The 288,358-nt window shown below is 44.9% G+C and overlaps 3 protein-coding genes and 2 pseudogenes across 3 annotated transcripts; 3 read left to right on the forward strand and 2 right to left on the reverse strand.

Moving 5' to 3' along the window:
- The first annotated feature begins 1,333 nt into the window (after positions 1 to 1,333).
- NSF (N-ethylmaleimide sensitive factor, vesicle fusing ATPase) lies at positions 1,334 to 157,671 on the forward strand. Its single transcript, XM_066262705.1, has 21 exons — positions 1,334 to 1,405; positions 20,580 to 20,665; positions 22,822 to 22,921; positions 25,262 to 25,301; positions 30,118 to 30,284; positions 34,859 to 34,966; positions 35,432 to 35,507; positions 39,206 to 39,361; positions 78,096 to 78,295; positions 88,366 to 88,531; positions 89,905 to 89,979; positions 90,640 to 90,827; positions 101,043 to 101,138; positions 102,930 to 103,086; positions 106,103 to 106,236; positions 119,089 to 119,155; positions 121,509 to 121,588; positions 151,149 to 151,283; positions 152,771 to 152,884; positions 156,412 to 156,467; positions 156,906 to 157,671. The coding sequence occupies exons 1-21, from the start codon at positions 1,394 to 1,396 to the stop codon at positions 156,946 to 156,948; spliced, it is 2,256 nt and encodes a 751-aa protein (XP_066118802.1). The 5' UTR covers positions 1,334 to 1,393; the 3' UTR covers positions 156,949 to 157,671.
- Positions 51,200 to 52,163, forward strand: LOC136324668 (heterogeneous nuclear ribonucleoprotein D-like pseudogene; annotated as a pseudogene).
- Positions 90,127 to 90,460, reverse strand: LOC136324681 (large ribosomal subunit protein eL33 pseudogene; annotated as a pseudogene).
- Positions 157,672 to 162,186: 4,515 nt separating the features above from the next.
- WNT3 (Wnt family member 3) lies at positions 162,187 to 213,543 on the reverse strand. Its single transcript, XM_066255324.1, has 5 exons — positions 213,358 to 213,543; positions 172,835 to 173,076; positions 168,968 to 169,233; positions 167,816 to 168,303; positions 162,187 to 164,081 (listed from the first exon to the last, which is right to left on the reverse strand). The coding sequence occupies exons 1-4, from the start codon at positions 213,435 to 213,437 to the stop codon at positions 167,824 to 167,826; spliced, it is 1,068 nt and encodes a 355-aa protein (XP_066111421.1). The 5' UTR covers positions 213,438 to 213,543; the 3' UTR covers positions 162,187 to 164,081; positions 167,816 to 167,823.
- A 24,723-nt stretch (positions 213,544 to 238,266) lies between these two features.
- Positions 238,267 to 264,380, forward strand: WNT9B (Wnt family member 9B). Its single transcript, XM_066255326.1, has 4 exons — positions 238,267 to 238,388; positions 259,564 to 259,820; positions 262,533 to 262,798; positions 263,720 to 264,380. The coding sequence occupies exons 1-4, from the start codon at positions 238,309 to 238,311 to the stop codon at positions 264,191 to 264,193; spliced, it is 1,077 nt and encodes a 358-aa protein (XP_066111423.1). The 5' UTR covers positions 238,267 to 238,308; the 3' UTR covers positions 264,194 to 264,380.
- Positions 264,381 to 288,358: the final 23,978 nt, after the last annotated feature.

The following is a 288,358-nucleotide window of genomic DNA, read 5'->3' on the forward strand; positions in this document are numbered from 1 at the left end:
GATGTGGAAGGACCCAGGTTCGAGACCCCGAGGTCGCCAGCTTGAGCACAGGCTCATCTGGCTTGAGCAAAAAGTTCACCAGCTTGGACCCAAGGTCGCTGGCTCCAGCAAGGAGTTACTCGGTCTGCTGAAGGCCCCCGGTCAAGGCACATATGAGAAAGCAATCAATGAACAACTAAGGTGTCGCAATGAAAAACTGATGATTGATGCTTCTCATCTCTCTCCATTCCTGTCTGTCTGTCCCTGTCTATCCCTCTCTCTGACTCTCTCTCTATCCCTGAAAAAAAATAAAATAAAACATCGTTCAGACTTAAATATAAATAAAATGGAAATAATGTAAGTTATTTATTCTTTCTCTGCGGACCGGTACCAAATGGCCGTGGCCTGGTACCGGTCCGTGGCCCGGGGATTGGGACCACTGAATTAGAGAACCTATTCCGCAGGATCAATCTTCTTGTAGGGTCCCCTTAACATTATCTATTCTGATGATGGTGATGACAGCGATGGTAAATTCTGAGATTCCAGCGAGAAAATGAAACTGCAGAAAGGAAACAATGAGGTTAAAAGGAAAAAAAAGGTGGAATTTGGGGTGTATTACATTCAAATTCTACCACATATATTGTCCAAAATGAAACAACACTGGGGAATGACAAAGGCTGTAAAAGACACAAATAATTTTTCTAAGTAAGAATATAAAATATTTAATAAAATAATATAAATATTGAAATAATTAATCATAATTCACTTTTAGATTAGAAGAAAATATTAACTTTAGCTTTCCAGGCTACACATTAACTAAACATAAATGCCAACTTCCAGGAGCTGAGAAAACAAGTCAGGCTAAGAAGAAACCTGAACTCAGCAGGACTTGAGTTCAAAACCAACCCTCATTACTGCTCTTTCTTGGGGGCAGGCCAGTACTCGTGCTGGGTGCTTTCCTGTACATTTTCACATTTCAGTGGGTCTGGAAGCATCAAGATACAGGCCACTAAAAGGCAAAGAGCAGCTGGCAAAGGGATAAGGAAGGGCTCGGTGACTCAAAGGCCTTGTTACCAAGTCCGGCGCAAAAGGCCAGCTGTGATGAGATTCGAAAAAGCAGCCCTGGAGAGAAGCGCTGACAGACACGAAAGCTTTAAATATACAGTCACTGCAGCGGCAGTCCCTCTCAGCGGCCTCACGTTCAAAATGGCGTCAACGCCCCACCCTCCCCTGGCGGCGGTCGAGCCCGCACGCCCTATGGGCAGGGGAGCCGGGGGGGATGCGGCCGGGCGCGTGCGCGGCCTCAAGTTGGTTGCGCGCCTGCGCGAGGGCGGGAGGCGGGAGCAGACGCGCGGCGGGGGCGGGCTGTGCTAAACGCGGAGCTGCCGCGGCGGAGCCGGACGTGTCCGCGAACATGGCGGGCCGGGTGAGTGCCGGCCCGGGAGTCGCAGCTCCGGCGGGGGCGCCGGGCTTACGGGCACTCCGCGGTTGGTCGGCCCCCATGGAGGGCGAATGGGTCTGAGCAGATGGGGCGTTAGAGGGGGCAGCAGGCCAGAGAAAGGCTTGGGGGTGAGAAGGGGGAGCGGTGCAGGGGAATAGCCCTCAGAAACTCCGAACCCTTAAGAAAGCTCGAGGGGAGATGGACCCCCTTGCTACCCGGATCTCCTGTGTCTCCCTTTATTCCCCGTTTCCATCTCTTGGGACTGTTCCCCTCGCTCCTCGAGGCAGCCGCAGGATTGTAGCCGTTCGGATTCTGGGGGTGTCTTCGCACCCTCTGCGAGGGTTTATTAGCCTCTGGAATAACTGCGGGGGAGCCGTCTGCTGCACTGGGCGAGGGCTGTGGGAAGGATCATTAGGAACCAATTTCTGGGTCTTCACAATAAAAGGTCTTGGGAAAGGGTGAGAGCGCACAAAATGACTTAGCGTTAAACCCCAGCTATCTGGGGGACCTGTCACTGTCGGATCATGCAGGAATGCCTTTTACTTGGACTGGGGATTTAGGGTGTCGCGTTTTGCTTTTATGAATGACATTCGCTTCCAATGCAGCAGGATGTGTTGTAGTTTCGGGTTTTAAATTTTACTTCCTCCTCTAGCCTGTAAGATCGCGGTGTAGTGTGGTTTGGCGAGGGGAGACAGAGCTGGTTCTCTGCTGTATTGCAGTGTGCGTTGAGCTAAAAGCTGTCAGAGGGCTGCATCCTGCCCAGAGATTACACTAGTCATAAACCTGGGGACTTGAACTGCGTCATTATGGGATAAGGATGTACTTGACTGATTAAACTAGAATATTTGAATAAGTTTGCATAGATATACGCATACATGCAAATGTCCTATCTAAAAGAAATTGTGATGGAGTTCCAGAGTGAGAGGAGACCTTAAAGGTCATTTAATTCAGTCTCATTCTCTTCCTTTTCCCCATAGCCTCTCCCTTTTATATCTGGCTACTGTGTCCACCTACGTTTCAGATTCAGTCTTTTCCCACTTTTTCAGGAACCCCACTCCTGTGTATTTGCCTGCTCCATCTTAACATTCTCAAGTGCTCCCATCTTAAAACAAACCCTCCCTCCACCTCCACAGCTGTCACCTTACAGCCAGAAATCTTGATAGAATTGCCAGCGTTTATTGTCTCCCATTTGTTTACCACGTACTCACACCTCCACCCAACTGCAGTCTGATTTCTGGCCCTGTCTTCCCACTATTGTGTCCCTAAACTTAATTGATATTTTTCATTCTTGTCTTGCTTCATGTCTCAAAAAACAGGTGGCATTGCTGATTGACCATTGCCTCCTTCGTGGAAAAAGCTCTCTTCATGGCTTCTGTGAAGCCCTGCTCCTGTTTTTGCTCATACCCCTCTTTTGCAGACTCACCCTCTGCCCTGTGTTATTCAATGCAGATAATTCCTCAAAGCTCTCTTCTCTGTTTTCTCCTCCAGCAGTTTCTTCTGAGCCCCACAGCTTCAAATACTATCTATATGTCAGTGGTTTTCAACATTTTACTCCCAGTCCAGACCTACCCTTTAAGTTTCAGATCAATATGTCAAAGGTGCCTATTCAGAACTAGACACCTCAAATTCAACTTGTTGAAATGCAAACCCATGATCTTAGTCCACCTAATTAGTACATTAACTGTGTTTCCACTTTCAGTGAATGGCACCACCAGCCATCCATTTAAATAGGCTGGAAACCTGGGGTGGAGGTGTGGATGTCATGCCTTATAGGTCTTCTCTTTTACCACAACCCCCTGAGTTCTGTCTGCCTGTCCTCACAAAGGTGTTAGGGCCAAAGAATCTGGCTTGGGGCATTGCTGCTTTAAACTAGACTCAAACTACCCACTGTACTGGTCACATGGGTTCTGTCATTTTAATATCCTAAAGATCTCTCCAATCTGTCCATCTCTCTAAATCTTCATTTTCACTTCCTTTTTCCAAACTACTATTACTTTTGGTCTGAACAGTTGCAGGAAGCTCCCAAGTGTTCTCTTAACATCATTCTCCACATTGATTGTTCCCTCCCATGCCCATTAAACTCTCGATAGCATCCCTTACTTTCCACTTCCCGGTTTATTTTCTGTGCCTTTCAGTTCCTTGAACCTACAGATTTCTCTTACTACAAGGTCTTTGCATGTGCTGTGTTCTATCTTTGTAATGTTTTGCTCCCAACCATTTTCCTCCTACTCAGATCACTCAACTACTCAAAGGATGCCAGTTCTGATCCTGCACTTCAAGTCAAGATCCTTTGTTATATGCTTTTGAAGAACTATATACCTTTGCCTAGAGATTTATCTGTTTCTTATTTTAAATTTATTATTTGTGTGATTATTTGCCTCTACCATAGAATTTACCTTCCATTAGACCATGTCAGTTTTTTACTCACTATCATCATCCGTGCTTTGCACACTGCTTGGGACCTCAGTGCTCAATACACTTTTTAAAAGTATGAATCTAGGCCCTGGCCAGTTGGTTCAGTGGTAGAGCGTCGGCCTGGTGTGCGGAAGTCCCGGGCTCGATTCCTGGCCAGGGCACACAGGAGAAGTGCCCATCTGCTTCTCCACCCCTCCCCCTCTCCTTCCTATCTGTCTCTCTCTTCCCCTCCGGCAGCCAAGGCTCCATTGGAGCAAAGTTGGCCCGGGTGCTGGGGATGGCCCCATGGCCTCTGCCCCAGGTGCTAGAGTGGCTCTGGTCGCGACAGAGCGAACCCGGATGGGCAGAGCATCGCCCCGTGGTGGGTGTGCCAGGTGGATCCCGGTCGGGCGCATGTGGGAGTCTGTCTGACTGCCTCCCCGTTTCCAGCTTCAGAAAAATACAAAAAAAAAAAAAAAGTATGAATCTAATTTCTCTTTGAATACGCTAGTGATTTAGGGTGCATTGCCATAGAATACGCTAGTGATTTAGGGTGCATTGCCATAAAGATAGTCTATTTTTACTGACATGTTAAAAAGATATTTTTTATATGGAGTTCCATGTAATTTATATACATAGATATTACTTCTGTTTAGAGTTACATAGAACTAAACAATTTCTTTTTCACATGATAGTTCCTCAGATGTTTGAAGACAGGTAACATATTTCCTCAGATATTCTCTTTTGCAAGTTAAACATTTTCAATTCCTTGAATATTCTGTATTCCAAGCCCTTCATCATTTATATTACCTTCCTTTGGAAATGCTCTGTTTTGTCAATGTTTCTTCTAAAAGTGCTGAATGGAACACAGTGATCAGTGAAGAATATACTTGGATTATTTATATATAAATATATATATATTATATATATTCTCTTTAGTGAAACACTATTCATATTAACACAGGGTAAAATTGTATTTTGATTTTTCTCCATAAATCACACTTTTGGCTCATACTGAGCTTATAGTCAATTAAAATTCTCATGTTCTTTTAAAATCAGTCCTCCAGTCTTGTTTTAGGTATTGTACAGTTGTTTTATTAAACCTAAATGTAAGACCTTACATTTATCCCCTCTACAATTCATTTTTTAGGTCAAGGCATATCTGCTATTGGTTGAAAGTCTTCTTGAGTTCTGATTCTTTCAGGCTTTGCAACATGATTTCTATGTGTACATTCAAGACATTGATAGAAGATAGAATAGGACAGGGTCAGAAATAGCCCTGCACATGCTGATAGAGACTCTCCTCTAGGCTGACACACATCAATGTACTTTTGGTAATTTACCTTACCAAGAACTTTTTGGATATTGCTATCAAAGTTTAATTTTCAAAAAACTACCTTCAACCTTTTGGAAAATCTGAATACCTTTGGTCCATCTCTGTCTTACTTCTGATGGCTATAATTTTCTAGTAACTATGTATCAATATTTAGCAGATGGAGTTAGCCTTTTTGTAATACTCTAAAAATGGGTTCTATATTTCCTTTTTGTGGGAGAAAAGCTATTTTGAATTATTGCTTTTGGTTAGTTTAGTTACTCTTGGCATTTTGATGTCATCTTATAAATGGTACTTATATTCATTGCATAATTGAAGTTGTATGTTTGTGTGAGTGTATTGTACCACTGATTTTTCCATTGATAGCATTAGTTACTTTTAGTATATCTTGTCTTTTGCTCTTTCTGGACAAACAAGAAAGCATCATATATAGTTCATTTGGAGAATTAGCTGCAGAGTAAAATGTGTGATGCTACTCAGTATATATATAGCATTAAGAGCATCAGAACTTGATTAATCACTAATCTGAAAAACAACTTAAAAGAAAATAATTGTTATTGTTTTAGTATATTTATTATATGATAAAAACTATGGAATGGCAAATTAGATACACTTTATAAGAAAATGATCAGCCCTGGCCGGTTGGCTCAGCAGTTGAACCTGGGCCTCGTGTGTGGATGTCCCTGGTTTGATTCCTGGTCAGGGCACACAGGAGAAGCTACCATCTGCTTCTCCACTTCTTCCTCTTCTCCTCTCCCTTCTCTCTCTCTCTCACTCTCACTCTCTCTCTCTTTTTCCTTCCCGCAGCCATGGCTTGGTTGGAGCAAGTCTGCCCCAGGTGCTGAAGATGGCTCCATGGCCTCGCCTCAGGCATTAAAATAAAATAGTTCAGTTGTTGAGCAATGGAGCAAGGGCCCCAGATGGGCAGAGCATCGCCCTGTAGGGGGCTTACCAGGTGGATCCCAGTGTGGGCACATGTGGGAGTCTGTCTCTGCCTCCCCGCTTCTCACTTAAGGGGAAAAAAAGAAAATGATCAATTGATTTAAACTTATCTGGTTCCCTTTGGCCTTTCAAAAATATTCAATTAGGTATAATAAGTTTTCTCAGATGTTTTAACTTTTTACTCATAATAAAGCAAATTTAAAGTTATAATTCTTACTACATATTTACATTGAATATGGACTCTTAGTTATAAAGAATTCCACATACTGATGGCTACCACTGCTCCAGGCCTCCACACCATTTTTCAGAATTCTCATGCTACAACTGCTATGGAATCATGGAATTAGAAGTAAAGAAAGAATTTGAAATGCAGCCTCAATAGCTTGGGAGAGCTGACTTTAGGTAGGGAGAGGCTCCTTAGTGAAGCTATTCTACTTGATCTTGCTTTTTAGGCCTCTTATATGACCTCTACCACCCCACTACTGAAGGGGAAAAAAGAGAAAGAGGAAAAGTAAAGAAGAAAGGCTTTCCACATTGCCTGGACATTTTTGTAATGTCTTTTAAAATTACCTGGACTCTTAACTTACTGGAGATCCAGCAGTTCCTTCCTGAAAATATACATACATTAATGCAGATAGAGTAATGGATTGTTTTCTTCCTACACCTAGTTGAGCTGGTTTGTTGTGAAGAGATAGAATAAGATGAGCCTGACCAGGTGGTGGCGCAGTGGATAGAGCATTGGACTGAGACACGGAGGACCCAGGTTCGAGACCCAGAGGTTGCCAGCTTGATCATGGGCTCATCTGGTTTGAACAAGGCTCACCAGCTTGAGCCCAAGGTCGCTGGCTCGAGCATGGGTCACTCAGTCTGCTGAGCTCCCCAGCCAAGGCACATATGAGAAAGCAATCAATGAACAACTAAGGTGTCACAATGAAGAATTGATGCTTCTCATCTCTTTCCCTTCCTGTCTGTCCCTATCTGTCCCTCTCTCTGACTCTCTGTCTCTGTCATAAAAAATAAAATAAAATAAAAAGAGAGGAGTTGAAAGGAATATAAAAAGATGCTAGAGGTAAAATTTACCTAATGCTATGTTTTGCCTAGACAGACTAGTGTATTTAGTCTCTCACTTAATACACTGAAGAAGCTTTTGTAGCCTCGTCTAGAAACCTGCCTGTTTATACTTTACTAGAAAGCCCGGCGGTCATACGAAATGACCACTGTTCTAGATATTATAAATTGTAATTAAAATGATTTGTGCAAAGGTGTCTGCTAATTCAAACTGAATTACCCAGGGCAGGTGGCGAGGACGCCCCTTTGCTTACTGCCCCATGGGGTTTCCCCCTTCTACTTGCTTAGCTTAGAGTGCAATGAAGGAAACCACGGGCGGTACATTTCTTAAGAGCCACCGCTAGCTCAATAAATAAAGGTGATTTAAATAATAAAATGCTAATTCACATGTCAAAGATCTCTTTGTACACAACATTTCTAGTGTAGATCTTTCCATCATTTTTAAGCTCGCCTTGCAGAGGACCATCAATTATTTTTAATTTTACGTTCGTTCACGAACTCTTGAACAGGCAACATAAAGTTGACCGTGTCCAAATGCAGTCTCAGGTAAAAAAATGCCAACACGCTTAAGCGTTTGGCCCTGAGACTTATTAATGGTCATAGCAAAGGCAAGTTTTACAGGAAATTGTCTACGTCTCAATTGAAACGGCAACCCTGTTTGAGATGGAGCCAAATCAATTCTTGGAATGACATGTATTTCACCTTTAGAGGAGCCAGTCAAAGACTTAGCTATTATGACATTATTTTTCAATTGGAGAACCTCTAGTCTTGTACCATTGCAAAGACCTCTTCTGGTGTTAAGATTTCTTAACAGCATAATAATTGCTCCAATCTTTAACCTCAATTTGTGAGGTGGCATGCCAGAAGGCGGGACTATTTGAATGCCATGGCAACTTCACCCCATTGGCTAGTACAGTTACGCAAGCAACCAATAAGCTATTGGCGACAAACAGACACTTAAGCCGCATATAATAAAGATGGGTGAATGATATCTTTAGCAAATAACCAGCCTTCAGATGAAGTTTTGGAGCACAAGTTATAAATTGGAGGTAGCTCAAGTGCAAGTACCACTGATCAAATAATATAAATGTTTCATAGTCCCATTTTCTAAATTAGTGTTTTGCTATCCAAAGCATGTCAACTTTCTGCATTTTATCATGTGCAGTAGTTACTGCTTTTATATATTACTTTAGTGGAGCTTTTTAGAAGCATCTTCAAATACTATACATTTTAGGGGGAAGAAAAGGAACTCTGGTAGTACTGTTCTTTCTGAACAGTAATAGCTGCTGCTTTCTGAAGTCCAGAGGAATTTATGCTTAAGATGGATATAGTCTTTTTTGTTTCAAGTATTTAAATCAAGGTGTAAGGTGTAAGTGAAACTATATTATTTCACTGTTGAAGATTCCTGAATTGGCAGAATAGTGAACCCTTGCAAACATCTGCATTGGCAATACACTAGACACTTAACAGTAATGCTGTTCTTAAGATTCTATACGGTAGGCCTGGTATTTTAGGTAATAATCTCTTAATGAGATCCTTTCTCATACTTGATTGTTAATATCCTTGAATGGGCTCTGAGGCCTAACTTACACTGCCTTCAATTTCCTAGCGATTTAATCTCTAATTTCTAACATTTTTATGATGAAAACTAAATATTCCTCATGTGACTATAACTATTTCTAGAAACTGTGCATTTTAAAGAAGTATATTTTACATACACTTTAAGAGATTTCAAGCATGCCTCAAAGTACAGCAAATGACGTATATATATCCATGTGCTCACTATCCAGATTTAAGAAGTCTTAACATATTTTGATATTTGCTTTAGATTTTGTTATTTTTAAAAATAAAACATTACTGCCTGACCAGGCGGTGGCGCAGTGGATAGAGCGTCAGACTGGGATGCGGAAGTACCCAGGTTCGAGACTCCGAGGTCGCGCGGGGGCTCATCTGGCTTGAGCAAAGAGCTCGCCAGCTTGGACCCAAGGTCCCTGGCTCCAGCAAGGGGTTACTCGGTCTGCTGAAGGCCCACGGTCAAGGCACATGTGAGAAAGCAATCAATGAACAACTAAGAAGTCGCAATGCGCAACGAGAAACTGATGATTGATGCTTCTCATCTCTCTCTGTTCCTGTCTGTCTGTCCCTGTCTATCTCTGCCTCTGTAAAAAAAAAAAAAAGAAAAAAGAAAAACATCTCTCTTACTTTAAAAAAAATAAAAAAAAAAAATAAAACAAAACATTACTGATCCAATTGAATCCCCTTTGTATCTCTTCTTGGTTCCACTAATCTTTCTCAGAAATAACCACTATCCTAAAGTTGGTATAGGACCTTTCTGTTTATATCTACATATGTTTGTGCCCATAAAAAATATATTTTGTCTGTTTTAAAAATGTATATAATGGTGTTATACTGTATATTGCCTTCTGCAATCTGCATCTTTTCATTTAAAAGAACATTTGAGATTTAGTCATGTTGATATATATAGAGGGTCAGTTAATTCTGTTTAACTACTTGTTCTCTTCTGTGAATGTACCACAATTATCTTTTTATCAGAGGACAATTTAGTAGTTTCAAATTTTATTTTCCCTGGAGTGTACATTCTTGTATATGTCTCATAAATACATGTCTAGAGACATATACATATGCACTCTTACAAGCGGTATTAGGAGTGCCTGTTACTTCTGTCCTCTCCAGCATTTAATATTATAGACATTTTCATTTTTACACTATGATAGGTGTAGAACAATCCTGTTGTTTAAATTTGTATTTTTTTTCTGGTTACTAGTGAGATTGAGCATTTTTCATATTTGTCATTGGAATTTCCTCTTCTGTGAATTACCTTTGTATATCCTTTGCCTATTTTTTTCTGTTTAGCTGTCAGCATTTAAAAAAATTGATTTGTAGAGAGTTTTCCCTTTTTGGGGGGCTTAAGGGTTGTTTAGATTCTCATCCTTTGTTAGTTGCAAATACCTTTTCTCAGGCAGTGGTGATTATTTCATGTTTATTGTTTTAGATTTAAAATTTTTTATAGTTATAATTACTTATTTTTTTTTCACCTTGAAGTTAAACTTTCTTTTAAAAGGTTAAATTTTGCTTTTCACATTTTGGTATTTAATTCATCTGGAATTTATTTTCGTGGTTAGTGTGAATTAGGAAGCTAATTTTATACTTTTCCGTATGTATACTCATTTGTCCCAATATTACTTATTGAGCTCATCCGGTTTCTCACAGATTTGTACACTATCTCTGTTTTATATCCAATCTGGACTTTATTCTGTTTTCATTATTCTGTTTGTCTATATGTATGCTAATACCACATTTTAATTACCATAGCTTTAAAAATTTTGTTTTTCAATTACAGTTTATATTTAGTGTTACTTTGTATTATTTTTAGGCTAACAGCATAGTGGTTAGACAATCAGATACTTTATAAAATGTTGCCCTTGATATTTTCAGTACCCAGTAAGCACCATGCATAGTTACTACAATGTTATTGACAATATTTCCTATGCTGTACAATTACCATAGCTTTAAAATTATTCTTGCCCATTTGGTAGGGTGAGCCCCCTCTTTATTTTTCTTCATTTGGTATTTCATGGCCATATGAATTTCAGGAGCAACTTAATCCCGTTTTTTTTGTTATTTTATTAAAAAAAATTTTTCCATTGATTTGAAAGAAAGAGAAAGGAATTAAGGGAGCGAGAGAAAGAGAAGCATCAACTTGTCATTACATTTTAATTGTTCCATTTTAGTTGTGCACTCATTGATTGCTTTTCATACATGCCCCCACGGGGACAGAACCGTGATCTCGGTGCACCAGATGACACTTTACCCACTGAGCTGCCCAGCCAAAGCAATCCTTCCTCTTTTAGAAAATATTATCTTTATCTTTAAATTTAATTAATCTTTATCGATTGCTATTGATTTTGACCTACTTTTTAAAATAAAATTCAGCTTAATTACTCAAAGCTGATTTTCTTTTATTTTTAAGCCAAAAGTGCTAATAATTTATCACAACTTGTGCTCTATAGATTTGAAAACAAATGAATTTGCATCAGCTGTTTATGAGTAATGCAGGGTATTTTGGTCCTTTGCTAAATTCAGAATGAAGGGCTAAAATTTTGCACAAACCATATACAGTAGAGATCTTTGGTAACAGATAAAATGGGAAATTTATTTATTTAAGATAAAAAATAACCTGTCATTTTTGAAATCCAACATTTGCTTAATGTTTAAAACCACTAAATAATAAAGAGTATTTAGGGTTTCACTGGTGGATTTTTTAAAATTGTAAGATGTTTTCAGTGTATGTGCATATGAACAAACATTTTTTTACTTGGTTTGACAAGCAATGAAAATAATAATTATCACTAATTCTGGGTCTTCCAAAGAGCATCTGTGTTGGGGGATTAAAACATTTTAGTTATGCTAGTTACTTTACTCCTAGAGGATAATATTAACAAAATTTTGTGATAGGATAGCAGCTTTTCCTGTTCTCACTGTTTAAAACAGAACCTGGCAGGTAAGTATTAATGATTTTTGAATTAATGAATGAACATGTATTTCTGAATATCTTAATAAGTAATCATTTTGAACAATGTCTATAGTTATAATTTTAGTGATATATTCTCTACCAAACTATTGAATATTCCAGTTGTTTGTTCTGTTATCTTTCTTTTTTTTTTTTGTATTTTTCTTAAGCTAGAAACGGGGAAGAGACAGACAGACAGACAGACTCACGCATGCGCCCAACCGGGATCCACCCGGCACGCCCACCAGGGGCGATGCTCTGCCCCTCCGGGGCGTCGCTCTGCCGCGACCAGAGCCACTCTAGCGCCTGGGGCAGAGGCCAAGGAGCCATCCCCAGCGCCCGGGCCATCTTTGCTCCAATGGAGCCTTGGCTGCGGGAGGGGAAGAGAGAGACAGAGAAGAAGGAAGGGGGGGTGAAGAAGCAGATGGGCGTCTCTCCTATGTGCCCTGGCCGGGAATCGAACCCGGGTCCCCCGCACGCCAGGCCGACGCTCTACTGCTGAGCCAACCGGCCAGGGCCTCTGTTATCTTTCTAACTAAATCATTAATCAGATAGCATAGATAGAATTTTAAACAGCTGCTGGACTCTGATAGTCTTTTCTTCACCTGCAGATATTGAGTCTGATAACTTTTTTGTGTATATAGTCCTCTAGTCTAACCAATTTACCACTTACCAAACATCAAAATAAAGTTAATTATATTTACCAAATTAAATGATGAAATGGACTGAGAGCACTTCCACATTTTTCTCTTCTATTGTAGAAGGAAATGTTTTGTTGAAGTTTATTATTAATACTTTTTACTTAGTACAATGATTCTCAAAGTGGAGACTGCAGACCAGCTAATTAGCATCACCTGAGAACTTGTTCAAAATGCAAATTCTTAGGCCTCATGCAGGCTGATTAGAAACTCCAGGTGGGACCACCCTGGTCTCCTTTAAGAGTTCTCCAGGTGCTTGATGCTGAAATTGAGAGCATTTACATAGTCTTTTGGCTCTCCTATTTTGTTCCTTGTAAATTGTTGAAGATATTTTTTTCCAGATTTCTTTCCAAATGTTTACTTAACCTTGTTATTTCTCAATTTGGTTATTGTCTTTTCCTCCCTTTAATACCTTCACCTATATCCAGTTTTAAAAAATTTAATAAAGCATAGTTATTTCTTGCAGTATGGTAGATTCGGTACCTCGACTGACTTTCCCATAGAAAATTTAAAATGCTGGAGAGCTTGGTAGCTATAGTTAATAATATATTATATACTTAAAATTTGCTAATAGTGTAGATCTTAAGTGTTCTTACCTCACACACACAATAGTAAAAATGTAACTTGATTGTGGTAATCATCACAGAAGGAATACTTACATCAAAACACCACACTGTTAGGTAAAACTCCCTAAAGCTGAACAAATGCCATGTATGTTTATGACCCACAATTCTACTGGAGTCTGGGTGAGATGAGATGGGAAGGTATTCAGTAGAAATGCATACATATGTTATTCCTAAGATGTGTACAAATATGTTAATAGCAACAGTATTCATAATTAAAAACAAGAAATAGCGCTGGCTGGTTGGCTCAGTGGTAGAGTGTCAGCCTGGTGTGTGGATGTCCCAGGTCCGATTGCCAGTCAGGGCACACAAGAGAAGTGCCCATGTGGTTCTCCACCTTTCCAACTCTCCTTTATCTCTCTCTCTCTCTTCCCCTCCTGTAGCCAAGGCTTCATTGGAGCAAAGTTGGCCTGGGAGCCGAGGATGGCTCCATGGCCTCTGCCTCAGGCACTAGAAGGCTCTGGTAGCAATGGAGCAACGCCCCAGATGGGCAGAGCATCGCCCCCTAGTGGGCATGCTGGGTGGATCCTGGTCAGGCGCATATGGGAGTCTGTCTCTGCCTCCCGCTTCTCACTTCAGAAAAATTACAAAAAATACCAAAACAAAATCAAGAAATAACTTAATTGGATAAATAATGGTGGTGTAGTTATATAATGATATTGATATAATATAGGAAGCAGTGAAAATGAATGAACTATTGCTCCATGCAACACCATGGATGAATCTCACAATCACAATATTGAGGGGTAGAAGTCAGACATGAAATAATATGTGATGCATGAATTCACTTATATAAAGTTTTCAAAAACAGGCAGAACCAATCTATGGTTTCTATCTGGTGATAGAAACAAGGTAGTGGTTATCTGTGGTTGGGGTGAAGGGCTAGTGCCTGGGGCTAGTATAGAATGCTGATAATGTTGTCTTTCTTAAAGTGGTGGTGGTTACCTTGGGTGTGTCACTTTGTAGGAATTCATTGAGCCAAACACAAAGTATGTACTTTTTCTGTATGTATGTTTTCTTCAATAAAAAGTTGATTTAAAGAAATGGTGATGTTCTTTTTCTTAAACTGGGTGGTAGATACTTGGTATTTGTTTAATTAGTGTTTAATATCTTAACAGATATTTTATAAATATTCTTATTTAGTATTCAAGAAATATAAAAAGGTAGTCACTGTTTCATTGTTAATATATCAATATATCTATAATGTCCCAGGCACTGTGCTTTGAGCATATGCACAAAGCACAGTGCTGGGACGTTATAGATGTATATTAAATATTCCACTAAATAGAAGTAGGCTAGTAATTCCTTTTTGCCTTTCTACAGCCAATATTTAACTATTATTGGTAAATAATTATTAATTATAAAAATTATAAATGTCATATTGTGCTCTCAATATTATAAGCTCTAACATGAATTATTAGCATATTGTTTTTAATTATGAACATCAGCAATATAGATAAGTCTAGTTCATACTAACAGATGTAAGTCAATAGATTTTGTAGCTTTGAAGATATGAAGTTTATTAGACCTCATTTTCAGATGTCTTACTTAGTTTAAACCTGCTTCTGAACAACTGGAATCACAACTAACTTTTCCATTAAATCTTGGATTCTTTACTCTCCATGCTGCCTCTTCTTGCCTGTCCTGTATCTTCACTTTCTGTTTTCCTGAATGCGCCACATCTTGCTAAGGGAAGAGCTCATATGCGAAAGACTGAGGGGTTAGGACTGGGGAGAAGCTTTAGACCTTTAGTTCTGATTCCTTCTCCAAAGATTCTTCTCTTCCTCTTCATCCTTCAAAAGAACATAGGTGCCAAACTTTCATCAGGATGTTGGGAATTAAAAAACACACACACACACACACACAACTTCACAAACATTGTTTTAATTTCTTTAACAATGTTTGGAGTAAACCTTTCTGAGTTAAGAGCACTGAGTTACTAAATTAAGAATATCTTAAATTGAGTGGTATCTTACAGGTTTGAAAACAACTTCACAGATCGTTTCTTGTTAGATTCTCAGAGCAACCTTATGAATTGGTACTCAGAAAATTTAACTAACAGAAAAACCCTCATTACTCTGGGGAACACTGCCACTGAAAGCTTTCCTCTTTAAGGTCAAGGACAAGGTGAGGATGTCTGCTTTTACCTCTTCAGTTCAACACTTGGAGAGTCTAGGTATGGTAGTTGAGCAAGGAAAAAAAAAAGAAAAGAAAAAAAGGCATTCAGATTAGAAAGGAAGAAATAAAGTTATTTCTATTTGTGGATGAGATGATCTTATATAAAGAAAATTATATGCCAGTTCGAAACCCTGGGCTTGCCTGGTAAAAGCACATATGGGAGTTGATGCTTCCTGCTCCTCCCTCCCCTTTTCTCTTTTTCTCTCTCTCCCTCTCTCCTCTCTAAAATGAAGAAATAAAATCTTTTTTTAAAAAAGAAAATTCTAAAGAATTTACCCCCCAAAATTTATTAGAGCTAATAAATGAATCCAACAAAACTATAGGGTACAAACCTATTATACAAAAATCAATCGCATTTCTATACACTAGCAACAAACATCTGAAAATGAAATTAAGAAAACAGTTTCATTTACAATGGCATTGAAACAAAATACAAATAAATTTAACCAAAGTGTAAGACTTATACACTAACACTATGCTCAAGAAATTAAGAGTTAATAGAAGCACATCTTGTGTTCATAGAAGCACATCTTGTGTTCATGAATTGTTATACATAATATTAGGTTTTGTTTTTGAGAGACAGGAAGGGAAAGAGAGAAGCATCAACTGGTTCCACTTATTTGTGCACCCATTGATGTCTTCTCATATGTGCCCGCCTGACTGGGGCTCAAGCCAGTGACCTCGGGGTTGAACTGACACGCTTGGAATTGAGCGAGTGACACCAGTGCTTCAAGACACTCTGCCCTGGCCGGTTGGCTCAGCGGTAGAGCGTCGGCCTGGTGTGCGGGGGACCCGGGTTCGATTCCCGGCCAGGGCACATAGGAGAAGCACCCATTTGCTTCTCCACCCCTACCCCCCTCCTTCCTCTCTGTCTCTCTCTTCCCCTCCCGCAGCCAAGGCTCCATTGGAGCAAAGATGGCCCGGGCGCTGGGGATGGCTCCTTGGCCTCTGCCCCAGGCGCTAGAGTGGCTCTAGTTGCGGCAGAGCGACGCCCCCTGGTGGGCAGAGCATCGCCCCTGGTGAGCGTGCCGGGCGGATCCTGGTAGGGCGCATGCGGGAGTCTGTCTGACTGTCTCTCCCCGTTTCCAGCTTCAGAAAAAATACAAAAAAAAAAAAAAAAAAAAAAAAGGACACTCTACTGTGCCACTGGCCAGGGCCCATACTATTGTTAATATAGCAATATTCCCAACTTGATCTATAAATGCAACCCCTATCAAAATACCAACTGCTTTTTTTCTGGAAATGGAAAAGCCGATCCTAGAATTTCAAAGCCATTTTAGTTACAACAGTCTTGCAAAAGAAGAACAAAGTTGAGGGACATACTTTCTGATTACAAAACTTACTACAAAGCTGGAGTAATCAAGATGATGTGGCAGTAGCATAAGGGTAATCATATACAGTGGAGTAGAATAGAAAGCTCAGAAATAAATCCATACACTTAGGATTGATTTTTAACAAGGGTTCCAAGATCATTCCATGGGGAAAGAAAAGTATTTTTAACAAATGATGCTGGGACAACTGGGTATCGATATGCAAAAGAATGAATTCAGACCCCTATCTTATACCATAAACAAAAATAAAATCAGAATGGATCAAAGATCTAAATCTAAATTTTTTTTAAGTTAGTGGAAGGGAGATAGAAACACTCTGGCATGTGCCCAATCGGGATCCACCTGGCAACTCCCATCTGGGGCCTGTGCTCAAATCAACCAAATTATCCTCAGTGTCTGAAGCTAATGCTCGGGCCAGCTATCCTCAGTAGTTGAGGCCAATGGTTGAACCAGACCAGCCACTGGCTGCTGGAGGAAAAGAGAAAGAGAAGGGGGAGAGGAAAGAGGAGAGAAGCAGATGGTCGCTTCTTGTTTGTGTACTGACTGGGGATTGAACCTGGACATCCACATGCCAGGCCAGCGCACTAATAGTGAGCCAACTGGCAAGGGCCAGACTTCAAAAATTTAACATAAATTATAGGGGTTTATAGCACAGAGTGATTCCATAGGCCTAAAGACAGGTGTTACTGATGGCCTTCCTCGCATGTTCTAGACTAGCACTATTCAATGAAACTTTCTTCAGTTATAGCTACTAGCCACATGTGATACTTGAGATGTGGCTGGTACAACTGAAGAATTTTTAAATTTAATTATCTATTGGTTACTTGATTGAACAGTGAATTTCTAAAATACTATTTTTCGAAAAGATGGTCTGACAAATAATTGAGTGGGACTTGTCAGCTGAACTGACTTGGGGGCAAGGTCATGTTTTTCATCCTACTTCCTTTTCCTGTGGGGGGTTTCTGAGTCTCTAGAGAGACCGTAACCAAGTCCTGAAGCCCCACAGAGGAAGAACCAGTGGACTCATGAGTGTTGCTGTTAGGATAGGGACAAGTTATTTGGTAATAGGCGCTTCTACTCAGGTACTACTATATATGGATTCCTATGGGCAATATTATATAGTTTTTGAATTTAAGTAACTGAATTTTGTCCAAAGGTTCCCTTTAAAAATGGGATAAAGTATATTATTGCCCAGAGGAGTCCTGGTCAAATCCCCGCACCCCATTTTTTTGGATGAAGAGAAGCAAGTTCTCTTTCCGTACTTTAAATAAGGATCTCAAATAAGAAGTGATATAATTACTTCCACTAGATTTTCCATTAAAGATTTGTTGAAATTTTCATTTTTTGAGTAACAATGCATTAATAATTTTTTACATTTCAAGTTGTTAACTAAAACATTTTACAGCCTTCAGACAGCTAAATGTTCTAGTCACTTAGATTACTAAACATAAACTTTGTATGTTCATTTTTTTTTTTTAAGCGGAAGAGGGGGGATAGGCAGGGAGAGAGATGAGAAGCATCAACTTGTGGCTCGTCAATTGTTCATTGATTGCTTTCTCATATGTGCCTTGATCGAGGGGCTCCAGCAGAGCCAGTGACTCTTTGCTCAAGGCAGCAACCTTGGGGTCATGTCTATAATCCCACGCTAACGCTGGCGACCCCACACTCACGCTGGCGAGCCTGTGCTCAAGCCATATGAGCCTGTGCTCAAGCCAATGACTTCCAGGTTTCTAACCTGGGTCCTCAACATTCCAGGTCGATGCGCTAGCTACTGCTCCACCATCTGGTCAGGCTGTATTTTTATTTCTTAACAGTGAGTGACTGGACTTTTTTTTTTTCCCCCGAAGCTGGAAACGGGGAGGCAGTCAGACAGACTCCCGCATGCGCCCGACCTGGATCCACCCGGCGTGCCCACCAAGGGGCGATGCTCGGCTGTGGGAGGGGAAGAGAGAGACAGAGAGGAAGGAGAGGGGGAGGGGTGGAGAAGCAGATGGGCGCTTCTCCTGTGTGCCCTGGCCGGGAATCGAACCCGGGACTCCTGCACGCCAGGCCGACGCTCTACCACTGAGCCAACCGGCCAGGGCTGGTGGCTGGACTTTTATTACTGTTTCCTAGAGGCAAGGTCAGTGTTAGAAAAATTGTGGAATTTTCTCTTGGCATTCCTGCAGTAAGTAAACAGCTACTATTTATAGTGACTTATATTTTGATGAGAAAATGAGATACCCTGCTTGGCGTACCATAAAAACACAGATGCTTCTAGATTCCAGTAGGGAAGCCTTTTGCTCATAGCATCTGTTATAGTTGACAAGACAAATGACTTCTAAAGATTTTTTTTCACTTTTTTTGAAGGACACCACTTCTATGACAGGTAAACAAATTTAAAGATGGAAAGGTTAACTTAGCATTTAAAAATTTTTTTTATTACTTTGGCTCTATCAGTTCTATAATTTTGGACTATTACATAGTTCAATTATGTCACTTCCTAAATAAGCTTGTAATGTTCTTTGTGTATATATACTTTTAATTGTTTTCTGCAGTTGAGATAGGTTTGTATTGATTCATAAGTTAATTTAGTCAAGAAATGTTTGATGAGTACTCACTGTGTGCCAGCCCCTGTACTGTCCCAGGAACCAAAAACTGGAACAAAATATAGTCTCAGTTCTTGAGGAGCTTCCTGTCTTTTATGCAGTGCAAATATGTAAACAGACAATAAAAGTTTAATGCAGTCAGATGCTTCCACTTGAAATTTATTTTATCAGTTTAGTGGGAAAGGTAAGATGCCTAAGAATGGCTTATAGAAGTAATGTCTGGGCTGAGAATTGTAAAAGGAGTAGGAGTTGGCAGGCAGGGGCTCAGAGTTAGGGGAGAGAGAGGAATACACAGTAGACACCCCCCTTATTTGCAGGGAATGTGTTCCAAGACCCTTAGTTGATGCTTGAACTGCAAATAGTACCAAACTAAACCCTATATATACTACATATATGGTTTTTCTTATACATACATACCTGTGATAAAGTTTAATTTATAAATTAGGCACAGAAAGAGATTAACAACAATCACTAATAATAAAATAAAACAATTATAACAACAAACTAATAAAAATTATGTAAATGTGGTAATGCTGGAAAAAAATGTTAGGTGAATTTGATCTCCCCAATAACTGAGTTGGCTACTAGAGATGTCTAATGAGCATGTGGCATATACAATGTGGATATTCTAGACAACGGGAATTATTCACATCCTGGGCAAAGACGAAGAGTGACAGCACGAGATTTCATCACGTCACTCAGAATGGCATGCAGTTTAAAACTTATGAATTAGCATGACCAGGCAGTTGCACAATGGATAGCGCGTCGGATTGGGATGCAGAAGACCCAGGTTTGAAACCCCAAGGTCATCGGCTTGAGCGCAGGCTCATCTGGTTTGAGCACAGCTCACCAGCTTGAACCCAAGGTCACTGGCTTGAGCAAGGGGTCACTCGGTCTGCTATAGCCCCCAGTCAAGACACACGAGAAAGCAATCAGTGAACAACTAAGGTGACACAACGAAGAATTGATGCTTCTCATCTCTCTCCCTTCCTGTCTGTCTGTCCCTCTTTCTGTCTGTCTGTCTCTCTTTTTCTCTCTTTCTCTCTCTCTCACACAGACACACACAAGAAAACTTATGAATTGTTTTTTTCTGGAATTTTCTTTAATATTTTTGGACAGCCATTGAGTGTGGGTAAATAAAACTTCAGAAAGCAAAACCGTGGATAACGGAGGACGACTGTGAAGGAAGGAAGCTTGTAGTTGAAAGAGACCCGATGATAGGTGCGAAAATAATAAGCTGGGTATATTTTTGTCAGATGCCTGCTCAAATTCTGACCGAGGGCAAAAATAGTGTCATTCAGAAAGCAAACTTATGACCTAGACTTTATTCATCTCTTGGTCTGAATTAGTGACTTTCAAACAGTTTATCATGAATCCCATAAATAAAAAATGTTTTGATCATGTACTCTCTCTATATATATTCATATGTATATATATTTATAACATATATGTATACATTGATTTTTTTTATAGAGTATGCAAGCTGCGAGATGTCCTACAGATGAATTATCTTTAACCAACTGTGCAGTTGTGAATGAAAAGGATTTTCAGTCTGGCCAGTGAGTAGCTTTGTTTTTCTTCTAACCTGCTGGGTGGTATTTTAGAACCCTTATTTTTTTAGGAAACTTGAGAATAATCTTTTGTTCCTATTGCTGAGTTAGAAAATGGAAGAGATAACAGTTAGGTATTTCAGTCTTTATACTGTGTTAAGCTTTGATAACTATAATGTTTTTTAAATCATTCATTGCTTTTTATGAATTGCTTTTTTTATTGATTTTTTTAGTAGGACTAAACATACTGGTTCTATGAATCATATATATAACATTGTCATTAGGGTTTTGGTTCTGGAGTCAGGTTGTCTGAATTTGGATTCTGGCTCTGCCAGTCACGGACTTGGTGGCCATGGATAAGTTACCATCTCTGTGTCTCTGTGTCCTAGTCGGTAAAATGGGGATGATGATACTGTCTTCCTCAGGGTAGCTGTGAAGATGGAGTCATACGAATAAAGCACTTAGAGCAGTGCCTAGCACATTAATAAGTCCTCATTGATTATTAGACATGTTGATCATTGCTGCTAAGATAATTGAAGAGACGTGAAAATTGGAAGATACACAACAAATGCAGAATCTTTACAAGCATTTTTCATTTATTTTAACTGATTTATATCACCTGCTGCCAGAACTTAAAAGGCCCTGCTACCAGGTTCAGTGTCATCATGTGCTTCTGAGGTTGGGAGAGGTAAGGAGATGAAGGAGCTGTACCAGCAGGCAGAGTAGGGAGATAAGAAACAATGAAGCAGGATTTTCACAGAGCCTTTCTTTGTTGTTGTTTTTTAAGCTTTCTGTGAGTAAGGGGTTGTACCACATGATTGTATTAATATTGTTTCTGTCCTAAAAATTCCGTTATGCTGTTTTGAATACAAAACTGTCCACATATAAACTGGAGTATAGATAGTCAGTTTGAGAATTTGTTTATGGAATTCTTTTACATATATCAGATGTTCACTGTGCTCATGATTTGGTTACTTAAAATATAGTAGCTATGAGGAACTTGTGTCTAGTGTCAAACTGATATGTATGGAAACATTAACTATTAATATTTTAAAAATTGTAATAGTCTATAATTTTATTTTATTTTTTTTTCTGAAGCTGGAAACGGGGAGAGACAGTCAGACAGACTCCCGCATGCGCCCGACCGGGATCCACCCGGCACGCCCACCAGGGGGCGATGCTCTGCTCCTCCGGGGCATTGCTCTGCGGTGACCAGAGCCACTCTAGTGCCTGGGGCAGAGGCCAAGGAGCCATCCCCAGAGCCCGGGCCATCTTTGCTCCAATGGAGCCTCAGCTGCGGGAGGGGAAGAGAGAGACAGAGAGGAAGGAGGGGGTGGGGGTAGAGAAGCAAATGGGCGCTTCTCCTATGTGCCCTGGCCAGGAATCGAACCCGGGTCCCCCGCACGCCAGGCCGACGCTCTACCGCTGAGCCAACCGGCCAGGGCCTTAGTCTATAATTTTTGAAAGATACTACATAATAGTTTGAAGCTTCTATCTCACATAGTTCTTGGTAGTTTCTTGGTATAAGAGATTATCATGAGATGACTATATTTTATCTGTTTATGTGTAACTTCAGAGCAGGGTAAATTACAAATGAGCACAAAATGATTTGAAATAGTAAACATTAATATCTGATATATATATTTTGTGAAATAACTTTATTTTTACCATCTCTTTAGTTTTGCAGGTTGTTACTGTTTCATCCTGTTATGAAAGTCTACAAAGAGATTTAAACATTTGTCCTCAATTTTTTTGACTGTCATATCCTGGTTCTTCTATCTTTGGTTCTCCTCCCTTTATTCTATTTAGTAGGTGAAATAATTTTCAGGAGAGAAATTCATCTAGTTTTTACTTAATTATAAGGAATCTAAATCACTGTCATCAGTTTTATGTAAACTAGAAACAATGAAGTTGATATTTTGAATTGTATGTACTCTCTTGAACTTGGTCCTCATTCTGCTTGATGTGTGTTTGGCCCAAGGTGCTTTTTATACCTGGAAAACATTTTGAATTGCTGAAAGTTTTTGGAAGTGAAATTTGTGGTCCTAGTCCTTCAGGACTCTCATGTAATGCCATGTGTCTCAGTGGTTGGGAATGAACGCATTTGGAAATGGTGTTCTTCATCTCCTTTGACATGGAGTACTGACTGCGTTTCTGCCTTTTAGGCATGTGGTTGTGAGGACCTCTGCCAACCACAGATACACATTTACACTGAGGACCCACCCCTCAGTGGTTCCAGGGAGCATCGCATTCAGCTTACCTCAGGTAACTGAGATGTTAACTTACTCTCTTCCATTCTTGAAAGTTGTAGAAGAATCAATTCATGTAAAGCAAGCATCAATCACCCTGTGTTGGTCCACATTGAAGAAACACATCTAGGTAATATACATGGAATTTAAAGATATATCCTTAATTGCCAATTTTACTGTGTCTGCCTTTTATTGTCTTGATTTTTTCTAATTTCAAAAAATTCTGCAGTAATATCAATTAGCTATCAGATAAGGTGGCAAGTTATTTTAATGTTCACTCTCAGGATAACAGAGAAGATACAAAAATAATATTTACTTATAAAATTGACATCTATTAAATAGTAATTTTTAAATGCAGTGTTGTCAGACTAAAGAATATGGTACCAGTACTTGTTATCTCAAATTAAACCTAACTTGCTGGATCCAGTAATAACTGGAAGGATGATGATCACATTGTAATTGTTGCTGGATTCTTCGGAGGGATAATTGTAGCGCTACTCCAGGCACTTAGTACATAATCTAGGAGCACCACAAATGCAAATCTGTATCCTTTTCTCCCTTATCTCGCTCCTGCTTCTGATCCCACAGTCTTAAGCACTGTAAATACTACCCCTGCCTCTTCCTAGGATGCTAAGAAACATTGATGTTCTCCCCTGGAGGTTTAGGGAAAGAGATCAAACTCTTATTTTGGGAATTATTAAATATCTCCTGATTCTCTCAGAAATTATGGGAAGTCTTTACTCACTATTCCCCTTTCCTCTGTTTGGACGCATTTCCATTATCAGAACTGCTTTTCACATTTATTTCTATAGCTCAAAGGTTGGGATATTCCAGGGTTTTGCCAACTTTTACAGAGCTCCATTTGGGATTCTGGCACTCAGAAATGGGGTTTTTGACTATTCCTCCTTGTCTCTCTGCTATTAAAAATACTTTCCCCAACATTTACTGTAGGGGAGATATGATTTTAAGTACTTTTACATGCATTCGCTTATTCTCAAAACAACCCCATACCACAGATACTATTATTATTACCCCTTGAGGCTGTTTTTGGGATTGAGGTACAGAACCTAATTGTGACTTCTCTGTGACCCCAAGTCCGGGCTTAGCCAGCCTGCAGCTAAATTTCAGGTTGTCTGTGAGTGAAAGCGGGATGTTACAGAAGAGGGTGTCAGGGGCAAGGAGGAGGGAGAAGCGGCCTACAGTGAGAAAGCTGGAAGGGAGAGCGCTGAGTGTTGCACATATTTAAAATTCAGCGTCCTCTTAACTATCTACCACAAAACCCACAATGTTCAGCTGAATAGACAAACTGTTGATTTTTAGCCAAAAATTATTTTTCTCACTGTTCTTTGGAATGTTATCAGCGATTACTAATTTTGAATCTATAGCAAGCAGTCCTGAATTCCTGCCTACCCAGACTGGCCTGCCTCTGTACATTATTGCCATTATAACTAGTCACAACCTGAGAGAAGCTGAAGTCTCAAGTCTGGCTTAAAAGTCTTGAAATCCTTTGGACAGTACACAAAGACTAGTTGTGACCATCTGATGATTTGAATCCCTGCTTGGGTTTCAGTATACATTGTCTGACCAGCTTTAATTTGTTTTTATGAACTGAATGTCTTTCTTTTTGAGATACTATAACAGTGTAAGTAACCACAATACATTTAGAATACTGAAATATTATCTGATACTACAAATACCTTCAGGAATGTTATATTGTGCAAAGGAGCTGTACCCGTGGTGCTGGCTTTACTGTAAAAAGGCAAGCTTTGTATGTTTTGGGATGGATGTTCAGATATCAACTGTAGCACATAAGTTTCCTAGACTGCTCTAACAAAGTACCACAAACTGGGTGGTTTACAACAACAAATTTATTCTCACAGTTCCAGAGATTGGAAATCTGAAATCCAGGTGCCCGCAGGACCACACTGTCTCTGAAAGCCCGAGGGAAAAATCTGTTCCATGCTTAGCTTCTGGTGTTGACAATTCTTGATGTTTTCTGACTGGTAGATGTATCACTTCAGTCTCTGCCTCCATTGTCACATGACTTTCTTCTCATGTGTCTGTATCTTCCCTTAAGGATACCAGTCATATTGACTTAGGACCCACCCTAATTTTATATGACCTCATCTTAACCTGACTCTATGTACAAACACCTATTTCCAAATACAGTCACATTCACAGGTGCCAGGGTGAAGGCTTCAGCTATCTTTTTGTGGGACACAATTCAACATGTAAGAGCATACTAAGGTTTGGTTTTTGAATATGTTCCTGAAATTCAGATAAATTCCTCTTTTCCTCATCTATCTAATTTTGCTTAATTTGGCTTTAAGAGTCTTTTTTCTGTTTTATTTTACAGCGAAAATGGGCTGGACTTTCTATTGGGCAAGAAATAGAAGGTAGGTAAATATTTTAGCTACCTAAGGGAGATTTTCTTTATGATTTTCTCATAGATATGAAATCTGTACAATTTCCTTTTACTAGTTGTTAGGTCGTTACACATTCACGATAATTATATTACTGGTAGATGTATGCGACTGGATGGTAAAGAATTTGGGTACCCTACAGCCCTATCTCTTTATCTGCTTGCTATTCTGCCTGGAAACTACAATCTAATGGGGGAAAGAATACAGTATCCACATGTTCATGCCTCACATGATATGTACAAGGTAAATATGTACACAAATACTACCTTAGGCGCTCTGTGTAAAAGTGCTAAGATAGAACAGGATTGGATGAATTAATTGGAGACTGAAAAATTAACCAGAGAACTCTTTCTAGGCACTGGTGTTTGTGCATGATTTTTTTCTTTCATGATCATGACATTTTGAGGAATACATTTATACATGTGGAGTTGTTAGTCAAAGGGTACAAAGTTTCAGTTATACAAGATGAATAAGTTCTGATGATCAAATGTACTGCTTGGTGACCACAGTTAACGGAACTAGATTGAATATGTACTTGAAATTTGCCAAGAAGGTAAATCTTATGTTTCATTTATACACACACATGAAAGAAAATGATTCAGGTACACTGAGAGGGAGGTATATTCTATGTTATCAGGATATAGTGATATATATACACAAGCTCTACTTTATTACTATGCTGTTTAGATCTTCTATATTCTTTTTTTTTACAGAGATAGAGTGAGAGTCAGAGAGAGGGACAGATAGGGACAGACAGACAGGAATGGAGAGAGATGAGAAACATTAATTCTTCACTGTGGTTCCTTAGTTATTCATTGACTGCTTTCTCATATGTGCCTTGACTGTGGGGCTTCAGCAGACTGAGTAACCCCTTGCTCAAGCCAGTGACCTTGGGCTCAAGCTGGTGAGCTTTGCTCAAACCAGATGAGCCCACGCTCAAGCTGGCGACCTCGGGGTCTCGAACCTGAGTCCTCCACATCCCAGTCCAACACTCTATCCACTGCGCCACCGCCTGGTCAGGCTCTTTGTTATTTTTAGTTACTTGACCTGTCTTGCACTTAGAGTACTGTGTTTAAATCTTTTATTAGTGTTTTTCTGTTTTTCCTTTGTATCTCCTGTACTTTCTACTTGACATAGTAGTTTCTGTGTTATTTGGTATGTAGATATTCAGAACTGTTAATTTTTTTATTGTAAATTGTGGCTTTTAGCTATATTATGTAATGTCCTTTTTCTGGTTTAATATATTTATTGTTTTCAATTTTCTCACTATATCTTTGCCCATTGTTTTACTTTTAGCTTTTTTGAATCACTGTTTTAAATGTGTCTGTTGTATATAACAGAATTGGGTTTTGTTTTAAGCTAATTTGAAAATCTTCTTCTTTTAATACGTTTTATTAAGCCCATTTACAGTTATTGATACAACTAACATGTTTGATCTTAATTCTGGCCCTTCATGTTTTAGTTGTCTCTATTTAGTATGTTGTCTTTGCTGTTTTAAAATTATTATTTTGGTATTTAGGAATAGTTATATTTTTGTTTTAGTTTATTACTTTTGCATTTATACCTCTCATAGTGCCCTTAGTACCCCAATCTTTTCTTTATTACTTATCATTTTCAAAAAAACTTGTTCTTTCACTTCTAAATGACATTCTTTGACTCTCATCTGTTACCGATACAATAGTTAACGTTCATCGTATTCTATCTTCCCCTTTCTCCTGCCATTTTGTTGGTTGTTTTCTTTCTGCTGTGTCAGAGCATAATGTTTACACGCTGTTCTTCCCACATGACCTATACTTTTTTAGTCTTAACTCTATAATTAAGTCTTAAATGATCGTGCTCAGACCTTTTGATAGTTTCTATTTGGTTGGATAAAAACCTATCCTTCAGTAGATTTCTCCAGGAAGTGTGTGTGTGTGTGTGTGTGTGTGTGTGTGTGTGTGTGTGTATATATATATATATATATGTACAGTGTTCCCTAAGTTGTTGCATATTTATTTTCTATGTCTTTGATATTCTAACTGCAGCTTGTCTGGATATAAAGTACTTGGCTTGTTATCTTTTCTTAAATTTCTTGAAAATTCTACATCACAAGTGCCCTGCTTTGTATGATGCTCTTTAGAGTTCTGATACCAGTCTAATCTTATTTATATAAGTAATTTGATTTTTCTTCCTGGACCCTGTGGATTTTTCTGTCTTTAAAAGCTAATATCCTTATTAGGATATTTTTTTGGAATTGGTCATTCTAGGTAAACAACCCAGGTATACAAGAGGTTGTTTTAAAATGTAGGTTTAAGTTTTCTTTTATTTCTAGAACATTTTCATAGATTATGGTTTAAAATATTAGTCCCAGTCCAATTGTTTTGATTTTCTTCTTAGGGGTTCCAATTATATCTATGTTGGACCTTCTCTGCCTGTCTTCCATTATAACCACTTTCTCTCTCTTCTTTGTAAATTGTTTATCTTATTTTTTTATTATATTGGTTGTTTTTCTGTTATTCTTCACTGCCTCTTATTAATATTAATGAGTATGTTCTCTCTTGGGCACTTGTACCTATTCTTCACTGTTAAAATAATTTCATCTTTCAATTTCTTTCCTGAGTTCAACAAACTCTGATTGGACTTTTTTGTATTTGTCTATTTATGTTTTTAGGTTCTAATAGTCTGATTTTAGGTCTTTTATCATATGTCTGAATATTTGTTTGAGGATACTTTTTTGCTGAGTTAGAACTTAAATATTGGGGTTATCTTTAGCTGGCTTTTTCTTTTATTGTGTGTAAGTAGTATGAGAGATAAAGCTTTTTCTTTCTTTCTTTCTTTCTTTCTTTTTTTTTTTTTCATTTTTCTGAAACTGGAAACAGGGAGGCAGTCAGACAGACTCCTGCATGCACCCGACCGGGATCCACTCGGCATGCCCACCAGGGGGCAATGTTCTGCCCCTCCGGGGCATCGCTCTGTTGCATCCAGAGCCATTCTAGCGCCTGAGGCAGAGGCCACAGAGCCATCCCCAGCGCCCAGGCCATCTTTGCTCCAATGGAGCCTCGGCTGCAGGAGGGGAAGAGAGAGACAGAGAGGAAGGAGAGGGGGAGGGGTGGAGAAGTAGATGGACGCTTCTCCTGTGTGCCCTGGCCGGGAATTGAACCCCGGACTCCTGCACACCAGGCCGACGCTCTACCACTGAGCCAACCGGCCAGGGCCGAGATAAATCTTTTTGATTGGGGGTAAAAATAAAAGGAATTACTTCAGATATAGATAGCTGGTAGAGAGGGTTGTATAATTAGTGCTTTCTAAACTTGCCTGAAAGAAACATTTGTGGAGTTCATTTTTGAAAAAGAGATTCCTGGCCTGACCTGTGGTGGTGCAGTGGATAAAGCATTGACCTGGAATGCTGAGGTCAGAGGTTGTAACAATCACCCTTAAGTAGTTCTTATCAGCCATATTTTATGAAAAACTGACATAAGTGATTCCCTTAACTCTCACCCCCTCATATAAAGCACAGTGAAAAGCTAAGGCAGTGAGGGAGTTCTGCACCAAAGTAGAGTCAGTCAGTGCGTGAAGCCGGGGTTCTCTGTTTGCAGATGTTAGCATAAATAAAAGTGAACACTTGTTAGATCTAATGAGAAAATAGGTGGGGATATAGCTTAGGTTTCTAATTTTCTTAAGCTTATTGTTTTAGTATATGTGCTGCTGAAGCGAGCATTTAAGCTTATTTTTTATAAATATAGGGTTAAGAGTGTTAAATTTAACTTTTAATGTAGATAAATTTTGTTGTGAAAGGTTTGAACATTCAAAATTATAAGTCTTGATGTGTTTTGTGGCTTAAATTATGTTTAAAGCATTCTCCTACCAGAAATGCTTATCTTGATTGTAAAGTCAGCTTTTTATTTATTTATTTATTTATTTATTTAATTTTTTTTTTTTTTTTGCATTTTTCTGAAGCTGGAAACAGGGAGAGACAGTCAGACAGACTCCCGCATGCGCCCGACCGGGATCCACCCAGCGTGCCCACCAGGGGGCGACACTCTGCCCACCAGGGGGCGATGCTCTGCCCATCCTGGACGTCGCCATGTTGCGACCAGAGCCACTCTAGCGCCTGAGGCAGAGGCCACAGAGCCATCCCCAGCGCCCGGGCCATTCTTGCTCCAATGGAGCCTTGGCTGCGGGAGGGGAAGAGAGAGACAGAGAGGAAAGCGCGGCGGAGGGGTGGAGAAGCAAATGAGCGCTTCTCCTGTGTGCCCTGGCCGGGAATCGAACCCGGGTCCTCCGCACGCTAGGCCGACGCTCTACCGCTGAGCCAACCAGCCAGGGCCTAAAGTCAGCTTTTTAAAAGGTGAATCAAACAGACTTAATGAGAAGAATGATAAAACCAAGCGATCAGGTGGTAAACTAAGACAAGAAAGGGTGTGGAGGCCATCAAAGTAGGAAGCTGGTCCTATGTAGGTAGAGATGTAGGCATAGGTAAGGTAGGAGTGTGGTATGAAGAGGGTGCTAATTCAAAAGAGGTCTCTTGGGGGCAGCAGGGGGCTGTGATTTCCCTTAAGAGTCAGGTGAGGAATAAAGTAGGAGAGTTTTTGTTCAGTATGTTCTATTTAATTCAGATGGGGAAGAAAATCACTAGTGGTTATTACTATTTTTTAAAATCTGTGCCTGTTTCCCTTCAAGGAAAGCTATGTAAAGCCCCGTTTTGCTCAAGTTTGTTATGATTCATTTAGGTGAAACTTTAATTACTTGAAACACAGCAAGTAGTTGGTGTCCCTGTCATTTTAAAAAAGTGCTTCTTCTTTTCCCTTAGTGTCCTTATATACATTTGACAAGGCCAAACAGTGTATTGGCACAATGACCATCGAGATTGATTTCCTGCAGAAAAAAAGCATCGACTCCAACCCTTATGATACTGACAAGATGGCAGCAGAATTTATTCAGCAGTTCAACAACCAGGCATTCTCAGTGGGACAACAGGTAGTTTGGAAATTTTCTGTCATTCCTTTCACTTTATAGGCATTCTAATTCCTGCAGTTGTCCAAAATTGTTCTACTTTTAAAAAACTGAGAGGAGCTTTGCATATGAAAGGTGACTATCTAAGATGAGTGATAACAAGTGAGGAAAATGTTCAGGAAAATTCTGAAGTTTGCGTTAGGTTACTATGTCATATATAGTTACAGCAGCTTTTCTATCTGTAAATTTGAGATAATTGCAAACATACATGACTCAAATTTCTTCTTTGCTCATTATGAGGCATCTGTTTAGACTTTAGGTATCTTTCTCTTTTACTGACATATTTCTGTAGGAAAGTAGCTCTTAACTTTTTTTGGTTGTGAACCTCTTTAAGAATCTTAAAGAAATTAGGTATATATATTTTCAGGTTTTTTATAGAACTGCTGGAGCCCTGATTTTCTCTCCTTTAAAATGATATTGTGGTCCTGGCCGGTTGGCTCAGTGGTAGAGCATTGGCCTGGTAGAGCATCAGCCTGGCAGAGCATTGGCCTAGTGTTTGGATGTCCCAGGTTCAATTCCTGGTCAGGGCACACAGGAGAAGCACCCATCTGTTTCTTTACCCCTCCCCCCCTCGCTTCTCTCATTCTCTCTCTTTCTCTCTCTCTGTCTCTCTGTCTTCCCCTCCCCTCCCCTCCTGCAGCCATGGCTTGATTGGAGCAAGTTGGCCCCTGGTGCTGAGGATGGCTCCATGGCCTCTGCCTTGGGTGCTAAGAAGAGCTTGGTTGCTTAGCAATGGAGCAATGCCCCAGATGGGCAGAGCATTGCCCCTTAGTGGGTTTGCCAGGTGGATTCTGATCAGGGCACATGCAGGAGTCTGTCTCTGCCTCCTTTCCTTTCACTGAATAAAAAATAAAAAATTAAAATAAAAAAAACTGACATTGCCGTCTGACTTGGTAGCTTAGTTGATTCGAGCATCATCCTGTATGCCAAGGTCCCCATTCGGTCCCTGGTCAAGGTACATACAGGAATCAACCAATGACTGCATAAATGAGTGGAATGACAAATCAGAATCTTCCCTTCCCTTCCCTTCCCTTCCCTTCCCTTCCCTTCCCTTCCCTTCCCTTCCCTTCCCTTCCCTTCCCTTCCCTTTTCCTTCCCTTCCCTTTTCCTTCCCTTCCCTTCCCTTTTCCTTCCCTTCCCTTCCCTTTTCCTTTCCTTCCCTTTTCCTCCCTCCCTCCCTCCCTCCCTCCCTCCCTCCCTCCCTCCCTCCCTCCCTCCCTCCCTCCCTTCCTTCTCCCTCCCTTCCTTCTCCCTCCCCCTTCCCTCCTTCCCTCCCTCCCTCCCTTCCTTCTCCCTCCCTTCCTTCTCCCTCCCCCTTCCCTCCTTCCCTCCCTCCCTCCATCTTCCTTTCTCTCTCTAAAATCAATAATGAAAACTTTAATTAAAGATATGCCCTGGCCAGATAGCAGAGCATAGTCCTGAAGCACAGAGATTGCTGATTTGATCCCCAGTCAGGACATATACAGGAGCAGATCAATGTTCTCTTTTTCCCTGTCTCTTTTCCTCTCTCTCTCTCTCTCAAATCAATATAATAATAATAATAAAACATATTGTTAATCTTCTAAGAAGAAATTCTGCCCTTTTAAAATTATACTCTTAAAAAATATGTGAATTCATATATTGCTGTTTGTACACATAGATACATAAATAATCACTGCTTTCTTTTGTGCTTTACATTTGTTTTCTTCTTTGTGACTTAAAAATTTTTTGTTTAAGTTTCAATTTTTTGAAATGTTCAGTTTGTTGTTGAACTTATTCATGCATTCATTGGTTGATTCCGGTATGTGCCCTGACTGGGGATCGAACCTATAACCTTGGTGTATTGGGATAATGCTCTCTCTCACCAACTCAGCTTCATGACCAGGGCATGACTCTTCTTAAGCATTCCTAATTCCTTCCTCTTACCATAGCTCCATAGCAGTTGTCTCCAAAGTGTGGTCCTAAGGCCTCTGGGGGTCTCTGAGGCTCTTTCAGGGGGGTTGCAAAGTCAAAACTATTTTCATATTAATATGAAGACACGTGTCTTTTCCCTCTTATTCTCTTATGAGCAGAGACAGTGAAGTTTGTATATAGATACGAGCTAGTGTAGCAGCACATCGACTGCTGATGTGGACATGTGGTCCAGCTGTTTTCCATTTATGAAAATGTGACGGTGCCACTCTTCCAGCTTGTGTTTTTTATTTTGGAAAATAGAAAGTATTTTATAAATTAAAAATGTTATTTTTGTTAACATATGGATTTATTTATTTTTAGATTAATAAATTTTAAGCTTTTTTGTTCTAATTTCTAATATGGTAAATATCAATAGATATAATTCATACAAAGGCTTTTGGGGGTCCTCAGACATTTTTAGGCTTATAAAGGGATCCTGAGACTACAGCATTTGATAATCTTTGCTTATAGCGTGCTGATCTCTAATGACTTACCTGGACTGCCTTGCAGTGTCTCACATGGGAGGGTATGTAAGGTGGGGAACAAGGGAATTGGTAGAAGGAAAGAGTTATTGAAGTGAAAGAGTGTTATTTATTTTCATATTCTTGTTCGGTGGCATAGATCTAGAACAAAACTCTAAGAATTCGATAATCCACACAGTGATATCAAACTTTTGTGAGTTGAAACTGAAGTACTGATCAACAGGAAAAGGACACAGTACACTTACCATTATTATTATTATTATTTTTTGTATCCCTCTGAAGCTGGAAACGGGGAGAGACAGACAGACTCCCGCATGCGCCCGACTGGGATCCACCCGGCACGCCCACCAGGGGCGATGCTCTGCCCACCAGGGGCGCCCTGCCGAGACCAGAGCCACTCTGGCGCCTGGGGCAGAGGCCAAGGGGCCATCCCCAGCGCCTGGGCCATCCCCGCTCCAATGGAGCCCCGGCTGGGCTGCGAGAGGGGAAGAGAGAGACAGAGAGGAAGGAGGGGGTGGGGGTGGGGGGTGGAGAAGCAAATGGGTGCCTCTCCTATGTGCCCTGGCTGGGAATCGAACCCGGGTCCCCCGCACGCCAGGCCGACGCTCTACCGCTGAGCCACTGGCCAGGGCCCACTTACCATTATTTTTAAGAATACTAGAATTGGAATGAACCTCAGAGTTTATCTTGCCTAACCTCCTTATTTTGCAAGTGAGGGATTTTAGGTCCATAGAAGGTAAATGGCATGCCCCTGGCTACACATCCAGGGGCCTAACTGAGACAAGAACTTACTAGTCAACTGATCAATTAATTAAACAAATATTTATTGAATATCTAGTATGTTCTAGCCACTATTTTAGGCACTACAGATTAGCAGTGAACAAAATACACATGATCCCTACTCTCATAGAGCTTACTTTCTAGTTTGGGAAGGAAGAAAATAAGAAATATTGGTCAAGTTCTGTTATGATTCATTTAGGTGAAACTTTAATTACTTGAAACACAGCAAGTAGTTGGTGTCCCTGTCATTTTAAAAAAATGCTTCTTTTTTTCCCTTAGTGTCCTTATATACATTTGACAAGGCCAAACAGTGTATTGGCACAATGACCATCGAGCATGCAACCAATGCAAGCAATGCAACTGTTAAGTACTTGGACATAAGTAGAATGGGATGAGGCACTAGGGAGCCACTGTGGTTCTGCTTTGGATTAAATGGTCCAAGAAGGCTACCCAAGAGGACCTTCAGTTGATAATTTATTGACTATGTGTTCATTGCATTTTGGGCTATCCTATATTTATTCCTCTGGATTCCTACACTTTTGGACTAGTAGGTCACCTTGCCAAAAACTTTATTGTTTTTACCTTTTCCTTTAGCTTTGTATTATAGTAGAAAATGCTTGAAAGAATGTTTAATAGAAAATGCTTTGGTATTTATAGTAATTTTATACCTAATAACATGTGGACATCTATAAAGCCATGAAAGAAAATCCTCAAAAAAAAAACAAAAACGAAAAAGAAAATTCTTCATAATACAAAAAAGAAATAAATACCTTTCCCCAAATCACTTAGTATTTATTCCTTTTTGTAGTAGGTAGTAGTGGCAGGATTTACAGTCAGCTTTGCCTGTATCCCCCAGCATTCAGAAGGGGGCCTAGCTTGTGGAAGGCATGCAGTAAATACTTGGCAAAAGAGTGCATCAGATGTTGTCTCTGCACTTGTATGGCAGGCATTTTGTATTGGTTGTAGAAAAGCATGGCTATCAGAGTCACAGACCCAGGCTGAGTCATGGCACTATCCTTTATTGTGACTCTGGGTCCCATTGCTCAGCCCCTCTCTGGATCTCAGCTCCCTCGTGAGTTAAAACTGAGGAATACTTTCTGTTTCCAAGAGAGTTTGTAAATATTAATGACGTACCCCCCCCCATGGTGATTGTTTGGTACAACTCAATAAATGTTAGTTCCCTTCTCCTCTCATTGGCTAGATGGGTGGTTTGCCCATGGAGCAGATTTAAGAGGAGCACACTGAACAAAGCTGTTTTGCATTTGGGAAACATTGGTGATGATGTGAGTGCCAAAGCCATTATATCATAAAGTGATTTTATGCTTTTACCTCTTTTCTACATAGCTTGTGTTTAGCTTCAATGAAAAGCTCTTTGGTTTACTAGTAAAAGATATTGAAGCCATGGATCCCAGCATCCTGAAGGGAGAGCCTGCGACAGGTAAAAGACAGAAGGTATGTTTTATTTCTAATAATTTTTATTAGATACACATTATGATACGAATTGTGCAGATTAATAAATTTCCTACCCATTCTGTTGCTCAGTGATTTCTTTCTTTTATGTACTTTTTTATGATAGTGAGAGGAAATTTCTTTTATAGCGAGCATTGTTATAAAGCTTAGCGTAAAATACAGTTATTTGCAGACCTAATGGTAATTTGAAATTTGTAATCCTGGTTGAATGCAGATGATATGTGTTGTAAATAAAAACAGTACGACAGGCATTATGAAAAAATATATGCATTGAAATAAAGAGAATAGCAATAATTGGAACGTAGTTATGACAAAAGTAAATGTAACTTAGATGGTAGTTTGAAAATTTGCTCTGCTCAGAGACCTTATTTTCCCTTTGTTCTTGTCTTTGCTTTGATACATTCATAAATCTGCTATTAAACTACTAATTATTGTCTTTCTGTACAGATTGAAGTAGGATTGGTTGTTGGAAACAGTCAAGTTGCATTTGAAAAAGCAGAAAATTCATCACTAAATCTTATTGGTAAGAGAGTTTTTAGAAGATTCTGAATGTAGTGGGGTCATCTCTGTTATTATATGTGACTCAATTACAGTGATTTTCAAATTGGAAGGAAGGCCCTGGTCATGTTCAGTGGGTAGAGCATTGTCCCTGCACACTGAGATCAATTGGATCCAATCCCCAATCAGGGCACACATGAGAGGCAACCAATGAGTGCACAATTAAATGGAACAATGAGTTGATGCTTCTCTCTCTCCCTTCCCCTCTCTCTTTCAAATCAATGGGAAAATAAATAAATAAATAAATAAATAAATATATATATATATATATATATATATATATATATAATAGGAAGGAGAATAAGAGACCTCCCTTGAGAAAGCTCTTCACAAAATCATAATGTGCCAATGTAGAAAAGTTTAAAACCTTCACTAGATCAGCATTGTCCAATAGAAGTATAACGTGAGCCACATATGTATTTTTTTTTTTTTTTTACAGAGACAGAGTCAGAGAGAGGGATAGACAGGGACAGACAGGAACGGAGAGATGAGAAGCATCAATCATTAGTTTTTCTTTGCGTGTTACAACACCTTAGCTGTTCATTGATTGCTTTCTCATATGTGCCTTGACCGTGGGCCTTCAGCAGACCGAGTAACCCCTTGCTCGAGCCAGCGACCTTAGGCTCAAGCCAGTGAGCTTTTGCTCCAACCAGATGAGCCTGCACTCAAGTTGGAGACCTTGGGGTCTTGAACCTGGGTCTTCCACATCCCAGTCCGACGCTCTATCCACTGCACCACTGCCTGGTCAGGCCACATATGTAATTTTTAATTTGCTAGTAACCACACTATAAATAAGAAAAAAATCAAGATAAAATTAATTTTTAAAGTTTTTATATTGAGATAAGTTTAGGCTTACAAAAGTTTACAAAAGAAATTCAGAGCATGCCTATATTTCTTTCACCAGTTTCCTCTGATGTTACATCTTAAATAACCATAGTACAGTTAACAAAACTAAGTTATGGTTACATTGCTACTAACTAAACTACAGACTTCATTCTGATATCACTAGTTTTTTCATTATGTCCTTTTTCTGTTTCAGAATCTAATTCAGGATCCCAATCTCTGACAGTTCCTCAGACTTTCAGGGTCTTTCATGACCTTGAGAACTGGTCAGTTACCTGCTCACAAAAATTAGGGGATCAGGGAACATGCAGATACTCCAGTACTTTCAGCCTTTTGTATAGTGCATTTTCACCAATGAAATCAAAGTTGGTTTTGCATCTCATTTGCATAATCAAACAACTTTCTTTGACTTGTCGTTTGCTTTTCTGATGTTCTTGTTTAATAAAAAAAAAATCAAATGCTTCTTTTTTTCTTATCACTTCATATTTTGAAATATCCTCTAATTTTTGTGAGCAGTATATTTTGTAGAATGTCCCTCACCTGGTGTGTGTTTAGTGCAATACTAGCAGCGTCATTTCTGTTAATGATTCAGTGATGAATGTGCAGTTGAAAAAAGTCTTTCCAACAGCTTCATGGTTCATTCAGCCCTATTCTTCTACATTTGTCCTACTTTTTTTTTTTTTTTTTTCTTTCCAGCGAGAGAGAAAGAGCACGACAGACAGGGACAGACATACAGTAAGGAAGAGAGATGAGAAGTATCAACTCATTGTTGCGGCACTTTATATGTTCATTGATTGCTTCTAATATGTGCCTTTTCCCAGGGGCTCCAGCTGAGCCAGTGACCTTGGGATCACGTCTGTGCCCAAGTTGGTGAACCTATGCTTGAGCCGGCAACCTTGGTATAATATTTTGAACCTGGGTCCTAAGCGTCCCAGGCCAATGCCATACACTGCACCACCACCTGGTCAGGCAGTCCTACTTTTATTATATTAAAATAATGCAGACTGGGCTTTAAGAAGAGTAACTTACCAGAATAATAATAATAATCCATTAACTGTACAGCAATTCTTATTTTTGATTGATTTAATAATTAAGTTGATGTCTACTCCAACAGAAAGAGAATCTTCATTGGTTGCATGCTATCACATCTAAGATTACTTAACTTTCTTAGAATGTGTGGCCTTTTTTTCTTGATTCACATATTATCATTCTCTCTTACTGTTTTTGTTTTATTGTAAAATAAAATATTTATTTTATAAAATATGGATAGACACCCAAAAACAACTCATACAACTCTAAAATTTTATTTTTTTATATTGTTTTGTAATTTGTTTTTTCTGCTGAACATATTTCAAGCATCTTAATAAATACTTTTTTTCAACATAGTTTTTAGTGACTATGTATGTCATTTTATGAATGTAGGATATATCAAAATCTATTATTGATCCAATGTTTCTACAGTGACATTTTTGTATTTTATGTTTTTGTGGGGTTTTTTTGTGTGTTTTTTTTTTTTTTTTTTTACAGAGGCAGAGATAGACAGGGAGAGACAGATAGGAACGGAGAGAGATGAGAAGCATCAATCATCAGTTTCTTGTTGTGCGTTGGGACTTCTTAGTTGTTCATTGATTGCTTTCTCACATGTGCCTTGACCGTGGGCCTTCAGCAGACCGAGTAACACCCTGCTGGAGCCAGCGACCTTGGGTCCAAGCTGGTGAGCTCTTTGCTCAAGCCAGATGAGCCCGCACTCAAGCTGGCGACCTCGGGGTCTTGAACCTGGGTCCTTCCGCATCCCAATCCGATGCTCTATCCACTGCGCCACCACCTGGTCAGGCGTATCTTATGTTTTATACTCCTTTTGTACCTTATTCTAAGGGAGTTGTGTGACTAATATACAATGTGGATATTTCTAAGTAATTCATGCAAAGTGTGATTGGTAGATTTTTCCCATTGGAAAATAAAATTGTGTAGTGATTTAATATGCAGTATATTTGGCCACAAGAGGGCAGTAGAGTATAAGAAAAATATATTCCACAGCTTTGTAAAGGAAATGCTAAATCCACAAAACTCTCACCATAAAACTGCCATCTAAAATAAACTTTTTCTAATGTGACCTTTTCTTCCCTAATTAAAAAACTATAATATTACTTTTTTTATTTATAGTAGAGTGTAGTAAGGCACTTTTATTATCTGTGTTTGTGATAGTTACTGTGGTTCTCTTGAGTTTCTTTAGGTGGCACTATGACATTTAAGTTAAATAATTTTTGTCTGAAAGAATTTGAAAACAATAATTTTGAAATCATTACAAACTTTAGGATTATTTTAGGATTTTAAGTACAAGTTAAGAAAAAGTAAATAAAACATTAAACTTATTCAATGTATCTTCTCAGGCTGAGAGGTTATATACTCAATTATAAATTTAATCTAGATGAATATTTGTATTTTTAAATACACTTGCTTTAGGGGCCTTGAGAGACTCCTATATTTCAGTTGTATTTCTGGCAGCTAGCGTTCTCTTCATCAGAAATGTACATGGTATTTCTTCTAATCAACCAGATTAGTTAGCTTGGTTAGGATTAAAGGTTGCTGAGACCAAGTCCCATGGGTTGATTACACGTGGACTGCAGCATGAGTTTAGCTAGTCATTTTGGAAGTTTACTAGCAAAACAAAATTGGGGCCAAAGTAGTTCACATAGCAAAACTCATCCTTATTAAAAAATCAGTTAAGAGCCTGATTTGCTCATTGAGGATGCCCAGGGAGCTGTCTTTTCACCCTCACTGATGAACTTCTTGTCATTCGGTTGTCTTCGTTTGACACAGGCAAAGCTAAAACCAAGGAAAACCGCCAGTCTATCATCAACCCTGACTGGAACTTTGAGAAAATGGGCATCGGGGGTCTAGACAAAGAGTTCTCAGATATTTTCCGACGAGCATTTGCTTCCCGAGTGTTTCCTCCAGAGATTGTGGAGCAGATGGGTGAGTTAAAAAAGGAAAACCTGATAAAAATCCTGTCTTTTTTTAAAAATGAGTGTGATGAAGTCTTTGTAGTAATGTTTTGAACTTATTCTTTAGACATGCCAAAGTAGTTTTCTCTTTTAACTTCCCTTTAAAACAGTTTCCTAAAAGTGTTTTTGAAGTGTTAGAACTTTTAAAATTACATTTTAAATTTATGGGGAAATCATAGAAATTTTTTTGGTTTTGCTTTGTTTTATTTATTTCTCAAGTATGTTTTTCTGTTGGACATATTTAGAAGTTTTATTTGGTTATTTATGAATGTTTTTACATAGGGAATATTTAGAAATTTCACCTAACTATAAAGATCCACTTTAGGTAAGATATACCCTGATTGTGGACATTGGCCAACACTACCTGCTGTTTTTTTATAATGTACTGGTTGCATTACTTAATTAGTATATCTTCATACCTCATAAATGGATACTTGGCATGTTTTTAAATTAGATAAGTTTGATCCAATAAGACGAATACAGGGTATACATAGGAGTTTCCATACTGCATACAAAGAAATGCAGTATTCATTTATCACTTTCTTCTTGAAGGTTTACTTAATTTGTCTGTGTGAAGTGGCTTTATTTGCCCTAGTAGAAATGCTGTCATGACTGTTTTCATATCCATATTATAGGTTGAATTGGAATGTGAGCCACGGAATATCTCAGAAAGGAATGTGTAACAACAGCTTCTGGCAGACTATTAGTATAAAAATGTTATCCAAAAAAACTGAAGCAATATGAATATATTACTCCTCTCACCCTCATCATTCTTTATCTTTAAATTGCTACTGGGAGATAAAAGATCATTCATAATGGTGGGGATAAGAACTGCTTTCTAGGCACTAAGTGCTTGGTCCTGTAGCCTTCTATTGTTGGTAGCTTTTCTGCCTGGTCGCTCACTCTGATAAATTACAGGCACAGCACACACCTGTTCCGTGGGTAAAGGTCGAGTTTGGAATTGAATTAAGAGAAAATGACAGAGACCCTCATCACCTGAGTTTTATACACCTTGAAATGGCAATGACATACTTTTTTATCTGAAAAATACAAAAGCCAAGTCCTAATAAAAGAATTAATTTGGAAAATAGTAAAGAAAGTGATAGTTCACTATCTTGGCAATGTATATTTTGAGGCACAATAATTCCATAAAGCTTTTTTGATCAAGATATGAAAATATTATTTAAATATATTGTAGGTATAGGTAGAAATAAAAAGATGACTCTAAATGATGTAAGTTATTCTTGTAGAATTTTTTTTTGGATTTCAAGAGCACACTCTGGTACAGAAAGAGTCTAATGACTGTGTCTTTGAACATTATACAGTCTAGCCAGCAAGTAGAATAATAACTGCTTCTGTAAAGCCACATCTTTTCATTGTATTATAAAAATTTTCTCACTGTTGGAAGCTATGGAGGAATCAGTTATGCAGATACTAGTTTTCTGCTCGTGCATTCTAAACCCTGCTCATTAGAGCCTCTGTCTGAGTTTGGGAAAATAACTCATAAAGGAATAAAACTTATTTGGTTGACTTGTGATTTTGCCAGCTATCAAAGGATTTGAAATTAAACCAAAACCAATATGGAATTTCTGAGTGAATTTAGTCTGTTTCTATAATCCATGTTGAAATCAGTTGAATTATAATAGTATGCTTTTGTTTTTATTAACGTACTTTTTGACTAAGGACTATGGATTTGAATTTTATTTGTGAATGCTATTATCTAGAACCCTTTTTATGGATTTATATTTTAATGTTTTTACACTAATTTAACAAGGCTAAAAAGAGTTCTGTTCTTTTTAAAAAGTAATATAGTTTTTCTTTTCATGGCTTTTTGCCATCAAGAAGCATGTGCTATCAATTTGATTTAAAAGAGAATAAATATAAAGCTACCTTGGCTTTTGAGCTGGGTTGAAAGGCATTTTCTTTCTTCCGAATGAAGATTCTCAATGTCCTAAAGCTACTATTTTAATGGTGAAATGGCTGTGAAATAATTCTCTTGCTATGCATGTGTCATTTCCTATTTTCCAATAGAGGCTTCTTTTTTCCTTTGAATTTTGAGGAATATCCGTAGTAGTATACTTATTGCACAAGTGCAGTGTGGTTATAAAGTCCTCTTAAGCTTTGGTAAAGGCATATCAAAATTCAAATCGCTACTTTTGGATAGAAATAAAATAATGTTACACAAGTCCTTTTCATATACCCTACCTTCTTTCACCCCTCCAGGTGGAAACAAAATTGGCTGATTATTTCCCTCACTCTGTTAACTAAATAGACAAACCTGTATGGTTGTGGCATCCAGTTGGACACTGGATAAGATTGGTTAAATCAGTTTCAAATAAAAAAAATAGTGATTAGAAAAGAATAATTATGGGGCTGTTTTGTTGTGATTTAAGCAGAGGGTTTTTTTACTTTTGTCTTGAGACCAAGTCATTGTTTACCATGAAGTCTAGTGTTATGTCTACTTTGTAAACAGGAATCTTAACTAAATGGATCTTTTTGCCTATAAATCAAAATTTAAAGTTCACAAAGTGATAAATTTAGAATTATCTTTTGTCATATTTATGAGGCTGATAATTATGCTTCTAGGTAATGTTCTTTCTTTTTGCTTGTAAAATTTCATGTTATTTTTCAAAATTGAAAATATAATTTATATACTGTGCATACAGAATGTTGATGAGATATAGGAAGACAGAAAGACTTAACCAGAGGCACACAGTTATGTAAAATTGGGGACTAGATGAGGTAATACACATGAAATAAGTCTCCTGTACTATATTAGTTTCCAATCTGTTAGTTTCTCACTCTCTCTTTTTTTTTTTAGGGGGGGGGGACAGACAGGAAGTGAAAGAGATGAGAAGCATCAACTTATAGTTGTGGTACTTCAGTTGTTCATTGATTGCTTCTCATAGGTGCCTTGATGGGGGAAGCGGGGGCTCAAGCTGAGCCATTGACCCTTTGCTCAGCCAGCAACTTTGGGCTTCAAGCCAGCGAGTCTTGGGCTCAGTCATGCCTATGATCCCATGCTCAAACTGGCGACCCCACACTCAAGCTGGTGAGCCCACGCTCAAGCCAGCAACCTCGGGGTTTCAAACCTGGGTCCTCCGTGTCTCAGGTTTACGCTCTATCCTCTGCACTACCACCTGGTCAGGCTAGGTTCTCTCTTGAAGTACTTTCAATTATGTAGTATATACCTTGCTGTTTTTTCATAATATTTTAATAGAATTCAAATCAAGGAAATCCTTAAAGGGGAAGAGAAGTCACATACAGCCCTACAGACAGAGGAAGGAAGGCCATGAATAGAAACGGGAAAAAGAATTAATTACTTAGGGAGAATATGACAAGTGATTTTCATCTACCCATCCACGTGTTGGTGTGGGTCAGCCAAAGTTAACCTCTCTGATATTGTATGAAGATATTTGTGTACCTGCAGTTGAAAACACTGTTAGACTTTTGTTTTTGTTGTTAATTGCTTTCATCAGTGTACTATTTACTATTTCCTTATCTGTAGCTGTTAGACTCACCCAAATCCTGGAGCAGGTCTTTTTGAAAGTCTATGAAAGCATTCACAAAGAAAACTAGATCTATATCTTGCACTTAGTGGATACCACATAGCTATTTAGTGAGAATGTCCTCCAACCCCTATAAGATGGATGTTTAGTTATAAATTTCCTTAAACCCTTAGTTTGTGGTATAACAGATGTACCTTTTGAATGCCAGGGTAGAAATGTGGGCATCCAGAACCAATCAATATCTGGAAGTACAAACTCAACAGCTGGTTGCTGTCCTTGAGAATACTCAGATAACTGAGTATACACTCTGTTCAGACATTTACCACACTTAGTCTTTAGTCTTTTACCTGCAGGTTTAGAGAGTGCTCAGGATAAACGATTGATTTCCTCAGTTCTCATTGTAGCTCTTTTGTTGGTAAAGATAGAGTTTCTTTCTGCAAAGAAACTTCAGTTTTCAGCACCCTTGGCAATTACCTCTAAAACTGTAAATGTCAGAGTGTGCAGGCACACACACACACACACACACAAATCCTTTTCAAAGAACAGGGGAATAATTGTTAAAGAATTAACATCCTTTAGTGTAATTTTAGGACTAGTTTCACATATATCCAAGTACAAGGGCTTTGGTGGAAGTTATCCATTTTAGAGCTAGAAGGAAAAGGGTGTATGGACTTGGGTCCTCAAGCCTCACACTGCTCTTTGGTGGATCTATACCTTGTAGGTATCCAGGCCACCTAGTGGGGAGAAAGGCCACTTGTTATATGGTCTTGTGCCTCCATTCTTTCAAACTAACAGTGTGTTCTTTTTGGCCCCCTTGCCTCTGTACCTCCCTCTTTAAGCCCATTTTCAATCTGTATTTTTAAAGGTTTCTTTTGAAATTCTAGAGGAAAGCAACTCTTTTCTGCTATAGTAAGTGAGGCTGCAGTTACTCTATGAAGTGGAGCTGCTGAGAGATAAGGAGCCTTTCAATAACGTGCAGACATCTTTCAGATGCTAAGAACAGTGCAAATAAAATAGAGTGGAAGAAAGGGCGCTAAGGTTTTGAACATGCCATATTTGGGTGAGAGGGAGTTCTTGCTAAGATTAACATAAACACTGACACTCTTAAAATGCATTTTCACACCCCCACTCATGAGCAGAGATTGCTATTTAAATGGGGGTTAAGACATCTAGCCGAACTCCAGGGCTCTGTAAAAGGAACCCTAAGGCTAAAGAGCTTATCTGAAATTTGAAAAAAAGAAGAAAAAAAATGAAGCTTTCTGACATTCATCTTTTTCCCTTGTATTAGTCATAACTTGCTTTTCAGCTATATTTTAGGTTTTGAATGCCAACCTGACATCTGTTCAAGTCTGCCTGTAATTTATTAGGAAAGGAAAAGAAAGCAATTGCTCGCTGGTTAGAGATGCAAAACTTCCCCCTTCTGGTTTTCCACAAAGTACTTATAGATGATACTTGGACATGAGGAATGTAACAGTTCAGTAATTTACAAATTCTAACTTCAAGTTGGGGAATGTATGAAGATTTTTTTTTTAATTAGAAGAAGAAGATGACTTATGACTTTGTGATTTCCAAAATCTCTAGAGCAGAATTTAGAGATCAAGCACACACCCCGAAAGAAGTACTATAGGTTCTTTTGTATAAATTGCCATTTTAACCTCAAGTTAACTTTTCCATTGGTTTTAATTTTTTAAGTTGAATTTACTTATATTTGAATAGAAATAATGTGGCTGTGCTTATATCTCAGAGTCAAATTATATGCAAATTCAGTTTGCATTTTTTATTTATAGGCAGACTTTTAGAAACAAATCTTGCCTGACCTGTGGTGGTGCAGTGGATAAAGTTTCGACCTGGAAATGCTGAGGTCGCCGGTTCGAAACCCTGGGCTTGCCTGGTCAAGGCGCAAATGGGAGTTGATGCTTCCAGCTCCTCCCCCCTTCTCTCTCTCCTCTCTCTCTCTCTCTCTGTCTCTCTCTCTCCTCTCTAAAAATGAATAAATTTAAAAAAAATTAAAAAAAAAAAGAAACAAATCTTTTGGGGATGCAGAGTTGTCTATAGAGTCAAATGGATTAGATGTGCTGGCAGCTACAGTTTAGTTATGTGTAGATCAATAATTGGGTCACTATAAAGTTGAAATCTAAGTTGGAACCTAGTAAGAAAATGATTAAATATACTGATATACTGTACTATATCTTCCCATCCTCACAGTGGAGCAAATCTTAAAGTGATATAGCTCTAAAGGAACAGATATGGGTTTTTTTTATTTGTTTTTGTTTTTAGCAAGAGAGAAAGAGATGGGGACAGACAGGAAGGAAGAGAGATGAGAAGCATCAACTCATAGTTGTGGCACCTTAGTTGTTTATTGATTGATTTCTCATATGTGCCTTGACTGGGGGGCTCCAGCAGAGCCTGTGACCCCTTGCTCAAGCCAGTGACCTTTGGCTTCAAGCCAGACCTTTGGGCTTAAGCCGGATCTTTGGGCTCAAGCCAGCAACCATCACGTCATGTCTGTGATCCCACATTCAAGCAGCAACCCCACGCTCAAGCCAGATGAGCCTGCACTCAAGCCAGCAACCTTGGGGTTTCGAACCTGAGTCCTCAGCATGCCAGGTCGACGCTGTATTCACTGAGCCACTACCTGGTCAGGCCAGATATGATTGTTTTAATGGAAGAAATCTATAAAAGTAAATGCATTACAAAAGTCTCTGCAGACACACACACAATTGAAAAACAATTAATTATTTACTCCTCTGAAAGGGAAGTTAGGATGGGAATTATAGGGAGATTTTTCTTTTTCTTTTTGTATTTTTCTGAAGCTGGAAACGGGGAGAGACAGTCAGACAGACTCCGGCATGCGCCTGACCGAGATCCACCCGGCATGCCCACCAGGGGCGACGCTCTGCCCACCAGGGGGCGATGCTCTGCCCCTCCGGGGCGTCACTCTGTTGCGACCAGAGCCACTCTAGTGCCTGGGGCAGAGGCCAAGGAGCCATCCCCAGCGCCCGGGCCATCTTTGCTCCAATGGAGCCCTGGCTGCGGGAGGGGAAGAGAGAGACAGAGAGGAAGGAGGGGGGGTGGAGAAGCAAATGGGCGCTTCTCTTATGTGCCCTGGTCGGGAATCGAACCCGGATCCCCCGCACACCAGGCTGACGCTCTACCGCTGAGCCAACCGGCCAGGGCCGGGAGATTTTTCTTCTTTTACTCTGTGTACCGCTATGTCTGAGTGTTTTGCTGTGATACTAGGTTTCTACTTGTGTTATTTAAAATAAAACACAGGCCCTGGTCGGTTGGCTCAGTGGTAGAGCGTCAGCCTGGTGTGCGGGGGACCCGGGTTCGATTCCCGGCCAGGGCACACAGGAGAAGCGCCCATCTGCTTCTCCACCCCTCCCCCTCTCCTTCCTCTCTGTCTCTCTCTTCCCCTCCCGCAGCCAAGGCTCCATTGGAGCAAAGTTGGCTGGGCACTGAGGATGGCTCTATGTGGCCTCTGCCTCAGGTGCTAGAGTGGCTCTGGTCGCAACAGAGCGATGCCCCAGATGGGTCCCCTGGTGGGCATGCCAGGTGGATCCCAGTCGGGCGCATGCGGGAGTCTGTCTGACTGCCTCTCTGTTTCCAGAAAAATACCAAAAAAAAATAATAAAAATAAAATAAAACACAAAAAAGATAATATCGCCTGACCTGTGGTGGCGCAGTGGGATAAAGCGTCGACCTGGAACACTGAGGTTGCTGGTTCAAAACCTTGGGCTTGCCTGGTCAAGGCACATATGGGAGTTGATGCTTCCTGCTCCTCCTCTCTCTCTCTCTCTCTCTCTCTCTCCCCCTCTCTAAAAATCAATAAATAAAGTAAATAAAAAATAAAAAAATAGAAAAATACACCCCCCTCCAAAAAAGAAAGATAATATCACAAGCCATTTCTCTCTCATGGCAGCTCCACTGTCAGCACAGCAAGAGAGCAGGGAAACAGGTATATCCCACTCCCTAACTGCAGTTTCTTTGGAGCAGAAAAACACAGGGGTGAAGGCCTGGATTCTCAGGGCATTGTGGGAAATTCTTTACAGAGCAAAAACTATGGCCCAAGGTCAGTAAGCAAGCCGTAGGCAGAAGTGATACTAGAATTTGATTCTCCTGGCTCAAGAACTCTGAAATATAAGAAGGAAATGGCTTAGTAAGTTTGTATGTCGTGGTCCAGCCACGACAAGTCTATTATGGGGTCTTCGAACGGGAAAAGGTATGGAATTGAAATAAATGATAGACAGGGACTTAAAGATACACACACACACACACACACACACACACACACACAGATGGGTTCAGGAGGATGCCACGGCAAACAGTCTCTACTGTTCCTTAGCCATAACGTGCCTGCTCCCAGAAACACATCCACTTTTATTCATAGAAAAAATATGGTCCATCAGCAATTCAATTAAGTTTCCAAGGCAACACAAAGATAGCCTCCACCATACCATCCAAATCTACTTTACACTAATAAGAAACTAGCTTCCAGCCTCCTCGGAGAACATGGGTAAGACAAATAAGATCAAGATGTAGCTCTTTGTTAACTAGGCAAATGAAGTGGGGTTTGGGCCCAGCACCTCAGTCCAGATTGCAAAAATACCCTGTTTTTTTTATTCAGTCCCCAACATTTGTACAAAAATCAAGTGGCAGAGCTGGAATTGGAAATCAGGATGTCTGGTTCCAGAGCCTGTATTCTGATTTTCCTCTCCAGATCTTGAGAGATGAAACCAAGAATCATGTAGTTAGGAAAGTCTTGAACTTTATGTCAAAGAATATCCTATCATGAGAAAATAAGTTCCACTTTTGCCTTTTTTCCTAACTAATTCTCAAAAAAATTCACAAAGCTTTCATATATACAAATTCTGAGAATGTAGACATAGACACAATAGGTGTGAGGTATGGAAGGAAAGAGAGGAATGATTGAAATACTGAAGGTCTGGCCTCACCCCCTACCGTTTCCTATATGTACTTATAAATGACAACTATAGCATTCAGAAAGCAACCAGTACTTTAGTAATTTTCTAGAATTCTACATAGTGAGTACATAGAGAGGTAGTTATAAACTACAGAAATCTGATCTTTGTATTTAGATATCAGACAAGACAACTATTTAAACTTTCCTCTGCTAAGTAGTTAAACCACCACCTCCTTCTTCTTCATCCTCCTCCTCTTTCTCCTCCCTTTCTTCTTTTTCCCCTTCTTTTTAAGATTAGGGACATTTCGAAAACCTCAGGCTTTTGTCAAGGCAGTGAATATATTGACTGAAAGCATAAAGACCCCTTTAATCTGTCTAGGTTTTAAAATTTGAGTAAAGAAACTGTCTTGATTGGGATTTCTCAATTTTCTTATTTTCTGGCAGATTTTCTGAAACTTGAATGTGACAAAAATCAGTATCTTGGCCTTGAGTAAGAATTATAAGTGCTCAATATATGAGAGTGAATGAACTCTCTAAGATACTAAGGTTTTATAAATAAGCTACTTTGCTTGTAACCTGATGTATTCAAATCATCATGAGTCAAGAGACGTGAAGAGTTGGTGGTAGGACTGTAATGACTAATAGCTCTAGTGTGCTTTCTTCATGTGTTTTTTGTTACCTGTTGCAGCATAATGCAGGAAGGAGGTAGTTGCCATGGGTGTGTCAGAAGCTCTGTTTTAAGTGAACTGTCAGCTTAGAGATGGAACATAAATGTTAAAAATAATCATTTAAAGTTAAACAACTAACCTAACTGGTGATAGCAAAAGCCAGTATATGATAAAATGCCAAATGAGTGGCATATATGAATGGATAAGTCCTCTAGGAATTTTAAGAGAAAATCACAGAAGACTTCATTGAGGAGGTAGAGCTCGAGTAAAGCCTTAAATTAGCTGAATGGTTTTGGGTAGGGAGAGGGGAAGGATTGGTTATCCATAACCTGATAAGAGGGACAGGCTAATAAAGAGTATAATTCACAATGTAGACCAATCTAGCAGAGCATTGTTGGAAGAAGCAGGAAATTAGATATAAAATTAGGTTGGGGTTGAGTTGTAGAAAGCTATGAATCAGAGATGAGGACTTTTTTGGGTAAGGTTTGTTTCACCTTCCAGATAGACTCAAGGGCTTCTCCTGTGCTTCCCCTATACCTTGTGTATGCTTAGAATCTAGCTATGTCTTTTTTTTTTCTTTACTTTTTTTTGAGGTGATGTTGGTCAAATAAGTTTTTAAATATGATATGTGTTTGCTTGCTTATAGTTTGCATTGGGTGTGGGGACAGGCTGTAAGCAGTCAGGGTGGTTATATCCTAAGGCTTAGTTTTAAGACTAAGCTTTTCCCCACACCCTTGACTGATTGCATGATGTGGGGTGGTGCACTCTCATGAGGAATCCCATTATGCCTCAGATAAGTGACTTTGTATCAGACTTCCTTGTTTGTATATTGGATTAAAGGTTTTGATTTTTACTCTATAAAGTGGGGCAGACCAGGAGCTTGCTCTCTCTAGGTTCCTGAGATTAGCATTAGAGAGGAGAGCAGAGAAAGACCACATGGAGGAGGCCAGGAGAAGCAGCCAAGATGGTGGAGTGCTGAGGGAGAAGCCAGTTTGTGCAGAGTTTTTGTAGAGAGAAGGAGATGGGAAATAGAGGTGAATAAGGCTGGTGATCTAGAAACCTTTGATTCTAGGAAACTCAGATAAGTCAGTGGCTTTGTGAGCCCTGAATGAAAAGGGAAGTGTCTTCCCACTGTGTGTATTGCCCGCCAGGTGCAAGGTAGGATTAAAGATGATGGCTCACCAGATCTTGGCTCCATTGTTTCATTACCATCTGTCTGAATCTAATGTGAACCTGCATGGGCCAGGCGGCTGTGATGGTGGCCGTGGCTACTGGCTTTACAGGTGACATTGGTTAATAAAATTATGTAGGTTTCAGGAGTAGAATTCTATAATATATTACCTGTGTTCTTACTGTATTATAATTATTTATTTATATTATACTTATAAGGCAGTTTCTCAACCTCAGCATTTTTTACATTTTTGGCTAGAAAATTCTTTGTTGAGGGTGGGAAAGCTGTCCTGTGCATTGTAGGATTTTTAGCACATCTGGTATCTATCCACTCCATGACAGTAGTTGTCCTCTGCCCCCTCAGTAAAAAAATAAAAAAATTTTACTCCTCTGGATGGCACAGTCACCCTGTATTGAGAACCACTGTTCTAAGGCCTTTGAAGGCACAACTGTAAGTCCTCTATCCCTGTATTATTTATTGATATCAGGGCTGTTCAGAATGTGTTTTATAGACCAGTGATTTTCAATCTTTTCCATCTCTTGGTATATACACAAACAAATAACCAAAATTCTGCAGCACACTAAAAAATATTTTTGCCGACCTGACAAAAAAATAAGTATAATTTTTTATTCATTCACACCAGACAGCTGTTGTGTTAACTGTTGTCATTTTTTTTTTTAGTTGACAATCTAAGGGAAAAGAGGTCTGTGCCCTTGACTAAACGCTCAGGTAGTGAATTTTTAAAAAATTCTTGCAGCACAAGGATGCCTGCTGCTGCACACCAGTTGAAAATCGCTGCTGTAGACCTTTGCTGGACCATGAACCATGCTTACCAGCCCATGATAAGATACAAATTTAAGTTGAGAGTAAGAATTTAGAAACTTTTAAAACAATTTAACATTACATATCATATTTCACAAGAACAGTGTTTTCCAATCGATTAAAAACTTAAAAAAAAAAAGCAGAACCTTGGCATAGTTTGAGAAGTTTACCCTACATAAATATTTGCTAAATTAAAGAAATTTTTGAATAAATGATTATAGTGGGAAATCATTTGGGAATTTTCAGCAGTAGAATAAAGAAGTAAAAGTTAATATTTTATGATAATTAATATGGTTATGCTGTGTGAAAAGGATTGCTAGTTGAGAGGTGAAAGACTGAATAGTCTGGGAGACCAGTAGACTAATTGTCCATTTGTGTGGTATAGAAACTGGTTTAGGGTGGTAGCAATGAGAAGAGGAAGGGAAGAAAAAGATGAAAAACATTAAAAAGACAAAATTAGCAGAATTTAGTGATTAGTTTTTGTGGTTGACAAAATTGGATGTAAGATTCAGGTTTCAATAAGAAAAGGTTAGAAATAAAATCTGGAGGACCTAATTTGGAGGGTGCAGAGAATATTATTGCACATATTTTCATCACCACAAAAAGCAGATGGAGCCTGAATCAAAGACAGAGAGTAAGAATTACTGATGTTTTTATTTACTGAAGGGTAGCTTCAGTCAATCCACACAAGTTTAGGAAGTATCCTGTTTCCTTCATGCCATTTGAAATCTCAGTGTACTGCCACCACTGCTGCTTGAACTGGGACTCAAGCAAAAAAGATCTGGATATTTGTCTCAATTTGGGGACGTTGTAGATTGCTCGATTAAAACAGAGCCTGTCGTTTCACCTGTTCGATACCCTGGCTTGCCGGGTCAAGGCACATATGGGAGTTGATGCTTCCTGCTCCTCCCCTTTCTCTCTTTCTCTCTCTCTCTTTCTCTCCTCTCTGAAAATTGAATAAATAAAATCTTTAAAAAAAGAAAAAAAAAAAACAGAGCCTGTCACCAGAAGATCAAGAGGACTTGGATTTGTGCTTTTTAAAGATGCCGTTAGTGTTGATAAGGTTTTGGAACTGAAGGAACACAAACTGGGTGGCAAGTTGATAGATCCAAAAAGAACCAAAGCTTTAAAGGGAAGGTACCCCTTAAAGTTTTTGTGGGTAAACTGAGCCTGGATACTTCTGAAGAACAAAATCTTTTGGAATCTTTGGAGAGATTGAAAATCTTCCCATGGATACAAAAACAATGAAAGAAGAGGTTTTTGTTTTATTACCTGTACAGTTGAGGAGCTAGAGAGGAATTGTTAGAAAGCAGATATCACATTGGTTCTGGGAAGTGTGAGATCAAAGTTGCCCTACCCAAGAGACACAGGCAGCTACAGCAACAAGAAGGGGGAAGAGGTGCTGCAGCTGGAGGTGAGGTGATACTAGGGTCATGGCTGAGGTCAGGGCCAAAATTGGAACCAAGGACTTAATAACTATTATGATCAAGGTTATGGAAATTACAGTAATGCCTATGGTGGTGATCAAAATTATAGTGGTGATGGCGGCTGTGATTATACTGGGTATAACTATGGGAACTATGGATATGGACAGTGACATGCAGATTACAGTGACCAACAGTGCTTACGGCACATCTCAAGGGGGTGGCAATCACCAAAACAATTATCAGTTATACTAAAGGAAGACATTGGAGAACATAGGAGATTGCTAAAGTAGCCTGTCTTGTGGAACAACATTGAAGATTGGTCTTCTGTCGCTCTAAGGTGATTATTTTGTAAAAGACTACCTAGTGTACAAGACAGAACTGTGTCCAGTTGTATATAGCCGCCAATTGTTTTTTTTTACTTTGTCTTTGCTATCTGCATTATGATTCAATATGGATTTGTGTTTATACAAATTTTATTTGTAGGATTTCATGTTAAACCTCAAATAAATGCTTCCCTATGTGAAAAATCTGCTGTTGAGCACACTTTCTAGAAATATCCTCTTTATTGATGTCCCTCGCTCTGAGGGTTTCAGATTTCCTTTGCCTCTCTGGCTGTCCCTTTTCAGTCTCTTTGGTGTTCTTTAACATCTTGGAGTTCCCCAGGAGTCTCTCAATAACACCTGCTATTTTCCTCACTCTGTAAGTATTTTCCCCAAAATTGATCACATCTATCTATAGCTTCAATTAGTATCTTTATACCATTCACTCTCAAATATGCATATTCTCTCTCAGGTCAGTTTAGAGCTCTGGCCTTTTATCAGCATAATCTGTCACAAAGTGAGTTCAAAATTAAACTCATTCAGCTGCCCTCTCCCTCCTCCCTAATCATGCTCCTAATTCTGTGTATCTATCTCAGGTCATTCTCTAGCTGAAAATCTGGACGTTTCTATAACTCCTCTCCCTCACCTCCCAGTTCCAGTCAGTCCCAAAGTGGACTTGCCAGTGCTGCAGTCTCCTCAGTATCTCAGATCTGTTCTCTGTCTCCTCCACCACTAGCTTCCTTCAGGACACCATTATCTCTTGCCTGAATTGCTCCCTGAGCCTTCAGCCTTGCCCTTCTCTAATCCATTCTTCACACTGTAACTGGAGCAATTTTTATAAAAAGGCAAGTCTGATCCTGTCACTCCACTGGTTAAAACCCTTTAGTAGCTCTCCTTAACTCCTTCCATGGCTTACAAGCCCTATGTGGTCTCTCCCCTGCCAAACTTTTCCGCCTGTCAGCCTCTGCCCCCTCCCTGATGCTCTGGGTTCCAGCCAGCCTGTGCTATTTTCAGGTCCTCTAACTTGCCATGCTACTGTCTCTTACCTACTTCTGTATCCGAGGTTGTTTGCTCACCAATTTTTTATCCAACTCCTCCCTTTAGCTGCAGCTTTGATCTCACTTTTCCAGAGTGTTTTTTGGCTTTAGTGTTCCTCCTAAATAATTCCATGTTCTTTTATGCATTATTAATTATAATATAATTGCTTATTATATGTCTGTGTTCCAGTCCCCTCTCCACCATATCTGTACCCCCAGATTATAATATAAATTCAGTAAGAAAAAGACCTCACTCATTTTTGTTAGTAGTATATTTTCTATTCCTGGCATGGTGCCTGGCTCATCATATGAGTTTCCAGGAAATGAGTAAATGCCAAGGACTTGATTAATCTCAGTTGTAGACAGTCCTGCCCTCAATATACTTGCAGCGTATTTGGGAACAACACTATTATTGTGCATCCCAGGGCAGCATCATATAAACATAAGGCACATTGTGAACCAAAGTAGCAAAGTGGGCCATATGGGGCAGCAGCAGATGCACTGAAGGAGTAAGGACTTGAGCCATGTCCTTTAACAGTCAGAGCATAGAGAATTGTGCACGTGAAGCCAGTATAATTTTGTTAACCAGTGCCACCCCAAATAAATTCAATAAAAGATAAAATAATTATTTTTTTAAAAGTCAGAGCAGATATAACATTTATAGTTTATTACTAAATCTACCATATTTCTCCATGTATAAGACGCACCTTAAGTTTGGGGCCTGAAATTTGAAAAAGAAAAAAGTATTACATAAAGTTATTGAACTCAAATTTTATTCATCATAAAATTCATATAACTGCTCATCACTGTCAAAACTTTCATCCATTAGCTTGTCCTCACCTGTGTCTGATGATGAATCACTGTCTTCATATATTGCCCCATCCTCAGTTCCATCTATGGCATTTGAAATGCCAAACTTCTTAAATGATTTGACAACCACTACATAAGATGCACTCAGGGCCTGACCTGTGGTGGTGCAGTGGATAAAGGATCAACCTAGAACACTGAAGTCACTGGTTCGAATCCCTGGGCTTACCTGATCAAGGCATATATGGGAATTGGTGCTTCCTGCTCTGCCCCCCCAAAATGAATAAATAAAATCTTTAAAAACAAAAAAAGATGCACTCAGTGTTTACACCCCAAATGGGGAGGTGCGTCTTATACATGGGGAAATGTCATATGTAAATCCTTTTAGATTCCTCCTTAATCTAGGAAAGACTTCCTGTATAGGTTTGAAATGGAGCTACACTCCAGAAATAAGGGAAAAGTATAACATTTTGCTTAGGTTCTTGTTACCTACTCTCTGCCTCAGTGGGCAGTGCCATTCTTCTGTGTGGGTACTGTAAAAGCAGTGTTTAAAGGCAGCAGGTTAGTATAGTATTGTGTGTACGTGTGTGTGCGCATGTTTTCTGTTTTACAAACTATCAGACAACACAGATGTGCAGAGTGAAAAGTGGTATCTCCCTTCGTTTTACCCACCCATTTTACTCCCTCTCCTAGATGCAGTCATTGGAGAAAGATTGATGTGAATCCTCCCATACCTCTTCCTGAGCATTTGTACACATACGTGTTTTTGACTGTGTGAATTCTAGAATGCATAGATTTATTTTTCTGTTTAAATAGGACTTTTATTTTTTTAATTAATTTATTTTTTTACAGAGACAGAGTCAGATAGGGCCAGACAGACAGGAACGAAGAGAGATGAGAGGGATAGATAGGGCCAGACAGACAGGAACGAAGAGAGATGAGAAGCATCAATCATTAGTTTTTCGTTGCAACACCTTAGTTGTTCATTGATTGCTTTCTCATATGTGCCTTGACCGGGGGCCTTCAGCAGAGCGAGTAACCCCTTGCTCGAGCCAGCGACCTTGGGTCCAAGCTGGTGAGCTTTGCTCAAACCAGATGAGCCCTTGCTCAAGCTGGCGACCTCGGGGTCTCGACCCTGGGTCCTCTGCATCCCAGTGCGACACTCTATCTACTGCGCCACCGCCTGGTCAGGCATAAATAGGACCTTTTTGCTTAATGTATCTTGGGTTTTTCCCATCAAAGAATATATTGATAACATTTTATTTTTCAAAAAGATAAATAGCATTAGCAAAATTCTATCTAAATAAATCTCATAATGGTAAATTAAGGTCTCTTCCTCAGCAGTAAGAAGACTCTCAGGCACATCAAACAATGCTGGCTTTTATGGCCCTGGTTTTTATTTATTTATTTATTTGGTGACAGAGAGGGACAGTTAAGGACAGACAGACAGAAAGGGAGAGAGATGAAAAGCATCAGTTCTTCATTGTGGCTCCTTAGTTGTTCATTGGTTACTTTCTCATATGTGCCTTGCCCTGGGGGGCTGCAGCAGAGTGAGTGACCCTTTGCTGAAGTCAGCGACCTTGGGCTCAAGCCAGTGACCTTGGGATTCAAGCCAGTGGTGACCTTTGGGCTCAAGCCAGCAACCATGGAGTCATGTCTATGATCTTACACTCAACCTCATGCGCAAGCTGGTTAGCCCGCACTCAAGCCTGGTGAGCCCGCACTCAAGCCAGCGACCTTGAGGTTTCAAACCTGGGTCCTCTGCGTCCCAGTCCAATGCTCTATCCATTACTCTACTGCCTGCTCAGGTGGCTCTGGTCCTCTTAATGCGTTAGGGTCTTGGACCCTAAACTCTGTGAGCCTTGATACCTTTGCAAAGTTATTTACTTTATAGGTTTATTGTCAGAGTAGCATTCATGTGTACAAATTTTCTAACACAGTTACATGGCTTATTGTAAAACACTCTAGATAGTATGCGGTGGGTATTATTATATTGCCAAAAGGCACTTTTATAGCTCTGTAGAAGGAAAAAAAATCTTTAATCCATTCCCTTTAATCAAATGTTTAGGTATATTTTCTTATCTTAAACTTTTGTTGCTGTTGAAAATAGTTAACACGCCTTAGATTATTCTGTTTTGTAATTACCCATTTTGAACAGTGTTTGTTGATAAGGTAGTCAAGGGGACACTTAGACATATTTTTTCTTTATTTGTGAACTCATACCTTGGCTGATTTATATTTACTTTTTATCACATTCCATCTGAGAGAAGCTGATAAATGCTCTAACTGCTGCTTCTATAAATCTTGTCAGCTTCTTATATGTGATATACTGACTTGGAAAAACAACAACCATTTTAATAGACACAATAGAGCACAGGATGATGGAGAAAGGGCAGTGGAAGAAAGAATGAGCAATAATGTTAGCAAAATGCTGCCCAGAACTTTGAACAGAGTATTATTTAGGAGGTTACAGCCCTGGCCGAATAGCTTGGTTGGTTGGAGCTCTGTCCCAAAGCACAGAGGTTGCCAGTTCTGTCCCCTATCAGGGCACATACAGGAACAGATTGAAGTCCTGTCTCTTTCTCTCCATTCCTCTCATGCTAAAATCAATAAATAAAATAAAAATATTTAGGAGGGTACTTATGCAATGGTTCAAACAAGACTTTTCTTGGAGTTCCATATTATTTGTTACTTGAAGCAATCAATCTCCCTGTAATAATATGTCCATAATTTTAAAAATATGTGGCAAGAACTTTGGGTTTTTTTAATAATTAGCATGGTATTTTTTCAGGTTTTTCAAAGAAGTTAGCAGTAATCCCTTTCATACCATTTTACTAATAGTGTCAAGTTTGAGATTGAAAGTTATTATAGATAATGTATCTAATGCACAAAGATTTATAGTGACTTTGAGTTCTTCACTATTAGCTCTGGCTTTAACACAGTATCTTTTCTCTAGGCAAGTAATAGTCTTGAGTCCTGTTCTTATTCTAGAGTGACTGCAACTGATATATAAAGATACACACATCTGTAGCTTGAACTTCTATACTGTTTATACATGTATTTACTCGAATTTATCCACAATGATATAATTTTTTTAGAAGTGCTTTGATTTTTAAAAATCTATGTAGAATCCTGTCATGAAGGAGAAAACTTAGCAAGACTTAAGAGCCTTTTGATAATGAATGGTTACTGTAGGATAAACCTATAATTAGTATGCTGCTAATCCACACATCAGATAGATTCAGTCAAATCTCAAATATACATAGGAGAATTATCCAAATTGCAGATTATTAGTGCATTCCAGGGACATTTCCATGGTGATCCACAATGACTTTTTTTTTTTTTTTTTGTATTTTTCTTAAGTTGGAAATGGGGAGGCAGTCAGACAGACTCCCACATGCGCCCGACCGGGATCCACCCGGCATGCCCACCAGGGGGTGATGCTCTGCCCATCTGGGGCGTTGCTCTGTTGCAACCAGAGCCATTCTAGCGCCTGAGGCAGAGGCCATGGAGCCATCAGTGCCCGGGCAAACTTCGCTCCAGTGGAGCCTCGGCTGCGGGAGGGGAAGAGAGAGACAGAGAGTAAGGAGAGGGGGAGGGGTGGAGAAGCAGATGGGCGCGTCTCCTATGTGCCATGGCCGGGAATCGAACCCGGGACTCCCGCACACCAGGCCGACGCTATACCACTGAGCCAACCGGCCAGGGCCACAATGACTTTTTTGCCTGATACTTTTTCTGTGTTACTAGATTGACTTCTCTTTCCACAGAACTTCCCTTTATTGGTTCTTGCTTTTCTGTCTGCTACCTGAGTACTTCGGTTTCCTCTGTAACTTTACATTTAGGCAACCAGTTGTGGCTGTGGTGAGCTTAGGAAAAGATAGGGAAGATTCCCTATACTGAGTTATAGATTTTCTGCCTAATTTTTCTTTATCTGGCTATTAGAAGACTGACCATATGTGGTACTAAATGACATAGAACTCCACTGTTCAAAATTCAGATTTGTTTTATATGTGGACATGGCTCAAGGTAGGATACTGTATCAACATAGGAGAGAAAGGTGACAGTTTACTGCCACAGTCCGAAGACTGAATCATTTTCTCCATAAAGGAATTTTTGAAAAATTGACTTGGTTGAATTTGTAGTTGAGCAATTCTATCTTTAGCAACTTGTAAGATTTTGAAGGGAAAGATAATTTAGAAAGATAGACAGGAACAGAATAAAAGATGTTGTTTACATATATTGCTTTAATCATCCAATCCTTTCTCAAACACTACTTTTGTTGCCTTTGCTAGTGGATCCTTTGCTTTCTGCTCTCAATTGCTGTTATCAAGGTATATCATTTTCTCAAAAGGATTGCTACCCATTTTGCATTATGTGATACTTCTCTCTATGAGAGAATCGAGAGTAGACAGTTTATATGTAGATGTAGCATACTTAAATGCATTAAGGTAGTTTCCAAATTTACTTAAACTTACTTAACAAACATGCATACAAAGAGCTATACCTGTTAGTATTACAAGGAACACAAATTTGAGAACTGTGATCTTGTCTATGTTGTTATTATTATTTTTTTTTTTTTAAGTGAGAGGAAGAGAGATAGAAAGACAGACTCCCACTCCTGACCAGGATCCATGTGGCAATCCCCATCTGCAGCCAATGCTCTGCCTATCTTGGGCCGATTCTTGAAACCAACCTACTTTTAGCATCGAGGTGGAGCCATCTTCAGTGCCTGGGGCTGATGCACTCAAACCAATCGAGCCATGGCTGCAGGAGGAGAAGAGAGGGAGAGAGAAGAAGGGGAGAGGAGAAGAAGCAGATGGTCACTTCTGTGTGCCTTGACCAGGAATCCAACCCAGGGGACATGCCTGGTCTATGCTCTACCACTGAGCCAACTAGCCAGGGTCTTCTATTTTATTTTTGGTTTTTAGATGAGGACATTGGACCCTAGAAAAGTAAACAACTTATTTAAGTCAGAGTCAGAGTAGAGATTAGAATGCAGGTTCCCTTGCTTTGGTGTGGTTTAGGATTCTTTTTTTTTTTTTTTCAGGGATAGAGAGATAGTCAGAGAGAGGGATAGATAGGGACAGACAGACAGGAACAAAGAGAGATGAGAAGCATCAATCATCAGTTTTCGTTGTGACACCTTAGTTGTTCATTGATTGCTTTCTTATTTGTGCCTTGACTGCGGGCCTTCAGCAGACTAAGTAACCCCTTGCTCAAGCCACCAACCTTGGGTCCAAGCTGATGAGCTTTTTGCTCAAGCCAGATGAGCCCACGCTCAAGCTGGCGACCTCGGGGTCTCGAACCTATGTCCTCTGCATCCCAGTCCTACGCTCTATCCACTGCACCACTGTCTGGTCAGGCTTAGGATTCTTGATTCAACCACTAAAAATAATTTGATTTATTATTATTATTATTATTATTATTATTATTTAATTCCAGATTTCACAACTTGAACATTCTCTAGAATAAGGTTCACTATTTTCTGGAGTCTGAGTCCTTTTATTCAAGCATTTAGTGGTGATTTTTAGATTTCTTTTTCTGTGTGTGATATATGGTATATCTTCAGATGCTTTCAACATTTTCATTAGAATTCTTTTTTTTTTTTTTTAGTTATTGATTTTAGAGAGAGGGGAAGAGAGAGAGACACACAGAGAAAGGAACATCAATTTGTTGTTCCACTTATTTATGCATTCATTGGTTGATTTTTATATGTGCCCTGACCAGGGATCAAACCTGCAACTTTGGCATATCAGGACGACACTCCAACCAACTGAGCTACCCATCCAGGGCCCCATTAGAATTCTTACTGAAATTAATTCTCAAAATGTTCAAAATTTTTTATACTTATTAAACTTTTTTTTTTCTCATCCCAGAAATAGTTATCTCTTACCAGTTACCTTTATTTTCTAGGTCTGTGGAGTTATGTGTTTTTCCCTTTTTCTTTTGCTTTGCATGTATTTTTAAAAATTAAGACTTTATTTTTAAGAGCAGTTTTAGACTCACAGCAAAATTTAGAGGAAGATAGAGATTTCCCATATATTCCCTGCCCCCACCATGTATAGCTTCCTGCATCATCAGTGTCCCCTACCAGGGTGATACCTTTGTTATAATTGATGAACCTCTATCAGCACGTCATACTCACCTCAGATCCATAGTTCACCATACAGTTTACTCTTAGTGGTGTACAGTCTATTTGTTTGGACAAATGTATAATGACATACAATTATCATTATGGTATCATACAGAGTGTTTTCACTGCCCTAAAAATCCTCTGTGCCTCCCCCTCGCCCCCCACTGCCCATCACTGACAACCACTGGTCTTTTTACTTTCTCAATAGTTTTGCTTTTTCCAGAATGTCATATAGTTGAAATCATGTAGTATGTAGCCTTTACAGATTGGCTTCTTTCACATAATAATATGCATTTAATCTTCCTTCATGTTTTTTCATGGCTTGATAGCTCATTTCTTTTTAGTACTGAATAACATTTCATTTTCTGGGTGTACCGGTTTATTCATTCACCTACTGAAGGACATATTGATTGCTTCTAAGTTTTGGCAAGTATGAATAGTTATGAATAAAGCTACTGTCAATATCCATGTACAGGTTTTAGTATGGATACAAGTTTTCTACTCCTTTGGGTAAATACCAAGGAGCACAATTGCAGGATCGTATGGAAAGAGTATGTTTAGTGTTTTTGTTTGTTTGTTTTTTAGAAAAGTATATGTTTAGATTTAAAAGGAGCTGCTAAGACAAGAATGTGTGTCTTTTGTAAATAAGATCTTCTTGTGATTTGTTTTCTCATCCTCTTGATATTTTCATTCTCAGAGCAGACATTTTTAATTCATAATGAAGTCTATCTTATCAAGTATTTCTCTTATAAATCATGCCTTTGGTGTTGTTATATCCAAAAATCTATCACCAAACACAAGGTCATCTAGGTTTTCTTTTAACTATGTTATCTGGTAGGAGACTTTTATAGTTTTGCATTTTGCATATAGGTCTATGATCCATTACACATTAATTTTTGTGAAAGGTTGTGATAGTGTGATTTATAAGATATGTATTTGTTCATTCAGATGACCAAAATATATTTCCCATATATATTTGGTTTTCATCCATAAATCCTAGCTTACAGCTCCCAAAACACATGGAATTTCCTTTGTGTTGAGAGTGATAATAATCTTTTGTTATGTTAATAATATGTCTATGGGAAAGCTCCTTAGGATGAGGACTGGTTGCCAGTTGAGCCAGCCCTGTGATTAGAGGGTTAGAACTTTTAGTCCCACCCCCTGACCTCTGTGGAAGGGAGAGGGGCTGGAGATCGCTTTAAACACCTGTGGTCAGTAATTTAAATTTAATTATTCATGCTTGTGTAATAAAGCCTTCATAAAAACCCGAAAGGACTGCGTTTAAAGGTCTTCTGAGTTGGTGAATTCATGAAGATACAGGCAGAGCACTGCTTGAAGGGGGTGTGGAAGCTCCACACCCATTCCCCATGCTTTTCTTTCATATGACTGTTCCTGAGTTATATCCTTTTATTAAAAAACGGTGATCTAGTAAGTAAAATGTTCCTCTGAGTTCTGTGAGCCAATTTTGCAATTAGTGGGATCCTCTGATTTATAGCAAGTTGGTCAAAAGTACAGGTAACAAGATGGACTTGACTGACATCTGATTTGAGTTGCCAAGGAGGAGAAAGGTTATTGGAACCTCCGATATATAGCCAGTCCATGGGAAGCATGGGTAATAAATAGCCTGACATCTGAAGTTGGGTGGGAGTGTGTTGTGTCTTACAGGATTGAGCCTACAACCGATGCAATCTGATGCTGTCTCCAGGTAGATATTATCAGAATTGAGTTGAATTATCAGACACCGAATTGGTGTTCCAAGAATTGCCTGTTGGAGTGATTTGGGAATTCTCAAGTCTCAACAATTGCTGTGGGAGAATTACTAATTGAAACACTAAATTAGTGGTGAAAGATCCATGTCTAGATTGATTTTGGGGGGCATGTGGATGTCCAGTTTTTCCAGTAACCATTTGTTGAAAAGACTACCTTTGCTCCATTGTATTTTGCTCCTTTGTCAAAGATCAGTTGATTATATTTATGTGTGCATGCATTTTTCAAATGCAATCTTTTTTTTTTAATTATTTGAAGCTTTTTCTTTTTTCAGAGTCAGAATAGATAGACAGGGACGGACAGACAGGAATGGAGAGATGAGAAGCATCAATCATTAGTTTTTCGTTGCGCGTTGCAACACCTTAGTTGTTCATTGATTGCTTTCTCATATGTGCCTTGACCATGGGCCTTCAGCAGACCGAGTAACCCCTTGCTCCAGCCAGCGACCTTGGGCTCAAGCTGGTGAGCTTTGCTCAAACCAAATGAGCCTGCGCTCAAGCTGGCGACCTCAGGGTCTCGAACCTGGGTCCTCCTCATCCCAGTGCGACGCTCTATTCACTGCGCCACCACTGCCTGGTCAGGCGCAGTCTTTTTTTTTTTTTAAGTGAGAGAGAGAGAGAGGGACAGACAGGGACAGAGAAGACAGGAAGGGAGAGAGATGAGAAGCATAAACTTATAGTTGCAGCACCTTAGTTCATTGATTGCTTTCTCATATGTGTGTTGATGGGGTTGGGTAGAGGTTCCAGCCAAGCCAGAGACCTTGGACTCAAGCCAGCAACCTTGAGCTGAAGCCAGTGACCTTGAGCTTCAAGTCAGTGACCTTTGGGCTCAAACCAGCGACCATAGGGTCATGTCTATGAACCCATTCTCAAGCCGGTGACCCTGCACTCAAGCCAGTGACCTCAAGGTTTCAAACCTGGGTCCTTAGCGTCTCAGGCTGAACTGTGTATCCATTGTGTCGCTGCCTGGTCAGGCTCAAATGCAGTCTTGACTATGCCATGATTTTTTTTCTGCTTTGCTTTTTGGATTATTCCTTTTTTCTTTTTCAAAGCTTTAGTAAACTATAGCAGTAGCCTCCTTATTATCTTCCTGGCCTTCAGTCTCCTTCCTTCCCATTCTGGAGTATTTGAAAGCTCACTCTGTTTGCAAAACTACCTGGTTCGATCAGAGAATATCAGAGGAATTGTAGAATCTCAGCAATGTAAAGAATCATAAAAGTAGTTTATTTCACACACTTGTTTTAATTTTCTCTCTATATCTCTGCTGAATAGCTTCTGCCAAGTTCCTTAGGCTAATCTTCAGTTCCTCCAGTGATAGGAAACTTATTCCCTCTGAATGCTGCAGCTCATTCTTTGGACAATTATAGGTTTAAGTCAAATCTTCCTGATGTTAAGGTAGGATATAGTATATATTGAATACTTATAGCTTTTTTTGTGTGTGTGAGAGGAAGGGAGGCAGAGACAGACTCCTGCATGTGCCCTTACCAGGATCCACCCAGTAAGCCCACTAGAGGGGATGCTCTGCCCATTTGGGGCCCTTGCTCCATTGCAACAGGAACTATTTTTAGCACCTGAGGCAAAGGTTATGGAGCCATCATCAGCGCTCAGGGCCAACTTGCTCTAATCAAGCCATGGCTGCAGGAGGAAAAAAGAGAGATAGGAGAGAGAAGGGGAGGGGTGGAGAAGCCGATGGGTGCTTCTCCTGTGTGCCCTGGCCAAGAATCAGATCCGGGACTTCCACACGCCAGTCCAGTGTTCTAGCACTGAGCCAACTGGCCAGGGCCTACTTGTAGTTTCTGCTACATGCTCCAGTTCTCCCCCTCAGAGCATACATCACCCTACAACTTGTCAAGGAATAAGAAGTGTATTCGTACCAGCTTATGATTTAATTGAGACTATAAAACATATACACTAAGCCTGTCCAGGTGGTGGCGCAGTGGATAGAGCATCGGACTGGGATGCGGAAGGACCCAGGTTCGAGACCCCGAGCTCACCAGCTTGAGCGCGGGCTCATCTGGCTTGAGTAAAGAGCTCACCAGCTTGGACCCAAGGTCGCTGGCTCCAGCAGGGGGTTGCTCGGTCTGCTGAAGGCCCACGGTCAAGGCACATGTGAGAGAGCAATCAATGAACAACTAAGAAGTCGCAATGCGCAACGAGAAACTGATGATTGATGCTTCTCATCTCTCTCTGTCCCTGTCTATCTCTGCCTCTGTAAAAAAAAACAAAACAAAAAAACAACAACAACAAAAAAACCATATACACTAAGTAGAATAAAAACCTAAGAACTCTGAGAAGGCAATTTAATAGTGTCAATTGTAACTATGAATGATATTTTTCCAAGTGTCGTCTGACCTGCATTAGAATCACCTGGGAAGGGGCTTGTTAAATAGCCTCGGCTTCCCTCTAGACTTAATGAATTCAAATTTCTAGTAGTGAAGCTGGAAATCTGCATTTTAACCAGCTCCATTGAATGTTGGTGCTCATTCAAGTTTGACAACTGCTAATGTAAGTATTGGAGACTAGGACCCAAAGATGTGACCATAGCTAGCTAGGTGGTATTAACAGTTAGATATGATCAGAATTAGGTGCTCTACATGCCAGGTGGATCCCGATCAGGCACATGCGGGAATCTGTCTGCTGCCCCCCACTTCTCACTTTGGAAAAATTTTTAAAAATAAGAAAAGAATTAAGTGCCCTAAATTAAAGAGGTGATTTCTTAAGGTCAGAAGAACACAAACTGATATTGTGAGGAAAAGGAAGAGTAAATTGTCGACTAGAGAAGACAAGTTGTTGGTTAGTTTGCAGCAGAGGCCTAATAGAGCAGCGAGTAAAATGAGTGTTGAGCTAAGGGACGGAGGAAAAAAAAGAAAGGAAAAGCTGTAAAATCCTGAAACCAGTGAGGATACAGGCTGCCAGGTGGCAGCAAGGCAAGACCTGCTGCAGAAGCATGATCTTTGTCATCAAGAATTCATAAAATACCAGGCCACACCCTGTGAGGGAGTGTAAAAGGGTGGGGGTGTTAGCAAAGATTAGTTTGGTGAGTTGCTACACATACCCATCTTTAGTCCTAGACTATCTAATGAGAAGATCTATATTAAGTCTCAGTTGACTAATTTGGGTATAGACCAGTCAGGTGGTAGACATCTTGCACAGCTGCTTGGAGCTCAGGGTATAGACCTTTTTTACTTTATCGTAATGGAACTCAAAGTGCTGTTGGTATTTTAAAGACAGTGGGGCAACGACAAGTCTCTACTAGACAAAATGATATCCAGAGAATTGCTTATCAAAGACCTGACTGCTAAAATGGGGTCAGAAGTGGTGTTTTTAGTCCTAAGTATTTCCTTCCTTAAAGATTTGATAAATGCAGAGCTATGCAAATGTAGATAATAACCTGTTTTAGATGATGATTGACAATCTTTGAAATAAACAAACAAAAGGCTCCCCTTTGATGAAAGTTATGCTCTAAGTCCTCATTGCTTGGCTGGAAAATTCAAACTGTTTCTTAAATAATCATATCATACTACTAAAATGACAAATTGAATAGAAAAATAATGATTCTAGGAGAAACTGGAATTAAGCAAACTTTAAAATGAAAGATCGGAATATTAATATTAATTTGTGATTGTATCTTCTACAAGTGCATGCACTACTTAAAAATAAGCATTCAAATCTGGTTTGCATAACTGCAGAGAGAAGCTTGCAAGACTTTTGAATATGTCCTGACTTGCCACTAGTCTGTTGATAGCCTTGCTTTTTGGCAAACATGGTGAATCTGTCTGCATTTGAACTGGAAGCTATTTGGGATTCCCCTTGAAACAGCAGTTATCATTCAAAACCCACTTCACACTTCTCTCTCTCTCTCTCTCTCTCTCTCTCTCTCTCTCTCTCTCTTCATTGATTATACTGTCTACAAAACACATTAAACATTCTTTCTTCTGATGCTAATTTGTGATAATTTATGATTTATTATACTGCTAACTCTTGTGTAAAATTGGTGTTTACTATCATTTTTTTCATGTTTGGATACCTAAGAATTGACTGACAGTTCTTTCTCAGTGCAGCTTGCCTCTGATAATATCTCAGGCAAACAAAGAAAATTTCACTGCTTTTTAAGATAGACCATAGCAAATACAAACTTGTCACTTTTTTTTTGGATAGTGTTTTAAAAATTTCACATAGTAAAGATCACTGTTTATTCATTTTATTACAGAAGTAAGGCTATCTATTTTTCATTGAGCTATCTTAAGAAAAGAAGGCCCTGGCCATTTAGTTCAATTGGTTAGAGCATTATCCAGAAACACCGAGGTTGTGGGTTCGATCTCTGTTCAGTACACATATGGGAAGCAGCCAGTGAACGTACAACTAAGTGGAACAACAAATGAATGCTTCTCTCTCTCTCTCTCTCTTTTTCGTCCTTCTTCCCTTTCTTCTTTTTTCTGTTGCTCAAAAATCAATAAATTTTTTAAAAATAAGATTACAGTACCATATGATTTCACTTACATGTGGAATCTAATGAACAAAATAAAATAGAAACAGACTCGTAGACACAGAGAACAGACTGACAGCTGTCAGAGGGGATGGGGGTTAGGGGACTGGGTGAAAAGGGTGAAGGAATAGCAAAGGGAAAAAAAACTCATAGACACAAACAACAGTATGGTGATTATAGAGAGAAAGGGGGTGGGGGAGGGAGAAGAAGGTAAAGGGGGGATAAATGGTGATCGAAGGAGACCTGACTTAGGGTGGTATATACATAATATAATATACAGATGATATGTTATAGAATTATACACCTGAAACATAATTTTATTAACCAATGTTACCCCAATAAATTGAAAAAAAAAATTTTTAAAAAAGAGGTTAGCAGGCCCTGGCCAGTTGGCTCAGCGGTAGAGCGTCGGCCTAGCGTGCGGAGGACCCGGGTTTGATTCCCGGCCAGGGCACACTGGAGAAGCGCCCATTTGCTTCTCCACCCCTCCGCCGCGCTTTCCTCTCTGTCTCTCTCTTCCCCTCCCGCAGCCAAGGCTCCATCGGAGCAAAGATGGCCCGGGAGCTGGGGATGGCTCTGTGGCCTCTGCCTCAGGCGCTAGAGTGACTCTGGTCGCAACATGGCGACGCCCAGGATGGGCAGAGCATCGCCCCCTGGTGGGCAGAGCATCGCCCCTGGTTGGTGTGCCGGGTGGATCCCGGTCGGGTGCATGCGGGAGTCTGTCTGACTGTCTCTCCCTGTTTCCAGCTTCTAAAAACAAATAAAGGGGAAAAAAAAATAATAAAAAAAAATAATAAAAAGAGGTTAGCTCTGATTGGTTGGCTCAGCAGTAAAGCATTGACCCAATGTGTGGATGTCCCAGGTTCAATTCCCTGTCAGGGCACACAGGAGAAGCAGTCATCTGCTTCTCCACCCTTTCTCTCTCCCTTCTCTCTCTCTATCTCTCTCCTCCCCTCCTGCAGCCTTAGTTGGAGCAAGTTGGCCCCATGTGTTGAGGATGGCTCCATGGCCTCACCTCAGGCGCTAAAATAACTTGGCTGCTGAGCGTGAAGCAACGACCCCAGATGGGCAGAGCATTGCCCCATAGGGGGCTTGCTAGATAGATCTCTGTTGGGGCACATGAGAGAGTCTGTCTTTATGCCTCCCACTTCTCACTTAAGAAAAATAAAAACATTTTTAAAAAAGCAAGGTTAAGCCCTGGCCGGTTGGCTCAGTGGTAGTGCATCAGCCCAGTGTGTGGAAGTCCTGGGTTCAATTCCCAGCTAAGGCACACAGGAGAAGTGCCCATCTGCTTCTCCACCGTTCCCCCTCTCCATTTTCTCTTATCTTTCTCTTCCCCTCTTGTAGCCAAGGCTCCATTGGAGCAAAGTTGGCCTGGGCACTAAGGATAGCTTCCTGGCCTCTGCCTCAGGCGCTAGAATGACTCCGGTTGCAATGCAGCAATGCCCCAGATGGGCAGAGCATTGCCTCCTGGTGGGCTTGCTGGGTGGATCCTGGTCGGGTGCATGCGGGAGTCTGACTGCCTCCCCGCTTCTCACTTCAGGGGGAAAAAAATAAATAAGTAAATAAATAAAAAAATATATATATATATATAGAAAGGTTACAATTAGTGTATTAGATAACTTAAAATATTTTTATTTATCCCTTTGATCAGAGGGTCTGTATAAGACTTATTATATTGGATTAGGCCTTATTTAGATTTTTAGATCACAAATCATTTCAGCACCATTTGTAGCACACACCTTAAAACCTCTTAAATTGCCTGACCTGGTGGTGGTGCAGTGGATAGAGCATCAGACTGGGATGCAGACGACCCAGGTTCAAGACCCCGAGGTCGCCAGCTTCAGTGCGGGCTCAACTGGTTTGAGCAAAGCTCACCAGCTTGGACCCAAGGTCGCTGGCTCAAGCAAGGGGTTACTCGGTCTGCTGAAGTCCCGTGGTCAAGGCACATATGAGAAAGCAGTCAATGAACAACTAAGGTGTCGCAACGCGCAACGAAAAACTAATGATTGATGCTTCTCATCTCTCCGTTCCTGTCTGTCTGTCACTGTCTATCCCTCTCTCTTAAAAAAAAAGAAAAAGAAAAAAGAAAAACCTCTTAAACTTCTCACCGCCAAAATTTGCATGATTATAATCACTGCAGATCAACACCTGAGGCTCAAAACAGTATTCCGTATTTTGTACATTGTTGGAAGAATTCTAATTCAAGTGAGAGAGTGGTAGCTAGAAATAAGGTAAAAAGGCATATTATGCTAATCTATCTCAAACTAGGAGGCAAAGGATGGGCTGTGATAGTCTAGAACCCAGTAGAATCCCAGTAGAACCAAGTCATGCATCCCAGATGAGTGCCAACAGAGCAGAGTGTGTGTTTCCTAAGAAAGGGGGGTGGAAGCTTTCTGATGTCTGCCAGGGACTCTGAGAATGGTTGCAACTGGGGTGAGAAGGAGGACTTTGGAAAAGAAACATACAATAGAACAGGCAGGGGGGAAGATGATAGAAGGATGTGTACATGTGGAACTGATAATCATGGTAGCTTGGTTGTTATGGATGAACTAGCTACATATTGACCCTAAATGAGCTTGGAAATCTTGAGAAACAGGTATAGATTGATTGCCCAAGGCATAAGAAAAACAGGCAGGAGTGAGTCTGATATTAATCCACAGGAAGGAGAGAGAGGAAAGCCATGGAGAATCCCGATTTACCAAACAGTAGTCAAATCTTTGTGCAAATGATGTGGTCCACCTCTTTTACTATTAATTTAACTAGAGGTTCGTCATTGGAATGGGTATTGTACAGTGTGTCCATAAAGTCATGGTGCACTTTTGACCTGTCACAGGAAAGCAACAAAAGGTGATAGAAATGTGAAATCTGTACCAAATAAAAAGAAAACCCTCGCAGTTTCTGTAGAATAATGTGACGGCATGTGCACATGCGCAGATGATGACTTAACACCATGTAGACAGCGGAGCAGCCCACGGCCATGCCAGTCGAGATGTGGACGGAACAGAGGAAAGTTCAGTGTGTTCTGTGGCTCGCTAAATTCGAATCCGTGACCAAAGTGCAACGTGAATATCGGCGCATTTATAACGAAGCGCCACCACATAGGAATAACATTACTTGGTGGGATAAGCAGTTGAAGGAAACCGACAGTTTGGTGGAGAAACCCCGTTCTGGTAGGCCATCAGTCAGTGACGAGTCTGTAGAGGCTATATGGGATAGCTACCTAAGGAGCCCTAAAAAATCTGTGCGTGATCCCACATCGAACTGCACTGAATAGGTATGAAACTGGGAGAGTTTTCCTTTTATTTGGTGCAGATTTCACATTTCTGTCGTCTTTTGTTGCTTTCCTGTGACCGGTCAAAAGTGCGCCATGATGACTTTACGGACACACTGTAGTTTGCAGTATTTAAGTGACAATAGAATTAGATAAAGTATTAGATGGCTATAGTAGTCACTCTCAGAAAAAAATTTGTAAGTAAAATTGTTTTTGTTTTCAAGCTTTACAGTCAGCTTATTAGTTCTAAGTCTCACATGCTAGATGGAAGTCTGTCTCCACTTCATCATTTCTCGACAGCAAGATGATAAAAAATAAGCTAATACTACTTAATAACCAATACTTATGAACTCTTAGTGAGTGCCAGTAAGAATGCTAAGTGCTTTATGTACATTATATTTAATCTTTGTAATAAACTCCTAAGGTTGTTGGCTATTGTTCCTTGATAGAAAGTAGTAGAACCAGGATCTGAATCCAGGCATGCTGACTTTTAAAAGCCCCTGCTTGTAACAGTGTACATAAAACTGAGTTTATTTAATACAGAATAATATAATATATATTATTTTGAGATTATGTCCTTCCTGCCTTTTGATATTAAAATATATTTTATATGAAATGGGTGGTGATAGATGTCAGGCTTGATTTCTTGTTTGTTTAAGAGATCTTGTGTGTGTGTGTGTATGTGTGTGTGTGTGTGTGTGAGAGAGAGAGAGAGAGAGAGAGAGAGAGAGACAGATAGGGACAGACAGGAAGGGAGAGAGATGAGAAGCATTAATTCTTCGTTGTGGTTCCTTAGTTGTTCATTGACTGCTTTCTCATATGTGCCTTGACCTGGGGGCTACAGCAGAGCAAGTGACCCCTTGTTCAAGCCAGCGACCCTGCGCTCAAGCTAGCGACCTTGGAGTTTTGTACCTGAGTCCTCTGCATCCCAGTCCGACGCTCTATCCACTGCGCCACTGCCTGGTCAGGCTGTTTATGAAATCTTTACCTTGCAAAATAAAAACTGAGCAACTCAAAGATAGCACTGCCTCCTAGGTTTTAGTTTTTTGCTAGTTTGTGATATCTAGGTCAGAAGAGTGGGGCTATTAGTAATTTTTAATGTTCTCTAGAGATTTTTTCACTTGATTTACTTCCTAATACGTTTAATCCAGTCAGTCCTCACCTATCTGGCACCTGACCACAAATCATACTTTCATCCTTTTGACAGATATCTATTGTGAAACATAGTTAAAATGTAGTTTTGTGGTTCTTATTCTAGTGAATCATCAAACATACTTTATAACAAGGAGTCTAGAATGAGATATAAGCCTTGTCAAATTCCTTACTGAGCCTGACCAGTGGTGGTGCAGTGGACAGAGCATCAGACTGGGATGCGGAGGACCCAGGTTCGAGACCCCGAGGTCGCCAGCTTGAGCACCGGCTCATCTGGTTTGAGCAAAGCTCACCAGCTTGGACCCAAGGTTACTGGCTCAGAACCAAGGGGTTACTCGGTCTGCTATAGCCCCACGGTCAAGGCACATTTGAGAAAGCAATCAATGAACAACTAAGGTGTCGCAACGAAAAACTGATGATTGATGCTTCTCATCTCTCTCTGTTCCTGTCTGTCTGTCCCTATCTATCCCTCTCTCTGCCTAAACTCTTTACTGAATGTTGTCTTATAGTAAGTTTCCAGTGTGTCATTAATAAATCCTTAGTAAACAATGGCATTACCATTTGCTATGCTTATTTCTTTGTACATTTTATGTTATTTGTACCTTCAGTAATAGCTATTACTTAATGATATATTAAACATTAACACTTTTTGTCATCAATAACATTTAGAGAACAAAATGAGAGAGAACAAGAGTGCCCTGCTGGAGAGGAATGAACAGGGGAACCAAAGAAGCTGTCTGGTTTACCTGCTTTTCCTGTCATCTTCCCTGAGTGATTTGTCTGTATGTTGTTTGTGACTTTAGTATCCTTGTTGGTATTTTTTCAACAATCTACCTTTATATTTCTTTGATTCCCTCATTTCCTTCACTCCTTATCAGCTACCCACTGTTTGGTCAGACCCAAGACTGGCTAGGCTTGAGCGGTGTCTGTCTGATCCCCAGTCAAGGCACAGGCAAGATGCGGTCAATCAATGCACAACTACAGTGAAGCAATGACAAGTTGATGCTTCCTCCCTCCCTCCCTCCCTCCCTCCCTCCCTCCCTCCCTCCCTCCCTCCCTCCCTCTCTCCCTTCTTCCCTCCCTCCTTCCCTCCCTCCCCCCTTTCTTTTCCTTTCCTTCCTTTCCTTTCCTTTCCTTTCCTTTCCTTTCCTTTCCTTTCCTTTCCTTTCCTTTCCTTTCCTTTCCTTTCCTTTCCTTTCCTTTCCTTTCCTTTCCTTTCCTTTCCTTTCCTTTTTTCTGTTTCTCCCCTCCCTTCCTCCCTCCCTTCCTTCCTTTTCCTCTTTCTCTGTCTCTCAAAAAAAAAGGTATCTTAGGTACCTTGTTCCAGGCCTTATCCTCTATCTCTGCAGTATGTGTCCCTATTTTTACATTCCTCTGCTTAAAACTTTTGTACCTTTTCATGTGCCCAGAGCAGACATTCAAAAATATTGAACCAGTGCCTGACCAGGCAGTGGCGTAGTGGATAGAGCATCGGACTGGGATGCCGAGGTTCAAGACCCTGAGGTCACCAGCTTGAGCGCGGGCTCATCTGGTTTGAGCAGAAAGCTCACCAGGTTGGACCCAAGGTCCCTGGCTTAAGCGAGGGGTTACTCGGTCTGCTGAAGTCCCATGGTCAAGGCGCATATGAGAAAGCAATCAATGAACAACTAAGGTGTCGCAATGTGCAACGAAAAACTAATGATTGACGCTTCTCATCTCTCCGTTCCTGTCTGTCTGTCCCTATCTATCCCTCTCTCTGACTCTCTCTGTCTCTGTAAAAAAATATATATATATGTTGAACCAGTAGTTCTGATATCTTTTCTGAGTTTTCAGCCTGTATTTTTAATGGACAGTACTGCCTGAATCCCAAATGCCTTATAGCCAAAAACAAAGATATGACTCTGCCCTCCTCTTGCTGCCTTCTTGGTGATCTTCTGAGGGTGTCCTCATTTTACTTCTGTACTCAGGCTGCATACTTTAAGGTCATCCTTGACTCCTCCTTCTCTTATTTTTGTTTGATCTCTAAGTTCTGATGAATATCTCCCACATCTTCCTTTCTTTTTCGACTACTGTTGCCTCATTCCATTCCCAGTCTTTGTCTGGATGATTTCAGTAGTATATTTAAGAGGTTTTTGGTTTTGTTTAAATTAATTAATTAATAATTTGTTTTGATTTGAGAGAGAGAGAAACATCGATTTGTTGTTCCACTTATTTGTGTATTCATTGGTTCATTCCTGTATGTGCCCTGACTGGGAATTGTACTGCAACCCTGGTGTCTGGACCAACTGAGCTACCCATTCGCAGGGCCATTTAGGAGTTTTTAATTTGGATTCCATGAGTAGACCTCAGGGGATGTAAGGATCCTTTCAAAATTGTATGCAAATTTTTTGTACCTGTGCATTTTTTTAGGAAGGTACATTAGACTATTCCATTGGAAAGAAATTGAAAGATAGAATGAGAGAATATGACAATTTAAAAAGTCAGTTTCACGGATCCCTCCTTTTCTTTGCCTGGCCTTTTACTTTTTAGTTCCCTAACCCAGGGTACTGATCTCTGATTATTGAGGAGGCATGTAAGACATAAAGAAATAAAAAGTAATGGCAATCAGTACAGCTCGGCAGTCAGGCAGTCTAGCGGCCAGAGATCAGAGGCTCCCCAAGATCAGAGCCATGCTTTAATGTTCTGGAGAAGCTTAGGAGAAAGCTGGGGCATCAGTAGGGAGGTATCCTCCTGAGCCCTCTGGTCCCATTTGCTCATGTACTTCCAAAGGACTTGGAGGGATATGAAAAGCTTAATTGGTGACAATCCAGAGCCAGCCAGTGCAGCAGTGTCCCCAAAAAAAGGTTAGGAACATTTCTTCAACTAGACTTCCACCCTCTACCTTTGTTTGCTAGTCCTTCCTCCACTCTACCACCTGACTTAGTTTTTAAACACATATCTTATTGTCCACCCTCCTTGGATTCATTAAAACATGTTTCATTAAAAATCTCAGAGTTTTTATGAAACGTTAAAAACTCCTGGGCGCAATGTCAGAGGCCTTCCGTGGTTGGGAACCTGTCAGAGTCATCTCCATCACTCCCTTCTCCTCACTTCCAAGGCTGAGCCATGACAGATTGCTACTGGCTGTTTTGAGAGGACAGCTTCCTATGTCCGTACCTCTGCATTCGATCATTCCAGTCTCTCTGTTAAAGGTTCCACTTCCTCTCCATTGCCCAATCATGAACCTTGTACTATCCTTCAAGGCCCAGATTGAGTGTTACCTCTTCCCCTATGTCCATCCCTAATTTTCTGCCATCACCCTAACAGAATCAAGTCTCTCTTGGCTAGGTTCCAAAAACATTTTATACATATCTCTGATAATGTCATATTATATTGTAGATATACTATACTACTAAACCAGGAATGCCCTGCAGGTAGGGATAACTGTTTTCATGTTTGTATCTCTAACACCTAGTTTCATGCATAGTCCAAACAGGAGCTTAATACACTTTTGTTGAATGGAATTACTTATGAAAAGTTTTTATGACTCATTTAAAATTAGAGACCAATGCTTATTTAATAAGTCAGAATAGGCTATAATAATAATGGTAATAACAAAGTCTCATTTCCACTGCTTGTTCAAGTAACTACTTCCTTTGTGGAAGTGGATTTTGAAAATCTTCATATGTCAGTATATATTTTTGATGTGCTTTCTTGAGACCCTCAAAGAATTATAGTGCTAATGCAGACTAGAGCTTCCGTGACATTTCTGTTGATGTTCTATTGAATAGATTCTGTCATTTCAGAGACCTGTATTATATAAAATAAGTCCCATGGAAATGTATTTTTATCTCTCTCAAGCTTCATGGTGATGTTTTGTGAATTGTTTAGTTGTTTTTTTTTTACAAGATCTGAGTCAATTTAATTCAGAACACATTAAATTGACACTTTCCATGTATAAAAAGAGTTAGAGTTAAGATTCTAGTATTTCTAACCAGGCGGTGGCGCAGTGGCTAGAGTGTCGAACTAGGATGTAGAAGACCCAGGTTTGAGACCCTGAGGTCTCCAGCTTGAGCGCGGGCTCATCTGGATTAAGCAAGGCTCACCAGCTTGAGCCCAAGGTTGCTGGCTCAAGCAAGGGGTCACTCAATCTGCTGTAGCCCCCCAGTCAAGGAACGTACTGTATGAGAAATCAATCAATGAACAACTAAGGAACTGTAATGAAGAATTGATGTTTCTCATTTCTCTCCCTTCCTGTCTGTCTGTCTCTATCTGTCCCTCTCTCTGACTCTCTCTGTCTCTGCCACACAAAAAAAAAAAAAAAAAAAAAAATTCTAGTATTTATATATTGTGTAATTTGTTTTGCTAAATTTGCAAAGTCCCAGTCATTTCAAATGTGTTCTTTTGGGCATTTAAATTTAGTTCAGCTATGAAAGTAAACACCATCCCATAAATTAAGAGCTCTAAATAAAAATTTTAAAACAGTCTTCTCTTCATTTTCTTTGAGGTTTTTAGGAAAGGAACCCACAATTTACTTATTCAGCTATTTACTGAGTACATATTATGTGCTAGGCATTATGCTACATGTTTACCTTTTAGGGGTGATGAGATAGTAGCTGCCCTTGAATATTTCACAGTCTAATGGAGAAGAAGGTATATATACAAGTGATTGCAATTTAAACCTTGAAGAAGAGGATGAAAACCTGCTTTTTGAGAACCAATGTTGACGTTGAGAATGGATGTGTCTGCAGACAAATGTGTAGACCCAGAACTCAGGGAGCTAAAGGGAGTCCATAGTCTTTTTTTTTTTTTTTTAAGTAAAATAAGAATGTAGGTCATCTTTAAGAATTAATGGCTAGGGTTAGCGCTTGAAAAGAATAGAATAGTGTACATCTGGATAGTTACTAAGAGGAATGGGAGATGATCAGCAAAAACAAGCAAAGGATGACATGCAGTATTGAGGAAGCAGTGAGATAGAATTGAAATTGGATAGCATGAAATTGTGAGAATATCAACACAGTGGTATAATATTCTCTGGCTGTGCTCTATGACTAGTGTGTAGGTGCAGTAAAGCCCTACTGTGGTCAGGGCTGTGGGGTGGGTATTCTAGGAGATAAGAAGGTCGATGAGTTGAGTCCTTGAAAGAAAGTATAGGTTAATATTGTGGGCAGTATGGTTAGGAGGAAGTTGATGAACTTGGAGAAAGGAAAGAAACTGGAGATGAGGATAAGGCCTGGTAGGTACTTTGTAGGTACTCAGCAAATCTTCATTTTCTTCTTTCTGCCTCTCCTCTCCTTGTACCTCTTTCACCATCATCATCACTAGCATCTGCAGGTGGTTTATATATAGGAATAGTTTCAAAGCATGATGGTAGCAGTTGGCTTATAGGGGAAGATTAGGAAGCAGGTTCCAGAGGCTTCAGCAGATGTGCTCCAGGGAGTTACAGTACTTGGATGCTGACAGTGCTTGGTGGTGCTGACCTCTAGGAGAAGCGTAAGGCTTTTCCTCTCACCTCCCTACCACTCATGCTTGAAGGGTGGGTCAAGGGGAAAGACATTTTATTTTATTGGGCCCTGGTTCTTGGGATAGGAATTTGCTCTGTGATGAGAAAGGTTAAGACTAAGCTTTCAAGGGTTCTCACTAAGTTCCCCTAGTTTCTGCAGGTCATACCATAAGCTTAGATCCCATTACTTTCAGGGATTTAATAGGAAATCTTTTTTGACATAATGATAGAAGTAATGACCTTACTGGCAACCCAAAGGGTCTTCCTTCTCAAAATCTAAAATTTCTAATAGAGTTGGTTGTATCTTTTGATTTCTTTTATATGAGTTATTAAATGCATTGTTACAATTTTTTCCTGAAGATATAATTTTTAAGGCTTTCTTATTTTTTATCTTTTTTGGTGACAGACAGAGAGGGGGACAGATAGGGACAGACAGACAGGAAGGGAGAGAGATGAGAAGCATCAATTCTTCGTTGTGTCACCTTAGTTGTTCATTGATTTCTTTTTCATATGTGCCTTGACCAGGGGGCTACAGCAGACCAAATGACCCCTTGCTCAAGCCAGCGATCTTGGGTTTAAGCTGGTGAGCTGTGCTCAAACCAGATGAGCCCACGCTCAAGCTGGCAACCTTGGGGTTTCGAACCTGGGTCCTCTGTGTTCTAGTCTGATGCTCTACCTACTGCGCCACCACCTGTTCAGGCTAAGACTTTATTTTCAAATAAGGATAAGCTGTTTTGGGGGGTTTGTTTGGTTTTTTAAAATGAAAACACGCTTTATATTTCATTTCTAGAAATTTTCTTTTTTGACCACAGTTTTGAGTGTAACACTGAAATCTAATAATTCATTGTATCACAGCATGCTTTTTTTGGTGTAGGAGAAATTTAAAAACTTATAAAGTCATGCATATGAACTGTGAAACTGCTAGAAAGGTGAGAATTTTTAGAATGAGTAAATAGAAACCACAAGTCATCCAATTCTTAAAAAATGGAGTAAATGCTCAGTTAGAATTGGCTAAAGAAATCCTGGGCATCTAGATCATTAGTCTTGCTATTTTGCTATTAATGAAGCCTTTAAGGCATTGAGCAGTACTTGCCTTGAAAAGAACTTTCTTCATCTGGGTGGTTCTGAGAAAGCATGTGCCTCACTTGGCATTAGCCACATGAATTAGGACATTAAACTTTACCCACAAAGTCTGTAATATCCATCTGGATCCTATGGATTGTTCCCTATATTGTCCAACTCAGACATGTTTGCCCTTTCTTCAAGTGCTTGTATTGACAAATTGACCTGTAATTTCTATGACTAAGAGAGAGTTTCCATAATCTATTATATCATAATAGATTTGTGTTAGGTTATATTTACCAAAACAAACAAATAAACAAATCAAAACACAGCTCCCCCCCCCAACTTTAAAATTAGTTCCTAATTAGGCATTTAGTTAAAAGAGACAGAGTTTAAAGTATTTGTTCTAAATGGTAGTTCCAATATACTTTCCCAAGGACCTTTAATTGGCAGCTTTCCCTCTCAAATATTGATTGGTACTAGTATAGTAATTGTTTCTGATTTTTTTTTTAAAAAAAGGAACTTCTTTTGTTTATTCTTGTTCTGTTTATGACATGAGGATATTAATGTATATTAGTGGAACTGTATTTTTCATAATGTGCATATGAAGAAGAAAGGAAACTTTCCTTTAGATATCTTATTTGGATTTTAGTTAGTTGATATGACTGTTTTCTTTTCCTTTATAGGTTGCAAACACGTTAAAGGCATCCTGTTATATGGGCCCCCAGGTTGTGGTAAGACTCTCTTGGCTCGACAAATTGGCAAGATGTTGAATGCAAGAGAGCCCAAAGTGGTCAATGGGCCAGAGATTCTTAACAAGTATGTGGGAGAATCAGAGGCTAACATTCGTAAACTTTTTGCTGATGCTGAAGAGGAGCAAAGGAGGGTAATGTTAATATAATTCAGTAAAAGTTTATTATCAGTTATATGATGAATGAAACCCAGAGTTATGGTGGAAAACTTGTTAGTACAATCTATATTTTGAAAATTTGGGGGTAAAATTTATTTAGTACCAAGTTATGTCAACCAGGATCATGGGGGATTTACATGACATGAGCAGATGTCATTACCTATATGTTCATAAGACAAAGATAGATGATTGTATAAACCAAAAATTTTTCAAAAACAGATTATAAATATATTTTCAGGTGATACTTTTATTCCACATTACATCCAGAGATTTGAACTCACCCTTTGGAGAAGGGAGAAATTAAATCCATAAAGGGACTTCTATAATTATGTTTATGTTGGGTTCATTTGCAGAAAGCTAACTCACTTACTACTGAGTCAGCTAAGTATAGAGTGACAGATAAGAGTTTTTAGGTCTCAAAGGCAAGCTTGATTTAGATCTTAGAAAAAAATAAAATTAATTAAAAGAAAACCAGGGTTTACTAATTGTGATGGTTAATTTTAGGTGTCAATTTGACTAGGCCTTAGGATGCCCAGACGTTTGGTTAAACATTATTCTGAGTGGGGAGGGGGTGTATTTCTGATGAGATTACATTTCACTCAGTAGACTGAGCAAAGCCATTGGCCTCCTTAATGTGGATGGGCTCTATCCAATTAGTTGAAGGCCTGAATAGAACAGAAAAATTTGTAGATCTTAGGACTTGTCAGCCATCATAATTCTGTTAGTCAATTATCTATATATATTTTTTCAGGGGACTAATAGGATGGATCTTGATTCTGTTACACTGGAAAACCCAAACTAATAGACTAATATTACATATTTATTTTATTGACAGTATTTAAAAATAATGTCATAGGATTTTTGTTTCTGGCAATACAATAGACTAGGCAACTTGAAAACCTTCCTTCTACAATAACTTTCATATGCTGGGTAGAATATATAATTCATTGTAAATGTATAATTGGGCTCTCAAAAAAGAAATCTCTAGAAATGAAAACTCTGAAAATAAGAATGATAAAGATATGAGCTGAAGCTTTGGTTTTGGTAATGTATGAGTTTGGGGAAAATAAGTCTTTGAACCCACTTAATGTATGGACCAGGAACTGAAACCTTCAAAGGGGTTGTATTCCCAATGAAAAGAATGGACTAGAGATTTGCCTACTAGCATAGAGAAAAAACAAAAACATTTAACTGTCTACCTGGGTTCTGAAGTGGGAGCTGAGGATTCTAAACCATGGATCCTTGACTCATGCTTAGAATTAAACACACACACACACACACACACACACACACACACACACATATCTCATCTATGATCTGGGGCCCCCAAGCTGAGAAAATAGTTTAAAAATGAATCCTGGGTTAATGATACCACAGGTTGTTAGATATATGCAAACCCAAGGAATAATCCAACAGCCAAGGCTGCAAGAGGTTCTCATAGGGGAAGCTAAAATAGCTTCAGTAAATGGAACATGTATCATTGGGCTCAGCATCCCGGTTAAACATAAGCCAGTAGTTTCAGCTGAAGAGAGAAGTGCTAAACAGAAGAATAGATCTAAAGAAATCACCCAGAATATAGCTCAGAGAGATAAAAGGATGGAAAATATGAAAGAGAAGTTGAGGTAACAGAGTTCAAGTAAGAAGCCCAAATAGAAAGAATAGTGTAGAAGCAATATTAAATGATAGAATGGTTGAGAATTTTCTGGAATTGATAACACCCATAAATGCTCAGATACATATAGCACCATGAACTCTAAATAGGATAAATAAAAATTATTTTTAGACCCATTGTAGTGAAATGGGAGATGTAAAAAAAAGTGTGTGTGTGTGTGGGGGGGACATCTTTAATATTAACAAAAAAGAAATGGTGATAACATACAGATAGAGATCCATTATGTTGACAGCAAACTTTTCAATGACAGCAAGAGAGACCAGAAAGCAGTGGAACAGTGTCTTCACAAAGCTAAGTGAAAATAACTGTCAACTTAAAATTTTATACCCAGTTTAATTCTCATTCAGGAAAAAAGGTGAAGTAAAGATGTTCTTTCAAGCAAAGACTAATAGAATTAGCTAGTCACAGAAGCTTGCTGGAAGAATATGAAGGAGAATGTACTTGAAACTGAAGGAAATTGAACCCAAAAAGAAACAGTGGGTGTAAAAAACAACGATGGACAATGAAACTAGTAAAAATGTACATAAAATCTGGAATTTCTACTTTTGGTAGAGGAAGATTCAGTAACGAATCATGCCTGTCACTGAAGACTACCAGAAAAGCTCAACAAAATATTTAATTATTTTTTCCTTGAAGATATCAAAGGACTTATAAGATCTAGGGGAAGAATAGAGGCCCAGATAAAAAAGATTCTAGTACATGGAGGCTCAGGAAAAAAAGGTTACTGTTTTTCTGGAGATATTAGCCAGTGCTGGAGTTTGTCACTAAACAGCTAGGCAGCCCTTTTGGTAGGCTAGTGGGAGTGGCAGGTACAGAGATTAGGACCTATGGTCCACAAAGAGGGAACACCTGATAAATATGCCTCATTTTGAGTTGGGACCCTGAAGGGCTACATCATAGGAGTAAGGGATAACTAGAAGTAGACATGCTCTCGAAAAGGCTACAGATCAGCTTTGAATCATGACATTTTCCAAAATTGGATTGAGAGTCCCTGAATCACTATTGCCTCAGACATCTGGCAGAATTATAGACACTTCCTAGAGTAAGGTAATATCATGCAGAGTTTTCAATTATTTCTGTAGTTTGGAAATGAAATGTCTGGTGTATGATCAAAAGCAATCAGACGCACAAACAACATGAAGAAAAAGAAACAAAAGATTATAGAAATTGGGCCTCTGGATATTGGAATTCTCAGATGCAGACTTTTAAAATAACTGTTCTTATCATATTCCAAGAGAAACAAGATTGAGAATTTTGGCAGAGCACTAGAAACTAAGAAAAAGTCAAATGGAAATTCTGGGCCTGACCAGGCAGTGGCACAGCGGATGATAAAACATTGACCTTCAATGCTGAGGACGCATGTTAAAAACTCCAAGGTCACCAGCTTGAGCTCAGGGTCACCACCTTGAGCACAGGGTCACTGGCTTGAGTGTGGGATCATAGACATGACCCCATGGTCGCTGGCTTGAAGCCCAGCATTGCTGACTTGAGCCCAAGTTCACTTGCATGAGCAAGGGATCACTGGCTCTGCTGTAGCCTCCAAGTCAAGGCACATATGAGAAAACAATCAATGAACAACAAAAATGCTGCAAGAACAAGTTGATGCTTCTCATCTCCCTCCCTGTCTGTCCCTGCCTCTCTTGCTCTAGAAGGAAGGAGGGAAGGAGGGAAGGAAGGAAGGAAGGGGAAGGGAAGGAAGAAAGAAAAGAAAGGAAAAGAAAAGAAAAAGAAAAAAGAAGGAGGGAGGGGAAGACATTCTGGGAATGAGAAAGTCATTAACTGAAATTAACTCTCAAATAGATAGCTTTAAATATATTAGACACATTTGAAGAGAGAATTAATGAACTGAAAGATTAGTTAGACAAAAATAACCAGAGACAAAGAAGGAAAGTAATGAAGAAAAAGAATGCTGTAAGAATATCTTTAAAGTTCCAGAAAGTCAGGAGAAAGATGATGGAAAAAGGAGTATCTAAAGAGAAAATGGTTTAGAACTATCCAAAACTGATGAAGAACATTAGTCTATAGATTCCAGAAGTGATATGAACCTCAAGCAAGGGAACTACCAAAGAAGTTTACACCTATAGTTAATCATTGTTAAACTTCTGTAAATAAAAACAGAGAAAAATCTTAAAAGCAGCTAGACAATAAAGAAAGATTACCTTCAAATAAACAACACTTGGCTGACAGCTATCCTCTTAACAGAATGATAGAAATCAGTTGCATGTTGTTTTTAAAGAACTGAAAGAGAATAAACTGTCAATTTAGAATTTTATATCCAGCAAACTGATAAATTGTCATGTATATGTACAATGAAGTATTAAACAGTAATAAAAATAAACAGACTGGCTACACACAATTTTGAATTTCACAAATAAATAAATATTCAAGAAAAGAAACCAGACAAGAAAGAATACTTACTGGATGATTCCATTTATATAAAATTCAAAGTGTAGTGTTTAAAGACATATGCGGCCCTGGCCGGTTGGCTCAGTGGTAGAGCGTCAGCCTGGCGTGCAGGAGTCCTGGGTTCGATTCCCGGCCAGGGCACACAGGAGAAGCGCCCATCTGCTTCTCCACCCCTCTCTCTCTCCTTCCTCTCTGTCTCTCTCTTCCCCTCCTGTAGCCAGGGCTCCATTGGAGCAAAGGTGGCCCGGGCACTAGGGGTGGCTCTATGGCCTCTGCCTCAGGCACTAGAATGGCTCTGGTTATGGCAGAGCATTGCCCCCTGGTGGGCATGCCAGGTGGATCCTGGTTGGGCACATGTGGGAGTCTGTCTGACTGCCTCCCCGTTTCCAACTTCAGAAAAATATTTAAAAAAAAAAAAAAGAAAAGAAATAAAGACATATGCTTAGGTGGTTAAAGTATAAAGGAAACTGAAAAATAATTACCATAAAATTAGATTGCGTTTGCCTATGAGAAATGGTGGTAGAAGGCTATTTCTTGTTATGGTTATTTGGACATTCATTTTTTGACAATTCATTTTTTGACATTCACATTTTGTGAACTTTGTGCTGTACTTCATATAAAAATGTTTAAAAGAGGTAAATTTAAGAAAGCATACACTATATCAAGGATATTTTGATGCACTGATGTAATAAAAGATGGAGGAATACTGTCATGTGTCCTTTTAGAAAAATGAGATGGCTTAGTTTTTTATCACAAAATACAACACATTGAGGACTTTTTGTTGAATAAGTAACAGGATGAAAATGGGATATTTTCTTTTTGTCATATTTCCTTTTAGAGATACATTCATTCATTCTTGAGTTTAAGAAAATTTATGTAGAATATCATTATTTGAAGGCACATATTCTGAGATTTTACTTATAATGACCAATTTTACCATTTTCATTAGAGTCTCAAGTGCTATCCCACTCTTTGCATTCATCTTTGGAGTCACGTAATTGTGAAATATCTTTCTCCATTGATTTTCTTTCCTCTCTTTCTCCCTCCCTTCCTCCCTCTCTTCCTCCCTCCTTTTCTCTCTCCCTTCTTCCCTCCTTTTTGCCATTATCACCAGGGCATTTTAAATATCTGAGTTCTCTGCCTGACCTGTGGTGGCACAGTGGATAAAGCATCAACTTGGAACACTGAGGTTGCTGGTTCAAGGCCCTGGGTTTGCCTGGTTAAGGCACCTATGGGAGTTGATGCTTCCTGCTCCTCCCCTCTTCTCTCTCTCTCCCCCGTGACCTGTCTCTCTTCTGTCTAAAATGAATAAATAAAGTCTTAAAAAAAATTTTTTTTTGGCCTGACCTGTGGTGGCGCAGTGGGATAAAGCGTTGACCTGGAAGTGCTGAGGTCGCCGATTCAAAACCCTGGGCTTGCCTGGTCAAGGCACATATGGGAGTTGATGCTTCCAGCTCCTCCCCCCCTTCTCTCTCTCTGTCTCTCCCTCTCCTCTCTAAAATGAATAAAATAAAAAATTAAAAAAAATTTTTTTTTAATCTTAGTTCTCAACTGTGTTCAGGTAAAACTAACACGCAACAAAGGTGGTGAATGATGTCTCCAGAATTCTTTTATACCTTCTTGAAAGATGATGCACTACTTTGAAGAACACTAAGAAAACTGAAGGATAATGTCATAGTGATATTTATTTCACTATTGCATCATTGTAAGCAGTTTTATCATTTTTTCATTTTCTTATTATTTTAATATTTTTAGCATAGTTGGGAATTGATGAATAATGATGGTATAATTTCTAGAATGTTGAAATAGCATAATATAGTTTAGATTTATAAAAAGATCCAGTGGACCCATGTGATAATTTCCAGGTAGAATGAGTGTTATTTTATTTTTTTAAATAAATTTTCCTTTTTGGTCCATGGAAGATGTCTAAGAGAAAAAAGTCATGGTCAATCTTTATAAATAAACTTGCAAACAGTTTACATATGACACTATTAATGATAAAACTGAGTAGGCAAAGAATGTCTAGGTAGATGTTTATTATAGCCAGCCTTTTCAGTTATACCTTTCTCAGTTCTTACATCCAAAAATGGCTTGGTGTACTCAGCTAATGACCCCAAGGAAGATATATGTGTGTTACGTAATAAAGAAAAGCATCACCTCTGTGAATCTGGCCAGTCCAGGCTGACGGAGATGAACACTTGCATATAGGTCAAACTAGTTAAATATAGAACGGTGGTTTTTTGTAGCCTGTTGCCAGGAGCTCAATAGCATCAGCTCTGTTTCTATGGGGGAAAACTTTGCAAATGGTAAGAACAGCGAGAGCTAGAAGCCAGCGAATTGAAGAGGATTGCACAGTGAAAATTTAAACTTTTGGTATAGGGTTTATTGCTGATTCAGTTACATTAATCTGTGAACATTAATTTTGACATCTTCCTTACCAGACTCCTAATTTATTGCAATAAGAACTTGGCTTTATTTAAGGAACACACCTGTAAAAATTGATGTTATTATGTTGACTAGATTGGGGGAAGGGACCTGATGACAGGTCACAAGATTAGTAAGGTTCTGAAAAGGTCAGAATTGTACTGAATTATGCTTAGGACAGATTGCTGCTGTGATCATTTAATCAAACACAGTGTTCTTATTGTCTCTGGCTTTCCTTCCATATAGATGATTTTTGGAGTTGGCCTGAAAAGGAAGTCATGAAACCAGTGACAACATAAGGCACATTGACAGCAAAATTCATATACATAGCAGTTTTTTGTTTCATGCTCTATTGGCAGAGAACCTTGAATAAAAATGTCTTACAAAAATAACGTAGACTCCCACAGTATTTTAGTCACAAACAGGAAAGTCCTTGTTTTGTACTGAGGATGGCAAAAATTAATACCTTACTATATGGAAGTGTTTGGTAAAACTAAGGTTGTAGTTCCAGTTCCTCATTCTCAGTCTTTTCTACAGAGGGAAAGATGGATAGTTTTGGGTGTTGAATTTTTTTTTAAACAGCAAGCCATCACCACATCTATTCAAAAATATGATGATATTGAGAAATTAATTTTTTTCAGATGTGAATTTAGTTTTTAAAACATTTGTGGAAGGAGAACAATTTGTAAGTAATGTTCAGGAAAAAAATAATAAAACCTTGTTAAGTTTTGGAAACCTTAATGAGCACATGACTTATCAATCATCTTGCATAGTGTTACATTAAAGAATAATACTCTAAATATGAATAATAGAATGTATTGTAAGATATTTTATCTGTGTGTCTATTATTATCATATGAAGTAAAATTGACTTTTTTTACTCTGGTGTACAGTTTTATGAATTTTAGTATGTGGATAGTTTTATGTATCCACCACTAAAATCTAAATACAGAACATTTACATCACCTCCAAAATTCTCTATTGCGATCCCTTTATGGTAATTCCTGCTAACTACTGATCTGTTCTTCCACCCCTATAGGTTTGTTTTTTTGAGAATGTCATATAAATGAGAACTTAGAATGTGACCTCTTGAGATTTGCGTCTTTCACTTGGCATATTTCCTTTGAGATTCAGACAAGTTTGTTGCATGTTTCAAAAATCCCTTTTTATTTTTGAGTACTATTCCATTGTATGGATGTACTACAGTTTGTTTATCCATTCACCCATTAAAGGGCATTTGGGTTGTTTCTAGTTTGGGGTAATTACAAGCAGAGCTTCTATAAACTAACGAGTAGAATTGCTGAATCAAACAGTGCTTTATCTGGTTTCAAATTTTTAAAAACTTATCTATTTAGGTTTGTTTAGACCCAGTCTAATGTCCTTCAGGTCATTTTTGGAACTGTTTTTCTTCCTACTTCTGATACGACGTTTTATCTTTCATCTTTGTCGTGTTTCCGTGGTCCCCCTTTACTTCAGGTTGCTTTTATTGTAGGCATCAATTTGTCTTCAGGAGGTTCATTGCAACAGCATACATAATACTGAAAACTTAGAAATTATTAAAGATCTGTTGTAAAGAATTAATGTGGAGTGGGGAGTTAAACTGTAAAGCCAGTCATATGTGAAATGTGGGGACATTAAAAAGTATATAGTAAAAAAATTAAAAAATAAAATAAGTCATATGTATAGTTGTATTTATAGGCATGGAAATGAGCTTAAGGTAATGTCTGGACTAGAAAAAAAGCAGGATATAAACAGATTACATAACATCAAATTCATCATGTTAGTTTTTTTCTAGCAAGTTGAATTTTGGGTGATTGATTTCTTTACATTTTTCCAGATTTTTTTTTTTTACAGAGACAGAGAGTCTATCTCAGAGAGAGGATAGATAGGGACAGACAGACAGGAACAGAGATGAGAAGCATCAATCATCAGTCCTTCGCTGTGACACCTGAGTTGTTTATTGATTGCCCTCTCATATGTGCCTTGACTGTGGGGCTACAGCAGACCGAGTAACCCCTTGCTCGAGCCAGTGACCTTGGGTCCAAGCTGGTGAGCCTTGTTCAAACCAGATGAGCCCACGCTCAAGCCGGCGACTCTCCGCATCCCAGTCTGACGCTCTATCCACTGCGCCACCGCCTGGCCAGGCTCCAGATTTTTGTATCATATATTTTGTAATAAGAAACAAAAATAACTGTTTAAATTTGTTTTCTGTTTCTGGTTGAAGATCTTGTTGAGTTTTGGGGGAGATTTATCGGTATCGCTTCCTACCCCGCCATTACTCTGACGTCATCTCCCTGTTTAAATTTGTTTTCAAAGTTAATGTTCAAGAGAATATCAGATGTGATGAGCTCCCAATTTTGTAATTAATAAATTTAAAATATAGATATAAATCTGCAGAATGTTAATGGCAGATATCTTTAGGTGATATAGTTTATTTTTAACTTATTTCTACAACTTTTGCTCAGTTAACTTCTAGTACTTTTATAGTAAGTTTTTTTTTAAATCTATTAAAAAAAGATCATATCCTTGCCAGAGGTTTAATGAATACCAGCCATATATAATCCTTAATTTCATTGTGCCCATCTTATATTATTCATATATTGGTCATATTTATGTTATGTTTATTCTCACCTGTTTTATTTTAAGAAAAAGAATATTTCTAGAGTTCACTTCTCCCTTTGATTTCTGATAAGAATTAAATTACTTAAATATAAACTGTTAAATGGTCCATTTAACTTAGCCTAATCAATTATTAGCATTTAAAAGTATTTGTATATATCAAAATTTAAAAATATATAAACAAATTTATTTTAACAGTGATTCTATATTCAGTAAACTAAAACAGAAAACATTATGCAGAAGAAACAGCACCCCCTTGACTGTGTTCTTTTTATAAACAGTGTCTGTTCTCACTTTACTGTTAAAAAAATAATATTTTCAAACAAAAAGAAAAATAAAATAAATAAAATAAATATTTTCATGTGATGTAACTGAATATGAACCATATTTAATTCTTCCCTCCCCCCCCCCATTTTCCCAATTCCCAGTGGACCTCTGGGTTACCATTTAGCTGTACAGTGTGACAGACAAATAAACATTAAACCTAATGTTCCTGGGACAGTCCACTCATCAAAAGTCAGGGAAAATGGGAGGGAGTTGCCATTCACTGACTTAAGAAATGCATCTGATAAGTTTAAGAATTCTTTCAAATAGTGAGATAAGAAATGGGTATGAATCAACTGTTACTTATATTATGGACTTTTCACTTTCATCAGTGTATAATGTGTCTGTTTGTTTTTATGGCTATTAAATAAGAGGTTCTGGATGGGTTTGCAGGTTACAGAATTGCAAGAATGCAATTCTCACACCTTTGAGAGGGCAGCAACTGTGATGAGATTTGCTATATTAGTCAACATGGAGTGAAGCCCATCTATGGAAGGCTTTGCTTTGCTTTGCTTTGCTTTGCTTTTTTGATTAGTTTGTTTAATAATATATTAGAATTATTTGAATTATATGACCTTTAATATACTTTCTTCCTTTACCAGCTTGGTGCTAACAGTGGTTTGCACATTATCATCTTTGATGAAATTGATGCCATCTGCAAGCAGAGAGGGAGCATGGCAGGTAGCACGGGAGTCCATGATACTGTTGTCAACCAGTTGCTGTCCAAAATCGATGGGGTGGAGCAGCTGAACAACATCTTAGTCATTGGTATGTTTGCTGGGGGGGAAAAAAAGTGCCTGACCGGGCGGTGGCTCAGTGGATAGGGCGTCGGATTGGGATGCAGAGGACCCAGGTTCGAGACCTCGAGGTCACCAACTTGAGCGTGGGCTCATCTGGTTTGAGCAAAAGCTCACCAGCTTGGACCCAAGGTTGCTGGCTCGAGCAAGGGGTTACTTGGTCTGCTGAAGGCCCGCGGTCAAGGCACATGTGAGAAAGCAATCAATGAACAGCTAAGGTGTCGCAATGAAAAACTGATGATTTATGCTTCTCATCTCTCTTCATTCCTGTCTGTCTGTCCCTATCTGTCCCTCTCTCTGTCTCTCTGGTCTCTGTAAAAAAAAAAAAAAGAAGAAAACTTTAAAAAAATAAAATAAAAAGTACTGTGATCTAAAAAATGTTAAGACACATAAGTTCGGAATTAAGATCTTTGTAGGTTGTAATAATACTACTTTGCCAATGTTTGCAAATTAGAAATTTGACTATTTTAATGTCTAGCCTTAACAGGAAAAATAAAGGATGGGTTTTATTGACTTATTGGTTTAAGCATGTAGCTCACCCACAGATTTAAAAGGCAGCAAACACAACATAATGCAGTTTTCAAACTGAGTCCTGTAGGCCTCCAAAGGTCCTGTCCCCAAGGGGGCTGCAGGGTTCTGTGAGGGCCATGGAGTGAGCTTTAGATCATGCATTCTTCCTATCACTTCATCTTTTAACTCTTTTATGTACTGAGGTTCATCTTCAGATGACTTTTGGAGGAAAAAGAAAAATCGGCTCTTTATAAAGGTTGGAAACCATTGGCCTACATACAATAAAGAGAAGGACTTTGGGGTCAGACAAATCAGTCACATGGCCTCTCTCTCACTTTTGATAGGTTACTTACCCTCTCTGCACCTTAATTTTTCTTTTTAAATATTTGAAATTTTCATTGTATGTATATGCCATTGGCTTGTACAGTGGCGAAATGTTAAAGCAAACTCTCCAGGTATTCTCATTAGAACCAATCAAGAACAAATTATATATATACTTTTAGAATAATTTGGTTTGTTTTTTTTTAAGATTTTATTTATTCATTTTAGAGAAGGGGAGAGAGAAAGGAGGGAGAGGAGCAGGAAACATCAACTCCCATATGTGCCTTGACTGGGCAAGCCCAGGGTTTCAAACCGGCGACCTCAGTGTTCCAGGTCGACGCTTTATCCACTGCGCCACCACAAGTCAGGCAATAATTTGGTTTTTTATTTGACTTTTAGAAAATGTCCTCTTAAATTCTAAGGGAAATTACTCTTCTTACATATACTAACGGGACATTTTATCTTATTTCTGGACTGTAACCATTTGTATGTTGTTTTAACATCTTTGTTCAGGGATGACAAACAGACCAGATCTGATAGATGAGGCTCTTCTTCGACCTGGAAGACTGGAAGTTAAAATGGAAATAGGTAAGCAGAACTGTCACTGAGGACTGGGGGTGAGGGATATATTTAGAGTCCATTCGCTGGAGCAAAGTCATGTAACTCAATGTTGGTTTTTTTGTTTTGTTTTTTGGTGTGTTTTTTTTTTACAAATCCACTTTATTTATTTACTTTTCAATAAGTTGAAATCCTTGAGGGGTACAGCATTACATGGATTCTGTGTCCAATGGCCTTAGCAGGAAGGTGCTTCGAAATTTAGCACAAACCATGCTACTGTTTCCATGAGCACGAGTTACCTTTCCCCAGATTACTCTGGTTTTATCTAATTTGCCACCAGGAGTCACCGTGTTGTTCTTTGCCTTGTACACATAAGCTCATCTCTTGCCTAGATAGAATTCAGTTTCCATCTCGAGCACTAATACCTTCAATTTTAAATATGCTTCCTCTGGTTCTGGAGACCCCGCTTATAGCCAGCAAAAATGGCCTTGGACCACAGCCTTCCAGACATATTTGTCACAGAAGTCCTGTTCCCAGCAGGCCCCCAAATTTCAGCAGCAGGTATCCCCATGTAACTCAATGATTTAATGTTAGCAAAGTTGTATGTCATGAGAAGCACATGTTTACCTGGTTGAGTACCTATAAGAAAAGCATAAGGAATAAAACCATCTGTTTTCACTGTTTTATCAGGCTTGCCAGATGAGAAAGGCCGACTACAGATTCTTCACATCCACACAGCAAGGATGAGAGGGCATCAGTTACTCTCTGCTGATGTAGATATTAAGGAACTGGCTGTGGAGACCAAGAATTTCAGCGGTGCTGAGCTGGAGGGTTTGGTGCGAGCGGCACAGTCCACTGCTATGAACAGGCACATAAAGGTCAGTGAAGTCAACTAACAGAGTAGGAGCCTGCAGCCCTGTCAGTATTATGCTGGAGTTCTTTCTCTTTCCTCTCAAGTATACCAACAGCTAAGGTGTTGCTGACTTTTGATAGAAAAGATTCATAGGAAAAGCAATAGGAATTCACTGCTAAATCTTCAGTGTAGCAGGAAAAATAATGGTAGCACCTGTCCCATGGTAACCAGTGACCCATCTACCTTAGGTTGCTACCATTTGATACAGGTGAAGATTTTGAAGAAATTTTTAAAAATCTTTGTGCTGTGTTGAGTTGTAACATGCCATAGGAAGATGGATTTTCTATATTCTAGAATTATAGAGGCAGCTTCATTCAGATGTACTACATAATTGCTTTTTTTGAGGTTGTAAACTGGAGACATGAAGATAATAAAGCATGACCTCTCCCCTCAAGGAATTCAGAGTCAGAGAAATGGACATGTTTGCAAATTACCGGTAGTACAGAAATACATATGAGGAGACTTGTATTTTGATAAAGTTTGAACAAGTACATTAGTTCCTTTACCATCTCTTTTCTCTCCAGGTTTTAGTTATCACCTGTAGAGAGATGACTCCAAGATTTATGTCTTATGTCTTGAAAGTATGTCTCCCAATTTGGGGGGGAGGGAGAGAAAGAGACAGGCAGGGACAGACAAAAATTGATTGCTTTCTCATATGTGCCTTGACCTGGGGGGCTCCAGCTGAGCCGATGACCCCTTGCCCAAGCCAGTGACCTTGGGTTCAAGCCAGCAACATTTAGGTTCAAGCCAGTGACCATGGGGTCATGTTTATGATCCCATGCTCAATCCAGCAATCCCATGCTCAAGCTGGTGAGTCTGCACTGGAGCCGGTGACCTCGGCATTTCGAACCTGGGTCTTCAGCATCCCAGATTGATGCTCTATCCATTGCGCCACTGGCTGGTCAGGCATCCCACTTTTAATTTATATGAAATATCTCTACCTGGATGTTTTATCAGGTCTCACTTAATGTTTCTTTTCTTTTTTTAGAGTGATAGAGAGAGAGCGACAGACAGACAGGAAGGGAAAGAGATCAGAAGCATTGACTCATAGTTGCAGCACTTCAGTTCATTGATTGCTTTCTCATATGTGTCTTGACCGGGGGCTCCAGCTGAGCTAGTGACCCCTTGCTCAAGCCAGTGACCTTGGGCTCAAGACAGCAACCTTTGGGCTCAAGACAGCGATCATGGAGTCATTTCTATGATCCCACACTCAAGCCAGCAACCTGGCTCAAGCTGGTGATCTTGTGCTCAAGCCGAATGAGCCTGTGCTCAAGCTGGCAACCTTGGGGTTTCAAACCTGGGTCCTCAGCATCCAGGTTGATGCTCTATCCATTGTGCCACCGCCTGGTCAGGCTCACTTAATATTTCAAAACCAAATGTGCTATCCTTTTTTTGTTAACTGGTTTGTTTTTTGCTCCTATTTTGCTGATATCTCAATCTTCCAGGCTTAAAACTTCAGAATTCTCTTTGATTCCTGTCCCTTGCTGTGTCCCACATCAAGTCATTTGCCAGATTTGTCAGTTCTATCTTAGCAGTATCTTTAAGTTTCCATCATCACTGTCCACCTTTTATTTGGTTAATCTTCCTATTTCATATCAGTCTACCTTTCAGAAACTTTCAGTGAGTCACCACTGTCTACAGAACAAAGTTCAGACTTCTTTGTCTTGTCTTTGAGGTCCTATGGACCTTCCCCTAAGTTAGCCTTTCCAGATGTGTACCCAGTTAGTTATTCACTGCTCATCAGACATTAATTTATTTTTCCACTTCTCTGCTTTTTTTTTTTTTCCCAGAGACAGAGAGAGACTCAGAGAGAGGGATAGACAAGGACAGACAGACAGGAATGGAGAGAGATGAGAAGCATCAATCATTAGTTTTTTGTTGTAACACCTTAGTTGTTCATTGATTGCTTTCTCATATGTGCCTTGACTGCGGTCCTTCAGCAGACCGAGTAACCCCTTGCTCAAGCCAGCGACCTTGGGCTCAAGCTGGTGAGTTTTGCTCAAACCAGATGAGCTAGCACTCAAGCTGGCGACCTCGGGGTCTCGAACCTGGGTCTTCCGCATCCCAGTCCGATGCTCTATTCAATGCGCCACCGCCTGATCAGGCTCCACTTCTCTGCTTTTTTTCTTTCCCCCTTCACTGAGAGTCTTTACTCTCTCTGTTTACTTACTTTTTTAATACCTGGTTCATATGCCACCACTTTCTTAAAACCTTTTTTTTTTTTTTTTTCTTCTTAAAACCTTTTGTGGAGAAAAAAGCCTTTTCTGATTCTTTTTCTCAAGAATGATTATTATCTTCCTTCCTGAAATAGTAGTGGTACCATTTATGGTACCTTTGGTTGACTTTAGTTCAAAATAGATTTATTCAGCACCTGCCAAATGCCAGAAACTGTGGTCGGAGTTAATGCTATGGCTACAAAGAAGTAAATCGCTAACCCTTGAGCAGCTCACAGTCTGTCCTCCACCCAAAGTACATGGAGGATAAGGGAGTAAAAGGTGTCAGATGTGACCAATTCATGGGCTCAGAGAACCTTCTATGTTGATGTGGCTCTTGGTGGGGTAGGGCATTTTAGGTAGAAGGAACAACCTATGCAAAGGAACAGAGACACAAACTAGAATGATATGTTAGGATAATTCAGTATTGCTTTCACATAAAAGGTAGGGGAGGGGAGGTAGACAGATATTGTGAGGAGACTAAAGTCAGGAGACTAAAGCAGGGGATAGAACACAAAGAGCCTTTTATACTGTGCTAAGAAGTATAGACTTTTTTCTGTGAGTAGTGCTAAGCCATTGAAGGGTTTTAAGAATAGCAGTGACATAGTGTTAAAACATAAGATCACTGGCAGCTGTATGGAGTGGAGTATTTAGGGGAGTAGTGTTAGCGACACAGACAAGAGAGGGGAACTTTTATAACAGTTCTTGCAGGAAATAATAAAAGCCTGAGCAGTTAGGTTGAGTGTGTTCTAGTTATGTGGGTACATTCTAGCAATGATTCTAAACCAAGAGTCAGCAAACTATGGCCCATGGACCATATCTAGCCAGCCACCAATTTTTATAAATAAAGTTTTTTTAGAAGACAACCACACCCATTCATTTATGTGTTATCTCTAGCTGCTTCCACACTATAGTGGCAGAGTTGAGTATTTGTAACTGAGACTACACGACCCACAAAACCTAAAATATTTACTATCTAGCTATTTACAGAAAAAGTTTGTCAACCCCTGTTCTAGACTGTATGTCTATATTATATTCATCTCTGAATCTCCCACAGTATCTCAAATAGGTCTAAATGCTAAGAACATTATAGATAGTAAGTATTTTTAAAGTTAGTCAACGTATGTATGTATTCTGAATCAAACTCTGTCCATAGGTCATAAGAAATGTCATGGTAAAATGTGAAGGTAACTTCAAGAAAAATTCTGTAAATGTTGTGAAAATTGTTCCCCATCTTATAGATCCTTTACCTTAGACCACATCTGTGATTTTATTTTTTAGATTTTTAAAATATTTTTATTTTTTAGATTTTTATTTATTCATTTTAGAGGAGAGAGAGAGAGAGAAGTGGGGAGGAGGGAGCAGGAAGCATCAACTCCCATACGTGCCTTGGCCAGGCAAGCCCAGGGTTTTGAACTGGTGACTCGGCGTTCCAGGTTGATGCTTTATCCATTGTGCCACCACAAGTCAGGCCACATCTGTGATTCTTGATAAAATTCACTAAAACTAGTTTATTAGTTATCAGATTTTTCATATGCTTTAGCCACCATATTTTTTTCTTATTGAGTTACTTGCCATTTTAACCACAATAATCTTATCCCAAAATGTCTCTAAGCCATTGTCTCACTAAGAAGCATGCTTTCTTTAAGCATGTATTAGGCTTACATGTGAAGCAATGAAATATGATAGAAAGATCACCTATTTCATAGTCCTAAGGCAGGGTTATGCATTGTTCTTTTACTTTTATGTTTCTGCTTTGTCAAAAGGCAATAACTACCTATTTCATCCAGATGTTTGTGAAAATAAAATCAAATACTGTATGTGGAAATGCCCTACAAACTATATGTAAATGTTAGTTCTTTACATTTTTGTTATTGACTGATTTGAGAGGATACTATATACATCTTTTTCAATATATGAGTTTCTGGGTTTTGTTAACTATTTGAAGTTATCCTTTTCTAATTGTAAAGCTAATACACTATGTTAGTTACCACTGTACAGATATTATCCCTCAGATTTTCAAGAAGTAGTGCAAATAGTGGCCATTATTTTCCTTAGTTTTTCCATGTGGTTGAATTATCTTTTTTTTTTTTTTTTTTTTTTTTTTTTCTGAAGCTGGAAACAGGGAGAGACAGTCAGACAGACTCCCGCATGCGCCCGACCGGGATCCACCCGGCACGCCCACCATGGGGCGACGCTCTGCCCACCAGGGGGCGATGCTCTGCCCATCCTGGGTGTCACCATGTTGCGACCAGAGCCACTCTAGCGCCTGAGGCAGAGGCCACAGAGCCATCCCCAGCGCCCGGGCCATCTTTGCTCCAATGGAGCCTTGGCTGCGGGAGGGGAAGAGAGAGACAGAGAGGAAAGCGCGGCGGAGGGGTGGAGAAGCAAATGGGCACTTCTCCTGTGTGCCCTGGCCAGGAATCGAACCCGGGTCCTCCGCACGCTAGGCCGACGCTCTACCGCTGAGCCAACCAGCCAGGGCCTGAATTATCTTTTATTTAAACTTCAGGTGAGCCTGACTAGGTGGTGGCGCAGTGAATAGAGTGTCAACCTGGGATGCTGAGGACCTAGGTTCAAAAGTCGAGGTTGCTGGCTACAGTGCGGGCCCACCAGCATGAGAGTGGGGTCATCAGCTTGAGTGTGGGTTTATAGACATGACCCCATGGTCGCTGGCTTGAGCCCAAGGTCGCTGGCTTGAGCAGGACGTCACTGTCTCAGCTGGAGCCCCCTGGTCAAGACATAAGTGGAAAGTAATCAATGAACAACTAAAATGTCACAACAATAAGTTGATGCTTCTCTTCTCTCTCCCTTCCTGTCTGTCCCTTGCTGTCTGTCTCTCTCTCTTGCTAAAAACAAACAAACAAAAAATAAATAAACTTCAGGCGATGCATATTGACTGTGATCAACACCTTTTGTACCCAAGAGCTTTTAATTTTTTTATAGCACCTATGGAATAGTTAATAAAAGGGATTTGTAGCACTTCAAGGAAGGGAAGATGTTAGACACTAACCTCACTCACAAAAAAGAAATTGTACTAACATTTGTTCCTTTTCTGCATTTTAAAAAATCTGTATTGTCAAAAGCTCTTTAAACACTGGTTTCCCAACAAGACTCCTCCTCAGCTGAACAAAAGGCATATAGTTTTAGTATTCCCATTGTTGTAGATGTTAATAGCTTTACTAGTAGTGGTTGATAACTAAGTAATTTGGAACTTATGGTTTAAAGTTGGTATAGAACTTATATACAACATTCAACTGTTTATTATGATGTTCTTTCGTTGTACTATAAAAAGCCATTATTACAGTGTTTGCTTCCCTTTCAGAAGATTTCGGTTTAAACAATGTCAGGTGGATTAAACTAAACAGGTATTCCCTGTAAAACTGTTCTTTCAGGTTTTCTAAAACAAATAGAAAATCCAGTCATAAACACCTGATGTTCATGTCATTTGTAGTTGAACCCATGTTTGTGGTCAACAAAAATTCATGTGACATATGGTTGTTTTTATCTTGAAAGGAATTTATGGTTCAGGTAGAGACAATTCATAACCCACATTTTTTCTGCTCTAATCTGTTGTAAAGAAATAAATTGAGGCTACACACACACACTTTGCAACTGAATCAAAGCTTTGATTTATGTTTGCAGAACTTCAATAAAATTATTTCTTACTTTTTGTAGAATTTTGATTGATTAAGGTCATTCTACCCTTAATTTAACAGGAATGATAAGAACTTTGAAAGGTCAGATTTAAAAGGTTATGAAATTTAAGGGTGACCACTTGATATTTGCTAGTGTTGAAATACAAGTTTATTAGTTTCTGCAGGTATAAGCTGAAAGATGTTGCCTCTTCTCTATTGATTAGCTGTTATAAATAAAATGCAAGGAAAAATCACACTAATTCAGACAAATGAGAAAATGTTTTCTGAATGAGTGAAAAATCAGAATTTTAGAATTTTTTAAAATAAGCTTTCACCAATTTGATAAAATAGTAAAAAATTAGCTAAGAAAAGCTTAGAAAACTTATTTTAATGAATAGTCAGGAATAACTTATAGTTGTATTACAATTGATTGTTTATAATTAGGTAACTTCTAAAATTCTTGGAGTACCTAAAAACAACTTGTTCTAAAATAGCAGTACCCCAGCCATCTTCATTCACTTTTAGTTCATTGAGAGTCTTTTCTTAGTAGTAAAAAGACAAGTTGCACACTAGCTTCAGTCCTGAAATCTATCATATTTTTTGGCAAATGTTGAAAGATAGACAAAATTTTCCCTTCATATTGCTATAACTTTCTGTCATGTTTTACTATAAGAGGAAATCAGAATACAAAGCATCATAGTAAAAACTTCAGGTTGTACTGTATAGGGAGAGGATATTTAAAATGAATATGGTAGCTTGGTTGGGATTTTATTTTATTTTTTTGGTATTTTTCCGAAATTAGACAGACTCCCACATGTGCCTGACGGGGATCCACCCGGCATGCCCACCAGGAGGTGATGCTTGGCCCATCTGGGGTGTTGCTCTGTTGCAACCAGAGCCATTCTAGCACCTGAGGCGGAGGCCACGGAGCTATCCTCAGTCAGTCCAGGCAACTTTGCTCCAGTGGAGCCTTGGCTGTGGGAGGGGAAGAGAGAGACAGAGGAAAAGGAGAGGGGGAAGGGTGGAGAGGCAGATGGGCGCTTTTCCTGTGTGTGCCCTGGCTGAGAATCGAATCCGGGACTTCCACGTGCCAGGCCAACACTCTACCACTGAGCCAACCAGCCAGGACCTTGGTTGGAATTTTAATGTGATTCTGTTAGTACTCTCTTCACTTTAACCTTAAAGTTTAAACCTTGTCAAATTCTTTCAGATGTGTCAAAAAATCTTAATCAGAGTTTCAAACCTTTATATAAGATTACTTAGGAAGGAAATTATCTATCTACCCTTAATTAAATTACCCTTAACCTCAATTTAAGAAAACTTTCAGACTTGTGTAAGGACAAAAATGAGATAATATGTATGATGAAATGAGATCATGTATGTGAGCATACTTTATAAACTATAGAGCTAAGAGAGATGTATGTATTATGAACTGAGCATCATAAGTCTTTCATGGAAATGCTTATTTCCTGTAACACCATTTTTTTTAACTTAGAGATGTCAAATAAATGGGATTAATATTTATCAAATACCTAATATGTGCCAATGAAAACCCTATTAATAACTTAAATGCTAATTGTTCTCTTTATTTAAGTAGAATATTTGTCTATTTAAATGTTAATTGCTCTTTTTTTTTTTTTTTTTTCATTTTTCTGAAGCTGGAAACAGGGAGACAGTCAGACAGACTCCCGCATGCGCCCGACCGGGATCCACCCGGCACGCCCACCAGGGGCGATGCTCTGCCCACCAGGGGGCGATGCTCTGCCCATCCTGGGCGTCGCCATGTTGCGACCAGAGCCACTCTAGCGCCTGAGGCAGAGGTCACAGAGCCATCCCCAGCGCCCGGGCCATCTTTGCTCCAATGGAGCCTTGGCTGCGGGAGGGGAAGAGAGAGACAGAGAGGAAAGCGCGGCGGAGGGGTGGAGAAGCAAATGGGCGCTTCTCCTGTGTGCCCTGGCCGGGAATTGAACCCGGGTCCTCCGCATGCTAGGCCGACGCTCTACCGCTGAGCCAACCGACCAGGGCCTAATTGCTCTTTTTTTAAAAATATAGAAGTTATATATGAATATAGTCTCTTTGTAGAAGACTCAAGGATGCCAGAATATATAGGGAGAAGTGAGACAGTCCATTTCTAACACCCAGGGTAATCAACATTTGGGTTATACCTTTGTATTCTGTTTTCTTTACATTGACATTTATATACATATGTACTTTATAAACAAAAACAAATGGAATTGTACTGCAGTTTATATTTTTCCCTTGATAATATGTCTTGAATAGCTTTCTATGTCAGTATATGTAAGTCTTTATTATTTGGGGGAAATGCATAGTATTCTAGACTATTGTAGAACAATTTAAAATGTGCTCTCCATGAGGGCAGGAACTTTGTATCTTACAACTATGTCTCTAGTGCCTAAAACAGTGCATAATTCTTTTAAGAAAATACTTGCCTCTCCTGTGTACACATGGAAATCATTTGTCAGGGTAGATAGCCAGATGTACTGTATTTTGAAAACGTGGTTACATTGTCTTCCAGTTTCTAGTGTTGCCAGGTTCATTTCTTTTGTCTCTCAAAAAGGTTCTCGGACTTTCTCTTCACATGTGGTGTTCTGGTACTTTACAACACTGTCTAGACAGATGTGGGTTAACATTTATCCTAATCAGTACTCATTGATTTCTTTCAACTACAATGACATACCTTTCTTCTGCTGTGGAAACATTTTTTTCTTCTGTCTTATATTGTTTTTTTTTTCTATCATTCTTTCTCTCCTTTCCTTCTCAGACTCCTCTTAGTTCAGAGTTAAAAATTCTGGATCTATCTTCCATGCTTTTTAACTTTTCTCTCTCACTTTCCACCATTTTATAGGATTTGGGGCAAGAATGGAGATAAATAAATGTGTTCTATTTGCCATCTTGATCCAGTCCTGACATAGTTCTTTTTATCCCATAAAGCAGGGGTTGGGAACTTTTTTGACTGAGAGAGCCACGTATTTTAAACTGTAATTTCGTGAGAGCCATACAATGACCTGTGTGCATTATGCATTATCCAATAAAAATTTGGTGTTGTCCCAGAGGACAGCTGTGATTGGCTCCAGCCATCCGCCACCATGAACATGAGCAGTAGGAAATGAATGGATTGTAATACATGAGAATGTTTTATTTTTTTAACTTTTTTTTTTATTATTAAAGATTTGTCTGCGAGCCAGATGCAGCCATCAAAAGAGCCACATCTGGCTTGTGAGCCATAGGTTCCCAACCCCTGGGATAAAGCTTACTTTAAAAAAAAGTCTGTCATTTTATTTGTCTTAAGAGTCTGTCCCTAAAGGAACATGACTCATATTTTATAATAATCAATTGAAGATTGATATTGCTTAACATACTTTTGTTTTATACTCAGATTTTTTTTTAAGATAACTTTTTTAAAACTATAGTACCATGTTAAATATTAGACTCTCTTGCCTGGTGTTATTGGGAATGAGCCCAGTCGCATTGAAATGTGTTGGTGTCTCAATCACTCATCAGGTCCAGGCAGCTCCAAGTGCTGAGAAAGGTTTTGATGCTTCTCCAGATGTCTGTTCTAAGTGTCAGCTCCAGGTGCGGTAAGCAGAATATTTGGAGCTGGCACATAGATTCTCAAGCACAAAGTATGAGTGCAAATCAAAGTCGTAGGTCCTTGGTCTCCTAGAATAATGGTTTATTAACCTGGTTGAACATTATAATTACCTGTGGTACTTTATAAAAATATAAATGCCTGGACCCCCTTAAATCGAAATCCTGAAGGGGTGAAGCTGAATATCTGTGTACCTGTAAAGGCTCTGGAGGCTATTCTATTATAAGGATGACAGCCACTGTTCTTAGAGACCATCTGTATGGATTTATATTCTCCTCCCCACACCTCATTTAGAAATAAATGACTATCCAATGTTCTTTGGGACAGATGTGTCATAATTGACGTAACTGGTACCCATTTGGTGGACATTTAATTTGCTTCTAGTCTTCTGCTGTTACAAATCACTGTAGTAGGTGTTCTGATAATACAGCCCTGCATACATTTGTGAATATATTTATGGGATAAATTCCTGGAAATGGAATTGTTCAGGCAAAGGTGTATATGTTTGTGAGTTTGAGAAAGATATTTTTGTCTGTAAAAATGTGCCTTTAAAAATCTTCAGGTGTTATACTCTTAGACTGAATTTTTTTTTTCTTGAGAGAGAGAGTAGACCAGAAGGGAAAGAGATGAGAAGCATCAACTCGTAGTTATATCACTTTAGTTGTTCATTGATGGAAAATTTTTAGAAGTCCTTACATTTTGTTTTTATTTCTAACTAGGCTAGTACTAAAGTTGAAGTGGACATGGAAAAAGCAGAGAGCCTGCAGGTGACAAGGGGTGACTTCCTTGCCTCTTTGGAGAATGATATCAAACCAGTGAGTATGACTATTGAGTGATGTATAAACCAACGTAATAATAAGTCAGGAGAAAAACATCTGCCATTTTACTTATTATTATAGAAAGTTATATGTAGTTTTTAAAAATCAGAAAATCTCAATGTTAGAAGTGTCCAATGTAAGCAACATTCGAACAATAACTCTAATGACTAGATAATTAACTAATACTGAAATATTTCTCATGCTAGGGAGACCATGATCTTATAAGGCAGACCGTCCCATTTTGAGACTTTCTAAGTATTTTTTATATTGAACTAGAATTAGTTTTCTAATTTGCTCTTATATAATCTGAAGCTACTGAAACTAAAATTTATCTTAACTCAGCCATCCTCTTTACATTAGTAATAGATCATATCTAAAATTAACTTATATTTTCCTCTCTTTCAACCTTTTTCCAACCTCTTCCAAGGTATACCTTTTGCTTGCTTGATACCTTTAGGTCATTTAACTGCTGTAGTTTCTAAGGACTCTTAACCATTCTAAGAGCCCTTTAAAAGAAAGGTGTCAATTTTTTAAAAATGCACTCAAAATCAGTAGTCATAGTTAGAGCTTTAGAATACAGTATAAGGTCGTTAACCGATTCTCCTATAAAATAACCACTAATGTTTGGTTACTTTTTCTTGAGTAAACATTATTTAGAGTCCTGTATTAAAACAAAAACAAAGGGCAGAAAGGCATCTTAAAGAGGTGTTTATATTTGGTTTACTTTTTACATGGAGCTTAGGTGCACACAATTGGATTAATCTTAATCTTCAATTCATGACACATTGTTGTCATTAGTCTTCATGATGTGTGAAATAAAGTATGGTGCATATACTTTTGGGGGACTTGCTGTTTTATTACCTATTTTATTACAAGAATCATTCATATGATTTTCTCTAGCTATATGTCATTCATTTTCATTGCTGAATAGCATTTCATTGTGTGACTACCACAGTTTATCTATTTTCCTATCAATGGGTATTTGGGACATTACCAGTTCTTTGTATTACAAACAAGTCCTGTTATCAGCGTTCCTGAATTAGTTTCTCTTAGATGTATATTTAAGAATAAAATTTCTGGTTTGTTGTATATATGAATGTCTACCTTCAAACTGAAGAATTTCACACTTTTCCCTGTGGTTGAACCCATAAGCACTTCCCCTAGTAACGTCAAAGATCCAAAGATCTGGGGGATAAAACCAAAAATGAAGTGACAAGATGAGTAGGGGAGACTCACACATACTGTGTGGCCTGGGAGGGTCGCTGTTTCCTGGTGCAGGTATCTTAAAGCTGCTGCTGAGACTTAGAGTGTATACTTGGGATAATTAAAGACAAAGGTCAGCCAATGTACGTATTTCCTATAGCAGTATTTATTAGGCTCTTCCTTTACAGCTTTTTATGGGACCACTGAATGCGCCATCTCCAGACCAGGGAAGGAGGACTTTCCTTTGTACTCAGGAAGCAAAGCACTAGTGTGTGCAAGGACCAAACAGAGGTCTGAGAAATGATTTTGGAGCAAAGTAACAGAGTAATGAGACCACTGTGTACAGTTTAGAGATAGTTTTTACAAAGAATGATTTTCAAGTTCTAAAGAAGCGTTAAAATTAGTCCACACATTGGATTGTGAAAAATTAATTTTTTAAAGGATGTAATAACTTTTTAAAATTTGAAAATCTCAATACATAATACCTTTACGTTACATTGGGTTATGTTTTTGCGAACCGGTATAAAATTTCTGGCAGACCAGTGGTTGGAAAACACTGCTTTAAAAGGTCCTTTTCTTCCGTAGGCATTTGGCACAAACCAAGAGGATTATGCAAGTTACATTATGAATGGTATCATCAAGTGGGGTGATCCAGTTACTCGAGTTCTAGAAGATGGAGAACTGCTGGTCCAGCAGACCAAAAACAGTGATCGCACACCATTGGTTAGCGTCCTCTTGGAAGGTGAGAAGAAGTGATGAATGGCATTAAAAGCAAAAATTAAAACAAACACAGCACTTTTACAAGCCACTTAGCACATTCCAGAAAAATTACTTATTTTCATTTCTAAAACTGTTTATTATCTGAAAATAGTAATTAGTATATATGTACCAATATTGTGTACAAGTTCAAGTTCTTTTGGGAATAGACTGTTTACTGATGAATGATAACTAGTTTTCTTGTAGGATTATATCTATATTTCTATGTTACTTAATAGACTGTGTAATACCACATTAGTACTTATTTCAATTTAAATAAATATTCACTGAGTACTTAACTAGTTGCTAGGGATACAGACATTCACAGAGTTCAGTTTGGTCATGAAACAAGACATGTAAACAAATTCCTAATTGCAGTGTATATGTGTAAAGATGTGTGTGAATGCAAGTCATTTTTCCTGCCAGTGGTCATGGTAATTTAGTGTTTAATTTAGGTGGTATTTATTTTATTTATTGATTTAATTAATTAATTAATTTAGAGAGAGAGATAAAGAGGGAAGAAATGGGAGGTATCAACTCATAGTAGTTGCTTCCTGTATGTGCCTTGATTTGAACTGCCTGGCAAGCCCAGGGATTTGAACCAGCAACCTCAGCATTCCAGGTCAGCATTTTATCCACTGTGCCACCACAGGTCAGGCCTAGAGGTGGTATTTGAAGGATCAGTTAGGATTTTCCAAGTAAACAAAAAGCAAAGGATAATCTATTTACCAATTGCTTATTTACAGTTATGATTACAACAAGAAAGTTCAGTAAATCCACATGAATGACAAGGGGATCTAACCCTTTCCAAAGGTCTGAGGGTGGGCTCACTGAGAGAAACACATGAAGCCAAGACCTGAAGGATGAGGAGAAGCTAGCCAGACAAAATAATCAGAAGAGATATTCTGTGTAGAGAGACCAGCATGTGAAAAAGCCTGGGCAGGAAGGAGATTGAGGCAGAAGGGGAGATTGGCTAGACATGATTCCGAGTAGACAGGAGCCAGTTCATACAAAGCCTTGATGACCATGTTAAAGATTTAAACTATCTGAGGGTAACTGGGAAGCCATTGGTAGGGCTTTCAGCAGTGAAGTGACCTGATAAGATTTGTATTTTGAGCCTGACCTGTGGTGGCACAGTAGATAAAGCGTCAACCTGGGACGCTGAGGTTGCCAGTTCGAAACCCTGGGCTTGCCCAGTCAAGGCACATATGGGAGTTGATGTTTCCTGCTCCTCCCCACTTCTCTCTCTCTCTCTCTCTTGCTCTCTTCCCCCTCCCCCCAGATGAATAAATAAAATCTTTTTAAAAAGATTTGTATTTTGAAAACATCATGACTGCTTTGCAATAGAGAATGGATTGGAAGAGCAAAAAAGACACAGGAGAAACCCATAGTTAGAATCAGTTGCATTAGTCTTAATGAGACCTGATTGTAATTTGAAGTAACTAGTGGAGACGGAGATAAGTAGACCATTTTGAGAAATATTTAGGAGGTAGACTAAAAGAGACTTTACATTATTATAATTATTAATTACTAACCAAAATTAAGCTATCATTCTTCAAACTCATGGTATTTGCCAGTCACTCTAAGCCCTTTACACTTATTATCTCATTTAAACCCCACTTCAGTCCCAAGGATGGATGCTGTTGTTATCCCTCCTTTATAGATAGAGAAGCTGGAGCTTAGAAATACAAAGTAACTAGATGGAGTATGTAAGAGTCAAACATGATCGCCAGGTTTCTAATACATATGGCCTGTTTACTAAAATTGGGAGCACTAGTGGAGAGGCAGATTTGGGCAGATCATGAGTTCAGTTTTGGACATGTTGATTTTTAGGTACCTATGGGATAATTGAATTGGAAATGTTGAGTAGCCCATTGGATGTGTATGTCTGGTGCTCCAAAGAGAGGTCTGGTTGCAATATACATTCATGAGTTGTCCACATATATGTTGAATCCATGGGAATACATGAAGTCACTTACAGAAAGGGTATAGGTTGAGAAGACAAGAGGGCCTAGAACTGATTTCTGAGGTGTGTCAACATTTAAGGATAAATTAGAGCAGAAAGAGTTGACAAAGGAGACTAAGCAAGAGTGACCAGAGGTGTGGGGGAGTTGTGCAGGAATATGCTATCACAGAAGGAAAGAATAATATTTAAAGAAGGTTATCAGTTGTGTCAAATATTCTTTAGAGGCCAACAGTTAAAGTGTCTTTTGGATTTGGTAACATAGAGGCCATTGGTGATCCTGATAGGAGCCTGTTCCATGTAATGAGAATGGAAGCCATAGGGTTTGTTTGAGAATGAATGGAAGGTAAAGAATGAAGGCAGCCAGAGTAGGTAATTATTTAGAGAAGTTCCATTTTGAAAGAGAAGAAAGAGTAGTGTTGAAGGCTGTGAAGTGGAAGAGATAGGACATATGGAGGAGAACGTATGAGCAATAATGTCAGGTTTCTGAAAAAGGTGGGAAGAAATTGGTTGGTTTATGGGTAGAAGAGGGACACATCTTCCTTCCACAGGAGGAAGGAAGGAGGGGATGTCTAAATGCAGGTACATTTATAGATTTGGTTGCCTTTATTAGAAGGCCTGAGTCTTTAGAATTCTAGCTTTTTAAGTCACATTTACCCCCACTGTCATCTCCTAAGAGTGTATTTTTTTGTTAGACAAACTGATTTTGTAGAACTAAACATAAATACTGATATGCATTTGAATGCTCTCTTTTTTTTTAAGAAGCAATACCCGTGTGTTTTACATATTTAGCCCACAGTTGAAAGGCTATGTGAGAAAGAAAGAATGTATTTCATCATACTTTTGAGAAATGCTAATCAGTTCATTAAGTTTAGTTGCTAATAAATAAGAGAAAACATGTCTGTCATGAAATTGTGTCAGGAAATGTTAATGAGCAACTAGTTGAGACCTCAGTATCTGTGGATAAAAGTTAAAACTTGTTTATTCCCCTTTGCTTAGGTTGGCTTTTTTCCCCTGACTTGCTCATATCTTCATGCAGGCCCTCCTCACAGTGGGAAGACTGCTTTAGCTGCAAAAATTGCAGAGGAATCCAACTTCCCCTTCATCAAGATCTGTTCTCCTGATAAGATGATTGGTTTTTCTGAGACAGCCAAGTGTCAGGCCATGAAGAAGGTATTAAGATTACTTTTGTTTTAATGCCATATCTCTTAGATGTATGTGTGTACACCTGTACATATACATATATATCTATCTTTGTACATGTATTTGTGTGTGTCATAGCAACTATGCTTCTCAAGTGGAACTAAATTATCACCAAAATTTGGGGAGAAACAGCAACTATTTTAGATCTGTTTAACTTTGTAATGCATTTTTATTACTTTTATCTTCCAAATTATGCTTTGTTTTATACATACTATGATTAATTTTCATTTCTTAAGTTTGTATTTATTTAAAGAAAGATCCTAGCTAAGAGTCTTTGAGTTGGCCCTGGTCACTTCACTCAGTGGTAGAGCATTGGCCAGGCATGTGGATGTCCTGGGTTCAATTCCTGGTAAGGGCACATAGGAGAAGCAACCATCTGCTTCTCCACCACTCCCCCTCTGCCTCCCTCTCCTCTCTCTCTCTCTCTCTCTCCCTCTCCTCTCTCTCTCTCTCTCTCTCTCTCTCTCTCTCGTGTTCCCCTCTCACCTCTACCAACACCCTGCAGCCATGGCTCTATGGATCCTTTGCCTCAGGTGCTAAAAATAGCTTGATTTATGAGCAACAGCCCAAGATGGGTGGAGCATCACCTGTAGGGGGCTTGTGGGTGGATCCCGGTCAGTTCGGGCATGTACAGGAGTCTGTCTGTCTTGTCTTCCCTCCTCTCATTTAAAAATAAAAAAAATAAATAAAATTTTAAAAAGAGTGAATAGAGTGGAGTAAATTCATTTAGGATTTTTTTAAGTTCTTTCCATTGTACAAAGTCAAACTGTTTGAGGTCAGTTATGTTGACTATACAGAAGCATATCATTTGGAAAGATATTTTCAAAAACCCCTCCAAAAAGATGGTGGTATATTAGATAATAATCAGAGTCTGCTTGGCAACTTAATGCAGTCTTATCCTTCTTCCTTTCCTCAAGTGCCAATTTGTTACCTTCTTATTATGGTTGCTTTGAGCCATTAGTGAGTTGGAACAACATAGGATAGATTCATAGAGCTAAAATAACTCTAATGATCTTGTCCATCTCATACATTCAAGCAAGCACCATGTAAGGCAGGGGTCCCCAAACTACGGCCCACGGGCCACATGCAGCCCCCTGAGGCCGTTTATCCGGCCCCCGCCGCACTTCTGGAAGGGTACCTCTTTCATTGGTGGTCAGTGAGAGGAGCATAGTTCCCATTGAAATATTGGTCAGTTTGTTGATTTAAATTTACTTGTTCTTTATTTCAAATATTGTATTTGTTCCTGTTTTGTTTTTTTACTTTAAAATAAGATATGTGCAGTGTGCATAGGAATTTGTTTATAGTTCTTTTTATAGTCCAGCCCTCCAACGGTCTGAGGGACAGTGAACTGGCCCCCTGTGTAAAAAGTTTGGGGACCCCTGATGTAAGGCATCTGGGACAGACAGGTCTTTAAAAAAACAGCAACAGCCCTGGCCGGTTGGCTCAGCGGTAGAGCGTCGGCCTAGCGTGCGGAGGACCCAGGTTCGATTCCCAGCCAGGGCACACAGAAGTGCCCATTTGCTTCTCCACCCCTCCGCCGCGCTTTCCTCTCTGTCTCTCTCTTCCCCTCCCGCAGCCAAGGCTCCATTGGAGCAGAGATGGCCCGGGCGCTGGGGATGGCTCTGTGGCCTCTGCCTCAGGCGCTGGAGTGGCTCTGGTCGCAACATGGTGACGCCCAGGATGGGCAGAGCATCGCCCCCTGGTGGGCAGAGCATCGCCCCATGGTGGGCATGCCGGGTGGATCCCGGTCGGGCGCATGCGGGAGTCTGTCTGACTGTCTCTCCCCGTTTCCAGCTTCAGAAAAATGAAAAAAAAAAAAAAAAAACAGCAACAGAAATCAGTGACAAAAGTCTTTAAATACTTTTATTTTTTAAGATTTTATTTATTCATTTTGGAGAGAGAGAGAGAGAGAGAGAGAGAGTTAAGGAGGGGAGGAGCAGGAAGCATCAACTCCCATATGTACTTTGACCAGGTAAGCCCGGGGCTTTGAACCAGCGACCTCAGAGTTCCAGGTCGACACTTTAATCCACTGCACCACCACAGGTCAGGCTGTGTGACAAAAACTCTTAATAGCTGTTTCATCTCACTTTGTCAACAGTGTTTTCATTGATATTCTTATTTTGTGTACTCCCAGGCAGTGAAGAAATTTTATTTTGTATCTAATTGAAGTATTTCTTTATTTAAATACTAATAATTTGTAGGAGGTCAACTCTTTAGATAGTTGAACCAATTCATACCATCATCTGAGAGTGTCAGTTTCCTTGGACTCTCAACAACACTGGATGTTACAAAAACACTTGTTTGCCAATTCCATAAATAAAAGATTGGCGCTAATTATACTGCTTTTTTCCCATGCTTGGTCTTGAACAGATCAGAACTGACTCTTTTAGGTTAAAGAGATGTGAAAAAATCAGAATAAGGAGAAGTAATCTTGAGAATTGGAGTGTTACCCAGTGAAGACCGCTCAGGTGTTCTTTTACTGGGCTCGAAGGCCCTCACTTTGTAGAGGTGTAGGATAGAATCATTTTAGTTTGGGATTTTTTTTTAATTTATTTGTTTTTTAAGGGAAGAGACTGTAGAGGAAAACAATATTTTAAAAATATGTTTGAAAGAAGAAGATTCCAAAAAATATGTTTGAAAAGTTAGTATGTTGTTTGTGCAGGTGACAGAAAATTATTTGTGTAGGGTACTTGAAATGGAAGGAGGAGGCAGAGCTCGGAGTAGGAGTCCGTTCCTGCACACTGAAATGTGAAAGTAAATATTCTTTATAAGGATCTTTGAATATTAGTATGAAAGAGAGGGAAATGTTTCCAGACACAAAAAGAACTTAAATATCATAGTTTATTCTGTGTCTGAAGTGAAACCAGGAGTATCTTATTCTTCTCAAGAAAATCTGGGCAGAATCACGAGAACCAGTTATTTCCCTTATGTAGGTAGGAGTTCATTTTCTTTGGTTTTTGTTGTCCTTAGGCCACTTCCTCTGGTGAAAATTTAAATAATAGCCCTTGGAATCTGTGGTCATTAAATTTACTTTATAATTGAACGGCTAATTCTATTGGCATGTCTCTAACTCTATCTGTTCCTTATACTTGTCAAAAGTAGTCATTCTTCCAGATGGTAAATTACTCCATTACTTTTCACCAGCTGCCAGCATCGGCCTCAGATGTACTCAAAGGTGTGGGTGGATGGTCCTACTTTTTCTATAAAAGTTTTTAAAAAGTACAAAGATCAAAGCTGCTTTGTAAGTGTGAGATATTATCATTTTTATTATTTTAATCTCTTGCAAATTGACTTGAGGGGGGGAAGGTAATATGTGCTGATTTTAGAGGCTTAAATGGTTAAATTAATAGTTTAATAACTTATGATTTAATCTTTAAATTGTTGAAGCCTTTCAAGGCAGAATTTTAAATGAGTAGAAGGCTAAGAAATATGAAAATAAGTGTCTATACAAGCTTATTCAGAATTTTTCTATTTGTGATTCACTGTCTGGATCTTCCATGCACCTCCAAGTTACAACAACTATTTCTGTTGCAGCAGTATAATAAATACATATTCAACTTTTTGGTTTTCCTTGGGGGAAAAATATTATTCCAGAAACTAAAGTTCAAAATAAAGAAAAAAGTGAAGCCATTAGGTGTCTTAGAACTATATTGGAAATATTGCAAAATCTTTCCTTGCAAATAATTTTCACATTGTTGCCTAATGATAGGCTGACAAAAGCCTGTGGACTCAAACCAGTCTAAAGGTGCTAAGTCTTCCAGGCTACTTCTGAAAATGAAATATAAATGCCATTATTTAATAGTTCTAGTCTACCTCCCACCTTTATTTTTTAGTGTGAGGATGAGAAGATATTTTAATTTCTTTTCAGAGCACAAATAATTTATATATATATATACATATATATATATTATTTTTTATTCTAGAGAGGACAGTTCTTTCTTTGTAAATGTTTCCTCCCACTTCACCCCCAAATGTAGCTTTTTCTAATTACAAAAATAATTTAGAAAATGTAGAAAAGAATATAGGAAAAAATAAAAACAAATTCACATTTGTCCTTCAGTTTTTCACTCAGATACATTTACACACACACATTATGGAGTGGGAATCACATTGGACATACTGTTTTAAACCTGCTTTTTTCACTTAATATATTAACTTTTTCAAAGTCATTAAAATTTACTTGAGTATTATGTTAAATTAATAGCTGTATAATAGCCATTTAAACATTCCTTTTTATTGAACATTTAGGTTGTTTCCTATTTTTTTTCACAATTATAAATAATATTCTGTAGAACTACCAAACTAGGGAAATTACTGCTCCCATCTTTTTATTAGATTTTTCTTAAAGTAGCATCATATTTTACTGGTGAGAACTTGGGCTTAGGTTTCAAATAGATCTGAATTTGAATCCCAGCTCCACCACAATTACCAGCTCTTATAGTCACTTTACTATAAGCCTTTGTTTTCTCATCTATAAAATTAAGATAATAATAATAGCTACATCATAGGGTTATTATGAGAATTAAATGAAATGGTAATTTATGTAAAGTATGACACAGTACCTTGGGATATAATATATGCTTAATAAAAGTGTAGTGGTTACTTTTACTTATTATTATTGTACATTCACTTTTGATTATTTCCTTAGGATAAATTCTCAGAATCAGGATTGCTAAGATAAAAAATATTAATAATTTAAAGATTTTTGATAATACTGCTATCAAAACTCAAGTCAAAATACTAATGATTTGTAGGAGGTCACCTCTTGAGACAGTTGAACCAATTCATACCAATGGCCCATCATCTGAAAGTGTCAGTTTCCTTGGACTCTCAATGACACTTGATGTTACAAAAATATTTGTTTGCCAATTTCATAAACAAAAGATTGGCACTTAATTATTACTGCTCACAAAAATTAGGGGATCAGGGAATGTGTAGATATTCGAGTGCTTTCAACCTTTTGTATAGTGCATTTTCTCCAATGAAATAAAAGTTGATTTTGCATCCATTTGCATAATTAAACAACTTTCTTTGACTTGTTTGCTTTTCTGATGTTCTTGTTTAGTAAAAAAATCAAATGCTTCTTTTTCTTATTGCTTCATATTCATTTTGTAATATTCCCTAATTTTTGTGAGCAATGTATTTCTTCAGCTACATTTTCATGACTGAATGCTCAATATTAAAGATTTTTCAAAATGTTTTTGCAGTAGCAATAGTTTATGAAACTCAGAAATATTATAACATTAATTTTTATTAAAGAGAAGTGATCTGAATAGTTAATTCATAGAATATCTTTATGTAACATTTTATTACTTAAACTAAGGTAAGAGTTGTCAGTAGAGAGGGCTATTAGACTTGCTTTAATGATTATCTAAGACTTCACTGTAATTAAACTATTATTTTTGTTCACATACAGTTGATATTAAAATGTATTAAAGTAGTTTATTCTCAGTTAATTAAAATTCACCTTGTACTACTCTTAATTTACTTAATAAATTCTTTCTCCATAGATCAACTTCTCAGCACTGCCCAAGTCTGAGATATTATAGTAGCCTCAGGTACCATATGTTTCATTCAGATATTTGAAGTATTCACAGACCTTTTCTCCCCACTTAGGTTTGTTTTCCCAACTTTATTCTATTTTAAAATTTTAATTCCATTATTCATTTTTGCATCTATATATTTTTTTAAATTTGTTGTACTAGATCCATTAATGGCATTAAATGAACAAAACCACAAAGCAATAGAATTTAATTTTAACTAATTACCTAATCTTGATGCTTTTGAGTGCACAATCGGTATTGAGAGGAAATAAAACAAGCTGATGTGACTAAATTACTTGAATAAAATTAAGTAAAAATATCAGTGATTTGTAAAACTATACAGATTAATAAAATAATATGGTCTTGCTTTTAAAGTAATGAAAATTAATGGAAGAAATTTTCCTTTCCACCAGCTTTGCAAGGAAGAAATAATCTTCTTTGAATATCCTTCTCCTGTAAATCCCACTGCAAATTGTAGTTTGTGCAGAAGAGACTCATGGTGCCTAATCCTCCCCTTTTCATGGGTTAGTCCATACAAAGAACAGAGCTGGAAATTGGATCTTTTGACAGCAGTTACTAAGCAACAGAATTTGGATATTTTTGGTTGACATCCTAATATATCATGTAGCTGATTTGTTGGAGTCGTACATGTATTAACTAGAGAAGTGGACACTCCAGAAGTGACTGTAGGTCTGTACCTGGCTGGGGGGCGTGCGCTTGTTGTTGTTTTGTTTAATGCACTTTGCCTGTTGGCGTTTGTATCTATTTGGCACACAAAGGAAGATGACACAGATCTTTAGTAGAACTTTCAGACCTTGTGACTTTTTATATTATGAAGAGTACCTCACTTTGTGGCTCGTGTTACATGAAAATGTAAGAATTTTTCCTGAAAAGCAAGGAGAACAAATAAGGGATTTTAAGGTCATTCCAGGAATCTTTAGTGCTTTGCCAGAAGTTTAGGTCCACTTCCTGAGGCAGTTTCATTAGAAGACAGCTAATGTTCGCTTGGTCTACTCCCAAGTTATTTTTAGAAACTAGAGATTATTACTGATAGCACTGATTTGAATTTGCTCATTTACGTTTTTATATGCTACCAAATATGATTAGAGTATGCTTTCAACTAATTGTTGACAGATTTACAACATTAGGGATTTTCTAAATCATCAGATTCCTACTAACTAGGAATTTCACGCCAACCACTTCAGAATTGAGATAAACTCAGCCCCCAAAGAAGCAGAGAGTTTGGCCTCACCTCCGATCACTAAAGAGGTTATAGAAAATGGAGGACAGAATCTACTTAGAACACGTTGTGCTGTGGCTTGTGATTCTGAAAGGCTGGGATTAACAGAGGTAATGCTGGTGTGTCCCCGTTTGTGTTCATGTAGACTCCAGGGGCTACAGCTGCAGCCCCTCCTCTACACACAGGTGACTCCAAGCTTGTCGGAAGATTCCAAGAGTGGGCTGTGTGCCTTGAGAGCTTGCAGTGTCCTTGAGAATCACACTCAGCCCTGGGTGTCAGGAGCCCCACACCTTCTCCTCAGAGCGCACCTAGCCTGCTCCTGCCGTGAACCCGGGTGCCCCACATTCTAAATTGTCTCTTAGACCACTGTCTACTTTTGCACACAAAGAGGCAGTACCAGAGAGTTTAATGACAATCTGATTATGTCCACAGCTAGAAAAAGACTTGTTTTCTAGAAATGTTCTTCCTCTTCTAGAATAGTCCTCATTATTTCCATGTTGACTGATGCCACTCCTTCTCACACTTTTTCTTTCTTCAGTTTTTCCCATTTTTTTCTTTAGCTTTTTCAAATTTCTCACCTAACTTTAAGACTGTATCTATTTATCTAAATACACACACATATATATTTATATCTTCACAATGATAATTTTACCTGCTCTATGGGAAACTCCCTGATAAAACTTAGGATACTCATACACTCCAATTTGCTTTGAGCAATCCTGGTTTTTACCTGTTGCTCCAGTGTGATTATTAACAGCTCTCCCCTTTCAAGTGTCCTGGTTTGCATGATAACTTATATATGATCCCCTACTGATAACCTCTCCAGCAAGAAAAGGCTTGAGCATCATACTTTCATCTTACTAAATGAGAGGATCAGAATTTAAATTATTTTTTAAGAGCCTGTAAGATGCAGCCATTAGCTGCAGCTCCAGCCCAACCTGGCTCACTGTTGTGTTGGTTCCATTTGATCTGGAGCAGGCCCTGCAGACCCGCTGAGCGCTGTGACTGCTGAGAAGTTTGGCACTTCAGTTGTGGTCTTCTGGTCGGGCAGCTTGTTCAATTTTACTTTTTGGCATCTTTTCTTTTAGTACTTCTCCTCCTTTTCGGTTTTATCTACCTAAAGTTGTGGTAGTACTTAATATGTAAATATCCCACTTATATTTTAGTCTGGCAGCTGATCCCGTATATTTGCCTGTCAAATCTGAGTATCTTCTTAGTGAAGGCCCTGCTACAGCCTGAGGAGACTAGACAGAAAACATGGATCTAGGGGAAGAGTGATGACCTTGAATTACACTAGTGACTAGATAAGGAAAACCGTGTGTAAGAAGTGAAAGGGGTGTGTGTATTTAAATGAGATCCGAGTTGCTACCCAAAGGAGTTTCAGTTGACTGATCTGAAACTAGTCAAGTTACAACGGGAATCGCACTGCCTTTGTCATGGTTAGTATGTTGAGTTACATGTGAGTGCTTCTCACCCCTTGATGCTAATTAGTACATTAAGAGCTGTCTGTAAAAAACAAAAAAAAACTACTTTACATTGAGTGACTGCTGTAGGTATTTTTTTCCAAAATGTTATAGGTAACCCCTGCAGTCAACTGTGAAGTGATTTTTAATGCTTCATGAATCACAGTATCTGATAACTTGGTGAGACTACATAGCAATTCGTCATCAGTTTATACCCAAGCGATGTCCTTAGTAAGGTCCCTGTAGCCATGTAAACTCTCCATTGTTTTTGAGAAGGGAAAAGGACTGATTTGGGGAAAATGTAGAAAATAGTGTTTCAGGCCCCTGTGGCTTTAAGCCACGATATTGCAGCTTGACAAACAGAAGTGTATACTTGCATCAGAATCTTTATAGTAGAATTTGGAAAGATATTTCTAAGAACAAAGCATTATTTTTAGTGACTTCTTGAAATCACCTGAGTTTATGGGAGTTCTCTTCTGCTTCATCTCCCACCACACTCTCCACACACATCACACCAACCCTGGCTCCCCTTCATTTGAATTGTTATTGAGTGTGTGTCAGTTCCGGCAGTTTTCCTGAATGTTCTTACCGCTGTGTCTCCTAATATTGGTATGCTCTGCTTAGAACACTTTCTTCCCTGTTTTCCACTGATTGTTCAGCCTGCAAGTCTCAACTTAAATGTCACTCTTTAAAATTAAGGAGCACGGTGTTGACTCCATAAGCCTCTGTATCAGTCAGAATAAGCTAAATTGTGCTACAAAATGAACAACCCCGAAATCTCAGTGGCCTACCACAACAGAATTTATTTCTTGCTCACGGTACCTGTCCATTATGGCTCAGGGAGAGCTCTGCTCATTGTAATTTCTCAGAGACTGAAGCTAGTAGAAAACAGAGGCTCCACCTCACACGTGATTTCATGATAGCCAAGGCAGGATAAAGGAAGTGTGGTGAATCATGCAGTGACTCTGAAAGCTCCTTCCAGAAAACAATACATTTCAACTCACATTTTGTTAAAGCAAGCCACATAATCATCCTTAACTTGAGAGAGGATAAAGAAGTACAATTACCATGTGCCAGAAAGAGAACCATGGCTGTACCTCGGACTACCACACTTGCCTGCTCTGTGCCACCACATCATCATGTATTTGACTCCTCGAGCATAATAATGCCATGCTTGTTGTAGACACAAGTGACCCACTTCCCCCACTCTGAGTTTTGTGAAGGTAGGATCATATTTGTCTTATTCATTAGTCTCTTTATCCTCTTCATTAATGTTTGACATATAATAGGATTTTTTAAAATGTGTTGAATGAAGAGAGCAACTCCAAGATTCAGCTGTTTGCACTTTATTCTTCTGCCTCTACCATTTCTTCTTGAAGATCTCATCCCCCTCGTGGTTTTAGCAATCACTGCCCTGAGGACGCTCTCCTACCCTGCCTTCAGCCACACATCTCCAACTATTTACTTGATATTTCTACTTGAATTTTAAATACTTAAATTTATTCTCTCAGTAAATATTTATTTTCTGGTAAGACATTGTATTAAGTAATGTGAGGACACAGAGGTTATTAAGAGTATTTGCCAGCCCTGGCCAGTTGGCTCAGTGGTAGAGTGTCAACCTGGCATGTGGATGTCTTGGGTTCGATTCCTGTTCAGGGTACACAGGAGAAGCAACCATCTGCTTCTCTCCCCTTCTTTTCTCTCTCTCTCTCTCTCTCTCTCTCTTTCCCTCTCTCTCCCTCTCCCCCTCTCCCATTTCCCCCTCTTTTCCTCCCACAGCCATGGCTGGATTGGTTCTAGTGCATTGGCCCAGGTGCTATGGATGACTCCGTGGAGCCTCCACCTCAGGTGCTACAAATAGCTCAGTTGCAAGCATGGCTGCAAATGGGCAGAGCAGCGGCCCCAGACAGTGGTTGCTGGGTGGATCCTCATCAGGGTGTATGTGAGAGTTCTTATCTCTATCTCCCCTCCTTTTCTTTGGAGAAGAAGAAGGGAATAAAAAAGAGTACTTGCCACCCAAGGCTTATAATCTATATATACACATGATATATACACAGTATACAAAATGCTGTACCAAAGGTGAAGGGAGGCAAGTGACTTAAAGCAAAGAGGATTTAGAATTTGTGTTGTTTCAACCACTGACTTTACTGAGCAAATACCATGACTAAATATTGTTCTGTGCCAGGTACTGGACGATCATGCAGTAATTCTTAAAGCTCCTTCCAGAAAATGATACATTTTATTGTGTTCATCTACCTCACAATACAGTGGGGAGACAGATAGCTAAGGATGAAAGGGTAGATGGGATTGTGACCCAGTGTGGGAGAATGACTGAGGGGTACAGGGAAAGGAAAGCAGCAGAGCTATTCTTTCAAGCATCTGTCTTTTAGGTGCATGCAGCACACACGGATTAAATACCAGGGAGGGGTCAGACCCTGGAGACATAATCCTGGGGAAGGCGATTCCTACCGTACAGAACAGTGTGCTGGGGGGGAACTTATCTAGACTGTCAACACGAGTTGTTTCCTTTTGCTTTTGTTTTTGTTTTTGTTGTTTTCTTCCATCATTGAGGGTGACTTCTGAGCATAGAAAGGACCATATGTAGCTAATTTGAGGCCTAAAAAATGAAAATTTAACATCAATATTATATCATGTAAGACCTAGTTTTTAACATAAAAAATAAACTTTTTTAAAAACCTGCTTACATCTCTTTTTCTATTTGTAAGTCTAGAAAAATTTAGCAATTACTTAATAGGGACTTTTACAATTTAAACTTTTTTTTTTTTTTTTTCTTTTCATTTTTTCATTTTTCTGAAGCTGGAAACGGGGAGAGACAGTCAGACAGACTCCCGCATGCGCCCGACCGGGATCCACCCGGCACGCCCACCAGGGGCGACGCTCTGCCCACCAGGGGGCGATGCTCTGCCCATCCTGGGCGTCGCCATATTGCGACCAGAGCCACTCTAGCGCCTGAGGCAGAGGCCACAGAGCCATCCCCAGCGCCCGGGCCATCTCTGCTCCAATGGAGCCTTGGCTGCAGGAGGGGAAGAGAGAGACAGAGAGGAAAGCGCGGCGGAGGGGTGGAGAAGCAAATGGGCGCTTCTCCTGTGTGCCCTGGCCGGGAATCGAACCCGGGTCCTCCGCACGCTAGGCCGACGCTCTACCGCTGAGCCAACTGGCCAGGGCCAATTTAAACTTTTTTAAATATCTTAAACTATATTTCATATTTAAAATATTTTATTTTCTCTTTGAAGTCTTTGGTTGTTTTTCTAACAAAAAAACATACTCAGTTCCAAATTAAGTATATAATTACATTTATTTAATGATAAATTAAATTAAAACAAATATGGTTAATCTTAGATTATCTTTACCATTTGCAAGGCTATTAGCGTTATCTTTTACCTTCTAACATAAAATTAATTATTCAATTGCCTATTTTAAGTTGAATTAGCAAGGCTAATCTAGTAATCTAATATGGTAAATTTTCTTAATTGTTACAAATGCTTTAAAGACCAAGTATACACAGGTTGTCTTTAAATTTAATATGGAAAATATTAATATTGTAGATTTGATTTATTTTATTCCTCTGCCTACTTTTCAATCTTGTATAGTAAAAAGATACCTACTAAAGAATATTATTATGCTTCTCCCCAAGAAAGATGGGGAGAAGATTACTATCTTGGTGCACTGAGATTACTTATCAGCTAAAGAGATTGGGCTGGGACATAGGGATGAATTCTTATGGATGACACCAGTTGGATGCACTGAGCCCCAATTATAGTTGCTAGAAAAGGAACCCCAAACATTTACAAAAAGGCTGGTCTCAGGCCTTCAGTGCTTACATTTGACTTATTCATAAATTAATTCTTCTATCTGGCTTGAAATTGCTACATCCTGATAAGGATATAACAACCTCCTTCACTGCTTGATTTGCTTTCCATTTATTTTGCTGTCATAAGACAATGTACTATTATTTATTATCTCTTGTCTGATTCTAAAGATAGAATCAGCTCTATCTGCTCCTTTATACCCAACTTTAATTCTTTTGTAAACACTTTGATCATTATGGTCTGATTTGAATTGACAAGCTTTTGTTCTTTCAGTGTTATTCCTGCTTAACAGGGCCACAGTTCTTACAGATAATAAAATGACATCTAATTTTATTTTACATATTCGTGTGACTTCATTAACTCTTGAGCCACAACACTGAAGCCATGCTTCTGACAGAGATAGGAGAGACCTTTGATATAAACTTAATGGGATTTGTCTGTTCTCAGCATCCCAGGTATAACTCAGCCATGATCCAGTTGTGTCATCTTAGGCAAGTCATTTAACTGCTTTGGGCCTTGATTTTTTCATTCTCAAATTGCAGGAATCCCATTTAGTTCTAAAATCCTATTATCTTTTAAATTCTGATTTAGTGTAGTCTGAAATATTGGTGTTTTACTGTGCTTTGTTTAAGCGTTGCTCAAAAATTAACTGAATTTTATCTTGTTGGAAATTGTCATAATTATGGAGAGAAGTATATTCAATAATAATAATAATAATAATAATAAATGGTTTTGCTTTTTTCCAGATCTTTGATGATGCTTACAAATCCCAGCTCAGTTGTGTAGTTGTAGATGACATTGAGAGACTGCTTGGTGAGTCATAACATTTGCCATTGTACTGTCTTTGCCACAGTGGGTATTTATAACTATAAGGCAATAAAAATACCTTTCTTTGTCTTAAGGAAATAATACATTACCTCATCTCTCTCTAGTCAGTGATGGTATTCATGTAAAGTATGTCTTATGACTGTAACTCCATTATAAATTGCTTTCTTGTAAGGACTCCTGCCTCATAATATTTTGTATCTTCTACAGCAGTGGTCCCCAACCTTTTTTGGGCCATGGACCAGTTTAATGTCAGAAAATATTTTCACGGACCGGCCTTTAGGGTGGGACGGATAAATGCACAAAATAAAATTATGCGACTAGTGTAAAAACTGTGGTATTTTTAAATATAATTGTCGAACTTACGAGACAGGCGTCAAGAGTGAGTCTTAGACAGATGTAACAGAGGGAATCTGGTCATTTTAAAAAAATAAAACACCGTTCAGACTTAAATATAAATAAAACGGAAATAATGTAAGTCATTTATTCTTTCTCTGCGGATTGGTACCAAATGACCCACGGACCAGTACCGGTCCGCGGCCCGGGGGTTGGGGACCACTGTTCTACAGAGTTCCCTTCCCATAATAAATAATAAGTAATTTTTGTTGGTGGGTATATTTACTGCCTATAGATCAGAATTTCCACTTAGGAACTTTGACAGAACTAATGAAAGAAGGGTTTATGATTGGAGTGATGACACTTGGGGCAGAAGCTGCAAGCTCTCTTGTTAACTCAGTTTTCTGTTCTATTAAAACGGAGACTGTATCCCCTTCCTTACTTATTTCATAGAGTAATTTTAAGACAAAAAGGGGATAATGCTATTGAAAACATTCTGAAAGTTAAAAGTGCTCTATAGTAACTTTTTAAAATCTCCTGTGTTTAAGTACATTCCTACAGAGTACAGAGATGAGTAAAACAGTCCTTGCACTCAACTCAGAAGGCATAATCTACAAATAGATTCCAGAAAAGTATTACTCTTATATTTTATTTCATTGTAAAAATTAGATAAATCTGGAATAAGCTTATTATAACAGTGGTTCAGGAGGTTGTAATAAACTCTGTAGAAACTGAACCCACCTGGTGACTTACTAAACCTCTGAAAATACTATCTAACACCCCATTAATCTCTTCTTCCTTAAGCTATCCATAATGGTGTAATAATGATTTTAAGTTAACTGTTCTGACTACATTCTTCCCATGATTTTCATATTTGCGTTAGGTCCTCTGTTATTTATTTTTCTGTTTCCTAAGGCAAAATTTGTTTATAAAGCAGAGCAGGTATATATGAGGTCTTTCTAATTTGATAGTTTTATCTAATGACCTGGGCTTTTGGTTTGCTATTTTTGATACATTTCAGCCCAGTTTATAGGATTATTTCTTTAAAAGCTTTTAGGCACATACTCATAGCTCTGTGTAAATTCCTTTATCTAAACACAATTGAGATGTGTGGTCATAGCAACACTACTATGTCAGGAATGTGTGCCCTTGGAGTATATTTTCACTTGTATGAAGTTATTATCTGTACTTGTTTGTTCATTTATTTAACAAGCATTTGGTGAGCCCTTACTGTGCTAGAATTATTAGGTCCCAGAAAAATAAAATGCCGTCTGTCGTTATTACATATATTGGCAAAAATTAATGCAAAGTAGAATGTGCCATTGTTCTGGATAATCAGAAAAGGGAAGAATCACTTTTGACTTCAGAGGACTGGTGCCTGAGGTAGCTCTAAGCGTAGGGCAAGGGTGCATATGCAATGTGCAGAGAAAACTGAGGAGGGGGCATTTGTGCAAAATGAAGGATTGGTAGAAATTTAGCAGGTGAAATGTTCTCTTAGAAAGTTAATTTTCTAAATAAAATTTTAAAATTAAAAAAAAAGAAACTTCTTTGTTTTTTACCATCTGAGGACCAGTCTTAGTGGTTCTCACATCTTTTCAGTTATGTTGAAATACTTTTTACATTGTTCCCACTTGCAGTCTTCCCCTCTACCCTGTCCTGTGGCGTTTTGTTGCCTGTGTACTTAATTCATTGCCATAGTATGTAGCAATTCCTTAAAATGCTTAGTAAATACATCTAGAATTTTTTTCTCCCTTGAAAACATCTATCTCTGAATATGTCTGAATGAACTTAAAATGCATATTTAGAAGCTTTTAAAAAAAATTTACAGATAAGAGTTCTTATATAATATTTCACACATTCAAGTTATTGAAGGTATTTTTTTCTTATCGTTAGTTGCATGACTGTTTTTAGAACTGTGTTTGCTCTTGACATATAAAAATCTGAATGTTTGGAATATGTGCATATGTGTATTAAAATTCTAAACAGAGTAATGTTTCTCTTCCAGATTATGTCCCTATTGGCCCTCGATTTTCTAATCTGGTACTACAGGCTCTTCTTGTGTTACTGAAAAAGGCTCCTCCTCAGGTAAAAATAATATAAGGAACATTTTCACAAAATTTTTTCAGTAAATTACATATAATGGTGCACTCTCGCTAAATAAGTAGGTTATCATAAACATATCATATAAAATCCTGTTGAGGGATTTTGAAAGGTCATCCGGTCTATTTCTGTCTTAGGGTAAATGATTATCTTAATCAGAGAAGTTTTTCATTCCTTTTCTGAATATTTCAAAATAACATAGTTTTAATTAGTATTCTGTTTTGTTTCATAAGTTCTCCATCATATTATACATCTTCCCCCCCCTTTATCTCCTATGAGAGATTATGATACTAATGTGAAAGGGGCGCAATACATGTTCTCATTTGTTTCATTTGTCATTTCATAGGTTCTTCTAAGAATTTTTATTTGGGAAAATTTATTTCTTATAGATAGATTTTTTTTTCAGATTTTTACAGATGAATTTGAGTTATTTTTATTGTGGCATGTGGCCTAGTTCAGGAGTGAGTTTATAGGCAGGATCTTGGTTCATGTGGCTGCATTTTTACTGATGTGGCTATTGGAGGCTGGTAATTTTGATAACTCAACACATTTAAAACTAACCTATGAGGGTCGGTTAAATATATTAATTATATAGAGGCTGCCAGACCATGTTGGCTGTGACATAAGACACAATTTCTTTTGATTAATTCTGTGTGCTGTAACCTCAAAGAAATGCCAACCAAAGGCAGATACAAAGGAGTTAAGTATTAACTTGAAAAACATCTTCATGTCTTTATGGGAATCTCAGATTTGAAGTTAATATATAAACTACACTTTATATAAACTACACTATATATAAACTACACTTTATGCAAAATAATATTAAACTGGGAAATTAATTTTTAATTTAACTATTAAAAGTGTGTGTTATACCTAAAGGAAAGGACTTGTTCGGATTTTTTAAAAAATTCTAGAACAGGGAAAGGAAACATAACCTAAAACGATCTTGACATTTTATTACATATTTGCATTGTGGAAGGATTTTTAAAAATCATCCTTCTATAAACTAGCATTCCCGGTAATTGGAGTTTTAGCTTATACTAAGGATAAGGTTGGAGAAATGAGAATATTTTTCCCTTCTCTAATTTCTTTAATAAATATTTAAATAGATATATCCAAAGTTGCTAGAACAAAAACAGATAACCTCAGTATCTAAGTATGTCATATACCAAAACATCCTTTTTATGAAGTCAACATTTTAAAATGTATGAGATTGGGAGACTTTTTCCAGGCATTTAAGTTCATTTTTTGTAATATTTAGTTTTCACCTAAAAAGAATGTATGCTAAAATTCATTTAGAAGAGAGAAGAATAATTTTTCAATGGTATTTTTCAAACTACCTGTCCTTTACATTGTTAAGTACTCTATAGCTAGCTGATAATTATTTGTAATCCAAAATAGATACTAATAGAAATAAAAAGAGGACTTATGAACAAATGGCCTGCAACATTTTAATTAAACACTTAGGAATAATTGCAATTATTTTGTAAAAATAATTGTGAGATTCTTGAGGAAAGGAACATTATCTTATGCTATTCAAAAATATGTATTTTTGTCCCCTCATTTTGGTGGGATTAACTATTTTACTATTGCTGTAGTTTATATTTGGTAAGGCATGATTTAAAGTGAAAAGATTAAAATATAAGTAAAATTCAAATATCCGGTAAGCACATGAAAAGATACTTAGCATCATTAACCATCAAGAAAACACAAATCAGGCCCTGGCCGGTTGGCTCAGCGGTAGAGCATCGGCCTGGCGTGGGGGGGACCTGGGTTCGATTCCCAGCCAGGGCACATAGGAGAGGCGCCCATTTCCTTCTCCACCCCCCCCCCTCCTTCTTCTCTGTCTCTCTCTTCCCCTCCCGCAGCTGAAGCTCCATTGGAGCAGGGATGGCCTGGGCGCTGGGGATGGCTCCTTGGCCTTTGCCCCAGGCGCTGGAGTGGCTCTGGTCATGGCAGAGCAAAGCCTCGGAGGGGCAGAGCATCGCCCCCTGGTGGGCAGAGCGTCGCCTCTGGTGGGCGTGCCGGGTGGATCCCGGTCGGGCGCATGCGGGAGTCTGTCTGACTGTCTCTCCCCATTTCCAGCTTCAGAAAAATAGAAATAAAATAAAATAAAACACAAATCAAAGCCACAGTGAGGTACCACTTCATAGCTACTAGGAAGACTGTAATCAAAAAAGTCAAATAGTAACAAGTACATATGGAGAAATTGGAACCCTTTAATACTGCTGGTGGGAATATAAAAGTCATGCAGTCATTGGAAACTGTCTAGCAGTTCCTAGAAGGTTAACAATAGTTACCATATGACCCAGCAATACTACTTCTAAGTATATACCCAAAAGAAATGAAAATATATGCCCACCCAAAAGTTTGTACATGATGGTTCATAGCAACATAATTTACAGCAGCCAAAACATGGAAACAACCCACATGTTCATCAAATAGAATAATATATACAGTACATACAATGGAATATTATTTGGCAATACAGAGAACCAAGTGCTCATACATGGATGAGCCTGGCAAACATTATGTGAAGTGAAAGAAACTAGTCACAAAAGGCCACGTGTTGTGTGATTCCGTTTATATGAAATGTCCAGAACTGGCAAATCTGTGGAGAGAAAGTAGATTTGTGAGTGGTTGCCTAGGACTGGGAGGGCCTGGCTAGGGGGAATGAGAGTGACTGCTAACTGGAACAGGCTTTTTGTGTGGCGAAAATGTTCTAAAATTGATTGTAGTGATGATTTCATATATCTGCATATACCAAAAACCATGGAAAAATCACTGAATTTATGTTATGTAAAATACATCTCAATAAAAATGAAAATGGTTCCAGGAGCTACTTAAATGATGAAAATAGGATTATATAAAGAGCTAGACTTGGGCGCGAGCACCCGGGACAGGTGGCCCAGCCTGGGAGAACTCTTAGAAACAGGAATTGGATCATTAAAAAGGAATGAAAAGGAAAGTTATAGGAATATGTAGAAGTAAAAGAAAGATCTGGTTGTTTTAGTGATTAGAAATGGCAGGTATTCTCATTTAAGAGAACACCAGCTTACCAGTCAGAATTTGGTGGTTCGTTCTGCCCTGGACTGCTGGATGACCTCCTAAGTGAATCGGCGGCAGAAGAAATTAATGTTTGAAATATTTCTTGTTGGCATAGATTTAACAAAAAAAAAATATACTTTCTTTGTTTCACCTTGCTTTTCAAAATTAGTTTGTATTCTCTTAGGAAAATAAGGGGAGATTTTCAGGCTGATCCAGTGTAAAGAGTATTTGTCATCTTAGTATAGAAGCAGTTAGGTTTTTTAATCACTGTCAAGAAAACAGAAAAGTTGCAGGCATTTTTCTTTTAAAAAAAAAGGAGCTGTACATGTGTACAATAAAGTAATAATATCAGTCACAGAATCCTTAATTTTGCATTTGTTGTGATTCCAGCTTTCACACAGAAAAATTGTGTGCATGTGTGCACATGCTCAAATAAAAGGATCGCTTCAGGGGCACCATGTTGTTATGTATCAAGATACTCTTTTTTCTACTTCTCCCCCTCCCCCACCCCTCCCAACGAGTACAATATGACTCGTTGTAAATTGGCTTATTAAAACTGGTTCACAAGCCTTCCTTTTTTCCCTTTGTGATTGCTTTGGTCTTGGATTTTCAGTGTAGGACGAAAAATTCAAGTCAGATTTCAGTTACTAGGATAATTTTCTTTGAATTTAAAATTTTTCTAAGTAAATGCATAGATTTTTAATGAATCTAGTATTCAGTGGATTTGCTTTAAATTTAGCTGGAGAGTTAATTTCATGATTGATTTATTAGTCTTTTGAAAGTATAAAAAGTGGTAGCTGTAGTTCATGAAGACTGAAAAACATCATCACATTTTGTTTAGCATCTTTTTAAAAGCAATTAAAAGCTTTTCTAAAATGGATTGAACAGGAGAAAATAAAACATGTTCCCTAGGTCTTTATTTCAATCAAGTTTCCCTGTGTTCTGCAGGAGAAGAGATCGAGGGGGGATAGAAAAATTGAAAAGGGCTGTCTCAGCAGGGAGCCACGCCAGAGAAAAGGGCTGCTCTGAGAACTCAGCAGCAGCAGCTAAGAAAGCTCCCAGCCTGCTTCATCTACATGCAGAGTCACACAAGGCATGGGGGTGCTCACCGTCACCACAGAGGTTTCACATGTGCTTCCCTGCTGATTCCTGTGAAAAGCTAACAATTGGCTTGGAGGGTAAAAGACCACTGCAGTTCACCCTCCCTGAGCTGGACGTACAATTTGTCCAGTGTTAGGAAATGTCCGGCTTAGCAGTGAGAGGCTTGAAGACACCCCTCCTTCCAGTGAGAGTCCTAAAGCCGGCTTTTTACTTGATGACACTGGGACTCTTTTCAAGTTACACAGATTTATGGAAGTTGAGGGGAATGCGCTTTTCACCATCAGGAAGATGAAAGCCTTAGTCTTAATGTCAAGGCAGGAAGCTGCAGTAGTGAAGCGGTTAGCCCAGGTAAACCTTCTTGCAACCTGCAGTACTGGCCACTTTATTAGTTTCCTCTTGGATTGTTTCTGGTGCCTTCCTTTTTGGGCGAGGGTGGGAGAGACAGAGTAAAGTGCTGAAAAGGAACTCCTCAGGCTGTAAAATGACATGACTGCCCAGTTTTCTCAACAAGTGTGAGAGTAGTTAAGCCCATTGACCTGACTGCTCTAATGCTAGGTTTACTTGACACTCTGGGGAATCAGCTTGGGAGACCACATTCTGTATATGCCCGGATAGCCCTGTAATTTGTGGAGAACCATTCCTTGTTCAGTTCGGTGCTTCCCAACCATTTTCAGATCATGGCCCATAGAAAATGATAGCATCTGATGTACTTGGGGAAAGGTATGAGGCCTCTCGCAACTGCCCAGACATACAGCAACCCCAGCCTCCCCAAGGGCAGATGAGGATTGATATCTTAGTCCACCTGAAACTCATTTGCAGCATGCCAGTTGTAAAACTCTATGAAAATGTACACTTTTACAAAAGATCACTCCAAATTCATAGCAATATTACTGAAGTAGAACTCAGACCTAACAGTTGTTAGAGTTTTAGCTCAAGTATAAAGTTGTTGAAAAAAATAACTTCCTCACTCCTCTGGCACGTAGGAATATTACTTAATAAGAAAGATGTGAGGGTTAGAGCTGGAATGGGCAGAATGTGGGAATCAAAAAGAAACTGTAGACCCCTGATGGAAACTCAGGCAGACATATTCGTTTCTCCATTGATTTCCTCTTAACATTACCAGTCTCTAGACTGCTTTTTATGTAATCCTTATATGACATCTTCGTATACTCTTACTTCATAGATGTTATTAGGAAGTCTTGGTAATATTAAGCAACTCGTCAAGCTTAGGGTTGCTTTAGTGAAATAAGCAGATAATGGAAGAGAATCCAAATTGTGCAGGCCTAAACATGAGTATCTCCCCGTCTATCTGTTCAAAATTAACTCTGGCTAATGACTACAATATGACTCAATAAGATATATAACTACTTTAGGAAAGAGGTTTAGTCATTTTGCCAGACACATTAATTGTAATCACTGATGTAGTGTTTGGTGACTTTTGCATTGAACTTCATTGAATAAAAGAGCTATAAGGGTGCTTGACAAATTAGTGGGCCAGTTTTTCTATTTATTCAGTGACAAGCAATGGCTACTATATCTTATAAAATTCTCTAAAAATATACTTTGCTTAATAATAGATTGCCTTACAAAGTTCTGTGTAAATCAAACATATGTAATACATATACAGTCATACATTGCATAAGAACTTTTTGATCTGTGATGGACCACATATACCACAGTGGTTCCATAGGACTATAATGGAGCTGAGAAATGCCTTTTGCCTAGTTCCATAGCCATCACATAGTAACACAACGCATTATTCACATGTTTGTAATGATACCTATGTAAACAAACCTACTGTGCTGCTAGTTGTAGGAAAGTATAGCACATACAATTGCAGTTGTAAACTGTACTTTCTAGGTTTATGTAAGTATAGTCTGATGTTCATGCAACAACAGAATCACCTAGTGATACATTTCTCAGAACATAGCCCTGTCGTTAAGTAGCATATAACTGTATGTGAAGAAAAATCTCAAATACCTGTACATTAAAAAAAAAGAAATATGGTGAATTCTTTTCTAAAACATAGCTACAGATATTTGCTGAATAAAACCATGTTTTCAAAGCAGGGTTTGTTTTTTGATAGAGTACTTCTATAATAGGTATTAATGAATACAAGAAAATAAGACATATGTCATTTTCAGATAACTCAAAACTAAATATCTTAATTTTAATCATCACAAAAAATGCTGATGTTTCTGAGGTAGAATATTCTCTCACTGCCAGAATGTCTTCTTTAAATATATTATTGTGATACAATATTGGTGTTAGAAAAGTGTTGGTTATAGAACCAGAGTATTCCATAGTGCCATGAATCTAGTTATGAGTACCATCTCTGCAGAACTTACTTTTTGTATTGAATTTGGAGTCAGAAAACCTGAGTTTGAGTCTTAGCTCAGTCATATTCTGGCTATATAACCAGAATTGTATATATTTCTTCATCTATAAATTGTATCTATTTCTTCATCTATAAAATGGAGATAATTTCTCTTGTTCTACCTACCCTATTGAGGGCCAGCTAAGATAATGTATAGTGAAGTTCTCTGTAAAACTGTGGACAACACCAGTGTAAGGCATAAAGCATAGAGTTATTAAAAAGTAGGAGTATGCCATTGTTCATAGAGAATGCCATTTGTAAACAACTGATTCACAGAGTCTTATCCCAAGATCTTCAAAAAGGGAATGAATGTTTGTTCTACTTGATTTGAATATTCCCATTGCTTGGGCCCAGTGGTTGACATCTAAGATTCTATTTCTTCCTGTTTTGTTGCTGTTTCAAATTTCTTAGAAGATCTAGAATTTTGTTAAGACTGTTATGTGGAGCCTGACCAGGCAGTGGCACAGTGAATAGAGCGTCAGATTGGATATAGCACGGAGGACCCAGGTTCGAAACCCCAAGGTTGCCAGCTTGAGCGTGGTCTCATCTGGTTTGAGCAAGGCTCACCAGGTTAACCCCAAGGTTGCTGGCTTGAGCAAGGGGTCACTCAGTCTGCTGAGCACATATGAGAAAACAATCAGTGAACAACTAAGGTGCCACAACGAAGATTGATGCTTCTCATCTCTCTCCCTTCTGGTCTGTCTGTTCATCCCTATCTGTCCCTCTCTCTGTCTCTGTCACATACACACACACACACACACACACACACACACACACACACACGACTGTTGTGTGGAACTAGAAATGTATTTTTCTGGTTTTTTGTTTTGTTTTGTTTTAAAGATAAGAGGTTCCTTTAGATATAGTCCACAGAACCGTTAGCTTGTAAGACAAGAAAACTAAAGGGTCTAACAACAATATATAGCACATTTTTCATGGAAAGTTGAGTTCAGAGTTCCAGCTTGGAGTGCCCAGGCACAACTTACCTCATTTGCAAAAAAAAAAAAAAAAAATTTGGGTCACCCTGTTTGTTTCTCCATCTCTCATTGCTGAAATTTAAAAGCTTCCTAAGTCCTAAGACAAATGCTCTAACATGGGGGTTGGGGATCCTAGTTTAAAAAGGAAAATGAAGTAAAGACAAATTTCAGAGCTCAACAGAGTAAGGAGTGGAGGGAGGGCCCACATTGTGAGATTTCTGAGGACACTACGGTTACACTTGTCTTCAGCCTCCAGGGACAGGCCCACCTACTTGCTTTTTTCCTGCAACCACCTGTTACTTAAAAATAAATTCTCCCCTTCTCCTAACTCAAGGTGGAACAGAATAGTATTTCACAGCTTCTTTCCTACCTTCCTGTCCCCAAAATAAAGTACACAGATCTTTGGAGCTGCCCTAGGGGTTTTGTTTTGTTTTGTTTTGTTTTTTGCATTTTTCTGAAGTTGGAAACGGAGAGGCAGTCAGACAGACTCCCGCATGCGCCCGACCGAGATCCACCCAGCATGCCCACCAGGGGGCGATGCTCTGCTGCAATCAGAGCCATTCTAGCGCCTGAGGCAGAGGCCACAGAGCCATCCTCAGCGCCCCGGCAAACTTTGCTCCAGTGGGGCCTTGGCTGCGGGAGGGGAAGAGAGAGACAGAGAGGAAGGAGAGGGGGAGGGGTGGAAAAGCAGATGTGCGCTTCTCCTGTGTGCCCTGGCCGGGAATCGAACCCGGGACTCCTGCACGCCAGGCCGACGCTCTGCCACTGAGCTAACCGGCCAGGGCCTGCCCTAGGGGTTTATACTACATGGCATGACAGCTGTTGGGTAAGAAGAACCAATAAAAAGATTACAGTTGGTCCTGATAGTTATTGGAATGAAGATGGAATCAGGCCTTGATCTTTTTAAGTCACTATTTGGTCTATAACCACATCTTTACCTTGACAATCCTCTAGCCCTTACATTGGAAAATGGAAAGAGAGCTTTTCACCAGGAAGGCTCCGGACTGTCTGAATGGCCCTGCCCTTCCCTTCCCTCCGCCCTTCCTTCCTCCCTTCCTTCTTTCCTCTTTTCTTCCCTCTCATCCTCCCTCACTCCCTCCCTCTCTCTGTCCTCCTTCCCTCCACTTTCCCTCCTCCTTTCCTCCCTCTTTTCTTCCTTCTTTTTAACCTATTTAGGCTATACAGAAGATAATATTTGTTGAATGGATATTCTGAAAATTCCACATAACAATACATGGAACTGGTATAATCAACACAGGAGTTAGAATTCAAAGACTTGAATTTAAATCCATTCTCTTAATTTTGTTTTTGTTTTTTTTTTGTATTTTTCTGAAGTTGGAAACGGGGAGGCAGTCTGACAGACTCCCGCATGCGCCCAACCGGGATCCACCCGGCACGCCCACCAGGGGGCGATGCTCTGCCCATCTGGGGCATTGCTCTGTTGCAACCAGAGCCATTCTAGCGTCTGAGGTAGAGGCCACAGAGCCATCTTCAGCGCCCAGGCCAACTTTGCTCCAATGGAGCCTTGGCTACGGGAGGGGAAGAGAGAGACAGAGAGGAAGGAGAGGGGGAGGAGTGGATAAGCAGATGGGTGCTTCTCCTGTGTGCCCTGGCTGGGAATCGAACCCGGGACTCCTGCACACCAGGCTGACGCTCTACCACTGAGCCAACCTGCCAGGGCAGTCCAATTATTCTTATAATGTGATTTCACTTATAGAGAAAAAAGGACTAGAGCAAGTATGCCATAATTGTTCATCATGATTGCCTTTATAGTAATGGCCTTCAAACTTTTTGAAAACGTAACCCAGGCTGTGGCTGGTTGGCTCAGCGGTAGAGCTTCAGCCAGCATGTGATAGTAGTCCTGGGTTTGATTCCTGGCCAGGGCACATAGGAAAAGCGCCCATCTGCTTCTCCACCCCTCCCCCTCTCCTTCTTCTCTGTCTCTCTCTTTCCCTCCTGCAGCCAAGGCTCCATTGGAGCTAAGTTGGCCCTGACGCTGAGGATGGCTCCATGACCTTTGCCTCAGGTGCTAGAATGGCTCCAGTTGCAACGGAGCAACAGCCCAGATGGGCAGAACATCACCCCCTGGTGAACATGCTGGGTGGATACCGGTCAGGCGCATGCGGGAGTCTGTCTCTCTGCCTCCCTGCTTCTCACTTCAGAAAAATACAAAAAAAAAAAAAAAAAAAGATTTGAACTCATCCTCCCAATAGTCTAATACATCTATTATTTTATAAGATGATGTTCATTTAAAACATACAAAAAAAATTTTTTTTTAATTTTTTCATTGATATGAGAGAGAGAGAAGGGAGGGAGTTGAGAAAGAGAAACATCAACTTGCTGTCTCACTTAGTTTTTCTGTTTAGTTGTGCACTTATTGATTGCTTCTTGTACATGCCCTGACCGGGGATCGAACCCGCAACCTTAGTGCACTGGAACAACACTTGATCCACTAAGTCACACAGCCAGGGCCAAAAAAGGAAATTTTTTAAAAAAATGAAATTAAAGCCCTGGCCAGATGCCTCTTTTAGAGCATTGTCCTGATACACAGAAGTTGCCGGTTCAATTCCTGGTCAGGGCACATACGGAAATAGATTGATGTTTCTGTCTCTCTTCCTTCCTCTCCCTAAAATCAATAAATAAAAAAATATTTTTAAAAGAATGGAATTAAAAATAAAAGTCAAAGGCTCTATCTTAAAGACATCCGCTATGACTTAGATGGTAGGGTTATAGGTGATTTTTTTCTACTTTATTATTTTCTGTATCTTATAAAGTTTCTATCATAAGAACTTAATACTTTATAAACAGGAAAAATAAAAACAATGTGTATACTATTTTTTTTAAGATTTTATTTATTGATTTTACAGAGCGAGGAAAGGTTGGGGGGAAGAGAAGTATCAACTCATGGTTGCTTCACTCTAGTTGTTCACTGCTTGTTTGTCATATGTGCCTTGACCGGGCATGCCTAGGGTTTCTAACCAACAACCTCAGGGTTCCAGGTCAACCATTCATCCACTGTGCCACCACAGGCCAGGCCTATTATTTTCATTTTTAACTTAGCATACATAACTCAAAGTTCCTTCATTCCAACCCTTCCTACTAATTTGCTGTGTGACTAACAGAGTTAAGTGAATCTGCCTGTGTCACTAAGCTGGTCTATGTATAATGTCACTAAGCTGGTCTATGTATAATATATTTTTTAACCTCATTTTTTTTTTTTTTTTTTTTACAGAGACAGAGAGAGGGATAGGGACAGATGACAGGAACAGAGAGAGATGAGAAGCATCAATCATCAGTTTTTTGTTGCGACACCTTAGTTGTTCATTGATTGCTTTCTCATATGTGCTTTGACTGTGGGCCTTCAGCAGACCGAGTAACCCCTTGCTCAAGCCAGCGACCTTGGGTCCACACTGGTGAGCTTTTGCTCAACCAAATGAGCCCATGCTCAAACTGGCGACCTCAGGGTCTCGAACCTGGGTCTTTGCGCCTCCTAGCCCTATCCTCGGATAGAGTCCTTGGTGCTCTATCCGCTGCGCCACCGCCTGGTCAGGCTAACCTCATTTTTTTAAGGTTGATTTAATTTAAGGTCTAGTCTGTACGACACTCTGTGGCCCTGAGAGTAAAGTGTGAAAGTGCCTAATGACGTTCACAGTTGTCCTTGGAAACCCACCTGGCATTCAGCTAGTGCTGTGCTCCTAGCTGAACTTATGGCAGTTGAATGCCAATGTGACTAAGGTTGACTAAGATAGATGGTGACAATTGTATTAAGTTTTATGGAAGGGAGAGGGGAAGTTTTTTTTCCATCCAAAAGTATTTCTTTTGACAAGCAAGCCTGAAATATTTCTTTAAGGAATATATGCTTTTACTAACGTGTGTTTGTTCCGCACTATAGAAATACAAAGGTGAATAAGACATTGCACCTTGTCCTCAAAGAGCTCATAATCCGGGACCATGTGTGTATTCAGTTGTGCAGATGTGCACAAGGTCAAGTTGCAGGATGGAGTTAACATCAGCCTGTACCCAGCTCACCATGCTGTCCACTCTGAACTTCGGTGTGGGGCTGAATCTACAGAGGAGGGTTGCAGACTAGGTGGATATGAATATAGGATACCCAGTTAAATTCAAAGTTCAGAAAGACATAAAATCTTTTTAGTACAGTGTTTGGGGCATATACTGAGGTCTTTATCTGGTAGCCCTATCCCTGAGGAGGAGGGAAAGGGGATGCCTTGTTTACTCATACATGGTGTTGGGCCCTTGGGGGTTTGAAGACAAGGGTGATTAGATGCACCCAGACAACTGCTTTCTTCTAATTCATCCACTGAAAGGGATATTTTTTTCTAATTCATACCGAGGCTAACTGGTTTCCCTGTCACAATCCAGTGAGGGGAAAAATATGTAAACATGATGTATGTAGTTAGGTTTTATAAGTTATATGGGTTCCAGTGGAATATGAAGGAAAGCATGGTTCATTTTACCTGAGAAAAATCTGCAAATGTTTCACAAATAGTAGTTCTTGATTTTTTTTTTTTTTTTTTTTTTGAGAGAGAGAGAGAGGGACAGACAGGAATGGAGATGAGAAGCATCAACTCATAGTTGCGGCACCTGAGTTGTTTGTTGATTGCTTTCTCATACATTCCTTGATCAGGGGACTCCAGCCCAGCCAGTGACTCAAGCCAGCAACCTTGGGCTCAAACCAGCGACCTTGGCTTCAAGCCGGTTACCCCACAGTCAAGCTGGTAAGCATGCCCTCAAGCCAGATGAGCCCATGCTCAAGCCAGCAACCTTGGGGGGTTTTGAACCTAGGTCCTCAGCATCCCAGGCCCATGCTCTATTCACCACACTGCTGCCTGGTCAGGTGAGTTCTTGATCTTGAAAGAGACTAAAAAGGAGATTTCTCAGTGACATTGTCCATGCTAAGGAGAAGAGAACCAGTGTAGGGTGTGCTATGTCAGAATCAGCAGATTTTTTTTTTTTTTTTTACAGAGACAGAGAGAGAGTCAGATAGGGACAGACAGGAACGGAGATAGATGAGAAGCATCAATCATTAGTTTTTTGTTGCAACACCTTAGTTGTTCATTGATTGCTTTCTCATATGTGCCTTGACTGTGGGCCTTCAGAAGACCGAGTAACCCCTTGCTTGAGCCAGCGACCTTGTGTCTAAGCTGGTGAGCTTTGCTCAAACCAGATGAGCCTGCGCTCAAGCTGGGGACTTTGGGGTCTCGAACCTGGGTCCTCCACATCCCAGTCCGACACTCTATCCACTGCGCCACCGCCTGGTCAGGCAGCAGATGTATTATTTACATACTAACCGATACTTGGGAATTTAAGGATGTGTTTCATATATAGTTACTTGTCTCAGGCTTCATGTAGCATGTTCAGTTTCACTAGAGGGAAGAATAGGAATTCATAAGAAATCAAAGGCTTCAGTTTCTCCAAATGTCTGAATGTTAACCTCTTTAAATATCAATTGCTATACTTTAGCCTTTTTAAACTTTATTTTTTATTGAATTTATTGGGTGTCACCATGACTATGAACTACTGGGAGACCAGATGAAATGCTCCAAGGGACTGAGGGGAGGCAGTAGCCCTGATCAGCGGATTCAAGGACTGAAGCCCCATCCCCAGCCTTACTCAGATATTTATTAGCCAGTTACTAACTCAAGGAAACAGACAGCAGAAGTTTTCAGGGGGTGAAGTAAAGGACAAGGAACATCTTGACTCCTAATCTCTGTTCTGAGAGTCTAAACCAGGGGTCCCCAAACTACGGCCCACGGGCTGCACACGGCCCCCTGAGGCCGTCTATCTGGCCCCAGCCACACTTCCGGAAGGGGCACCTCTTTCATTGGTGGTCAGTGAGAGGAGCACATTGACCATCTCATTAGCCAAAAGCAGGCCCATAGTTCCCATTGAAATACTGGTCAGCTTGTTGATTTAAATTTACTTGTTCTTTATTTTAAATATTGTATTTGTTCCCATTTTGTTTTTTTTACTTTAAAATAAGATATGTGCAGTGTGCATAGGGATTTGTTCATAGTTTTTTTTATAGTCCGGCCCTCCAACGGTCTGAGGGACAGTGAACTGGCCCCCTGTGTAAAAAGTTTGGGGACTCCTGGTCTAAACATTGTCTGTTACTGAATCTTAACCTGCTGTTTTGCTGTTTCCAGCATGTACCGTTTCCAGTACGGGTTAGAGAGGCCCTTGGACTCTTGTCCACTCAGGGCTTTCACCCTAGGGCACCTCACTGTCTAATTGTTTTCCTAACTTTGCATGTCTTTTAGCATATTCCTGCATATCCCCCTTTTTTGTTTTAGTAAAGATTAACAGAGAGTAAGATGGTTAGCTGGTTGCAGTGGAAGGTGAGGGGCAAGCATAGAGAGAAACAGGTATTTAGGGGTTTCAGGCATGTCTGTATTTTGCAAAACTTCAGCACATCTGGCAGGGGTCCCCAAACTTTTTACACAGGGGGCCAGTTCACTGTCCCTCAGACCTTTGAGGGCCACCACATACAGTGCTCCTCTCACTGACCACCAATGAAAGAGGTGCCCCTTCCGGAAGTGCGGCAGGGGGCCGCATGCAGCCCACCATAGTTTGGGGACGCCTGTTTTAAAGTATCCCAGGTGATGTCAGGCACTGCCTGCGTGCTTGGGAGTGAGTTAGGTGTCCTCATTTTCGGGGTCATTTCCGGAGATGGATTCACTATCAGATCTGGATCTCTGGAACCACGTTGCTTTCTAGGGGCTGATGCCAACTCATGATAAGGATTCACATTTCTCGCTGGTATCCGAGGAGGACCTGTTGATGACAAAATTGCAACATACTCTCACACCCAGGTTAGCAATTTGACTGGATTTGGCTATTCAGAGCCAGTTAATATATCCCGGTACAATATGAGAGGTTTAGGCTGTTGCTCAACTGGTATAAAATGCCTCTCAGCTGCAGTAAATCCAGATGAGGAAATGTTCAAAAAATTAAGAGTGAAAGGAGCCTTTTACAGTTGTTTATGTGGGTGAATCTCTCCTCCTGACTCCTCCTTTGTCGTTTGTGTAGTTGGGGCTTAGGAAGGCCATTGGCTCTTTCTGCAGTACCTATTAGTTTGGGTGAATTCCTCAAGCTCCTGAGGCCCCTAAGAATGTTCTGATGTTCCTTTTTATCGTCTTTTCAGAGCAATCCTGTTTCTAAAGTCCTTCCTTTTTTTTCCCTTTTGTCACCTTTGTCTGCTTTCTTAGTTCCTTCTCTTTTTATTTTTTCTGTAGACTTTCTACAATTTGCACAAACCTTCTGCAACTTTCATAAACTTTATCTATTCAGAAATGACTAGCTTTCAGAACTTACTTAATTTCTTTTCCTTTCAAAAGGATCTCTGTATCTTATACCGTTTATCATTAAAACTATATAATTTCTGGCCCTGGCTGGTTGGCTCAGCGGTAGAGCGTCGGCCTAGCGTGTGGAGGACCCGGGTTCGATTCCCGGCCAGGGCACATAGGAGAAGCGCCCATTTGCTTCTCCACCCCTCCGCCGCGCCTTCCTCTCTGTCTCTCTCTTCCCCTCCCGCAGCCAGGGCTCCATTGGAGCAAAGATGGCCCGGGCGCTGGGGATGGCTCTGTGGCCTCTGCCCCAGGCGCTAGAGTGGCTCTGGTCGCAACATGGCGACACCCAGGAAGGTCGCAACATGGCGACGCCCAGGATGGGCAGAGCATCGCCCCCTGGTGGACAGAGCGTCGCTCCTGGTGGGCGTGCCGGGTGGATCCCGGTCGGGCGCATGCGGGAGTCTGTCTGACTGTCTCTCCCTGTTTCTAGCTTCAGAAAAATGCAAAAAAACACAAAAAAACCCGAAAAAAAAAAAAAAAACTATATAATTTCTTTCTAATTAATCAGAACATTTCAACTTCTAAAAACCTTAACTTTCAGTGAGGACTAAGTAATTAGCAATTTTAGATTGGTACTTTTATGAACATATTTGAACATATTTCATGACCTTCAGAAACAGGTATTTCACTGGCAAACAAACATATTTTAGAAGACATAACAGATAACAAGAATTGTTTGTAAACCTGGGGAAATCATTTTTTGTTAAGAACTTTAAAAGACATTAATTAAATTAAACTAGTAGTGATATCAAATGTATTTCTAGATTACCTAGTTAAAAAAAAACATTTGGAATAGTTTTATATTTTACAGTATTTTTAGTAAGTTTTCTATTCTCAGGATTACAGTAGTTCCCAGGTCTCTAGGAGAAGGCTTTCAGATATTTAAATGACCTGATTTCTTCTTATTTTTTTCCGGAATTTACTCTCAGTAAATTAAGTTGTTGTTGTTTTTAAAGAGCCAAATTAAGCCCTGGCCGGTTGGCTCAGCGGTAGAGCGTCGGCCTAGCATGCGGAGGACCCGGGTTCGATTCCCGGCCAGGGCACACAGGAGAAGCGCCCATTTGCTTCTCCACCCCTCCGCCGCGCCTTCTTCTCTGTCTCTCTTTTCCCCTCCCGCAGCCAAGGCTCCATTGGAGCAAAGATGGCCCGGGCACTGGGGATGGCTCCTTGGCCTCTTCCCCAGGCGCTAGAGTAGCTCTGGTCGCAACATGGCGACGCCCAGGATGGGCAGAGCATCGCCCCCTGGTGGGCAGAGCGTTGCCCCATGGTGGGCGTGCTGGGTGGATCCCGGTCGGGCGCATGCAGGAGTCTGTCTGACTGTCTCTCCCTGTTTCCAGCTTCAGAAAAATGCAAAAAAAACAAACAAACAAACAAAAAAACCAAATTAAGATTATCCTACTTACAGTATTATGTCTAGTTTTAACTTGGCCTGGTAATTTGCATAAACACAAGAATAGTAATTGAACATACTGGCTTTTTACAGTCTGCTTTGGTGGAACTTTATAAGGAAATTTTAGATGGAGTTTTTTTGTTTTCTTTTTTAATGTGGTCTTTTTTAGATTTTATTTATTCATTTTTAGAGAGGAGAAAGAGAGAAGGGGGGAGGAGCAGGAAGCATCAACTCCCATATGTGCCTTGACCAGGCAAGTCCAGGGTTTGGAGTCAGCGACCTCAGCATTCCAGGTCGACGCTTTATAGACTGAGTTTTAATTAGCCTCTCAGGGCACACACAAAAGCCAAGTTACATAGTTGCTATTAGGCTCTGCCTGTAATCTTTCTGAAAATGTCCCTCTTTCCCACAGTTGTAACAGGTTTGTAGCCTTGGTCACAGACTGTCTCCCTTTCCCAACCCTCAGGTCTCCACTGAAGTCTTTGTCCCAAGGACACTTCCCAGAACCTTCCCAGGATGGGGGGGAGTTGCCTAAGGGGAGGGGAGGGTTGGGTGAGGGGAATTTGAGTTTTTAAAGGGGCTGTGGACTTAAAGAAGTCTTGGACCCAAACCTAACATTCCAGCTTTTTGTTGTTTAAGGAAAAGGGATGAAGGTCTCTTCTTCTGTAGCTACTTCTTGCTGGTTAGGGTCAGTGAAATACCTAAGGGGAGGGGCTGGTCTAAGGTTCGAGCTAGGTGGTGAGAAGAGTTTTTACAAGCCCTTTCCAATCCCAAGGAGTCATTTCATATCCTGTCCCGATTGCTTCAACCATCCTCTTGGTAAAGTGTTTTCCCAGTCTTCCAAGTCTGAACTTCCTTCCTTGGGATACGAGGGCATTGTTGTCAGGTAGTGAGCAAGAGGGCGGTTAAATTCCAGTCCAACACCCTGCAGCCTGGAGGAGTCCTTGTAGCTGTAACTTGAGACTCCACTGCTCAGAGGAAAGGGACTTCCCCGTGATGAAGGAGAGATGAGGGGAAAGGGAAATCCCCTGGCCTGAGCCCTAGAAGTGACCTTGCCACAGCATTCAAGGGCTCTTCCCCTGCTGCTTGTGTCCCTTACCAGATGGGATGAGCGGCTGTCCTTTTCCTTTGCCAGGCTTTGGGAGGTCATTTCTTCTGGTACCTCACGTGGGGCACTACTTGTCCCAGTGACAATGAACTGCTTGGAGGCCAAATGACATGCTCTGAGGGGCCAGGGGGGGCAACAGCCCCTGTCAGGAGACCAAAGGACTGAAGCCCCGTCCCCAGCCTTACTCAGATATTTATTAGCCAGTACAAATAACTCAGGGAAGCAGACAGCAGAAGTTTTCAGGGGGTGAAATAAAGGACAAGGAACATGCTGACTTCTAATCTCTGTTCTGAGAGCCTAAACATTTTCTGTTACTGAATCTTATCCTGCTGTTTTGCTGTTTCCAGCACGCACTGTTTCCAGTACGGGTCAGAGAGGCCCCTGGACTCTCATCTGCTCAGGGCCTTTGCCCTAAGGGCACCTCTCTGTCTCTAATTGTTTACCTTAACTCTGCAAGTCTTCATAGCATGTTCCTACAATTGAGGTGACATTGGTTAATAAAATCATATAGGTTTCGCCTGACCAGGTGGTGGCGCAGTGGATAGAGTGGAGGACCCAGGTTCAAGACCCCAAGGTCGCCAGCTTGAGCGCAGGCTCATCTGGTTTGGACAGGGCTCACCAGCTTGGACCCAAGGTCGCTGGCTTGAGCAGGGGTTACTCTGTCTGCTGAAGGCCCACGGTCAAGGCACATATGAGAAAGTAATCAATGAACAACTAAAGTGCTACAATGAAAAACTGATGATTGATGCTTCTCATCTCTCTTCGTTCTTGTCTGTCTGTCCCGATCTATCCCTCTCTCTGACTCTCTCTCTGTCTCTGTAAAAAAAAAAAAAAATCATATAGGTTTCAGTATATAATTCTATAATACATCATCCATATGTCATATTGTGTATTCACCACCACTTCAATCTTTTTTAAAAGGAAAAAATTGCTACATCTTTGGTGTCTGAAGCAAAGTGTTACAAACACTATGTTAATGACTAAGGATCATTATTACAACCATAATCACATGGGTCAGTAATATCATGAATAATAGTAAGAACTGTTAGAATGTATAAGACTGCCATGGATTATGTAGGCCTACATAGGTCCAATGTACCCTCTTTTTATCTTGTTTTGTTTTTGAATTTTTGTACCTGTTCTTGTTTTTTGTTGTTGTTTTTTCATTTCCAAGTGAGAGGAGGGGAGATAGACTCCTGCATGCACCTCAACCAGGATCCACCCAGCAGCCCCTATCTGGGGCCATGCTCTGCCTATCTGGGGCCAATGCACTGGAATCAATCGAGCCATGGTTGTGGGAAGGGAAGAGAGAGAAAGAGAGAGAGGGGGGGAGGGGGGGAGAAGCAGATAGTCGCTTCTCCTGTGTGCCCTGACCGGAGATCGAACCCGGGACATCCACATGCCGGGCTGATGCTCTAACACTGAGCCAGGGCCCTGTTCTTGTTTTTAATGGTTTTGCTATCAGCTGTTACTTGCAGGATCTAATTAAGTTATATCAGTCCCTGCCTCTTGACAGTTCCCTCTCTTCTAATTTGCTGCTTCTGGTCACCTGTGAACGAGAAAGGCAGCGCCCGGGACTCATGAATTGGTCGTAAAGGCAGAATAAGCTGTGAGAGTTGGAGCTTTCCCGTGAGCAGGGCCACATCATGACTTCTTTGGGCTCCTTCCTCCATTTAAAAAAATAACAAATAAATTTTATTTTCCAGCTGTTGGTATTTAAAACATTTTCTTCAACCTGAAAGTTCTTTTCTTCCCTTGATTTTAAAAGAAAGAATGTTTTTGTGGGCCCCTCAAAGTTTTATGGGCCCTGAACTCTGTCCACCATGTCTTGATGGATAAATCAGCACTACCAGTGAGTAAAGTCACTTGAACTTCACTTTATTTTGTGTTTTGTTTTCAGTCCTAGAAGTTAGAGGATTCTTGATTATTTCTTGTTTCGTGACTGCATTCTGGATATTTGAACTTATTCAGCAAATTGGCCTCCGGATAAATGAGGTGTTGTTACTGGGCACATTGAATTTATGTTCTGAAAGGTTGGGGCCTAATGGAATAAACTAGGTTGCTTAGGGTTAAATGAGGGCAGAGTGTGGAGAGAAGACGATATCTTGAACATAAGAGGTAATTGCAAACTGGTAGAAAACTCTGGAAGACATTTTAAGAAAGAACAATACTATGTGTAAAAATCACAGAGGCAGAAATCAAATAAAAAGAAAGAAGAAATTGGACTTGATAGAGTCAGGGGTCACTTCAGGGTGTATCAAGCTAAAAGCTGAGAGAAGTAGGGAGAATCAGAGGTACCAGGGCGAGGAGTCTGGATCATCTTAGTTAAGTTTCTAATGAGAGAACACATTTACAAAACTATTGCTTTGGCACTAGCGTACTTTATTTCCTCAATTTATTTCACCTTTTCTCCTAAGAGCTCAGAGGTCATAATTTCTAGGTAATGTATCTAACCTAACATGCATATTTAAGGATCAGCTATTGTTGATATGAGTTAAAAATTACACAACTAAGACCAGTGGTCATCAAAGCATAGTGGAAATATCAGTGAGGCCTGAACTTCGTTTCAGCTCCCTCCTGAATATAAAAGCTTCAGACAGACCGCTTCCCCTCTCACACCAGGTTTCTCAGCTAAAAAGTACCCGGAAGAGGGAGCAGTCAAGGACTAGGTCATCTTTAAGAGCTATTCCAATTGTAAAATCTGATGACTCGGTTTCTTTTGCACAAATTGGTACTAAAATAGTCTTTAATATTACAATGTGTGCTGCTTGCCTGCAGTAATTATTTACAATTATTTGGGGTGAAGTTTCTCATTTTATATTTAATCTGCATCATGAATTCCCCTCCTTATTGTCCTCTGCCCTGCTTGTGTTGGTTACAAAGATGGGTAGACTAAGAATTTGCTTCAGGGTAAAATCTAATGGAGAGTTTAAGTGTAGTTGTCTGCCTAGTTGTAGCATGATTTATTTGAAACATCCTTCCTTTGGTATTCAGCTTAAACATTTAACTACAAAAAAAAAGCAGCAGCAGCAGACATTTGAGCATGAGAAATCAGAGTGCGTGCAGGATATGAAAAGAGGCCCCGTTCCTCTCCCTTCGTGTCCAGACTCCTGGTTGTCTTTAATGGTAATCAATTTTTCCCCTTGGTTTGGGGAAACTGAGAGTTGTAGGAGATGCTTAATAAAACTTGTTATCCTACTAGCTTAAATTAATGGCTTCTATTGAATCTTAACCTCTCTCTGTTAGAGAAGTCTTTATTATCTAATCAGTAGCTTAATTATTGATTTATCAATTAACTAAAAGAAAGAGATGTGACAGCTTTTACCTCTGCTTATATTATAAATGAGACATACATGCCCTTCATTTTAGATTATTATCTTTAAAACTTGTTGTTATCCTAGCATTCAATATTTTCCTGCTGAACACTTGGTATAATCTGCATTTTCCCAGAGCCAGAAGAGAGAATGTAACAAAGAAGGGAGAGATCTTCTACACTTGAAACCTACACTAAGATCACCATTCATTCATTCAACACAAATTTGTTAACCTCTCACTGTGTACAAGGCTATCCCTGGATACATCAGTAAAATCAAACAGAAGTCCTGTCCTTATGGGGGAAGACTATCAATAAATACTATAAGTAAAGGCAGCAAAGGAGTAAAGTATTTAATATGTTAAAAGGTGATTCATACTGAGGAGGGAACATCAGGGTAAATAAGGTAAGGAAGGGGGGAGTGCAGTTTTAAATGGGACTGTCGGGGGATTGTATAGGCCATGTGGAAAAGGTGACATTCAAGTGGTGCCTTGACTTGGAAGGAAAAAACCATGTGGATATATATAAGGGCAGAGCATTCTAGGCAGAGGGAACATCAGAGTCTTCTGTGTGCTAGGCATGCTGTGCTAAGAACTGGCAGGACATAAATGAATAAAACATGGTTCCAACCCTCTGGGAGTTGACAGGCTGGAAACAAGATTCAGAATTACACATAAATTCAGTGATAAAGCTGTATAAGCACTATGTTAGGTAGAATTTTTTTTAATTTTTTAAAATTATTTTTATTCATTTTAGAGAAGAGACAGAGAGAGAGAGAGAGAGAGAAGGAGGGAGGAGCAGGAAACATCAACTCCCATATGTACCTTGACGGGGCAAGCCCAGGGTTTTGAACCAGCGACCTCAGCATTCCAGTTCGACGCTTGATCCACTGCGTCACCACAGGTCAGGCAGGTAGAATTTTTTTAAAAGGTCTCTATTGAATAATACAAACTAAGTAAAAAATATGAGAAACTACCCCCATTTCAAGAATGAAGCACCTGACTGGTGGTGGTGCAGTGGATAGTGATGACCTGGGACGTTGAGGTACCAGGTTGAGACCCCACAGTTACTGGGTTGAGCACAGGATCACCAACTCAAGCATGAGGTCACCAGCTTGAATATGAGCTCATCAAGGTTTGAGTATGATCACTGGCTTGAGTATGATCCCAAGGTCACTGGCCTGAAGCCAAGGTCGCTGGCTTGAGCAAGGGGTCACTGGCTCCGCTGAAGCCCCCCAGTCAAGGCCCATATGAGAAACAATCAATTAACAACTAAAAGTGTCATAACTAGACATTGATGCTTCTCATCTCTCTTCCTTTCTCTCTCTCAAAAAAAAAAAATGAAGCTAGGATAAGTGATGGACTAAAGCACCTGTTCAGGAATGTGTTCTCACACCCTCTGCCCTGAAGTGATTGTTCCCTCAGAAGCCACTGCCTCTTGCCTGACCAGGCGGTGGCACAGTGGATAGAGCATCAGACTGGGATGAGGAGGACCCAGGTTCGAGACCTCGAGGTCGCCAGCTTGAGCGCGGGCTCATCTGGTTTGAGCAAAGCTCACCAGCTTGGACCCAAGGTCACTGGCTTGAGCAAGGGGTTACTTGGTCTGCTGAAGCCCCACGGTCAAGGCACATATGAGAAAGCAATCAATAAACAACTAAGGTATTCCAATGAAAAACTAATAATTGATGCTTCTTATCTCTCTCTGTTTCTGTCTGTCTGCCCCTGTCTATTCCTCTCTCTGACTGTCTCTCTGTCTCTGTAAAAAAAAAAAAAAAGTCACTGCCTCTTACTGAGGCCCCTCACTCTCACCGCTGCCACAGCTCCTTCTGAGGGGGTGTTTGGTCTTTAGCTTGCAGCCTTGACTGGGCCTCACCACACCCCTAGTTAAGCCAAAAATTGGTTCTTGCACCTTCCCCTAACCCAGTGAATCTTGGCCCTCTGGGAGAACATGCTCTCTGGATCTTTCACTGCCTAGGCCTGGGTTGGGCAGGGAGGAGTTCCCAGGTGCCCCGCTGCTTGCCCACCACACCTGATGTCTTGGGACCAGCACTAGTACAGCGGCTTTCTTCCCAGCCACTCAACTGTCCTGCATGTAGCTGCCACGATCGTCTTTCTCTTCACCACAGTTCTTCCGCCTCAAGAACCATCTTTAGTTTCTGATTGCTTTTATACTAAATCTCCTTCCTTGGTGTAGCTGTAGCATTCTGAGTCTTCCTTTTCTTGGCTGCTCACTCACCGTCTCTCTAAAAAGACTTCATTACTAGCCTTCAGTGCTCTGGCTCAGCTGCCCCTGCCACCCACACAGGATTTGTGGCATTAGAGACCCATCCCTTCTCCAGGGCCTCCTCTTTGTCAGTGTCTTTGGGGCACTACAGGAATCTGTCCCCATATGCTGTGTCCCCTCAGCCATTATGAGTTTGTATTTACTGATGTGTTAATTGGGAGTGGTCCCTGAATATTTATTTGCTCTTCCCAGCTAAATTGTAATCACTTTGAAGGCACAAACCAAATCTCAAAATTCCATATGTACCTGAACGGAAGAAATTCTTGTTAATGGTCTGATCAACTAATCTATTGTATCTTTTAGTTACTGGGTTTATAAATTCTTTTTTTTTATTGATTTTAACTTATTGTGTTTACATAGATTCTAGTGTTGCCCCGAATGCATCCCGCCTCCCCCGTATCCTCCTCAACATATAAATTCTTAATATTCTGAAATTTTTCACTCGTGCTTACAAAACCCTCAAATTCTAACAATCAGAAAATAAAGTTTAAGGCCTCCAGCATACAGCACTTTGGAGTTGCACTTTTAAACTCACTTCTTAATCCATTTCAGGGTCTCCAATTGTTTGCAGTTAAGTCTTCTTACCAAGGGTGTATTACACTTGCTCCGCATTGAATGATATGGAAAGAATGGCCTTTCTTTGCTGCATAACTGACTTTACTTTTGTTCACAGGTTAAAATCAGTCCTTCCATTTCACTGCAGTATTATATTGGTGGCATTTTTTATTTAAGAAGAAGAAAAGCTTTCTTCCATATGAACTTTTGTTACAAATCAGTTTATTGGGGCCAATCAATGGGCAGGACCTATGAAAGGGTGTGGATTATCTGGTTAGGCCTTTGTGTGGCAAAAGGCTTAGATACTGCTTAGTACTTGGCTCATTCTTCATCATGTAAAGAAGTGTTTTTTTAAAGGATCAACACCTGACTGAGCCCTGCCTTTTTCATGGTAATGTTTTCACCTGAGTTGCTTCTTATGGCACTAAGAATTAGTTAACTAATACTTATTTAACCTTGGAACAATGTTTATCATAAGCCGATTGGCAGATAGTCATTTTATTTGGGTCTTGTCTTTATTGCAGCAGGACCAGCGAATCTCAGTAAAGAGCGTGCTGAGAACAATCCCCCCCCCCCCCATGTTATCTCTACTTTTTTCCTTTCCATCAAGTGGCAAGTTTTGGCTATGGACTTAAGACTGGTAGCCACAAACTAACAAGTTGCATGTGCCCTCTTGGATGAAGCTCTACTTTTATTTTTAAAGCCGGCTTTCCTGTTGCATGCCACTGGCAGCTTTTTCTCCAAAATATTCTCCAATGTGACTTATTATATTAATACAGTCAGACTGCTTTTTCATGTAAAGCTTCCTCATGAGCATTATTACTCCACTAATTAATTTACAAAATGACCCAACACAATTTAATTATTTCGTTGTTTGGTTTTTTTTTTTTTTTGGTTTTTTTTTTTGGTGTTTTCTTAAAGATGATGCTTTACAAGCCAAGGCCTGAACTTGCCTGGGTCGTGACCTCTCTGCAGTGTTTGCAGTCTTGTTAAACAAGAAGAAAAGCAAAACATAAATTAGCATCTCTATTATAAGTTGCTCTACATTTCCTAATCTTTCAGCACTCTGAAAAGCATAGTCACTTTTAGTGTAAGAGAAGGTTCGCTAGGAAAATGGCAGTTCCAGCTTTCTAGAATGAATCAGAAACTTCTTTCTCAATGCCACTTTTCTAGGGCCATTATCCTCTGTGAGAGAGTACAAAGTGAGGGAGTTTGAATTATGGGCTATGGAACTTCACAAACCTAAGGAAAAGAGAACTGCCACTTACCTTTAAATGAAATGAGGATGTTCCAGTCTGTGTGGCCTTTGGCATCTATTAGCCTTCAGGAATATGTTTCTAAATTTACCACTAGAATTTACTGTTGAAAATACTTGGCCCTGGCCACATAGCTCAGTTGGTTAGAACATCATCCTAACACACCAAGGTTGCGGGTTTCAATTCCCAGTCAGGGCACATGCAAGAATGAACCAATGAATGCGTAAGTAAGTGGAACAACAACAAATCAATGATTTCCTCTCTCTCTCCTTGCCTCTCTCTCTAAAATCAATCAATAAATTTTTTTAAAAATAATAACACTTGGAGTGTAGTATAAAAGGACCACTCTTCTGATAGAATAGACGTTTATAAGTCTTTATGTGTTCATAATTACCCCAACACCCCAGGTTTTGTTTTTGTTATTTTGCTTTGGGACTTACATATTTCTGCTCCTTCTGGCTTGGAATGTCCTTCCCCTTCATCGTCCTAATCAAGCTACTCATTCCTTGACTCACCTCAGGAATTATATCCTCCAGAGAAAAGGAGGTGTTCCTGTTTCATGTTTCTTTCTTCTACCATGACATCTTGTGATAACATCTCTCTACCTTTCTATATGGTATTGTAACAACTTCTTTTGTATCTGTCCATAGATATAAGGTCTCTTCCATATTCATCTAGGAGCTTGGTAAAGCTCTGTTGATAATGTGTTTAAATTGTAGCTACTTGATTTCATCACTAATAATAATGGTTACCCTTCCATCTGTATACTTCACAGGTATACAGGTCTATCTTGTAGTCTTTGCACAGTCATCTGATATGCCAATTACTAATTATACCAGAAGGTCTTAACTTTGTTTCTTTGACATGCCTTTGTTTACATTGCTACATTATCCATTCTTGGCACAGTAGATAAATGAAAACAGTGAGTAAGGCTGAGACAGACTAGCATCCTTATTGACAGTAGTAGTATAATATTTACAAAACCCAAATTGAAGTTATTTTGGCATCTGTTTGTCAATTTCTTATAGTCTTTTCCTACATTTATTTTAACATCCTGAATTTCTAAGATCCGTGAATAGGTTTAATGATTGTATTCAAGTCTTATCTGTGGAATCAGTGTATATCAATCTAGTGACATAAGTTTAAATTTTATTCCTCTTCCATTTTCCACATAAATATTTTTTAAATGTGTTTTCTTTGTGAAGAATGGCAGCATACAATTTTAGATTCTGGCTCTCGTTTCCATTCCTGGCTACATTTTTATTAGTTATTTGACCTTGAACAAATTACTTATTTCTGTGACACTCAGTTTATCACTAAGATAGAGATAATGCTAATACTTAATTCTCAGGATTATAATGGACATTAAATGAGAGATTGCTCTGAGGTGCCATACTGCAAACCCGAGTAAATGAAAAGATCTTCATATTGAACAGTGCCATACTCAGACTCCTCCCCCCATCTACTTCCCGTATGCTGGAGGAAACCAGACGTCATAGCCATCAAGAAGAAGATTGGAAGATTCATCTCTGGGGAAAAAAATTTATACATCCTGACCTTTGAGGAACTTCCAACAATCAGCCAAGTCTTTTTGTGTGTGTGTGTATTTTTCTGAAGCTAGAAACCGGGAGAGACAGACTCCCGCATGTGCCCGACCGGGATCCACCCGGCACGCCCACCAGGGGGCGACGCTCTGCCCACCAGGGGACGATGCTCTGCCCCTCCGGGGCGTCGCTCTGCCACGACCAGAGCCACTCTAGCACCTGGGGCAAGAGGCCAAGGAGCTATCCCCAGCGCCCGGGCCATCTTTGCTCCAATGGAGCCTCGGCTGCGGTAGGGGAAGAGAGAGACAGAGAGGAAGGAGAGGGGGAGGGGTGGAGAAGCAAATGGGCGCTTCTCCTGTGTGCCCTGGCTGGGAATCGAACCCGGGGCTTCTACACGCCAGGCCGACGCTTTACCACTGAGCCTACCTGCCAGGGAAATCAGCCAAGTCTTACCTGATCATCCTCATCCTATAGTGAAGCCCTCAGACTCAGAGCTCCCAGTTATTAGAACTCTTAAATGTGAATGGCCATCAAATAATGAGCACACTCTTGAGGAAAACCTCCAATGAATGAATAGGAAAAAATGAACTCAAAGAAAACAGAGACAAAGCCAAAAATAGAAGAAAACATTTTTAAAATCTGGTATTCACAGAGATCTAAAATTAGGTATTAGATCTATGAAATATAGTAAGATATAATAAAAATTCAAGAAATAAGAGCTCTTAAAATAGAGATTAATTTAAAGGTTGGAAAATAAAGTTGATGCTAACCTAACTAAAAAGTATTATTAGAGAAAGAAATAAAAACTAAGAGCAAAAATGGAAAAGAAAATTAGAAGATTAGTATTAGTAGACCAGTATCCAACTAATGGTGGTTCTGGGGCAGGGGGTGGGGGAGCATAGGGGAAAGAAAATGAATGGAAGGAAATCTCAAAGTAATTTCCTAGAACTGAATGATTGGAGTTTTCAGATTAGAAAGGACCCATCAGGCCCTGGCCAGTTGGCTCAGTGGTAGAGCGTCGGCCTGGCGTGCGGGAGTCCTGGTTTCGATTCCCAGCCAGGGCACACAGGAGAAGCACCCATCTGCTTCTCCACCCCTTCCCCTCTCCTTCCTCTCTGTCTCTCTCTTACCCTCCCGCAGCCGAGGTTCCATTGGAGCAAAGATGGCCCGGGCGCTGGGGATGGCTCCTTGGCCTCTGCCCCAGGCGCTGGAGTGGCTCTGGTCGCAACAGAGCGACGCCCCGGATGGTCAGAGCATCGCCCCCTGGTGGGCGTGCCGGGTGGATCCCGGTCGGGCGCATGCGGGAGTCTGACTGCCTCCCTGTTTCCAGCTTCAGAAAAATACAAAAAAAAAAAAAAAAGAAAGGACCCATCTATTGCCAGCAAAATGAGTAATGGAAGACTTATCTCAAGGTACATAATTTTGAAATTACAGAATATAGGGATAAAGAAAAGATTCTTTTAAAATTATATTTTTCTAACCCTTTGAGTAGTATGAATGTTTATATACTTCCTTGTTCCTCCTGACCATCCAGAGTACAATTGATTTATTTTAAAAATGTGTAAGACAACATTTAAAAAAGGCAAACAAATGTTCTTGTTTCTATAAATTGGTTATCAAACAAACATGATTTTAAGTTAATAAAACTGGAACTAATTTTATTTTTTGAAAAAAACTCACTCCCAGGGGGTCAGCGAGCATGAAAAAAACTCATGGGGTTTACTCAAAGGGTTTAAAAAAAGTTACAAGCCAGAATGGCATCAGTCTTCCAGCCAGCAACATGAAAAATTAAAAGACAATGGAGCAGTACCTTCAAAATTCTGAGGGGAAAATTATTTCCAACCTTGTTCTCTATACCTAGCCAAAACATCAAGTATAAATAGTGTGTATAATATTAAGGGTGGAGTAAAAGCATTTCCAGACTCTCAAGGAAATGTTTAAATTTTTACCTCTCATGTATCAACTTTCTTAGGAAGTTTTCAGATTATACGCACCATGGGAAAGAGAATAAATGAAGAAGAAAGAAGGCTACAAAACTGGGGTTACACTAGGAGGAGAGAGGAAAGTTCTAGAACTGCAGCTGTGGAGCAGGCCTAGAAAGTAGCAATTCAAACTCAGCTCTGAGGACAGAGGACTTCAGGAGGGGAATGTCTTTAAAATCAACAACTTTAGGGTTCCCTAACATATTTGCGTGTATTGAAAGGATATTCATGCTGTGTTTGTTTGGAAATGAACTTCTGACAGGTACATGGTAAACTAAGCAAAGGGGGGAAAGGGTAATTATTAACTCTATTAAAAACAAACTGTTAACAAAAAAATAAATTGATAGTATATTATATGGCTTAGCTGTAAATCACATTTATGTAATCATAATAAATACTGAATATAGATTTAACCAAAGACTGAAATAACCATATTGGAAGGATGAGAAAGGGATGAGGGGTGTGGGAGGAGGGATAAATGCAAAATTAATATTAAATAAGTAGTTTCCGTAATTGGAAGTTAGTAAATATTTAAAACTAAAAACAAAAACTTAAAATAGTAATGTAACCTTGTTATTTAAAACAAGGAAGGAAGTATCAGAAAGTTGAAAATGTTTGCCTCTGGAGTGAGGCAATCGGGAATGATAGCATGAACCTAGGGTAGTTTTTATTTTATTTTTCCTGGTATAATTTTTAAACATTTTATATTTTTGGCTTGAAAATAAAAATGAAATTTAAACATATTAAATGAGACTATTACATAAAGCACTTAGCACCGAGCCCTTCACAGTTGTGTTCATAACATGTAAACTATTACTCTCCTAAAACCCATAATAAAGCTTTGTTAAGTGAGCAGTACAGACTTTCATTCATTCATTTCATTTTTTCCCCCAATTCCCACTATCCATGTTCAATGTTGGCTATGAAAAATGAAATATAAACATGTATGGAAGTGTTTTGGCTTGTATATCTCCCTGATCACTAAGCATTCTTTTTTTGATGTGAATGAGAAGAAAGAGGTATTCCCTCTTTCTGAATCCTGTTCTGAAGATAGTGTTACTTCTTCTGAATCATGTGGTTGAATCTTCTTTTTCATTTTCAAGAGGAAGTTTTTTATTTTTTTTTCTCTATTGCCTAATCATTTGCATTTCTGCGATTAAATAAATGGGTATTGTTCAGGCTTGCTCTAGTTTTCTAATTAGTTTGATCCTGTGCATTTTAACATGTTTTCTCTCTGCAATCAGGGCCGCAAGCTCCTTATCATTGGGACCACCAGCCGCAAAGATGTCCTTCAGGAGATGGAAATGCTTACTGCTTTCAGCACCACCATCCACGTGCCCAACATTGCCACAGGAGAGCAGCTGTTGGAAGCGTTGGAGGTGAAAATGAGTCAATGGATTGATTGCTCACTGTTTATAAGGAATTGGGGCTGGAAACAATGCTGACGGGTGCCAGACATCGCACCTGGTGTTTAGTTTCTGTGTTAACCTAGAATATGGGACCTGGGCTATATCTTCAGTTGTTTTCAGGAATCAGAGGAAGGAGAGATGACTATAAATGAGAGTGAATTGCCCACTTGTCAGTATGAGCAGCACACAAACTGCCAGGAATGGGTGGCTCTGTGCCCAGCATGAGCAATGCACATACATTACATGGACCAGAGCATGGGGTGTAGGTGGGGGAGGTGAAGCATCAGTATAGAAAAATCAGTTATTTGTAGACGCTTTCAGCCCATTTACTTGTATTTATTTAATAAATTGAAACCGGCCCTGGCCAGTTGGCTCAGCGGTAGAGCATCGGCCTGGCGTGCAGGAGTCCTGGGTTCGATTCCCAGCCAGGGCACACAGGAGAGGCACCCATCTGCTTCTCCACGCCTCCCCCCTCCTTCCTCTCTGTCTCTCTCTTCCCCTCCCGCAGCCAAGGCTCCATTGGAGCAAAGATGGCCCAGGTGCTGAGGATGGCTCTGTGGCCTCTGCCTCAGGCGCTAGAGTGGCTCTGGTCGCAACAGAGCAACGCCCCAGAGGGGCAGAGCATCGTCCCCTGGTGGGCATGCCATGTGGATCCCGGTCAGGCGCATGCGGGAGTCTGTCTGACTGCCTCCCCATTTCCAGCTTCGGAAAAATGAAAAATAAAATAAAATAAAATAAATTGAAACCATGATTAAAACCTTAGGAACTTCAAGAAAGCTACAGAAGTAAAAACTGCTTTATGAAAAAGTTCCTAATATAGAAATGCTTTCTTCAGTATTTTTGAGGATGACAAAGTCTTTAATTTTAATAGACTTTGGATTAATATTAATGTGTATATTATGTCCAAATTCAAGTGACTTGATGAGATCTGCTAGAAAATGTTATCTAATTTGTTCAACAGTGGTGAAGGCTTCTTAAAATCCTGAAGACCCATAAAATTGGGGCTTTCTCCCTACAAAGTAGAAATTATTTATATGATAAATGTCTTCAGATTAACCTGCTTGAGCAGCTTTTGTGCCAGAGTTGGGTGAGAAAATTAAATTTAGTGTTTTGACACATGCAGATTTGTTCCTAGAAAAGAATGTTAAAAATTTTAACTGATATTTGTTATGGATTGGAGCTCTTTTTTCTGCCAGCAGATATACCTCTACATTATAATGGAGGCCTATAGGAAAATAGGATTTAGGGTACCAGTTTTCACTTTCATGATTATACCTAATGGATTTAGGAAGGTAAGGTTAGAGTTTAAAATAGGCAGAGAATCCTGTCAGCTTGAACCAGTGAACCAGTCCTTCTCATTGTTCTTTTAAGTATAAATATGAGAATTAACTAATGTTGTTGATTTTCTTACTATAACAGTGCTTTGATTTTATTTTTGTTTTTTGGTTTTTTTGCAGCTTTTGGGCAACTTCAAGGACAAGGAACGTACCACAATTGCACAGCAAGTAAAAGGGAAGACGGTCTGGATAGGAATCAAGAAGCTGCTGATGTTGATTGAGATGTCCCTGCAGGTAAGTGGCTTCCTCCTCCCTATGCTTCAGACGTGCATGCTTCATGATATGCCTAGAGGTTTTATATTTCCTTTTGCTAAAGTTTTAATTTATTCTAATTCTTTTATATTATGTCCAAACTCAAGTTGATATTAGTTGCCTGAGATCAAACAATAATTGATACTTTCCTTTCCCACTTCTTTTTTTTTTCTTTCCCACTTCTTAAAATTCAAAAATAGAAGAAAAGGTTATAAAGTTACTTCAAGTTTTAATTTGGGGAGTCACTCGATAATAGAACTAGAAAGGACTTCAAAGAGCAATTGTTCTGCTGCCCTTCATTTTAGAGGTGAGGGTACTGAATGTCCCACCGGTTGGCTGTGAGTTATCCAAGGTCACAGCCAACTGATGGAGGAGGGATGATGTCCATCAAAGGTCAGAAAGCTACCTGACATACACCAAAAGAGGTCTGGGACACTGCTTTAAGGGACAAGGTAAGTGAGTTGTGCCGCTTATACTACTTGGGCTCTGTAGATTTTCCCCTGGCCTGGGCTCCTAGAAGTTTTATGCAAACTCCTGCAAGGTTAAGTGCCCATAAACATTAGCCCCAGGCCACTGTCTGGGCAAAGACAGATGGAACGTCTTTGAGACTTTCTTACATCTACTGGCGACTTACCTTTCCTCTTTTTGGAATTCAGCCCTCTGTGTACCCGTCCTGTGTCTTCTTATGCTTGTCTTGTCTGATGACACTTGTATCCTTACTAAGCTCCCTGAGTTCAGGGACCTTGGCTGTCCCTCACTATCGAATCCCCGGCGCCTGGGACAGAGCCAGACACACAGTAGGGTGCTCAGAAAACTTGAGTTGAGTGACTCTCTCCCAGGCTCTAGGCTACATCCTAAGCACATGTATTACTGCCCTGTCCTGCCTGGTCAGTGTGAGAGTGGGTGGCAGAGGGTGAAGTTTCAGCTACATCTGAAATAGGCTCTTGGACTGCTCACACATTGGAAACATGAAGTGAATGCTTTTTACTCTTTGCTGGTAAATTTATTTTAAAATAAAATTGTCGTTTTCATAAACTTAAAGTTTAAGCTGTTGAACTTTCAGCTGGACTATTTTTAAGCCAATTTATTTATTTCCCGTCTTGAACAATGCATTAAAATTACAGACTAATCACTTTGCTTAGGCTTTTTGGGGGAAGGGTGCTTATACAGATGTATTGGCTCTGTCCTTGTCAAAAGATAAACGTGTCAGATTGTCAGCTCAACTCTTCATTTTTTTGTTTCAGCACAATTTTTTCCCCAATAATTGCATAGAAGAATCTATGTAGGTTTTCCTCTCCAGTCCCTACCCCTTCCTCTTCCTTTCATGCCTGCAGGTCAGTGATCAAGTTAATGCCACTTATGCACGTGGGGTAGAAAGTGAGAGTGGGGCACTCGGGCCTAATCTTCAGCGACTGACACTTCATAGGCCTCTGAGTCTGAACCCCCTTCATGTCAAATGGATTTCGTGCAGCTGAGTGAATTCTCCTTAGATCTGCCTTAGAGAGGCCGAGCCTAAGTGAAGAGGCATGTAGTTTCGCAGAATATAAGTCATGTTTCCTCTCTGTTCGCTATACACGATTCTGTTAAAACTTGCACAGTGCTAAGGATCTGCTCTGACTGGATGTCACCTGAGGGAATAAAGTCATTTATCTAGATTACTTTTTTCCTCCCTTTCTCTTGACTTTTAATTCCATAGCTACAGGCAAGTCAGTAAGTCGTTGCTCACACATATTAAATATATTTAATGGGCAAAGACCTGCAAGTACTGACTACAGCTGAGCTCCAGCCAGTTCCATTTTTTTTTTAAAGAAGTTGACAATTGATTCATATGTAATTCTATTCCCAGAGAAGAAAAATGTTTCTTTTGTTAGCTATTCACACTTTTTCTTAGTCCTTTGTAGTCTGACCTCTTAACTTTGATACATTTGAAACTTCTGTTAGATGTTTTTCTGGGATAGAAGAGATCTTTAAGGGAAAAAAAAAGAAAGAAAGATGGTTGGAGGGGAATCCAGTTGCACCTTTACCCGCAGCTGCACTGAGCGCTGAACGCTGTTCCCAGAGGCAGGGGTTCCCTCTGGGGAAACAGACTCCTGCCCGGGAACATTGTTTAAAAGTTAGGTGTGTTTCTTACAATAAAAATTCATCTTAAAGAATTAAAGATGTCTTTAATGACCATTTTTTAGATCACATCTTTGGTGGGCCAATGAAAATAAAATACAGTGAAACAAATTAGTATAAATATGAGTATAAAATGAAAATGAATAAATAATAATAATGACCTGAACTTAGAACCTGAACCAAAACCCTTTCATCTTTTCTTAAACTCGTGACACAGTTCCTGTCACAGGAGGCCCACATTATCCAGCGGTCACATCAGAGGGGTCAGTCCTATTCTTCACTGCCTTAGTTTCAGAACAAATTTTTCATTAATTGCAAAGAAGAAACTATGGAAGGGAGACCAAGGCTAAGAAAAGCTAGATTTTTAATCATAAAGAATTAATAAGCTATTTTCTAGTTTAATCAACATCATTGGTTTCTTCAAATTTGGTCTTTTATGCCTTAGAGAAGTCCTCTGAATTGGATGCCATTTGAGCCCTCATGAATGGCTACCATCCTGCCATCCTCACAGAACTCTAGCTAAGGGAACACACCGTTGAGGGGCCTGTGAATGACCAACTGGGTCATTTGGAACCTCAAGTATAGCAATTCTGCCCTGGCCGGTTGGCTCAGTGGTAGAGCATTGGCCCAGCATGTAGAAGTCCTGGGTTTAATTCCTGGTCAGGGCACACAGGAGAAGCGCCCATCTGCTTCTCCACCCCTCCCCCTCTCGCTTCTCTTTCTCACTTTCTCTTTCTCTCTTCCTCTCTCACAGCCATGGCTCGATCAGAGTGAGTTGGCCCCAGGTGCTGAGGATGGTGCCATGGCCTCTGCCTTAGGCACTAAGAAGAGCTTGGTTCAGAGCAACACCCCAGATGGGCAGAGCATCACCCCCTAGTGGGCTTGCCTGGTAGATCCTGGTCAGGATGCATGCAGGAGTCTGTCTCTCTGCCTGAATTTTTTTAAAAAGTATAGCAGTTTTCCATGCTAGGAAATCTCATTCACTTCTCTTGAGTGATGCTATCCACTTGCCTGTGTATCAGAACACTGGTCAAGGAACAGGTAACACATCTGTGACTCAGTAGAGCACTGATGGAAGTATGAGGCCCAGCATTTCCTTGCCAGTGGTCGGCAAACTCATTAGTAAACAGAGCCAAATATCAACAGTACAACAATTGAAATTTTTTTTGAGAGCCAAATTTTTTAAACTTAAACTATATAGGTAGGTACATTCCTTCTCGAGGTAGCGCCCGCATGTGGTATTTTGTGGAAGAGCCACACTCAAGGGGTCAAAGAGCTGCATGTGGCTCATGAGCCGCAGTTTGCCGACCAGGCTCCTTGGCATGAAGTAAGTGCATAGATACTAGAAGGCACCATTAATCCATTGTCTTTATTTCTTCTGATATGTTTAGATGGATCCTGAATACCGTGTGAGAAAATTCTTGGCTCTTTTAAGAGAAGAAGGAGCGTGAGTATATATACCATTTAAAACCAGACTTAGCACTCTTTTAAGCCCCAGTGCCTGTTCTAAGAGTTGCTGTACAGTGCATATAAATTTAAAGTCTCAACCTTTTTTTGGACAATTTTGTTTTCGTTTCTAGAATGCTTTACTGTGTGGTAGGTCTGAGAGACCAAGCAGGGAAATTGGTTGTACTGTTGGTTTGCTCTCCCAGTCCTGCTTCACCAAACCTCCTTGTCACAATGCAGGAAAAACTTAATGGTACATATTTGTTGGAAAGTGCTTTTAAATGCATGGAGCTATGACCCTTTTCTTTTGTGACATGCTTATCTAATAGCGAATGTATAGTGAAAAATTTAGAGACGCCATTAGGAAGCTGTTAGTGATTTTGTGATGAATGGCTCTTTGCAGACCCTCATCTGTTTTTGTATTTTGGGTATTTTTTAGTAGCCCCTGTGACTTTGAAAATGGGCTGTTTGCAAACTCATAGTGACCAAGGGGATTGACCAAGGTAAAGAAGGCCTGGGATCTTCACTGGATTTACTCAAGATTCTGAACAAAATGAAACCATTCCCTACCTTCATGTGTTCGCTCTGCATGATTAGTGCAATAAAACTCCCTTCCTTGTGCATATCAAGATCTACTATTTTGTGGAAGGCGCAAACTTGCTTTAGAATGCTGTGCTTCCTTTCTGTGCAAGCTAAGCTGATTTCTTCTCCAGTCTTTAAGTGTGGGCAAGATACTGTACTTGTGAACACTACACATTTTAAGCTCCCTTCTATCCCCACCACCCAAAAACTCTCAATAAATGTAATGATGTTGCAAGACAACACTTGGCCTATTAGCAGGAAGACTTTCTACAGGTAAACTGGGACAGTGAATCAAAGCATGGGCTCAAAGGGATTTTTGTACAACTTCCCTGGGCTCATACTAAAGGTAATTGGGTATTCAGTTCAAGTTCTCTGCGAAAGCTAGTTGTTACCTTTGCCTAAAGAAACAGGGCTTTGGATTTGTTGTTCTTAATGATTTTCAGAGATGTTTCCAAGTTGTAGTCAGGAGATCTTTCTTAATAGAAACTCAGATTATTATTGTGTTGGCCATGACATCCCCTTAATGTAACTAATTTCCTCTGTGGTAAGAGATATGCTAATCGTTACCCCTTAGTAGTTGTCGTTAAAAACTGTGAAAGATGTATGGGAAAAGCGTATACCCCCCCCCAAAAAAAGGAATCATTAAAATAAAGTAATTTACAAACCTCTCAGCGCTAATTAGTTGTCCAACTCTAAATGGGTCAATTCCTTAGTATATTATTAAAGGCTTATTAGCATCACCACTCTTCTTTTTTCCTTAGCTTAATGACTTACTTGGAATGTACCCTTCCTTTATTTTAAATGATCTGTACTATCTAGCATGTAATAAAACACTATTTTCCAGAAAAAAATAAACCACTTTCTAGCTCTCTCCCCTCAGTCCTTTGAGATCCATTCCAATACACTTAACACATTTCCTTTTCCCTGTACACTTATTCCAAAGGGTTTGTCTTATACCCGAGCTAGAAGGAATCTAAATAGGTCATCATATTTGGTGATAAGACCTATGGAGCATGCCACTCTCTCCCACTGCTGCTTAAAATGTGAGGACAATCGGAAGCCATCTGAATGTGCTTACCACTGCCCATGAGGCTGCCGCAGCGGCACGTGGGAGTAGCTCTGTCTTCTGTCTCTGTGGTAGAAGGCACCTGATCTCCAGATCTTGCTATCTGCATATTTTTGGTAGACTTGTATGTCATATCTAATTTGTTTCCACTTTTCATCTCTAGCTTATTTTATGGTTTCTCAAAAAGTAGATTGTATTGTGAACTTCTGTGATTCTTGGTGACCAGTACCCTGGATTCCCTTATCTGGTTCAGGTCTTTCTTGCCTCTTTTCTCTTCCTGTGAAAGCAGCACACATTGTACTAATTTATGTTTCTTACTCAGTGAGAGTAATGTCTTTGTGTTTTGTCCAAAACTATATTGAAAAATATAAATATTATGTTGTTTAATGCAAATAAATGAATGCAATAAAGAGTATATATACTTGAAAACATTCTGTAGACCAATATTTTATACAAAACAATACACATCACTGATATAAATGTATGCAAAAGAGGGGGCTCAGAAAAGGCCCCTGGATGTTTTTGTTATAACTATCATAAGGGGTTGGGTGATTTTTATTTAAAATTTTCTCATTTTAATTAGTTTGAAAGTGTAGTTATTTAAAAAGGAAAACATCAATAGCATTTTTAAAAGTTAATACACAAGAATCTTTATACTTATTTTACCTCATTAAAAAAACTGAAGTATACCAGAGTTATAATTGGGTCAAACCAGAAAGGAGAACCGTTTCTCGAGTAGTACTACTCCTTCCTATGAAATGTACGAACGTGGACTCAAACACTGTCAGGGAGATTTCTCATGGTTTTTTTCTGTATCCTTCATCCCTTTTTCATATTTCTGAGCTCTTTGCCTAAACCCTGATCCTTAGAGTTGGTTCACATTAGGATTCAAGGAAGCCCCGAAAGTCGGCAAGGTCTGTGGGAAGAGGCCGTCTCGGGAGCTTCTCTGATAGCAGGGCTGGCTCCTGGGGGCTGTCCACACCCTCCTGTGGGGGGGCCCTGAGGCCACCCGGTCCCTGCGCAGCCTTGAAGAGGTGGAGTCTTGAAGCTATGCACTTACTCTTCAAAGTTGCTGCTGGTGGAGAGAGCGTAGGAACATCAGCCCGCCACACTCGCTCATAAAGCAGAGGAGGCCAACCAACTGCCGCCATACTTTGTGGATGAGCTGTTAAACAGGCTATACATTTTTTTTTGTCAGAAAATGTAATTAAAGCCTCAAAAAAGGAGGTTATTTTATCCTTTCTAGGTATGTACATCTTCATTGAAACACTTTTTAAAATGTAACAGAAAACTGTATAATGGTGGTTAAAATCTGAAGTATGTTTTGCTTTAAGGTTGTTTTTTCTTCATATCCTAAAAATTATAGTGAACAGCCTCCCCTTGAAGTTTCAGCAACAAGTCATGGAGAAGATCCAAGCATGTTTAATAATCAAATCCTGGTAAACAGACTTGTGGAAGCATTGAGTCAGCTTTAGACAGCCAGCCCAGCCCAAACAGAGGGTAAAAGCAAGATTTCATTTTCCTCGGCTGGCAACTTGACCCATAAGTCTTTTCAAAGAAGTGACAGGAAAAGGTGTGTAGGAGAGTTCAAAAAAGCATGTAAATTTCAGAAGTTATTACAAAATGATCTTAAGTTTCTCATCAGCTGGCAAGCAGTGGCGAGACTGGGCCTGGAGCGGGGCCCACAGGGTGTGTGTGTGGACCCCGTAACAGTGAGATGCAGGAGATAGGGCTGTGATCGGCAGGGTTCCCAAGCAGTGCAGACATTCTGCAAGGAGGACTCAGGTTTGAAAACGTCCCGGTGTACAGTCTCCACACAGCTGCTTTTGTTCACTATTTTGGGAGTCTAAGACAAATGGTTAAAACACTTTGCCTCCTGGAAAGCTTTCTGTTAAGCTAGGAGAAACCATGACAGTGTGGTAGCCATCCTTCCGCTGAGGTAAGTTCACCTGCGTGTGTATGCCAGACACACACGTGCATGTCCATAGACCCAAGGCTGGCCCGGCTACACACTGGGTCGCTGGACCCCACCTCTGGAGACACCTCGACTTGTCTCACCATCCATCGCCTCGTCCCTTGCTCTTCTCTGTATTTTCCTCACCCTCTTTCTTTTGCCTTTATCCGTACTCATCCCCAAACACTCACACTTCCCCCTCTATCCTTCTTCATTAAATACTGCTTTGAAAGATACCTTTTCATTATACTGCCCTTTTTCTTTCTTTTGCATCTTTTTTTTAAAACTTCCTCATGTTTTTAGATGTTCACTAGTATTTATGATTATAGAGAAGCTAATTGTTCAAACACTGCTATAAACTATTCTCTTTAATCACAGAATATGATTAATCATAGAGAGGATTACAAATGGCCTTGGTAAGTATAAGTAGAGACCATTTAAATATTTGGCAATCTTACAGGTATAAAAAAATTAAAAGTACCTAGAATGCTGGGGGAGATGAGTATTAGCCTTACATAAAAGCTGACTACAAAGATAGGCAGCACTGCAGGGCACGAAGGAGAGCTGTATATTTTCCATGTCCGGGTTCGTGCGCCGCTGAAACTACCATTTCTGTGCTTTAAGCTTTTCACAAACTAAGTAAAGACATGTCTTGGGCAAAATAAAGCTCATGAATTTCTTTTTTTTTTTTTTTTTTTTTTACAGAGTCAGAGTCAGAGATAGGGATAGATAGGGACAGACACACAGAAACAGAGAGAGATGAGCATCAATCATCAGTTTTTTGTTGCGACACCTTAGTTGTTCACTGATTGCTTTCTCATATGTGCCTTGACCGCAGGCCTTCAGCAGACCAAGTAAACCCCCTTTGCTCGAGCCAGCAACGCTGGTGAGCCTTGCTCAAACCAGATGAGCCTGCGCTCAAGCTGGCGAGCTTCGGGTCTCGAACCTGGGTTCTCTGCATCCCAGTCCGACGCTCTATCCACTGTGCCACCGCCTGGTCAGGCTAAAGCTCATGAATTTCTAATCTCAGGTTAGAGGTCGGAATGGAGCCCTGGCAGCCCATCTCCACTGCACAGGGCAGACCACTTTATTTTTCTGTGAAATGAGATGAAAAGATTTGTTCCTGATAAAGGCAAATAAGAAAGAACAAAAAAGGTTCTTACTGTGCCAAATAAACTGAAGATGACATTTTATGGGTAGGTCTGAAAATAGCATCTCATTACTTATTCAGGTGGGTCCTTTTGAAACTGCAGTCTAAGGAGAGAATGAATGCTTTTCCCTAGAGCATGCCCACTGGTGGGTCCTCTCTGCCCAGACTGACCAGTCTAAACTGTAAATGACATTAGTTCCATACACCCCAGAGCTCAGGGTACACAATTTCTTCTTCCTGCCCCGCCTCCCCCCTCTAGCTTAGCTCTAAGCAAAGCTAGCACGGGAGATCCATTTCCAGGTGAGTTTCATTTTCAGTAGAGCAAATCCTATGTTCCCAATAAATGGCAGTGGAAACATGGGTGAGGAAGGGATTAAGTCAGTGGCCAATTCTGTGGTCTGCTGGCCTTGAGCCACATCTTTGAGTGTGACATTAATTTGTGCATTGAATGTGCTAGAGTCTATGAAATGAATTACTGCACAAATTGCTTATTTCTAAAATGGGAAACTCTTTGTTAGAAATTCTTTTAGAACAAAGTAAGCCTGTAAGAAAGTGGGAGAGTAGATCAGACCTACTGTCCATGATGTCTCAGATGGTCTTGCTTAGAGAACAGAGGAAGGGTACTTAGTTTGGGCCACTAATTTTAGAGTGAAAGCTGAAGCTGCCACATTCGGATCTTGATATTCTTGACCTCCTGAGCATTAACCTGGAAACTCCACACATTGTACAATGTATTCATTTTAAGTTTGTTTACCTTCTCTTTAATGACTTAACAGAAAAAAACTGCATGATGAAATATATTTTCTCCAAATATATATATATTTATATAATATATAATCTTAGTTAACTCAAAGGTATATACATTGTATAATAAATAATATTTATAAAAAGAGACTTTTTGAATATAAAATCAAAAAGATCAACAACTTCTACAACTTTTTACAAAACTTTGGATACAGCAGGTTGGTAGGAAATTTCCATTGGATACTAGTACCTGACTACGGCAAGAATAATTACAATGCACTCAGTGTACTATTATTAAATAATTACTTGTCAGCTACTTGAATACGCCCCAGAAACATGACTTTACCACTTTTAATATAGAATACATAGATAACGAAAAGATTGTTTTGAAAATTGGTATTCATTCTGCTGAAATAATTCTCCCATAAAGCAAGCATTATCCGGTTGACATGATTTAAAACTTTTCAGTCTAAGGTGAGATGAGGAGGGGCATTCGGACTACAGAGGGGATGGGATGTGTATCTTAGCAGGGCTCGTTGCCAGCAGATTCCAGAGTGCAGGCATGGCTTCTGGACAGTCGTCTTGGCAAACCCGCCTGAGCAAGCAGGAAGATCGCTTGACCTGATATCTTGGTCAGTGTCTGGCAGACCAAAAAGAGAAGGAAGAGGAAGAGGAGGAAACTTTGCTCTGTGCTGTACCCCTGCTGCATCTCTTTCTGATTTTCCTTAAGACAGAGCTGTTGGATTGGTCCATACCATCAAATCCGTTTGCCTCCGTTTTGCTAGCTTCCTGTAGGACACTGTGCAGGACCACTGTGGATCAAGGAGAACTCAGCTGTGAGGTGCTTTTCCCAAGGGAGCAGGTGACTGCTTGCCCCTCTTTGAACACCTAGTCCCAGTCCTCAGTAACTGCATGGATTGGTGCTTATCAGCATGCAGGTGAGGCCAGAAGAGCTGTGGTAAAGAACTCTGCATCTCTGTTCACTCACATCACACAGGCCAAAGAAAGAAAAGGATGCGGGAACACGTGTTCTTACTGGAGAGGAAGTGAAGGAATCATTTATAACCTCCCCACCTACTAGTCTCCAAATTAGAACTTTAGGAATAGATTGCTACTCCCTCACTGGCCCTTTGTCTGATTTATACTAAGGTGACCTAGGGTCCAGCTGCTCACGTGGCGTTGTTTGATGGAGAATCTGCAGGTGAGCAGGGCTGGGAGGGATTGAGTGGCCCTTCCAAAGATACCACTCCTTTCTTTAGGAAGCCACTTGGGCTGGAGAAGGCTTGTCCTACCCCCCCCCCCCCAACCCCATACAACCAAACTATTTACAACGTCCACTACAAAATAAAAGTACGGCATTAATGGTAGAAACTGCAGAATGGTAGAGAAAGATTTTGAGATCTGACTGCAGTTCACAGAGCCTTGTGCAGAACAGGGTTACAGAGAAAATGAGGCTGAGAAGAACACACAGCTGCTCTTCAAACAGCTTACCAGGTTACCTAGAACTCCTAGCTCTTCAAAACTGAAAACCGTATTCTAACAACTGCCTTGGGCCTCCCTACCATTTTATCCTAGCTAAACCTATGGCTTTTATCATATCGTGAAAGTGTATCAGATTTGAGTGGGAGTTGACAGAGAAAGGGAGACTGCAAGGGTCTGTCCTACTTCCTAACTCCCACCCCAGAGCATCCTGGAATGCCACCATGAGAAGCGGTTTGGAAACCATCTTGCCCGTGCTGATATCTCTGTCACCAGGCAGAGAGCTCACAGTAGCCCAGCCTGTTCTGTTGGAGTAGAAATTTTTTTCCATTTTTATTTTCTTTAACATGTGCAAAGATAAGCCTCGGGTCTGTTCCTATCAGACCCCAGAGAACTGAAAAGAAAGCCCCTTCTTTAAAAACCACACACCATCCAAAGTAAGGTGAGAAACTTAAGATGAGCAAGGGAGGGAGGCCTCCCAGTCAGCGGGCTGGTTGGATCTAGGTAATTTACCACACATGCATCTGGCAACAGTCCGGATTCCTTGCTGTCTGATGCTGAGGGCTGAGCCGCGTAGGTCCTGCTCCCCAGAGGACTTCAGCGAATCTGCCCAGCCATAAACTTGACCTTTCCCAGCACCCTTTGAAAAATAAAGAGGAAGAATTAGAAACATAATTGCTTTCTCAGGGAGACCACCCATAAGGGTACAAAGATCACAGGCTGCTGACAGGAGGTCTCAGCATTTTTCTTATACCTGGAGGTAACTGGGGACCTTGAGTGGCTTTTCCCTGCTCCGTACTATACCTGAGGTCCACCACTGAGGAAGGGAGTACAGGACAGTAGGGCTTTAGCATCCACAGAACTGGGATCCAATTCCTATCTCCCTCACCACCTAGCTGGGGGCTTGGGCGACAGGAAGCCCTGTCGCAGGTAACTCACTACCCTAGTGCACGAATCTGCCTTGTACGGAGATGAAGAAACGTGGCAGGTGCCTGGCCCAGTTTCCGACTTAGAGCAGACTCCTGCGCACTGTATGTGTGTGTTTTAATCACACCAGTTTCATAATGAGCTGTCCAAACAAGAAAGTCTAATTAAAAAATTGTGAATAATGGGAGCACCAATGTGTACATTTTACTCATTTGTATGTTTACACATCACAAAGGCCTGAAGAGCTGTCACCGCACCCCCAGTCAGCCCTCGCTCCTGGGGCCTGAGAGGACCAGTGCAAGGCCGTTTCACAGTGGCAGAAACAGACTCGGCAAGAGCCCAGGGACATGTCCAAGATCTCACAGCAAGTTAGTGACAGATCCAACACCAGGGGTCAAACCAGACTGCCTGACTTGTTCAAAGCCCTTCTTGCTTACCATGTTCACGTCTGAATAACAAGGAATAAACCTGGTACTTGTAAAAAATCAATGGTTAGCCTGAGTCACTGGACAAAAGCTACAAGTGATGGAAAGGATGTTTTCCCCATAAGGAAGACTGGCCGTCCTGTGGCATAAAGCTGGTGCGTGCACACACACGCGCGCACACGCGCACACACACGCACGCGTGCACAGCCTCGGTCTCCTCTCTCCTACCTGCACTGTTGAGACAAGGCCGAATACCTAAGAGACAAGCAAGAGGCTCTGTCCTATGCAATCCCTGCCATCCTGTTTCAAAAGTTCCCATTTTGCCTGCCGAGTGTCAGTGTGGGTGAAAGGATAAGAGGAGGCCACAGGGTCCCAGCCTATGGCTCCTGACCAAGCAGCAGGCCTGGGGGAAAGCTGACCTTGGAGGTCAGCTTAGCCCGGAATCTGCTGCCTTCTCAGGAGCATCTGAGCCATGTGCCAGGCTCTTGGTGTCACAGACTCTAGTCCATACAACAACCCTGCGAGGGACATAGTTCTTATCCTCAGTTCATAAATGAGGAAGGCTGGGCTCAGAGAGGCAAAGCAGCTTGCCCAGAATCACTCAACAAAAGACCACCACATTGGGAGCAAATTCTCCACTTGTCCCAGAGCGGGGGCTCCAGAGTGTCCTCACAGGAGGGGCCTGGGGCTACGATACACCTGGACATGGCATCTTGAAACCATGTCTAGCACTTTCCCTAAGGCTAGAAACACACCATTCTATTTCAGAAATGGGGAGACAGATGGCTGATGGAGAGCACTGATTCTTAGGATCCGTATTAATATGGGGGTTGCAGGCGGGACTTTCCAGACACTGAGGGCCAACCCAGCACCTCCTTCTCTGCTTAGCGGATTGTTTATCTCTGCTGCCCACCAGGGCAGGGGAGGTGCTGAAACAGAGTGCCAGGGGCCTGAATCACTGACACCCTAGAGGCCCCAGTGGGGCCTTGGGATACTGCTGTGACCTCTGCAGGACCCACATACGGGGTTTTGTGGAGGCAGAGACCTGGACTTATTGTCCCTATCTGTGCAATGAGCAGGCTAAACAGATGGTCCTCTGTCTAGTGTGAGTGTTCTAAAGCTCTGGTTCTTCCCCCTCCCCCCAGAAGGACCAGAGCTACGTCCCAATGGGTAGCGGGGACACTTGCCTGTGGCCATAGTGGACATCAGAAGAGGGTGGCCACTGTGCTTTCAAACATTCCTTCCATTTTGTCAGGCCACAAAGAGCCTCTTGAGTTCTCTCTCATTCACTGACTTTTCTTCTATCATTTTGAAAGGCAGTATATGAACCTGCCCAAGTGATGACACCATTTCATTGCATGATGACCACCCTCATGTCACAGCACCCTGATGTCTTTTACCACACTTTCTATTAATACTATATTCAGATAGTCACATCTCTGCTCACTTGAGCCTCATAAAACTTCTGCAAGGTTCCCACTATCACCACGTCTGCACAGATGAGGAAACTGGGCTTCAAGTCTCCACAACTGGTAAGTCTAACTTTCTAGACTCTGTGCCCAACTTGGGCTATACAGAGGGCTTCCCAGATAGACTGAGTGAATCACCCCTCAACCAGAGCTCTCCCCATAATGTCACATTCCTCCCACAGTCTCACCCAGCATAAGCATGTGCCCCAACTCCGAAGTGCCCTGTGTGGAACTGCATGGGGTACTCTCTGACACAGCTCTCAACACTGGCTGTTTGGCTCAGTGGTAGATTTTTGGCCCAATGTGTGGAAGTCCTGGGTTCGATTTCCAGTCAGGGCACATAGGAGATACAACCATCTACTTCTCTACAACTCCCCTCCCTTCTTCTTTCTTTCTTTCTCTCTCTCTCTCTCTCTCTCTCTCTCTCTCTCTCTCTTCCTCTCCCACAGCCATGGCTCCAATGGTTCGAGCAAGTTGGCCCTGGATGCTGAGGATGGCTCCATGCCCTCACCTCAGGTGCTAAAATAGCTCTGTTGCCAAGCAACAGAGCAATGGCCCCAGATGGACAGAGCATTGCCCCTGAAGGGACCCGTCAGGTGGATCTGAGTTGGGGCACATGCGGGAGTCTGTCTGCCTCCCCGCCCCTCATTTAGTTTAAAAAAAAAAAAAAAAAGACTATCATCTCTGGGTTCCATGGTTGGCAAATGGTGGAAGCTGGGCTGAGGTTCATGCCTCTGTATATAGGATCCTTCTCCAGATTAGAGAAAAGGAAGAAAGGGCACACTGGCCTCAAAACCTTTTACCTCCAAGGTTGGGATCACCCTAGGTCAATCTTGACCTATCCTAGAGACCTGTGGATCTGAGGGCCAGGCACACTGTCTCCCACGCTGGGCCACCTCTGGGAAGCTTGGCAACATAATCCACCAGCCTTTGATCCCTTGATTACTCACCACCATCACTCTGAACTTGACTCCTTCCTCCTCCCCATCACTATCCATAAACTCAGCGAGAGTGCACTCCACTCCACCCAAGCTTCAGATCTGTCAGGATATGGGCTTATACACAGCTTCCCCACACCCACCTCCTTAAGGCTGGTAGGATTTACGCTTGTGCAAAAACTTGCCCTCTAAGTTCAAGGTGGGTGCAAAATGACGCTGCCCCAGGGTTTGTAGAAGAAACTTTTCTGTCTACTGTTTCAAGTGTTTTAACCTCCTTATTTGACAGTAAGAAAACTGAGGCCCAGAGAAGTGAAGGAACAGAAGTTACGGGCAGAGCTGGCACCAGAGATCAGGTGTCCCAGTTCCAGCCCCAGTGCCCCTCCTCTGTCTCCACAGATGCTCAATAATGAGCCTGTGGCCGAACACGAATTGGACCTGGCTCACGGTTGACTAACACGTGTAAGAATTTTAAGCAATTGCTTGCAGCCTCAAGAGCACACACTTGGGAGCTTGTGTCTTTGGAGGCTGAGAACTAGAACAGGTGGTCAGGAAGTGGAGGTGGGCAAACCCAGGCCCTGAAGCAGAACCCCCGGGCTCCCCTCCCCGCCACCCTACCTGGCTCCCTACTTGCAGGTGTGCACGTCGTAGATGCGGATGCACTCTTGGCAGCTCACGTAGCAGCACCAGTGGAAGATGCAGTGGCATTTCTCCTTCCGCTTTTCCGTCCTTGTGTTGTGGCCTCGGCCGCAGCAGAGCAAGTCGCAGCCATCGATGCCGTGGGAGGTGACATTGCAAGTCCGGTCCCTGGTGCCAAAGGAGCCCGTCTCGGGATTGGGCTCGCAAAAGTTGGGGGAGTTCTCATAGTAGACCAGGTCCCTCTCGGTGGGCGGCTTGAAGAGCGCGTACTTGGCGCGGAGGGTCTCCACCCACCCGCGGGACTCGCGGTGCTTCTCCACCACCATCTCGGACGCGCTGTCGTACTTGTCCTTGAGGAAGTCACCGATGGCGCGGAAGTCGGGCTGGGCCCACCAGCAGGTCTTCACTTCGCAGCTTCCCGACAGCCCGTGGCACTTGCACTTGAGGTGCATGTGGTCCAGGATAGTCTGGGAAAGAGGAGTAGCAACTGGCCCCCACACTGACCTCATCTGGAAGCGCACCTAGACCTTCTTGCTCTGCCCTGCCCAGCCCCATCTCTGGAGCCTTCTCTATTCCCACCTGGGCCAGGAATAGAGCCTTCTCTATTCCTACCAAGGCACGAACCCAAAGAAGGGTAACTATTGTTTCCCTCCCCTCCACACCCCAAGCTTCAGCAGAAATCACATCCATTTCTCAAAGCTGTAACAATTAGAAACCGTTATCCATGTTTAACAGATGAGGAAACCGAGGGTGGGAACATAAGTGCCTCACCCTAAGTCAAACAACCATAAGAAGGGGTGGAAGCTGAGCTCAAAGCCAAGCCCAGGGCCTACACAAGAAGCCCGAACGCACAGGATGGGCTACCGGTACCTGCTGGGTGGGCTCACCACACTCCCCACTGATGCATCCTGCAGCAGGCGGAGACCCGGGACAGTCCAAGAGTAAAGGACAGTGAGCAGAAAGGGTGGCTGTCCGGGTGTGTGGAAGCCAAGCCTGGCCGAGGTGGAGAAGAGGCAGAGCAGGAGCCCTGGCTGCACAAGGGCAGCTGGAAAGGGTTGAGGCAGGAGGGGTCGGGACAGGGTCAGGAAGGGGGTCCCAGAAAGGGTCGCAACAAGAGCAGCTGCAACTCACCGTGCGGCCTGCCTCGTTGTTGTGCTTGTTCATGGCCGAGCGAGCGTCTGGTCTGTTCTCACGCGCATCTGCGAACTCCCGGGACACCAGCACCCCGAAGTCGGCGTCCTCGCTGCAGCCGCCCCACTTCCAGCCCTCTCCCGGCGGCCCCTTATGGTGGGAGTCGCAGCCGCAGATGGTGGAGGTGCCCTCTGCGCAGGAGCGGGTGACGGCGAAGGCCACGCCAGCTGAAGCGATGGCGTGCACGAAGGCCGATTCGCGGGTGGCTACGTGGAGGGAGTTGGGAAACATCACTCATGCTAGGTCCTGGGACGTGGCCGCCCTGCTTCAACCTCCCCAGCCAGAAAAGAGGGCTCACTAGCTGGGAGGGAAAAGGGAGGAACCGGGTACCCATCAGACCCGCTTTGGCTGGCCCAGCCCAGGGCGGATATCCCCACTTTACAGATGAGCAAACAGGCCACGGCTGCTACTGATTAAACCGGGGGCTTAATATCGGGCAGGACAGTCTGTTAGAAACAAGGGTGGAAACAGTAGCTCTGGCAGGTTGCTGAAAGGATTAGGTGGCCTTTCTCTCTGTTCTAGCCCAGACCCCATGCCCTCCACCTCCCCAAACTCCAGAGACCCCAGCACGAGCCTGAGGTCTGTGAGGAAGAAGGCCTGGGAACCAACAACTTAAACCTACCCAAGAACTACTCATTCCCCACTTGAATGCACCTAAGAGCAGACCCTTTCCCTTCCTGAGCCTCAGTTCCCTCTTCACAGAATGGGAACAACTTCCCTCTGCCTGGAGTTCTTGACCAGGAGAGTGGTGGATGGTATCTCAGTCTCCCTTCCCATTCTCCACCCAGACCAGAACAAGATTTGGGGCTGAGAATACCAAATCCTTCCTGGGAGGAGGGGGACATAGGGCAGTTCCTCTGGCTCTGCTCCAGGGTCCAGTGTAGAAGTGCTAACACTCAGTGTGTGTTCCCTCAACCTCGTTGTAATAACCACCTTTGGGTGCTCAGTAGGCACCAGATTCTGCCCCCAGGTTCTATATCCATTTAATCCTTTTAAACCCTATGAGGAAGGAAGTCTTATAGGCCCATTGTACAGATAAAGACTGACGATTAGAGAGGCCAAGGCCTGAAAGACCTGCAGTCCAACAGTCTTTCCGTACTGGTGAAGGGCCCAGAGCAGGGACGTGACCTGTCCAAAGCCACACAGACAAGGGTGCCTAGTATACTCTTTAGAGGCCCCAGCGCTGTCGTAGGCCACCTGCAGGGGGAGGGCCCGACCCTGTGCCCCAGCAGTGGGGAGGGGAGTGCAAGGCGTGCAGTCAGCGCGGTGGAGCCCGCGCAGCAAGGGCGACCTGCGGACAGGGAGCGGCCCAGGCCCGTGGCGCGGCGCCCTGGTTCCGAACCCGGTCGCCCCCACTGCCGCAATTCCAGCCCTTTCCCACTCGTCAGCGCCGGGGGCCGGGGGCGCGGGGCGCAGAGGGCATGAGCCCCGCTTCCGGCCGGACTCGCGACCTCTCGCGGCGGCGGCGGCGCCCAGGCCCCGGGCCGCGCTGGGTTCCCAGCCCTGGGGCCGCGGGGGCCGCGGGGGCGGGGCAGGGATTAGCCTGGGAGCGGCGCTGACAGCCCCGCTGTGCCGGTCCCCGTCCGGCGGGGCCCGCTGGGCCGCTCAATCCGCCTTTGTTCGCGCGGTGTCACACCGCATTACCCGCATAATGCGGCCGCCGGGCCTGGGCCGCCGGGCCGGCCGCCACCGCGTAGCAACGGGCGGCTCCCGCGGCCGGGCCGCGCCCCCGGCCCCGGCGCCGGCCGGCGAAATCCCCATTGAAGCGGCGCCCCCCGCCCCCGCGCCGCGCCGAATGGCCAGAGGGCGTGTGAATGGCGCGGCGGCCGCAGCGGGCGCGGGGCCGGGCTGCGCGGTGGGGGGCGGCGCTCAGGCCCTATTCAAGCCGCCTCAACCCCTCCGGGCGCCCGTCTTCGGCCCCGCCCGGGCAGAGCGCTCTCGGGCTGGCCGCGCCGCCACCGCAGCCCCGCCGCCACGTCCTCAGCCTTCCGGCCAGCGACCCCTGCGCCCCCCCGCTCCGCGACCCCTGCGCCCCACACCCCGCTCTGCGACCCCTGCGCCCCACACCCCGCCCGGGTCCCCGCTCCTTGGGGCCCCACCCTTGGAAGTCAGTCCCCGGCCTCCGCGGAAGATGCGCGCCCCCGAGCCGACCGACTCCCGCCACCCTGGTTTCAAAGCGGTGGCGGAGATTAACCCGTGGCAGCCCACCCAGCAGGGTGCGGGGCGGCCGGCTCTGGACACCGGGGCGCACGTCTGTGCGGGGGCCTTCTTCCCGGAGACTTCTTAGCTTTCCCCAAATTCCCAGTCTCTGACTTACTACCCCCTCCCTCAACACAGAACTGCCCTCTTGCAATTTAGAAATGAAAGCATGTTCTAGAACCTACAATGGTGATTTAAACCTTGAAACACAGACGTGAATGGGTAATAAGCTCAAAGACCCGATTTTCACTGGCTAAATGTCCCGAGAGGGGAAGAGCCACGAGAAGGTGAGTCTCGCTTTTAGGGAGCGCGTCTAGACGCCAGGCTGTTTGATTAAGCGCTACCTGGCCCGAGGTGGGGCACCGGAAGGCGGTGAGACTCACACACCAGCAAAATCAGGTTTGAAATGCAAACCGCCGCCACTTGGCCCCAATTAGAGGCCAAACCTTTTATGTAAACAAGGAATAATTAGCTTTGGTAACAGAAGCGTAAACAGAATCATCATCCATTGATTCGCTAATTGCCCTTCGGCCCCATGACAATAGCCTATCGGTCGGACTTCTTCTGCGAACCTGAGGCATAGGTTAAGGAGGACTGCACTCTAAAATGGGGGGCGGTCAGCTTCTCCCCACCCGTTTCCTGCCAATAGCCCCCCCCCCATGACCCCCTCTGTCTTTCAGATCTCTTTTCTTTTAGGCTGTAAATGCAGCTCTTTTAAAAGGAGGAGGGCCAGGCTCGCGGGTTTGGGTGGCAAAGCCTTGTTGGTGATGGGAAGGTTCAAATTGCTGTGGAAAAGCAAGGTAACCCCCACCCTGCTGGGGTCATTAAATTCCTGGACACTGCCGTTTGCTCATAGTTATTCATCTCCAGTCCAGAATTCACCAGTCCCAAAGTCCCCTCCTAGGAAACAGTTGTTCCCTCATCCCTCTCGCCAGGTGCCTTCACATTTGAAAGCCAATAGTGTGACTCCCTTCATCTGAAGTGCCGCCAGTTAGGCTTCCAGGTTGCAAGATGGCTGGAAAGTTACCCCGAGGCCAGCGCTCCCTGCAGCCCCGCCACGATCCACAGCATATCCCGCTTGCAGGGCCGTGGGGACCAACAGAAAGTCCTCACAGAAGCGCTTGGGAGCAACACAGTGCCGCTGCCACCACGCAGCTTTCTCAGCTCCAGAATTTTCTATGTGAGTGAGATATAGGGGTGACAATGCCCCCACCACACCCCAAAGCTACATTTGCATAGCACTTAACACAGCATTGGGGAAAAGTCACAAATGCCCACATCAAAGCCTGGGGCCACCACTGTGCAAGCTGGCCGGGAAGGAAGCTGCAGCCTCCTAGCCTCTCCTGGATCTCAAGATCCTAGAGCACCTCAAGGCTGCCCAGCCCCCAGCAGCACCTGGAAGATGTGGCAGCCATGGCAACAGCCTGGCTTGGTTCAGAGAAGGACCTGCCCCATTTTCTGTGGAGGTCCAGGTCGCATCCAGTTTTATCACCCTCTCCAGGGACCCTGGGCTCAGAGCTGAGGCACCCTGAGATGGAAGAGTCACTTCATCTTGATGGTCTCCCCAACCCACCCCCACTCACCTCCTAACTCGCCCAGAGACAGTACCTTTGTCAAGGACGGGCCCGAAGATGGCCAGGCTGTCATCTATGGTGGTGCAGTTCCAGCGGCGGCCCCGGAACTGGTGCTGGCACTCCTGGATGCCCAGCTTCACACCCTCCGCCACACTGGGCATGATTTCGATGTAATTACGACAGAAGCGCAGTTGCTTGGGGACCAGGCCTGGGATGGAGCCGCAGAGCAGAGGCTGAGAGCCCAGGGACGTGTACTGCTGGCCCAGGGCCAGGGACCTGTGGGCACACAGAGAACAGTGGCACTGCAAGCACAAAGCACACAGACCATCGTGGGCATCATTTCTTCCTCACTAGCCCTCTGGGGTAGGTGGACCAACAGAATGCCTGTGAGTCTAAATCCATGACCTGAGAAATCTGGCACCTAAATACTGCCCTCAAACGGCAGAGCTCTGATAACCAAGTCAGCCCGCTGAGACGGACATCTCCAGCTTGCAAGGGCATGGGACCAGCAGAAATCTCTTGTGGGCACCCTTGAGGACCATTGCAATACCATGAAAAGAACCCAGCATTGGAAAGACAGTATTGGGGGCCCAGGTCAAGTCCCTCGCAGGTTCTGGGCCGTTTCCCTGATGGGCGTTGAAGGCATTGGTATGGGCAACCTCCCAGGAAATCTAGGTTTTGGGGGCCACAGGATACTTTCAATGAAAGGAATTCAAGCCTAATGGGAGGAGGGCCTCAGCCCCGTCTCAGAAAAAGCGGAGAACCCTCAGTCCCTACAGGGAGCTTGCACACAGCAGTCGGGTCCCCCACACAAAGTGATGGAGAATACTTTGGGAAGAGGGTCCAGAAGACCCTCGGGGCAAATCAGGAAATATCATACAAAAACCTTCTGGACTAGACTAGACACAGGGATGAACCAAACACCTGCCACTTAATAGCTTTTCACTGTGTGCTTGTGAGGGGCACCACGGAGGGGCGTGGTGCCACCTTGGGCTGGCTCTGGTCTCAGTTTTCAGAGGAGAGAGGCGAGCCCCTGTTTTCTACTTGTTTGTATATGAGACATTTCCAGATCTTGAGCCTCAAGCCCTTTTAGAAGGAAGGGCAACCTGCAGGCCTGACTTACCACTGAGGGCTATTCCTGAACTCCTTCGTGCTGGGCACTGGGCTGAGTCTTTGCCTTGGCTTTGCCTGACTGAATCCTTATAACTGCCCTAGGACATAGGAGGGGCATTAGAGCAGCCTTGTGTTCGGGTGGCTTAGCCTTGCAGGTTGAGAAACAGCCCAGATCACAGAACTGCTAAGGACTCCATGCCTTCTGACTCCAGTGCCCATGGGGCAAACCGACCATGCCACCCTTCCTTCTGGGCAGCGCCTGTCTGGGCCCTGAGAGGGGAGTGGCTGCAGGCCCGACCTATCTGCACCCTGGGCCTCAATACTGAGCCCACCCATGCCAAGGTGGGACACAGCAGGGCAGACCAGAGGCTCCTGATGGGCACAGAGCACATGGCACTTGACAGGGCACTGCAGGTTGCCTGCTCCTGCCCTGCCCTGTCCTATTTACAGTTATAAACAGGTTAGTGTACTAATAATGATAACAAATCTCTATTGCTTATTATGTGCTGGGCTGGTTCTGACTGTTTGCATTATATAATCCTCACAGGAAGTCTGTGAGATAGGAACTTCATTATCATTGTCATCATCCCATTTCATAGATGAGGAAACCAAGTCCAGGGATCTGCGGGACTGCGAAGTGTCAGAGTTGAGCCTCCCTCTCAGTTCAGGCTACCCTCCATGTGCCCTTGACCAGCACACCCAGCCCTGTCCCAGTAGCCCTGCAATCACTGGGGAGGGGAACTGAGCCACGGCTCAGTGCAGATGGCTCAGCCTAGTGCCATCCTGGGAGGGGGGTTCCACAGCAAGACCCCCTGGAAAGAAACCTTTCCCACTCCCTCCTCTGACATTTAGGACCCAAATCCCTATGTGGAAACGGCTGGAGAGGGGAGATGAGGTCAGACAGAGGACCCTGACACCCCCATGGCCACAGCTGTGCTTGGTCATGAATGGGAAGCCACGAGGGCCTCTGTAAAGGAGGGTGGTGGTAACTGCCTGCCCCCTCCCCTTACCTGGGTCTGGTCCCTGACTATCCCTGTGCAGCGTGGGGAGACCTGGCACCCATTTCACAGCTTGGTGTCCCTCCCCTTTGGCCAGAGTACTCCCCAATCTCCCCACCACAGGTCCCTTGGTCCCTGCCTGTCCCTAGAGGTGTGAACTGGCCCTGCAGTGCCCACGCTCTCCATTAGCTTGGCCTCCCATCCCCTCTGCACACTCTTCCTGGGCAGGCCTGTCCCACGATCACCTCTGGCACCAGGAGCGCTTGCCTCATGTCACTCCCCATTTATTGGTCTGCTCACCAGCCAAGCTGGGTTCCCAAGGCTCCAGCCTCCCTTCGCCCAGAAAGATGAAAGTGGAGCCCGAGGGGTACTCAGGAATCCTTCCTTTCCCCATCCCCCTATTATTTTTCTTCCTCCTCTTTCTTCTCCCAGCCTTTGCCCTGCACCTGTCAAGCACCTCTGCAGGCCTGGGTACCTTTTCAACCTAAGTGGGAGGCTGAGCCTTGGATCAGAATCAGAACCTATGAGAGGAGCCCTAAGAGAGTGCAAAGCCCATTACACAGATGAGAAGGCAGAGGCTCCCAGAGAGAAGTGACCTGCCCAAGGCCATACACCAGATGTACAGAGCTTGGTTAGGTGGCCACCAGTGCATGGAAGGGGGTTTGAGGGTAAGTCCCTGCTGGTGTTTTATTTCCAGTTGGTGAGACTGCTCCTCATCCCAGCCCTCCAAGGGGGCTCCCTGCTTCCTGGTTTCACCAGTTCCCTCCTGCAAGGTCCCAGGCAGCCTGCCTAGCCCCCCGAGGACTGGGCACTGGCAGGCATGGCTTGCTTGGCCAGAAAAGCCAGAGCTGCTGCCGAAACATCTCCCTGTAGGGAGATGCTATGGTCTCCTCCTCTCCCCTGAGAGTCACCAAGCCCTTGCTGGCTGAGTCCTTCCTACAACCCAAGCAGATTTTTGCTTGTCCTCTGCAGTCACATTCAACACTAGCAATAATATCAGCAACCATTTATTGAGCTCTTACATGCCAAAAACTTTATACATCTTATGTTATTTAATCCTCACAACAGTTCTGTGAGTTGGTGCTGTCATCCCATTTTACAGATGAGGAAACTGAGGCACAGAAAGGTTGGGTGACTTACAGAAGGAAGTTGCCAGAATTCAGACCCTGCGTATGTCCAACTCCAAGTGTGGTTTCCTCTGAGAATAACACCCAGCCTCAGAGATGGTGAGTTCATTTCCCTCATTGCACCAAACCCTGTCTGTCCCCTTCATGCTGCCAGATCCAACCAATTGTGGAGCCAGGAGCCAGCAGCCAGGCTGCCTGGTTCAAATCCAGCTCTGGCATTTTCTAGCTGTTGATCTCTTAGCAATTTTCTTAACCTCCCCGTGTCTCAGTTTCTTCATTTGTTAAATAGACATAATGGGAATTATAGATGATATAAAACACGTGGCACGTAGGAAGTACTCAGTAAATGGTGTTTGTTGTGGTTACCATGTGTTTAGGGGCTGTCCCTAGCACTCTGTCCCCTGCTCTGTCATCAATCGCATTCCTCCTGCCCTCCCATCACTGACTTAATGGAACACATCACACTTCAGAGCCCCTTCCCGTCCACCACTGGGAAGGATGCCTCGGAACAGAGCAGAGTCGGCCCTTTGCCTGGCAGTTCAGTCCTACCTGGGGTGGCTAGACAGACGTGCGATTTGGCTGACTGTTAGAGGTGACCCAAAGGGCAAAGGCAAGGGTATAAAGATGTTTCCATGATGCTCCATTCAAGGGTTGAGCCTCAGATCTGGACATCCTGCTGGTAATTAGCAAGGGCCTCTGCAGATGAGGGTTTAGCTCTGCCGGCTGGTGTTGGGGCTAATGAGGCTGTGGCCATGGGATTGATTTCTGTAGGACAGCTGCCCTCCCCCAAACGTGCCCTGCCACCCCTGAACCGGACCAGCTACCCACACAATGCTCATGTCTGAAACTCTACCACCACAGATTCCAGTTAATTTAACTCACGGCTCCTTGTCCCCATTATTGAAGTGCACGGTGCCCTGGGGCAGGTCACAGAGTGAGCCTCATTCTCCTCAATTCTTCGTACCGAAGTGTGAGTGGCTTTGATTAGATTTGTCCAGGCCGCCAAGTGGCTTGCAGCCGCCTGTTGCACACCTCGGTGCCTTTGCACACGCTGAGCCTGCCACCCGGAGTGCCGCTGCTGAGCCCCTGCACGCGTCTTACCCATCCTTCGACCTCTGGTTCCTGGGTCACCTCCATTCCAAAGACCTTTGTGGGCTCCACACAAAAGTAATCTCTCCTCCTTATGGATTTTGTCTCTACCTTATTCAAACCTTTTTATCCCAAAATGCTAAACTGACTGGTTTCTCATTCCCCCTGGGTGTGCTAGTGCGGGTTTCCTGAGGGTAGAGGCTGTGTCTCCTTCCCGTCCCCCTCAGCACCTCCACCGTAACACACACAGGCACACACGTGCACACACGCACGCACGCACACAAACACACAAAGACATGAGCATGTCTGGTCTACCAGAAGGCCAGGCACATGACAGGTACTTGCTGACTCTCAGGGGAAGGCATGAGGCCGAGTTCTTGCCCAGAGGCCAGTCTGCTCACCCCACAGTTTGCGCCCTCGTCCCCACTCCCCAGGCCGCAAGGCATCCGGAGATTCCACCTACACACAGAACAAGACTCCTTAGTTCCGCTGAGGAAGTTCCTACAGTTAGGACCCGAGACAACGGCTAGGCTCCCAAGGGATCTAGGGTCCTGCCTGGCGCTGGCAGCTGGTGAGGGGGACGGTGGAGGGCACTGCCAGGCCTTCCCAGCTGGGCAGCAGCTATTTATACTCGGCTCCTGGCCCTGCCCTGCCCAAGAGCTCTGCTACTTTCCCGCTAAAGACAGTTCATCCTCCACCCCAACCACCCACCATGCAGCTGGGCTAGAGACAGACCCAGGCAGCCAGGCGGATGGGCAGCAGGTGCCAGCAAGGGACAGGCTGCTTGTGAGACCTCCATGTTGATTTCTCAGGGCAAAATCCCCTCTCCAAACAGGCTGGACTTAAACATGGTGCGCAGCCTCATCGACTCCCTCTACCCCGCGCTCGGGCTACTCACCTCTACCCAACAACACAGTCCGTCCAGGGGGCTGAAGCTGGGCCTGCGTGGTGAGCACTGAGCAGAGATAAAACTTTTAACCAAAGAATTCAGGTCAGCCTAGAGGCTGAGCTGATTTACAGAACATATGATGAGACACCAAAAGGGCGCCATGAGTGTGTCCTGCCCAAAGACGATGGCATTGTTGATCTACAGATCCAGCCACCCACCCAGCAGCAAGCTCTCTGCTGCTGGCTGCTGTGGCTCTATGATGCAGGGGCTGCACGCTGTGCTGTCCCCACCACGTTCACCTTAAGGAATCATTTGGGTTACAGTCCCACAACCAATCAGGGAGCCTCTCCTGCACCCAAATTTGTCTGAGTTTGACCTTGGACCCTCCCAACATGGTAAGATTTTAGAGATTGGCGAGGCCTTGGGGGTCATCTAGTTTAGGATATTTCATAATTGTTAGCCCTTTATTCCAAATACACAACCATTCTCTCCTACACCTAAAACAGACAAAAAGAGTGACCTGTTCTTCAAAAAGCTAAACACAGAATTTCCATATGACCCAGGAATTCTACTCCTAGGTAGAGACCCAAGAGAGGTGAAAGCAGGGACTCACGCGGGTGCTTATAGCCCGGTGTCCATGGCGGCAGCATCCACAGTAGCCCGAAGGGAGAAAACCCCAGTGCCCATCGACAAATGAATAAATAACACATGTGGCAGAGCCAGAGAGTGGACTGTTATTAAGCCATAAAAAGGAATGAAGTCCTGACACAGGCTACCACATCGGCAAGCCTCAACAACATCACGCTAAGTGAAATAAGCCAGTCGCAAAAGGACAAAGACTGTCTGACTACTGATCGGAGACACCTAGAACAGGCGACCTCATAAGGACAGAAAGCAGACGAAAGGGTACCAGAGGCTGGGGGAGGGGAGGGGAAGTGAGGAATTAAAGAGTATAGAGTTTCTGTTTGGGGCGATGAAAGTTCTGGAAATAGAAGTGGTGATGATTGCACAACATTGCAAACGTACCTAATGCCACTGACTTTACACTTAAATATGACTAAATTGTTGGGGAAGTGGAGGGGGAGGCAAGGGCCTAGAGCCCCGTCCTTAGCCTTTCCTTTACCCTCTGCAGCCCCTCTGCAGGCTGCAGGCTGAGAGCCACTGGGCTAGTCCCTTCCTTCTCTAGGTGGGAAGACTGAGGTCCGGAGAGGGTTTGCCATCCCCCATGTGCCCCCACAACCAACTCCTTCCTCCAGTCTCGGGGGGAGCTCCATAGCCAAGCCTCCCCCAAGCATGTCTCCTGGGAGTCATGGGTCCCTTGCCCACACCTTTTTCCATGGTAAGGCCTAACCGTCTCTGCTAGTCTCAGACAAGCAAAGAACTCAAAATTCTGACCCAAAGAACTAGTGACAGACATGGGGACTGGGAGGGAGGGCGGAGTAACCTGGGGCCGGGAGGAGGGAGGGAGAGAACTGGGAAGGGGGAAGGAATCAGAAAACACCTCCTTTGTGGTTATTCATCTCTGCTGGAGTGGTCAGTGTGTTTCTGGAAACCCTGCGATGCCCAGCGCTTGGCGCTGTGCCTGCTGGTTCCTGCATAGTGCTGGACAGACATCCTTCCCATCCTGGGTTCAGAGGGGACCCACCTTGGCCTCGGCAAGAGAGAAATTTACAAAAGGGTAAGGAAAGCCTGACCTGTGGTGGCGCAGTGGGTAAAGCATCGACCTGGAAATGCTGAGGTCACCGGTTCAAAACCCTGGGCTTGCCTGACCTGTGGTGGTGCAGTGGATAAAGCGTCGACCTGGAAATGCTGAGGTTGCCGGTTTGAAACCCTGGGCTTGCCTGGTCAAGGCACATATGGGAGTTGATGCTTCCAGCTCCTCCCCCCTTCTCTCTCTCTGTCTCTCCTCTCTCTCTCTCCCTCTGTCCCTCCCTCTCCTCTCTAAAAAATGAATAAATAAAACAAACAAACAAACAAACAAAAAAACCCTGGGCTTGCCCGGTCAAGGCACATACAAGAAGCAACTACTATGAGTAGATGCTTCCTGCTTCTCCGCCCTCTTTCTCAGTCTCCTTCTCTCTCTCTCTCTCTCTCTCTCTCTCTCTCTCTCTCCTCCCCACACACACACTTCAAAAATCAATAAATAAAATCTAAAAAAAAAAAAAGTTTAAAAAAAAGGGGGAGGAAGGAAAGACTTGAAAAAATGGGCAGGAAGTAAAGAGTCAAGCACTGACCTGGGAGCTTAAGGCTACCACCTTTCCATTTATATCAAGAGGTCACTCATGGCTAATGGATGTCATAAGGGGAATCTGACACATTTAGGGGCAGGTGTCCAGTGGGACAGGCAAGGGGCAGGGCCTCATGGGCCCTGATGCACTGAAATCCTAGAGCTTCCAAAAAGCTGAAACCCAGAGTGTTGAAGCGATCACTGCTCCTGACACGGGAGGCCCAGGACCTGTGGCCACTCACCCTGGTGTCTCAGCAGGTGCTTATGATGAAGCAAGAGAAGAAGGACCTAAGTCAAGATTCACAAGCTACCATCTTTCCTTGACTGTCCACTGGTCCTCCCTGGAGCACACGTAGGCCTCATGGGTGTTGAGCACAGCTCTATGACTTCCCAACCCAACCCTGCACGCACCTCAGTACAGGCCAAGGGTAGGGAGTTGCTTCTGAGTTCAAAGGGGCTCATGTGGTCCCATGGTCCACTGAGCAGGTCTAGATAACCCAGAAGATGCCTTCCAGCAAAGAATCAGAGAGCTCTCTATAGACCTTTCTCATCAGCCACTGACTGGTTCATTCACTCAGGAGGCATGGATGGGCCATCTGGTTCTCATGTGTCTCCTGCTGAGCTAGGGGCACCCTTGTTTATGTGTGGGACGGAAGGAAAGGGAAGGAATGGGAGAGATGAGAAGGGAAGGGGAGAGATGGCAAGGGAAGAGGAGAAATGGCAAGGGAAGGGGAGAGATGGCAAGGGAAGGAGAGAGAGGTGGGAAGGGAATGGGAGAGATGGGAAGGGAATGGGAGAGATGGGAAGGGAAGAGGAAGGATGGGAAGGGAAGGGAAGAGATGAGAAGGGAAGGGGAGAGAGATGGGAAGGGAAGTGGAAGGATGGGAAGGGAAGGGGAGAGATGGGAAGGGAAGGGGAGAGAGATGGGAAGGGAATGGAAGAGATGGGAAGGGAAGGGGAGAGAGATGGGAAGGGAAGGGGAGAGATGGGAAGGGAAGGGAAGAGATGGGAAGGGAATGGGAGAGATGGCAAGGGAAGGGGAGAGATGGCAAGGGAAGGGGAGAGATGGGAAGGGAAGGGGAGAGATGGGAAGGGAATGGAAGAGATGGGAAGAGAAGGGGAGAGATGGGAAGGGAAGGGGAGAGAGATGGGAAGGGAAGGGGAGAGATGGGAAGGGAAGGGGAGAGATGGGAAGGGAAGGGGAGAGATGGGAAGGGAAGGGGAGAGATGGGAAGGGAAGGGAATGGAAGAGATGGGAAGGGAAGGGGAGAGATGGGAAGGGAAGGGGAGAGAGATGGGAAGGGAAGGGGAGAGATGGGAAGGGAAGGGGAGAGATGGGAAGGGAAGGGGAGAGATGGGAAGGGAAGGGGAGAGATGGGAAGGGAAGGGGAGAGATGGGAAGGGAAGGGAATGGAAGAGATGAGAAGGGAAGGGGAGAGATGGGAAGGGAAGGGGAGAGAGATGGGAAGGGAAGGGGAGAGATGGGAAGGGAAGGGGAGAGAGATGGGAAGGGAAGGGGAGAGATGGGAAGGGAATGGAAGAGATGGGAAGGGAAGGGGAGAGATGGAAAGGGAATGGGAAGATGGAAGCAGTCCACATGCTGAGCTGGAACCCAGGTTCCAGAGAAGAGTCCCTGAAGAAGGAATTGTAAGAGCTTCTGAACCCAGTGGGGCCTGCTGGGCTTCCCATCTTGATTCGGTCCCAGCCTTGCAGATTAGGGCCCCACAAGGGCAATAATTATATGGAGTAACTAGAGGTGCCTGTCCTTGGGAAAGTAGGTTAAAAATCTTTCCTGGTAAACAAATTCATTCCCTTCCCATTCACTCGCATTTGAGTGATGACTAAATTGAGCAGGGGCCAGGCCTCGGAACATGGAGGTGGATTAAGCCACACCCACAGAGTACCCAGACCAGGAGGCATCTGTCAGTAACAGACCGACAAGCACTTCTAGGTCTGGGTGCCATGAATGAGTGACAGAGGGTCCTGAGGCTCTTGTAACTTAGAACACAAATAACTGCCATGCCTGAGAGCACATGGCAAGAGCAAGGACATCCTGGAAGGGAGAGGCCAGAGGGTCCCAGCCAGTGGTGATCAAGAAGGTGCCATGGAGGAGCCGCCGCTGAGCTGACCAAGGATGGCGAGGAGATGTCTGGGGATCCCGCGGGAGGGGGTGGAGTGGCAGGAGCGGCCCCAGACGAGAGCTGGGACAGGGTCCAGCAGCCAGTCTGCCCCAGCTGCAATCACAAAGGAGCAGAGAAGGGGGAAAGGACCCTGAGCATCATCAACCTGGGCAGCCACTGAAGTTTTCTTGAGTTTGGTTGTGGAATATTAATTTGTTAGACAAAACCTAACTGCCAAATGGGCCTGGGGGTGGGCACTAGAGACTGAAGGCTGAAAAGCAGTCAGAAGGCCAGCATGAGAGTTTAGAGCAGGGGTCTCAAACTTGCGGCCCGCAGAACAATTTTGTGCGGCCCGCAGACTAATCCACGAAGTTCAAAATATTTTGGATAAAATTAAGTAAGCCTACTTGTATTTTTCATTTCTCTAGCATCCTAGCTAGATATTAGCTTAGTTAACAGCAGTTGTGATGCGAACTACAGTTTCTGGTCATTTTGTGACACTGAGTAAACTGCATGTACGATTGTGCTTGTTGTACTGATTTTTTTTTTGTTTTCAACTGCAGTGAGAAAAGTGTTGCGTAACAGTTGCCTTTTGTAGACCTAGTGCGGCCCGCCGAACAGCTGTGATCTTGCTCTGCGGCCCACATGCTGAGTTGAGTTTGAGACCCCTGCTTTAGAGTAAGGAGTCTCGGGCCTGCCTGTGCATCACAACCCCCCAGGGGCCAGGGTTCACTGGCCGGCTGCCTGCTGAGCCCACTGAGCAGCTGGGGCTGAGCACCCTGCATCCAGGCCGCTGGGGTCTGTGGCTGCCGGTCTCAGGGCGGTGGCGTTGGGAGTAGAGGGGAGGTGGTGAGTAAGGATGGGCAGTTACTGGTGATCTGGGGGACAAAAGGAAAGAAGTAAGGATGACCAAAGGTAACCAGGTGGATGGAGATGATGTCAAACAAGAAAGGGAACTTGAGAGAGGACACCGGTTTGGGAACAAAGAGCAGGAATTCTGTGGGGCCAGTGAGGCCTCTGGGCAGCACATCCACACAGCGCTGGAGGTGCAGAGCCGGAGCCCGAGAGAAAGGCAGGGGCTAGAAATTCAGATTTGGGAATCTTTGTCCCGGAGCTAACAGAATGATACTTGAGGTCTCCTATCCCGCAGTGGGTGCATGGGAAAGGGTGAGGGAACCGACCACCGGGAGGCTCACGTTGGCACGTTGGACACCATGTGCCAAGGGAGGGACTCCAGCGATGGCTGTGGAAAGCAGGCCATCGCTGGCAGCGAGGGGACCAGGATGGAGTCCAGGACCTCACACCCACAGGAGAGAACTTCAGGCAGCAAGGTGGGGAGGGCTCTCCTGCAGCCCTGCGGGAGGCAGGATGGTTGAGCCTGTCTCTGCCAACACTGGAGTTCAGCGCCCGGGTCTGGCTTCTTCCCAGGTATCCTTAATCAGGTCCCACAGGGGGCGTGGCCAGCACACTTGGGCAGAGTGAGTCACCAAGCTCCTCCTTTCCTCAGCTCCTTCCTTCTGCCACTTTTGCCCTCACCCTCTTCCCTGCATCTAACCCTTCAGTCCAGGTCCTCCTGTGCACAGGGGTGGGGCTGCCAGCCTGACCAGTCTCCCCCGAAGCCACCAGCAGCAAAGGCCACTCCCTCCAGCCCCGGACCCAGGGGCTGGGCCTCTCCCAGGTTGGCTGGGATGAAATTTGGGCCTTTGGACTGAGGTCAGCCCTTCCTGGTTTCATCATTTGTACTGTGTGACCAAGGTCACTATGAGTGTGGCAGGAAAAGAATGGTGGGAGGCTGGGGTGAATGTTTGGGGAAAAGGGGTTATTACAGGCCAGGGGTGCACAGTGCCATAGGAAAAAAAAACACAAAACCAAAACCACATATCTGAAAACAAAACAAAATGAAGAGAAAGCCATTCCTTCCCATTAGGCAGCAGTCTCTGAAGAGGGGGTGGTCCCCTCTTCCTCTCCCTCCCTAATTCTCCAAACAACTCCGTGGTCCTGCTGGTCAAGTGGCTGTTTCTACCTTCTGTGAGTGGCTTTGACAACCCCCCGCTCCCCTCCTCCCCCGACTTCTAGAGGTTACCTTTCAGGATCCCATGGGGCCCTCAGAGAAGGTGAACTAAGACATCCTGAGAGCCCAGAGAGGCCACAAGAGAAGGGTGTGGGCAGACTCTCAAAGCTGAAGGGGTCCTTCAGAGACTGAGATCCCAGGCACAGAGAAGGGGCAGAGGTGCTGGCCCTGCGCTCCATCCTGGGGAGCCCTGTGGGACCTTTCTTCGGGGAGAAGAAGGAAGGGAGGGGAGGGGAGGGCGGGGCAGAGCCTGGTTGGAATGTTACAGCTTCTGTTCTCCAAAGCAGCTCCCAGAGAGCCTGGCCTGCGGCTCCCGGCTGATCTGATAAGATGTGACAAGGCGGCCTGAAAAATGTTGAAACCTGTAAAATGTTTAAACCTGTTTTTGTTGTGTTGTGAGCATGAGGATTTTTGTGTGTGTTTTTTTTTTCTCAATTTCATAGGAAAGTGGAGTTGATCAGAGTGAAAGGGGGTTGTCCCCTTCAGCCAAATTGGGAGGCGGGGTGCAGAGCAGGATGGTTAGACCTGGAGAGAAGGAAAGGAGGATGAGACCTGGGAGGAAGAAAGGGCTGGGCTGGGGGAGGCCTGAGAGACAGGGCTGGCGGAGGAAGAAGGGAAGGAGGGAAGGAGGGGAGGGGGGGAGGGGGGAGGGGGGAGGAGGGGAGGACGGAGGGGAGGAGAGGAGGACGGAGGGGAGGAGGGGAGGATGGAGGGGAGGAGGGGAAGAGGGGAGGAGGGGAGGACGGAGGGGATTCTGGTCTGTCAGCAGCTCCAGCTTGGGTGTGCCCCTCAGGGCTGTGTGCTCCCTCAGCACCCCCAGAGGATGCACTGAGCTGTGGCTAATCTTCCTTCAAGCAAGTACTGGTCCAGGAAGTCTCACCAGAAGTTCACAGAAAGGCCTGAGCCCAGGTTGGTGTCAAAGAAAAGTAGAAGGGACTTGGCCTGGGACCTTACTCCTCGGACCCCCAAAGGGTCTCCTGAGAGGCATCAAGACCACAAGTGGACAAACGTTTACAGGTGGAAACACCTCCCAAGTACACTTGCTTTGCTGAGCAGTCGAGAACTCACAGGTGAGCTCACAAAATCTCACTGTTTAGTTGAGTCCTGCCCCTCAGACCTGGAAGCTGCAGTCCAGCCTCTGCCTCAGACACATAATGGGTTGATATGCTCTCTGTTTCACAGATGAGGCAACTGAGGCCCAAAGACATTCAATGCCTGGCTTGGGTTCACACTTCTCCTGCTACCAGTTTTGGACAACTCTGTCAAAGTTCCTTCCAGATGGGTCAATGTTTCCAACGGAGAGATACTGAGCATTTTAGAAACCACAGTGGGACCAGGTTTGTTTGGAGTGCTCATTGGGTACCAGGTACCATATTTCCCCATGTATAAGATGCACCTTAATTTGGGGGCCCGAAATTTGAAAAACAATGTATTACATAAAGTTATTGAACTCAAGTTTTATTCATCATAAAATTCATACAACTCCTCATCACTGTCAGAACTCCCATCCATTAGCTTGTCCTCATCTGTGTCTGTTGATGAATCACTGTCTTCAACAATGAGCGTAAAAACAAGTGTGAAAAAGCAGGAATGCAAGTAAAAACATCTACAACCACTGTATAAGACGCACCCAGTTTTTAGATCCCAAATTTTTTCGAAAAAAGGTGCATCTTATACATGGGGAAATACCATAGATCAGCGGTTCTCAACCTGTGGGTCGCAGGTTGAGAACCGCTGCCATAGATGCTTAATAAAGGCCTGTTGAATAAGTCTCTGCCTGAGAAGCTCCTTCTGCTGGTGTCTCACTAGATGGGGTGGGCGTTGGCAGGTAGGTGATATAAAAGTGCCTTAGAAAGGCATTAAAGCATTCTGTAAACCGCCACACACATTGCGTATCCGTAGTGTCGTATTCCACCCCATAGACTATCTAAATGGGGTGGAAACTTGGGCATTATCCAGTCCAGTTCCTCGGGGCAAACTGAAGCCCAGAGAAACAGTGACTTGCCCATGGTTCCTTCACTGGTTGGAAGCAGCGCAGGGAGTAGAGCCCAGACCTCACACCCCTAGCCAGATGCCGTCTCCCTCACACCGTGCAGTTCCTTCTCAATGCCTCCGGTCCGAAGACTGGGGCTTCATTCATTACATGTGTATTTTATGCCCAGTGTGTATAAGACATAGTACCCGCCCTCCTCAGGCCCCGCCCTCATGCAGGACAGGCATTCCCACAAGTGACCATTGTCAGTGGCAGATTGTGAGAAATCCCATTTGGGTGGAAACCTGAAGGAACGGGAGTGCTGAGGGGAAGAGGAACTAAAAACAGCAAGGAAGACATTGTCTATGAATATTTCGGCTGGCCCTTGAAGTTGAGCCCAACTTGGGCATCTTTTACCCTGGAGCACGGCCATTTGATTTTACACTTCCCACTCCCACGGTCATTTTCTAATTTAGATTTTTTCTAAACCATGTTTGCATCTTTAGCTCAATTCAGCCTTATAACACCTCCCCTTCCCAACTCTCCTAGGTCCTAAGTTCAGTAAGTCAGGGGTTAGTCACCCATTTTGCAGATGAGGAAATGAGGTCCTTACAAGATTCGGCGGCCTGTTCTGAGAGCCAAGTCTGCTGGTTCCTGGGCCAGGATTTTGCTGGGTCCTTACACTACTTTACTTTCAAGCCCAGTTCTGGTGAAAGACAAGACACAGCCTGCGCAGCACTCTTGTTCACTTTGGACTCCTACTCATCCATCAAGGACCAATTTTAAAATCCCCTCTCATTGTGTCCAGTTTAAACTGCATTTCCCAGCTCTTATCCACTCCTCAGCAGTAACCTTAAACACATTCAATTGAATTGTCTATTTACCCTCTGTCCACTAAACTTGAGGTTTTTTGAGAGGAGAAATGATTTCATCCATTTCTGTATGCTGTGCAGAGAGCAGGGTTCACCAGTGGACAGAGCATTTCTGCTTTTCTTGTACTGAACAGCCCCACATGTTTCCCCAGTCATCGTCCTAACGCCTCTCCCCCAGAGGTCCACAGGCAAAGGTCAGGGTACGCCCTACTGGCTGGTTCTCTGGGCCTTACTGCACGGCTGCTGGCTCTCAGTCTGGAAAACCTTTGCTTGACTCTTAGGAAGAAGCCCAGGAGGAAACATGGAAGACAGGGCTGCTCTGCTGGGAGTTTACTCTGAAAAGCCAGTGAGTGTCTTCACTCAACAAACACTTACACTAGGCCAGGCCCAGTGCTGGTGCTGGGAGCATGGAGATGTCATGGAACACCTCTGGCTGAACACTCAGCTCAATCTGAAGGCTGCCTCTAGATAGCCCATCCTCCTCCCCTCCTGGGGCCCAGATGCCTCCCAGACAGACAGCCCTGACCACCCACCCTGCTGAGGGCTAGGCACTCAAAAACTTCACCCACCATGACTGTCCAACCCACCTCCTTAAACTCTGCCTTTTGGAGGACCAAGGACATACAGTTACTAGCTGTAACTAGGGTCAGGGACACGGGCATTAAGGTTGGGGTGGTTTCGAAAAATACAGCTACCTGGGCTCCAAAGTCAGCCCTGCTGAATCAGACTCTGGAGAGGAGCCCAGGAAACTGGGTCATTACCAGGCTCCACCCAAGTGCGAGAGGAGCACAGTACAAGAAGATGCGATACAAAGTGCCAGGTCCTTGGGAGACTTTCTGGCAAAGATGTTTAACCCGAATCTCATCAAGCTTTTAGAAGTTACTTTCAGGTGTCAGGAAATAAACTTAAGAGACATAATCAAAAAAATTAGAACCTAGGCTTGACCTTTGGTGGCACAGTGGATAAAGCGTCGACCTGGAATGCTGAAGTCACCAGTTCAAAACCCTGCACTTGCCTGGTCAAGGCGCATATGGGAGTTGATGCTTCCTGCTCCTCCCCCTTTCTCTCTCTCTCCCCCCTCTCTAAAATGAATAAATAAATAAATAAAAGAACCCAGTTCGAAAATCCTAGCCACAAAGGCATTTTGAGGATGATTGGGGAAGTCTCAAGCATTAGGACTCATTGATAATTTTGTTAAGTGTGATAATGTAATGTGGTCATGGGGTCATCCTTAGGTTTTGGAAATGCAGGGGTGAAGAGTCATGATGGGTATAATTTACTTTGAAATGACTCAGCAAAACAAAATAGAGAGAGAGAGAGAGAGAGAGAGTGTGTGTGTGTGTGTGTGTGTGTGTGTTGGGGGGTCAGAGGGGAGAGAATGGAGGACTAAATATGGCAAAATGCTGAAACAGTTTTTCATAAGACTTTGAAGGAACAATAACAACCCAAACTCCAATTCGTGGGGATTTCTTGGCAGACCGCGCGCAGCGCTCGAACCCGGGTCTGGCCGGCTGAGCGCCCAGAGTGGCAGGTGCGCCAGGCAGGGAGGGGCTGCGAGCCGGGCGGAGGCGCTGCGCCCCAGCCGGCGCTCAGGGCGACGTGAGCTCGCCGCCTTCCCAGGTGGGTATTTCCCCGCATTCCCGGGAGCGCTTCCTCGCGCCTGTGCCCCCACGGCGCTGAGCACGCGCAGGTGAGAGCCGCCCTGCCCGGCACCTGGACTTCCCCGCTCGGCTTAGGGAGGCTCCCCGCGAGTTCAAAGCGGTGGGTGCCTCTCCCGGCCCCCTCCCCATCCGCAGGCGAGGCAGCCGGAGCGAGCCTCAACATCTTCCTTTGCGCCCCTCCAAATTCATCAGGCCCGAGTCCTGCCCGCTGCCAGTTCCTCCTCTGCAGGGTCGCTATACAGTCACTCCCTCTGTCCTTTCTTCTCAAGGGCTCATTACCACAGGCGCCTGGGTTTTGCAAGCTTTTACTCAGTACCTATTAGGAGCTGTATTCCTGGTCCATGCAGGACCTCATTAAATGTTCCAGCACTCAGAGGGGTAGGTCACTGGTTTCCAACCTTGGCTACACGAAAAATGGCACCACCACCCCCCCCACACACACACACCCGGTGGACAGGGACTTAAACTACAGATTCCCGGGCCCCACCCCCAGAGGAACGGATTTAATTGGTCCTAATGCTCCCTCCTCTCTGTGGTATCCTTCTTTCGCCATTTTAAAGGAGGCAAGATGGGGAAGCACTGTCCTAGGTCACAGACAAAGCTTGGGACCTGTCTATGGTCACATGCAGTGGCAGAGGGACAGGGAACCTTCTCAGCCCTCTGTCAGCCATCCTCTCAGGGTCCCGCCTCCTCTTAGAAGCAGCATCAATCTATCCTTTCCAACCAAGGTTTTGTCCACTTCCTCTCATGAAGTAGTCCACACTCCCTCATTGTCTCTTTCTTGGCCTCCCAACAAGTCTCCATCTTTACAGCAACGGAAGTGAAGCGTTTTTGATCCAGTAAAGCGTTTGGGCATGCCCCTCCATTGTACATGCTCAGGTCTAAATCACAGGCAGGCCAGCCACGGTGCTCACGGTTTATGTGAGCTTTACAAACCACGTGCTAACATGCATTAGAGGAGACAAGATAAAAAGTCTGTTTCAAAAGTCATTTCCTCCTACAACCTAATGCTTTATCTGATGACATCCCCTGCCACCCCTGCCACCCCCTCAACTCTATTCTCTGGGGGTTTTACCCTTATTTTCCTTCTTCCTGATTTCCAGCTCACTTTTCTTAGCCTGGCAAATGCATTGGGGAGGTAAGTGGAAATTTTCCCTGCAGAGATGCCACCAACAAACATGCTCGGAGCTCAAGGGGCCAAGGCCTTTCTCCATCTGGGGTTGCTCACCTTCCTCGGTTCTTGGTCTTTTTCTTTCTTTTCTTTGCTTTCTTTTTTTGGTCTAGGACTCATCGCTCACTGGACACCCAAGTCCACGGTGGAGTCCTCCTGTCCATTCACCTCCTCTTGGTCTGTCTTCACTTCCTGCTTCCTCCCCCCCTCACTGTGCACAACACCCCATCGTCCCGACCAGGCCAGTCCCGACACGAGTGCAGTGTCACAGGGAATGTCTATGTTTTAAATCCTGTGTCCTAGTCACATCCATTACAAAGTAGAAAGGGATTTCTTCCAGGGGAAATGTATTTTGGACAGAAAAGATAAAATCATAATGTAATACAGTCATCCCCAACCTTTTTTGGGCCACAGACCGGTTGTCAGAAAATATTTTCATGGACCTGTCTTTAGAGTGGGACAGATAAATGCACAAAATAAAATTATGCGACCGGCATAAAAACTGTGGTATTTTTAAATATAATTGTTGAACTTATGAGACAAGCGTCAAGAGTGAGTCTTAGACAGATGTAACAGAGGGAATCTGGTCATTTTTTAAAAATAAAATATCGTTCAGACTTAAATATAAATAAAATGGAAATAATGTAAGTTATTTATTCTTTCTCTGTGGACCGGTACCAAATGGCCCATGGACAGATACCGGTCCGTGGCCCGGGGGTTGGGGACCACTGATATAATATACAAATAGAAAATGTTTATAGTCAAAAGAATTTTAACAATCAATTTATCTACAATGAGGGCATCTGTTCAACACAAGGGCCTAAATATCAAAGCAGGTTGGGTCCAATTAAGTTTCCCTCAGGAATCAATCTGGCCTAAGAGAAGGCTGGAGTCACCACAGACAGGAGGAGATGGCCACGGAACATAGGGGAGATGAGGTAATGAGGACACTCAGGGCTGTAAATGAAAGAAAAGGGAATGCTTTTATGGGTGCACACCCAATGGTGAATAATACAATGTGGGGTATATTTATTTGGGTAGAGAGTGCTTAATAAGGTTATGAGGAAATAATTTCTGAACTCTAAGTAAGGTGGTGAGGGAACCAATTTACTGGGGCATTCAGAATGGTGATTATTATTAATAGTAATAGCTAACATTTACTGAGACCCGACTAGTGCCAGGAGCCATGTAAAGCCCTTTACATAGAATATATCTTTTAATTTGTCAAAGAACCCAATGAAGTTATTATTATCCCCATTTGACAAGTGATGACATGGGTTCAGAGAGGCCAAAGAACTTGTCTGGGGTCACATAGCTGGGAAATGGTGGCACTGAGATGGCTAATAAAGCAATGAGGGGAGGGTCTATTAGGACCAGCCTATGAGGAGCACGTTGAGGACGGGCTGAAGGAGGGGAAGGAGATGCTTGGGTCCGTCCTGCTCCTCAGGCTGCTCTGTGGATTTACAGTCCTGTAAACTCCAACACTTGGGCCCCTGCCTAGTGATCTTCTTTTGAATGTTGGCATGGATCTCCCACACTTGAAGTTGATTTCACTGTATCTCAGACAAGGCCAGACCGACACTCAAGACATCCCCATGGGGGGAGGACACCTCTATCTGAGGCTGGGAGAGAAATTATGCATGAGACAGGACATGTGGTTTCAGGACCTCTCCCAAGAAGCCAAAGCCAACAGATGTTAACAAATATGGGCATGGAGTTCCCAGGAGAGGTCAGGCTAAATGACATACGTTCCAGCACCTACTAGTTTGCAAAGCATTTCCCCATGTTGCATCTTGGCTAATCCTCCCATCAGCCCTGAGAGGTAGATATTGTCTCTTCACTAATGAGGAAACTGAGGCTCAGACAGAGGACCATAAGCCAGTGAGTGGGAGTGGTGTTTGACCCCTGCTCCCCATCTGTCCAACCTAACTAAATCCCTGCTGTTGTGACTTTGTCTTCTGCGAGATCCTACCCTCCGTGACAACCAGTGAATTCCAGAAGTGTGCGTTCAGTCAGCACCCACTGTGTGCTCTGCACCCGATGGGCAGCTGGGGTGAGGTACAAGCCAATGAGCGGGCCACATGCGCAGGAACAGGGGATGAGAGCAAGGAGACCAGCCAGTTCACAAGCCGTCCTGGTGGCGACAGGGAGACCAGGAGAAGGAGGACACAGATTGAGAGAGGGACAAATAATCCTCAGGCCTCAATGGTGAATTTTTGTGCCCTGGGAGAAAAAGGAATAGGAAGGGCATTTGGGGGACATGGATATGACACAAAACACCAAAATTCAAGGAAAAAAAGTAGGAAGGAGGCCAGGGCACAAGGTCCCAGATGATAAGTTCACATGCACTGAGGTGGGGACCACCGTTGTCCTGAAAGATGCCCAGGTGCTACTCAGGGCGGTCCCCCTGGAGAGGAGCCTGTCAGAGCTGGAAGGAACAATGGAGCCATCCAGCCCAAAACGAAGGCCAACAGGAGGCTGTAGGAGCCAGTGTTCCACCCCATGGTTCTGTGCATAGCCCCAGTTTGGGAGTTCAGCTGGGCCCCTGCAGGGCTGAGGAGCCAAAGACCCCAGTCAGCTATGAGAGGGGGTTCTGCCAAGTGTTTATAGTATTCAGATCCTCCTTTGTTCACAGAGCACGTTGTACCACTGCAGGGAGGATAAAACCTAAAAGTCCGCGCCTTACCAGATTCTCACACTAGTCAAGCTTGTGCTAGAGCAGTCTATGAATTCCTGGGATTCTCTCCATTCTCCAGGACCCAGCTGAGCCCCCTTTTCTCGTGTCACTCTGCCAGACTCATCTGCTGCTCCCACTCACGGGGGCCTTCGGCGTGTGACACCTGGTGGGAAATCTTACCTACTTACGTATTCTGTCCCTCTGCGCCACCCCTCTGACTCTTGAGTTTGTCCTCAGGTGCTGAGGGTGTAGCTACTCCCCTGCACAGAATGCAGTCCCCCAACCTTCTCTGCTCCAAGAAAAACAGCCTCCTATGTCCACATCAGTGCACTGAACCTCTCTCCCCAGGCCTCCTACATCTCCGCTGTGTGGCCAGACTGCGGCTGATGCTGGAATAAAGCCCTGGCCAGTATGGAAAGAAGAGAACACTGGACCCTGTGACTTTGGGGATTCTTCTGCTAAGTGTGGGAGAATGGGATCTGTCTATGGGGTCAGGCTATGGAGTCTGAGAAGGCCGGCAGGCCCATGGGGAAGGGAGTCCAGCATGCTCACCTCAGAAGTCCTGAGGCCCCTTATGACCATCCCTAATCCACGGCTGCTAACTCTCAGGAAGTTTTCACTTGGATCACCTGCCTGGGTAAAAGCGATCACAGGTGTCGCAAACACTTCCCGGCACACACAGGACCCTGGGCAAGGTGCTGAGGGCAGTGATACCAAGCTGAATGCCAGGATCTCTTGGCCCATTCTGCAGCACTATGGATTCACGGGTGACTCTTCATCATATATCTTAAAGTGAGCCTGCCTCAGTTTCTATGTATTGGGTCTACCAAGAAGGTTCTGGCAACACTAGACCTCTCAAAAAATTTGTTTTCACTTACTAACACACACTATCTAATGCACACACATGCACATAAAACCCAATCATGCAGTGCCATAGATTTTCATCTTTTGGGGAATAATAGAGGATTTTAAAAAAAATCCACAAAAAACTGAATTGGTTCACAGAGGAGTAATTATAGGTAAAAAGAACTAGAGGCCTCCGCGCTCACAAGCCAGGACTGGCTGATCGAGCTGACCTGAGTCCTGGTCCCATGGCTACCACCCACTACTATGTTTCTTTGGGAGGCCTCCACTTCCTTATCTAAAAAATATATAAACCTCACCTGCTTCAAAGAGGCTGGTGGGAGGAGTCCTTGAAACCATGTAGGCAAAGCTCTTATCGAAGTTCCTGGCACAATAAGTAGTGATCGCTATTGTTTAAGTGCTAACACAGGCCAATGCCTTCCATGGTGCCAGGCATTGTATCATGCGCTTCACACATATTAACTCATTTAACCCTTGCAACAAGCCTGTAAAGGTGATATTGTTATCATCACCCCCATTTGGACAAGGCAATTGAAATGCAGAGATTAGGTAATTTGCCTGAGGTTCCCCTGGTAGTTAGAGACGCATCCAGTCTGGCTCCTTCGGAGCCGGCAGTTTTAACCACAGTGCTCCACCATCCCTCTGGAAGGAGTCAAATGAGTGATCCATCATTCGGCAGCTGGAGACCGAGCACCCAGTTACGTGAATACAGGGTACAAAGACCAGCTGTGCCTCGTTTCTGACTGCCTCACAGCAGAGGAGAGTCAGCTGGATGACCGACTCATCGCTGATTGCTCTGTGCATTCATTCATTCATTCATTTGTTCATTCATGCATGCATTCAACTCAAGCCCCTCTGTAATAGGTGCTGTGGACTGAACTTGTTCACATAGAATGATTTAGAGTCAGAGAAATCATAGACAGATTGTTGAGAAGAATAAGACCACGAGGACAAGCTGACATATGAGTGGGGCAGGAGAATCTTTCAGATCACTTTTTCCAAGTAGGGAGTAGTTTTTACTGGGGGAGGGAAAAAGGGGGCTCCAAGGTTAAATACTTTTAGAAAATAGATTAAACCAAGGAAACAAGGGTCATCCCTGCAGGGCCTCTCTGTGTTGCTAATATGCTAATGAGATGCTAATATGCTAATAAGCACCATTAACACCAAGAGGCTGGAAGTAGCAGGTGGCACTCCCAAACTTATTTGACCCTAGAAGCCCTTCTCGGCAGGGTTTGTGGGACTGGAGTGCACGTTGTGACATCCTGCTCTGGCCCACTGTGTGTACAGAAGAGCTGAGGGAGAGGGAGGAATTTAGGCTGGAAGATTCCCAGGAAGGTGGCAGCTCTAAGCTGGGTTTGGAAAAATCCTAGGAAGGTGCTGGGCAGGTGGAGAGGTGATGGGAATGAGTTTTTCCTTAGAGAAAACTACTCAATAGTAGAGGTCGCCCAAGTAAGTGGAGTCTTGCCCCAGCGCAGGGAGGGAGGAGGAGCAAGGGCCCCGCCTCGAGCAGAGAGGACAGAGACCGCAGCAGGAGCTGGCTGCCATAGTGGGCTTTTTGATATGTGCTGAGAAGCTCAGCACTTTTCTTCCAGAGGGAAGGAGTCCAGTGTTTAGATAAAGATTTAAGGTAAGAATTCACCTTCTGGTCTTTCCTGAGGTGCCCCCTGAGAGATGTTATTCTGTAACTCAGGCAGGGAGTAACTTCGGCCCATTGGGACGAAGGGCAGGGAGTAGGCCAGGAGGGAAATGTGCCCTGGCTGTGGCGTGATGGGCCACCAGGAGAAGTGGCGTCATTTCTGGACAGTGGGCAGGTGCTCCTGGCCTGTGGGGGAGCCCTTGAGGAGCAGAAAGGGGAGAGGTGGTGAAGGGGGAGAGTGAGGCAGGGAAGACAAGGCTGGAGCTCCGTTAGCTAATATTGCCTGGCCCCAAATGGCCGGCGATGTCCTCTGGCCCTTAGGCAGACATTATGAAGAGCTTCAGGGACTGAAAGCTGGAATTGGGGAGGATCGCAACCAGACACCGGGGACACAGCCAGTGTTCTTCCAAAGGCGGATGTTGACATGAACACCGGGTCCCAGCCCCACCTCTGCTGCTCTCAGCTCTGAGACCTCAAAACAGTTCCCTCTCTGCCAACAAAGATCATGGATCATATTTTATAGCTGCCAGATTGACAAAAAAATGAAGTCACTTGATTTCAAGTGTCAGAGCAAAGATGAGAGTGCAAATGGGCACAGCGTCTTTGGGAAACAATTTGGCATTAACTTGCAAAACAGAAGATTCACATACCCTGCAACCCAAAGTTCCCTTCCTGGTAGGCACTCCATGAGTACTCTCCCTCCTGGGTACCTTGAAACAGTTGTTCACTGACACAAGATGGAACAGACAACCTGTGGTATATTCAGGCGGTGGACTATTATACAGCTATGAAAACTGAAGGGGCTCCAGTAACATATTCTGAGATTTAAAACACAATGCAAAGGGAGTAAAGCAAATGACAGAAGACTACATATAGTATAAACCATTTTTTTTAAGTCTGCTGTTTCTTTGTTAATTTTCTTTTTTTATTTTTAACTTTATTTAGTCTTTTTAGAGAGAGAGAGACACAGAGAGTAGAGAAAGAGAGAGAGAGAAGGGGGAGGAGCAGGAAGCATCAACTCCCGTATGTGCCTTGACCAGGCAAGCCCAGGGTTTTGAACTGGCGACCTCAGCGTTCCCAGGTCGACACTTTATCCACTGTGCCACCGTAGGTCAGAGTATAAACCATTTTTATAAATGCTCAAAAATAAGCAAAATGAAATATATTCTAGGTAGGTATTCTTAGCTGGGAAAAACTGTTATTTTAAAGTAATGGAATAAACATGCAAAATTTAGGATGTGGTCATGTCTGGAGGGAGGTGGGGGATGGGATGGGAGGAAGCCACAGGTAAATTAGGTGGCCTTGATGGCATTCCGGTTCTTCAGGGGTGTGGCCTGGCCCAGGTTTTCATCTTGTCGTTATATCCTGTATAGTATATGGTATGTCTTCTGTCTTGTGAGTGTCAAGTATCACATAATAAAAAAATATTTGCTAGCAATTTGCAATCAGAAATATTTGTAAGACGAAATGTATTATGTGGCCTCTGCGTGCCTTAGTTTCTCTTTGCGGTTTAGCAGGCCCCCTCAGCTGAAGGCAGGAGACCGCCACCCTGCCTCAGCCTGCATCTCAACCAGGCCTCCTGGTACCCCGGCCAGACCTCCTCACTGTGCTTAGCAGGGCTGTAACGCCAGTGTCCAAGCCATTAACCGGGACCATATTAAGCCCAAGAAGACCAGTGCGTGGAACCCCAGTGAAAACTGTAACAGACATCACATTTGATCTACAGCAGTCCCCCCCTTATCCATGGGGATACTTTTCAAGATCCCTAGGCAATGCCCAAAACCAAACCCTATATATTATGTGTTTTTTCCTCTACATACATACCTATGATAAATTTTAATTTATAAATCATATACAGTAAGAAATTAACAATAGCTAATAATAAAATAGAACAATTATAACAATATACTATAATAAGTTATGTAAATTAGTCCCTCAAAATATCAAAAATTTTAAAATCTTTTGAATTGTTCATTTCTGAAATTTCCCATTGAACATTTCCAGACCGTGATTGACCATGGATAACTGAAACTGCGGAAAGCAAGCCGGCGGGCGAGGGGGAATACTGCGCCCGCCCCTTCCTGAGAACCCAGGCCTTTGTGAGTATCTTGGCTGAACAAGACTCCAGGACACAAGGTCAGTCCAGAGTCCGCACTCTCCTGGGCCCACTGAGCCATGGAAGTCCGCCACATGCCCACCACTCCTTTCTTCGCACAGGTAGTTAGATGGGACAGACCAAGACAAAGGGCACGGCTTTCCCTGAGCGGGGCCTTTCCTGTTACGGAAGAAGTTCGGCTCTTTCTGCTCCACAGAAGCCTGGCCAGGGATAGGGTATTTATAACCTTTGCTACATTGAAATGACCTTCAGAAATCCTTAATTCATTCAGGGCTTACCCGCCTTTAACTTGGTTCCTGGGTACTGTTTCATTTTAACCTCACACTTCCACTGCCCTAAGATTAGAATTTTTACCCCCATTTTACAGATAAACAAATTGATATTTTAAAGACACTTCCCAAAGCCCAAAGTCCCACAGCTATGAAACTGCACATATGAGTTTCACACCAAAGCCTCTTTAGGCTCAGAGCCTACCCTCTTTCTGGAATACCAGGTTGCCTCCTAGTACAGAGGCCAGAAGTTCAAATCTGGACCTTCTGGGGAATCACAGAATGAGGGACCAAAAATGCTGTCCCAGGGAGTGGAGACCAGCTGAGCTTGGGCATGAGCTTGCTTGGGAAGAAGCCAGATTCATTGGCCAACAACCAACAGAATTATCAACTGCACTCCTGAAATATTCAGGCTCATCAGATACAAAGACTATAAAATCCTGCCCTCGAGGGGCTGACACTCTAATTCAGAAGACAAGACAGATATATATACTTTAAGAGGTAACTAGTGACAAGAGCCACTAGGTCTTTCCCTTCAAGACCTCCTTACGGCAATGAGAAACCAGCTGGGCTGAAAGACTAAGCCGGTGACTGGCAGATAACCCGCCTCGCATGACCCGCCTTACAGGACCTACTGTGTACCCTGTGCTAGGCTTGGTGATGTGGGTGCAAATATAATGGAGGCCTGGCCCTGCCCACAGGGGGTTCGTGGTCTAGTCAATCAAACAATATGCCCAGAAGGGACCTGAGCTGGGTCCTGGTGCTGAGGGAAGGCTGCCCAGAGGAAATGGAGTCTGAACCGTCTTTTGAAGGATGAATGAGTTCACAGAGGTCATTCCAAGAGAAGGCAGGCAGGGGCAAATGCAAAGGGCTGAAGATGAGAGGTACTAGAAGAACACAAATGATAAAACGAGACCAACAATGGTAAAATGTATGGGCACCAGACCCTATGCTAAGTCTCACAGTAGCCCTCATTTCACAGAGCGAAAACTGAGGCTCCGAGAGGTTCAGGTCACCCAGATATTAAAGGCAGAACCATCTAGGTCCCAGGATGGATGCCCCTGAAAGCCCATGCTTTTACCCAGACAAGTGAAAGCAGGTTGCAGGGTGAGGACGTGGGGGTGGAAGCTGAGCTGGGTGGAGAGTCAGGAAGGGCCCCGTCGGCAGGGCCCGCACGGACCACACTAAGGAGTGGAGCAACCCCGTCAGAGCCCTGGCTGGATGCTCTTTTGACTGGGCCATTGGAAAACTGACAAAACCCACCAAACCTGAAGAAAGACCTTCCGAGACAGAGAATGAATAAGACAAGGTCCCAGTTTCACAAAAGGAGACTTGAGTTAAGAGGTGACAACAGATTTCAAAGGAGTCAAAGTGTTGCTAATGTAGAAGGCATTCAACCTACTAAGGAAAGAATGTAGTAAAGAAGGCGAAGATGGAGAAGGCAAGCCCTCTTCCAGATTCTCTGCCAGTCAGACCCTGGGGGCCTGCCTCCCATCCAAGTCCCCAAGCCTGGCAGGGAGAGTAAATGAGGGGTCATCCACTCTATGTCCAGTGTTTAGAAGTTTCATGTCAGGTTAACAAACTGTTAAATATAATACATTGTATCCAACTCAGTGAACTAGACACTTATCATTTATGTACCTTCTTGTGTGTAGACTTCAGTAATAAGTAAAAAAAGAAATTCTATCATCTTATCTTGGTCAAATACCTTATTCACCACCTGGAAGGGAAGGACTTGCAGAGTTTTGTACTAAAAAAGTGCTCTGGGAGAGCCCCCAGCCTCCAGTCTGCTCCCTGATCCATCCCATATTGGACTCTCCCTGGACCTCCAAGCCCCAGCCACAGACCCTGAAACAGCCTCCCCATGACCCTCTCAGCCCTAGGGGCAGCCGCCTTAGCAGCACCACAAGCCCGCATGCGTGTGCGCGCGCACGCGCGCACACACACACACACACACACAGAGGTAAACCCCAGGCAGAGGTTTACACAGCCCAGAAGTCGGCTCACAGCCATTTAGACAAGACACTTAAGGGACCTGAGTACCCAGACCATGGTTGAGGTGGGCTCTTGGTAGGTACAACCTGTTGGACCCCAGACTCCTTGCCCTGTAGGGAGGGGCTAAATGGAAGGGCCTGAGGCAGGACCTCCTTTGCCCTGGTCTAAAGGCAGTTCTGTGAGCCACAGCACTTGTAAAAAGATGTACAGAAGCTGACAAGAGATAAACAGAGGAGGAGCAGGGTGGTTAAAGGTGTGCAGAAGGCTGGGTTACCAGGGAGGGATTATTTCAGAAAAGGGAAGATCCAGTGAGAAATGCACCTCAGGCCTTGAGTGTAAGCTGAAAACCTACAGTGCTATTCATGCCCACAGGAGACCAAATAAGAAAATCCGAGCTTGGACTAAGTCAGGAAAGACTGCAGTCAGACCTAAGGAAGAACTTCCTGACTATTGAGATGTGATGGAAATGAAAGGGATGAGAGGCCTGGCAGGCCTGTCTTCAGCAGTTTGGGACATGGTCAGAGTGCTGGGGTCTTCCAGCTGTGGAGTCTTGGGCAATAATGTGACTCTCCTGAGGCCTCCGTTTCCTCGCCCGTAGAATGAGGATAACAAGGGTACCTGCTTCCTGAGGCCTTTGGGAGGATGAGCTGGCGTGTGTGCTATGTTTCCTCAGTATGCACCATAGGCTGGCAGTTAACTCTTGCCTCCTAGCTCCTTACTTGGGCTCCAGGAGCCTTGATTTTTTTCCCACAGATAAAATGGGGATGAAGATGCCAATCTTAAGGGGGCTATTTAGCTTCAAGGACAGGGCCAGGGTCACAGATTCCATCCTTACTGACAGCTGAGGAAGACTCCAGAATCTCTCCTGCAGAAGTGTCAGTTAAGATGGAGACCCACTGACACTGAGGTCGCCGGTTCGAAACCTTGGGCTTGCCTGGTCAAGGCACATATGGGAGTTGATGCTTCCTGCTCCTCCCCCTTCTCTCTCTCTCTGTCTCTCTCTCTCACTCCTCTCTCTCTAAAAAAAAAAAAAATCAATAAGATGGAGACCCACTGGGTCTGTGGTTAGGGATTCTCTTTTCTGAAGTCAAGGCGGCTCGGTGGGGTGGCCTCCAGAGGTGACAAGGGCGGAAGCAGAGAGGAGGTGAGAAGGAAGTCAGAGCTGAGAAGACACCTGGGCTTTCTCACTGGCCGCTCTCCTCTGTCCCCGGTCCCCCTTTGTGGCTCCATTGGCGAATGGGGGCTTGGCACCTCCCAGGCCAAGCCAGTGCCCCTCTGGGGCTTTGTTAATGGGAAGGGCCTGGCTGGCAGTGACGACCCTGGTGATCGTCTTGAGTGACTGTGGACCCAGCCTCCCTCTACTCTACCTTCCCTTCTGTGCCCCACCTGCAGTGACAGCAGTTCCCCATGATAGTTGCTTGAGGGGTGGTTGGTGGGCCGCAGGGGGTAGGAACAGTTCAGATGGAGAGACAGGGTTGATGCTACCAGGGCGCTCTGCCACCTGCAGAATGGCAGTAATAGTGTTGGCTGGCTTCCAGGTCAAGGGAAGGTGGGAGGGGCCAAAGGTGGAGGGAGCGGGGAAGAGGAGAGCATTATCATTGGCCAAAACCAAGAGTTTCCCACCTAACCAGATGGTGGCGCAGTGGATAGAGCAACGGACTGGGATGTGGAAGACCCAGGTTCGAGACCCCGAGGTCGCCAGTTTGAGCGCAGGCTCATCTGCTTTGAGCAAAGCTCACCAGCTTGGACCCAAGGTTGCTGGCTCGAGCAAGGGGTTATTTGGTCTGCTGAAGGCCCGCCGGGCGGTCAAGGCACATATGAGAAAGCAATCAATGAACAACTAAGGTGTCGCAATGAAAAACTGATGATTGATGCTTCTCATCTCTCTCCGTTCCTGTCTGTCTGTCCCTATCTATCCCTCTCTCTGACTCTCTCTCGGTCTCTGTAAAAAAAAAAAAAACTAAATAAATTCACTATTAAAAAAAAAAGAGTTTCCTAAGGGGAAAATTATGTACCAACTTCAAGTTAGAATGAAGCAGATCACGGAAAAGAGAAGAGACAAGGCTTTTCGTAGACTTGTAGAAAAGCTGACGACAAAGAAACAGAAAGGAACTGATCAGAATTCTTGCAAGCCAAAACTATCTAGTCAGGGCCAACTCCCCAATATAGCAAGATTTTTTTTAATTCATGTGTGCCTTGCTTTTTCCAGACAGGATTTGAAGTGACTGATGGCAAATATTCAGTCCAAACACAAATATTTATTGAGCATCTGCATGTACTTTTCAGGCACAGAGAACACAGCAATGTGCAAGACAGTGCCTGCCCTCAAGAAGCTTCTACAAAACACCTGGAATTAAATAACAAAATTAAATAGGAAATCAGGATCAAAGTAAAGGAGAGGCCAAATATACCAACTCAAAGTCAATACAGGAGCAAGGATTGAGCTTCAAGCTTGACTCTGGGTTTCCTAACAGCCAGGAAACTTTGATCTAAAGGGAGAAACCGTGCAGTTCCTCAGGGAGAACTAAAACTAAATATTTAACTGTAAAGGTCAAGTAAAAACTCATTTCTATCAGAGGTATTAACACAAGAATTGGTTTTGGCAAGAAAGATTCTGTCCAATCACTTTCTAGTATGTGTATGATGGAGACCAAATGCCAATGAGCAAAAAGGACTAAATAGAATGATAAATCTTATAGCTGGAAGTAACCTGAACGGTCGTTGACTCTACATCCCTCCTGTTTAACAGGTGAGAAAATGGAAGCCCAGGAAGCAGTGATTTGTCTAAAGCCACCACTCTGCCATGCAAAAAAAAAAAAAAAGGTCACCTGGCCACTACTGCCAGCCAGCCTTGTACTATCTCAGTCTGAGGACATGTGGATAGTTTGCCAGTGACCTGTACATGTTCCCACATCAGAACCCTCCCAGAGATTCAGCAATAGTATCAATAAACCCAAGGCAGCAACTGTCAAGTTGAAGGTCAAATGTAACCATGCCTCAAAGCCATCCTTTGAAAAACAAGGTAGAACAAGTAAATTCTTGCCCCAAATAAGTCTACTTTCGAGCCTGAATGGTGGTAGAAGGAAAAAGCTTTGGGTCCAGCCAGACATAGATTCAGAGAACAGGTAGCAGGACCTGAGCCCTCATCTGAGTTGGGTTCTATATTACGATGTGTGACTAGGGACCAGAGACACTGTCAACAAACGTACTGGGGAAATAAGCCCTGCCAAGTGGAATTTTTACACTAAAGACTTGGACAGACACCTAAGTGCAGTGTGAGCTGGTGAACACAGGGGAGAAATAGTACATAGATAGGGTACATTTGCAAATGAAGATGGGACGGAGAAATGAAGACTATGGAGACAAGGCTCTCACCTCAGCCTCACAGCTGAGGCTGTTAGCCACGTGTGACCCAAGCCAAGTGGAGCCTGAGCTGAGCAGCCACCTTTCTTTATTTTTATTTTATGTATTGATTTTAGAGAGAGAGGACAGAGAGAGAGAGAGAGAGAGAGAGAGAGAGACAGGAACATAGATCTGTCTCTGTATGTGTCCTGACCAGGGATCAAACCAGCAACCTCTGCACTTCCAGATGATGCTTTAACCAACCGAGCTATCCGGCCAGGGCAGCCACCTTTCCAAGTCAGCAGAAGCAGTGTGCTCTGAGCCTCAGGTCACACCAGGGGAGGTTTTTAGTCTTCTGCTCAGTCTGTTCATGACACTTTCATGATTCATATATGCAACTAATATACTCAGAAACCACTTTTGTTTGACATGCAACAGAGTTGTGCTCTGTTACTGACCCTACTGTATGCTGGCCTCTGGGAGAGAGGCTACAAGGCAACTAAAGCTCAGCCTCTCCCTTGGTGGGGGGCAGTTAATAATCTAGCAGAGGAAAATAAGACACTCAAAGTCCATAGTAGAAGGCTGTCCCATGGGGGAGAAAAGGAGGGAATGATGGCATCTTTCCTGGGAGGGCAGTGGTTTGGGAATCTAGGTGGGCTTCCCAAAGGAAGAGAATTTTGATCTAGGTGTTGAAGGCAAAACAGAATTTCAGTAATTGAGTGTGAGGAGGGGATAAAAAGGGTGGTAAAGTATTTCTTTTCTTTTCTTTTCTTTTTTAAGTGAGAAGCAGGGAGTCAGAGAGATAGACTCCCACATGTGCCCCAACTGGAATCCACCTGGAAAGGCCACTAGGGGGCGATGCTCTGCCATTCTGGGGCCGTTGCTTTGTTACTCAGCAACTGAGCTATTTTAGCACTTGAGGCAAGGCCATGGAGCCATTCTCAATACCTGGGGTCAACTTGCTTCAACCAAGCCATGGCTGTGGGAGGAAAAGAGAAAGGGAGAGAGAGAAGGGGTAGAAGGAAGGGGTGGAGAAGCAGATGGTCGCCTCTCCTATGTGCCCTGAATGGAAATTGAACCCAGGACAGCCACATGCCAGGCCAATGCTCAAGTATTTCAATGAACAGGCACAGAGAGGTGTTAGGGGACTCACAGAGGGATTATGAAATGTACAATTGACAGGTGGGTAGAGGCCAATCCTAGGGAACCTTGGGACCAGATAAGAAGTGGGGAGCCACAGGAAGTTTTAGAGCAGGGGAGAGATATCCTGAGAAGGCCAGGTTAGGAAGACAGTGCTGAGGAGCTGGACAGGCGGCAGGACATTGGTTCACTGCACTGCCACAGCCCCTATTTGCATTCTTAATGGGCCCTGCAAGGAGATTGGTTTTCTTAGCTAGCCCAGCTGGCTCTGGCAGATAAGTGGGACTCAGTGCCCAGGGCCAGTTTACACAGAAGGCCCAGGCAGACCTGGGTGCCGGGCCCTGCTGCACCCATCCCCCTCTCCACCCCAACACACACACACACACACACACACACACACACACACACACACACACACACACACTCCTACCCTCAGCCCTCCTAACCTCCACCCACATCTCCCACCATTGTGTTCCTGCACAGAAATCCTACTCTGTGGCTAAGCTCCGGTCAGGCCTGTGATCTCTGTACTAGGTTCGGAGGACTTCCAAGCCCCATGCCCTGAGCTGTGCACTTGGATTTGCCTGTGCCTGCTGGGCCTCAAACCTCTGCTCCCTCCCCTGGACACTCCCCATTGTGCCTCATGACCCCACAGGAAGGAGCTGAGAATGCCCGTCTGTGCCCCATTCCTTCCTCCTTTCCTGGAAATACCAACTCCTCAAGAGCCCGATGGGTCTGTTCTGAGTGTGCTCTGACAGGGGCTGGCTCTTGCCCCTCATTCTGGTAGGACCAGCAATGAATGATATTAACTTCTCAGGGAAGAACAGGGTGCTTCTCAAAAGGCTTTCATAAGGGTTTCTCCTTCTGAAGGTCTTAACAGCCCTGCAGGTAGGCAGGGCAAGTGGTTGTTATTATCATCACCCATTTTGCAGATGAGCAAATAGAGGCTTGGGGAAGACAGAGACTCATCCATGATCTCACAGCTGTTTGATGTCAAGATTTGCCTTTAGCATTCCCACCCTATGCTGAGGCAGCTCTTGGTGACCCTCCTTCCTCAGCCACCACCACCAGGCACAGATGGTCCCAACAGCTGGGTAACCAGAAGCCAGGATTGAGATTTCAGAGCTGGAAGCCCAAGGCCAGCGCTGTCTCCAACTTCCCTCTTTGTTGAGACCCACAACAGTGAAGAGACTTGCCTAGTGTCACACCATCGCTAGTGACAGAGCCAGGTCTCAGGTCCCCTAATGCCCTGCCCAGAAGCCTCCCACCACCCCACACTACCCGCTCTTGTCTCTGAGCAAACTTCCTTAGCTCCATCGTTCCCCTAGAGATGTATGGGTGTGCCTGACATTTCTGGAATTCACTCCACACACATAATGAGGCCATTTTGAGAAGGCCCGCCTCAGGGGGAACCAGAGAGCTGTCTAGTGTCCCCATCCTGACCCCTGCCAACTCCTCCCGGCTGTACACGCCAATCTGCAAACAGATAAATAGACTCTCTGGGCCTGGGCTTCCCTATCCCCTACCCCACCTACCCCCTACCCCCCACACACCTTCCTAGCCTCAAGAACTAAGGGAGGAGTTTCAGGGTTTCAAAAGAAGCTACCTGAGAACTAAGTTGAATTGTGGTGACTCCGAGACATTAGTTTACTATGAGAATAGGAAAGTTTTTCTCCCTTGGATACAGAACGGACCCTGCCTGGAGATGAAGCCATGTGCCCACGTGCCACAGGTTGACTGACAACAAAGACTTGACTTTCGACCTCTTAGCACAGAGCTTGGTCCCCAGCACTCAGCCTATGGCTCACTGAGAACCAAACAACAGAAGAGCAGCACACTTGAAGGAAGGACCCAGAAGCACCAGTTGGACAGGGCACTAGAGGGAAAGCATAGGATTGCCACCCTCAGGAAGATTCTAGAAACTTTCTGCTAGGTGGGTTAGCTATTCACCTTGCCAGAAGCAGGAGTGGTCTTTCCAGGAGGGCTGGTGTCCCAGCACCCTCTGCAACCCGGGCTCCCCTGGAGGTGTCCCAGGAGACAGGACTCCGGTCTCTTCCCTTTTTCTCTACCCTCAGAAGCCCTTCCTGCTGTCCTGACCTAGTCTCTCACTGAAAACAGGGAATTTCCTCTCCTGCATCAGGAGAAAGAGGGATCCTGCTTGAAGCTGAGGCAGATATGGGGACAGGGCCTGGAGGGGGAGGGTTTAGAAGTGGGTCCCCTGCTGCCGCCCCACTCATACATTCACCCCCCAAAGAATGTAATTAAGCAGCAGGCCTCTGCCAGGAGCCGAGCTTTCTGCCTTCCGTCTATAAATCACCTTCTGATTCATCTCTCAGCTCCTGGAGGAGCAACTTCTGCTCGGGCTGCTCCAGGCGGCCCCGGTGCCACTCCTCCCTCCCATGAGCCTGCCTCCCCCGCCTCCCCCCTGCCGGCAGAGGTGGCTCCAGGTCCCAGTTGGAAATGGCAGTGGGCTGCAGAGTCTGGTAAACCTTGCCCGGAAAGAGGGTTAGGGGAGACTCCGGAGCCCTCCTTCCCTTCCCTTCCCTTCCCTTCGCCTTTCTGGGCAGGTAAAGAGCTGAGTTCAGGGTAGCCTGGCCCTAGCTCCCTCAAGCTAGGAATAAAGCTACAGGCTCACAGTCACCAGTGCCAAGTATAATGAGGCAAGCTGGCTCTAGGGTAGGAGAAAACTGAGCTAGGTGGGGCCAATCTGGGAGGGCTTCTTGGAAGAGGCACGTTTAGATCCAGGACTTAAAGGAATCAGAATAGCTTGCAGAGAGGGGAAATAACATTATATAGTATGTCCTGTGTGCCAGGCATTATTCTATGAGTTTTGCATGTATTCATTCATTTAAATCTTCACAACCACCCTTTGAGGTAGAAACAATCATTATTCCCATTTTACAGATAGGGTAACTGAGGCTGAGAGGTTAACTTGCCCTAGGTTACCCAAGTAAGCCAGATGTGAACCTGGAAATGCTCCAGAGGAATATGAGGTATGGAGGTACGAGTGGGCTGGGTGGGGACGGAGGTCAGGTGGGGCTGCAGAGGTAAAGGGTGGGTGCCTAGGCCCGGCTCTGAACATCTGACTGGGCCTGGCATGGGTGGGGAGACAGGTACACTGGGATGGTGGCACCGGGGCCACATGAAACTCCGAGCTTCACAGCAATGAACTGGGTCCCTGTCATAGTCCTGTGGATCCCAGAGGTAGAAGGGGTAGCTCAGTGTGGTCAAGGAAAAGGGAGGCCGGGACATGAAGTACAGAGAAGGAAAGAACTCATCCCAGGTCAGTGGGTGGTTAGCTCAGACCTCAGACACAGGTCTGTCCAGTCCTGGCTCTAAGCATTTCAGAGCATGCAAGATAACATGAACACATCGATGTCTTATCGGCATGGCCTTAACCTTTGAAGGAGGTATACCTCCTCTCCCACCTAGTGGGTAAGGAATGTCTTTTCCTCCTGTAGCTTTAGAGAATTCTGTGGCTCACAGCAGGGTGGGTAGAAAACACCAAAAGACCTGGTCCTTCTCAATGCCTGGGCTTCACCCCATTCTGAGGCCAGAAAGGTCTTCCTTTATCCCCCTCTCCCCAGAAGGCTCTGTTAGCTGCATTCTCCTCTGAAAAGATTCACCTCTCCTTCCCCAACCCAAGGCTCTTTGCCTCTTGCCCAGGCCTAGGAGAGACCTATTCAAAGTCTGGAGAAAGCCCCAGGGACATATTGCCCTTTGCCCACCTTGTTTTCATATCACCTTTTCAATTCTACATCTGCCCAAGTACCATAGAGGCTTATTAGCATTAAGAGCTGGAGTGAGCAGGATGGGAGACACTTGCTCAGCTGAGTCTATTCATTGGGGATTTCCACCTAGAGCCCTCTCTGTCTTCTTCAGTGACTGAACATGCACCCAGATGCCGGAGCTGTGCGTGCTGGTGGGGTCTGGTGGGTTTGCCGCCAGGAAGGCTGCCGGGAGGGAGGAGCGAGTGCCCGCTAAAGGACTGGGTGCCATGGTCTAGCTCCTGACTTTTTAGACCTTCCCCACAAATGTCTTCCCATTGGGTAGTCACTTCACACCTGAGGTCCTCAGCATCCCTGGGGGAGGAAGGGGAGATGCTCAAGACCAGACCCCACCCATGGCTCACCTCTGAGCTCCAGAGCTGTTGACAAAATGCTATGAAATTCTAGGAGAACTTTCCCTGACAGCTGCCCCTTCCCCCATGCCTTCCCCACACATGAAAGCAGATTCTTCCAAGAACATAACTCAGCCCCAGGCTCCTGGTATTATTATAATGTTTGACCTGTTTTTTCTTTTTTAAAGCAAAATGTGGTCCCATTAGAAGAATACAAACAAATCAGCCACTACTTTGCTTCCTTTGGACACCAAGCTCCACCCATAATGGGCGTGGGGTGGTCAGGAGGGTTGTTAATTCATTTCCAAGAGACCTGGGTTCATTTCCCTGCCACATTCCCCCAGGGAAAGGCCTGCCCTGGAAGGGAGACCACCCGCTTAAAGCCTGGCCATCCGATCTGGTATCTGCCCATCTGTCTGTCTGTCTGTCTGTCTGTGGAATCAACAGCCTTCAGCCAGCTCAGCTCCTCTGCAGCCCCAGCCCCAGCCTAGCCCCAGCCCCAGCCCTAGCTAGCCCCATCCTCTACCCCAGCCCCAGCCCCATCCTCTACCCCAGCCCCAGCCCAGCCCAGCCCCAGCCCCAGCCTAGCCCCAGCCCCAGCCCTAGCTAGCCCCATCCTCTACCCCAGCCCTAGCTAGCCCCATCCTCTACCCCAGCCCCAGCCTAGCCCCAGCCCCAGCCCCAACCCCAGCCCCAGCCCTAGCTAGCCCCATCCTCTACCCCGGCCCCAGCCCCAGCCCCAGCCCCATCCTCTACCCCAGCCCCAGTCCAGCCCCAGTCCAGCCCCAGCCCCAGCCCCATCCTCTACCCCAGCCCCAGCCCCATCCTCTACCCCAGCCCCAGCCCAGCCCAGCCCCAGGCCCAGCCTAGCCCCAGCCCCAGCCCTAGCTAGCCCCATCCTCTACCCCAGCCCTAGCTAGCCCCATCCTCTACCCCAGCCCCAGCCTAGCCCCAGCCCCAGCCCCAACCCCAGCCCCAGCCCTAGCTAGCCCCATCCTCTACCCCGGCCCCAGCCCCAGCCCCAGCCCCATCCTCTACCCCAGCCCTAGTCCAGCCCCAGTCCAGCCCCAGCCCCAGCCCCATCCTCTACCCCAGCCCTAGTCCAGCCCCAGTCCAGCCCCAGCCCCAGCCCCAGCCTCAGCCCCAGCCCCAGCCTCAGCCCAGCCCCAGCCCCAGCCAGCCCCAGCCCCAGCCCCAGCCCCAGCCAACCCCAGCCCCAACCCCAGCCCAGCCCCAGCCCCAGCCCCAGCCAGCTGTAATTCCTGCCTGTTACAAGTGTTAACACCTGGCCCCGGGCCTTCCTCCCCCGCAGTCTCCAGGTGCCTCCCTGGGCCCAGCCCACTGACCCCCATGGGGTTTGACTGAACATGTTCACAAGCTTCTGAAAGGTGGGTGGAAGTGGGAGTGGGGGGAGGAGGCAGCAGGACATCTGACAGATGGGGAAACTGAGGCAGGGCTTAGGGCAAGTGCTTGAGTGGAGGAATGGGTCTCAGGATGGTGAAAAGATAATTCAGGTGTATTTTCCAGCTCACTGCCCTTGACGTCTGCCGAACATGCCCCCACCCATCCCTAGCTATGAGGCAGGGCAGGCTGGTGATCTGGTGATCCCTGGGTGAAAGGGGAGGAAACAGAGGCCTAGGTGGGTGGGTCACACAGCCTCCAGACCCCCAGCATAGGCCCCTTCAATCTGGGCCTCTGCCTCTGGAATGTAATAGGGCACTAGGCTGGGCCCTAATAAGATAGTACATTTTTCCACCAAGAAGGAGAAGAAAGACAAGTTCCTCTACCAGGCACTAACTGCGACTGACAAAGAAGAATTATAGAAATCAGTGCTTGCTGGCACTTCTTCCTGTCCCAGCTCTGCCACTACTTGGCTGCAGGGCCCTGGAGCACATCTCCTTCCGTGAGCCTCTCTGTCTGAGGCAGCCTCTGGCTCTACCTTCTGGTAGACCCTCTCTCAGGGTTGGGGCCTGCAGTGCAGAATACACGATTGGGGGTGCCTTCCTGGGGCGGGGGGTGGCACAGCTAGAAATCCCAGCTAAATGATTTTCCCTGTAAATCCCTCCTGGGGAATGTGTGAGCTGGGTGGGCCAAAGTGGGCAGCATGATGGGCTCAGATGCTAAAAGGCCTGGAATTTGACTGCCCGGGGGCAGAGGGGGAACAGGAATCTGCAACCCATCCACTTTACTGTCCCTGTCCCAGCCTGGGCCCTGGCTCTGGCCCCAACCTTGGGAAGGTGACTCACCCTCTCTCCCAGCTCCAAGACCAGAGACAGTCAGCCTAAGAGGGAAGAGCTGCGGCCCACAGGCCTCAGGTAGGCAGGATAAGCTGGTGCCACGGAAGGCTGTGCACCCACACCCCACAGCCCACACCACCCAGCCCAGATCCCAGGTCAGCTGTGCCCTTGCAGCTTTCTCGTTAGACCTTTGTCCTCTGCTAAACTGTCCCTCTAGGACCATGAATGCCCACCCAGTCTCAAGATGTCACTCACACCCATAGGTTATATATGTGCAAACATATCTATAGCCACAGGCCCAGCCATGGTCACTGGCACTCAGAAGACTGGGCCCTAGGCAGACCTAGACACAACCCTCACACTTATACTCAAAAAGCACCATCAGGTCATGGCCATGAGCACTGATATCCATGCACAAAGACATTGTGGGGCTTTCCCCTGACACTATTATGAAGGCATGTACACACATGCACACACACACACATACATATAACACTCACATGCCCAGTCATGAACACAGTCATGCAATGTCACAAGCAGACACAGATACTGACCTTGACATGGGCATAGATACTTCTAGCTTCTCTCTTTCCCTCTCTCTCTCTCTCTCTCTCTCTCACACACACACACACACACACACATCAAAGAATCGGCCACTTGCTGACACTTATGCAGACACAGCAGCACACCCTGTCTGTCACTGGCCGTGGATCCCCCAGGCACATCTCACATGAGTTCACATCCACGGTCACCCAGTTGCAGGCACAGACATTCCTCCACACAGAAACACACGAGTGTACAGATGACTCCCCTTAGGGTCATAGACCTGGAACACACACACGTACATAAACAGAAGTCTCTGCTCAGACAAAGCAGCATCCCTGTCCCCCAACCCCAAACAGTCTATGTGTCCAGCATAATGTTATTAGGGCCAATGTTCTAGCTTTTTAGGTTTTCCCCAAATCTTTTTATTGGGTGGCTCCTACCTAGGTGCTCCCGATACCCCGTTACACACTAGACCCCTCCCTCCCCCAGACTGCCCCGGGAAGTGCCTCTTCCACCCAGTTCATAGGGTAGTGGGACCCGGTCTCTGGCTCATCCATGCAGCCTGTGGGCTCCACACCTTCCTACCCTCCCCCTGGCCAGGGTCCCTGCGAGGGCAAAGAACAGCAGGGTCTTAGCAGGGTGGAAAAGGGGCCAGGAAGGGCCACAAAGGCAGGACCGGATTCCACAGTGGCCCGCTCTGTAACCAGCAAAGCCTCGAGCCCAGAATCCCCAGCTGTCCAGGCCACCCCCACAGACTTCTTTATGTTCAGGAGGCCTCAGACCAGTCCAGTGCCCAGGGAAGATGGGCTGGGCAGAAGAAAGACTTCCCCCTTGGGTGTCTGTCCTGGGAGCAACTCTCAGCACCTTCTAAACAGAGGTCCTTAGCCATGCCCTGTGCCTGCCCCCATCCCAGCTCCAGAAACATCCAGAAACAAATGCTACCACCTCTGAACAACTAGTGGCAGGCTCGGGGTGTGACCCCCAATCTCCTAGCTCTGCTCCCTCTCTCCAAGGCTGGAGAGGGGATGGCAAGACAGGGAAAGGGGGACACACACACAGGTGGCACCACACTCCGGTGGTTCTCCTCTCTGACTTTCACCTCCGGGGCCACAGCCCCTCTGCTTCTACACAGACGCTAAATTCTTCCTTCTCACCTCCCACCCCCAGGCCCAGGCTGTCCTATGTCCAGGAGGGGAAGATTCTTTAATTAAAGTTTTCCGGAATGCAGGGGGCTGGAGACCGAGGAGAGGCGGGTGTAATTTAGAGAACTGGTTTCAGTGTGTCCTTCCCCTCTGGCCTCTGGGACCTGCTTGGAGGGGGGGGGGGGCATGAGGCCGCTTGGAAAACAAGGGGACTCCCTGGAACTGGGGCTCCCAAAGGGCTGTTTATTCCTTGGGGGGCTTCCCCGTAAATGCACACACTCCCCCAAAACACCACGCCTGGTTTCCCAGCCTTATTTACTAAAAATGTCTTTTGTATCCGCATTTCTCGGGGATGGAATTCTCCTTTCCCTCTCTCCCTTTCTCCTCGGTCCTTGGTTTTCCAAAAGGAACGAATTTAACATGGAGAATTGGGTTTTTTGGTAAAAGAACAAACCCACCCCCTCCAGAACAACTCCATTTTCAAAGAGCCCCCCTTTTGCAGGATGGACAAGCAAGAAATGAATAAAATCCGAATTCAATGGCATCTCGGATCAGCAAATACCACATTCACTTCTGAGGCTCAAGATGAATCTAGAGCAGAGTGGGGAGAGTCTGATGAAATCCCCCTCCACTCCCCGGCCCCTGGGGTCCCTGAAGCCACTGGGGTCTGAAAAATGAAGGCAAAACGGGGTTCCTGTGGGGAAAGATCTTGATGGAGGCGCCGGCAGAGGCGGGGGTGGCAAGGAAAGAGCAGGATGATTTTGCCCATGAAGACCCCAAAATGGAGAAGAGGAGTGGCTGGGCCCCAGGGACAGCGCTGGATTTCCAGAAACCTAACTGCAAGCAAATGGAGGGTCTTCGGGACCCCCAGATTGGAATGGGTGGAGGGCTAGGTCCTAAGAACAAGAGACCTTCTGAGACGGGGAAAGTCCTCCAGCCTCTGCAGCGAGTAGCAGGGAAAATGGTGATTTATCAGAGAAGCCAGAGTTGGATTCTGAAGGCGACACCAGCAGAAAATCCAAGAGGGGTGGGCGGGTGGGGGTCTGGAAGGAGGCAAGGAGAAAGGAGCCCCAGCCCCCCGGAGCCCACCCCCCGCCGGCCCCCCACCTCCCCGGGACGCGGCGAGGAAATCGGGCCGCGGGCAGACAAGAGGCGAGTCTTACCACCAAATTGGGTAGCCGGCGAGGACCCTGGTGCCACAGAGCAGGAGGCCGAGGAGCAGCCCGAGCAGGTGGGGCTCCATTAGAAGCGGCGCCGAGGAGGAAGTTTGCCCCCGACCATGAAGAGGGGGAGCGACGCCCCCAATAGTTGGAACAAAGTCCACTTGAGATTGGAAATGACTTTCGGGCTTGTCAGAAGCGCACCTCGCCGCAGCCGCCCCCCTGCGCGCCCAGCGCGGAGCAGCCGGGTCTGAGGATGTCAGCGAGCAGCCAATCAGCGCCCGCGGCCTAAGGTGAGAGATGAGTCTGTAGTTCAGCCTGTCAATCACGCGCCCCGCCCGCCCGGCCCGAGTCGGGCTCGCGGAAGGGCATCGCCCCGCAAACTTGGGCAAAGCCCGCGCCCCGGCGCCGGGAGCACTCGGGGGGCGCGGCCCGCGGGCCCCTCGGCCGGCCCGGGCCGCCGCGGCGCCCCGCCAGCCGGCGTGAGGGAGCCAGAGCGCTGACGGGGGCGTTCACGTGGGCCGGGCCGGCGTGGGCAGGCACGGGTGGCGCCTTTTCTCTCGGAGACCCGGACACCTCGGGACCTGGGCTCTTGAGGAATCGACAGTAAAAAAGCACAGAGATGTTTCCAGAAGCCTCAGCCCGAGGGTCGCGGAGGGGTTTGGGAAACGCAGCCCCTCCACGCCGCCAGCCTCCCGAGCCCGCGAGCCGACGGCCACTCCGCCCGGCCGCGGGGGGTCGCCTCCCGGGTGTCCGCGAGGCGCGCGGGAGGGTCCGCCGAGGCTCGAAGGGCTGGCTGCGGGCGGCGCCGGGGGACAGAGCCGAGTGTCATTTGAGTCTTTTGTCAGGGATCAGATCGGTATCGGGACCTCCTGCTGCCTTTGCATTTCCTGCAACTGACACCGGCGGCCAGTTGCATTTCCTCCTCCAGAGCCAGGTCACTTTCCCCTCCTCGAGGGGTCCAGGCCCGGCCTCCAGCTCGGCTCAGAAGTACGCCCCGCAGTCCCATGGGGACCTGTGGACGGACTGTTTCGGGGCGGGCGGAACGCGGACGCCGCGCGGTTCCCTGGAGCCCCTGCTGCCCTCAGGCACTCCCCACCCGACTCTCCTGCCTGAAGCCCGGGGCTCCAACCTGGGGCTTGGGGATAACGCCCCTTTCCCCTGTGTGGTCACCGATGCACCCAAACACCCCACCCCTCACCACAGGCAAAACGTCCTTCCAAGCCCGGCAGGTTCTTTCTGTTCTCTCCCTCTGAACTCAGAGAATTAGGTCTCAGCCCTGAGTGGTGCTGAGATGAAGGACAGACCTCGGGGGGACTTCCCCCTGTCACCTGGGCAGTCTACTCCCCAAAGCCCTTCCCTGGCCACCCCAGGCCCTCAGAGGCACTTGGGAGCCTGGAGCAGCCATGGGCCTGGAGTGAAGAAAGCAAAATCAGTGCGAGGGGGGCAGGGGCCACACTGCTTAGGGAAGCGCAGCAGAAGGGGCAGCCCCACATCCCGCTGAGGCCTGGAACGCGAGCTTTCCACCAGGTGGGGGGCACGATTGGGGAAGTTCATGCCAGGGGGCCAGAAATGTCTGGCCTTTGATCTGGGCCACCCATGCCCACAGCTCAAACCCGCTGGCCCTGCACACCCTGAGAGCCCTCTCCGCACAGGGCTGCTGCGGGCGCGGGGCGCTCGGGGAACTGGCCCCGGGCACCAAGGGTCGGGAGAGCCGTCTGGGCTTGTCACGGCTTCTGCCGCGTTCCTAGCCCGACTGGAGGGGGTGGGGTGGGGGAGAGATGAAAGAGAAGAGGGAAGGAAAGAAACGGGAGAGACAGTGCAGGCGAGAGAGAGAGAGAGAGAGAGAGAGAGAGACTGGCTGAGAGACAGAGGGAAGCTGGAGACAGAGAAAGAGCAAAGAGGAAGGGGAAACTGGCAGAGGGAGCCCAAGGAGAAAGAAGGGGAAAAGAGGGAAGGGGAGAAGCCAAAAAGAGGAAGGATGAGCAAAAGGAAAAGTCCTAACCTGCCCAGGGACAGTGGATGGGGTGGAGGCTGTGAAGATGCCCTCATGGTGGGCTGACTCTAGGTTCATTGTTTCTGATTCACCTGGAAAGGAGGTCATGGTGGATCTGCCATTCTCCCTAACTGCAGAGCCCCCGGGTCCCAGCTCCAGAGGTAGAAAGCTCTCCACACTCACTGCCTTGCTAGGTCCCACCAGGATTTCTGTCTTACCCAGCATAGGCTCTCTGCTGGTTTTCAGATCAGAGGCACCTGCTGCAGCTAAAATCCTGCCTGCCAGTATGTGTGTGTGTGTGGGGGGGGCACCAGAGCCCCATAGTCATCTTTCTAAGAGCCAGCAAGTTGCCACTATGGATTCAGTGTGGCTGGGAAGTGGGAGCTGGACTAAATGACCTCTTAGGGTCACTCTAGACCCCAAGATTCTACAGGTGCGAGCCCTGGGCATTGGAGGCAAAAGATTTCTGAGGCTTCAGCTGGCATGGTGATTGGCCAAGATGTGCCCAGCCGGTAGCCCTGGGCCGTGTAGGTAAAGACTGGTCATGCCCTGAAGGGGCACACATATCTGATGCCTCTTCCAGGCAACCTGGGAGCCCTGGGAGCCCTGGGTCCTGAGCACTGAGAAGGGAACAGAAAGGAGGCTGGGAAACAAGTGGGTGGGAGGGGGTAATCCAGACGTGTGCTGGCCGCACAGCCTGAGAGGAGGTGTGGGAACTTGTGTGTGGCCCCGCATGGCCCCTGAAGAATGGCAGCAAGTGCGGGGATTTCCCCCCCACTTGAAAGCTCCCCAGAGGAGGGGATTCCTGATCCCTTTCTCCTCCCCTGCCAGGTGTCCTTCCTTCAACACAGGCTTAATTTCCTTCCTCCTGCCTGCCCAGCGCTGCCGGTTGGAACACAGGAATTGGTCCTTGCAGGGAGGGGGAGGGCACCCCCCCCCCGGCGTGCCATCCCCCCCCCCCCCGGCGTGCCACGTGTCACAAACGTAGACACCTTCTCTCTAATAGGCACCCTGGACCTCAGGGTGGGTTGCACTCGATGGGGAAAGCGTTAAATTTACTCCAAGGCCAGCTAGAGTGGGAGGCGGAGGCTTCTGTGCGATGGACTCCAAGGTGGACTCTGAATGGAAAAGTGGTCCCTTGAAAGAGGGCAAAGAAGGCCTCGAGGGCCAGGGAACTGGGGGCTGCCACGTGGGAAGCACTTTGTGTTGTGTGTGAATATTGGGGACCTCCGATCTGCCCATCTGCAGATTGATTGCTCATTCCCATCCCACCCCCACCTCTCCAGCTGCCCCCAGGTTCCTTTTGAAGTGCGCTCCCAGGGGCATGCAGTCGCCGCTGTGGATTCAGCGCCGCTCCACCGCGCCCCCTGCGTGGCATCGCTGAGACAAAGAGCCCCGCGGCCTGGCCCCCACCCGCCCGCAGGCGGCTACCTGTCTGTCGCGGGGAGGGAGGAGGAAATCTCCGATCAAGCGTGTGCCATTCATTTTTGCTGGGGACATGCCGGATGGCTGCAGGGTGCTCGGGCGCCGGGACTGGCCTGGGGCTGAAGAGAGGGAAAGCTGCCTCAGGCAAGGGAAGCAGCAAGTGCGAAAGGCCAGAGGCCTAATCCAACGCCTGGAACCTGACGAAGCCAGCGCAGCCGGCGCGCGGGGCTCCACACTCGGACCCACAGGAGGGGGCTTTGAACTTTATGCCCAAAATTGTAGTAGCCTCAGACTTTCAAGCGAGCTACTTGGAGGCCACTAGAAAGCTGGGCAACCTGGAGGCAGGAGGGCCATAGTGTGGGATGGTGGGCTCAGGAGTTAACTGAACAAGATTTCCTTAAACTGCCCAGCGCAGAGGCAGCGTCCTGGAAATGTCCATAGCCTGCACAGGGTGATCACTTTGGTGAGCACCAAATGTCGGTGGAACACACCCAGACCTCCCAGCCTCTTTGTCACCCTGCCCTGGTGTGCCCCCTAGTGGCGGTGCTGATAATAAGGCAAGAAGTTGGCTGGCAAAAAAGGGGGCCGTACCCTGCCCCACACCCCTGGGCTGGGAGCCCGCACCTCTGTTGATGTGCAGCCTGGATCTTTGGGGATCTGGGTTAAGTAGGCGTCCTCATGAGTGAATGCCCTTAATCTACTTCCCAATCCCGGAGCTTAGTTGGGGATAAAGTGTGCGTGGCTAGGGCTCCCCTCTCCTCCCCACCCAGGTTGCTCCCTTGGGAGGTAGGCCAGCCCCAGGTGCAGGACCAGAGGAGATGTAAGGTCCCTAGCGGGCTTACATTCCTGGGCACCACCAGGTGGTGACCCTGTGGCTGCAGCAGCCTTGTGTCAGTTGAAATATGGGATGCTGCAAATGGCAGGATGATGTCATCAAGTCCTTCCTGGCCTGGCCCACCCACACCCCTAGGTCACAGGTGCCACCTGTGGGAACAAGGAGTAGTCTCTGTCACAGTAGTCACTTCTCAGCTCTAGTTATCTTCAGTTCCCCAAGGGCATTTTGGAAAGTGATTTGGGGTCAAAGTCTTTTAAAAGGGAGGGAGCAACAGAAAGCACGGGGGTGGTGGGCACCACTGGCCAGCTGCCAATTATCTCTGAGCCTCCTCTATTCCATGCAAGGTGGAGATAAGACTTTCTATCTCATAGGGAGTTGTCAGCGTTAAATGAGAACGGTGCTGACAGAATGCCAGACCACGGATGGCGAATAATAAATATTGGGTTTCTTTCTTCTCTCTTCGAGGCTGAGGAACAAGCAGCTCTCTTGAGTGGCTCCTTCTGCCCCTGTCAGCCTAAGCTCAGCGGTTCGTCCTCAGGCACCCAGGAGGACTTACGCACTGGAGACCCATCTCAAAACCTCCTCTTCAGAGAAGCCACATACCATACTAGCTGCTCCCCTACCCTGTCCCTCTGGGCCTCTTGTTCCAATTTATTTTTCTGCATCAACCTTCACACTGGCCTTATTTTAGTGTATGACACATCAAATATATCTGTTAAGTTGCTTACTTAATGTTGTCCATTTCCTACTCTAAAATCTAAACCCTGTGGGACTGCTGAAGCACCAACGCCTAGAGCAGGGTCTGGCACACAGTAGGCCCTTTACAAATACTCCTGATGACTGGCTGAGGGAGGGAGAGAGGAACAGGGGCTGAGGCCTCAGGTGAAAGGACTACTGTCTTATGTCTGGGTTCCTTATGGCCCTCTGAGTAGCCCCCATCTTGAGTAGCTCTTGGGGCCCTGGAGCTCCCTGTCACCCCAGCTACTCCAATCTGTTTTTTGGCTCCTGCTTCCCTCTCAGATGGCACCTGTCCTACCCCAAGTAGGGTGAGATCGGGGACTGGCAGCCTGTCCAGAATTTGCGACTGCACAGGACACCTGAGGCAGAGGGAACATGGGGCGCAGCCCTTCCCTCTGCCCCACGTTCCCTCCCTGCCCCTCTTTCCCAACGTCTCCTTCCCTTTCTTTCTCCTTTCATCCTCCCTCCATCCCCCTGTATTCTGCCTTTGCCTCAGAGCACCGAGATCTCATGGCTGACCTGCCAGAGGCCTTGGGGCTCTAACCCAAGGACATTTCCTGCCAGGGAAGTGCTCTGACCACCACCCCCCCTCCCCGCCCCAGGAAAGTAGAGCCAGATTTCAGTGTGGCTGTGTGTGTGGCTGACAGTGTGGTTTCTTTTGGTCAGGACTGTGGCTTCGTTTTCCTTCCACTCCCTGGTGGGTGGGATATAGCCAGGCATGGGAAATGAAGGGAGCCCCAGCTGCAGCCCAAGAGCCATCCCTGCTTTCTTCTTTCTCTGACCTCAGTCAAGCTGGCTCCTAGGGCATCGAAGAGTTTCTGTTTATATGTCACCCACAAAACATTCCTTGGTGCCTGCTGTGGGCAAAGCCTGGGGCTGAGGTTCAGGGAGGAATGGTTCACCCTCAAGAAGCCTGCCTTGCATTGTTCACAGTGGCCAAGACATGGAAACAACCAAAAAGCCTTTCAATAGATGATTGGATAAAGAAGATGTGGCACATATACACTATGGAATACTACTCAGCCATAAGAAATGATGACATTGAATCATTTACAACAACATGGATGGACCTTGTAACACTATACTGAGTGAAATAAGTAAATCAGAAAAAACTAAGAACTATATGATTCCATACATAGGTGGGACATAAAAAAGACTCATGGACATAGACAAGAGTGTGGTGGTTATGGGGGGCGAGGGGGAGGAAGGAGAGGGAGGCGGTGGGGGAGAGGTGGGGCACAAAGAAAACCAAATAGAAGGTGATGGAGGACAATTTGACTTTGGGTGATGGGTACATAACAAAATCAAATGTCAAAATGACCTGGAGATGTTTTCTCTGAATCTATGTGCCCCAATTAATCAATGTCACCCTGTTAAAATTAATTGTCTAAATAAAAAAGGAATGTTAATTTAAAAAAAAGGAAGCTTGCCTTTCTCATTAATAACCCACCCATCCACACCCCCACATATGCTGCACACTGTAGATGTTCTTTGCATGCAGGGATGGTTCATTCATTCATCATCCATTCATCTTCATTGAGCCCAAGGGGAGCACTGGTGATGAAAAACAGTCCAGCTTTTGGCCTTGTCATCTGCTAAAGAGGCAGTTGATCAAATAAATGTATCCCTGAAAACCAAGAGCTTTAAAATTTCTTTCTATCTCAGGGGTTTTAGAGAAAAGACTTCGGTGGTGGCAATTAAGGAGATGGGATACAAGCCTAATATCTTTGGAGGTGGTGCAGAAATGTCTGGTCAGATTCTAGTTTGCACTCTCCAGAGCTCTGCCAGCTAACTTTCCCCCCACTGATGAGTGCAGCCCACAGCAGCCATCGATGGAACCTCAGAATGGACCCAGCTGTTGGCCTTGGGTCCTGGGAGCCTGGGCACATGGATGGGGGCCCAGGGGCTAGCAATGGGATCAGAGATGTCTCACCAGCAGGGGCCCTGAGCAGGAGGCTGGGACAGATAGAGGCAGATCCTTGGACAGAGCAGGGTTACCTGTCTGGCACTGCCCCATACCTGCAGAGCCCATCTCCTTTGCTCCTTCACCTTGGCTTCCATGTGAGGCCTGAATGGGGTTCCATCTGTCTAGGTGGGGATACCCTCTGTCTGAGTGGTTGTCTTACAGCCCAGATATCATGCCACCACCTCTACCCCAGTGAATCCCAACTCTGTCTCTTATTGTGTGATACTGGACACATTACCTATCCTCTCTGAGCCTGTTTACTCATCTGAAAAAAGTGGATATAATAATACCTGTCTGAAAGGGCTGTTGCCATTCAGTGGAGTGATGTCTGCTGTGTTCGAAATGGCACCTGTCAGGGGTCGTCATACTTTTTATAAAAACCACCCACTTTTGCAGTGCTGGTCAACCTGGTCCCTACCGCCCACTAGTGGGCAGTCCAGATTTCATGGTGGGCCAATCGCAGCGCTGTTTGGTTGTGCAGTAGGGACTAGGTTGACCAGCACTGCAAAAGTGGGCAGTTTTTATAAAAAGTTTGAAGACCCCTGGAAGTGATAGGTAAATGCCCCTTCCATTCCTTTATGGAAGTCAGCTGCTCTTTCTTGAATCTCTCAAGGACAAATCTTCTGTATAGGTCACACTGCTAGTGGCCTCTTCCTCCAGGTTGGCAGAGGCCCCTGTTTGTTCTGGTACCTACCCCTCCTCAACCTGGTTCAGAGATAAATACTGATTGGTCTAAGCCAATCATGAAGACCCATTTCCCTTACCAGGGATTGGTTTAAGGGTAGGCATGTGACCCAATTCTGGCCAATGAGAGGAGGTCTGCTGGAAGGTACAAAATGACTTCTGGGAAAAGATTTTTGGGACTTTTAAATGAGACTAAGAAAATTTTTTTTTTCCTGATTTCAGACAACATTGAGTCTGGGTGGGATGCCTGGAGCTGCAGTAGCCATCTTGTGACCATGAGGATGAGGCTAATTAGTGGAGGCAGAACAAAGAGAGAAGGAAGTTGGGTCTCTGACACTATTGCTGAGACATTAGCTGACTCCAGGGAGTCCTGCTTTGGAACTTCTTTCTTGTCACATTTCCCTTGTTTTCTTAGGTCACTTCTGGCTATTACTTGCAACCAAAGTCCTCCTAACAGAAATCTGTATCCTTCTTTCCACAGAGTCTGGTATAGGACAGTTAGATGATGTGTTGCTGATTGATTTACAAGTTCAGTTGCTTTAGTTTAAGGGCTGGTTAGGCTTTCTTCTTCTTGGTTTGGGGGTTCATTCTGGGAAGGGGGTGAGGTTTTAATTGGAACCTGGAGCTGAAGACTTACTCTGAGACAGCTTTGAGGGGAAGGGGGTTTGGGGAAGGGGAGAAGGAAACACCAAAAGTGAGGCTGTAGGCTTGAGGCAGAGTTTAAAAATTAATCTAGAATATAGTTCCATCTGGTGATTCCTTTTCCTTAATAAACAGCAGTATCTTTTGAGGGTGATGAAAATGTTGGAATCAGGTAGTGGTGATGGGTGAGCAACTTATTGAATATACTAAAAGCCACTGAATGGCACACTTTCAAATGGTGAATTTAATGATGTGTGAATTATATCTCTATTAAAAAAAAAAAAAACTTCAGCAGCTCAGCTGCCCTCCATTCACTGGTCGATTCAGACTCCCCAAGTGCGTGAGAAGCAGCCCTCAGACACACGCACACAGTACTTGCTAAGGCTGCTTCTTCTCATAGGGCTGATGGGAGGCTTGCCTGGGAACAGAGGCTGTGTTCTGCCTTCCACCCACATTTTTGGGCCTCTGTGTATGAGCCTCACCTTCTAACCTGAGGGGCCAGGATTTCCTAAGGTCTGTCCCTACTGGCCAACAAGCCCTGGGTTGCAGGGAGGGAGTCAGAATAATGCTGTGGGGTGGGGGGTGCATGGGCTCTGTAATCAGACAGAACAATTTCAAATCCTGGCTCCACTGCTTAGCCATAAATTTTGGGCAAGTAGACCTCTGTGTGCCTGTTCCTTTATCTGACAAATGGGAATACTGATTCCACAGCTTACAGGTCAAATGGCATAATTTACCCAAAGAGCTTGGGGGCATATAGCAGACGGTAAATGCTGGCACTTTAAGACTTATTAACTTGTGACCCTCCAAAATGCCAAAACCTTGACCAGGCTGTCTAGTGATTGAGGAACAATGATGATAATGATGGTGATCCCAACACTTCTGCTTTGCTGGGCCCCAAAGGCTTCCTTCCCCTCGTCCTCCTCGCCCACCCCTACTACGACCCTCCCCAGGACCTCTCTGCCCTTTGTTCTGTACATCAAGGCGCGGGGGTTGTACTAAGATGAGAAATCAAAATCATTTTCTGATTCCCAAATCAGAGAATATGACATAACCAAAACATTTTTAATTTTATTTTTTCTGTTCCAGAATTTTAGAAAGTCTGAAATATTATTTGGCCAAAGGTTGTAATTCAGAGAGCATTTCCATGACGAATGTAATGTCTCTCAGAGGCTGGGGAGGACCACGGTGGCCCCATGAGATGAACCATGGTGTTAAATAACTTTAAACACCGTGAGAAAACTCATTTATTCATATCCCCCGTTCCATTCTCCTGCCCTCCTTCTGAGTATTGTCAAGGAGAAAGTCTATTTGGTGCTAATGCAACACTAAAATCCCTTTATAGTAAAAAGAGAAGGCCATTTCCAAGCCTTTGGCCGGCAGAGAGCAGGAGATGTGGGATGGGGCAGTATCCGGTTAGAATGAAATCACATTGTTGAAAATCATAGTAATCAAAAAGTTTCCTTTTCAGTGGAAGTTATGAAGAACAAAGCAAATCAACTTAAGAAAAGTGTTAAGAAAATAGCAGAACAGTTTGTATGCAGTTGCGGTGTGAATGTGGCATGGAAATGCCTGGAGGCTGGAAGACACTGGAGCATGGGGACAACTGAGCTGAGTGCCTGCAGTCAGGCTGCCCTGCAAGTGCAGTGCCAGCCAGCATGTGTGGTCAGGGCATCTTTTTGGTGGCCTGCACCTGCTGGTGGGCTGGGGGCCCTGGGAGTGAGCTAGGCTGTAGCTGGCAGACTGGAGGGCACTGGAGTTGGATCTAGAAGCCACTCTGATCACAAGCTAAGACTCACCCAGAATCATCCCTGCCTTGATGTGTCAGACAGGAGACTTGGGGCCACCCATCCAGCCTTATAAATATGCTGAATGACAGGGTGGCTCTGCACCAGGTCTCTGCGACCTGGATACTTGTGGTGGTGGTGGTGGTGGGAGGTAGAAGAGGAAGCTTAACTGCCCCCAGTTGTTCAGAGCCGCTGGGCAAGGTGCTGGGTCTCCCCTCCAGTCCAAGCCTGTTAGAGCCTTTCTGAGTGGGGTAAGGGTGGGCTCTAGGTAGCCTGGTCAAGTTCAGACACCCCTTGGGCACTGCACTAGAGGTAGGCAGGTCAGAGCCCAGAAGCTGGGCATCAGCTCAGAGAGCCACCTTTTTCCTGCCAGGAAGGATCATAAAGAGCCACAGAAGGGGAAGGCCAGAAACCAGGGTGCCAGCCCAGGTTTCCCTAACTGGCTGTGTGTCCCTGGCAAGGCACTTACCCTCTCTGGGCCTCGGTGTCCCCCTAGATGGAAGTGGCCAAATGAGGAGTCCTTCTAGTCCCACCACCCTTTGTGTCCCTGTCCCTTTCAGGCCAGACCGGGACACTGGACCAGAGCTGGCTGCAGGCTTCTGGCTGGGGCTGTTTCAGCCTTCAGTGGAAGCTTGTTATTCTAGGTGAGGGGTTGTTCGTGAGGCCTTAGCAGGGGTGGGCAGTGCCCAGTGGCACTATTGGCACTAACAGAAGAGATGGGGACCTGAAAGGGATGGGAGGAAAGGAGAGAAGGAAGAGGTGCCCTGGGAGGGGGCAATTCTAGGGGCTGCCCCTCATGAACGTGCTGAAGGTTTGCAAATTGAGTTTAAGCCTTGGTTCCAGAACACAAAGCCTGTCTCTGGGGGCTTGACCCCTCAGAGCCCCCACCCCCAGGCCTGATGGCTGAGCTGCCCCAAAGGAACTGGCCCCAGAAGGGCCTGCTTGTTGGCTGGGAAGTGGCTGGGAGGGAAGTTTTAATGATACACAACACAAGACACAGGGGGGGGGAGGGGAAGGGGGTTGTGGAGGAGAGAAGGGAGTGGGGGGGGGGGGGAGAAAGAAAGACCTCCTGCCAGGCCTGTTGCCAGGAGACGACTAGGCAGCCAGAATCAGCCCTGCTCTTTTCACAGTTGCCTTTAAGCACCGAGAGAAAGCCCTGGCCATAAAGGGGGACATGTGTTGCTGGGTGTGTAAGGCTAGCCTCTGCAGTTAGGGGAGCCCCTGGCCCCCGCCCCCTGCCGCTGCCTGGAGAGAGCCCCTCTCGCCCCCAGCCCTGGCCCCGCTCCTGGGGGTTATGGATGAACGAGATGGGGCTACAGAGCAATGGAAAAGGACTCAGGGAAGGCGCTGGCCCTGGCCACCAAAATGCTGCAGCCACCTCTGGGCTGAAACTCTCCAGCCAGGGGCCCCAAGAGGCTGGCATGGGCTGGCAGGTACAGGGAAGCCAGGGAAACCCAACATGGCATGTTCATAGAAAAGTATTCTGTTGACTCATAGTGGGCTCCAAGCACGTGGGGGTATCTAGGTGTCGAGGGATTCTCAACAGGGGACTCAGAAGGCTGGGCTGCAGCCCTGACAAGTCCCCAACCTGCACTCAGGCTCTTGGCCTTTTCACACATCCCAGGGTGGGAACAGGCTGTGCCTTGGCACTTAGGGACCCTGTCCTTGCAGCCTGATCGGTGACCTCACAGCATCTGCTTCCATGAGGAATCTACCACACAACCATGAAAGTAAAAAGAGGGCAAGGGTTGTTGGCAACACAGAACTTAAAGGTCTCAAGCCCTGGCTGTCAATTCAAGAGACATCCACCAGGAGGCGTGTGTACAGCACACTCCTCAGTGGAGCTATCAGTAAACAAGTCTATGTGTGTATGGATGCTGGATTGTTGTCCCGACCGACTGTATTTTATTTGACTCGGATTGTGAGCACCCTGGTATAAAGGCACCTTCAATGTAGTGTTCTTACACCTGCTGAAAACGGGCTGCAATTTCTGTTGCTTCACGTGGCAGTTAAATCAGAGAACAAGCAATTCCTTTTGATCTTCTGACATGCCACCAAGGCCTGAGTTCTAGTGGTGGGAGCATGGCCAGCCCCCTTTGAAGCACTGGTGTTAAGTGTTGGGAAGAAATAGACAGCAACCCACCCCAACTCCCCAGCTGTGTGTACTTCGGGGCGCTCACCTGAGCTCGCACACCTGCTCCTGCTCAGGACAGGGACGCCGGGCTTCTCTGGCGGCCCCACAGGACTGCCCGTGGACTGAACGAGGGAATGCATGGGAAATAGCTCAGGAGAGGCCAGTTCCAGACAAAATGGAGAAATTACTGTGTCTTCAAAGAAATCTTACTCTGCACACACGTGTACATGTTCCAAACGGAGACATTTTCCACATGAGCCGGGGTCCGGGACTCGGAAGGAAGGCGTAGGGTGAGGCTGCCCACAGGAACTCTGTTTTTCAGGGATCCTGTTGGGGAGGGTGGCTCTCCCTACACCTTCCTTTGCATCTTGTCCCTGCTGAAGCATGTGTTTTTACTAGTTCTCAAGTCTTCCCTATCCCCACCCCACTGGGCCAGGCCCCACCCCGGGTGTCAAGACTTGCTTCCAGAAGAGCCAAATCTCCATGAAGTGATCACCAAAAGGGCAAATTTGCCAACTCTCAGGGGGGGATGTGGGGGTGTTGTGGTGTCCTGGGCAGTGGCTGGAGGGGTGGATGGGGATGGTACTGATTGCATGAGGGCCCCTGGGGAGGGGGCAGGGACATGGGGAGGCAGCAGGGATGTGTGAGGCGGGGAGAGAGGAGCCAGAGGGGGAACTGGGAAGCTCTGCAGGGCCCTTGGAGGTCTGGTTGGGCTTTACAACAGGAGGTGTTGAGCGCCTGCCATGGGAAAGCTTGTCACTGGCTTGTCACTGACTTTTTATCCCAGGAAAGACCAAGGGCTCAAGGAAGCAAACACACCTGCCGCGTTCAGCCCTGCTCCTTCAAGCTGGGCACAGGTTTAGTCCTTACTCCCTGCCTCCTCTCTCTCCCTCTGCTGTCACTCCCTTCCCCCTCAGATGATCCAGTTTTAACCTGGAAGGAAAGTCTCCCTCTCCGCTCTCACAGCTCTGCCCTGTTCTTCCCTCATAGCTCCTTACCCGTTCTTCCACACTCTCTGTCTGTGGCTGCTGCTTCTCTGGCCTGTGGGGGGACAGTTTCTCCAAACGGCCATCAATGAGCTCACCTGTCAGCACTCCTTTCCCAGATAGCACCAAAGCCCTTGGGTTGGCTGCTCATCTCTCTTGTTCTTCAGATGAGGCAGAGCCATGAATTAATCTCTTAGGCCCATCCACACTTACCTCCTCCAGGAAGCCTTCCTGACTTACAGCCCCATTTGTGCCTTCTGGTTTCTCACCAGTACATATAGTGATTTCTGACCCCTAGTGGCCCTTGGCAGTCACCAAGACTTGTTCCCAAAGCTCATGGCTGGTGGTCAGGTGAGTTGAGGGAGAGTGAAAAAGGCCCTCTCCTAATGCAAGAGAAGACAAGACTTGGCCGGCTTGGAGGGAAGGGAGGAGGATCTAAGTCTTCTCTTCCCACTTTACTCTCCATTCTCTGTACCCACTGCCTAGCCCCTTGACCGTGAGGTTGAACCTTCACTGAACCACAACCCTTCCCGCAAAGGATCCTGGGAGATAGTAAACTAGAAGCAGTACCCATCTCTCTGGGACAGGCCCCTCTCTGTGGGATTCCTTAGAGTTGAGGTCCCACCTCTGGGAGGCCCCAAGACCTCAAAGGTGTTCTGTGCACAGTCCCAGAACAGAGGCCTGTGAGGATGGTCAGGGTCACAGTGACACCTGCTGGGGCTTCTAGGGACAACAGTTGGGGAGATGTTGACAGTGTTGGGGGCCAGGTGGGCAATAGGACCACCTCAGCACAGATCTTGAAATCGGCCTTAGATAGAGATATTAAACCCTCATCTGCTTTCTAGGGAAGAGGCACGAAAAGGTGCAGAGGGAACGTAGCGTTGGAATTCCAACTGAGGCTTCCAGGGAAAGCCAGGGCCCCAGGAACAGCGGTGCATTTCTCAGAACTGGTGGTGGAGTTTGACCTTTACTCAGAGTTAGATTTCTAGGAATACAGCCAGAAAGAAGTCTGAGATTATTCTTTGCATTCATATGTGAAATGGAGTTTTAAGGGTAAACCCCAGGCATACGCTCTGCATATCGCTGCGCTGTCCTGCATCGGCGAGAGGAAGAACGGCATGCAGCGCTGCAAAGGTCAGTACTTAAAGCAGTCCAGGCGACCTTGGTCATGTCAGTCTGAAGAAATTGGGAGCAATAAGTAAGATCATGAAATGAACTGGCACAACTCCTGACACCTGATAATACTCAGGATGTTGGGACACTTAGTTGATAAAGTGGAATCCATGGTGGAGGGAGCCACCAGCCTCCCTGGAGAGCCGGCCTGGAGGTGAGCAGAGTTGCCCAGGGCCATGGGGCCGTATCTTGTTGGAAGCCACCAGCTCACCCGGGTCCTTCTAACCCACAACTGTGCTGCTCAGAAGCTCCCTGGAGTAAATGAAAAGCCAGATGTGCAAGTAAAGAAATCTAAGGATGGGGATTCCAGACTAAATTAATCCTTCATTTCACAAAGAACTCAGTCTAAGAGTCTTGTATTTCATATAATTTGTTTTACCCTTGCACCCCTTTACCTGGAAAATCCAACCTCACCTACAGTGACAGGGCTAGAGAGATAACCTACTCATGTAGCCAAATGCTGTGTCCCTTCCTAGGTGGAGTTTGGAGTATAAATGGGAAAATATTGGGGAGGGGGACTGATGGTGGGGACTCAGCAGGCACCAGGCCCTGGTTCTGGGGCATTAATATGTTTCTATCTAATCCTCACTAAAGCCCCATGTGAGAGCTAACACCTCTCTCTCTTCACAAATTAAGGATGTGTGGACCAAGGAGGCCATGTAACTAACCTTACAGAGGCTACAGTCCTACTAAGTACTGGGACTGAAATGTGAACCCAGACCCACCTCACTCGGAAGCCAGAGGTGAGAGGTGACTCCAAAGGGCGGAGGCCGGGTACACAGGAAGGTGGCGGTGTTCCTGCTGGCGATGAGCATGGGGAAGATTTGAAGGGATAACTAATGGTCAGTGGGACTCAGTTTCCCACTCACAGGACAGGGGGCCAATCTCGTGTGCGGCTTTAGGAACGCCATGCAGACTGTGCAGGTTGTGCCCTGCAGAAGGGTACCCCACCTAGGGGGGCACCTTCTGCATCACAGGCATATTTGCAGTGAACTTTTCTGACAGTTGGAAGCAAAGTGTTTGGAAGAGGAGGTATCTGTTTCTAAATCACTCAGAGGGGCTGTGTGGGTGGGCAGTGCCTTATTAGCCTTTTCCATTCTTACAACTTCTGCCAGACCATCATCCAAGGGAGTGAGCAGGTGTTGGGGCAACTCAGGCCATAGCCCGTGAGTGGAAGAACCCTGTGCATTCTTGGCCCCATTTCAGTTTCCCCAGCAGCTATCAGAGGGGCTACAGGAGCAAAAACCTCTACTGTACCACTGGTCCTGCTGGTTCTGCTCAGAAATACCTGGCTAAAGATCCGGGCTTTTGCTCTTCCTGCTGGAGCAGAACCTCACAAGTGGGTATGAGGGAGGGGCGGGAAGGAAGAAGAGGAGAGGAAGAGTCCAGAACCCAGTGGTGAGTGGAAGGGAAGATGCAGAAGGACTTGGCTTTTTTTCCCACATCTCAGATTCAGGGCGGGGAGAGAGGGCCCTCTGGGCTCAGAAATGCGGGGTAGGAGAAGGGAAGGTTGGTGCAGGGTTCTGCAGTGTGCAGCAGGACGAGTGTGAAGCCTGCATCCCGCCGGCTCGCTGAGAGCCCTTGAGTAAGTCACTTTTCCCCCTGAGCTCCATATTTGCGTGTGCAAAGTGAAGAAGTTGGGAACGATCCCTCTGGCTCTTCCTCCTCTACTCTGGGGCATCTAACTGACCCTCCGCCGCGGAGCAACCTCTTTCACTCTCAGCGGCAGCAAGCAGTGACACCGGTGACCAGCAGGGGGCGCTCTTGCAGAAGGCTGGCCCCCGCAGCGGCCCTCAGCATCATCGTCTGGCCAGGGTGTCAGGACAGGAAGGTCCTCCCTTTCTCTGTCCCTCCCAGCCTGCTTCAGTCACTTGCCTTCCCGCACTGCTCCTCCCCACTCCACATTCCGGGATTAGCTGTCTGGAAGGTTCCTGGAATCCAGATTCTTGGGCACGTCAGTTCGTTTTGTGTGCCTTGGTTTCCCCACAAGCAAATTGTGCTGTGTGAGGTAGACACGAGCTACTGGAGGGAAAGACTTACAGCCAAAGGCTGAAGTAGGTGTCCTGCTGCTTCACATTCTATTTATTACCCTTCCTCAGGACAGCGGATACCGCGTCTACCGCCCACTAGAGAGAGCTAGACCTCCCCGCCCAACACACACACCCCTACCCCCTCCCTATTAGTTTGCTTTCAACATTTAGTCAAAGTCCTTTCATGCAAAGGTAGGAATAATTTCTGGACCCCATAAGGCACCTGGCAGAGTGAATGATATTCAGAAGATACTTGTGAAATGTTTTTTTGAAATCATCCAGACCCTTCCGAGTCACACTGGAAAGTGTCCACATCAACAAGCATGCTTCTCACCACTATTCTGTGAGGAAGAAAAACAGGGAGTGTTACAACATCCATTTTATGGATGAGTAAACTGAGGTCACAGAAGTTAGGAACAAGGTTAAATTAGGACCCAACATTCTTTCTCCATTCAACTACAGATGTCTCATCCATTCTAGTCAGCATCCCCTACTGAAGACATGTGGTAATGCAACCAAGTCATAGATTCTGAACACCTGGTCATGAACAGGAAGGTAGGCATATCCTGGGTGCTAAACCCAGGGAGGCAGTGACTTGACATTGGAACTGAGGGTGAAAATGAGATTCCAGAGTCAATAATACAGAGTGGCAAGGTTCAGCCAGTCTCAAAGACAACACTCCTTTCAATCTACTTCTCACTCCAAAGTTGACTAACCCCAGTATAGCAAAGGAATGCTCTGTTAGGGTCATCCCTTAGAATTATAATGACGACCACTAGGAAAACGTGATTCCTTATCAATCATTTATGTGGCAAATTAGGATGGACTATGCCTTTTGGCAAAGTGAAGAAAGACTGGAAAAATAGAAGGACTGCAAAATTCAGCTCAAATATCACTGCCTCTTGGTACTGTCTTAGACACACCTTCCCTGGAACAATGAGTGAGTTGTCTTCTTGCCTGGCTTCCCATCTCACTTGGTAGCGTCTTCTCGTTGCTGTAGCAGTGATAAAACACATACTTCTGGGCCCAGTTCCCTGGTGTCTATCCCCGGTTCCAAGTTTACTAGCTGGCCAGTTACTTAACTTCTCTGAGCCTGAGTTTCTTCATCTGTAAATGTTGGGAGGGTTAAATGAGTTGCTATTCCTCTAGGATTTAAAAATAATGCTTGGTACCTTGTAAGTACTCAATAACTAGCTTATGCTTCTATGGAAATATTAAAATTTACATCTTTCCCAACAAACTGTGTGCTCCTCAAGGACAAGACCTGGCTTAATCATCTCTCACTCCCAGGGTTTAGCACCAGGTGCTCAAAGTTTGTTAAACTGAATGTTAAATAATCATACTTTAAAACTTTTTTTTTTTTTTGTATTTTTCTGAAGCTGGAAACGGGGAAAGACAGTCAGATAGACTCCCGCATGCGCCCGACCTGGATCCACCTGGCACGTCCACCAGGGGGCGAAGCTCTGCCCACCAGGGGGGGCGTCGCTCTGCCGCGACCAGAGCCACTCTAGCGCCTGGGGCAGAGGCCAAGGAGCCATCCCCAGTGCCCGGGCCATCCTTGCTCCAATGGAGCCTCGCTGCGGGAGGGGAAGAGAGAGACAGAGAGGAAGGAGAGGGGGAGGGGTGGAGAAGCAGATGGGCGCTTCTCCTGTGTGCCCCGGCCGGAATCAAACCCAGGACCCCTGCACGCCAGGTCGATACTCTACCACTGAGCCAACCAGCCAGGGCCACTTTAAAACTTTTTAAAGCCCTGGCTGGATAGCTCAGTTGGTTGGAGTGTTGTCCTGAAACACAGAGGTTGCTTATTTGATTCCCCATCAGGTCACATACAGAACTGATTGATGTTCCTGTCTCTCTCAAATCAATACAATAAAATTTTTAGGTTTTTAAAAATATTCATTTTATTGATTTGAGAGAGAGGGGAAGGGAGAGACAGAAACTTTGATCTGTTTTTGTATGTGCCCTGACTAGTGATCGAACTAGCAATCTTAAATAATCATACTTTATACAAAATGGAAATTTTACAGTAAAATGAAGTTAATCACTGTTTTTTATTTGTTTGTTTGTTTGTTTGAGGAGTTAAACCTGAGCTTACTGTCTTACTGTTTCCCAGAGATAAATCAAGGTTTGAGTCTCTCCTCAGTTTAAAGCAAGACTTCCAACTGGGCCATTAGAGTTTTACACTGAGTTTAGGAAACCATGCTGTGGTCCAACTGTCTACTAGTCAAGACTTTGTTAATGAGCACTTCCTGCAAACTTATTTGTACCTGTAGTTGTGAAAATGCAACCCGGAGGAAATGGTCTGTGATGGCCGTCTGGTCCCACCTCGCAGGGAATAGCATTCCTGGGGCACCAGTTGCATTCTGAACATCAAGAGACGGTCCCTTTCCTCTCAGTCTGCCTTTTCTGAGAACAAGAAAGTACTCAGATGAAAACAAGCTAAAATTATGTTAAGGATGCCTCTGTTCAGAGTCAAATCTTTAGAATGTTATTTAGAGTAAATTTTGGATTATTTTTCATTTCTATTTCCTAAGGGAGTTGTTTTTTGTTTTCTCTTTTCCTTTATTTTTCTTTCTTTCTCTTGAGCCTTATTAGTAGCCATACCTTGTGTGGAACACCTTTCTGTTCTAAAACACCCAAGTACAGTAGTTTTGTTGGTGTGTGGCCCATGAGAAGGTCCTAGAGGATTCACAATAGTCAAAAACACATGAACACTGCCCAGTACTGCCTGCCCAGTCAACTCACTATGTTCTAATGCTTCTGGAAGAGGGAACCTGAGGGTGGATATATTCATGCTGAGCCCAATGCCCAGTGCCAGGCACACGTACACAGGTGCCCTGACATTTACAAGTTGCCATATGAGGACAGTGGAATAGCTATTCAAAACTGGGATTGTGCCTGACCAGGTGGTGGCACAGTGGATAGAGCGTTGGACTGGAATGCAGAAAGACCCAGGTTCGAGACCCCGAGGTCGCCAGCTTGAGCGCAGGCTCATCTGGCTTGAGCAAAGACCTCACCAGCTTAGACCCAAGGTTGCTGGCTCCAGCAGGGGGTTACTCGGTCTGCTGAAGGCCCGCAGTCAAGGCACATGTGAGAAAGCAATCAATGAACAACTAAGAAGTCGCAACGCGCAACGAGAAACTGATGATTGATGCTTCTCATCTCTCTCCGTTCCTGTCTGTCTGTCCCTGTCTATCTCTGCCTCTATAAAAAAACAAAAAACAAAAAACAAACAAAAAAAACAACTGGGATTGTCCATCCAGATTGCTACCTGCCTACTTACCTACCTACCTACTTATATGATAATTACTAGACAGACTCCCTCTAGTTCCAACCATGCTAGGATAGAGGGCTCAACATCGTCTCATGAAGATCATAAAATCAAGGGCAGAGTTTGTAGTCATCAATAAGTAATGTCTAACCTACCCATCGTCCAGTGTTGATTCATTCATTAATTCAAATATTTAATGATTACTCTGGGCTAAAGCTCATAACCATGAGGGGAAATAAAGTGTGGGGTATAAAAGAAACGGGACAGCATTTCGGACCTTGAGAAAACCGCATTCTACACATACCAGGGGTGCCTAACACTCCCCCAACTCAAGGACAGTGTGCATCAGGGTAGTGGCTAGCTCAAAATTAAACTATGCTAATAAAGTCTCCAGGGTCAAGGTGGTGAGTGAGCAGAACCATGGCAGCATGGCTGGATGTGTGTGGTGGGGTGCTAACGGGTCCTTCCCTGCATTCGCCTTCCTTGGCTAAGCTCAAACCTGCTGCTGTGTCAAGGGCTGGAGAAGGGCTTCAGGCAGGCAAGGGGCACGGGAAGGTCATACCACTCTCCGCGGAATCCAGCCTCCATTCAGAGTGTAGTTCCAGAGTGATGAGGGCGAGGAAGGAACAGAGGCAAGAAGGTTTCAAATTAGAATTGCCATGGGTGGGGTGAGCTCTGCCAACCCAGGAGGGAGCTCCCCCAGGAAGACAGGGTCCTCCCTACGGAAGGTGGGTGGATGGATGCCATAGAGGATGTCCAGGACATGTCTCCCCCCAAAAAAAACCCCAGCTTTTCTGCCAATGCTTAGTTCTCTATCATTAAAGATTTATTCTTGGGTGTTTATCCTTTCTTCCTTTTAAGGAATTCTTTTCCACTATAAATGTTAATTATGCTTAAAATAGAAAATTTGAAAAATACAAAGAGATTAAAAACATTTTTACCCACACTCCCAACCCCTAAGGCACCTGATCTTTTTTTTTTTAACATTTTGTTGTCTTTCTCTGCCATCTTTTTTGTTGTTGTTTTCAAGCACAGCCATGAGTCTCCTACATGTGGGATTCTGTAGTGTACTTTCCCCACTTAGTTTCAATCCTGTTGCAGCCTGATGTGCCAGAGACATCAAGTCCCCAATCACTAAGTGCCAGTGAGTTCCACTGACTTGAGGAAGTTACCTTTCTATACTTTAATGTCCTATTTGTATAGTGGAGACAGTGATGCCCAGTAGGCTACCTCACAGGGCCTAGAGCCAAAGAATGCAAGTAAGAGTGAAGTCCAATTCAAATGTGTGGAGGAGGGCCATTGGGAGTAAGTAGTCAGATTGAAGTAGTCATATTGAGACCACAGCAAAGAGGGTGAGATGGGGTGGGGGTGGTGGTGGCGGCGGTGATGAGGGGGAAGGGGGAGGACAGGTGAACAAGTTGCCATATGAGGACAGTGGAGTAGCTATTCAAAACTGGGATTGTCCGTCCAGATTGCAACCTGCCTACTTACCTACCTACCTACTTATATGATAATTACTAGACAGACTCCCTCTAGTTCCAACCATGCTAGGATAGAGGGCTCAACATCTTGTCTCATGAAGATCAGTGTTGTTCTTCCCGGAACAGCTCTCCTGAGCAGCCCTGACTCGGGCTGGCCTGGGCACTGGTGCCTTCCCTCGGAGCTCTGGGGCATCTCCTGCACCACGTCCTGTTGGGCTGAGTCCATTTCCATTGCAGCCTGAGGGTGATTAGAGGGAGATAGCCAGCCTGGAATTCCTCATTTCCGCAGCTCAGGGCCTGGTGGTGAGCTCAGGGGGGACTGTATGACTGCCCCGCTCTGCCTTGGGCCTGGGCTTGGCTGGGATTTGGAGTCTCCCAGGGGGACCTGACAAAGAGGGATGGTTCCTGAAGGTTCGCTTCAGGCAGGGGGGCTGGGCCTGGGGGCAAAATAGGGCATGTGGAGGGAGAAGTCTGGAGACACCTTGGGGCTGGATTTGATGCAGCCATTGCTAGTCTTTCAGCCACGTTTGTAACTGCCAGTGTGTGTGTGTGTGTGTGTGTGTACACAGGGGGAGGGGAAGACTCCATCCCTGAGCGTGGCTGCCTTGGGCTGGTTAATGGAGACAGGTAGCTGCATGTGGATGTCTAAAAATGCTTCTCTTGCATACCTGTGTGAATGTGTGGGTCCAGGAGCAGCTGTGGGTCTGCCTAGGAATTTAGACATTCATGGGGGAGGTGTGGGGAGTCTGTATGTCACTGAATGCCTGGGCTTGTGTTGTACAGTGTCACAGTGTGAGTGTGAGTGTGTGTGTGTGTGTGTGTGTGTGTGTGTAATGAAGCACGGGTCTGAACAGGGGAGAGGGTGCTTCTGTGAGCATGCATTGTGTCAGCATGATTTTTCTATCCCTGAAGCCCCATAAAACTGCCACAGTCCAAGGTTATAAGCTGGAAACAATACATATTTCCTGAGCACCTACTATGTGCTGGGCCTTGTGCCAGGATTCAGAGATACAGAGAGAAATAAAATTCAGGCCCTCCCTTGAGAAGCTAAGAGGGCAGAGGGGAAGGTGGAAATCACAAACCATTTATGACACAAGACTGTAACTACTGAGGCCACCCCTTCTGTCCTTCCTCAGGGACCCCACAGAACCACAACTGTGGAGATGATCTGTTTTCACTGCCATCTTCGCCCCCAGACTGGAGCCCCTTGAGGGTCAGCACTTAGGGGGTGCATGACGCTCCATAAGGATGAATTATGCCAAGGCCACTGTCAAGCTGTGCTTGGGTGGCTCCCAGCCAGCCGTGGCCCAGCCAGCCGTGAGCCACATTTAGTGTGACAGTCCTGCTGAAGCTGGACTCAATTTCTACTTCCACTACTTACAGCTCAGTCACAGGCACCAGCTCCTTAACCGAGCCTTAGTCTCCTCTTTTGTGCAATAGGGAGAACAATTGCCCTAACCTCACAGGGAGCACGAGGCTTCAGTGAGACCGTGTGCTGGGAATTGCACACACACACCAACGTTGGTACATGGAAACAACAGTAACTGCCACCTGGCCAGTTCCAAGAAGCCCTTATGACCAAGCAGGCAGCAGCAGAACTCTGATGTCTTCATGGGTAAGTTGGGGTTCTCTCCAGCAGACAGAGAGCAGCACCAGTCTAACATCAGGAGGAAGGAGCCCAAGAGGGGGGGATTCAGGCCATTGGCTGATGGGGGCTGAAGAATATCCATCTGGATATTTTCTAAGTGTAGCTCACTGTCCAACCACTGTTGTCTCTGTTGAGTTTTTGGTGCTTCCTCCAACTTCTTTGCATCACAGCCTTAGCCTTCAGATGTTAACATGTAACTTTTATGAAATGTTGAAAATGTATCACTTTGCAAGAATGTGTTCCCCTCGCCCCCCACTTCTCCAGGCAGGTGCATGTTTGTGTGTGCTTGTGTATACGGCATGTACTTATGAGTGTGAAAACAGGACAGGCAGCTGGGGCAGCCCAGGCTGGACCTCTTCCCTCCTCGCCTGCCCCAACTCAGTGCCCACTGGGTGGGGCAGGGGCCTCCTGTCCGACTCATATTGGTCCAGCCTGGCCTCTCCTTCTCTGAGCCTTGTTGTGCCTGGTTCAAGGTCTTACCCAGGGTGTGCTAGAGCTGGCTCACACCCGCTCATCTCTCCCTAGCTCCACATTGGATGGCATCACATTGGTAGCTTAAAATGTTTACAGCACAGAAATCAGCAAATGATACAAATCAGACACCTCTCCCCACTCCCGAAAGCACATAAATACTTACCAGCACATCACTGGTGCTGCTTGCAGTTATAACAACCACCTGAGATTGCCTGGTAGCACCTGTTAGGCATTTGGCATCATGCTCACCTGCACAAAAATCCTGTGAAGTATTTGCCATTATCCCTATTTTCATATCTGGGGTTCTTATTTACATGATTTGACTTTAGGTCTTTGCTCATCACACTGGGCTGGGCACCTCAATAAATGGAACCATGAGATTTGATAGGACTGGCAGAGTTGTTAAAAGATCATCCACTATCTAATCACTCCGTTCATTTGATAGGGAAACTGAGCTCAGAGAGCCTTGCTGTTGGGAGTTAGGGGAGGTCTTCCTCTGCTAACACCACCTAACGTCACAGTTGCCACCTTCCACCAGTCTCCCAGCCTGCAATCACGCCCACGTCCACCCCAAAGCCAAGGTGGCTGTCACCTGATGTTCTACATGCATGGCTGATTTTTTGGAAACTTTACATGCAGATCTTGACATTCAGTGCAAGTTATATTTTGTTTTGCTTGATTTGACCCAGTGTTCAAGACTCTCAAAAACACTTAAAGTTTTGCTTGGGTCATTTGTGGTATGTCTCCCTCCTAAACTGGTGCCATCTGCTGCCTTAATCTACTGCACCTTCGCTGCAGAAATTGGGGTTAAACTTTTAGAAAGAATAAGCAAGACAGAGCTTTGTGGTCCAACCCTGGAGATGCCCACCCTGTCTGAGAGAGGTTCTGGCATCTACACACTTGGGAAAGCAGGTTCCTCCCTGGCCTGCCACCCCCACTTCAGCTCTGTCCTGCGAACATCAGCAGCACTTTGTCGAACGCCCACCGAGGCCCACGCTGTGCACCTTGTCCTTGACGGTCTTTCGTTTAGAAAGAAAGCTCCCTTTCTCCTGCTCCGCTCTGACTATGGGGACCCACCAGGGCGCCTTTTGCGCTCTTAGAGAGCAGCTCTGCGTCAGGACCTGGTCCTGTCCTCAAGCATCCCGGGGTTGGGGCAGAGAAACGTGCACCTGCCGGGCAGAGGAGCAGACCCAACACAGCTTTTCCGCAGACTTCAGGCGTCTCCTGCCCATTCCCGCACCTCGCTCCTGTGCCCGCACCCCCGTACCTCGCGGGAGAGAGTCCTGCGCGTTTCACCACCCCGCCCCGAAGAAGCGCAGACTCCCTGATCCCCACCTAGTCCTACCATCCCTGCCTCTCTAGGCCGGGGGGATCTTCACGTTCCGCCGCGGCGTCCCGGGACCGTCCAGGCGTCAGGTGAGCTCTCACCTGGGACGAGTGGGAGGAGGAGAAGGGGGCGGGCACGAGGCGTTGACCCCACCCGCCACGGGGCGGGGCGAGGCCCACCGGGCCAATGGGGTGGGGGGCTCGCCGCCGGGTTGGGGGTGGCCGCCGGCACCGCGGCTTCCCCCACCGGCCCCCGCTCCGCCCCTCCCGGGTTTAAAGCCCCGTGGGCTGCTGGTGGAGGCGCTGCGGGCTCTGAGCCGCGTAAGGAGATGCGACAGAGCGCCGCGCCGCCGGCACCATGCGCCCCCCGCCCGCGCTGGCCCTGGCCGCGCTCTGCCTGCTGGCGCTGCCCGCCGCCGCCGCCACCGCCTACTTCGGGTCAGTGCCCGCCGCGCCCCCGGCCCGCCGCGCCTGCTCCTTCTCCGGCGATGGCAGGGCCAGCTTTCCCGTCCCTCCCCGGCCCTAGTCAGCTCTCGAACTCAGACCTTAGCTCCGGCCTCACCCAGCCCCGTCTCCCGGTCGGAGTTCGCGCCACGAACTCCGTCTTTGGCTCCCCCGGCTCAGACCCCCCTCGCACCTTCTAGCGTCCGATTCTCGATCTCCTTCGCAGGCGCTCTTCTCACCCTTCCCTGTCCGAGACTTCATGCCTCTCACCCCGCGTGGTCTCGGACCCCTGGCCCGAGGTCCCGGGCTCTGCGCGCGTCTCGGACCGTGCCCGGCGCGCCCTGTCCACGCCTGTCTGGGTGTCCCTCCCTCGCTCCGATTCCCTTTGCTCTCCACTCGGCGCCCTGTCTGCCCCATCGTGGGCTCGGTCTAGTCACAGCCTTTGCCTCGATGTCTCTCCCCACCCTCTGCCTTCGCCCGGCGGAGCGGGGAACCCGAGGGCTGGGTGGATGGGCGGGAGTGGGTGCTTTCGGAGCCCGGGGGAGGGGATCACGCAGATTCAAGAAGAATAGAGGAACCCGCCGACCGTGGGGAGACCGCTGGAGACTCAGGAGGGAACTGTCCACTGGGGAAATCCGACCAAATCTCAGGCCTGGCGTCGGGTGGATTCTCAGGAGAATGACGAAGAGCGTGAGAGGGAAGGCGGTATACACGACTGGAAACGGAGGATCAGAGTTGGGCTGACATCTGGGGACAGCGTGGGGGCGGGAACTGGGAGTGTTTGGAGCGCAAGTTACAGGGCAATGAATTGTGCCTTCTTCTCTGACCCTGAATTTCAGGGACTTGGGGTGGGAGATGGGGTCGTGGGTGTGCAGGCCCTTTCCTGACCTCCACCCAAAGCCCGCTCCAACTGTGAATCATGCCACTTTTTGTGATCTTCAAATCAGGGTGACATTTACAGTCTGACTACAGCAAAGGCAAGAAAACACCAAGCAAGTGACTGCTTTTAAGGACCTACCGGGAAGGGAGGTGTAAGGGTCTGAGATGTCCCACTGCAGGGAAGGGAGGTGTAAGGGTCTGAGATGTCCTACTGCAGGGAAGGGAGGTGTAAGGGTCTGAGATGTCCCACTGCAGGAAAGGGAGGTGTAAGGGTCTGAGATGTCCCACTGCAGGGAAGGGAGGTGTAAGGGTCTGAGATGTCCCACTGCAGGGAAGGGAGGTGTAAGGGTCTGAGATGTCCCACTGCAGGGAAGGGAGGTGTAAGGGTCTGAGATGTCCCACTGCTGGCGGGTATAAGGGCTGCGGCTAATTTCCAGGTCATGATCTCTGGTTAAAACGTGCCTTGGATATAGGGGCAATGGCTTCTCTTGAAATACATGGAAAGGGCATAGGTTTGTCAGCTCAGACCCTAGCTCTGGGCTCAGCTGCTGGTGACTTGAGAAGACACTCTTTGGGCTACAATGACCCCTTTTTACAAAGAAGGGGGTGAATTTGATATGACTGAGCCCCTAGATCCATTCCCAGAGCAGCGCACAAATGTTTCCCTATGATTTCAGGCTTGAAGGCACTGTTATTACCTCAGCAGGCAGGATATAATGGGTAGGGCACCGATTTTGAATTCAGTTCCCAACTCTGCCACTTGCTAGCTGTTTGCTCTTGGCCAAATCACTTACCTCTCTGTGCCTTGGTTTCCCATCTGTAAAATGAGGATAATAGTGCCTATTTCATATGAAGATTATGTGAATTAGTACATATGGAGGAATTAATGTCAAGGATTATTATTTTTATTTTATTTTTTAGGAGACCAGGCACAGTATCTTGATATCCATCCCTGATGAGGATTTCTGAGCTGGAATGAGGAGGGTGGGGAAGAACGGTGTCTACATCCTTTTGGACACCAACTCATTTCCACAATTCTATTGTTTGTTTGGGTTTGGGATTAAGGATGGGGCAAGGGCCAGATTGGGGGAGAGGAAAGGGGTTCCAGGAAGCCTGGACCACCCTGGCTGGTGTGATTGGAAGGGAAAGGAGTTTGAAGCAGTGCACAGGGTTAGAATTTGAGGACTGTGAGCCCAGGGGCAGACTTGGAAACGAGAGGCGAGATGGTGGATTTGGCCTGGATCAGGGATGCATGGGGTCATGTGAATCTTGGAGCCACCTTTTTCAGTTTGTGAGCCTGGCTGGCTGGGCAGAGCTAGCAAAGTACATTCAAGTCACCACCAACACAGTCTGGGGAGCACGACAAACACTAAGAAAATAAGCTTAAATTGGGGCTCGTGCTGTTATGTGTTTGGTCTCATAGAGCCTGAGTTCTCATGGGGAAAGCCCTGTTGCTTCCCAGTCAGGCTAGGGTTCCCGGCTTCCCCTCAGAATTCTCTCTGGAAGGAATCTATATCAGTCATCCACATTGTAGTGAGAATGAAGCAATGTTCTTCTTCCTTCTTCAGGTCATTTGTTTTTGAAGACTAATTTCTGATTATAAGATGAAGTGTTTTGGCATCTTAATAAAAGTAATTTTCAACAGCAGGAGAGCAAGTAAGGCCACTTTTTGAGGGGATCTTCAAAATCATAGAATCATAGACTTAAGAGCTGGAAGTGACTCCCAAAGGCTCACTGGTTCAATGCCTTGCTTTAAGCAGGTCATCTATTATTATACCCATTCTTTTTTTCTTTTCTTTTTTTGTATTTTTCTGAAGTTGGAAACAAGGAGGTAGTCAGACAGACTCCCGCATGCACCCAACCGGGATCCACCTGGCATGCCCACCAGGGGGTGATGCTCTGTCCCTCTGGGGTGTCCCTCTGTTGCAACCAGGGCCATTCTAGCGCCTGAGGCAGAGGCCACAGAGCCATCTTCAGTGCCCGAGCCAACCTTGCTCCAATGGAGCCTTGGCTGCGGGAGGGGAAGAGAGAGACAGAGAGGAAGGAGAGGGGGAGGGGTGGAGAAGCAGATGGGCGCTTCTCCTGTGTGCCCTGGCTGGGAATCGAACCCAGGACTCCTGCACGCCAGGCCGATGCTCTACCACTGAGCCAACTGGCCAGGGCCATTATCCCCATTCTTGAGGTGAAACATCCATCCTTCCCAAACCACAGTGAGCTGGTAGCTGCTTCTACTGCTTTTGCATGCACCTAAAGACTAATTCTGTTAATGGTGATAATAACATAATAACTAGTACCACAATTTACAAATAAGTTTCTCATATGGCTCTTCTCTCAGCTGATCCTCAGAGCCATTCCTGAGGAATATAGGATGGGTATAAATAGTGCCCAAAAGGAAACCAAGGGTCAGAAAATTTCAACAACTCACCCAATGTCACATGCTGAATTAGTGGGAGAGGCAAGATAGAAACCAGTCTGGGTTCTTTGCCCTACAACCTCCAGAGCTAATACTGTGTGGTCACCCAGGAAAGCAGCTGCTGCAAAGGAGGGTGTCCCCCTCCCCTGCTCAGTTAACGCTGTCAGACCCTCTTGGCTGCAGTGGGATGGATGAGGCCACAACATTCTCCTTTGTCCTTAATAGTGAGACAGAATTCATTGAGCCCTGCTGAGATGTCAGGTGGGCTCTGGGAGGCTGGCATGTTGATGGTGGGGTGAAAGGTAGACCAGAAGTCAGGGCCCAGGTTTGTCCTGGCTCTGAACCACTCTCTGTGTTTCTATGGTCAAGTTACTTTGCCTGGAGGTCTTAAGGTTCCCTAACAGTCTGGTCCTGGCCTGAAAGTCTAGAGTTACTCAAGGTCTTCCTTTTGGCTCAATTGGCTTGGGAATTCTGCAAATATCAAACTTGTGTGATGTCTTATAAATGAACATGCATTGTATTCCATGACGAGCTGGACACATGACAGTCCTTGTCAGCCAATCCAATCTTTAAGTCACATCAATGGCTTTGTAACTAGAAATAGTTCCTGTGGATGCAATGTTTTAAATCATAGTTGGCTTTCGTGGATTTTTTAAAAAACATGTGAGCTCTGTGCTTGTTGGGTTTCTTTCCTCTCTGGAGATGCTGCAGAGATGTTTACGAAAACACAGGCTTTTGAATCAGCTAGACCTGAGTTTGAATCCTTATCATGCTTCTTGCTAACAGTGTGACTTTGAGAAAATGTCTCAACCTTGCGAGTTCGGGTGATGATAACACCCATCCTAAAGGCTGGTGTGAGGCTTAATTGAGACAACGAATGAAAGGGCCTGGTAGGTTGCCAGGCACATACTAAGTGCTCATTATAGTCCTTAATACTCTTGGTGGTTGCTGGGGTTCTAGCCATCTTGTTGGGTTGTGGAGATGTCATCATCATGAAGAAGCCAAATCACAACCTTAACTTTCCCCCCAGATCAATATTACATACAATAAAATGCATGTAAGCGCACGGTTTGGGTTTTCACAAATGTCGACCCCTGTTCACATAACCACCATCACTCTATGGAACACTTCCTTCGTCCCAAAGGACCCCTGTGCTCCTTCTCAGTCACCACTCCCCTGCCAGCCCCAAGCCACCACTTCTCTACTTTCCGTCATTATAGATTAGTTTTGCCCATTGTAGAAGTTCATATAAATGGAATCATATGCTGTATAGCCTTTGCTATGAATTCTTTTGCTCAAAATAATGTTTTGAGATTTATCCACATTGTTGCATATATCAGTAGCACATTCCTTTTTTTTTTTTTTTTTTTTTTCATTTTTTCTGAAGCTGGAAACGGGAAGGCAGTCAGACAGACTCCTGCATGCGCCCGACAGGGATCCACCCAGCACGCCCACCAGGGGGCGATGCTCTGCCCATCTGGGGCATAGCTCTATTGCATCCAGAGCCATTCTAGCGCCTGAGGCAGAGGCTACAGAGCCATCCCCAGCGCCCGGGGCCATCTTTGCTCCAATGGAGCCTCGGCTGCGGGAGGGGAAGAGAGAGACAGAGAGGAAGGAGAGGGGGAGGGGTGGAGAAGCAGAGGGGCGCTTCTCCTGTGTGCCCTAGCTGGGAATCGAACCCCAGGACTCCTGCACGCCAGGCCGATGCTCTACCACTGAGCCAACTGGCCAGGGCAAGTAGTATTTCATTGTATGGGTGTAACTCAGTTTGTTTATTCATTCATCAGTTGATGGACATTTGTGGGTTTTTTCCCAAGTTTGGGGCTATTACAAATAAAATTGCTATGTATATGTCTTTTTGTGGACATACATTTTTATTTCTCTTGGGTAAATATCTAGGACCAGATTGTTAGATCATATGGTATGTATATGTTTAACTTTATAAGAAACAGTCAAATAGTATTTCAGAGGTGCTGTACCATTTCATACAGTAATGTGTGAGAGTTTCAAGTACTCTATATTTTTGTCAGCTACTGTCTGTCTTAATTTTGGCAATTTTTGTGGGTATGTATTGATATCTTGCTGTGGTTTTAATTTTTCCATTCATGGTGTGTTTAATATTTTTTTATGTGATATTGGTCATTTGAACATATTTAAAAAAATTTTTTTTTTTTAATTTTTCTGAAGTTGGAAACAGAGAGGCAGTCAGACTCCTGCATGTACCCAACCAGGATCCACCCGGCATGCCCACCAGGGGGCGATGCTCTGCCCATCTGGGGCATTGCTCTGTTGCTGTTGGAGCCATTTCAGTGCCTGAGGCGGAGGCCACAGAGCCATCCTCAGCACCCGGGCCAACCTTGCTCCAATGGAGCCTTGGCTGCAAGAGGGGAAGAGAGAGACAGAGGGGTGGAGAAGCAGATGGGCGCTTCTCCTGTGTGCCCTGGCCGGGAATCGAACCTGGGATTCCTGCATGCCAGGCCGACACTCTACCACTGAGCCAACTGGCCAGGGCTTTTTAAAATTATTTTTTATTTTAGCCAGAGAGGAAGGGGGGGGGGAGAGAGAGAGAGAGAGGCAGGAATATCCATCTGTTCCTGCATGTTCCCTGACCGGGGATCAAGCCAGCACCTCTGTGCTTCGGGACAATGTTCCAACCAACAGAACTATCTGGCCATGGCATGAATATCTTTTTCATTGCATTATTTGTTTTCTCACTATTGAGTTGTAAAAGTTCTAAAAGTTCTTTATTATTTTAGATACAAGTCCTTTGTCAGAAAGTACTGACACTATTTCATCCCTGCCTGTGGCTTGTCCTTTCATTTTCTTATTGGTATCTTATGAAGAACAGAAGTATTTAATTTTGCTGAAACACAATTTTTTCAACATGTTCTTATGTGGTTTGTGCTTTCTGTGTGCGTACTATCCAAGAAACCTCTGCCTTCCAGAGGTTGTAAAGAGTTCCTCCTATGTTTTCTTCTAGAAACTTTATAGGTTTAGCTTTTGCACTTAGGTCTATGATTCTCTTGAGTTAATTGTGTATGTGGAATGAGGTAAAGGTCAAAGTTTATTGTATTTCATGTGAATATCGACTTGTTCCACACCCATTTGTTGAAAAGACGACCCTTTCTCCATTGTCATATTTGTTGCAAATTAATTGAGCCAATATATGAGGCCTATTTCTGGACTGTCTGTTCTGCTCCACTAACCTATATGCTTATCCTTATGCCAATACCACACAGTCTTGCTTGCTACCGCTGTTGAGTAAGTCTTGAAACCAGGTACTATAAGATCTCTGTCCTTTTTCAAAATTGTTTTGGCTATTCTAGGTCCTTTGTACATCCACATACATTTTAGTATCAGTTTGTCAGTATCTACAGGAAAACCTGCTGGGATTTTAATTGGGATTGCACTGAATCTATACATCAATTTATAGAAGAGTGACATTCAAACAATATTGAGTCTACCAATTTATAAACAGGCTGTCTCTCTCTATTTGGGGCTTTTAAAGTTTCTCTCATCAGTATTTTGTAATTTTTGGTGTGCAGGTCTTACAAATATTTTTTAAATTCATTATTTTTTAATTTACTGGGATGACACTGGTTAACAAAATTATACAGGTTTCAGGTGCACAATTCCACCACACATTATCTGTATACCATATTACATTTTTAAAAAATTATTCTTTAGTGTTTTGTTTATTTGGATGGAATTTTTTTTATTAAAAACTATTTTTAGGAATTAATTGAATCCTGAGAAAGATTAGGTTGAAGGGAAGAAAGGGTAAAATAAATTTTACTGCTTTGGAGTGGTGGGTTGCAAGCCAAACATCACTGATAAGAATCATTGTGTGTGAGAAAGGAATTTAGGCTGCTTGTCCCGGGCTGAGCTGTGCCTCACCCCCAAGTGTGGGCTCTAAAGCTGGGTTTAGGGTCAAATCAGCCTCTTCAGTGTATGGTGGCATTTCTGAGGCTGAGAGTGGGAAAAGGAGGGGAGGGAAGCAGGTCAGGGGACTCCTGGACTGGCATCTCTGATGCAAGTGAGGTCTTGGTGGCTTTAGGGTTGTATGCTCAGGTAGAAATTAGACTCAAGAGGAGGTGGCCCAGGTACTGTAAGGGGACATCACCTTGGGCTCAGCCTGCATAGAAGTGAAGGCAGCCCAAGGCCCGGGACTTGGACTCATACAAATTGAGTTCAAACCTTCATCCAACCACTTACTAGAGCAAGTGACCCAGAGCAAGTCAGTTAGCTGCTCTGACCTCAGTTTTTCCAGCTATAAAAATGGGTCAATCCTTACTTCATAGTGTTGTTGTAAGGGTTAAATAACTGTATATAAAAGTGCTGAAATGCTACCTATGTATAAGGAATCTAAGAAATTTCATGCATGGTCTTAGAACATCCAAGTTAAGGAACATCTTTAGTGACATCTGTTCCTTCTTGTTCATTTTTAGCCCAGTCATTGTATAATTTGAATCCTTCCTGTGCTCAGCACTCTATGTGTGTTATCTCATTTTACCATTGTGACAGCCTAGGAGATAGGAACTGATATAATTACCTTCATTTACAGGTATGTGGAGGGAAAGCTAGAGAGGCCAAGTGCTTTGCCCAAAGTCACACAGCAGTGGCTGGCAGCACTAAGATTTCAATTCTAGTCTGTCAGAATCCATAACCAACCTATTCATCCCTGCCTCGTGCTTCTTGTTGAGCCCCAGCTGAGGATTACCTCCCCCTGGGCAGCTCTGACCCCCTAAGACCTCCACTCTGTCATCCATACCTTTTACTTGGCCTATATCATAAGCACTTCTTATACTTCATGTCTTAAACTCTTGGTTTATTAACCAATTTTTCACATGTTCATGTCTCTAATTGATGTATAGCTCCCTTTGAGCAGAAGTCTTGGGGTGCTGTTGTTGTCTGAGTCCCCCCACAGAGCTTAGCCTTGCTTCTTGGTCTGCAGTGAATGTCTGGGTGGGCTGTCCCCTCTCCCTTTCACTGGTCCTTCTTCCCCCCAGAACCTCCCTCTCTGCCTCATCACACTTGTTCTTTCATCCTCTGCTCACACTTCTGTCTGGATAGGAGCTAGAAGCAAAGCAGAGAGCAGAGACTTGCTCCCACCAAACCCAAGAAGTCAGCCACACCTGGCCTTCAGTGGGAAAAGGGTGGCCACCAAGATGAGCTTGAGGCTATGGCAACTGCCTCAAGCCCAGACACCCTCAGTGGAGAGATGAAGACGAGGGGTGGGGTGGGAAGGTGAAGAGTCTCAAAGAGCCAGGAGATGCTTAGACCCCTATGTTCAATCAGTGCTGGAATGTCCAAAGAAACTGGTTTTAGAGCATAGACAAAGAAGGTCTGCTCTCCTGACAGTTACAATCCTTTTGAGGCCAGATGTGTTTCAGAATTCAAGAATTTTCAAATTTTAGAATGGTAATATAGGTTCTGACCGCTAGGTTCAGCAGTAGAGCATTGGCCAGCGTGTGGAAGTCCTGGGTTCAATTCCCAGTCCGATCACACAGGAAAAGCAACCATCTGCTCCTCCAGCCCAACCCCTTCCCCTTATCTCCCTCTCTTTCTCTCTCTCTCTCTCTCTCTCTCTCTCTCTTTCCCTCCCCCCTCCCACAGCCATGACTCATTCCAGCAAGTTGGCCCCGGGCACTGGGGATGGCACCATGGCCTTGATTCAGGCACTAAGATAGCTCGGTTGCTGAGCAACGGAGCAACAGCACCAGATGGGCAGAGCATTGCCTCATAGAGGGCTTGCTAGGGGGATCCCAGTCAGGGCGCATACAGGAGTCTGTTTTCCTGCCTCTCTGCTTCTCAATAATAATGATGAAAAGAAAAAGAAAGGTAATACAATGCATATATCATGTATAACATAATATGCCTAGCAAGGTCGAGGGCAGCAACCCAGAACCAAACACTTTATTTTCGTAGAAAAGCATCTAGATGTTGGGATAAATCAAGATCATAAATATTCTCACTTTGGTTCAAGTCAAGTCTCTGCCATATGAGTTAATCATAACTGTGACAAAACTTTGCATTTTTCTGAGCTTTCTTTTTTTTTTTTTTTGTATTTTTCTGAAGCTGGAAACGGGGAGAGACAGTCAGACAGACTCCCGCATGCGCCCGACCGGGATCCACCCGGCACGCCCACCAGGGGCAATGCTCTGCCCACCAGGGGGCGATGCTCTGCCCCTCCGGGGCGTCGCTCTGCCGAGACCAGAGCCACTCTAGCGCCTAGGGCAGAGGCCAAGGAGCCATCCCCAGCGCCCGGGCCATCTTTGCTCCAATGGAGCCTTGGCTGCGGGAGGGGAAGAGAGAGACAGAGAGGAAGGAGGGAGGGGGGTGGAGAAGCAAATGGGCGCCTCTCCTATGTGCCCTGGCCGGGAATCGATCCCGGGTCCCCCGCACGCCAGGCCAACGCTCTACCGCTGAGCCAACCGGCCAGGGCCATTCTGAGCTTTCTGAAGTTTGAAATTGTGGATAAGGATTTGTGAACCTGTGGCCAACTTTTAGCACGTGTCACCACAAGAGGTGCCAGCTGAGTTTTAAAGAAAGACTTGGGCCAAGTTCTTGGCTGGTCCTCGCTTAGTATCAAAAGGAGGATCAGGCTGCCCTGAGCACAGCTTGTCCCCAGGAACTGAGGTTCAGAGGAGACCCACCTGGCTGAAAGGGCTGAGGACTCAGGGTCTGACTGACCACAGATAGGCAGCCGGGAGAGCTGGCGTTTCATACACAAGCCAGGGAGGGCGTGGCCACAGGCCGACTCCTTCATAGCCACGCCCTCCCAGAGCCAGCAAGAAGACCCAGCTTGGGAGGCAGACAGCAGGAAGGCTCTGCCTGGGGAAGGACATCTGAGGGGTTTATGCAGCCAGCAAGTGTCTAAGGAGCACTTACTTGGGGTGGAAGATCTGGGCAGAGGACAGGAGGATCCCAGGGTATCAAACTATGATATCTGCCAAGGAGCTAACAGGCTACTTGAAGAGGCTGTCTATACAGCCCTGAGAAGGGAGAAAAAAAAGTACCAACTATGCAAAACTAATGACATTATATCTGCAAAAGTGAAAGAAGACAGAGGATGATTAAAGTGGGAAGGGCAAGTAAGGAGGGCTTTCTGGAGGAGACAGCATCATAGCACGTTAGAGCTAGCTGGGCCCTTTGGTTTGCCTTTCCCGTTCTCTGCATTGTTGAAAAGGCAGTGGCTATAAAAGAGTGCAGGGGTCCTTGAGGGGTTTTGGACTGGGAAAGGCATCCCAGGTAGGGGTTACAGAATGAAGAGAGGCCTGAGGTTGGACCGAGAGCCATGGCTGGAGGACAAGCAGGAGTCTGGCCTGGCCTAGGAAAGGGGCCCTCTGCCACAGCCCTGGGTCACCGTGAGCTCCGGATGGCCCAAATTAGGAAGTTGTTCTGGTCCTGCTAGGGAGGACCCTGCTCCTGACAGAGCATCCCCCGGGGTTGTCCTGGACCACCAGCCCTCCCTAGGTTTATGCAGGGAGTGACTCCTTGACCAGGTTAGGAGGTCCCTGCTATTTCTGGAGCTAAGGGGAGGAGTATGGGCCATCCCTGGGACCCAAGGGAGGACAAACAAAATTTGCAGCATGAGACATCTCTGCCTAGAGCATCTGCAAACAATGAAACTATCCTTGTCACAGAGTGATCACCCATAAGACATTCTCAAGGAGCCTGGCTCTTCCAGGACCCACAGCTCAGCCTGAGCTTACCTGTCCATGGGGAAGAGGGTGACCACTCAAAAGCATGCCAAACTAGTTATAATTGGTCAAATTGCCATGGTTAATAAATTGGCCAAAGTTACCCAGTCTAGGAGCCAGCATTCCATGGTCAAGGCAGAGCTGGAGAGGGTGTTGCTTGTCATGAGGAGATACAGCCTCAGCAACTGCCTGCCTTTCCCGCTAGTCCCCACGCCACCATACCTCCTGCTCTGCTTCTCCTCTGGGTCAGGGCTGTGCCTGTGAACCACAGAGGCTGGGGAAGCTTGTCTTTAGGGCTTCTGGCCTCCTTTTTCTCTACTCTTCTCCCTCTTTGCCCCGGGCTCCCCCTTCCTTTCTTCACAATCATTGATGCTCTCCTTTGATTATTTTTCTATCTAGCAAAATATGTTCTCAGGCACTGGTATTCTATCAGACTCTCACACTTTAGTATGAGTAGGCAGGCTGCTTCTCTAAAGTCAAAAGCTTTATTTCTAACTTTTGGCTGAAAAGAAAGTGAGTTTTAGACCAGGGAAAAGTATTCTTTTATTTTACTTTATTATTACTATTTTTTATTTTAGTGAGAGGAGGGGAGGCAGAGAGACAGACTCCTGCATGCACCCCAACCAAGATCCACTCGGCAAGCCCACTAGGGGGCGATTTTCTGAGGCTGTTGCTCCATTGCTTAGCAACTGAGCCAATTTTTTTAGTGCTCAAGGCGGAGGCCACAGAGCCATCCTCAGCGACTGAGGCCAACTTGCTTGAACCAATCGAGCCATGGCTGCAGGAGAAGAAGAAGAGAGAGAGAAAGAAAGAGAAAGAGAAGGGAGAGGAGGAGGGGTGGAGAAGCAGATGGTTGCTTCTTCTGTGTGCCCTGACTGGGAATTGAACCCAGGACATCCACACACCAGGCCAACTATCATTAAGCCAACTTGCCAGGGCCAAAAGGAGTCTTTTAAATAAAGGGTCTTTCTCTCTCTGGCTGCACAGGCCGTCACAGGAGTCCTGGCCAGGTTTCCTTCCCCTCAAATCTACCAGTCTTGTGTTCTTTTAGCCCTAGACATTTGCTGTGGTGATGGCTGGTTTTGCTTTCCTGAAGTTTTATGTTGAAACTGAAAGGAGAAACCACCAGATGGCTTGACAGAAGCAGTCAGGAGACCAGGGGCACAGTCCTAGCCCTGCCACTCACTCAGTGGGTCACCTTGGATAATAAATCTTACATGAACTCCCAAGGCACCAGATGGGTCAAAGCAGAGACACTAGCAAACTCTTGCCCTCCTCCCTGGCTCCAGGAGTCATCAGGGCAAAAGCTCTGGATTGGGTGATCTTGAAGGGCTTCTAATAAATCAAATTGTATGCATTTGGACCCTCCAGGGACATGGAGGAGTAAAGGTGAGGAATCCCTCTGCACAGGAGTGACTTTGGGACACTCCATGCCACCTGATCCATGCATGTAAGGGATGAAGGCTTCCTCTCCTAAGCTTTAGCCTGAGCCTGAATAGAGGGAGAGAGACAGGACAGAGGAGGAAGAAAGCATTTCCTTCCCAGATGTTGCACTAGTTATGCTATAAACACCCGAGATTGTTGAGATGCAAAGCATGCCTGCTGTGTGGGCTGCTTGCTGCTCAGTTCACGAGCATGTGTCTCCCGGATGCCATCCTCAGCGGGCATACCAGTCTGAAAACAGGAAGTGGAACTGTTCTTGGAGAGACAAAGCCCACAGCTGGGACAAGCGCTTTCTCTCTGAGCCAGGGATGGGGTGGGGGATGAAATTCTGCTGGGCTCCTGGGTGGGGGGAAGTGATGACAAGATTCAGTTCTCAAGGTGGATTCTGAGCTTGAGGGCTGGAGAGGAAAGCAGGCTGGACCCAGGAAGGCTTTGGGGGCCCAGACAGGGAAATAATGAGTGTCCTTGTTTATTTCAGTGTTCTGTAGGCAGACCTGACTTGAAGCTGATGCTCAATAAATTCCTTTATATTAATTTTAAATGAGTGAGTGAGTGAAAGGAGGGGCGAGGGAGCTGGAGTGAAGGTCGGAAATGGGAGCTGCTGACTGCCAGGCTGCTCATTCAGGGCACCCTTCCTAGAGGAGGCAAGAGGTGACACTGAGTCCAGGAGAGGAGGCAGAAGTCTGCAGGATGGGGGGGAGGGTTGCTGCTCAGTACATCCGCTGACGGAGAGGGGAGAGGAGCCTGGGGTGGGTGTTGAAGGGTCCCCTCTCTGAAGAAGGACTGTTTGCTCAGAACCATGCATCCTCTCTTCTAGGGCCAGTCACTTACTAACTCTCCCCTGCTGGGAAGAGGTGGGTAGGGGAGAGCATAGATGGTGTGTGTGTGTGTGTGTGTGTGTGTGTGTGTGTGTATGTGTGTGTAGGGGTTTAGTGAGGGCTGGGAGCGGTGGGCTGAGATGTTCGAGATGAAAGCACAAAAGGAGCACTTACCATAGAAATGGCCCTGCAGCGGAAGCCTGTTATCGCAGCATCTAATGGGGTTTTGTAGGGCCAAGGCTAATGCTCCAGGCAGGGCAAGGCTTTCCTGGTTCCCAGGCAGCTACCTGCAGTTGGCATGGGCCCTGGTGCCAGGCACAGCCCCTGACCCCTCCAGCTAAGGGTCCAGACATGCTGGCATGACCTGGTGCCCTGGAAACCACCAGTTTTGTCTTGTGCCACCTCCCACCACTTAACCACCACATCCTGGGGCAGCCTCTTCTGGACCCATCAGACCCTCTCAAGCAGAAACAAGTGTGGGGGTGGGAAGTAGAAAAACAGAGCCCGGGGCTCCCCCAGGTGATGAAAAGTGCCCTCCACCTGCCAGGTCTGGGAGGCTTCTCCTGCCTCCTCCCCACCCCCAGACCTCCCACTGCAGGCAGGCTGGGGACTGGCTGAGGTCAGGTTCTCACCCAGACAGAGCTAGGAATTCTGATCTGGGTCCCTGAGCAGGTCGTGATTTTTCCTAGGGAGCTGGGCTGGTTGAAAACTTGCTCCTCCTTCCCCGGCCCCTGGGAGTCTTGGGGGAGTCTGGAGTACTCTTGAATCCAGCCAAGTTCTTCCCAAATTGTGAGCTCCTTGAAGGCAGGAGTGGGTCTCAGCATATAGCACAGTGCCCAGCACATAGCAGGTGCTTAAGAATGACACTTCTCTGGAGCTTTATTATGTGTCAGGCACTGTTCTAAGAGCTTTAAAAATGTGAACTCCTTTCATCCTCAGGACAGCCCTGTGAAGTAGGTACTGTGATCATCTGCATTTTACAGATGAGACAGAGAGGTGGAGTTCCTTGCACAAGGCGGCACAGCTAGTAAGCGGTGGAGGTGGGGTATGAACTCAGGTCATCTAGCTCAGGTCATGCTCTCCTACTAGTCAACATGTACTGTTAGCGGGAATGAGCTCTGGGAGTGAGTGGACGTCCTTGAGGTCACCAGTGAGTGAGGGCAGACCTGTGACCCAACGATCCAGATCAGAACAGCCTTGGGGGCCTAAGGTCCTTGGGTCCCCACATTCCAGCAGGCGATAAGTAATTGTTCCAGGATGAACCCTATTTCTTCCCAGAGATTTGATGGTTCCTGGGGTCCTGCTCATGGTAACCAAAGCAGTCTCCTGTCTCTTGTTTACTTCAAGGTCCTCCAGATTGGGGGCTTTAGCCAAAACTGTGATGGGGTGAGCATTGGGAAAGTGAAAGGAGGCAGGGTGGGAAGGGCCAGGAGTGGGCAGAAGAGACCTGGGGGGAGCCCCAGGGGGTGTATGTGAGATGAAGTCCTGAGGGGCGCCCTTGTCTTTTCCCACAAGGTGGTCAGGGAAGTGGCTGCGGGTGGTCTGGGGCCCAAGCCAGACGCATCTCACTGTGTAGGAGTGAGAGCTTCCTATCTTATTGTGAACCTAAGGGTCACAGGCCACGGGTGCAGGGGGCAGAAGGGGAGGAGAATGAAGATGGTCACGTGGGGGTTGTTGCTTTCTTTTTTAATATTTAATTTATTTAAAATTTAAAGCATTTTTCCATTGATTTGAGAGAGATGGGGAGAGAGAAGGAGGGTGAAGGGAGAGAGAGAGAGAGAAGCATCAGCTCAGTGTTCCACTTAGTTGTTCTATGTAGTTGTGCACTGATTGATTGCTTGTGCATGCCCTGACAGGGGATCAAACCCAGGACCTCGGTGTACTACATCCACCGACCCATTCAGCCAGGGCCAGGGTTGTAGCTTTCTTTTCTTTCTTTTTCTTTTTTTTTTTGTGACAGAGAGAGTCAGAGAGAGGGACAAACAGACAGGAAGAGAGAGAGAGACGAGAAGCATCAGTTCTTCATTGCGGCACCTTAGTTGTTCATTGATTGCTTTCTCATATGTGCCTTGACCGGGGGGCTCCAGCAGACCAAGTGACCCCTTGCTCAAGCTAGTGACCTTGAGCTCAAGCTGGTGAGCTTTGCTCAAACTAGATGAGTTCGCACTCAAGCTGTTGACCTCGGGGTCTCGAACCTGGGTCCTCAGGTCCCAGTCCGACACTCCATCCACTGCGCCACCACCTGGTCAGGCGGTTGTTGCTTTCTTAATGGGTAAAGAGAATCTGGAAATCAGCTTGGGGGAGCTGTGAAGACCAGCTGGGCCAAAGTGACTGCAAACCAGTGTGTGTGTGTGGGGGGGGATCCCCAGGCGGCTTGGGAGCATGTGAGTCAGGCAGAAAAACCTGAGGAGCTCTTGTCTCCCAGCCTAGGAGAGCAATTAGCAAGTTTGAAAATTATCTATCCTCTGCTCCTCCATTCAGAACATGGCCACTTGTTTGGCTGATAGCTCCTGATCTCAACGTGGAGCAGTGTCTTTATTAAAAACCCACATTTTGGCCCTGGCCAGTTGGCTCAGTGGTAGAGCGTCGGCCTGGCGTGCAGAAGTCCCAGGTTCGATTCCCAGCCAGGGCACACAGGAAAAGCGCCCATCTGCTTCTCCACCCCTCCCCCTCTCCTTCCTCTCTGTCTCTCTCTTCCCCTCCCACAGCAAGGCTCCATTGGAGCAAAGATGGCCCGGGCGCTGGGGATGGCTCCTTGGCCTCTGCCCCAGGCGCTAGAGTGGCTCTGGTTGCAGCAGAGCGATGCCCCGGAGGGGCAGAGCATCGCCCCCTGGTGGGCAGAGCTTCGCCCCCTGGTGGGCGTGCCAGGTGGATCCCGGTCGGGTGCATGCGGGAGTCTGTCTGACTGTCTATCCCCGTTTCCAGCTTCAGAAAAGTACAAAAAAAAACCCCAAAAAACAAAAAAAACCCCACATTTTGTCTAGATTCATTAGACCAGGGGGCCCCAAAATACGGCCCACGGGCCGCATGCGGCCCCCTGAGGCCATTTATCCGGCCCCCGCTGTACTTCTGGAAGGGGCACCTCTTTCATTGGTGGTCAGTGAAAGGAGCTTAGTTCCCATTGAAATACTGATCAGTTTGTTGATTTAAATTTACTTGTTCTTTGTTTTAAATATTGTATTTGTTCCCGTTTTGTTTTTTTACTTTAAAATAAGATATGTGCAGTGTGCATAGGGATTTGTTCATAGTTTTTTTTTATAGTCCGGCCCTCCAACGGTCTGAGGGACAGTGAACTGGCCCCCTGTGTAAAAAGTTTGGGGACCCCTGCATTAGACTAAAGAAGCTCACTTGATCATCTCTGGTTCACTCCCATGGGAGATTCAACTAACATGTGGGCAATCGAGACTTTTGCAGGGTGGGCTGGTGGGTGGGGTTCTCAGGCCTTGGGGGGCCAGAGAGTATGATTTCTTCAAGAGGAGGAGATCATGCCCACTGATCCTGGAACATACTGGAACCTGTACCACCTAGAATTCTCCTGAGGTCCAGGATGAAACCTCCCCAAGCAGATGCCCACGTATGTAGAAAGTTCACAAGCACTGGTTAAAGAAATGCCTTGAGGCATTTTCTAAAATTTATGTCATGGCCCTATTGCTTCAAAGGAAATATGATCCCAAACCACAGCGTAAAAACAAATAAGAAGGAAACTGGGTCTGGGAAGGGCTCCCGGCTGTCTTCCAGGGCCCTGCAGGACAGTGCCAACAAGCCTTCTTTGAGAGCAGCCCTGGGCGGACCAAGGCCCAGTGTGGCCTGAGGCCCCTGTGCGGTTGGCTGCCTTTCCTGACCATTAATCGCTACTAAGTGTCATTACTGCTAATAAAATTAACCGACTTTATACTGGACTCCTGGGGCCATCAATCACAAGGGTCTATTATGTGAAATTAAAGAACGAAACAGGCCCTGGCCAGTTGGCTCAGTGGTAGAGCGTCGGCCTGGCGTGTAGGAGTCCCGGGTTCGATTCCCGGCCAGGGCACACAGAAGAAGTGCCCATCTGCTTCTCCACCCCTCCCCCTCTCCTTCCTCTCTGTCTCTTTCTTCCCCTCCCGCAGCCAAGACTCCATTGGAGCAAAGTTGGCCCGGGCTCTGGGGATGGCTCTATGGCCTCTGCCTCAGGCGCTAGAATGGCTCTGGTTGCAACAGAGCAATGCCCCAGATGGGCAGAGCATCGCCCCCTGGTGGGCGTGCCGGGTGGATTCCGGTCGGGCGCATGCGGGAGTCTGTCTGACTGCCTCCCAGTTTCCAACTTCAGAAAAATACAAAAAAAAGAACGAAACATGTGCCTGTGGATGGGGAGAGGGTGCTGAGGGTGCTGAGCCTGGGTCACAAGTGCAGCTTCCAGCACGCTGGGGCTCCAGGGCTGTTGGAAGGTTATAATCAGGGTGGCAGGCACCCTCAGTTAGACAAACCAACTCCAAGCCTTGATACTGTACTACAGGTAGGAGTGTCTCAGGAGAACACAGCTGACCTCAGGAAGACTCTGGGACCAGGGGCTGAAGAGTGCCCCAATTTCTCTCTCCCTCTCTCACCTCTGCTTCTCTTGATGCATTTGGTTCATCTCTCTTTAAACCAGCTTCCTTTTCTTTTTCCTTTTTTATCACCAGAGTTATAGGCCCAGTCACTCAAAAAGAAAGAAAGAGAGAGCAACTGTATGTTCTCCTAATTCAAATTCTAAATTCCCAGAGGAAGGACTGATTGGCCCAGCTTGGGTCATGGAATCCTCATTGGTCCATTCAACAGGCCTGTGCAGCAAGGTCATGTGGTATAAAATGGCCTACAGGGGCCACACAGTAACCAAGTAGATAGAAGGAACAGATAGGCAGCCAACCCAGCAGGTGTCTGTATAGTAATTTAAAGGGCTTTGTAATAAGCAATCCAAATGGGTACATATATCATATTGTATCATATCATATCACATATACTATAGCTATAATGATATAATAATAATAATAGCTATTATTCTTAAAATGACACTTGAGATGGGCCTTGAAGTATGCCAACATTCCCATCACTCCCTGCTTGTTCTCTCATCTCTTAATCAGCAGCTACAATGAAGGTCCCAATTTCTGAAACAGGAACTGTTTGAGCAGAAGTTGTCCCTCACACCAGCGCCTAGTGTGGGGAGGACATTTGAGGGGCTACACGGCTGCTGCCCCTTTGTTCCCCGCAGCCCCTGAGTGGCCCTCCACACTGGAAACCAGTCCGGGTGGGGCGTCCCCAGCTGGACTGGACACCATGTCCTTCCGTGGACCTGTCCAGGGTCAAGCTCTAAGGGTTTCCTGCCCGGCTGCAGGGAGGGGTTTGGGTGTAGACCTGGTGGACTGGAAATTTACCCATTTGCCCCCAGATTAATGATTAACGGGTCCCTGCCCTCACCCTGTCTGAGAGGGGAACCCAGGGCCAGGCTGGCCAGGACGAGCCTGATAGCATCTGTCTCTGCTGAGGGGTTTCAGAGATATGCTCCACACTGGGTTGGCTGCACCTGATGCATTTGGAATCTATGGGCACTTTCTGGGGCACCTGGGACCTGGCCAGAACCCACACCCACCCAGACAAGGAGGGTGTGGCATCTAGCCAGATGTCTTGACTGGGGCAGGTGGCTCCAAACAGGAAAACTGTGCCCTCTGTCCATGGGACATGGGCTTTTCTGACCTCAGGGCGAGGTCAGGGCTTGCCTTGGCGGTGGCACACAAGCAGGAATGACAAGTGCCATGTTCAAGCAAGAGTTTTTTTTGTGGTTTTTATTTTATTTTATTTTATTTTATTTTTATTATTATTTTTTGTATTTTTCCGAAGTTGGAAACGGGGAGACAGTCAGACAGACTCCTGCATGCGCCCGACCGGGATCCACCCGCCATGCCCACCAGGGGGCGATGCTCTGTCCATCTTGGGGCGTCGCTCTGCCGCAATCAGAGCCATTCTAGCGCCTGAGGCCACAGAGCCATCCTCAGCACCCGGGCAAACTGCTCCAATGGAGCCTTGGCTGCGGGAGGGGAAGAGAGAGACAGAGAGTAAGGAGAGGGGGAGGGGTGGAGAAGCAGATGGGTGCCTCTCCTGTGTGCCCTGGCCGGGAATCGAACCCAGGACTCCTGCACACCAGGCCGACGCTCTACCACTGACTGAGCCAACCGGCCAGAGCCTTGTGGGTTTTTTTAAGTGAAATAGAAAGAGAGAGAAACAGACAGGGACAGACAGACAGGAAAGGAACAGATGAGAATCTGTTCATTGATTGCTTTCCTCATACGACCTTGGTCTTCAAGCCAGCAACCTTTGCTCAAGCCAGTGACCATGGGGTCATTCTATGATCCCACACTAAAGCTGGTGACCCCACGCTCAAGCTGGTGAGCCTGCACTGAAGCCAGTGACCTCAGGGTTTCGAACTTGAGTCCTCAGTGTCCCAGGTCAATTCTCTATCTGCTGCGACACTGCCTGGTCAAGCAAGGACTTTAAGAGCCATTCTGTGATTCTATCTTTGCTCTTTTACCTTGGCCCTGAGGCCGTATGTTCCAGAGAGGGCTACTTCTTCTAGCCTGGGTCTGGGATGAGGTAAATTGCATCCACACAAGAGGGCCACAGGGTTCGGGACAGTAAATATTTTAAACTGTGGAACCATTTCCCAGAAAGCTCCTAGGGAGAGGTAAGGTGAGCTCTAATTCTAGTCCCCACCATTCTGTTGATCAGCTGTACCTCAGGCCAGTCACCGCCTCTCCATAAAGCCTTTGTTTCCTTATCTGGACAAAGGGAAGACTGCCCAAGTTAGAGAGCAAAGCATCTTGCAAGATGAAAGAATTTTGAGAAACTCCAGCTAGCAGTAAAGTGAACCAGCATGTCCCAGGCACTGTGTTGGTACTTCTCATATAATCTTCCTTGTAGCCCCAGGAGGTAGAGAGAATCACTGTTTCTCCTTTCCAGAGGAGAAAACCAAGGCTTCATGGTTATACGGTTAGGAAGTGACAGTCCAGCTTAGAACTTGGCAACCAGAATCCAGAATCCATAAACTTAGGATATTGTAGAATGAGAAGTCTGGGCTGATGGCCTGATGGAAATTCAGCTCCTACACCTGCATGCACCCATCTGTCAGCCTGTCCACCCACTCATCTACCCACCCTTCCTTCCCTCCTTCCCTCCTTCCTTCCTTCCACCCATCCTCCCATCCATGCTGGTATTCCCCAAGCAACTCTGTAACAGGCACTGAATGGTCGCATGGTTGAATATCTGTATAGGAATTATGGAAACAAGTTAGGCTGGCGTGGAATTACTTGGGCAGTGACATAATGCAAGGGGGAGAGGGCCGCCAGGGAAAAGAGCTGGGTGTCTGCTCACCATCTACATCCCTCTGCCTGCCTTTGCTTAGGAATGTGGCTCTACCCTCCGGGCTGCAGTGCACTCAATGTGTGGTATTTCCCAAACTCCCCTGATTACTGAAGTTTCCCAGGGATGTGGTAAATATACAGATTCTCAGGCCCCCCTCCAGACCAATAGAAGCAGGATTGCCAAGTGCAGATCCCGGGAATCTGTATTTTAAATAAACACCCTTGATGATTGTTTTCATTGGGCCAGTTTTGGAAACAGGGTGGGAAAGCAGAGCAGAGGCTTTGGCATCTGGGAAATGGGTTTGCGATCCTGCACTAGCTCTGGTCATCAGCACCTTGGTTTTCTACTCTGTATGAACCCACAGGTCTGGCCTCCATCCCAGAAATAACGAAGCCCCACAAGAAGGCCCCCTTCCCCTTGCCTGCCTATGTCCTCAGGAACTGTCACCCCTATTCTCTCCCCCTTTGCCCCCTGCCCTATATGACCCAAGGGTCACATGCATGTGCCCCAAGGGTTACAGGTCTACCTTCTCTCTCCCTTTCTAGTCTGACCGGGCGGGAGGTCCTAACACCATTCCCAGGGCTGGGCACCGCCATGGCCCCAGCGCAGGGTGGGACTCACCTGAAGCAGTGTGACCTGCTGAAGCTGTCCCGTCGGCAGAAGCAGCTCTGTCGGCGGGAGCCTGGCCTGGCTGAGACCCTGCAAGATGCTGCCCACCTCAGCCTGCTCGAGTGCCAGTTCCAGTTTCGGCATGAGCGCTGGAATTGCAGCCTGGAGGGCAGGACAGGCCTGCTCAAAAGAGGTAGGGAGGAGAGCTGGGAGGAGGAGAACTGAGAGGAGGAGGGGGACTGGGAGGAAGAGAACTGAGAGGAGGAGGGGGACTGGGAGGAGGAGTACTGAGAGGAGGAGGACTGGGGAGAGGAGGAGGAGGACTGGGAGAAGGAGGAGGACTGAGAGGAGGAGGGGGCCTGAGAGGAGGAGGACTGGGAGGAGGAAGATTGAGAGGAGGGGGATTGGGAGGAGGACTGGGAGGAAGAGGAGGACTGGGAGGAGGACTGAGAGGAGGAGGAGGACTGAGGAGGACTGGGAGGAGGAGGACTGAGAGAATGAGGGGAACTGGGAGGAGGAGGATTGAGAGGAGGGGGACTGAGAGGAGGAGAACATGGAGGAGAACTGGGAGGAGGACTGGGAGGAAGAGGAGGACTGAGAGGAGGAGGACTGGGAGGAGGACTGAGAGGAGGAGGAGGACTGGGAGGAGGAGTACTGAGAGGAGGAGGACTGGGAGGAGGAGGAGGAGGACTGGGAGGAGGAGGAGGACTGAGAGGAGAAGGGGGCCTGAGAGGAGGAGGACTGGGAGGAGGAAGATTGAGAGGAGGGGGATTGGGAGGAGGACTGGGAGGAAGAGGAGGACTGAGAGGAGGAGGACTAGGAGGAGGACTGAGAGGAGGAGGACTGAGAGGAGGAGGAGGACTGAGGAGGACTGGGAGGAGGAGGACTGAGAGAAGGAGGGGAACTGGGAGGAGGAGGATTGAGAGGAGGGGGACTGGGAGGAGGACTGGGAGGAGGAGGAGGACTGAGGAGGAGGATTGAGAGGAGGAGGACTGGGAAGAGAAGGACTGGGAGGAGGAGGACTGGGAGGAGGAGGACTGAGAGGAAGAGAACATGGAGGAGGAGGACTGGGAGGAGGAGGAGGACTGAGAGGAGGAGGAGGACTGAGAGGAGGAGGAGGAGAGCTGGGAGGGAGTCAGTCCTCCCCACACCCTGGCCCTTGCACTCAGACCACACTGCCCTTGCAAATCCAGTGTAGCTGTGAGTGAGCAGAGTCCTGAGAGTTAATGAGAGCCAGCTTTTCCCTCGGTTTTGGTGGAGAAGAGGAGGAAGGAGGACACAGAAGAAGAGGAGGCACGGCCCTCCCTGGAGAGTCCACAGATAAGCGGGTCGCTCCCTGGCCCCTCTCTCAGCCTCCTCCACATATGCACACACACAAAACTAGGTGCAAGAACATATGTGAATGGAAGGTAGTAACAGTTGGCCAAATAACATGAGACAGGCTGAATTTATTTGTTCACTCATTTACTTGTTTCTTTGGTCATCACATCTATTGATCCCTCTTTCCCTCTCTCCTTCTCCCCCTCTGTATCTCTCCATGTCTCCACTGGCCCTCTCTTCGCTAAGCATCTGGTGAGGCTCCCAGTGAGCCAGGCACTGTGCCGGATGCTGGAGGTACAGAGCCGATCAAGACCCTGTCTACCCTCAGAAAGCATGCAGGGGAACAGCAGGTCATCATCGAGAGGCAGGGGCTTTTACAGAAAGGCAGCTATGCCCTATAGGAGCAGCCAGCCCCCTCTAGGAGGGCTGTGCCTCCTCTTCTTCTGTGTCCTCCTTCCTCCTCTTCTCCACCAAAACCGAGGGAAAAGCTGGCTCTCATTAACTCCCAGGACTCTGCTCACTCACAGCTCTCCATGGCTGAGGAGGGTCTGGAGCAGAGCTGATCCCCACCCTCCAGTCTCACCAGCACCCCAAGTACATTGGAGAGCGGCAGGATGTGTGAGCTTCATGATGGAGGTCAACTTTTATTTATTTATTTATTTATTTAAAATAAAATAAAATAAAATAATTTTTTTTTCTTAAGTGAGAAGCGGGGAGGCAGAGAGACAGACATCTGCATGTGCCTTAACTGGACCCACCCGGCAAGCCCTCTATGGGGTGATGCTCTGCCCATCTGGGACCATTGCTCTGTTACTTCGCAACCAGATTATTTTAGCACCTGAGGTGAGGCCATGGAGCCATCCTCCATGCCTGGGGCCAACTTGCTCAAATGAGCCACGGCTGTGAGAGGGGAAGAGAGAGACAGAGAGACAGACAGAAAGGAGAGGGGGAGGGCTGGAAAAGCAGATGGGCGCTTCTCCTGTGTGCCCTGATTGGGAATCGAACCCAGGACATCCCCATGCCGGGCCAACACTCTACTGCTGAGCCAACCATCCAGGGCTGCGGGAGGCCGGCTTTAAGCCATACCCCAGCACTGCAAGAATTGCCATGGTCCCAGAAGTGGGTGGACAGTCAGACTGGTAGGAGACCCCAAGTCCCTCTGTCATTGGATGTATTCCACAGGTAGCAGAGAATGACATCTGAAGATTATTATAAAGCACAGGAGGCCCACAGGGCATATTTCAGGACCTCAGGAGCTTCAGAACTGGTTTAGTCCAACTTTTCACACATAGACTTACAGTGAAGGTAGTGGTTTAGTCTCAGCTTTGTCCATCACCAGGTGCTTAAGTCATCTCTCTTTGTGGCAGTGTTCTCCTCTGCTCCCCTGACCTGCCGCCTGAGGAATCTGGGCATATACTTCACAGTGAACTCAGAAGTTCCATTTTCAATAGCAAGTTGCAACCTGGGTTTAAAGGGTAGGTAGGAAGCCTCGAGCTGTGTCCTCAGGTTCACATACCCCTCATCCTGCTCACCTGGGCAGCCTCTAAGTCCACTCTCCTCCCTCCCCCATCTCCCTGGCGCCCAGGTTTCAAGGAGACAGCCTTCCTATACTCAGTGTCCGCGGCCGCCCTCACGCACACTCTGGCCCGGGCCTGCAGTGCCGGGCGCATGGAGCGCTGCACCTGTGATGACTCTCCAGGACTGGAGAGCCGGCAGGCCTGGCAGTGGGGCGTGTGCGGCGACAACCTCAAGTACAGCACCAAGTTCCTGAGCAACTTCCTGGGGCCCAAGAGAGGAAGCAAAGACCTGCGGGCACGGGCAGATGCCCACAACACCCATGTGGGCATCAAGGTGAGCACATTCCTGGGTGCTGCCAGGGTGCAAGGTCAGTAGGAGATCCCCCCATGCCCTGTTCCTTGGCACACAGGCAGAGCCATCCCAGGATAAACCTTATTCCTTCAATCAACATTCCTTGGGTATCTACCATAATTAGAAAGCAGGGACAGGTCCTGGGTGTCACTGGCACCGTCAGCAGGTGGGAGCTCGGCTTGGGACCAGGCCTTGGTGAGGCAGGAACAAGTTAGGAGAGGGTTCTCCGTTCCAAGGACTAGCCTTCCCGGAGGTCCTAGAAGCATACAGAGCTCGGAAACTCTGATCTCAAGCAACCCCCACTCCTCCTGCAATTTTACAAATGGGAAGAGGAAGAGGCCCACAGGGCATATTTCAGGACCTCAGGAGCTTCAGAACTGGTTTAGTCCAACTTTTCACACATAGACTTACAGTGAAGCTAGTGGTTTAGTCTCAGCTTTGTCCAGAGACAGAGAAAGGAGGAGGGCCAGATAAAGGAAGGCCCCACAGTAGCAGGAGGACTAGAGGGTTGAAGGTATCTAGGTCTGTTGGGAAGAGAGGGCTGGGAGAGAGCTGGGGCTCTGGTTCTTCAGGAAACCGAGTTCTGTGCTCTGTGCCCTCATCACTGAGTCGGCATAAACCATGGCTGCGTTTTCAGTTGTGCAAGCTGTCTCCCCCACAAGAACTCTGGCCAAGGGAGAGCAGGGGCTGACATCCAGCCCAGCCCGCTCCCGCAGTGTGCGTGCGGCCTAGGACTGCCTCTGCCCGGTGGAGAGGAGCGTTGGGCTGGTTTGCACAAAGGCGCCACATGGCTAATGTTCCCATCTTCCTGCCACTCCCCTGCCAGGGTTGGTGCCCCGGGGGCAGGCTCAGGCCGTGGGTAGTGGGCCTCTGACCACACTTCCTCTCTGCCTCACCTTGTAGGCTGTGAAAAGTGGCCTCAGGACCACTTGTAAGTGCCATGGTGTGTCGGGCTCCTGTGCCGTGCGTACCTGCTGGAAGCAGCTCTCTCCATTTCGAGAGACGGGCCAGATGCTGAAGCTGCGCTACGACTCAGCTGTCAAGGTGTCCAGTGCCACCAATGAGGCCTTGGGCCGTCTGGAGCTGTGGGCACCTGCCAGGTCAGGCAGTTCGACCAAGGGTCTGGCCCCCCGGCCCGGGGACCTGGTCTATATGGAAGACTCACCCAGCTTCTGCCGGCGCAGCAAGTACTCCCCTGGCACGGCAGGCAGGGTGTGCTCCCGGGAAGCCAGCTGCAGCAGCCTGTGCTGCGGGCGGGGCTATGACACCCAGAGCCGCCTGGTGGCCTTCTCCTGCCACTGCCAGGTGCAGTGGTGCTGCTACGTGGAGTGCCAGCAGTGTGTGCGGGAGGAGCTCGTGTACACCTGTAAGCACTAGGTCTGTTGCCCAGTGTGCTAGCTGGGCACTGCCAGGCCCTCCCTTGGCACCCAGCACCTTGAGGCCCCCCAGCTGCCCAGCTGCCCCCACCCCGGGCAGGTACACCTACCTGCGTGCGTGCGCTCATCAGTGTATGTAGTCCTCTCTCCATCGGCCCGGCAGTCTTTCCCTCCCTCAATGCTCAGCAGAGAGGTGCAAGCCCTACCCCTGAACCCGAGGGTCCTCAGCCTTTTTGAGGACTTGGAGCGGAAAGGTGGAGTGGGAAAGACAGGGAAGGAAATAAGGGAGACCAGGAGGAGGGCAGAACCGGGGTTTTAGATGGGAGGGAGGGAATCTCCTGCCATCTCAATTTCTGGGATAAATGGCCCAGAGCTGGAAAGATGCAGGGAGTTGAGCTTCTGGGTCAAGAAGGCACTGGGAGGCAGTGTCAGCTGGAAGCCAGGGCTGGAGTTTGACTGGGGTGGGTCAGTGCCTCCTGTGAGCCCTGCTCTGATTGCAGTGAGCCCAGGGACCACACGCCATTACTACCGAATGGCTTTGCTGTGCTAACGATGAGGGGAAGGCCCAGGGATGGGAGCTGTTGGTTTGGAGAAAAGAAAGCTTTCTAGGCTTTGGTGGACCCATGTCGGCTACATACCCTCTAACTGTGTCCTTGATTTCGTTTTTAAAATATGCCTATGCTGAGGTCTGGAGAGCTGTTAGCCATACCCAGCCAGCCCTGCTCAGTAAGAGCACCAGTGGATGCAAGACTGTTAGGGAGAGCCATTCCCAGGTGGGGCTCAGCAGTGCACTGAGGCTGCCCAGGCAGGCAGCGGACCTCCCTGCTTTCTCCGGAGCACAGAACCTTTAGCCAGCCCAGGAGAGGGTGACAGCCCCCTGGTACCAAGCACAGATGCAGTGGGCTGTTTCTTAGCCTCCCCTTGAGCCTGCTTTGGTCAACTTCCCCATGACTGGGGCCCCCCATGCTGTGAGACCCCAACACAGTGACACTCATGATACAGAAGAGTTGGCTTCTGCATTTTGATTCTGGTTACATTTCTGCTCTTATGGCTACTCATGTAGTTAAGGTTTTTGCCCTGGCTGGAGGTATAGAGGTATGAAAGTCTTTGCTATGGCTGGTTTCTTGGGGGCCCCTTCATTTTCTAATGGCCCTTCACTTTGGCTGTACCTGATGAACAGAAGTGACTTTGCTAATTTCCTCCAATCCTGTGGACATTTTCAGTGCTACCTACCAAGGCCCTGTGTGGGAGTAGGAGAGAGAGGGTGGCACACACAGGCATGCATGCACGCACGCACATGCACATACAGGTGCGCACACGCATGCACACGCACGTACATGCACCATGCACACACATCCTTTGGACCTGCTAGGCTGAGAGTTCCCGTTTAGCAGCACACACCCTCTGGTTCAGGACCAAGACCTTGCAGGGATCACTCGCTGGAGGCTGTGTGTTTCCCCAGAGCAGGGCTCAGTGCCAGCCGGGAGGAAGTGACCTCCTCTGGGATGCCCTTGGCCACTTGACTAGCCCTGCCGCGCCCTCCGTCAGCTTCCTTTCTCCCTGAACCCAGAGTTGCTGACCCTCTGCTGAAACAGGAAACTTCGGAATCAGCTGAATGCTCAAAACTGTCCACGCAAGCCCCCAGAAGAAGCCCTGGGGCTCCCTGAGTCCTCCGAGGCTGAGAGGTTGCCGCCCTGGCCCTGTCTTCGGCAGATCAGGGCAGCCTGCAGGGTTCTGGAGGATAGTTGGCTGCAGAGGCTCTGAGGAGACCCCTTTCTAGACTGACTTGCTGACCCAAGCAGCTAGCCCACCCCTTGGCAGAAAAAGTAAAAAGGACAAAAGTCTGGTTTTCTTGTTTCTTCTACACCCCACCGCATGAAGACTCTCTCTGCTAGCCCAATCCATCCTGATCCTCTGAGACCCAACTTTGCCTCAGCCCTGGCCCAATGGAAGGCATAAGGCTGCAGGAAGAGGAAGCCGATCGGCCAACACTCATCTGCACCCCAGCTCCATGGCCAACAGCGTCAGGGCTGCAGGGAGATGAAGGGCAGACTCTGAGGGACTGAGGCCATGGCTGGCCACCAACACTGACAGCCCAGGCCGAGGCCATGGAGCCGGCGCTGAGGGCTCCTTGGACTGTGGGATCAGCCCTCCCCAACCTCTTCTTCTCTTTTCCTTCCTTGCTCCCACCCTTTTCTTCCAGTTGCCCCTAAAGGTCCACCGCAGTCCTGCTGGGACCCTGGGGACGAGTTCCACTGACCCTCATTCTGTATAGCTTTAAGGGAAAAACTCACAGGGTATTTGTTGTCTACCTCACATATATAGATTTTAGGACAAAAGAGAATAATTTATATAGCTAAGATATATGAGAAAATATTTATGTTATTTATATAGTTTCTCTATTCTATGGGCAGCACCTGTGGCATCCCTCCCATCCCCCGCCCTCCACATGAGCCCTAGTGGGCTCCATTGGATACTCCTTGTGTAGTGTGTAATTTCTCTGCTCTTCTGGGTCCCAGGCCCCCTCTTCTGCTCTGGCAAACTGTCTTGCTCATAACAATAATGACAACAAGGATGACCACACCATGCATTTGTAAAGCACTTTCAATCTTCAGAAACACTTTTACCCCATTGATCCCCATTTTCCCTGTGAGGTCAGTGGGGCCCCTTCACTGTGCCCATTTTACAGATGTGGCCCAGGGATGGAGGGCTGTGCTCAAAGTCACACTGAAGAGGTGCCTTCAGTGAACATTCACCGAACTTCTCCATGGGCCAGACACAATGGGAGCTGACCTATCCTGAGTCTGGGAGCCCCAGAGCCTGGACATGCCCTGAGCCCAAGGACCCAAGGAAGTGACCGCTTCCCTGATAGTATGTGACACAGGCCATTTGGATCAGGACAGCACTTCAGCATTTTTCCAAATGGAGTCCTGTGTTTCAGGGGCTGAGACTGCCAAGAAGTCTGGAGAGACAAGGACCCTGTGGAGGTGACTCCAGGGTTCACCATTGGGCCTTCCTCCTGCCCAGGCTGCCCAAGGCTGTTGGACGACATTTGCTGGGCTCCTCCTGGCCACAGATGGGTTGTTTGCTCTTAGTTGTGTTTTTCTTTTAAACATTAATTGTTCTCCATTGGATTTCTGGCTTCTGTTGTAAAACCAGCGGCACTGGCAGACTGGGCCTGCACTCCCACCTGGCCAGTCAGCTGGGGAAGGGGAGCCTTAAAGGTCAGGAGACAAGGGGCTCCTCATTTTGCCAAGTGCCAGCCACCTGAGCCCACTTTACTCATAGACAGTCCACCTGGCTCTCAGGGGCACGTGACATCCATCCCCTGGTCCAGATAAACCCAGGTTCCCCGGTGTCCTCCATTGCCTAGAAGACAGAGCCACAGACCTGTGCCAACCTGAAGATTATTTCTTGCTTTCCAGAGTTTTCTTTCTCAACAACCGTGAACTTCAAATGCTTTTAGTCATTATCACATTTTAGAATTATAATGGGAGCTGTCATATATTGAGTATCTGTTCTGTCCAGCCATGCAATCAACAATTGTTTAGAGAGCTCCTACTGAGCGCCAGGCACCACCCTGGGGACTAGGGTGCAGCCCTGAGTGAGACTAAGTCCCTGCTTCTTAGGGCTGACACTCTAGTGGGGGAGAAAAACAATAAACCAATAAACTACATGTCAGCTATCTGTTCATGTCTTGTCTCGATTTACTGCAATCACCTTACACACTGGACACAACCGCTCCCATCCCCCATCTACGGTTAAGGAAATAAAGACTGTGAGGTGTCAAGGCTCCCAGACGCCACTCGCAAGTGGTGGTGTCAGGATTGAAACACAGAGCTGCTGGCCTGCGAAGTCTGTGTCCCTTCCTCTCTCCACTGCTGCCTCCCCTCAGATGCAGGGATTTCAGGGATGGATCACCCCCTTTTCTGGATTCTGGGTAAACTGAAGCCTAGAAAGAAGGAAGTAAGCCAGCCAAGGTTACATGCTAAGTCAGATCAGGCTGGAGCCTGGGTCCCTCCCAGAGAGGAGTGTTTCTAGAGTCCTCATTTCGTGGTCAGCAGTGTGGGGTGGGGGTAAGATAAAGCAAAGCCAGAATCTTTAGCACTTACGACCAGTTAGGAGAAAGGAGGCACGGCCATGCAATGGTTTGGGTCATTTACTTGTCCACCCAAGAGTCCCTTCTCTGGCCACACTGCCTTCTCAGCATGCTTTGGGAAATGCATGTCTTCAGCCAGCCACTGCTCCTGGGGGTCTGATGGGGCAGGAGGCCCTTTTCTGAGCAAAGGGAAGAGGAGAGGGCTTGTCCCTGCCCTGCCCCCACTCTCCAGCCCTGCTGGGACCCACAAGTGGTTCCCAGTGAAGGGGGCAGAGGGAGGTCCACAGTCCAACCCCGAGGCACCGATATTTCCACCTGCATGTCTGTCCTAACGTGTTCTTCCTGCCCAGTGTTCCCGGGCCTGGAGCTGTGATGGAAGTGTCCACACACAGCAGCAGGCTCCAGTGTATCAACGGATTTCTCACTCATTTTCTCACTTGAGCCTCACAAGAAGGGCTTCCTTCTCTTTTTCCAGATAGGGAAACCGAGGCACAAAAGTTATGTGACTCACTTAAGGCTGCGAAGCTAGGAAGCTGACCCAAGCCTTTGCCTCTAAATCTATGTTCTTTCTATGCTCTATTATCTTCAGCCTCCCCCACCCCCATCTAAGCATTTCCCTGCTCCTGTCTATAAACTGGTTCCCAGACAGACCCTCTGCCTCTCCACCCTTAGCGGCTTGGTGCTCCACTCTTCCTGGGACCAGCGCTTTCTGAATCATTAGGTGGGTACTTTCCCCATGGCCACATTTGCTTGTGTGTGCATGTGTATGTATTTTGTTGAACCATTTGTGAGAATATTGCAGAGACCAAGACACTTAAATATTTTCTTATATAACTCCGAAGAACAAGAACATTCTCCAAAAGAACCACAAGGCCATCACCACACCCCACTCAGGAAATTTAACAATGGCACAATACTACACAGTCCTTATTCAGACCTCCCCAATTGTCCCTCCAAATGTCCTTTATACATTTTTTCCTGATTCAGGATCTTTACTCAAGAATCAGACATTACATTTTCTTGTCATGTCTCTCTAGCCCCCTGTAATCACAAAGAGTCCCCTTGCCTTCTTTGCTTTTGTGACACTGACATTTTGAATTGTTTAGGCTGGATGTCTTGCAGGATGTTACTTAATGGAGATTTGTCTGCTTGGTTCCTTATGATTAGATTCTGCTTAAACATTTTGGCAAGAAGTCTACCTGGGTGACGTGTGTCCTTCTCTGTGCATGTTGTCACGACCCATGGGATGTAGGTTTGTTGATATGACTGGTGATGGGTGTCATCACTTGGCTTATGTGGTTTCCACCAGATCTCTCTGATGTAAAGTTGCCTTTTCCCCTTTGTGATTCATATGATTTATGACTCATCTATGGGGTGAGGCTCTGAGGCTGTGGAAATATCCTGTGGCCCAATAATCTTTTACCTATAGTTTCAGCCTCCATCAGTGATCCTTGCCCAAACTGATTGCAAATGGTGATTTTCCAATTCCATCATTTCTATTTTTAGTTGTAATTCTTCCATAAAGAAGAGTTTTCCCTTCTTCCTTACCCCCATGGTATTCCTTTCAATCTTCACAATCACCCTGCAGGGTAAGATGTGTTACCCCATTTTACAGATGAGGAAACTGAGGTTCAGGAAGTTTAAAGCATTTGCCAATGAGTGGCAGAGCTGAGATTCAAACTCAGGCCTTTTTCATGCCTGTGCTCACACCCATGGCCCTCTGGAATTTTCTCAAATTCCTGTGTTTCTTCTCTGATGATTTAGCTCTGAGTAGAAAGTGAAAAGCGGGCCACCTTCCAGTGCCATTTTCGTAGCAGTTGTGGAAGACATTTAGACCAGTGGTGAGGGCTTAGGGATGGAGACTCCTCTCTTGAAATCATGAGACAACCTTGCACTTGTTGCCTTGGCCCACCTCCAACCTTAGAGGCTCAGTAATGCCTTAGTGTCCCTTTCTGCTACCTCTGAGGACCCTCTATCCCCACCAGTCCTGCTCTGGTCCTCCCTGACTCTATGGAGCGTGACTGAGGTGACCCCAAGTCCTGGAGTCCTGAGATGGGCCCAAGGTCAATGATTCTGCCTCTACCTCTTCCAGGTGACACAGGGAATGATCCCATATGTCCAGTTGCCAGTAGGGCAATGTGGTCACTGTCAAGGAAGGCTATAAAGACCAGAGAAATGACCTGTGATTGGGGTAAGGACATTCCAGAGGGAGAGCCATGGGTCTTCTGCTTACCTGCATCCTTTCCTGTCATTTCTCATATCTCTCACCTGGTACACCTTCTTATAACTGATCACCCGGCAAACTAAGTGGCCATCCATAAAGTGCTAGGCATGTGCCAAAGTGGCGTGGTGACAAGACTTAGGCCGGGCCTTCAGGGAAGTCACAGGCAAGGAAAAAGGATCAGTGGGTGGTAAGCCCTGTGACAACCCTGACTGTGCCAGAACTCGAGTGCTGTTTCCTTGGATTACCGCATTGAACCGTCATGACAACCCTATGAGCACATAAACCCACGATCTCCATTGTACAGATAAGGAAACTATGGCTCAGAGAGGTTCTCTGCTATGCCCAAGTTCCCACAATAAACAACAGGGCTGGAAATGAAACAGCTCCTTCATGCCTCTTGTCCCATAGTATAGGGCATGGCTTGTGCACAGGTCTGGGGACCAGGGAGAAGGCGGCATTGGGGAATTGCAATGATTCAGTGTGGCTGGTGATATTTTCTTCTCTTTTGCTTTGTCCTCCTTCTAGTCTTTCTTTCCTTCCCTCTCCCTTTCTCTCCTCCCTGCATACCTGCAGAGCTAAGGCTGACAGCCTCTCGGTTCTTATCCCCTTTCTGCCATCCCTCTCTGAGTCCCCAGGGCCTGTGGGGCCCACATTCCTCCCTGGCTCTCTCTCGAGCCCATTAGTGTGTTTACCTGGAGCCCACAGCCCTGACTCTCTGCCCCGCCCCCTCCATGGAGCACGGACAGTTGAGAGGTGGAGGCTGGTCAGAGCCATAGGGGAACCCGACCCAGCATCCGAATTCCTGCCCCCCTGTCCGAACAAGTCCAGGGCGGCCAAACAGTAGCCCCCGGGTGCCTGCACCCCTTCCTGCACAGCCCTCCAGTGGTTGACAGCCCCTAATCTCAGCTGTCTTCATGCAGCCAGCCCTCTGAGCCTGGGGTCACCTGATGCCGACACATTTTAATTCAGAAGCTGATTTCTGCTTGTTGGCAACATGTCATTTCTGAAATTGCTTTCTCTGCCCAGAGGCAGGAGATGTCAGAGCTGTGCAGGTGTTACAGCAGGGCTGCCCCCCCCACCCCAAGTTCAGGAAGGATTAAGGGGTGTGGGGGGCACACATTAGATCCTGGAGCTCTGCTTCTCATGTTTCCCCAAGGGCCAGGGGCCAGGTATGGGGGATGCTGGGAACAGCCTCAGCTTTCCTCTCCTGACTGAAGACAGAGGCCCAAAGTAGGGTAAATGAAGTTGCTGCTGATGCTGACAGTATCAACGGCAGGTTGCTGGAACGTGTACTATAGAGCTACCAGGCACCCGGCCGCAAAGTGCCTCTCATTCACTACTGTATTCAAATCTCATGACAACCCTCTGAGTTGGTGCCATCCCTATTTTACAGCTAAAATTAGATGCTCAGAGAGGTTCGATCACTTACCCAATGCCACACAGCAAGTATGTGGCAGAACTAGGACTCAAACCCATGAGAGCAACAGCCAGACTGGGATGTAGAGTCTCTGAAAGAGAGGGGCCACAGAGCTGGGGACTTGGGGGCTGGCTTCTCCTGTGCTTGCTTCAGGGCTGGGCCTAAATACCTTTAGCGAAACTTGCCTGCTCCCTTAACTTTTCCACTGCTGCAACCCATCAAATAGTCATTTGCTCCTTTTACATTTTGTCAGCATGTTGCATATACCTTGATTAGCAATTATCATATCTTGATATTGGGTTCTTTATTGGATAGATGAGTGAAAGACAAATGAATAAATGGATTTCTGACTCTTTCTCTTCCCCAGCCCCATGTCCTTCCCAAGCAGTGTCCTGGCATAGCAGGCCCCCCTCCCTGACACACTGGCTCCTCAGGGGCCATTCTCCCTGACCCTTTCTCTCCTCCTTTTCCTTCCCCTCACTCTCTCTTGCCTCCCCTTCCCAACTCCCAGAATTCCTGGCTGCCACCAGGCACAAAGTTATGCAGAAACTTGAACCTGATGCGCTCCCACGAAAAGAGGGCTATTTTCTGCAGCCTCAGGCAGGAATGAACTAATGTTAGCAGCTGGAGAGCAGCTTCTGGTCCTTAGTAAAGATGTTCAGGGGCCGTCCCACCCTCTCCAAGGTGGCCATCACCTCTCAGCTCCACCTGCTTCTCCACCTGCTACTTCCTCCTGCCTCTCCTAGCTCCTCAAAGGACCTACAGCTGAGCGCACTTGACCCTTGGCCAGGGACATGGCCAGATTGGCTGGTGTGGAGAAACTGTCCTGACCCACCTCTGAATTTGTTGCTGGTACTGAATGACAGCTTTAATCAAAGCCCTTCACAGCTTCATTCCCTTTTAGGGCTGGCACAAAGCACTAAAAGGGGTAAGCATAGAGAAGACATCAACAATACATTGAACTTCAGACCTTCCCATTTCACAGATGAGGAAATGGAGGCCCCAGGTGAGCAACAGCAGTAGCAGTTGCAGTAACATTGTGAGCACAACATGGGGTCAGGGGTGGGCAGACACCAGGGGATTTCTGGTGTGGTGATGATCTATTTCCTGATACACAGCTCTTTGCGTTGTGATAATTTATTGAGGGGCACTATTTCTGTTCCAATTAAAAATTAACTAAAAAAATCAGCCTGACCTGTGGTGGTGCAGTGGATAAAGGATTGACCTGGAACACTGAGGTCATTGGTTTGAAACCCTGGGCTTGCCTGGTCAAGGCACATATAGGAGTTGATGCTTCCTGCTTCTCCTCCCTTCTCTCTCTCTCTCTCTCTCTCTCTCTCTCTCTTTCTCTTTCTCTTTTTTCTCTAAAATAAATAAATAAAATCTTTAAAAAAATGTTTAAAAATCAGATTTAGTTTCACAGAGAATGGGCAAATGTTTAAGAAGAATGGACAGGTAGTCCTTAAAAGTCAGAAAAATAGAATCTCCAGTGGGCACTGTCTTGGGAGCTAGTGCCAAGCAGGCAAATTGTCTTTCTTTTCTGAGCCTTGTTCATTCAATCAAGCAGGCAAGCAAGCAAATACATACCACCAATAAAATCCTCTCTATAGATATCCCTCTATATGCAGGCGGGTAGGTACACAGACAGGGTACATACAAAGTACTTCTACTATGTGTCAGGCGCTGTGCCAGGCCCTGGGGATGAAGCAGTTAACAAGGCAGGCCTGGGCTCCTAAAGGACAGAAGACAGATAAACAAGTCATCACTACTCAGGGTGATGAAACTGACAACCCTGGCAGCCCCAAGGCAGCTGCACTCAGTGGCTGGGGAATGGTGGGAGGGTGGGGAGACTTCTCACTGTATTCTATATCGTTGCTTTTGGATGAGAACCATGTGAATGCCTTACTCACCCCTCAAAAATAGGTAAAATAAAAAATAGAATAAATATAAAGTGTGATGAGCGTTAAGACGTAAGTACAGAGAGCTCACAGAACAGTGCAGGGTGTAGGTGCAGACCTGGCCTAGGAGAAGTGAGAGAGCCCCCGCCCCCCACAGGAGTGACAGCCCAGCGCCAGCCTGAACCTGACTGAGGCCTTGGCCAGGGGAGGAGTTTGAGGGAGAGGGCAATGCAGATGCCAGTGAGACATTACAGCCTGGGGTGATAAAGCCAACCTTGCAGGGTCAGAGGAAGGATTAGAAGGTATCTTTAGAAGGTGCCTGGCGCACAGGATGTGCTTAATGTATGATGGCCACTGCGGTTATTATTCCCCAAGCACAGGGCCTCATGCTGCTACTATGATATCTGACTCTACGATATGTTCCCGGACCTTTGGGAGCCCCGTGGTGACAGGAGCTCCCCGTACTGCTGCAACATTGTATAGTTTACATGAACAACCACTAGGTGCAAGGAGGCTTAAGCTGAGGGTGCCCTTTATGGGGCTGGGGGGGGGGTTGGCTCTTCTAGAATCAGCACTCCCTGCAGACAGAACCGAAGCAACCTTGACTTCTGATATATATATATATATATATATATATATATATATTAGATATATATATATTTTAGATATATATATATATATTTAGATATATATATATGGGACAGATGCCCAGGCGGTTTCATCTCATGTCACAGCCCAAGAACCCTCCCCATGCTGGGAAGGGAGCAAACCCCTTTGATGTGCGGCACAGCAACAAAAACCAGTGTTGTGAGCACTAATAATGCACTAGCACCTCCTCCTCACAACCACCCGCCAGAAGCAAGGACCTGTATCACACCCCGGTTTTATGGGTGAGGCATGCAAAGGTTAAGTGGTCTTCATGAGGTCACATGGTTAGGCTTTGATCCCAGTGGCCTCTTTGCCACTTACTGGCTCTAAAGCAGAGCCCCCATGTCTCAAATTTTCTCTGCTTGCCTGCTCCGCCCTTCCCTGCCACAGGAAGAGGACCATTTCTGTCAACTCAGCAGCCCACGAAGCGCAGCTAAAACCTTAGTTGTGTATGAGACTTAGGTCCCATAGTGACATCAATAAAATTTTGAAAATCTGATTTCCAGGGAGGCCGGATGGCCAGATGCAGGATAAGCCATGGGGTGCATGGCTCACTCAGAGGAATTCCACTCAGAATCCGGCCTTCTGGGGAGTGGCAGCCTTAGCCCGACAAGAAGTGCTTCCCTTCGGACAGGATTCAGCAGGTCTTCGTGTAGTTGGCCAGGGCCAGAGAGGAAGAGCCCTGCCCCCAGGAGAGCTGTGGGCTAGCCAGCTGGTGACAGTGTTTCTTCAGTTCTTCTTGGAAGAAATCAGAAGTCACACCTTAACCTATGGCTTCATCATGGCCTCGCAGGGTTCAAGCCAACCGTCAATGGTCATAGCCTCCAGCCCTTGGTTGGCTAAATGGGCCTCTGACCTTTGACTCCTAAAGGATAATCAAGGCCTCTGACCTCTGTGTCCCTGCCCCCCCTTCTCCCTGGCACTCAGCTGGCCCCCATCATCAATGCCTGAGAGGTGGTTATGAGCACCTGTCCTTTCTTCCCTTCCAAATCCTGGAGGGAGGAGCTCCACGCAGCCATTCTTAATCCTGAATGTGATCATTGCATCTCATTGACTCCTGAGGCCTTTGACTTTTGACCTTTAGAGAGCAGAAGAAGGCCTCCACGAGCAGCAGACCCCGGCCTTGCAATAGGGATCAGCATTCCTTATGGTAAAACTTTCTGGGTTGCGATTTCTACATCATCTATAAAATGAGAATAGTAATACACTCACATCATGGGGATTCCATTTGTTAATATGAGAGCTTAGAACAGTACCTGGAACATTTTCGCTCTAACAAGCATAGCTGCTCTTATTGTTATGCTCACTGCAGTTACTGTGACACTAGCCCCGGGCTCCTGGGCAGCCTCTTTTATACCAACCACCACTTGGGTCCTGACTGGGTTTCCATCCCCTAAGCCTGTGTCATTCCCATGTCTGCTGTCTCTCTGTCCCCCGTTCCTCCTCCTCCTCCTCCTCTCTCCCCTTCTCTGCCTGCTATCCTGCTGCTCCTGCAGCTCTTTGCAGCCTAATAATGCTGCTGTCACTTCAGATTAGAGCCCATTACGTTCCTTCATCTCAGCTTAAAATTTTTGTGGTTTCCTAGCTCTGCCTAAAGTGCTCCATGAGGGCCAAGGGCTGCCCAGCTGAAGGAGGCTGAGGAGGAGGAATGCAGGTCTGTGGGCTGCCCAGGTGGGCTCTCCTGGACTCCTACCTATCAGAGATGGGGCTGGGGTGGGGCATGGCTGGCCACGAGGAACAGCCCTCTGTGGACTGTACACAGGAGACAAGGGAGCTGGAGGTCTTAGAATCTCAGCCTCATTGCCCTGGAATAGACTCCTAGCCCAGTGTCCTGTGACTGAAAAAGTCACACTGGGGACTCTGTCTTGGGCACTCACTCAGAGGAGTCCCAGAGTCATGGCACTTTGTAACAAGGAAGCTTCTGGCCAAACCACTGGGCTAGCCCTACGGTGGAGGTCCAGAGCCTTTGACCACAGATGCGGCCTGTTCTGAAGGGCATTGGCCATGGTAGCCCTTCTCAGACCTTGCCACAAGCCTGCCTTCCCTAGGCCCTAGCTCCATGGATCTCATCAGACACAGGGTTAGCCCTCAGGAACCCTGGGCAAGGCTCACAGCAAGAGACAAAGGGGAGCATGACAATGGGAGCGGGTCGAGTGCAAGGAGGGGAGGAAGACAAACCAACTACTGCTGCAATGAGCATTTCCAGTGGCCCAGCCATGTGCCAGGGCTTGGCAGGCCTCGTCTTTTTTCATTCTCACAGCAGGTACCAGTAGGCACCCTGTCACTGCTCACAGGTGAGGAAACGGAGGCCCGGAGAAATGAAGCGCCGTGTCCAAGGTCATCCAGCAAGGAAGGGGAAAAGTGGGGTTTGAAATCATGTTGGTCTGTCTCTTGCACAGCAGCTGATGAGAAAGGCCCCCAGCAGAGTCTGGCCCCAGCCCCTAGCAGATCTGGGTGCAGGACCCTGACATTTCTCTGCTCTGTGACTCAGGTATGACGTGCTAGTAGTCACACCTAACTTTTGTATAGGGCATTCCGTGTACAACATATTTTCCATGACTATTATTCCTTTTTTTTTTTTAAGTTTATTAACTTTAGAGAGGAAGAGAGAGAGACAGAAATATCAACCTGTTTCTGTATGTGCCCTGACTGGGGATTGAACCTGCAACCATTATGTATCTGGGACGATGCTCTAACCAAACGAGCTATCTGGTCAAGGCTGCTACTATTGTTTTGTTGAGCCATACAGTAACAAGGTAAGCAAGGTATGACTTATCATCTCCTTTTGCAGATGAGGAAACCGAGGCTCAGGAACTCAAAGCGAGGTCTTCAGGGCCCAGATATGCAGAGTAAGGACACTGGACTCTGATTCCTCTAATGGACGAAACTTGTCATTCACCCCTACCCTCTGCAACATTTCTAGCAGTGCCACCTCAAGAGCTGAGATGTTTCCACTGGGTACCTGAGGTGGGACCTCATCTGAGCCCCTCAAACCTTCTCCTGTCCCAGTGCATCAGTTCAGTTGGGAGGATATCAATTTGCCTGTAGAGAATACCTGGGAAAGAATTACCTTGAAATGCCTCCCAATCTACCTGGGCCCACAGCCTCTCGCCAGAAATGTCCTCGTGTATGGCCCACTCTCGCCCTGCCACCAGGTCCTCATCCTTCTCTGTGTTCTGCTCACGTGGCCAGAGGATCACCCTGTGCAGGGGCTTCAGGGACCCCACAGCATTCTTGGCTCTAAAAGAAGTGGTCCCAATTTCTAGTGAAGGTTAATGCAGTCCTCAGAGTGTCAAAGTCCCCCTCCCCCCTTACTCTTCTTGGTGGCTGGACATGTCACACGCCCCTCCTTGAAAACCTTGGCTGTCAATCCCCAGGTGAGTTCCTAAGCTCTTCCCCACCATCGCAGCCACAGCTCCAGGTTCCACTCAAGATGTCCCAGGTAGCCGAGCCGCTTCACTTCTCCCTGAATGTGGCCACATCTTCTCGACTCTCTGCCTTTATTCCTGCTGGTCTTGCTGAGAATGACTTTCCTCCCTTTGTTCACCTAATTCGCTCCTGCCCAGCCTTAGGAAACTTCTCAGCACTTCCCAGAGGGAATCACTCCCACAGAGACCCCACCACCAGTTAGCTTGTTTCCTTTATATTTGCCCTGACTACCCTGCATTGTGGGCAGTGTGCACCCATCTCTTTCTCTCCCCCACTGGACTGCAAGCTCCTTGTGAGCAAAGCCTGGTTCTTATCCACCCCAGTTCCTGAGAAAGTTCTTCCCCTTTCTCCTTCCTTCTTTTCTTCTTCCCTTTCTCTCTCCTCCCCTCTCTCCTTCAACAAAGAACTGCCTGAACTTTCTTAAGAAACATCTGAGGCCCTGGCCAGTTAGCTCAGCTGGTTAAGAGCATTGTCCCAAACAACAAGGTTGCAGGTTCAAATCCCTACTCAGGGAGCACATGGGAAGCAACCAGTAAATGTACCACTGAGTGGAACAATGAATCAATGCTTTTCTTTCCCCTCCCCCCTCTTTCCCTTCCTCTCTCTGTCTCAAAAATTAAAAAAAAAAAAAAAAAAAAAAAAAAAAAAAAAGCCCTGGTTGGATAACTCCATTGGAGTGCCAGCCCAGAGCATTGAGGTTGCTGGTTCGATTCCCCAGCCAGGGCACATACAGGAGCCACTCAGTGTTCCTGTCTCCCTGCTCCCCCCCCCAAAAAAAAACACTTGATAGTGAGGAGCAGGTTCCTACATTCAAATCTGCATAACAACCCAGCATTATATTGGCTTGACTCAGATTATTCATGTGGCCAGTGCAGTCTCCGCTTGTGGTCCTTCATGAATTCCAGATCCTTTTATACATAGTAATCACAAAAATTAGGCGATCAGGGAACATGCACGTATTCCAGTACTTTCAGCCTTTTGTATAGTGCCTTTTCACCAATAAAATAAAAGTTGTTTTGCATTTCATCTGCATAATCAACTTTCTTTGACTTGTTTGCTTTTCTGATGTTCTTGTTTAATTTTTAAAAAATCAAATGCTTCTTTTTTTATCACTTCATATTCATTTTGAAATATCCCCTAATTTTTGTGAGCAGTGTCATCTATCCTTGGTCACACTCATTCAGCCCCCCTACCAGGCCCTTACCAGGCGCTCCATATCCTTGGGGTTGGAGGGTGTCTGCCTGGGGAACTGTGTATGAGAAGTACTAAGATGGCCAGGGCCCCCTTGACTTGGGCAGGCCATTATCTACATGTCATTTGGGGACTTTTTTCTACCACGGGGAGAGGTAAAAATAGCATCAAATTCTGAGTTGAGGTTGGAAGACTGAAGAAGCCAAACTGGAAAGGCTCTGACTTCTAGGGCTGAGGAAAAAGAAGCAAGGAGCCTACTCAGTTCTCCTAGGCAAAGGCAGATCCTCAGGGCTGTGGGTCCCCAGTGGGGCCAGAGAGCAGACATCATGTTTCTAGGGTCTCCGTGGGGGTAGAGATGACTTGATGTCAAGATACATGCAATGAAGACTAGCAGAACTGGGCTGGCACAGCTCGCTGCCTTGACATCACCTGCCTGTTGCACACAGCAACCCAGTCCCCAGCTGTGCCTTGGTTTGTCCTGGTGACTCAAGACCATGGGACTCACCTATGTCCATTCTTCATGGCTAATGCATTAGCTCCCAAGATTTGGAGAATGATCCTAACGACCCCCCTGCTCTTTTAGGTGCCACCTTTTTATCACTTACAAAACCAATGGGACACTTACTGAATACCCAGTGTATCCAAAATTGCTGTTGGGTTCCAACAAAAAAGTCACTTGGCCTTGATTAGTAATCACCCTAGCTCCTTTAATCTCAATACTTTAGGGATAAAGACAAGAATTGGAGATGCAGCCCTGATCCTTAAGGGTCTTACAACTCATGTGACTAACCAGACAGCAATGTGATTGACGGAGTCCCTTTCCTTCCCTGGGCCTCCAGCTTCTGCTCTGTAATAACAAGGAGGACCAGACTCCCTGACCTTGGTGCTTGCAAGGCCTCCTATGACTCCAATCAATGCAGTTCTCCACATAAGGACACTGGGTGATGTGCAGGAATAACTTAAGTCTCCCTAAGACAGGTGCCAGGAGACCTATGAGTTGGATACTTGGGCTTGCCCCGACCCCTCGTCCCTTGAGGGAGCAGACGTGGACCTCAGCTGCCCTCCCGACAGTGGCAGGCGGAAGTGCCGGGTGTGTCGGGGTCCCCTGGTGGAATGTGGCTATGGTGGGCACTGGGACACAGGGCTCGCTTGACAGATCTAAGGCTGCCGTCTGCCACCAGGCCTCCACAGAGCAGCCTGCTGGCCTCCCTCCTGTGGAATGACGAGCCCTGCTCCCCCCACTTGGTGTTTAATCTTTAATGTAGCACCGGCTGCCCTCGGGCAGGACCCATCAACCCACCCGCTCTGATAAAAGCGATAATTAGCTCTTTTTCAACTTTTCACTTCTCCCCCCTCCACTCTGATGTGTGAGCATTGGGAGAATTCCAGCTAATGGGCCTGCCCTCAGCCAATTGCCCTGCTGATGGCTGATTCAGGCCGGAATGAGAATGCACACGGGGTCATTAGCTGGGCCTCCGGGCAAGGGCCAGTGCGCAGGACGTGCTCTCCTGCCTGCGCTAGGTGCTACAGCCACCCGGGAGAGGGCCCAGCCTCGGCACAGCAGACCTGCCCAGACCTGCTGCATCCTATTTTCCTCAGTGGTGGCCACTTCCTGCACCTCAGCAGAGCCCACTGGGAGGTGGCCTTAGGCTCCCATTGGACCAGGCCGAGAGGACAGGGCCATCAGTCCCCAGGCATCTCCCTGCTTCCAGGCCAGGGTGCCCAGCTGAGTCAATGCTGAGGCTGCTGGCTGGGATCCCCCTGACCCCACCCCCTAGTGACTTATAACAATTAACTTATGCATATTGCCTTCCCCTTACCGAGCGTTTCCAGACAGCTCAGCTCAGAGACTGCTGCAGCCCAGGGCTTAACCGTGCAGACTTGGGAGCTACACCTAAGGAACATGGGTAATTCTGGCTTAGCTCCTCTTCCCCTCTCTGACTAGCTCCAGCCAACACCCACAGACTTGTTGGTCCCCTAGTGCCAGAGGCTACCAGCCTGTAGAACCATGGGGCCTCCTTCACTAATATCACAGGGTCACCAGCACCCAGATTTCCCAGGGCTACCAAAGTCTAGAGCCTCTGCCTCCAAGAGGCATAAACAGGCCGTTGATGCTGAGAATCAGAGGTTGCCCAGGCCACCTTCACCTAGAAACCCAAGGCCAACTTCACCTCATGCTGTTGACACCTGGAACCACCTCAACCCCCAGGACTCAGTCACCAAACCCCCCAGAAGAGCCCACCCAGGACTGCCATGAACTAGAACTCTTAGGGTCATCATGAGTCAGTAAGTTGAGCCACAGAGTCACTGACGCCTAGTCCATCCCTGGACTTGTATTGGATTGAGGAATTTATTGCTGATATTTAATGACGGGCTTTCCTTGTATAGGCTCTAGTGTATTTTCCTTTACTGACTCTGCTTGGTGATGAGATGTCACAGAGACTCATGGACCACTTATCCACTGCTCAAACCAAAGGGCTTCTCACTATCTGGGTCCTGGATTCTCACTGTGATCTTTCCAAAGATAAAAACAAGAGGTGACTTGTGTCATGTGGGTGGCTCCCACATACCCAGTGTCTGTCTCTGAGTGGGGCCTGTTTAGCAAGAGAGGCCTTTCTAATGTGGCCTCTTCTTTTTCCAAAAGTACTTTGGGGCCTGACCAGGCAGTGGCACAGTGGATAGAGCATCAGCCTAGGATGCTGAGGACCCAGGTTTGAAACCCCAAGGTCACCGGCTTTAGTGCAGACTCACCAGCTTGAGTGTGGGATCATAGATGTGACCCCATGGCCACTGGCTTGAGCCCACGGTCATTGTCTTGAGCCCAAGGTTGCTGGTTTGAACAAGGGGTCACTGACTTGACTGGAGCCCCCTAGTCATTAGTGAGAAAGCAATCAGTGAACAACTAAGGTGCTGCAACTATGAGTTGATGCTTCTCATCTCTCTCCCTTTCTGTCTGTCTGTCTTTCTAAAAAAAAGGTACTTTGGGGAGTACTACCAAAGGATTTCCTGGAGGAGGCAGCTTTAATGTCCCAGAGACAGAACAAAACATTGTTATGAATGTGTCACTGGGGCCAGGGCCTTCCTAAACCACACCCTCTCCATCCCACCCACTCAGTGGCCAACACTTCTCCATACTTTTCAGCCTTGACCACTACTGCGATCTTGCTGAGATACCCCTAGGAAAAATGTGGGAAAGACTTTTCTCTTTCTACTTCCCTACCCATCTTTGCCCAACAAATGCACTGCTTGAAATATTATGTGTCCACAAAAATGTTCCAAGTTCTTAACAACTGAAATCTTAGTAATACTGATTTTTATTTATTTTATTTTATTTGGTATTTTTCTGAAGCTGGAAACGGGGAGGCAGACAGACTCCCGCATGCGCCTGACCGGTATCCACCTGGTACACCCACCAGGGGGCGATGCTCTGTCCATCTGGGGCATTGCTCTGTTGCCACCAGAGCCACTCTAGCGCCTGAGGCAGAGGCCATGGAGCCATCCTCAGCGCCCAGGCCATCTTTGCTCCAATGGAGCCTTGGCTGCGGGAGGGGAAGAGAGAGACAGAGAGGAAGGAGAGGGGGAGGGGTGGAGAGGCAGATGGGCGCTTCTCCTATGTGCCCTGGCCGGGAATCGAACCCAGGACTTCCACACGCCAGGCTGATGCTCTACCACTGAGCCAACTGGCCAGGGCCAGTAATACTGATTTTTAAAAGTTATACATTTTAAATAATTCCCATGGGGTATCTTGGCCTGGTACCCCAAGGGATTCCACTGCCAACTTCAAGGGTCCCTCAGGTAGTGGGCTACTTAGCTACTCTCTTCCCACTCTAGCCATGCTCTGTGTCCATGGCTATTCTCCTAAGACTTGGCCTCCTCTCTGCTCTGCCCACTGGGACCTCCAGCACTCGACAGCATGTGAGGAGGGCACAAGTGACATCTGTGGGGATGACAAAGCTACAGGAGAGTGAGGCGGCAGTCAAAAGGGAGAGATGAGCAAACAAAAATAAAGTCATGGGGGTTCTTGCCCCGTGGAACCTCAAAATTCAGAGAGGATCCTTGTCTGATGGGGCCAGCCTCTACTGAGTCAGACAACTGGGTATTTCAACTGTAGTAATAACCACCTAGATCCCTCAGGTGTTATAACTCTCAGACACTGCTGGTGAGAACATAAAATGGGCAACTGATTTGGAAAACTCTTTGGTAGTTCCTCAAAATGTTAAACATAGAGTTACCATTTGACTCAGCAATTACACCCCTGTGTATTTGCCCAAGAGAACTGAGACATGTTTGTATAAAATCTTGGGCAGGAATGGTCATAGTGGCACTATTCATAATAGTGAAAAGTTGGAAATAAACCAAATCCACCAGCTGGTGAATGAGTAAGCAGATGTCTTCTGTCCATCTGATGAAATATTATTTGGCCATCAAAAGGAATGAAGTGCTGACGCATGCTACAACATGGGCGAGCCCTGAAAACATGCGGTGTATCCGGAGCCAGTCACAAAACACCACGTATTGTATGATTCCATTTATATGAAATGTCCAGAATAGGAAAACTCACAGAGACAGAAAACAGAGTAGTGGTTGTCTAGAAGTAGGGGAGAAGGGGAGGGGAGCACCGCTAATGGGTATGGGTATTTTGGGGAGAGGTGATGAAAATATTCTGGAAGTAGTGGCAATGCTTGCACAACTCTGAAAATATCCTAAAAACCACTGAGTTGTATACTTTTAAAGAGTGAACTTTACTGCATGTCAATGATACCCCAATAGAACTGTTATTTAGAAAATTCTAGGAAACTGTTAAGGAAGTTGATTATCTCGTTTAATTTTCACACTGATCCCCATAGGAGGTAGGGAGGTGGTCTAGTGGAGTAGTTAAGAGCATAGATTTTTCAGTCGGACTATAAAGATATAGCCCCAACTCTACCCTCTACTAGTTCAGGGTCCTTGAGCAAGTCCCTTGACCTTCATGAGACTCAGAGTTCTCCGTAAAATGGGCACAGTGGTCTGTATGTAATACAGACGTCACGGTTGTCTGGAGTGTGTAGGCAGCATGACTATTAGAGATGCTTCCTTCACAACCTCCTCCAATCGTCTGCCACTTCTCAAGCCCCTTGAAAAGCAGACATTTTAGAGGATTAGGTGGTGCAGAAGGAGAAGCATTTATGAGAGTCTGATACCTGCTTCTCTCTGTCAGCGCACTCCTGTGTGTTTAGCCTCGTAGGACCCTGCAGGGTGGGAGGCTAGAATTGTAGCTAATCTCTAGCAGCACTTTGGCAGATTTTTTGTTTGTTCATTTATTTATGTGTGTGTTTTCATTTCATCCCAGAAAAGTAGTCCAGGCTGGAGATAGCATTAATGCACTCATTACTGAACGCACTCTACAGGCCTAGCTCTGTACGCTAGGGTGGAGTGGGGGCCAAGGCAGTCCGGGCTCTGGCCCTCATGGGCTCCTGTATTCTAGCAGGGGGAGGAAGATAATAAAGAAGTATCTGTAAATAATGTGTTTTCAATCAGCTATAATGCAATTAAAATAAATCATACAAAGATGGGAGGGACTACTGTGTGTGTACCTTATATATACGTGTAAGTGTTCAAGGAAGGGCTCTCTGAAAACTAGCTCCTGAGAAGGAGGGCATTCAAGGGGGAGGGAACTGAAGCTGGAACAAGCATGGCACGTTCAAAGAACAGCAAGAAGGTTGGGTGGCTGAAGCTGGGGCTGCAAGGGGGGTGACCAAGGGGATACCTGAGGTGGGCAGGGGCCCTACTACACCGAGCTGGTGGTCGGCATTAGGGACTTTATTTTTGTACCCAGTGCCAACAGCTGCTTTGGGAAGGTTCTCTAGACTTCCTTGTGAGAGAGGTTCAGACGGAAGTGCAGAATTCCAAGGAATATATCTAGTACGGTAATGCTCATGGCAATGGAGTGAGGGCTGAGTCATTAGCAACAAATCTTTCCATTTCCTCTACAACACCCAGCAGCCATGCTCTGTCTCTGCACTGCAGGAAGCAAGATTTTTACCACGAGATCCCTTCTGGTGTCGGCAATGGACCCGGCTAGATAAGCAGCCTCCTTTTCTGAACGCTGCCTTGTAAGCATCTTCTGTGCGGTGGGGCCACAAGGAGCACATGAGGTTAGGGGAATCCAATGAGATAACGATCAACTTTTTTCCTTTGCTTTAGATCAAGCTCAGTCTTTAGCTGTGAAGTGTTCCTGCAGAAATGGAGGCTCACGAATGCCTACTTGTGCCAACCCTGTCAGAAACGGATGCGGGGAAGTTGTCTGTGCTGAGGAGGGGGCAATGCACTGGGACAGACATTTTCCTCATAGTTCAGGGTAATTCAGTGGACACCTAGATAGTGTGTGTGCGTGTGTGTGTGTGTGTGTGTGTGTGTGTGTGTGTAAGACCAAAATAGAGTCTGTGGCAGGAAGTTTTCACTTGGCCAAGTTTTAGCAACAAACAAGGAGCAGTTTGTGGCCAAGCAGTAGGTCTAGAGGGAAAAACAAATAGAGCAGGGGGCTGAGAGAGCCAGAGTGGGTTTCCCCAGCTGTTCCTGGGGTTGGGGAAGAAACACAAAACGCTGGGATCTGGTTGCAGCAGACACTGAGTAGCTTGCTCTTTCTTCTACGTAAAAGAACCCCAGTTAGCCCTGGCCGGTTGGCTCAGCGGTAGAGCGTCGGCCTAGCGTGCGGAGGACCCGGGTTCGATTCCCGGCCAGGGCACATAGGAGAAGCGCCCATTTGCTTCTCCACCCCTCCGCCGCGCCTTCCTCTCTGTCTCTCTCTTCCCCTCCCGCAGCCAAGGCTCCATTGGAGCAAAAGATGGCCCGGGCGCTGGGGATGGCTCTGTGGCCTCTGCCCCAGGCGCTAGAGTGGCTCTGGTCGCAATATGGCGACACCCAGGAGGGTCGCAACGTGGCGACGCCCAGGATGGGCAGAGCATCGCCCCCTGGTGGGCAGAGCATCGCCCCCTGGTGGGCGTGCCGGGTGGATCCCGGTCGGGCGCATGCGGGAGTCTGTCTGACTGTCTCTCCCTGTTTCCAGCTTCAGAAAAATGAAAAAAGAAAAAAGAAAAAAAAAAAAAAAAGAACCCCAGTTAGGATGAGATACCCATCCTCCCGAGCAAAAGGAATCTCTACCTCCAGCTAAAGGGTAAATCCAGGTGTAATCATCCCTTTTCCCTTTTCAGAGATTAATTTGAGCATGGGCAGGTGATGCAATGCTAGCCAATGAGAGTTGAAGCCAAGTTCTGCTGGGGCTTGTGGGAAAGGTCTCTCTCTTAAAAAGGGTTGCAGGAAAAAGAAAGAGTTGCAAGAAAGGGCTCCTCTTATGCTTAGGTCATTTACAATATCCACCTGCAGTGTCCGATATGTGGTTGACACCTTGATATCATGAGGCGAGCTGGCAGGTAGAAAGATAGAAAAAGTCTGAGTTTTCTGTAATGCATTGTGTTCCTGAATTGACCAACACTGGAGTCTCCTCCCTCTGTCTTTCTTGCTATGTGAGATAAGTTTTTCTTGTTTTTTAAGCTTTTTCAGGCAGGGTACTTCTATCCTAATCAATTCTGTCTCCCTCACTGGAAAGCAGGTTGAAGGTAAGGACCATGGCTTCCTCACCTCTAGCTCTCCACCACCCAAAATTAAGTCTGGCTTATTGTGGGTACTGGATAGATGGATGGATGGATGGATGGATGGATGGATGGATGGATGGATGGGTGGATGGATGGGTGGATGGATGGAGCTCAGCATCTCTCACAGCAACTTTGTCCCAGTGTCTCCTCTTACACTCATTTTATCCTCAGTCAAGTTCAGAGTGGATGGATGGGGCACAAAATCCCGAACTCAGGAGACCTGCATGAAGCCTTTATGTAAACATAGGCCTGAGTTCTGCCTGGGGCTGCAGGAATGCTGAGACCTTCCCAGGAAAGACCTCAGAAAGAGCCCCCTTTTCCCAGGGTTTCCTCCAGAGCTCTGCCTCTCCCTTGGAGAAGAGGCACTCCTGTCTCCTGGGACCCCCTACCTGGGCCTCCACATTTCAAAACACAGAGCAGAAGCAGCCCACTCCTATCACAAAGAAACTGGCTCTTGGCCTGATCAGGCGGTGGCGCAGTGGATGGAGCATCGGACTGGGATGCGGAGGACCCAGATTCAAGACCCCGAGGTCGCCAGCTTGGGCGCAGGCTCATCTGGTTTGAGCAAAGCTCACCAGCTTGGACCCAAGGTTGCTGGCTAGAGCAAGGGGTTACTCGGTCTGCTGAAGGCCCGAGGTCAAGGCACATATGAGAGAACAATCAATGAACAATCTATATAAGGTATTGCAATGAAAAACTGATGATTGATGCTTCTCATCTCTTTCGTTCCTGTCTTTCTGTCCCTATCTATCCCTCTCTCTGACTCTCTCTCTGTCTCTGAAAAAAGAAAGAAAGAAAGAAAGAAAGAAAGAAAGAAAGAAAGAAAGAAAGAAAGAAAGAAAGGAAGAAAGAAAGAAGCTGGCTCTGGGATTTTGAAGTAGCTTTCCATATGTCCCAAAATTTCAATTTCTACATTGGCTAACGGGGGACCAGAGCGGCCCTAGTGAGACAGCTTGTATCACAGAGTCCAAAGGTCCCCTGTAAACATGATACTTGGATTAACCCACCCCCAGCCCAAGTGGGCAGCAGCAAGAAGACAGAATTTTCTGCTGAGTCACAAACTGATCCCTTGTGTACATGTTACACATGTGTGAGAGAGCAAACCCTGGTACAGGGTGATATCTGTGGCTATGGAAGAGAAGGAAATCTATGGCCCTAAAGATTAACCCATGACCTTGACCTCCTGGGCAATGAATACTGACAGCTAAGCCATCATTCCCAATGTCCCATTGTGCCTTGTGGCTCAGGACAGCCCAGTGGAGTGTGAAGTAGACAGCCAAGTCAACAACTGGTTGCTTCATCCCGTAGCTCCTGGAGTGTGTGTGTGTGTGTGTGTGTGTGTGTGTGTGTGTGTGTGTGTGATTGTTTGCCTGTGTGTGCCCAGCCCTGCAGACTAGGGTCCTCCAAGGGAACTGCCCCAGTGGGAAGGAAAGACCCCGCCCAGCAATGACGGAGTGACTAGGACATCTTTCCACAGCATCTGGGAGGAACAGGCAGGTCCGGATATGGGCCGCTGACCTTCTCCCTTCCTCCTAGAAAGGAAGCTCCTCCTGCAGCCACCTTTGTGCTGACCATGGGCGGTTACAAATGCGTTCCCTGACTGTCGTCTCTTCCTGAGCCGTGAGGAGC

Source organism: Saccopteryx bilineata, chromosome 2 (assembly GCF_036850765.1).
Source record: "Saccopteryx bilineata isolate mSacBil1 chromosome 2, mSacBil1_pri_phased_curated, whole genome shotgun sequence".
NCBI lineage: Eukaryota > Metazoa > Chordata > Mammalia > Chiroptera > Emballonuridae > Saccopteryx > Saccopteryx bilineata.

Bases quoted from the DNA above. Each gene is read 5' to 3' on its own strand.
- NSF (XM_066262705.1), top strand. The intron at 89,980-90,639 runs GTAAGCAGAACT...CTGTTTTATCAG, and splicing joins GGAAGTTAAAATGGAAATAG to GCTTGCCAGATGAGAAAGGC. The intron at 152,885-156,411 runs GTAAGTGGCTTC...TGATATGTTTAG, and splicing joins TGATTGAGATGTCCCTGCAG to ATGGATCCTGAATACCGTGT.
- WNT3 (XM_066255324.1), bottom strand. From the start codon at position 213,437: ATGGAGCCCCACCTGCTCGGGCTGCTCCTCGGCCTCCTGCTCTGTGGC. The intron at 173,077-213,357 runs GTAAGACTCGCC...GTGTGCCCACAG, and splicing joins GCCGGCTACCCAATTTGGTG to GTCCCTGGCCCTGGGCCAGC. The intron at 168,304-168,967 runs GTGAGTTGCAGC...CCTCTTTCCCAG, and splicing joins ACAACGAGGCAGGCCGCACG to ACTATCCTGGACCACATGCA.
- WNT9B (XM_066255326.1), top strand. From the start codon at position 238,309: ATGCGCCCCCCGCCCGCGCTGGCCCTGGCCGCGCTCTGCCTGCTGGCG. The intron at 259,821-262,532 runs GTAGGGAGGAGA...CCTGGCGCCCAG, and splicing joins GACAGGCCTGCTCAAAAGAG to GTTTCAAGGAGACAGCCTTC. The intron at 262,799-263,719 runs GTGAGCACATTC...CTCACCTTGTAG, and splicing joins ACACCCATGTGGGCATCAAG to GCTGTGAAAAGTGGCCTCAG.